The sequence below is a fragment of the Centropristis striata genome, chromosome 6 (assembly GCF_030273125.1).
Source record: "Centropristis striata isolate RG_2023a ecotype Rhode Island chromosome 6, C.striata_1.0, whole genome shotgun sequence".
Taxonomy (NCBI): domain Eukaryota; kingdom Metazoa; phylum Chordata; class Actinopteri; order Perciformes; family Serranidae; genus Centropristis; species Centropristis striata.
The window spans coordinates 24,577,748-24,806,970 of record NC_081522.1 but is presented as its reverse complement, the minus strand read 5'-3'; the positions used below and the strand labels follow the sequence as shown (position 1 = coordinate 24,806,970).

At 38.2% G+C, this 229,223-nt stretch overlaps 24 protein-coding genes, 1 long non-coding RNA gene, 1 other non-coding gene and 1 pseudogene across 30 annotated transcripts; 20 read left to right on the top strand and 7 right to left on the bottom strand.

The window, feature by feature from the left end:
- The first annotated feature begins 5,098 nt into the window (after positions 1-5,098).
- Positions 5,099-18,527, top strand: tnni2a.2 (troponin I type 2a (skeletal, fast), tandem duplicate 2). 2 transcript variants are annotated; one of them, XM_059335246.1, is made up of 8 exons: positions 5,099-5,316; positions 5,396-5,465; positions 14,529-14,564; positions 14,876-14,912; positions 15,005-15,133; positions 15,480-15,569; positions 15,892-16,068; positions 17,844-18,527. In XM_059335246.1, exons 3-8 carry the CDS (start codon positions 14,554-14,556, stop codon positions 17,922-17,924), a joined length of 525 nt encoding a protein of 174 aa, XP_059191229.1. In that variant the 5' UTR covers positions 5,099-5,316; positions 5,396-5,465; positions 14,529-14,553; the 3' UTR covers positions 17,925-18,527. The 2 variants fall into 2 exon arrangements, with proteins under 2 accessions (XP_059191229.1, XP_059191230.1); XM_059335247.1 differs by lacking the exons at positions 5,099-5,316; positions 5,396-5,465 and adding an exon at positions 8,824-9,264.
- Positions 18,528-20,657: 2,130 nt separating this feature from the next.
- LOC131973311 (uncharacterized) lies at positions 20,658-23,481 on the top strand. Its single transcript, XR_009394555.1, has 3 exons — positions 20,658-20,689; positions 21,581-21,641; positions 23,418-23,481. It is a non-coding gene; the product is annotated as an uncharacterized LOC131973311 (long non-coding RNA).
- Positions 23,482-31,072: 7,591 nt separating this feature from the next.
- On the top strand, positions 31,073-41,005 carry LOC131973309 (troponin I, fast skeletal muscle-like). Its single transcript, XM_059335277.1, has 7 exons — positions 31,073-31,119; positions 32,503-32,535; positions 33,524-33,560; positions 36,980-37,108; positions 38,539-38,628; positions 40,403-40,576; positions 40,660-41,005. The coding sequence occupies exons 2-7, from the start codon at positions 32,528-32,530 to the stop codon at positions 40,735-40,737; spliced, it is 516 nt and encodes a 171-aa protein (XP_059191260.1). The 5' UTR covers positions 31,073-31,119; positions 32,503-32,527; the 3' UTR covers positions 40,738-41,005.
- A 9,852-nt stretch (positions 41,006-50,857) lies between these two features.
- On the top strand, positions 50,858-56,128 carry LOC131973286 (troponin I, fast skeletal muscle-like). Of its 3 annotated transcripts, none has more exons than XM_059335249.1 (6): positions 50,858-50,938; positions 51,046-51,085; positions 53,075-53,203; positions 53,310-53,399; positions 55,791-55,964; positions 56,051-56,128. In XM_059335249.1, exons 1-6 carry the CDS (start codon positions 50,931-50,933, stop codon positions 56,126-56,128), a joined length of 519 nt encoding a protein of 172 aa, XP_059191232.1. In that variant the 5' UTR covers positions 50,858-50,930. The 3 variants fall into 3 exon arrangements, with proteins under 3 accessions (XP_059191232.1, XP_059191233.1, XP_059191234.1); XM_059335250.1 differs by having other exon boundaries at positions 55,791-55,974; positions 56,064-56,128; XM_059335251.1 differs by lacking the exon at positions 50,858-50,938 and having other exon boundaries at positions 50,942-51,085; positions 55,791-55,974; positions 56,064-56,128.
- A 4,119-nt stretch (positions 56,129-60,247) lies between these two features.
- LOC131973288 (troponin I, fast skeletal muscle-like) lies at positions 60,248-69,592 on the top strand. Its single transcript, XM_059335253.1, has 6 exons — positions 60,248-60,255; positions 62,978-63,017; positions 63,115-63,243; positions 64,637-64,726; positions 66,168-66,341; positions 68,867-69,592. The coding sequence occupies exons 1-6, from the start codon at positions 60,248-60,250 to the stop codon at positions 68,939-68,941; spliced, it is 516 nt and encodes a 171-aa protein (XP_059191236.1). The 3' UTR covers positions 68,942-69,592.
- Positions 69,593-72,503: 2,911 nt separating this feature from the next.
- Positions 72,504-78,011, top strand: LOC131973287 (troponin I, fast skeletal muscle-like). The gene is made up of 7 exons (XM_059335252.1): positions 72,504-72,676; positions 73,873-73,902; positions 74,216-74,252; positions 75,490-75,618; positions 76,382-76,471; positions 76,560-76,733; positions 77,678-78,011. The coding sequence occupies exons 2-7, from the start codon at positions 73,895-73,897 to the stop codon at positions 77,753-77,755; spliced, it is 516 nt and encodes a 171-aa protein (XP_059191235.1). The 5' UTR covers positions 72,504-72,676; positions 73,873-73,894; the 3' UTR covers positions 77,756-78,011.
- Positions 78,012-81,198: 3,187 nt separating this feature from the next.
- Positions 81,199-145,066, top strand: lsp1a (lymphocyte specific protein 1 a). The gene is made up of 14 exons (XM_059335230.1): positions 81,199-81,274; positions 108,237-108,366; positions 120,625-120,771; positions 125,279-125,606; positions 126,457-126,599; positions 126,691-126,931; positions 127,810-127,947; positions 129,618-129,661; positions 130,849-130,930; positions 132,459-132,596; positions 134,974-135,066; positions 136,706-136,792; positions 137,149-137,257; positions 144,333-145,066. Exons 2-14 carry the CDS (start codon positions 108,308-108,310, stop codon positions 144,353-144,355), a joined length of 1,632 nt encoding a protein of 543 aa, XP_059191213.1. The 5' UTR covers positions 81,199-81,274; positions 108,237-108,307; the 3' UTR covers positions 144,356-145,066.
- LOC131974049 (U2 spliceosomal RNA) lies at positions 83,070-83,194 on the top strand (annotated as a pseudogene).
- Positions 145,067-150,659: 5,593 nt separating the features above from the next.
- Positions 150,660-166,172, top strand: tnnt3a (troponin T type 3a (skeletal, fast)). Of its 2 annotated transcripts, XM_059335238.1 has the most exons (14): positions 150,660-150,992; positions 152,629-152,669; positions 152,937-152,950; positions 154,060-154,224; positions 156,036-156,053; positions 156,959-156,977; positions 157,123-157,168; positions 157,264-157,380; positions 159,187-159,264; positions 159,502-159,615; positions 160,791-160,903; positions 161,049-161,139; positions 161,991-162,031; positions 165,768-166,172. In XM_059335238.1, exons 2-14 carry the CDS (start codon positions 152,650-152,652, stop codon positions 165,802-165,804), a joined length of 873 nt encoding a protein of 290 aa, XP_059191221.1. In that variant the 5' UTR covers positions 150,660-150,992; positions 152,629-152,649; the 3' UTR covers positions 165,805-166,172. The 2 variants fall into 2 exon arrangements, with proteins under 2 accessions (XP_059191221.1, XP_059191220.1); XM_059335237.1 differs by lacking the exon at positions 165,768-166,172 and having other exon boundaries at positions 161,049-162,188.
- A 666-nt stretch (positions 166,173-166,838) lies between these two features.
- Positions 166,839-166,910, top strand: trnap-ugg (transfer RNA proline (anticodon UGG)). Its single transcript has one exon. It is a non-coding gene; the product is annotated as a tRNA-Pro (tRNA).
- Positions 166,911-173,567: 6,657 nt separating this feature from the next.
- Positions 173,568-174,181, bottom strand: LOC131973291 (histone H3). Its single transcript, XM_059335257.1, has one exon. It carries the CDS (start codon positions 174,021-174,023, stop codon positions 173,613-173,615), a length of 411 nt encoding a protein of 136 aa, XP_059191240.1. The 5' UTR covers positions 174,024-174,181; the 3' UTR covers positions 173,568-173,612.
- Positions 174,182-174,316: 135 nt separating this feature from the next.
- On the top strand, positions 174,317-174,767 carry LOC131973298 (histone H2A). Its single transcript, XM_059335265.1, has one exon. The coding sequence runs from the start codon at positions 174,357-174,359 to the stop codon at positions 174,738-174,740; it is 384 nt and encodes a 127-aa protein (XP_059191248.1). The 5' UTR covers positions 174,317-174,356; the 3' UTR covers positions 174,741-174,767.
- A 993-nt stretch (positions 174,768-175,760) lies between these two features.
- LOC131973301 (histone H2B 1/2-like) lies at positions 175,761-176,211 on the top strand. The gene has a single exon (XM_059335268.1). It carries the CDS (start codon positions 175,797-175,799, stop codon positions 176,169-176,171), a length of 375 nt encoding a protein of 124 aa, XP_059191251.1. The 5' UTR covers positions 175,761-175,796; the 3' UTR covers positions 176,172-176,211.
- A 1,261-nt stretch (positions 176,212-177,472) lies between these two features.
- On the top strand, positions 177,473-178,015 carry LOC131973308 (histone H4). The gene has a single exon (XM_059335276.1). The coding sequence runs from the start codon at positions 177,652-177,654 to the stop codon at positions 177,961-177,963; it is 312 nt and encodes a 103-aa protein (XP_059191259.1). The 5' UTR covers positions 177,473-177,651; the 3' UTR covers positions 177,964-178,015.
- Positions 178,016-180,958: 2,943 nt separating this feature from the next.
- On the bottom strand, positions 180,959-181,310 carry LOC131973307 (histone H4). The gene has a single exon (XM_059335275.1). It carries the CDS (start codon positions 181,308-181,310, stop codon positions 180,999-181,001), a length of 312 nt encoding a protein of 103 aa, XP_059191258.1. The 3' UTR covers positions 180,959-180,998.
- Positions 181,311-182,123: 813 nt separating this feature from the next.
- Positions 182,124-182,767, bottom strand: LOC131973294 (histone H2A). Its single transcript, XM_059335260.1, has one exon. It carries the CDS (start codon positions 182,765-182,767, stop codon positions 182,384-182,386), a length of 384 nt encoding a protein of 127 aa, XP_059191243.1. The 3' UTR covers positions 182,124-182,383.
- Positions 182,768-183,074: 307 nt separating this feature from the next.
- On the top strand, positions 183,075-183,558 carry LOC131973292 (histone H3). The gene has a single exon (XM_059335258.1). It carries the CDS (start codon positions 183,103-183,105, stop codon positions 183,511-183,513), a length of 411 nt encoding a protein of 136 aa, XP_059191241.1. The 5' UTR covers positions 183,075-183,102; the 3' UTR covers positions 183,514-183,558.
- A 1,286-nt stretch (positions 183,559-184,844) lies between these two features.
- On the top strand, positions 184,845-194,026 carry LOC131973272 (cytochrome P450 2F2-like). The gene is made up of 11 exons (XM_059335231.1): positions 184,845-185,006; positions 186,002-186,164; positions 187,861-188,013; positions 188,510-188,670; positions 189,234-189,302; positions 189,528-189,632; positions 189,786-189,924; positions 191,597-191,682; positions 191,999-192,100; positions 193,071-193,212; positions 193,313-194,026. The coding sequence occupies exons 1-11, from the start codon at positions 184,845-184,847 to the stop codon at positions 193,498-193,500; spliced, it is 1,470 nt and encodes a 489-aa protein (XP_059191214.1). The 3' UTR covers positions 193,501-194,026.
- Positions 194,027-198,299: 4,273 nt separating this feature from the next.
- Positions 198,300-198,785, top strand: LOC131973304 (histone H2B 1/2-like). Its single transcript, XM_059335271.1, has one exon. The coding sequence runs from the start codon at positions 198,341-198,343 to the stop codon at positions 198,707-198,709; it is 369 nt and encodes a 122-aa protein (XP_059191254.1). The 5' UTR covers positions 198,300-198,340; the 3' UTR covers positions 198,710-198,785.
- A 1,554-nt stretch (positions 198,786-200,339) lies between these two features.
- Positions 200,340-201,066, bottom strand: LOC131973280 (histone H1-like). Its single transcript, XM_059335241.1, has one exon. It carries the CDS (start codon positions 200,958-200,960, stop codon positions 200,340-200,342), a length of 621 nt encoding a protein of 206 aa, XP_059191224.1. The 5' UTR covers positions 200,961-201,066.
- Positions 201,067-203,548: 2,482 nt separating this feature from the next.
- Positions 203,549-204,188, bottom strand: LOC131973290 (histone H3). Its single transcript, XM_059335255.1, has one exon. The coding sequence runs from the start codon at positions 204,163-204,165 to the stop codon at positions 203,755-203,757; it is 411 nt and encodes a 136-aa protein (XP_059191238.1). The 5' UTR covers positions 204,166-204,188; the 3' UTR covers positions 203,549-203,754.
- A 263-nt stretch (positions 204,189-204,451) lies between these two features.
- LOC131973293 (histone H2A) lies at positions 204,452-205,008 on the top strand. Its single transcript, XM_059335259.1, has one exon. It carries the CDS (start codon positions 204,499-204,501, stop codon positions 204,880-204,882), a length of 384 nt encoding a protein of 127 aa, XP_059191242.1. The 5' UTR covers positions 204,452-204,498; the 3' UTR covers positions 204,883-205,008.
- A 4,665-nt stretch (positions 205,009-209,673) lies between these two features.
- LOC131973306 (histone H4) lies at positions 209,674-210,155 on the top strand. The gene has a single exon (XM_059335274.1). The coding sequence runs from the start codon at positions 209,798-209,800 to the stop codon at positions 210,107-210,109; it is 312 nt and encodes a 103-aa protein (XP_059191257.1). The 5' UTR covers positions 209,674-209,797; the 3' UTR covers positions 210,110-210,155.
- A 132-nt stretch (positions 210,156-210,287) lies between these two features.
- On the top strand, positions 210,288-211,398 carry LOC131973300 (histone H2B 1/2-like). Its single transcript, XM_059335267.1, has one exon. It carries the CDS (start codon positions 210,984-210,986, stop codon positions 211,356-211,358), a length of 375 nt encoding a protein of 124 aa, XP_059191250.1. The 5' UTR covers positions 210,288-210,983; the 3' UTR covers positions 211,359-211,398.
- A 2,291-nt stretch (positions 211,399-213,689) lies between these two features.
- LOC131973279 (histone H1-like) lies at positions 213,690-215,060 on the top strand. The gene has a single exon (XM_059335240.1). It carries the CDS (start codon positions 213,954-213,956, stop codon positions 214,572-214,574), a length of 621 nt encoding a protein of 206 aa, XP_059191223.1. The 5' UTR covers positions 213,690-213,953; the 3' UTR covers positions 214,575-215,060.
- A 550-nt stretch (positions 215,061-215,610) lies between these two features.
- On the bottom strand, positions 215,611-216,345 carry LOC131973295 (histone H2A-like). The gene has a single exon (XM_059335261.1). It carries the CDS (start codon positions 216,139-216,141, stop codon positions 215,758-215,760), a length of 384 nt encoding a protein of 127 aa, XP_059191244.1. The 5' UTR covers positions 216,142-216,345; the 3' UTR covers positions 215,611-215,757.
- A 2,109-nt stretch (positions 216,346-218,454) lies between these two features.
- LOC131973303 (histone H2B 1/2-like) lies at positions 218,455-218,914 on the bottom strand. The gene has a single exon (XM_059335270.1). The coding sequence runs from the start codon at positions 218,895-218,897 to the stop codon at positions 218,523-218,525; it is 375 nt and encodes a 124-aa protein (XP_059191253.1). The 5' UTR covers positions 218,898-218,914; the 3' UTR covers positions 218,455-218,522.
- Positions 218,915-229,223: the final 10,309 nt, after the last annotated feature.

The window sequence follows — 229,223 nt, the reverse complement described above, 5'->3', positions numbered from 1 at the left end:
TCCTGGCCTGGGAACACCTCTGGGTCCCCCAGGAGGAGCTGGACATTGTGGCTGGGGAGAGGGACGTCTGGAATGCCCTGCTTAGCCTGCTGCCCCCGCGACCTGGCCCTGGATAGGCGGCTGGATGGATATATATATATATATGTATATATTTAAATCCATATATCCACCATATACATATATATGTTAAGATTTAGGCATGTGTTATCTCAAGTATATTGAAAAATAGTACATATAGCTGTCATAAATGGACCCCCCCAGGTTTGGGCTAATGGTTGTTTTTTGCAGACAATAACTTTCTAAGGTTATGATCATTGTATTTGGGAATAATTATGAATAATGTTAAACCACAAATCAATGTAGGAGTCTGTAATGTTATTGTCAGGATTTGTAAATTCAAACTGATGAACAAAACATGCTCAGTTTTTTATTTTTTAAAATAAACTTATAGTTATTTAAAAAACAAAGTCCTAATAACTTGTGCGTAGTCACCGTGTGAGAGTTGAAGATGAGGATCAATCCGACAGAGATGAAAAGCATTGCAGCATCTCTTTAACTTGTCAGAGTGTTAAAAAGCAGCAAATAAAATCCAACACTCTGCTAATGTGTCTTGGTTTTTGCTGTTTTATGACGTGCAAAGCCTGTAATGGTGTCAGACGGAGTGGCTGAAGCCTAAAACTCCCAGCAGGAGGTGTCGTCTTCAACACATCGTTGGTGGACAGAAATATGAACACGTGTAATGTCGTATGAAAATATTTGTCTACTTAATTTAACTCTGTGAAGTATTTTTATTTTCCAAGCATCTGAAACACAAAAAAGAGAAACAGATCTTAGGTAAGTCAGTCTTTTATGTTGTTTTGGTACATTTTTCCCTTTTGTCTTACACTTGACAAACATTTATTAAATGTTATAATATGGTTATAAACAGATATAAACATTATTATTAATATATTTGTCAACGACTATAACTTCTTTCAGGAATAGATGCTGCTGTATAAACAGCTGATGAATAACAATGTAATGAAACAATGTAATAAAATGTCTTTACACTTAAAAAAGTAATTTTATCTGCTTACAACTATAATATAATGTATTAAAAATGATTTATTTAACGTTTATATCAAATCATACTTCTTATACGTGCTAAATAGGGGAGGGGGGGTGTGTGTGTGTGAAATAAACCCTTATTTGTTTTTGATCATCATACTCATTCATTTCATAAGTGTGCATATTTTTAATGAGAAGCTGTCTGTTTTGTTTCCAGTGTTCAGGTTTCCAGATGAGTCTCTTTCAGAGCGGCTGGGCTGCAACAACAGCAACACTGAGTGAGTTTAACTTTTTATTAAAGGGATCATCTGTGATCCAAATATATACAGAAAGTTGCTCTGTTACCAAAAATGTAAAAACTTTGAAGCTCCTCTGATTTTAAGACATTTACATTTATTTTCTGATACAGTTTTGTTTTAAATCTGTGTTGAATCAGGTTGCAGAGGAGCTGCTAATTTCAAGAAAAATGTTCAGGTTAAGCTCTCACTGTCATAGAAGGCATACTTATGCTTCTCTGTTTTTTCCCCCACGTAAAAATGCAAAACTACATGCTTTCACATAAGTTTGAGTAAATGTATTTTTTTAAAAAGAGAGCATTATGCTGTATTAAAGAAGACTTGAAAATAGCAATTGAGACCATTAAATCATGAACAAAATTTGAACTGCGAGAATAAATCAAGTGAGATGTTGCCGATTTTCTCAAAGACTTGTATTCAAACTGTTTTGCAACCAGTGGAGCTGTCCCCTGCTGGCCACTGGAAAGAATGCAGATTTATGAAACTTTGGATAATGTTTGCATATAATCTATCTGTAAAGCAAGAAGTGTCTGTGTGTGTGTGTGTGTGTGTGTGTGTGTGTATGTGTGTGTGTCTAGTTCATATCTCTCTGACCGTTAGTCAGACTGACCTCAGATTTCATATGTGTCTTGCTCATGGCACGGAGGTGTGCATCCTCAAATTTGAAGATTCTTGAATTCATTTTTCAAAACATCATTATTTACGTAGGACGTGTTGCAGCATTGCACTGTTTCTGATCGGATGCCTTTTAGGGGAGCTCTGCCCCATTGTGTGATAGGCCTACACCTGGTCAGTAACACAATTCACTCTGGATTTACACCCTGACTCACAGCCGGCCCAAGCCTCCATGGGGCCCTAAGCAGAATTCTATTGTGGGGCCCTCGATTTCTGTCAGTAATATTGATTATTGATCATTCACACACCTACTATAAACTCATTCCGGCTCTGGCAGTGTTATTTACATTATCCTATTGTCAGCCTGTCTTTACAGATGTATGGGGGTGGCCCAGTAAATAACATAAATAATACCAGTTGCAATAATAATACAAATAATGCCAATGATTGAATGATGTCCAGGGTGTCACATATGTATGGTTTTTAATCTCAAAATGTAGCACATTCAATTAGAAGAGTGAGCTAGGGTTGATTTACACATTGTTCCAAATGGTAAAACATTACATAAAAAAAACTATATTATCTATATTTTTTACTAAAAGTGGCATCTGGTTTATTATTTTTGGCTTCAAAAAACTGTGACAGCAATGTACAGAAATAAATTGTAGTGCAAGAACAACAATAAAGTGCAACAACAAATAAAATCACTCACACTCAGGTTGACTACCAATGAGGACCAAAACAAACAGGAGGAGTCCAGCCCTGTGCAAGACAAACCCCCCCCCCCCATGAACAAAGTTCAAATTCACCACTACTTTTGTAGTCATAGAGAGGGGATTACATACTTAGTGGAGTGAAAGAAAGGCGACCAGCGCTCTCCTCTAGTCGTCCATCCTTCTCATCTGCTCCGGGGTAAACGCATCGTCTCTGTCGTCAACAAGTCCTGGATGTTGAGTCTCATAGAATAAAAAGAGAAGACAAACAAGATATTTAGCAAACAGTCACTACACGTCCGTCAGTTACAGCTACCGACGCTGGAAGAAAGAGGGAGAAAGAGTGAGTTGAATCAGTGGTAAGTGTGATTTACCACTCACTCACCACTGATAATGGGAACATTAACTCCTGACACTTTCAGGAGTTAATGTTCTCATTAAGCATTGACTTACGTTTGTTAGGTGTGACCACCTATACCTAAAAAAAGAAAAAAATATAAAATAAAGTTAGTAAGATGAATAAACCCTCAAGTATTAAATAAGTGCAATTAAAATGTGTTGATGCTGTCGTTAGTTGTCAACTTACCTCTGGTATACGTGTCTGCAGCTGAGATAGTGAGTGTGTTGAGTGGTGAATGAGATGCAACTTGTGAGTGTAAATGCAATCAGTTTCAGTGTCCTATACATTAAGCGTTAAGAGACCTGTTAAAAAAAAAGTTGTTTTTTTTTTTTTTGATAGGGACAATGCAGTTAACATAGATAACAGGACATGGATCCCATGTGCTGCATAGAGAGATATAGCTTCAGCTAATTCTCAACTCCTGTCCCTAGTTGGGCTTTTACAACTACATGGGTCAATGACGTGATCTAACGCAGTGTCAGTTGGTGTAACCAGTAATTTTTTTTCCATGAAAATCTGATTATATACAGGGAAATAAATGTGAACTAAAAGATGGTATATAACAAATCTTTACATAATTTGCCAAAACTTTTGAAAAAAATGGTTGTATTTAGAATATGTTCTGCTCAATATTGACGAAATGTGTAAATGTAGAAATACTAAAAAAAAAAATTTCACTTGATGTTTTTAAAATTAAGTAATTATATGTATAAGTCCACTTAAATACAGCGTAGGTGGATGAAGAATTTAATATTTATGATTTTTTTGTGGTTACACCATTTGACATATTGCCAACCCTTATTTGTCACTGACCCACATACAATATCACAATACTATAAAAATCCAAAATACAATTAAACCATTGGGTAACAAGACGCTACCTAATTCACTGCAAGACGCTACCTAACTCATTACCAACCCTCCTAGATGTGTGGAGAGTTCACCTAGGTCTGTGTCAACCCTCAAGATTACAAAGGCACAATCCTGCCTCCACATATGTACAAGTGGGCCCTGGTGCAAGACGCTACCGAGGGCTGAGTGAGCCCCGCAAGACGCTAAGGCTTTCAAATCCTGCAGTATACATTACCATTCCCAGTTTTACAACAAATCAGATTCTCTTGAGCGCTTTAAAACGACAAAAGTTTGCCAGAGTTTGTTTTTGCAAAAGGTCAATGTGTGTCAAAGTCCGGATGCAAAGGGGAGATCAGACTGAGCTGCGGCCCTTTTATACCCGACCTGGATCGGCAAACGTTCTGTCTCCATGGCAGCAATTGATGGACAAGGACGAAAGAGAGAAATTAATTTTTATTTTTCATTAATTATTTTTTAATTTTTAATTTTATTTGCACTTGAATATTTTTTTCAGGGATTTGTTAGACCATTAGTTGTAATTTGACATTGAGCTATTACTTACATTGTTAACTTTATACAACCTGAATATGCTCATCAATATCAATCAGGTGACATAAAATAAAAATTAAAAAAACTAAATAAAAATGAGAACAAAACGCACAGTTGAGATTCACTGCAGTAAAATTGGGGAGATGTTGGGAAAAATGTTTCCGTTTCACCACATTATCCACTGAGGTTGTTATTACGGTTTTGTTTTTTTAAATAATTGGTTGATAAATTATTTTTATTTTTTGTATTGTATAAGTTGTAATTTGTATCGTGCATTTTTTATTGGATATTGTTTAATTTGGTGCTTTGGCAATATTAATACCAGAACGTAGTATCCTTATGACTTAAAGCTTGGGGAAAAAATATAAAAAAATAAGTGAAAAATAAACCTCAAGCACTGATTCAGCCAATAACAGGCCTTCAAAGAAGAAATACATACTCATCAATCCAAAAATGTTTTGAAAATAAAACAATCACAAAAAAAGACACTGATTATTTTAAGAAAAAATAGATGGTAACAAAAATTTTTTTCAGTTTTTCCACATTAACCACTGACATAATGTTTTTTTTAATCAATTAGTTTTATGTTTAGCATAAGGTGTCATGAAAATATATATATATATATATATTGAAATAATTCTTAATAATGTGTAAACATTAATATTGTTCGTGTAACCCACATGGTTCCTAAAGCCATTTCTGTAATGTGAAGTGTTTACTATTCCCCACCACAAGGAGGCGCTTTAGCCTCAACTCATGGTCAGGATCATGAGCGCGAGCGCACTTTGACCCGTAGACGTTGACTTGAGAACCTCCCAGTTAGTGAGTAAACTGACGAATATCGGTAAGAAAGACGACATAAAGGTCGAAAATTAATGATTTATCACATTGAAGCACTGTCTAATAAGTCTTTTGTTTTTTAGGAGCAAGAATTGTGCGTTTTGTGGATAAGAGGAGCCGCTTCACTGAGTAGGCCCTCTCAGGAAAACTCCAGTAAGCCTGGTTGCTCCATGCTAAGAGGCTAGGCCTCGTCCGTGATGAGCTGTTGATGTAGCTTGTTGTGTGAAGGTGCCTTTCGTTGAGATACTTCTGACTCATCTCATCTGTAAGTCTATTTAGCCTATCTTTAAGAGTTTTAAAGTGCGCTACAAGGTTTGATTTTCCAATAATATTCTAATAGTTTCCAGCGAATATCAATGTTCAATGTGTATGTGCTGGATAGTGTCGTACCGTATGAAAAGTAAGTGTTTTATGGAGTTGCAGAAGTTGTAGTGGTCTGCATGTAATGTTCAAATTCTGTTATTTAGCTTTTGTCACTTCTTATGTTGCATCTCCTACTATACGAATACATACTTCCTACGGGCACTGCATGAGTTTTATGAATTACTTGTTCCCTTTTAGCCATAGACTGTCTAAAAGCAGTGGACATAGCTAATTGGACCATCATTTACAAAAATGAACATCATGCTGTATTAAAGAATACTTAAAATAGCAATTACCATTAAATTATGAGCAGAATCTTAAGTGCAGGAATAAATTAAGTGAGAAGTTGGTGATTTTCTCAAAGACGTGTATACAAACTTTTTTGCAGGTAGTTGAGCTGCCCTCTGCTGGCCACTGAAAAGAATGCAGATTTAAGAAACTTTGTATGATGTTTGCATAATAAATAGTAAAATGACGGTTTCTATCCACATATGGAGCCATGGTGAATAAGGCCTGAGCAAATAACCCCTATTTTTCCATTATTTCCGGTCTTTTAATTCCCATTGAAAGTTCCCACCTTATAATATTTTTAAAAAAATAAAAATATTTTTGTTTGAGAATACTACTCCTTATCTCCTGATATGCCCAAGCAAAAACAAAATAATCTGCAAAACAGACAGAGCAGCTAACATTGTGTCAGATTGGACAAATTAAATAAATGTAAATATTCAGTCAGAATGAATACTTTTATACTTGAATTCTGGTTTTGAAGATGAGAAACAGTTTGATGTCAATAGGAAATTCTTCATAATGTCTATAATTTAGATTCCAAATAGTTGTGGCCCCAACAAAAGAAGAATTAAATGATTTAACCTACATTTGTTCAAATATTGATTTAATCAGTTTGTCTTTGGGCTTCTATATTAACTGCTGATGACAAAATGCCTCTCTGGTTAAATCACTTTTGTGTATTCTGTCCGTCACAAACTTGATGGCACAAGATAATGCAGATAACAATCTTAAAGGGCGGGTTATTTATAATGAGGCGAGTAGAGGAAGGGGGCAGATGACTGTACTGTATTTCATGACCTTGCCAGCTCATTGGTTTGACCAGTAATCCACTTCCATAAAGAGAGAGTGGAGGATTTAGAGGGGCTATCAGAGATTGCAATATATACCTTCTGTCTGGCCAGGACTCACTCTGTGTCTCAAAACAAGCTGACAACTCTGCCTGTTAAACGTAAGAACTCTCTGTGTGTGTGTTTAGTAGATGAAGAATATTTTTTAGTGGTTTTGCATGCGCATTCTTTGCATAGCAGCAGCTGTAAATGCTTCATCTTGTCGATACGGCTGTTAGGAATTTATGTTTTATTTGTTCAAATCAAATTTTTGCAAGTTGAGGTTGTAGACAAGAAGGTTGTAAGTGAAAATCTTTTGCCTCATTTATTCTCCAAGTGTCCGTTTGAGCTGTTTGTAGCAACATAGTCATGTTTGTGGTGTTTTTTGTATTCCTTGATGTATATTTGAGTATACTTGTATACTTTGACGTGTTTTAGCAATTGCACCATTTGTAGTTGAGGTTTAATTGCTATCAGAGTATTTTATTACACTTTTACTGTTACATAAGGCTAAAAATTTGGAAAATTTGTTGTTTTCATTGTTTGTTTTTTTTTTCGTATTCGTCGTATTCTTATATCCTGAGTATTTTTTTAAGAGTAGTTTTTATTTTATTTGGATCTGTTTCAAAACACGGTGTCAGACAAGTGATGTACGGCCTGGTGATAGTGGCACGCTGAAAGCCAACACCACTACAAGGCACGAACTTGAAAGCGGATCCGTCAGTGTTTATCCTCCTGTCAGCACCCAGGGGTTCGTAGGAAAACCTGGTCTAATCCGCAGCGGCTGCCAACCTCAGTCACTGTCTTCACTTTGCACTTCACTTTAATCCCCGCACACCAAATTTAGCCTGTTTTCTTCACAAACATTTAGATGTTTATTTATACAAAACAAGATTCCTACAGTAGACAAGCTTTTACCACAGCTTTAGGTCCAGTCTTCTCCTAAACAAAACATTTTCTTTTAGATTTATTTTAGATATAAGTGTAGCTTTAGTTTATATGGGAATATATTACACTTTTGCTGTATCTTTCAGAGACTTAGTGACAGTTAAAGTTTTCAGTCTCCTGGTTTGAAACCTCAGTTACTTGTATTTTACTTGAGTATTTCGATTTTCTGATACCTCTACTACACTACATTTTGAGGTAACTCTACACTATATTAAGCTGACCGCTTTAATTACAGATCAAGATTTAACTTCAATGTTAATATGTATCCTCTTTGTAACAATAAAATCCTGCTTATTTAAGTTATCAGAAGCATTGTAAATAATACCTAAATTACAGGATCAAACAATCTGAGTGGGCTAATTTTGCATATATAATAATTTTATTTTTGATACCTTCAGTAAATGATTCAACGTCCATTTGTTCAAATATTGATGTAATCTGTTTGTTTTTTGGCTTCTATTTTAACTTCTGATCACAAAATGCCTCTGTGGTTACATCACTTTTCTGCATTCTGTCCGTCAGAAACTTAATGGCACAAGATAATGCAGATAACAATCTTAAAGGGCGGGTTATTTGCTGATATGCTGATACTTCTGTACTTTGACTTTGACTTGAGTAAAACATCTTAATACTTTTTCTGTAACTGATCGTCACTTGTCTCACCAGTTTGAACTCCAGTGACCAAATGAGTTTGAATGTTTAAGCAACTTAAAAGTTGTATTTTAGGTCTTTTAAAACCATCTCTCCAACAATAATGGAGTTTTTTCTCCTCTGTAATATAACAGGCCAGCACAACAAGAGTCTCCTCTTCGCCCTATCTTTAAATGTTATTGTACCCTCTTGTCTTTTTTTGTCCGTGTGAAGAAGATGAACTGTACGTGCATCTGAGGTCAGCCCAACAGCGAGTTATATTTACGGTTCACTGTCACGTCTTGCCCATCCGAGGGATGTTCTGCGGTGTTGGCTTACTACTAACCCGTCCTCCTTCCCCTCCAGAGACAATCCCACACATAACACACACACTCACACTTACTTAAGACAAGAATCAGGCCCCAAATTTAACCCTGCCGATATTATTGCATCTCCAGAGCAACATGTTGTTATGTCCCGCGAGTGTCCAGTGTCCTAAAATACATTGTCAGCCCCTGAGGTACCCCCCTGCCAGGTGTTGGTTTAGAGACGGCGGCCATTTGTTCCCAGGGCAGCTATGTGTTTTGGGATGCCTGCGCTGGTTGTCAGACATCTTTTCTTTTTAAGACGAGCCTGCTGTCACTTATATTTTTCTCCATAATGAAGATGTTAGGAACAGCTGAGGCTCCAGGAATAGAGTCCTAATCCAGTGCTCTGTCACAGCTCCTAAACCTCACAGGCAGCCTGGCCTCTGAGTAGCTCTGGAAGTGGCCTCAAAGTCCTCCAGATTCATACGTAAAGGGTCGGTTTACCCAGTCTAAGGGTAGTTATTCATGCAGATAGCACTGGAGAAGAACAATCAATCAAGGACTGCACTGAAGTACAATTATATGGTACTTGTTTAATTTAATATTTCCATTTTCTGCTACGTTATACTTCCATTCCACTATTCTTCTACATTTTGACATTGATTTGTTGATTTTATGATTTAAAAAAAAAAGATTTTATGTCTTCACATGCCTATTTTATTTTGTGCGGGCAGTGCATTTTATTTTTTTATTTTTATTCTATTTTATCTTATTGTATTTTATGTTTTTTATTGTGCTTTTATTCTGTTATCTATTTATTGTGTTTTTGTGCAGCACTCTGTTTGCTATAAACGTGCTAAATATACTATATATATACTTACTGGTTACTTTTCAGATTAAGATTTATATATAATAGTGCAGTGCCTGTAGGAAGTATGTATTCGTATAGTGGGAGATAAAGTAGATGAAACACTGACTTTTCATAAGGTACCACACCATCCAGCACATATTGAACATTAATATTCACTGGAAACTATTGGAATATTATTGGAAAATCGAACCTTGTAGCGCACTTTAAAACTCTGAAAGATACGTAGGCTAAATAGACTTAGAGATCAGATGAGTCAGGGTGGAAATCCAGAGTGAAGTGGAGCCTGGGATTCTGTGGGTGGTGGTGCATGGCCATTCTTAATTGGTGGGGCGGAGCTCCCCTAAATGGCGTCCAATCAGAAACAGTGCAATGCTGCAACACGTCCTACGTTAATAGTGATATTTTGAAAAATGAATTAAAAAAATTTTCAAAATTGAAATCTGAGGTCAGTCTGACCAACGGTCAGAGAGATATGCCCTAGACTCACTCACACACATACACTTTTTGCTTTTATATATATATATATATATATATATATATATATATATATATATATATATATACAAACATATGATAGCTTTAGAGATACAATGCATTTTAAGATAAAAACCAATAGTTCACAACCTCTTTGCTGTGTGCTATCTTATAAAAAGCAGTGTCTGGTTTCATTTTAACAGCTGTTGGGGCTCTTAGAAGAAAAATGATGCTTTTTATTCTTTGACATCATAACATGTGTTTCTTAGTTAAAAAGACAATGTTGGGGATGGGGACTAACAATTAGCAAAGCTGAGTGTTGTTAAGCTGTATGTCTACGTAGCCGACATCGTAGTTCGTTTTCCTTAACTCAGCTTCACTCTTAAAACCCCCTCAAAATATTGTGTTGGCATCACTATGCATCAGTGTCAATTTAAAATGATGTTGGTCTTTAGTGATGTGTCAGGGAACATCCAATCCACGTCCAGCACAGAAATCAATTAGAGTGGAGGCGATGTCAGACTGAAGGCGAAACTGAAAAAAACAAGGTGACAATTCAATTGTCTGATATCAGTCAACAATATTTTCCAAAAGCATGGTTGAGATAAACTCTACAGAACAAAACATTAGAATTTTCGCCCATTAATCTCTTACAACCCCTCAGATTTGTCAGATCACCTTTTGCAGGCACCTGACCCCTGATTTGGAACTGCTGGACTAAACTAGCTTATTAAGTACGTAGAGCCAGCTCCATCTGCTGCTCTAGCATCAATACATTGGTATATTATTCATATAATAAGGTCCAAATGGACATTTTACTTCAGAACACCCTCAAATATATTTCACTTTGATACTATAAGTACATGGAGCTGATTATACTTCTGTATTTGAACTTTGAATGCAGGACTTTAACTTTTAATGGACTATATTCAGATTTTTTTATTATTATTTAAGTAATAGATCTGAGTTTAAGGTTTAGCTATTCTGAGATTTCTGCCTCTGATAAATGGAATTTCCTTTGTGGTGCTCAGAGCAAATTAACAGAATATTTAAAAAGTGAATCAGTGATGAGGGGTCGAAATGGGAGTGTGTCTATGTTCCCTGGGTCCTATGTTCCCCTCTTTGTATGAGACTGGGGAACATATGACCCTTTTTCCCCGATTTTCCCAAAAGGGTCCTATGTTCCCCGGTCTGTTACTTTTTCCACCATTACTGCCAAATTCCATGGCAAATAAGCCTATGTAGGCCTACGGGCTGTTTCACACGCGTATGCAAATAACCTAACCCTAACCCTTCCAGGGAAAAACGTGGAACATAGGACCTTTTTTCGGATGACCCCGTCAAAAATCATACTTTAATCTTAATGAATTTACATTTAAGATTTAGATTTTAGATTTTCGGTTGGGGAACAAATAATGGTTGAAAAGTTTTGTGAGAGATGTAATCATTTTCTTGTGCAGTGATTATTCTGTTGGGAATGTAAAGCACATTTATCTTCTATATTTTAAATATTACACCTGTTAATGTGTGTTTAAAAGTGATATGGAGAAAAAAACAATTTTCTTAAATGATTTAGCTGCTGTCAACTCAGCAGCTGCAGCTGCAACAATAACATGACTGATAACAGCAGCAGCAGGCATGATGATTACCTCCCAAGCTTCATGTAACTTGATGAAATGCTGAAGTAACTGAAGCTCATTCTAAAGCTTACTAAGTTATGTAACATTGTTATGTTTGATGTAAAGTGCAGATGAAGCAACAAGAGTTTAGTCAGTTTTTAGACATGGATGTATAAAGAGTACTGGATACAGCGTTAGACGTGGGGCCCTGATCATTCCTATGAAAGTCGGTTGTACCCTGGCTATGCCAGACTAATTTTCAGATGCATATTAGTCTGTAACCTTTCAGTTTATTTTCAATTTCCAAGGGGTCTTAAAAATGGCACAGACCCCTGTAAAAACCAACAACCAAACAAGGATGTGGCACCACACCAATGGTAATTGGTTTTCAAGCAGGAAAAACATGGCAGTCACAAATTTTTCGTCACTTTCTGCCTACAGCTGAACAGAAACAAAAAAAAGTGTTTCTGAAACATTTGCAGAGAAAAACAAGAGAAAACAAAACACGAGATGGTGGATTCGACTGGTTTTCAGGCTAGTTCAGTTGAACATTAAGCCAAAAATGTTTAACTCTCATGTAAAAAACTAACCAAATATTTAATGGAACTTCCCATTGAGCATGGGGGCAAATTTAATAAGGATAAATATATTTAAGCATGCAGCTCCAAATATTATCAGACTCGCTTAATCAAATTCAGATAGTAAAACAAGTCATTTCATGGGAGTTTTGACACTTAAAAAATGTATCCAGTGCTTTACAAACTTTTTGGACCCCGTCAGATCACGTTGTACCCAGAAGTTGTAATTACACAGGTTGGCCACTATAGGGCTGTTTCCACTACCGGGCAATACCCGGAATGAGGTGGGTCTCACTCGCCGAAACACCCCTAATTTGAATTAGAGCAGTCCGGAGTGGTCTTTTAACGGGACTTTTTTAGTCCCTGTGAAAGAGCAGGGACTTTTTTCTCCCCTGAAAACAGCCTGGTTACTGATTGGATAGCTCGCTAAGCGGGGTGTAGCGTAGTACTCGATGCCACAACAACACACGCCATTTGTAAAGCCAGCGAAGCAGTGTTGCGGACTTAGCGACTTTGTTGCTATACTTAGCAACTTTTCGGCCCTTCTTAAGGAGCTGCGGGGGCCGGTGGCTTGTTACGAGTCGAAGTGGCACATTCCTCCTGCAGCAGTCTTTCCCAGCTGCAGTCACAGAGCCGGCTAACAGTTAGCTCTGTAGCAGTGTACAGTGTATATGTGCTAGTGCTGCACGTTCACTTAGCAATCTCTGTTTGTTTACAACAAGCACCAGACACTCTGTGCACAATTAGCGATGCCGGTTAATTCCCGATCACTATGTTTATGATCAGCGGAGACGCTGTGCATAATTAGCCATGCTGCTTTCTTTATGATCAGCTGCTGACATTGTGCACAGTTAGCGACGGCAGCCACAGTTGCGTCTCCCATGTTTAATCAGTCTCAACTATCGAAAACCATACGTCACCTCCGGAGTCTCGTAAATCCCTCTGGGGGCCTTTTTGTAATGGATTTCCCGGTTGCCACTCTTCCCCCTAAAGGAAACACGGCTTATGTGAAATGGCCTTAAGCCTGTTGCTCTGCCTGGGGGCTTTGTTTTAGAGGCATGTCATGGACAAGTGAACAGTTTGGCCTGCTATAGCATTCTTCACTAACATGCTAAAATCTAGCACCTTTTTCTACTTTAGCATTAGCCAAGTTCAGCATTGGCTTCAAGAGTTCAGCCATCAGTTTTAGAGATATCCTGCCATGAAGTGAGAAGTCAGGTATAAATTTTAAACTGTTGGTGGCGCTAACAGAACAGTCAGTGGATCGCCTCATGACTCATCCTGTGTGGATTGTAAATGTCTGAAAGAAAATGTAATGCCAATCCGTCTAATAGTTGTGGAGATATTTGCACTGCAACACGTAGGCTACAGTGTCTGCTCCACTGTCCCCAAAGCCATGCTGCTAAAAATAGTAGTCTTTAGGCATTAACACGGCCTCGGTTACAAAGTTCAGTTCCACTAAATGTCCTGGAGTTCACATTGAAGTCTTAAGATAGAATTCAAATGATCCAAAAATGAAATGTGAGTCAGGTGAGTCACTACACCAGGGAGGGATTAGAAGGAGCAGACATGGTTACAAACATGAGGGAATTGGACTCAATTTAACAATGATGAATAGTTTGTCATATTTAGATAGATATCACACCATTGTGCATATGTTTTCATTAAATATCATATGAGTCATAGTAAGAGAATACATTGAGAATACATACGTAAATTGACTGTTAGTCAGTTTATATTGTATATAGACTGATTAATGACAATTATTTATGCATTATTATGTGCATTTGTGATGCTGAATATTGCTGCTATTCGTTTGTTTGTATGGCTTTCAAACATATTTGTAATATTTGTATTTTCTGTTCATGTGTGTGAATGAATTCTCTATGTGCATTGTGTTTGCTTGTCTGGAATTGTGCCTTGAGGGATGAATAAAGTATTTTGAACTGAATTAATACAAACAATAGAGGTGAAGAGGGTGTTGCCAGAGAAAGGATGACCTTGTTAATTGTTGAGGAATAAAATAAGTGTTATTTAAAAAAAATCTTCAGTCGTTAATGTTACTTTTTGTTCCCTTCTAAAGTATCATATACAGCTATGGGAACACTTGAAACCTCATAGTGAGAGAATGATTAATTTAAACTAGTATAAAGTAGGATCTGTTTGATATGAATTGAGAACACTGTATAGCAGCTGTGTTAATAACAGGACACAGCATAAAGACGTGTTGGGAATCACTTAGAATTGGTCTCTACATTTAGTTTACAATATAATTTTCATGCTGTGTTTCATGTTTTTTCCTTCCAGATAACATCAGGATCCTGCAGCAAAGATGCCAGAGGAGTGAGAGTTCATTCATTTGCTTTTGCTGTGTCTACTTGCATGTGTTTTTTTTAAATTGCAGTTTGTAAAGCTGTCAGAGCTACCATACCCTTTACATGCCAAAATTAATCAATTTAAAGTGTGAAAATAAGTTTTTTCTCAGTGTGTTGGCATTTGTTTCTATTTTATGGGACATTTACTTTTCTAAAGCAGTTTTGTCATCACAACATTATTTTAAACAACACACTCAAAAAACTTAATAGCAGGTTTATGGATTTATTTGTAAAGTAATGGCCCAGATGTCTGATCATCTTTTGTGTTTTTACTTGCAGGAAAAGACTCTCGGCAAGGCGCAAGCATACTCTGAAAGTAAGACATTAGTACAATTAGATTATTTTTTAAGATGCTGCTTTAAAATGTGAGCTGAAGATAATTAAGTTGCACATTGGTGTCATTCACAGGGATGTATGCTGCAAGTGGCAACTACTTTGTTGGAGGCTGAGGACTCAACAAAGGCGGATGAGAGGGAGAAGTTCCTGGCAGATAAATGTCCTCCTCTGGAGGTGCCGTACTCCAGGGACGAGCTCTTGGTGAGACAGAAAGGGACCTAGATGCTAATCCAGGACTAACCTTATGCTTCTATTGTGAAGTTGAAAGAATATTTGCTTAAACAAAGCTGCTTGTTGATTACAGCTTGTTATAGACATTATTGTGGACTTAACACTGACACAGAAAGCTGTTCCTGTTCATTTGTTAACACATTTTCATGGAGTATAGATTTCCTGGTGCAAATTTGTACAGATTTTGTCTCTGTTTTGTGGATTAAAACTGGAAGAAGATATTTTCATTAAATGTATGTAATATTAATTTGGTGTAAGCTTGCAACCAGCCAACAAGCTCAACAAAAACAACTATTGAATACTGTTTTCTCTTCAGGAACTTTGCAAGAAACTCCATGAGCAGATTGACATCAGTGAGGAGGAGAGATACTGCATCGAGTTCAAACTGAACATGGTTCTGAATGAGGTAAGACCATGTTGTTCAGGCTCCTTTACAATCATTTGAACATTATGCATTGCTGTAGATATGAGCCCAACCTTAAACATCTACAGCAGTCAAATGCAACATACACATTAATGCAGCAATGATATTAATGAAAAAAAAACAACCATCAAATATAATTTGAAAACACTGAGAGGAAACATTTAATGAACACTGAACACTTTTAATGCTTTCGCTTTTGATACTTTAAGTACATTTTGCTCATAATATGTACATACTTTTATGTATGTATAAATTAAGTACCAGTAATAAAAAGTATACGCATCTCTTCTGAATCCTCTTGAAGGTCAGAGACCTCAACATTAAGATTGTGGATCTGAGGGGAAAGTTCAAGAGACCCCGTCTGAAGAAAGTGCGTATGTCTGCTGACGCCATGCTGAAGGCTCTACTGGGCTCCAAGCACACAGTCAACATGGACCTGAGGGCCAACCTGAAGCAGGTCAAGAAGGAGGTCAAAGAGGAGGTGAGCTGCTACCTGCTGTTACCCTGTAGAGGCTTGCCGGAAAAACAATTGCGAAACCTGTTAGAGGGCTAAACACTTACTCATAGAATTGAAATTACATTTGGTAACTACTCGTTCCTATGACCTATCTACGAGACTTTTGGTACTATACTGTGCCAAAATGTGAGTGTCCTCCCCCAAAGTATCAGTGCCTTCTAGTGGCCGTAGTAATTGTGAATAATGCCAATATGTGCTGCTTTGACTCGTTCTCACTCTTCTTAATAAGCTGCGGGGGCCGGCGGCTCGTTAAGAAGAGCCACTAGCCCCCGCTGCTCGTTAAGAATAGTAATGAACAAGTCTCCAATAACACCAGAAATAGTCGCTGGATTTGTCACCAGTCGCTTTTTTGAAAAATGGTCAGAAATGGTCTGAAAAGTCGCTAAAATATAGCAACAAAGTCGCTAAGTTGGCAACACTGCTTGGCCGGATTTTACAAATGGTGTGTTTTGTTGTGGCGTCGAGTACTACGTCACATCCAGCTTAGTGTTCTATCCAATCAGCAACCAGGCTTTTTTCAGGGAAGAAAAATGGCCCTACTCTTCAACAGGGCCGAAAAAAGTCACATCAAAAGACCGCTACAGACGGCTCATATTCAAATTAGGGACGTTTCGGCGAGTGAGACCCACCTCATTCCAGGTATTGGGCTGTAGTGGAAACACCCTTAATGTAGGGTGTAAAAGCAAAGGGGGAAGCAAGGACACGGAGTTAAAGAATGACAAGGTCCACCTATGGTGGAGGTGGTGGATGGGTCAAACAGAGTGCTCAGACCAAGGATACCAGTGTTTGTTTTGTGTGTGAAACCAAAATTAGACAATGCTATTTGAAATAACTTTCAGTAACTACCTCACTTCTAGCTGTTACTACCAATATTAACTATCTTTTGTGACACATAAACATGTCATTTTGCCCGAACCTTAAGAAAGCCATTCCATTGTCTAAATCTAACAAAACTTCTACACTTCTGTTCACAGTTCTCCTGTGCAATCAGGGATTACTTAGCCTGGCTAACTCCAGACTATATCACACATGAGATATAGTCTGGAGACCACCTATTCATTTTTCCATAGAGGAGGCATGGTTTAAGATTGTCCAGAGCCGTTTATTGGGCGCTATGAATGTCTATCATAAGCGTCTGTACGTAGCTCTTAGCCAATCGTCAGGGTCTCGCTAAACCCCATTAGCTTAGCATCTACCGGGGCTAGTTGGTAGATTAGGCTTTTGCCAAATCCTGTTTCTCAGCAAGGCTAAAACATCCTTTTTGGTGGTGATAAAGGAGTGTAAAGTCAAACGTTGTTCTTCTTTTAAAATAAACTTTGGCTCTAAACTATTTTAAACACTGTCTACAGCTAGATCCAAAGAGAGCTTGGCGTCTGCTGCAGCCATGTTGGATCCCATGCCGCTTCGAAACGAAATCGAGCGTGCAAGGCAGCATTGGTATACCCAGGCTAGGAATTACTACAAATGTTGGCTTACCAGTTTTTCTCCAACCTGACTGTGTTTGAGAAAAGTTGCCCTGTTCCCAGATCTTCCTAACCCATAGAGTAAATGGCCAAACCAATAAAAATCAGATCTAATTAGTTATCAGCTCAAATTATCCTGGCTGATCCTGGCTCATCAAAAATAAAGCTCAATGCCATTTGGCTCTTGGATTTCTAAGATTTTCTAATATTGTTGTTCTTGTTCATCATTTTACTGGTCATCACTTTAACTAAATAACATATCATCTGTATCCACAGGACAAGCAGCTGCGTGATGTGGGAGACTGGCGTAAGAACATTGAAGACAAGTCTGATAGGAAGAAGATGTTTGATAGTTAAACGTGATCTATCATTCACTGTTGTGCTTGTCAGAATTAGGGTCTAATGTCGTTGTCACTGAAGAGTTTTATTCTGAAAATGCTGCATATCTAAACCTACCATTTACTTTTATTGTAACAGATAAGACGTGAGCACAGTGGAGGTTTTACTGATAAACAGTGTGATTATCTTGGATACTTTATCAACTAGAACTACACACCTTAAAAGAGATTATAGTGTTTGTGTGCTGCTAGTATGATACAGTAAGTGATGAACGTAATCTCCTTAGTTGGTTTACAGGATTTAAAAGTGATAATAACTGCACATGTAAACATAAAATTATACTCAACCTTTTACCCTTTTTATTTAGACCACTAAAATATATTTTTAAGAGTTACACTAAATGTAAAATCTGTAATACATTTGAGGTAGATGAAGCAGGGTTTGGTAGTTTTTTGGATATCTGACATCGGAACAAAACTCTTCAGTTGAGTCTAAGCTGCCTTCTGCTTTCGCCTGTATTGACACTGTACTGTGATGTATTTGTACTGTAAGTACTGATGTCAGTATTAGTACATGAATCCTGAATAAAACCTGCTTTCGTTCTGTGAAGGCTGATTGGCACTTCTGCATCCAAACATTGCTGTGCTTGCAACATACCTTTCTTAAACCAAAAGCTACTTATTTTTTCTTCTATTTAATTTAAAATACAAAATTTAAATTACTTTATTAACTTTAACGTGTTGACTTAAGATAATTTCAATGACTAAAGACTGGGACACCCTGATAATAGTGGTTTAGATTCTCATCTTTAAGATTATATGATACTATTTTTTATTTTATTTTTTTACTTTTATCACAAATAAGGCATAATTCACACTTGTTTTAGCAACTGTCTTATGATCTTAATTGTATTACAGGAATAAAATAAAACTAGTGTCACATAAATGTGAAGCTGAATATTTAACCTGTCTCCTTTGTATAAAAAAAAATATGAGAATTTTGTTTTCTTACAAGCAGACAACATTTTTAGGCCATTATCTGTAAAGTTTTAGTTTAAGATTAAGATTAATTACCTAATAATCCCACAATAGGGAAATTCAGCCTCTGCATTTAACCCATCCCTTTTTATATACAAGTGAACACACCATGCAAGGAGCAGTGGGTTGCACATTTCTAAATGAGCTTATGAATAAATTTGTCTCATTCTCACTCTGACGATGCAGATTGTCAGCGTCCATTTGTGTCAGTGTGTTGCATTAGCCTGGCAAGCTAACGGTCCGTAATCCTCTACTGCAGAAGTACAAATCAGCCTCCAGTCTGTACTAAGCAACATCATGTAATCTTTCCTACACTGTTAAAACAGAAGTGTGATGTACTTTTCTCGTCTTGTTGCTGTCACATTAAATACAAAAGCTTCATGTTCATCTTGTTCACGGTTTCAAATGCTGTTCATTTAGATTTTTAATTCATCTTATTTTGGCTGTGTTCAGTTGAAGGTGGAGTCTGCTTTGACTTTATGTCAAGTTTAGCGAATATTTACCCACGGTCTGCAAGCCATACCTTCTGTGTGCACCACAGTGTGCGGTGAAAAACAATCTGGAGGCTAAATGTGAAACAAACAAAGTGGCTCAGACTGTGCGGTAGCAACTGGGGTGGTTAATCAGTCTGATGGGTCCACAAATTGCTGACTCCATCTTTAAATAGCTAATATTAATATGGCATGCTACTTACGTTAGCTAACTGGTGCATTAGTACAACTAGCTCTCTTTTGCTAAAGACTTGAATCAGCTCTAAGACAATTTTACCTGCCAGCTGGCTTCTATAAGACGACTGGTAAACAAAAATATTGTACTCAAAATGTTGGCATTCATTTCATTCTGCGCTTAACTATTTTCTAATAGAGTTAACGGTACACTCTTCAGGCTAATGTTAACATTTTGCTAATGCTAAGCTAACGTGACATTTTATGATTAAGATTTAAGTATTTTAAAACTGTAAGTCACAGAATATTAAACACTGAAAATAAATTGGGATTTTTTGACAGGTTTACATGCAGCTAACACTTGGTGGTTACAGTTAAGCTGTAACCGATTCCCACTGTGGGGGTCATCCCTATGTTCTCCGTTTTTCCCAAAAAGGGTCCTATGTTCCCCTGTAGCAATACATATCGGGCAGCATAGGACCCTTATTCTGAAAAAGGGTCCTATGTTCCCCACTGTTGCAGGGTTAGGGTTAGCTCGAGACCTGCAGGTTTGCATACATAGGCCTATTTGCCATGGAATTTGGCAGTAATGGTGGAAAAAGTAACAGACCCTTTTTGGGAAAATCAGGGAAAAGGGTCCTATGTTCCCCAGTCTCATACAAAGAGGGGAACATAGGACCCGGGGAACATAAACACGCTCCCCTAACTGTTGCCTGTTATTGTTAGCATGAATTACAGAAAGTTATTCACTGTTAAAGGCAAAGATTATTTTGATGCCAATCTTTCAACAAACCCTGTTACTTTACTAAAATATCTGTAGGAATACAAATTAAGCCTTTTTTGTCTAACTTCTATTGGACCAAGCTGCTTTTTTTTTTTTTTATTAATATGCTGTTTTTTTTAAAAACTTTAAAATAAAAGGAAAAGCTGGCCTTTTTCCAGTTGGAGCAAATAAGGTGAGTTATTGAATCTAGTGTCACTATTTTTTGAGGTTAAAGTTGTGTTCTCAATAATTATTCGTTCTTTTCTTTTTCTTCCTGCAGTTTAACTTGTATTTTACCTGGGGTGGTTTGCTGCAGAGGTAAGTTAATTCCAGCTTGATGTCCAAAAATTACATTTTCATCTTTTTTTTAATCCCAAGGGAAACTGTTGTGCAGGAGTTGCAGTAAATATAACCAGGTTATTGGTTGGTTGCATGGAGATAGTTGGACACACCATAAATCTGAAACAAAACAAGCATAGCAATACTGAAATCTGTGATTTATGTGGATGTAGAGGGGTGTTGGTTGAATTTCCAGCTGCTCCTTTGTATCCGGGAAGTTGTTCCCAGATCCACAAAGACATTCGAAGCGGGGTTTTTTTTTTTATTATAGCTGTCACAGAATAATATTATTTGAAGGCTCCCTATCTTGCTCCAATTTGTCAAAATACATGACTGAAGATTATAAAGATTGTCAGACATTCAGTCAAGCCTTGAGTTTCCGGCTTGTCCTGATCTCAACCATACGATGTTACAGTGCATAAGTCCCATGATAATCCTGATCACGTCAGCCTCTGCTGTGCACTGACAGGTAAGTATGGTTGTCATATCCGAAATAGGCTCTGTTTCACAAGTGGTAAATAATCTGCACGGTTTATTTTACCGGTGTCATTCTGCACCACACCGTTCTGAACAGTAAAGACTTGACAACCTCAACAATGTCTTGTGTTTGGCATCTCATTCCTCAGAGTTAATGCAGGTTATATTTGACCTCCACTGACAGCTGTATCATATCCTCAGATAACAGCTGCCTTTTCAATTTCGAATTGCAGCCAGATTTAGATATGAGTGAACAGAGCAGCAGAGCCATCTGGAGAGCAGAGAGCTTCAACTGCTAGCATTTGACAATTGGACCTGTGGAAAAAATACTGTGTGCTGTCATACTGTGAAAGCATCTGTCTTCTGTTTAATTATAACATTTTCTCTTTTCAGGCAGGAAGTGAAATGTTATCGAGCCCTGAGCGTGAATGAAAACTGTCTTCAGGACTTACAGGTAAAAATATAAAGTATAAGTATAAATGTAAGTAAATGCCAGAAATGAAGTAGATACAAAGACGTTACTACAGCAAGTGACATAGTTACATAAAAATGTGACACAAAACAAGAGGCACGGAAGTTCAGTGACATTTAAATGACATCATTTACTTTTGCTTTCACATGGGTTACGAACCCCGTTCTCCTGGGTGAAAGTACAGACTTTGTTTGACCCATCGATCACTCTTCAGTGTTTTATCATCCACCACGCCATCATTCATAATTAATACAGCCGCTAGAGGGCAGGGGAGGACAGTCTAAAACATCAATATGGGTGTTTTTTGCTGCCTGTACAAACAACGTATGGGGTTGTTTTTGATGGGAGAACAACCTGGAACGGCATCCTTCAAACCCTGTATGTACCCATGATGCCATGGGCACTAACACACCCTCATATCATCACAGATGCTGCAGCTTTTGAACTTCGTGCTGGTAACAATCTGGATGGTCCTTTTCCTTTTCAGCCCAGAGGACATCATCTCCATTATTTTCAAAAATGAGCTTGGGCCCTGAGAAGTAGGCGGTGTTTCTGGATGTTTTTGATATATGGTTTTCTCTTTGCGTGGTCCACAGCTCTGTTTACGTTTTAGCCAGTCTCCCAACTGTTTTGGCATCAGGGTTGAACAATTGATGAGATTGTTTAGCATTTATTTAACATTATTTATCTGTGTTTAATTTGTAGTGGAATGCAGTCTCAGTCCAACCTGCAGCTTTCTGTTCCAATCAAACACTGCAGCAGCTGAATTCACTGATTAGTACTTCCTCTCTAAATGAAGGCTGTTAATCAGTGAAATCAGCTGCTCTCAATGTCACATCTTTTAGCACTTCTAAATTAAACAACATGTTCCAACAAGTACTGCTGTTAAAGTGTTACAGGATGACACTTTTAATTACAGTCAAATGTGAGAAATACCTGAGGTGTTTGTGTTTGCTTGGTGTCACAAAGACATTTTGGACACTTTGGTTCTCCTCCTTGGCTTTTCATAGAAACTAGTGCAGTTCCCGTAGGAAGTATGTATTTGTATAGTGGGAGATGCAACATAAGAAGTGAATGAAGCTAAATCTCCGCTTAGCATGCTAATTGTGAATAACAGAATTTGCACATGCAGACCACTACAACGTCTGCAACACCATAAAACACTTACTTTTCATCCAGCACATACACATTGAACATTGATATTCGCTGGAAACTATTAGAATATTATTGGAAAATCAAACCTTGTAGCGCACTTTAAAACTCCTAAAGATAGGTAGGCTAAATAGACTTCCAGATGAGATGAGTCAGGGTGTAAATCCAGAGTGAATTTTGTTACTGACCAGGTGTAGGCCTATCACACAATGGGGCGGAGCTCCCCTAAAAGGCGTCTGATCAGAAACAGTGCAATGCCGCAACACATCCTACGTAAATGATATTTTGAAAAATTAATTCAAAAATCTTCAAAATCAAGGATGCACACCTTCGTGCCATGAGCAAGACACATACGAAATCTGAGGTCAGTCTGACCAACGGTCAGAGAGATATGAACTAGGCACACACACACACACACACACACACAGATTTCTTGCTTTTATAGATGGATGTGTTCTTGCGTTTAAGGTAAAGGTGTTTAAAATTCAGTATTTTGTCTGTGAGCTGTTGGTGGTTGAGGCAACACAATCATTTAAGGTCAGGAGCTGAAGTTTATCTTCTCAAACAACAACTGTGTTCTGAACTCAATTGTTTTTTACATTGCAGAAAACACTATGCATCCTCCCGCTCCAGCAGCACTGAACAACCTGAAGTGATAGCGGGTTTAAAAAAAAGGGTGAGTCTCTTATTTTGAAGGTGGAAACTGACAGTAGACACATGCTGGGAGAAGTTATTGTGTTCAGCTGCAGTACCTCAAATGGCCACTCGATGCTGCTGCAAGCTCCCAAAAAATATGAATGCTTATGTAAACTTAACTACTTTATAGAAACAGAAATTTAAAAAAAAGTTTATTTTTCCCACAATGCATTTGCATTAGGTACTTTAAACCTTCTGCCTTACTTTTAATGTTTCTGAAATTATTGTTGCCTTTATATGATGTTAATGGTTGACAGAGCCATGTACACAGCTGTGATGGTTTCTGTTTGCTTATCACACTTCATCCTCAGTCCTGGTGACTGTTAAATGGACATGTTAACATGTTATCCAGATGATGGTGGCATTACATTGTGTCTTTTTAATATTAAGGCCACCCTAGTGGACACTTAATCATGTTTTCTACATTAATGTGCACCATAAAGGACACTTTATCACATTTTCTACAATAGAAGGACACCATAGAAGGCACTCACCCCTGAGTCCCTGAGACCACCAGTGACTGTATAGTACTGTCAGATGTAAGGCAGTTATATCTTTTGTAAAGTCACAAAAACATTATTTTCTTGTTCAATCCTGCCATGTTGGAGTTTTCTATGATTCTCTTTACATTTCAGCCAAAGACACCCTAATTTATATATCCAAAAGAGGATGTAGAGCACTGCCATGCTTTTAAGGTCCATGAGCTGGGTTGTTGAGTGTGTGTGCACTTAAAGCAGGTTAGTCGCAGTAACATGAGTATTCCTAATTTATACAATTTTTTACTTCTGCTCCCAACATCTAAGAGGTAAATATTACTTTTGCTCCACTATATTGGTCCGGATTCTTTAGATGCTTTTCAAATTATAGTTTTTAATCCTGTTGCAGTCCAGTGAAAACCATTTACCTCCACATGTTGATTTTGAATGTTTGTGAATTTTCTGCCCTCTGGCATCAACAAGGCATTTTGACCCAGAGAACTGCCGCTGACTGGATATTTTCTCTTTTTCGGACCATTCTCTGTAAACCCTAGAGATGGTTGTTAGATCAGCAGTTTGTGAAATACTCAGACCAACAACCATGCCACGTTCAAAGTTACTTTAATCTCCTTTCTTTCCTATTCTGATGCTCACTGTGAACTTCAGCAGCTCGTCTTTATCATGTCACAAAAAGACTGTGGTCTGTCCAAATGTGGCAAATAAAAACCTTGAACCTTGTACCATGTCTACATGCCTTAGTGCATTGAGTTGCTGCCATGTGATTGGCTGCTTAGATATTTGCTTTGCTGAACTAATAATGTCACCAGTGAGTGTATATATATTCACATCAGGAAGCCCTTAGTGACAGGCAGTAAATCCAACCGCAAACCATCCCTACGGGAGGCGACACGGACACTTTTTCAAGCACAACCAGATGGTGGATCCATCCAAACAAACTACTACTACTACTACTGCTAGCACAACATCAGTATTACGCATCAAACTCCATGTAAACATACACATATAGTTATTAATGCGCCCACATAGTGAGGAAAGGTCACACGCTTCTCGGACCTACCGTTAAGAACATTCCTGAGGCTCGAGTAGAAAACACCTGTCCATGAACCCGAACCCCCCCCCCCAGCATCACCTTCCACTGCGACATTCCTAGCATGAATCCAACTCCATCATCTCCGCTGTCTGCGCCTCACTCAGACCTGTCACCACATTTCCCCACTCAGCCTTCACTCTATAGTCTGAGCTGCTAAATGCTCATAAATTCTCTGCTGACACCTTTTACTGGTCGCCGGGTCCAAGCTGATCAGTGCTGATCAATTACTCACAATCATATAACTTTTCTACACAGATGTTTCCAACTAATATTTGTACTCCAACAATATAATGGTTAATGTCTGGATCTTATTCAGTAAAAAAGGGGAAAGTATCTGTTGTGTGAAAATGGCTTTCTTTCTTAAAAAAGTGGATATGTATCAAAAACAGCATTTCAATATTTGGTTTCCAGATTTTTTTACTTAGGGGTCTGACTATATGGTATTTTTTTCAGTGCACAGAAAAAAACCAACGTATCTAAATTTTTTGCGATCGACTTCAAATTACAATTGTGTGCTGTCTACTATATTGGGGATGTCCACATTTAAACATCACGATAGATCATGATATTGTTGTTGTTGGGGGTCCATCTTATTATAAAGATATTATTTTTCTAACTAATTAAACTGTGACAGATTCAAAATCTATAAAATTCAAAACATAGAATAGAGGATTCTGATTACATAAAAGTTTGTATAAGTTTGAACAATTCACTTTTCCTTAGAATTCGTTCAAACTTGATTTTGGAAAAAAGTGACAAGAACCTTGCCACCGTTGATAAATCAGTATTTTCACTTCTTAAGCACACAATATGTTGGTGTGTTTGGGAGGGAAGGGCTTTAGAATCATGATGTTGTACTCAGTGGTTGATGACTGTCACCTATCGTGATGGACGATGACGTCATCCATCAGCCCAACTCTACTGCATTGCTTAAGTCTTTTTTGGAGACTTGTAAAAATAAATTCATGATGATAAATCCAACATTGAATCTCTTATTTATCCATTTTTCAGTGTTGAAATAGTCTTTGTTTTATGCTTCCCATTAGCCATCCCCATGACATGACTTTACAGTAATTGTGTTCTTGTGACATTATGGTATTTCTCCTTTAATTTCACATGAAAAGAAATATGTGTGTATTCTACAGTTTAAAAGTTTTCTACTAAACCTTGATTTACAGTAATTAAAAGTATCTGTTATGGTGGTAACCAATTTTTTTAAAATATCGTCCTATTTCTTATGCAATTTGACAGTGTTTTACTGTAATTTCTACAAACCTTTTTTACAGCGTAGTACAGTTCTGGAGTCAAAGTTACTTCCAACACTGCTCAAACTCTTCCCCTTTTGCACCCCACAATTAACCTAAACTTTACACCAAGATTGCCTGTAAAGCTGATGACTGGTAACTTGAGGCCACAAACTATTGATAAGAAGTCCATATATAGGTATATATGGGTATGTCTAGTGATGAAGGCCCCAAGATGCAACTGAAACATACAGAAAACTTCCAGTCAGTGCCAGGAATCTTTTAGCCAGAAGCTGGAAAAATAAGGAAAAAGAAAAAGGATATTGAAAATTGTCAGTCCTCAGAAGACATCCAGTCTACAGCTGAACTAATGACGAATGTGATGGAAGCTAAATACTAAGATGCTCATGTTTAGCACAGAGCCTAAACACTAAACACAAAGTACAGCTGAAAGCCTTTACACAGTGAGGATGTGACAAATACATAGTTTAAATGCAAAAGAATAGTCACCTGTAAATATATTACTCTGTATCATTTTTACTGACAGTGTTGCGACATTTGCAACACTAAATAAAATGCTTAAATAGATTTGCACAGGCAGAACATCCAGGATTCTTTTGAACGAGAGAAGCGCCTTACAGTCTGTTTTAGGAAAAATGCTTCAAGTGAATTTACAAAACAAAACAGTTACACTGTGTATGTGTCTAGGGATTTTATTGTGAAAGGTAGGAATGTAAGGAATGTTTCTGGTTGCTGCTGTCTCTGTTAAAGTTTGTCAATTTGGTTCACATTACAGAGCCTCCATATTGTTGTTTTGTATAGGCCAAACTAATAACATCGGCTAGTTTTTATAATGTTCATTCCACACGGGATGCCTATATTCGCACTGCAAAACCTCAGAAATTTGACCTTGTGCCATGAAAGGACATTTGGTTGCTTTTTTGTCATGTAATAGTCACATTCTGATTGAAGATTTTCATGACAAAAACAGAGACTGTCTTCCCCCCCAAAATTGCCCCATTTGTCGTTTTTAAAGCAGCTTAAAATGCCACATATGCCAGTTCTAGTTAGTGCCTCCCTCTAATGGCCGTAGTAATTATTAAGGAGTATAAAGAATGGGAAGGTCCACTTATGGAGGTCTGAAGGGTAAAACAAACAGGACTTTGACCCATGAGGCCGGTGGTCTGTGTAAAACCAAAATTGTGGGTGGCCCCTGCATTTCTACGCCACGCTTAAAAGTACTACCTTACTTCTGGTATTCATGTACAATTACTTACATTTTTAACTATCTTTTGTTCCCTCCTAACCATGTGTCTTTTACCCCTTTGACCTTTAGCAAGTTTTAAGGGTGTTTCCTCTACAGTCCAATACCCGGAATGAGGCGGGTCTCACTTGCTGAAACACCCTAATTTGAATATGAGCCGTCCTTAGCGGTCTTTTGACAGGACTTTTTTTGTCCCTGTAGAAGAGCAGGGTCGTTTTTCTCCACTGAAAAAAGCCTGGTTACTGATTGGATAGAACAGCGACTTTTTCTGTGTTATTAGAGACTTTTGGAGACTCGTTTTTACTGTTCTTAATGAGCCGCGTGGGCCGGCGGTTCCTTAAGAAGTGTAAGAACGAGTCGAAGCAGCAGTCTCTCCCAGCTGCAGAGCCGGAGGGGATGTTAACCCCTTAGCGTCCAGTCTGCAAATTGCTAATAGGCTAACACTTAGCTCTGTAGCAGTACAGTGTGTATGTGCTGCTGCTGCAGGAGGTGTTCACTTAGCGATCTCTGTTTGTTTACAACAAGCACCGGACACTCTATGCACAGTTAGCGATGCCGGTTAATTCAGGAGACGATGTGCATAATTAGCCATGCTGCTTTGTTTATGATCAGCTGCTGACGTTGTGCACAGTTAGCGATGCCGGCCACAGTTGCGTCTCCAGTGTTTAATCTTTTGTGACGATCGAAAACCATACGTCATACCATAAGTCTCTTAATCCCTCTGGGGGCTAACTTGTAATGGAGACACGCAGAGTGAGCGGCTTTTGAGAGGGTGTGGTCTGAGACTTTCCCGGTTGCCACTCATCCCCCTAAAGGAAACAAGGTTTTTGTTGGCTAAACCTCACCAAAGCACAACCATTTGACATTGTAATTTGTTTTATAAACAGCAACCATTATTGTTACATTCCCAGTTGCTAGGACAAGGGAGTATCCACTGATGGAATAAGCCCAGGATAAAGAGGAAATAAAAAAGGTAAACTGAGTAAATTATCTTTTAATACAAGACAATAAGGTGCAAACTCTAAACTACTTTCCCAAAACAGAAAAGTGACAAAACCAAACAAAGTATAATAAATGGACCACCCCTTACAACCACGAGTCTGAGTCTCTACTAACTCACATAACCACTACTAGCACAATGGCGTTCAGGTATGAGGATGTGTTGATATCCTGCCAGAGATGGAGGAGCTAATTTTGGAAACACTATTGCAGGGTCACATTAGAGGGTAGGAGAAAACAACCTATGTAGTTGTATGATTTGGAGGACTTGATGCAAAAACAATATTCTGAAGAAACCTGTTAATTAGTTTCACGAAAAAATGCCTGTTGTGATTAAAAGACTGATGGGAATATTGGAGTTCTGCAGGTATTCGGTGTGAGTGTTGGACAAATAAAAATATTGATCTGATGATGGCACTAAATGACAAATCAGAGGATCACAGTTAATAGAATTCATCTGGAGGGGAACATGAATGTTGTCTGGACAAAGAAAAATATTTTTGATTACGTCCAGCCAGGTAAACTCTCCCTGAGAGAAATGTGAAGTTTTAACGAGTGAAGTTGTAACATTATCCACATGGAAAATCTGCCTTCCTGCCTACCTGAAATCGTGCCCACATATTTTTATAGCACAAGTGTTAATATGAGAGGGCCTCTTGCAGCCAAAGAAAGGTCTGGAAGCCTTTCTGAGGGGCAGATACAAGTCCGCAATCCAAGATGAAACGCTAACCAGGCCAGCGGGGGCGATTAAATTATATTTATAGATGGCAGAAATGAGTGCTTGCTAAGCACATTATTATGAGCAATAGTGGCAGCGATATCAAAGTTTCACTGGTTGATTCTCTCTTTTGATCCTGTTTCTGAACTGACAGATGTCTGCAGGTTCTTCACAGATTTGATTTCAATACTCAGGGAAAGTCCAAGATGAAGTTATCACGTAGGATACTTTTAATACAATGTATAAAACGCTGTAGACCGGAGAGGTAAAGTCATCAACTGCTGACTCCTGGAACTCTGCTTTCACGTTCAGATGATCGCAAAACTTCTTCAGAATTCAGGTAGACCTCCAAAATTAAACTTGTGTGTTTGATGTATAAAAGCTGGCAATCATGCGTATCTAAAATTGTCTTTGTTTCTTGTTTTTTTTGCCAATTGTCCCTTAAATACCCTTTAAAGAAGCGTAATAATCTTTTAATTACATAAAGTCAGGCTCCCCTAATTTTGCTTAACATAATTTTTGTCCGTATTCAAGCAATAGTCTGCCTAAATATACCTAAAAGTCGCAGTAATAGCAGATCTTACTGCATTTTGGACTTTATTTCTGTCAAATGATGTCGTTTTAATAACTATTCCATGCACGTTAAGACTTGATAAGAAAGCTTTTGTGTACATTTAAACTCTATAATGCTATTTATTAGCATGCCTGCCAACTTTGAGTCTTGCCCCGTGCGTTCAGAGGTGTAGGGCAGCTGTGGAGACGGGAAGATAAAACCCCCCGAGCTGTAATTGCGACGGCGAGGAGACTTGACTCCTCGCCAAACTTTGAAGCCTGAGTCCTTCATGAGAAACCTGATTAGCGACAATGAGACATTCATGTTTCTGATGAGATTAGTTGATACGCTGTGAGCCCTGAAGAAGTTAACTTTACAGATTCCTAAAAGGGCAAAAAAGCAAACACATCATGAGATATGCAAATTATTGGCAACAAAACCAAAGTTAGAGTTTGATTTGTGGCTTTTTGTGGCTGTAACAAAAGCAGATTTTGATCCGGATCCAGAGCAAAAAAACTCTTCTACTTTCAGACTTTAAATATGATTCTTAGTGTAATTCATGTTTGGCCATTTAATATAATGTAACAAAGAGAGAATTGATAGCAATTCCCTTAATTTCCCTTTAACCTCTGTATTATAAACCAATTGGAGCCACAAAAGTCTTTATTTGCAGTGTGGGTATCATCACTGAAGCAATGTCAGGTTTTTCTGTCAAGCCGAAAAACAAACACACAAGTGACTCCACTGTCCCACTTCTTTCATCAGTCCCCAGTTCATCTGGTTAAACGTTTTGGACTCTGATGGTTTTATAGTCTTTTTCCTCCCTTTTATAGCGTCTTGGTGGCACCGAGCTGAGTCCTAAACTGATCTCAGGCTCCTCCTCAGCGATGTCTCGTTGATTTACAAGGAGAAGTTGGCAGGGGATGATGATATTTCAGGCGCTTGCTGGCCGATTGGTCTGAGGATCCTGCATTTCCATAAACAGGAGCTCCATATTCATATCCGAGCCCTCACATATATATACACCCCGGAGGATGATTCTTCTCACTGCTGCCCTCCTCCTCGACTCTCCGTTCCCCGTCGTAGGTGAGACCAGTCCCTCTTTCTTCCTCCTCCTCTTCCTCGTCTAGCTCTGTGCATGCCGGATCAAAGCTTGTAAATGGATTCAAAGCAGCTGAGTGCAGTCAGAGTGGTTTTGGGTAGACCTGTTGGTTGAGTGCTAAGGTGATGAAGTCCTGACCTCTGAGGTTTGTAAATAAATGAAGGGAAATGTGATCCAGGGTGAAGGAGAGGGCTGAATGCTGCCGGAGGACTTTAAACAGAATAATGAGCCGAGGATGTGCTAACGCTGATTTGTTGGCTTCAGACTTTTTCTGAATGTTTTATATCTTTTGCCGTCTACTATCATTGTGCAGTTGGACTATTTTCTGATTTCTATTGCAAGATTGGAACAACTACCATTTGTTTTGGCTGGTTGAGATGTTTTTGGATTTGAGTGAAGACAATGAGATTTTATTTCTGCTGAAAAATATTTTAATATTAGCAGGTCATTTAGAGTCAAATTTAGCCATCAAGACTTTTTTTTCTTCAAAAATGTGCATTTGGATTGAGATATTTCTGCTTTATCATGGTTCATTTATTATGAATTTTCATGAAATAGGATACATTGCCTCAAACAAGAGATATTAGAATTGATTTATTAAGTAGTGTAATGAAAATAAGGCTGATATAAGATTGTTGTGGGCGATTTTGCTTTGATTTGGACTCAGAAAACAACTTTTTAACGTTAAAATTGTCCTTTTTTTCTGGTTTGGTCTGGGAAACAGACATTAAAAGACAAAACACTGGTTAAGACAATTTTATTTTTGCTATTTTACTTTTTTTAAGCATATTTTTGGCACTGGGCTGGACTTTTCTGAAGGTTTGGACTGTAAAAAAAGGCATTAAAAGATAAAATGTATGTGTCTGTATAAACAAACATGTGCAGATTTTTTCATACAGTGCTTTACGAAGATTTAAGATTTAAGTTATGATTTATTTTAATGCAAAACTAAGATATTGCTTTGATCTGAACATAAACAAAATGTGTTTTGATGTTTTCAGAGTTTGTACATTTTAAATAAATGCCAATTTAAGTGTTTATTAAGTCTTACAGTGTGGCTGTGCTGAGATATTTCCATCTTGTTTCTGTCATGCTTTATTATTCCAAACCTCAAATTATTAATAGTAATAAATAACTCTTGAAATCTGATTCTGGGATGGCGCGACATGTTTAGACTGATTTGTTTTCGCAGTGTGTGGAGGTATTGACAGATTGGTGTCGGCAGCTAACGCGCTGCCGCAGCAAATTTCTTCTCCCCGAAAGGAATTGAAGTGTTAACTCCTGGGGGATATTGGGTTTTGAACACCTGTAAAGGAGCTTATCGCAGGCGTCAGCGCCGACATTTGAACCAAACTCCAAACTCCAAACTTAGCTCTGTCACCACTCAGCTGCTCATCAACTGTTTTAATGGATCACATGTCATACGGAGGAGGCTCTCTGATATTTAAGAAGAGCGCAGATGATAACATCGTTTATTCTCAATGACTGCTTCTTCTTCTTCTTCTCTTCTGTTTTTCTCATCAAACAGGTCGTGAAGAAGAGAAACCGCCATCATGTCTGAGTAAGTGTCGCTTCTCTTTTATTCTTTTTTGTTAGATTCATCAAACTGAATTTAATTATTTTTTAAATAGAAAACAATATAATCTCTGCCGCAGTGTTAAAGGTCAAATTTCTGCATTGAACGTTGTATTTAAGTTCAGAAGTATCAGCAATAAAATACTCGAATATACAAAGTAAAAAAGAAAGAACTGAAGAGGAAGAATTCAGTTTCTGGTGAAAGCATGTCTCAAGGTTTGACTAAGTAAGGATGGAAGAAAATAAATAAAGAGACAGAAAGAAGAAAGAAAGAAAGAAAGACAGACAGAAACAAATAAACAAAGAAAGACAGAAAGAAAGAAAGAAAGAAAGAAAGAAAGAAAGAAAGAAGGAAAGACAGAAAGAAAGAAAGACGGAAAGAAATAAAGACAGAAAGAAAGAGACAGAAAGAAAGAAAGAAAGAAAGAAAGAAAGAAAGAAAAAGAGAAGGAATGAGCCCAGCAGAAAGGAAAGATAAAAAAGGGAAAAGAGAAAGATGGAAAGAAAGACAGAAAGAAAAGAGAAAGGGGAGGAAGGAGGGACTGAAAGGAGAAATAAAAGAAAGGATGCAAACACAGACAGAAGGAAAGAAAGACAATGAAAGAAGTAAAGAATTTTGAAAGGTGGGAGGGAGGAAGAAAGAAAGAAAATGAGGGAAAGAAGGGAATCTAAGAACAGAGGAGTGGATTAAGAAGGAAAGAAAGAAAGGAAGGATAGAAATGAAAAAGAAGGAATGGAAGAGTCAAAAGAAAGGAAGACAAACAAAGAAGGAAAAAGTCAAAGGAGGAAGAAATGCAGGAAGAAAAAATGAAGGACAGACGGAACATAAAATAAATGAATGAAAGAAGGGAGGATGAAAGTAAAATAAGGAGGAAAGAAAAGTGTTGATTTCAGTGTGAAGTGGAGAGGACTTTTTTATATAACTGAACTGATGAAAGTTTTAAGACACTTAAGTTTATTTGTGATCTTTGCAGAAAGAAGATGACTTCGAGCCGCCGGCATCACCTGAAGGTACGACAGCGTCACATAATGAAGCTGCTGATTGGCTGATACATGGTGGAACAGTTTCATTAGCTACTGAGCAGGAGGTGAAGTGTTTAGGACAGAGGAGCCCAGAGGTGTTGGGGAGAAGTCAACTTCATAGTTTAACTACAGTATGCAGCAGCATTTATATTTGTGTCCTGATTGAAGTAGTTTAATTCCTTTTTTTTGCTCTTTGTTGCATCATTGAGCTACTGAAACTACAAACTATAACATTAAAGGAAATGAATGTTTTATTATTATTTGACCATTGCTTTTCTGCTGTAATTGAACCTCCTTAACGAGGCATCCGTCACTCAGCTACAGCCACACACACACACACACACACACCCACACACACACACACACACACAGACACACACACACACACACACACACACACACACACACACACACACACACACACACACACACCCCCACACCCACACCCACACACACACACACACACACACACACCTGAAATGTGTGTCACGGTGTTTGTTCTTGTGCTCATTATTTACTTACTGTTAAAACAGTGCTGTAAGCAGCTCAAATGGTCAGGTAAATATTTATTTTCTTAACTCGTTTAGTTGTGGTCAAAGAAAGAAAGAAAGAAAGAAAGAAAGAAAGAAAGATGGAGATAAAGAATGAACGATAGAAAGAAGATTGGGGAGAAAAAAGATGTGAGAAAGAACGAAAGAAGGAAAGAAAGAAAGAAAGATGTAGATAAAGAAAGAAAGATTGAGTGAAGGGAAGGAAGACAGAAAGAAGAATGGAAAGAAAGAAAGAAAGTGAAGATTGAGTGAAGGGAAGGAAGACAGAAAGAAGAATGGAAAGAAAGAAAGAAAGAAAGGAAGAATGACAGAAAGAATGAATGATGGAGAGAAAGAAAGATGGAGACAGAAAAAGACAGAAAGTTAAAAGGGAAGAATGATTGAAGACACCTGACTTGAATATGAGATCTCCCACCACTGCTCTGCAGAATGTTGTTGTTGTTATTTCTGCTGCAGCTGATTTTTCTTTTCTTTTTTTTTTTAAATTATTTATTTTTGGCTTGAATTGTTTTTGTTTTAATTCATTTGGCTCTCATATGTGGTTTTTGATTGTCACTTAAAATTTAAAAACTTGTAGATTTCCCTTTGTGTTCATCAGTTGAAAGCTCTGTGTTGCCACCTACTGGTAGAAACTGTCAAACACACTCTGGCTGTATCCCAAAGTCAAGAGAGGATCCTCAGATGACTCAATCTGAAGGATACTACGTCATCAGCATTGATCGAAGGACTGTCCCAATGTCCAGGATCCTCCAGAGGACAGAGTCCTTCTTTTGTCAAAAAATGGGGAGCAAAGAGACAGCGACGCTGGCGGTGCAATATGATCTTAAATTATCAAGTATTTTCAGTTGAACACTGAACACAGTTTGACACTAAATATTTGTTTTCACAATTTACAAAGCTTGTGTTCAAAGTCAAACAAAAACCTATACATAAACAAATGCCAGAATATTTAGCTAGTTTAATATAATAAATTATCAAATAATAATATTATAATAAACATCATCTTGATACATTGTCAGTTAAGTTAATTGATGTCGGTTCAGTCGGTTAAAGTTATTACTTGTTATTTCATATAGCCTATATATATATCATATATATTTCATATATATATCATATATATTTCATATACATATATATGTGTGTGTGTCAGATGATGTACTATGTGCAAAGTATATATAGCTATGCCATTCAGAGAGTTATACATTTGTTGAATGTGTTAACAGACAGACAGCCCGGTATTATCCGTTAGTGTTATTTATAAATGTGTTATTGTACTCTACTGTAAAAATAAAAAAAGAGAAACAGAACACATCTTCATGGTGAGTTATGCGTCACTGCTTTATGAAACTGAGAAGTGGTCAAATTAAGCCAGTATCAGTGAAATATTCAGGTTTACTTTCTAAATCGTGGAAATTCTACCTTAAAGCATCTTCTTCCATTTTCACAACTTTGTGTCAGAGTGCTGATGCCAAAGACACATCCATGTCGTGAACAGGTTTTGAAACTGCATCGCTGAATTTAAGCAGGAGGTCAAATTACGTAATGAGGCACAGCTGCACACAGAAAGCTGCTCCATTAGTGCGTTACCAGCGATAGGAAGGACTCTGGCCTCTGGAGGACCCGACTGAAGGAAGGATTGATGACTTTGGGATACAGCCAAAGTGTTTCATTGTTTAAAAAGCAGACAAGAAGCTGCTGAAGCAGAAAAGACTGCATTAGATTGAATGTTTCATGTGTTTAATATGTTGTTAGAAACACAGATGTCAGCAAGGAATCTAATTTCTGCAATATGTCAGTCATTTGTATCTCATGTTTTATGTAGAATTTCTTCTGCTTTAATCTATTTCTTAAAATAGGGAATTCTGGCCAAAATGGCACAAACATGCAATCAAGCAGAGTCTGTATTCACAGGAAAACTTGGCCAGATGTTTAACAGAAAAGGAAGAAAAAGCAGTATTTCCTTTACTAACTTAAATTTGAACCTTAGTTTTTTCACAGCAAGAAATTATTTAAATTATGAAATGATTACTGCTGTGGGGGGAGTGGGTCTCTGACCTATATATATATATATATCATGGTAAATGTGGTCGTCTGCACAGGATGATAATAATTATAATATGATTCAGTGCTCGTCAGAATGCGGGCAGAATACCTTTTTGCATTATGTTTCTCAGTCTTCACCTGCAGAAAATGTTTTTTTTTTTAAATAGTTTAAAGTCAACCTCAGTATTTTGGTGTGTGTTCTAGCTGCATGATATGTTTGTAGGTGATTTAATATTTTTCCCATTTTTGTGAATTATTAACTGATAGTACCATATTTTATACTACTGTCTCCTTGCAATGTAAAATTCAATGCTAACTTGAGTGCAATTTAGTAGAATATTCTTCATAAACATGTATACATTCTGTTTTTATAAAATGTACACACTAAGAAATACTTTTAAACAAGATTAAGGATTTATTTCTGAATAATCTAACAGTTAAAATGACTTCACTAGCTAAAACTCTATGAAATGATCACTAACCTACTGAATAATTCAAATTTTATTTTATTTTGTTTTGATTTTGGGGTTTTGTCAGATTTCAAAATGAAGATTATTTTGAGGGCAGGGTGAGACACAAAATATTTAAACTTTGCAATTTTACATAGGTAACACCCTTTTGATATCTCTTTGCATGTGGAATTAAATTAACATGTTGTGCAGATATTCCAACAATGTTCACATGGAGAGAAAAAATCCTCACATACAAGGTTGAACCTTACAAATGACTGCATTAAACCATGAAGATACAACAACAAAACATTAACACAGTTTGTTTGTCTTCATCACTTGCCTTGCTCGATGTTTCCTGCAGAGTGTGATGCTCTCAATCGCGGCGACCATGATTGAGCAGGAGAAGAAGGACATCATAGCCGCCAAGGCGGCCTACATGGCTGAGCACTGTGCCAAACCCAGCGTGAGCGGAGACCAGAGCGCCCTCATGGTGAGTAGGGTTGTCACGATACTAAAATTTTCAACTCGATACCCATACTCAGGAAAATATTCGATACTCAATACCATTTTCGATACCACAAGGATAAAAACAAAGACTCCAAAATTATTAACAAGAAAAATGCAACATGCAAAAACTAACAGAACCACAGGTTAAATATTTATAATAAAAAACAGTTGTGCAAAAAGAAACTGCAACTATGATAACAAGCTTCAGGTCTGAGGTAGTGCAAAAAATAAATAAATACAATAAACAATATCAATTAGAACAATATTTTGAGGTTGTATGGTTTAGCTGTTTAATAAGTTGTTGGATTGATACTTTTGAAATTGAGTATACGTATCGATATTAAAACATATCCCGATACGTTTTAATATCGATACTTTTTTGAGTATCGATACTTTTGACAACCCTAATGGTGAGGGTTTAAAGTTTAAAGTTTAAAGTTTTAAAACTTTACCTTTAAAGTTTTGTTCTGGAGATAGAAGAAATGTTTTATGCTAAACTTAAGTTACAGTATTTAGACTAACAGCTCAGTTAAAGATTGTCCTGGTTTATGTCATTACTTTTATTTTTTCTCTCATGTTATGCAGACGATGTTAACCTTTATTTGACTGTTGAAAACGTCTAAGTTAATTGTGTGAACCCATTTTCAAGTCCTGCAGCTCTATAGAATCAGCACAATCATGGCTAGAAGTGAGTGGGAGCAACTCAAACATGTCTTTGTGCAGAAAACACAGTTAGAATGACATAATTTCTTTTTAAAAAAGAAGAAAAAAACGCATGTTGAATTTTTCAGATTATTTTTTTTAAATTGGAATAAAAGGGAATTTATATTTAGAACACTTTTCCAAGGGCCCACAAGTGTCATGATTATTGGGGGGAAAAAAAACAAATTCGGTGTCCACATGTTGAACTATTTGTATTTTTTTTTTTTTTAACCTCTCCTGTCCTCTCCTCTCAGCTCTGTGTAAACAGATTCTCAGTGAATATTTGTCATGTGACCGTTCATCTCAGCAGAATCAACCATGGCTTCCTCAGGGTCACTGAGGAGCAGAATGTAATGTTTTTAACAGGATCTAGTTTTTTCCAAATGCTTTATTTTTGGTGATGTTTATATGTAGAATAAAGTGACTTCTACAGAAATATCACAATTTTAAACTTCCATTTCATTTGGATAAACAATGTGTTTTTGGTGAACTTTGCTGTATGTATTGTATTTTGTTGTTTATTATGCACTGGATGGGTTAACTAAGCATTTCTCTGTGAATGCTGAAAAAAGTAACTCAAAACCTCCCACTAGAATGACTAAAATATGGTTTATTAGCATCATTAGTGCTTCTTATTTGGAACCTTCTCAGCAGTTTGCAGAATAACTTCCATTAGTGAAGAGTTAACATCACGTCTGTCTGTGTCTTTAGGATTTCTGCAAAAAGCTGCACGGCCTCATCGACAAAGTGGATGAAGAGAGGTACGACATGGAGGCGAAAGTGGTCAAAGCTGATAAAGAGGTACGCCTCCTCCTGCTGTGCAGCTAATTTTACTCTAATTTTCTTGTTATTTCTGTAAGTTCATGATTTCTAAAGCATCTGGACTCATTTTGTTTCAGTTAAGATACTTGAACAATTGAAATTTGCTTCAGTTTGTACACCACGAGCCTCTGAATCTTGAAATGAAAGAAAATGCCAAGACACTGATAAATTATAACAGTACTCATAGAAATCATAATCTGGATTAATTTATGTTTATTTTGGCAGTTTAAGAAAAAAGAGAGACATATAATAAATATAATAAATATATATATATTTGAAGAAATATCACAATTTTAATCCTTGTTTTGGTTATTAGTTTCTTAGCTACTTTTCCCCACTAAATTGTCAGACGTGATCCATTCAAGGACAGTTGAAAAGTTCAAACTCAATTCGATACTGGAAATGATAATGCCTGTTTCTTTTGATGATAAACGCTGTACTAAACTTTTTTTTTTATTATAATTTTTTTTTTACAATTGAGGAAGTTTTGCCATTTTTACACAGCTTTGGTCATGTGGTACTTCTTTCAAATATATTAATGGAAACATGGCTCATTTAGGTGTTTTTAATAGTTTTTTTAACAAAAAGAAAAATTAAGACGTGATCCATTCAAGGACCATCGGAAAGTTAAGACTCCAGTTATAATCCGTGTCTTTACAGTTTCGGTTGGTGATAAACAGTGAAAATTTTGGTAATTTTTTTTAAGGAAATCATACACATTATTTTTTTTTCCACAACTTAGAACGTTTGGATGATGAATGTGTACTTTTGGTGATTAAAAAGGAAAAAAAGAAATTGAGTTTTGAAGTTTTGAAGTTTTGCCAGCTTTGCTCATGTGATACTACTTCCCGTTCTGTCCCCCCCGCTTTCAGCGACAAACATCGCTGGTAAAACCGAGGATTAATAATCTGTCAGTTAGACTATTTACATTGCAGTGCACATAGCGAGTCCGGAGGCTTATGGTACGTTCAAGGTCTACACGAATGTCAGAATTTCCAACGTTGTTCCGAGCTCCAAGTTCAGAATTTTCAGTGTTAATGTAACACACAATAAAGCGTCACGGTAAGAACATGTTAGACTGCCCTCAAAATAAAAGCAAACACATGTAGCTTTCAAAATAAGAGCACATGGATGTGTCCACCACAGAATTTGCAAAAAATATAAAACATATAAGAACCCTTATTATCCTTTGCAACAATTCATTAAAAATATTCAATGATTAAGATGGAATAGTGGCATTAGATTGTGTGAGAGGCACCAAATTTAGGCTATTAGGACAAAAATGTTCTCTGGGGGAGCATGCCCCCAGACCCCCTACTTTGTTTGGGTTCCCCCATCATAGTTTCAGAAAATCCTGAAAGACAGAAATTGTAATTGTAACCCAAAGTATGTTCAGGGTAATGAAAGAAGGAGAGATGTTTTTGGGTCCTTCATTGAGTCAGTTTCAAGTCAGTAAATTTGTTTGGCTGCAGTGGGAATTTCATGTACAAACTTCTTTTTATTTATGTAAATATCTTGGTTGTTGTTTACGCTACAGTTCATTTAAAAATGCTTAAATAAAACATATTTTGGTTCAGGCATAGAGTGGAAAAATAACTCATTGAGTTGAAATCATTTGGTGAGCTTCGTCCCCCCCAGTTCAAAAATCCCTTCTGCGCTCCTGGTTCAAAACATGGCTACTGTGGCTCATTTATGTGTTTCAGATAGTTTTAAAATGCAGAATTTTGTCAGACATGTTCTTGCTTGCTCTTAGATTGAAGACCTAAGGATCAAAGTGGTTGACCTGGCCGGCGTGAAGAAACCCGCTCTGAAGAAAGTGCGTATGTCCGCCGACGCCATGCTGAAGGCTCTGCTGGGCTCCAAACATACAGTCAACATGGACCTGAGGGCCAACCTGAAGCAGGTCAAGAAGGAGGTCAAAGAGGAGGTGAGTCTCTGCAGGAGGGGGGCGACCGACGGCTTAACGGCTGAAGCAACTGTTGCTGAATGTGGACTGTTTGTGTCTTGCAGCCTGGGGAGGCGGTGGGCGACTGGCGTAAGAACATTGAGGACAAAGCTGACAGGAAGAAGATGTTCGAGACTTCCTAAAGATTTGACCTCCGCTCCTGTAGTTTCTCTTTGGCTTTTAGCACTTTTTATGGAATTTATGGAATTTTTAATTGAATTGGAATACCGTTTGTTTCATTAAATCTGTAAGTTTCAGTTTGGTCTGTCATTGTATATTTGTAAAGCGCGTTTTAGGTGTGAAATGACCCCTTGAATTTTACTGGGTTATCAGACTTTTATTCTGTAGTGTGACTTCCTGTTTCCCTTCTGTGCTGATCTTCACTTTTGACAACTTCCTGCTCTGTAGTCTTATTGTAATAAATGTGTTTTGTTTTACTACTTCTACTCGTCATGAGGTATTCTGTCTTTGGCTCGGTTGAAGCACAACACTGCAGACGAACCACTTTGTTTAAATCATCCCAAAGTCCACAAGATCAGCATTTATCTTGTTTTCCTGTGTTTGCTTTTGCCTAACGTTAAAGCAAAACTGGCCCTGAAACAGAATTCATGCTCTCCAGTGACATTTAAAGACATATATCATGCTCTAAAAAGACAGCTTGTTTGCTTACATTTTTACACTGGCTCTTCTAGAAGCATGAGTTCTGTTTGAGCTTTAACGAGGTGGCGTTGTGCTCTTTGTAGTGCTGTGCATGTCAGTGAGAGACCAGACACAATATCCATGTTTCCATCGATATTGATGTGTTCAGGGAGCTGTGAAAAGTGAATGTTGACACGTCCTTGTGTAACTCTCGCTTTGTAGATTCACGATTAATACCTTTTTTTGTTTTCTGCTGAGTTAAAATGTTAAAATCTCACTTTGAAAACACTTTCAAATGTTCTGAGCTCGAGGTTCACCTGTGTACGGAAGCTCTGAGATGCAAAATGATTCTGCTGATCTATTTTTAATGTGTGATTTAAATAGTGTTTTTCTATTGTGTTTAAGTGAAAGGTTTTGTGAGAAAATATCTTTTATTTTTACATCTTTTTGTCAAGTGAAACCTCACGTTTAGAATGCATGGAGCAATGAACACTCACCTGGAAGAAAACACGAATGCTTTTAGCCTAATTTAGAACAAGAGATAGTGGTGCACTTCAGCCCCGCTGTGGCCGAAATGAGTATTACAACAACAAACACTTTTTCACCTGGTATAACTTAGGGTGTTTTTTTTTTTTTTACCTGTTTTACAGACACTTGGAAAGATTATTTTGGGAAAAACTTTCTTTTTACTTGTTCTTAAGTCATGTGAGAAAACATTTTAGATTAGGGTAACTAGACATCCTGAATAATTCAAAAAAAGTCCTGAATTATGAGCAGGCCCGTCCCTTCTGTCCCCAACATTGCTGTGAGCCTCGTCTTGAAAATGAAAGGCCTGCTGCACTGAATCTATTGTTGTATTTTAAAGTGCATCCAAATGTGCATAAATAATGAATAAGCTGCTGCTTATCAGTCTTCATTATTTAGTTTTTAAACTCTATGAATCCTTGGAAATACTGATCGAATCACTTATGTAGGCTATAATTCTTGCTAATAGTTATTAACAAAAGTCCTATTTGTTTTGTAAAATAAGAGTATTGTTGATATGTTTTCATTTGGCCAGTGCATTGGTTAGGTTTTTGGTGAGGAATTTGTGATTAAAAAAAAAATCTAAAAATGTGTTTGTAGGCTCCAACCAAAATTTCACCCACTTTCATCTTTTCACCTGACAAGTTTAGTTTTCACTTGCGTCTGAGCGCTTCCTTCAGTCAGTGGACCTTAGAATATTGTATTGCAGATATAATAGGTTTTTTTTGTTCTTCAGTTGTATTTCTTTGTTTTATTATCTAAAAAGGGAATTTCAACACTTAGAAAATGTATTACCAGATTTTTTTTCAGTTGCTTCTCAGGGCTTCCGTACTTACTAGCCTTCTCCAGAACTTTCAACCACTTCCTTCCACCTTCTTCAGACCCCTTGCGCTTATTTTGACATGATCAACTTTTTTTTTTTTTTTTTTTCATATTTACGCTGTGTGATAACACCTGAGTAAGCTTCACTCACTGAAGAGGCTCATTGGAGACTGTTAAAAAGGAGAAAGAAAAACTTTTTTCAATATATCTTTATAGATAATGTTTATTATTGGGTTAATCTACACATGCCACAGGTCTATAAACTTCATGTTTATCTTTCATCTGAAATTAGACACTTTTTAAAATACATAAAACACATTTATTCATAATAATTATAATATAATTCCTGTTTTGCCCCAACTATAAAATGTGTTAAACATTTATAACACATGGCTTGAATTATAATTTATCACATAAATCTAGAATATTTTTTTTACTTCTTTACTCTCAATGATTATAAGTATAAATATTTTGAAAACTTATCATTTTGTATTTATTATTTTTATAATTATCTTATTAATTTATTTTTAGGAATTAGGAAAAAAATATAGGTATTTATATATTATTATTATCATTTTAATTATAACATTTGTATATTTTTTAGAACTCATATCTTTGGAAAACGTATCAATATTTATTATTATTATTATTATTATTATTACTTTTATCTTTTTCATTTATATATTCTCCATACTTTATAATTATATATATTAGAAACAATTATAGTTATTTATTATGAATTTGCACCCCTCCAGATATTTTCTGTCCTGTTAGTTTGTCTTTTCCTGCCTTCTGAAAAAAAACTACAACTCCATTGTTGGTCCGATCAAAAAAATGTAAAAATTTGAATTGTGTTTTTTTTTTTTTTGCAGAATGTTACCAATAGTTATTATTACGTGAGTGACTGAGATTGGCTAATATGTTTTTCTGACAGTTGTTGGGACAAGTTTTGCTAAATTTTTTGCTCACAATTGCTGCATAATAGGAGCAAAACTTAATCTGTATTTTTAATTTATTTTAAATGTAATTGTTTTTTTCTTTAGTCGGACTTTCAGACCTCCATACAGATATTTATTTTTATTTATTTATTCGTATACTTCAATCTGCAACAGTTTACTGTAAGTCCCTTCATTAAGCATCCAAAAGCATAATATGAATATTTGTTAATTAGTTTATAATACACTATGTTTGTCAGCAGATAGAAGTTTTTATTCATGTACAGTATTCATCAGCATTTGTTTTGTCTCTTATGACACATATTACATATTTTATAGATAGATAGATATACTTTATTTATCCCAAGCTGGGAAATTACAGATATATATATATATATATATATATATATATATCTGTATATGTCTATATATATATATTATTACAGCTGTTTTCACATATTATGAAGCAGCTTCCACTAATAGAGTAATTATAACTGTTTACATATAAATAAGAAACACTTATATCTGCTGACAGCTACATTAAAATGTGCTAAAAAGAATTGATCAAATGTTTAAATGGGGGATTTAAAGTGAAGTGTTGACTGCGACCACACGGTGTCAGCAGAGCACTTCCTGTTTCACATCTTCTGTCTCCTCAGTATTTTTAGTCTGCAAACGTCTCAGGACACTTTCTGTTTATGTCAGACAGAAATAGATACAAACAAATTCCTCAAGTTAAATTTTTTTTAATCGCAACATCACAAGAACAAGATTTAAAAAATATATAACTTCACTTTTGTTTGTTGAGCTTTATGTTTACTTTTATACTTTACGAATTTTGCTATCTATTTCTTATACTTCTGATTGGCTTTTATTAGACACTTGGCCCAGATAAGTCACTTTTTTTTTTTTTACTGGTTGATGTTTCAAACCTCTTTATGAATTCAACTTAGTTCATAATAATGTTTTATTTTAAATTATTTACTTTTATGTCATTAAAAAAAAAAAAAAAATGTAAAAAAAATTTGAAAATAACCATAATTTAAAAAATAGTGTTATACAGCTTATTTTATTTTAATTTATTATTTTTTTTATCTATATTTTCAGCAATCGATCCTGAACAAACAGTACTAATGTCTATTTTTATTTATTCTTTATTTGAAATGTTCACCAATCTTCTGATAGGGTTTCATTCGCTCGAATAATTCACATTTCATAAATCTCTTTTTGAATTCAGCTGACTTTATTATATATATATATATACATATATATATATATATATATATATATATATATATATATATATATATATATATATATATATATATATATATATATATATATATATATATATATATATATATATATATTAATCTGTTATTTATTTATTTATTATTATTTTTTATTATATTATTATTCCTATTATTATTTTTTTTGCTAGGGGCAATTTAGTTTTATTTCCTATTTTATTATCCTATCTGATCAGACAAACAGAAGGTGAGTAACATCTGTTTTTATTGTTTTTCTTTGAGGTTTTATGTTCATAAATGTCACATTTAATTTTCTTCTGTAAATGTCCCCTGCTGTCATATAAAGGTGAAGTTCTTGATTGTTTTGTTTCTGTTTGTCTTTTCAGTGTCTGAATCCAGCATCAAACTGCTGCAGCAACAAATAAGGTGCGTCTTTAAAACTTACTTATAACAACAATTCAAAACACTTGTTTTTGCAAAATTCTTGTTTTATTTTTGTTTTTTTTCACAGAGGGAATTTTGGATCTCTTTAATCACTCGATAAATCAAACCTTTAGGGGATTTAAACTGGAAAGCATGTTGTATTTAAATGTTTTATAAACATTAGCATTTATGCATTTTTTATGTTGTATATGTATCACCAACACACAGTATATTCTAAATACTTATAGATTGATGGATTGATTGATAACTTTATCATCCCACATGGGGAAAATTTTAGTTGAACTGCCTACTTTTCACTTTCAGAGACTCATTTTGACCTCTGACCTCTACCCTTTACAGACATGCCCACTTTATGCTGATAATATGTAGTTTTATGGGGAAAAAAAACATATTTTTTCTCCTGCAAAATAATAATGTATCATTTATAATTTTGCTTATTATATTTAAATATTTCTGCATACTGGGGTATGGGCTGAAATATGTGCCACCAGAAACTGAATTTGAATTATTTATATTTGAATTTGAATTGCTTAACTTGAATAATTACATTAAAAAAAACGAATTTGAATTACATAATTTCCACAATTGATCCTGAACAAACAGTACTAATGTCAGAGCATTTTGTTTGGAAAACCTGAAATCAAATCACATCGAACAGTTTCTTATATGCTATGTATCTCAATGTTACATATTTTTCAATGCAATAAATAAAATTGAACAATACAAATTCAAATGATGTGATTCAAATTCAGTTTTTTTAATGCAATTTTTGAAGTTAAGCAATTTAAATTCAAATATGAATAATAATTGAACAATACATATTCAAATTATGTGATTCAAATTCAGTTTTTTCTATGGAATTATTCAAGTTAAGCAATTTAAATTCAAATATAAATAATTAAAATTCAGTTTCTGGTGGCACATATTTCAGCCCATGCTGGGGTCCCTGAACAATCTTGGATTGACATAAACTGGGTATCAGACTCTTGTGGACTCAGTGAGCCTGATTTTCTTCTTGTGGCATGATGTTAGTAATCAGTAGCCAGCTTATTGCAGTGAGGGCATTTCTTGAGTCTGGACCTCAGTGTATTAAATGAGCTGCTGTGACCTCTAGGATAATCACAGCCTCATGAAACTACAACTTAAACTAGAGACCTAGAGCATTCAGAGGATGTATCACAGGTATTTTGACAATAAGGGGTTTTATCATCAGTTCAGATAACAGTACATACAATCACCTAAAAATGTTATTCCTGTAGAAATCTCCGAAAGGTCAAAAGTCTCTGGTACCAAATCAAATCACAGCATGGTTTTTCTGTTAATGTGGCATTTTGGAGGGATTTTTGTCCATTTTCATTAGTTCTCAAATGGTAAAAAAGGGTAAAATTTAACACCAAATCTGTGTACCAACTATGTGGCATTTACTACATTTTTGGTCGAAACTGAGTTATAACTAAAAATGAACTCCTTGATGTCTGTTTTATCTTGTGACAAAGTTTTAGATTTCAATTTTGCTTTATTGCAAATAAATAATTATATAAAAATTGCAGTAACTACAAAATTCAACTCAAAACCAAAGCAGACAGCAGTAAGTCATCTGCTTTGACTGTGATACAGTGTAGCCTTGTATTTCTTTATTGTGCTGAATAGTGAAGACAAGAATAATAGAAATGATAAGTTGATAGGGAAATTATTATCTAGATAGTGGTTAAGTAAAAAAAAAACAATGTTTAAATTATATTACGACTAAAATATAACATTACTTTATAACATTAGATCTAAAAAACACAAACAACAAAGAGTTGTTAAATCATTTTAAACACACATGGAACAAAATCAAGTTGAAAAGATAAAAGCTGAAAGAAGACAACAGCAGAGTGCAGTAACTACATTTTTGGGGTCAAAGGTCAAATAAATCGCCATGACTTTTTAGCATAAAAATGACGTAATCAATACATGTAGAAATAAGTGTCATATCACTTATCTACCTAAAACCCATTTGGCTGGCCAGTTGAACTGAAACTTTAAAGCAGTTTTTCTGAGTTTTACCTTTTGCATAGGGGCAGCTGTGGCTCAGTTGGTAGAGCGGACATCTACTGTTTGGAAGGTTGGTGGTTCAATCCCCGACCATGGCAGCCTACTTGTCGAAGTACCCTTGAGCAAGATACTGAACCCCAAATTGCTCCCGATGCTGCGTTCATCAGTGTGTGAATGAATTCCCAATGGTGGCAGGTGGCACCGTTTAGGGTAGCCTCTGCCACCAGTATGAATGTGTGTGTGAACGGAATGAGGGCAGTCTGTAGTGTAAAGTGCTTTGGATAAAAGCGCTATATAAGTGCACACCAGTTACCATTTTGTTACTGCAGTTAGACTTTGTAGGGCAGTGCTATCTAGCCATGGTGAAATGTTAAGGGGTTAACAATCCTGAAATAGCATAAACTGGATATCAGTGGAAAGCTGAGACTCTTGTGGACTCAGAGAGCCCATTGTATTCATGTGGGATGATAGTAGCCAGTTCATTGCAATGAGGGAATTTCTTGAGTCTCAACCTCACTGTATAAATGAGCTGCTGTGACCTCTAGGATAATCACAGCCTCATGAAACTACAACATAAACTAGAGACCTAGAGCATTCAGAGGACATGCAGCTTTCCTAGGTATATTGACAATAAGGGGGTTTATAAGTGCTCATCATGAAAATGCAATTCCTGCAGAACTCTCCAAAATGTCAAAAGATTTTGAAACTAAATCACGAAGTAAATCAAGTCTTGCTCTTATTTTAAATGATTTATTTTTTATATCATTTACATTATTTAATATTTTAAAAAGCATTTAAAAATAACCCTAATTTACAAAATAGTGTCCTATAGCTGTTATTTTATTTTAATTTATTCTTTTTTAAAATATATTTTCAGCAATTGATCCTGAACAAACAGTACTAATGTCTATTAAGCTTTTTCTTTTCTATTTTATTTATTATTTATTTCAAATGCTCACCAATCATCTGATTGGGTTTCATTAGCTAAAATAATTCACATTTTATTGTCATTTTTAACAATTTGTTTACTGGATGTTGATATTTCAAACCTTTTTTTGACGGGGTTTCTCAGCTCTTTAGAGAACAGAAGTGCTCATCATCCAATCACGAAAAATGCAATTCCTGCAGAACTCTCCAAAATGTCAAACGATTTTTATATTAAATGAGCATTGATTTGTCTATGTTGTTCCTCAAAGTCTTGCTCTTATATAAACTAAGCTGGCCACTTAACTTCCTCCACCCACCTAAACAAAAGGGCTGTAGTGTAACAGGAGTCAATATAAAATATATAAAAATAGAGATTTTCCATATCTCGTGGTTTTATTACAATGATGACAGCTTTGACCTTAATTGAGTTAAAGTCTTGTATGTTTCCCTCTTCCTGCTGCTGTCCCACTCAGGACTGCTGAGCACCAGGGACAGGCCGACATCACCGATGGAGGATTTATGAGGCGAGCTGTCAAAGAATGAAGGTATTTCAGGAGCTCATTGGCTCCTTTGGTCTCATGGCCATAACGAGAAATGCAAAAAATTCCTGTCCAAGCACATATATACCCCCACAGATTTCACTTTTTAGTCTGTGACTCCCTCACTGTCTCCCGTCAGTCCCTGCCGTTCTCCTCATCGTCACTTTGTAGGTGAGAAACTCTTTTATTCTGTGGGTTCAGTCAGAAGGATTCACCCTCTAGTCTTATATCTCTGGGTGGTTTGGAGGAAATTATCTTTTTTTCTGTTTTTGTTAACAGAAATAAGATAATATGATCACATGTTTATTCATTTTGATGATGTGAGCCTATTTCATAGGACATTTTTGTTTATGAAAATCTAAATTAAGAGATTCCACACATTCAAATCTGTGCAAATTTTTTTTTTTTTTTTTTTTTCTTATTAGCAATAATTTGTATTTTTATTCTCTCATTGACCTCCTTCAAGGCAAGAGTTTACTTTTTTTTTTTTTTTTTTTTTTTACAGATTTTTGTACATTTAATGTATTCAAAAGGTGGCTTAAATATTTTGTGTGTGTGTGTGTGTGTGTGTGTGTGTAGAGACTTCTTTTTTTATATTTGTATTATTATTTTTGTCTTCTTGCTCTGTAGCATTGTGTCATGAGTGCAGATCTTGTATTTGGTTCACAAAAAATGTCCAAAGAAAAAGATTTTTCCTGTTTTTTGCTAAACATGAAGCTTTGTCCCGTCCAAATTAAGTTTTTTTCCTAAACTTTTTACTACTAGTACTACTACTACTTCTAAATTTCATTTTTTTTTCTTAATTCTTAACAAAACATTTACAAATCCTTCCTTAAAATACTCAGAGTGACATCACTGCTGTGGCTCCTGAACAACTCGAGGGTGCTTTGTTTTTATCTGCCTGCAGAATCAAAAAACTTTTGCATTTGTACAAAACTCTTTGGCTCCTTCCAGGCGGTTTTTTTCTGGCTCATATATCCAGTTACCTTTGAGTGAAAAATGACCCTCAATATCAGGTTACACCAGTCACTTCTGATGCTGCAGATCAGCATATTTCAAGTGATTTACGTTTCAGTTTTACAGCCGGTGAACTTTATAGATTATGCAAGTCTGAAAGGCCAAAATCTTTGGTAAATAATATCTGAAGTTGTTCGAGAAAAAGAAAAAAAAAGTCAAAATCTGACTGTAGTTTGGTTTTAAATGCTGGGATTTATTTTATTTTGTTCCGTAACTGAAAGCTGCACTGACCTCTCCTGTCAGACAAGCTGCTGTCCATGTCATGTCATGGCTCATCGTTGACCTTTGACCCTTAGCCAGGTTTAGCAGTGACCTGAAGGGAATGACACATGAGTGCCAAGAGCCTGCAGAGGGGCCCCCGGAGGCCCCCAGACCACAGATTGACAAACACTAATACTAACGCTGACTGACACAGTTTTTATTTAAAGTGGCTTAAAGATCATTCACTTGTTACTTCTTGTTTTACTTTAACAGAGAAAAAATATTTCGTGTTATTATTATATTTATTGTTTACATTAAATATTAAATGTTTTACAGGGCAAATAGAAGGTAAAATAACAAGAGAAAACATTAAAATGAACATTAATGATGAGCAATTGAGTGTCTTTGGCAATGAGTGTACCTGTATGTTTTGTGCTGTTATGCACCAATATAAAAACTTTTTTACTAAATATATAATGCAGAAAACAAGCATTCTTTGTTTTCTGAGGGTTTATTTCTAGAATTTGTTTATAACATATACAGTAATGTATAAAATAATATTAGGCTTTTGATGAACTTTTTTATCGTCATATTGGTGCACAATCCATATAGAAAAGGTTTATTTTTATTGCAATTCAAAAAATATTAATAATTGAGCATGCAGTATAGTATATTCTAAATAAATTGGATTTTTATGAACATTTTGAAACATAATTACAATAAACAAATTACAATTACAAAAATATAAAATGCATATAAATATAAATAATATTAAATATTGAGAATTTGAATATAAAGTTTTCATTTTATGAAAGAGGAAGACTGATAATTCAGGTGATAATGGGATTAAAAAAGTGGAAAACAGTCTTGTTGGTCTTATTATAGTTCTCATTTTTGTTCTTTTTATATTGTATTTTATTTATGAAATTATGATAAAGTTTTTTAACTGTTTCATATTTTCCTGATTATTCACAGAGTCTGAAACCAAAAAGAAGCCAAGATGTCTGAGTAAGTATGAATTTATTCTGCTAGAAATGTTGTTAAACATTTTGTGTGTAACTCCTGTGAGAATCCCTGAATGTTATTAATATTTCCCCTTTTTTTGACAATTACAGGGGAAAGAAAATGACATCGAGCCGCAGGCATCATCTGAAGGTAACATAATTCCTTTATTATCCAATAAATCCAAATTTAATCGAAAATAAATCAGATTCTACTATTTTATTGTGAAGTTGCACTGTGTCTGCTGGATGTGCTAACATGTAAACAGCTTCATAATGTGATGTGTGATGAATATTTATTTTCAGACATAATAACACATACATATAACTACTGGGGCTCCAAACATATGCCCCAAACCATGTCAAACACAAATAGTAAATATAAATCACAAACCTAAGAAGGGAACTTAAATACTCAATAAAAAAAAAATAAAAAAAACCCCGATACAAATACTACATAAGTAAATAAAATAATAATAATAATAATAATAAATAATAGAAATAAGAGTACAGATGGGGGAGATGTCTGAGGTCTTATTTGAAAGTATCATCTCCTGGTTCTCTGAAAATGTTTTTCTTTAACATGCAGCTGTTTAAAAGCATGTGTTTCCATCCTCGTCTGTAATAAGTTATATCTGAATAACCATAACTAGGAGATGGTTTATGCCAGAACTATGCAAATCACCACATAACTTCTTCTTCATCCTGTTAACCAGACCGGTATAAAAGCTCAGACCTTCTTATGCCAGCTAGGATAAACAGGTTGATTTGAATAATAGCTTTATAATAATAACTTTATTTAACTTTATAGATTTTTTATTATTTTTTCTGCTTTTGTGTGTGTATAAATGGTTAAATAGACACCTGTGTCTTTTGTTTGTTGGTTCGGTTCCTGGCAGCTTTGTACTTTGTTAATTAAAATAAAATAAAAAATCTGACTGATAGTCAAGTTTGTGACTTCAGAGGTTTAATCACTAGGAGAATGATGCCATGAGGCTAAAAACAATTCTTACATTAAAAGAAAAACAATAAGAGACAGAGCAGGAACAATCACAAGACATTCTCAGATACACAGAAAATAAAAGATAAAAGAAGTAAAAAAGTAAAAAGTGAAGAAGTAAAAGGAGTGGTGAGATAGAAAGCAGGGCTGCAACTATCGATTATTTTCATTATCAATTAATCTGTCGATTATTTAAACGATTAATCGATGAGTTGTTTGGTCAATAAAATGTATATCAATCAGTGTTTCCCAAACCACAAGATGACGTCCTCAAATCTCTTGTTTTGTCCACAAACCAAAGAGATATTCAGTTTATTGTCATAAAGGAACAAAGGAATAAGAAATATTCACATTGAAGAAGCTGAAATCAGAGAATTTGGACTTATTGTCTTTAAAAAAAACTGCTCAAACCAATTATTGGATTATCAAAATAGTTGACGATTAATTTAATAATCGATTATTGTTTGATTAATCGTTGCAGCTCGAATAAAAAGCATTAGATAAAAGCAAGTCCATAAAAGTGGACTTTAAGAAGTGATTAAAAAGAAGTTACTGACTCTGCGCGCATTATCTCCTCAGGTGGCTCGTTCCAAAGTCGGGGTCTCTGGTAGAGAAAGTCCGGTCGCCTTAAGTCTTTAGTTTTGGCTGTGGAACGGTCTGACCCGAGGATCTAAGGAGGCGGGTCGGCTTGTATGGAATTAATAATTCTGTTAAATAGCTAGGAGCCAGACCTAAAAGAGCTTTAAAAATGATCAGTAAAATCTTAAAATCAATCCTAAAACGAACAGGGAGCCAGTGCAAGGAAGCTAAAATTGGGGTGATGTGATGTTGTCTGGTAAAACCAGTAAGAGGCCGAGCTGCTGCGTTCTGAACCAGTTGGAGGCGAGAAAGGGATTTCTGGGAGATGCCAGAGAGGAGAGGAGAGGAGAGGAGAGGAGAGGAGAGGAGAGGAGAGGAGAGGAGAGGAGAGGAGTTACAGTAATCTAAACGGGAGAATATGAGAGTATGAATGACTTTTTCCAAGTCAGAGGGTAACAACATGGGGCGTAAATGGAAAAAACAGAGTTTTAAGAGGTTAGGTAACTACAATAATAATAATATTAACTGTAATAACTTGAGAGTGTGTGTGTCCTTGTCCTGCAGAGTATCGTGCTTCAGGTTGCCGCTTCTTGGCTGGAGCAGGAAGCTACCGACCTCGCTGCCGCCAAAGTAACTTACATGGCAGAGAGATGCCCCGCCCCCGACATGAGCGGAGACCAGGCGTCTCTGATGGTAAAAGAAAAAACAACAACCTGAAAAACATGTTAAAAAAATCCTAAAGGGGAGGAACACAAGTGTTGAAGAGCTGATTTGTTTTTTCCTATTTTCCTTCCAACAGGAAATCTGCAAAAAGCTGCACCAGTCCCTCGACAAGATTGATGAAGAGAGATACGACGCCGAGGCCAAAGTGTTAAAATCAGACAAGGAGGTAGAGATTTCTCACTTACATATGCTTTAAAGGGATAGTTTGGATTTTTTAAATCAGATTGTCTGAGGTACTTCAGTGTATTACCTGCACCGAAGCTAAACAATGTGCTGCTGCAGCAAAACGTGTTTTAACCACCTGAAAAAAATCACTATCAGTTTAAGTATACGCTATTTTTAGAATATTTTCACTGCTTACTTTGCCTTCAGACACTGGTGGAATGCAGTAAAAGTATACTATGATGCCCCTGTGGTAGATAAAACAGGATGAAGTCCCTTCTAGGCCGTTTGTTAATGAGACAGTGAGGTAAAGTGCCATTTTGATTGCCCTAAAGACGATGTGAAAAAGTGCCTTTTAGGGTGAAAACTAAATACAATGCACTAATGGGTGTCCTTAAATGGAGATAAGGCAGAGAAGTACCCTCTAGAGTGTTTTTTTAATTGGAGAAAATACAGAGAAAGTGCATCTTAAATGGATTAAACATGATGTAGTATCCTTTGTAGGGAAGACAAGGCAATAATGTGAAATAAGGGGTCCAAATGAAGAAAACATGATGCAGTCTTAACCTTAAACCTTAATTTGTATTCAATGAACTTTTTTTCCAACAGATTTTTGCACATTTAAAATACTTTACATTCGCTAAACTATTACTTTTCTATTCTTGGTCTTTCTTGCCATCTTGCACCATATCAATGTATCAATGTAGTGCAGATCTTCTATTGAATTCACAAAAAACATAAAATTGCACTGTTCTCAGGTCCATAGAAAAATATTTTTCCAGTTTTTAAGCGGAAGGTGAACATTGAGAGAACACGGTGTCCATGCTGGAAAACATTCCGCACACTGCATGCAGCTGGAGCTCTTTTTTCTGCCTCTTCAAAGCTGGTTTATGGAGAATCCAAACTGACCCTTTAACCCTTTGATGCACAACATGGGTCTAAAGAGACCCGACTAAGTTTTTATATTCTATATCTTTGCAATAAATAATTTCATCATTCAGTATTGCAGGTTTTCCTCAAATACCTTGTTTTTGATCATCATACATCCTAATTTTTTGTTTTCATTTCTTACTTTTTGAATAACCCCCCTTTTTTATCACTATGTTCTAATGCACAAGGTGATTTTTGACCCATGTTGTGCTTTAGAAGGTGTTTATATGTTGTCACCAATTTAAAACCTGATAAAGGAGACGCAAAAATTAACTATCTTATTTTGTTAAATTGGTGTTTTTCCAATGGAAATTATTATTTGGTGGCTCTAATAAGTCTCTAATATGATTTTCCAATGGAAGCTGGTGGTTCTAACAACTCTTTTAAAGTTAAACCTTAAAAATAAGAAACATAGTTACCGGTACACATATACTCAAATTGTTAATTTAGTGTATCACTTTTTGTATCACTACGCTTCCAATGCACAAGGTCATTTTTGACCCATGTGTGTAAACTTGATGTAATAATACAAAAAATATTTTTCTTCATAAAGTATGAAAGGAAAAATGGATATAATGATCTGTTGTAATAAAAAAGGAAGATATTCAAACACAGCCAGCATGAAATAACATGGGAAATTAATGCGGGTCATTTTTGAACCATGTTGTGCATTAGAAGGGTTAAAACTAGGGCCGGGACTCGAAAAAAAAAATTAATCTAATTAATTAGAGACTTTGTAATTAATTAATCAAAATTAATCGCATTTAATCGCATATAAATATTTGACCTGAGAACAGTGAGAAATTATTTTTTTCACATGGATTTTTAGTATACCATTGAATAATGACTGAATATATAAGCTTAAGCAACAAAAATATTGTTTATTTTTGTTTAAGTCCAACAGACCAGTGCAATTTTTGCCATTAAGTGTAGCAATAGCATATTTAAAAATATAGTACATTTCATAAATTCAGGTAGCCTATAGGTAGGTAGACCTTCTGTAAACTAGAATAAGTACATTTTTAAGTAAAACACAATCCACGCTAGCTACCACACTAGCCGCTAGCTGCTATATGTTTTGCATTGAGGTGATACTTGAGGCTGGATGTGCTGCGGTGATATGTGAATTCCTTGTTGCATAGCAACACAACCATGCTCTTATCAACGCTTCCATCCGTTGGTTTTTTGTAACAAAATGTCCCATCATCCACGGAGCCAACCAAAGCGATCTCATCAGCTTCTTCCGTCATGTTCACTGTGGTTTGTTGTTGTCTGAACTCATGAACGCTAGTTGGTGCTCCAGTATAATCGGTCCGCCTGAAACTCATCCAGTGAGAAACGTTCCGCGGTGCAATAAAATGCATCAATTTTTTGAACACGTTCATTTTTGTGTAATTAATTAATCTTAATTAACGCGTTAAAGTCCCGGCCCTAGTTAAAACTAATGTGTTTGGTGTTTCTTTAGATTGAGGAGTTGAAGCTGAAGGTGGTGGAGCTGGCCGGCGTGAAGAAACCCGCCCTGAAGAAAGTGCGTATGTCCGCTGACACCATGCTGCAGGCTCTGCTGGGAGGAAAACACAAGGTGACCATGGACCTGAGGGCCAACCTGAAGCAGGTCAAGAAGGAGGTCAAAGAGGAGGTGAGGCATGGTTACATTATGATCTTTATTTCACATGAACTCCACTAGGACCACCCATTCACTGTGATGAATGTGTCGTCCTGCAGGCCAGCGATGGAGTCGGCGACTGGCGTAAGAACATTGAGGACAAAGCTGACAGGAAGAAGATGTTCGAGACTTCCTAAAGACTTTTACTTTCTGTGGGCTTCAACAACTCTTTGTTACAAATTTAAAAAAACTCGTGCCATTAAATTATTTTTTGGAATAAGTCAATGATGTCACACTGCAGTTTTTTTCTCAACGTTTAAGAGGTAAAGGGGTTGTTTTTAATGCTGTGTTTCCTTTGAATTTATTTAGTTATTTGACTTAATTACATTTTTAAATTAATATTCTTTTACTTCTACTAAATCTGAAAGGTGTAAGTGTTCATCTGAACCTACAAAGAAATAGATTCAAAATCATGAGAAGCTATTTTTAGGCTCAAGGAGTTACTTTAACTTTTTTAAAAATGATAAATATTTCTTCAGGCACAACAGCAAATTGGAAAATGAGGTGTCGTTCTCATAATGTGGCACCATATGTCAGCAGAGAGCTTTCTCTCCCTCTTTTCTCTGCTGTTTTTTTCCCTTCTTTGCACTCCTCTTTTCTTCTGTCATGAAAAGTGGATTATTTCCAAAATATTTTTCATTAAAATCTAACTTCAACTTCGTCACCACAAGCAAATCTGCAGCAGCATGGAACTCTACATATGGTGAGTAACTTTATTTCATTTTACTGGAATCGTATGTGAAGTTTGGTCTGATTATTTAACATCCAAGTTGCTACTTTTATGTTTCTGCAAACCACAGATACGTTGATCTGAAACTTACTTTGTGCTTTGTGTGGTGATGAAGTGATGTTTGGTGAGCAGGTGGGGAGGTCGATGGGAAGAACTGAGCCTTTATTTTCACTTATGTCCAAACCTTAACCAACCAAACTGTTGTACGATCAATGTTTTCACCATGTGACTGGTGCTGTTTTAAACACGTTGTGTTTTTTGTTAAAGGGAACGACTTGGTTGAATTCAGGAACAAATAACAGGCAACTAACTTAACAGACAACTGGCTGCAGTTATGTAGGTAACACATGGTGGAGTAGAAGGCGACTTGGACGTGTAGAGTCTTTGTACAGAATGTACAACCGTGATTCAAAAACATTGGGATGATGTCTCAAACTTAAATGAAACAGAATGTGATCATTTGTGATTCCTTTGTGACAAACACTCAATTGAAAACTGTACAAATACAATATTTTAACCCACCTGCATGCCAACAGATAAGGATAATAGTGAGGTTAGACCAAAAAACTTTATGGCTTTTTTGACTGATGTAGTTTCAGTTTTGTTTTAGCCACATTCCAAACAAACACAACGGCAGGAAGTAGAAGATTTGACCTGTGATACAATGTCTATGGAGTTTGGCCTTACAGTTATTGTGTTATAAGCTTTTATTTCCGTCTAATGACCCTTCCTCTGCTTCTAAACCTACCTGGGCAGGTGGGTTTTAACCCATTAAAGCCGGGAAAGCAGATACGTCATTTTGTAGTATTTGTTGTTTTTTCCACCTATTTTTGGTCTCTTGGCCAATGAAATGCATCAGAATACATGTGGGAGTGTCCGATGCAACATGGGACTTTTCCAGAACTTTGAAATCATCACCAAAAAAATACACAAAATGACTAAAAAAAGACACAAAGAGACACAAAATGACCAAAAAAAGACACAAAATGACTAAAAACAGATACAAAATGACCAAAAAAAGACACAAAATGACCAAAAACAGACACAAAAAGACACAACATGTCTAAAAAAAGACACAAAATGACCAAAAAAAGACACAAAATGACTAAAAAGCAGACACAAAATGACCAAGAAAAGACACAAAATGACCAAAAACAGACACAACATGACTAAAAACAGACACAAAATGACTAAAAAAAGGCACAAAATGAGAATACATGTGGGAGTGTCGCAATGCAACATGGGACTTTTCCAAAACTGAAATCATGGCGGAAGACGACTATAGCGGAGGGAGCTCAGATATAACAGCTATAAGCTCTCAAATACTTTTTGAATTTCATTTCTATCTGCTACAGAGGCTGAAAAATCTTTTATTTAGTAGGAAGCGTTGACACTTGTGTTGAATTTCCAGAAAAACTTCAGGTTTTAGGGGGTTATTTTAAAATCGCCCAGAGGTTTTACAGGCATTTTTGTCCGAAATGGGTTAAGAAGTTAAACTGATAAACGTTTGTCTTGTAAACACATAAACTCTGAATTTGATGCATTTTGTTTCCATCCCAACTTTTTTAGAAACAGTGCTGTAACTGGAGACAAACAAACCTGAACACAGGTCTCCAGGTTGAGAGCTCCGCTGTGTGCTTGACTGGAGCTTCACATTAAGGTGGTGAGAACGGTGCAACAGTGCATCTGATCTCACCAGCGGCCTGCTAAGCTGCCGGTATAAAGCAACGTGTGTTCTGTTGTGTAACAATTGCTTCCTGCCTGCTGCGCTGTGTGTGGGAGGGAACCTGATAGTGTCTGTTCAGCGTCCACTCCAGGGAGGCGACTTCCTGCAGCCGAAATTTATGAGGTTCCTCGGAGAGTTGCGGTGGTATTTCTGGAGCCTGGCGGCCCATTGGTCTGAAGTGGCTCTGCTACCATAAAGAGGGCTGACTATTCTGCTGAGCGAGCACTTCACACCCTATATACCCTGTTTAATCTTTACTGTTTAGGACTTGGCAGCGTCTCCCCCCCTTCTTCTTGTCCTTCTTCTTCTCCGTTCTCCTCCTCGTCACGTTAGGTAGGTGAGGGTCTCTGCAGCTGGGCTTCTTTCTGTCCTGTAAGGAACATTACACAGAGCGCCGGGCTACAGGTGGGACTTTAAGGTGCTTTTTTAGCGAGTTTTTAAAGGTGCTGCTGCAGGTGTGACCTCTGACCTCTGAGGCTGCATTCAGACTGGAGGTAGAATCAGAGAGACTTGTTGGACTTATTGGAGGACACTGAGTTCAATAACAGCGACACGGTGAAGCAGGTTAAATCGGACTTTTATTTTATCATTGTTTATTCTGGCTGTGCAGAATAAAACTTGGCTGTGACTTTTAATTAAACCAGCTCATTGCGACCATATTTAGAAGTTTCGTTAAGCTTGCATGTTGTTGTTGCAACTTTTTATATTAAATTAATATAAAGTTAATATTTAAGTCTGTTTTATATATATATTTGCAGGCTGATCATTTCCAGATACTTCCAAAAGTTATTGGCAGATTTAAAGAAATTTGTAATAATTACAGACAAAAAATTTGTAATATGGTGCTTAAACATGAAAAACTTAATTTATGAGAAGGAAAATGGCGTAATTATTTATATATTTGTTATTTATTGTGATTGTTTGCTTGCCTATGCACGCGTTTAATGTATTTTCAAGTGCAGCTTGGGAATTATTGAGTCATAACTAATTGAATGTTGCATATTTTCACTATAATTAGTACCAAATTACATATTTATTTGCAGGGAAATTCTCTAATTTGTCAGAAAATGACTAATGAATAATCACCAACCATCAATCTTATACATTTAATTAATTTGATTGTTTGTGATAAGGATTTATGAATTTAATTAATATTTTTTCTGGCTGTAGTTGGATGTTTTGTTGTGAATCTGATGAATTATGAAGTGTGAAGAAAAGTAGATATTTCCACTGATGATTTAAAACTGTGATCTGAATCTTGAATAGTTTGGAACTCATGAAATCCTTTAGAAATTTAGCAAAATGAGGCTTTTTAGAGCTTCCAAATTTTTGTTTCTGACACTTTAAATGTGGCTGTGCAGCAGCTTCTGGACACTCCTTGGTGTCAGCCGGTGTTTCAGATTCCTGCAGGATGTTGGAATTAACGGCGCTAGTGTTAACGGCTCTAACCGCGTGCTTGGCGCCACATTTGGTTTCCGTGCTACTGGCATTTCGTGCTCGGAGCAGAAGTTAAATTCCAGGCAGAAATGTCTTCAGAAGAGGGGGCAACTGAAGAGAGCGAGGGCCCTGGCATCTGACCCCAGCTGTCCCGAATTAGCCGGTTTGTGATCGCTGGCAGCCAGGTTTCCATGATAGTGAAGCGTATCGAGTTTCCTGCTCGGGGTCAAAGGGTCGCCGACGGGTCGCTGATCGATACGGCAGCAAGTCGTGTCGGTTCAGCTTTTTGTCGCCTGTCTGCTCGTGTTGAACTGATGAGTGTTTCTGTCTCTGAACAGGGTGTGAAGACCACAAACCACCAACATGTCTGAGTGAGTACAAGTCTTCTCCTCCTTCTTGATCTTGTTCTTTCTCTTCAAATAGAGTAAGAATAAGAATGAATACAACACAAATGTTTAATTTTATCTGCCTTTGATTGGATTTAATCTCAAAACCTCACTCACTTCACAAAATAATTTGTAAAGTGTCTTAATTTGTATTTTTTTTGTTTATTTTTTTCCATTCTGGTGCATTTTAAACATCTTACAGGCAGCTTGTCACCCTGTAAATCCTTGATAATCTCTGAGTCCCTCTTGGATTTAAACACGGGTGTAAATAACCGATAGTGTGTCACAACATGGTGTCAGTAATTCAAGGGTTAATACACACGCTGTGGACACTAACAAACACACAGCAGACTCAAATCAATTAAAAACTACTAACTTCTACTATTATTACTTGTGATTAGTTACTATTTAACGGGAAAATAGAAAAAAAGTTCAGAAAAAGTGATTATAATTCACATTGAATTTAAATTTGTTGATTTTATAAGCAGTTGTTGGTTTCCTGAGAAGCCTTCTTAAAGAAATATAATATATATTAATATGTTAATATAAACCTTAATTAATATTCATTAATTCATTCATTGTTTTATTAATTAATTAAAAAAATTGGGCAGAAACAGTCCAATTTAGTTTGTTTTGTTGAGTTCATTAGCTTTTTTTTTTTTTTTAATTAACCCTCAGTATGAACCCAAATATTATTATTTTAATAAAATGTCTATTGGCTTTGTGACTCTCAATTATGAATAAAATTCTTTTTTAAACAGGATTTTTTTTTTTTTGTGACTTAGTACTGACTCAAAAAAATCAACAATAATTTGGTGGTAAATGTTGGTAATGTAGAGACAAAGTTCAGAAACAGTGTTAAAAAGTCATAAGTATAACAAGTTTATGAATAGTTTTTTGTTCCTGAGAAGAATAGCTTAATATGAATCAAAAATAAATGTACATTTATAGGTAAGTTCGTTGATTAATATATTTTTTTTAAGTACAAAGCACAGTACTTTCTCTTTCAGGTTTGTGATTCTCATTAATTAGTCCAAAAACCATATAATTTGTTAATAAATTGCTTTACTTTAATTTGCTTTACTGAGAAACAAAAAGTTTAATTTACACCCAAATAATAATAATAATAATAATAATAATAATATAATTTATTTATTCATTTATTTTTATTTATTTTTTAATATATATTTTCAGTTGTTTATGTATTTGCACAATTTAACATTGTCTCCATTGAGACAATAATTAGGAGCAAAGTAAAAGGAAATTAAATGTATTATGTGCTCAGCTTTAGCACGACAACATTCTCATCTGTAATAGAATACAAAATATCCAATAAAATCTTTTGTCCCTGATTATATCTGTGCCCCAGTATCTCACATTAAGAAATAGAAGAATAAAAATAGAAACTTCAACAATCACAATCATTTCAAAGCATCACAGATTGAAAGTGTGAACGAGGAGCGTCTTGAAATGTGTCTGAACGGATCTGAACACATGTTGAAGGCAGCAGTTCAGTGTGAAGGTCAAACCTGCAGCTTCAGATGACAGCAGCTGTACGAGCTGCTGGAATGTGTGAGGACCACAAACATGTTACAGCCGCCATATAGAATTATTTATATTCAGGGATATTTAAAGACGCACTTTAATGTGATAATAAATCTGTTTCAACCTTTTAAATGTTGCACTTTTTTCCTCTACAGCACCGTCTCATTACTGGAACTGCACTGTAAAAAATTGCTGTGGATTTACGGTGGATTTACAACAGTATCCTACTGTATTTTATAATAATTGTAAAATACTGTTAAATATTCATCCCTCACATGTAAATTACCAGTTAAATCGGTCAATTAACAATAGGTAAAAGTAATTTAACAGCATTAAACGGTATTATACTGTTTGATAAATTATAATAAATGCCCTGTAAAATAACCACAACACCCACCATTATCCTATGGTCATATACTCTAATCCAAAATATGATAATATACTGTTAAAATAAATTATAGTACATGGACTGTAAAATAACAGTTAAATACTGGCGTCCCTGCTGTCAGTATTTAACTGTTATTTTACAGTGAAATTAATTACAGTTTGTTGTCACATTTAGAGTGTGGTGAATTATGATTTTATTTATTCAGGTTTATTTATTGTGTAAAGAAAAATATTAAGAAATAGCACCAATATAATAAGTGCACTGCATTATTTCCCATTTAAAGGTTGTTTTTTTTTTAAAAAAAAAATGCTGCTTTCTTGAAGCAGCTGAGAACATTTTTTTGATAAATTATAATTTTAATTATAATAATATAGATGTTATATAAACAGTCAAATAAATCTAATCATGTATTTGGTAACATGTTACAATAAGGCTAATTAAAAATGAATTAAAATTGAGGAAATAAATTCTATAAATATTGCAATAAATGCAATAATAATAATAATAATAAATAAATATATATATTTGAATATTTTTGTAAAATTCTGTATACATTTAATATTGTTTTTATTATTGTTATTGTCAACCATTTTTATTTTTATTGTGAATCACTTTGTAACTTTGTTTCAAGAAGTATGCATTTCTAAATTATTTTACTTTTTAAAATTTATTTTGCTTATGTTTTTGTTTCGTCTGACTTCTTGCAAGATGCTGATTAATGTATTTCCTTAAATTCATTTTTAAGAATAAAAAATAATGATTTTTTTCTCGCAGTGGAAAGAAAATGACGTCCAGTCGCAGGCATCATCTGAAGGTTAGAAAAACACCTTTTATGATGATATTATATGAGTATTAGTGTCATTGTTTGAACTTTTGATTCAAATGTGACACTTTCATCTTTTCGCCTGCAGAGTTTGATGCTGCAGATCGCTGCCAACTGGATAGAGCAGGAGAAGAAAGACATCACGGCAGCAAAGGAGACCTACATGGCCGAAAACTGCCCCGCCCCCGAAGTCAGCGGGGACCAGGCTGCCCTCATGGTGAGACCACGCTGATGTTAGCCAGCTGGAGTAAAAGTACAAATACTACACTGTAAAAGGTAGTCCTGCAGTGAAACTGTTACATCAGGAAAAGTTTCCAAGTATAATCGGGAAAATGTGCTTAAATTATTAAAAGTATAAAAATGAAGGAGTGACTGGGACTGCTATTATCGTCCAGAGCCGTTTATTGGGTGCTACGAATGTCGATCATAAGCGTCTGTACACTGTAAAAAATGTCTGTAGATTTTACGGTGAAAAACTGCTAAACCATGACAGTAAAAGATCGTAAAATATGATAAATGGGTTTATTCAGTTTCAGTTACAATGAAACACTGTAAATGTATATATCAGCCAAAACAGTATTTTTTACATTAAAAAAAAAAATCCACTGTAAAATCCACTGGCACCGTGTTTGTAGCAAAAAATATACTGTAATATATATACGAGCCATCATTTTTGCATTTATTTTTTGTAAAAAATACTTTTTCTCACTGTTAAATGTACTAAACACCATATTTTCTAACAAAAATATATTGTAATTCATGCAGCATTTATAAAGTGTTTCTTTTCATGGAAAAAATGTCTATATGTATATAATTTTTTATGGTAAAACATGGAATGAAATGGCAATCTTAAACGTGAAATCAACAGTGCTAATATAATTTTACCGTAATCTTAAAAAAAGTTCTGGCAACCACAGCTGCCGTTTTTTTTACTGTAAAAACAACAGGTTTTTTTTTTTTGAAGTGTCCGTAGCTCTTAGCCAATCGTAATCAATGGTGAGATGAAAAAGGAAAAAAGAAGAAAAAGAGGCGGCTCTGCCCCTTTTTGTAGAGAGTGTCTGTGTTTAGGGACCAGTCCAACTTATTATCCAGGTATACACCTAGATACTTAGAACTTGGCACCACCTCCATGTTCACCCCACAGGTTGAAGGGGGGCTTGAACCTGCAGAAATCTATGATCATTTCTTTATTCTTTGAGGTGTTCAGTAGGAGATAGTTCTTGTGACTCCAGTCACTGAAGGCTTTTATCAGATCCCTATATTCAGATTCCTGTCCATTCCTGATACACGCCACAATAGCAGTGTCATCGGAGTACTTCTGGATGTGGCAGGACTCAGAGTTGTGTTTGAAGTCCGCTGTGTACAGTGTGAACAGGAATGGAGCCAGAACAGTGCCTTGTGGAGCCCCTGTGCTGCTCATTAATGTCCCAGAAACACAGTTCCCCAACCTGACATACTGTGGTCTTCCTGTCAGGTAATCTGTGATCCAGGAGATGAAGGAGCTTGTTTTTGAGTATGTTGGGTTGGATGGTGTTGAATACGCTTGAAAAATAATCAGTAGGAGCTTTGGACAATGTGTTTATTTCTTTGTTTGTTTTGTGTGTCAACAGGAAATCTGCAAGAAGCTCCACCAGGCTATCGACAAGATCGATGATGAGAGGTACGACGCCGAGTCCAAAGTGCAGAAGGCCGACAAAGAGGTAATTGCAGTCAGACACGATGCAGACATGAATGAACCCAGGGCTTTTAACCAGGCACCGATGTTAAAAGTCATGTGTGAAAACTGTTTTTTTGTCCTTACCTGACACGTACACTGGTTTCTAAGAAATATATACGTGTTTTGGCTTTATGTACAGGCTGAGAAATAGTCTTTTGAAAGCTTCAGCTAGAAGGACGATTTCCTAAAACTCCAGCTTCCAGTGTTGTTGTGTAAACAGGGAACATGGAGTATTTGGATAAAATTGTCAGTTTGTCCTCTATTATCTCCTCTGTTGTGGAGGTGGATGACCCAAATTTACCTGGCTTCTGCTGTTTGTGTTGTATCGAGAAAAGTGAAAATAGTGTTTTTCAAGCAAAGAACTGATCTTTTTGTCCTTACTTTTGGCCTTGTCCAGACATACATGGAGGGTATTTTTAAAAATCTATGCATGTATACACACACACAAATGACATTTTAGGTCACAGAAAAAAACTGATCCAGTGAAAAACTTTGGCCAAGGAAAATGTCTTCAGCAAATAATGTCAGTTTTCTCTCAGTTATTTACTTTATGAGGTGTCACAAATTAGGCAAAATTAGGCGACATGCTGGTTCTAACCTGCTAACGGGACACGTTGACACATAGATGTCTTCTTTCACGATATTGGAGGACACAGAGGTTTTTAGAATAGTCCCGGACTTTTCAGAGTCTTTTAGCAATTTGTTGCTCAGATCTATGCTCTCTGCTTGATCTAACAGCGCAGCAGCTCTCCTTCTCTCTTGCCGTGCACAAGTCGCCCCCTAATGGGTCTGAAAAGTCTGCAGCTATTCACAAAGTATTCAGTGCTGTTCCCTCAGATGCACAGGCCTAATGATGAAGTGCTGAACAGAGAAATGGATGCACCATTGCAGCCCATGGATACATGCATGTATTGTTATATCATTTAAAAGAATGTATTTAAAAACAGGGTTTTGTATCTGCAACTGTAGTTTTGTAAACTTTGTAAACTGTATCTTTGTGAGCTTCCAAGTCTGTGTTCGCACAGACTTGTAAAACTGAGTTTGCAGGCAGAAAAGCAAATAATAAAACTTACAAAACTAGAGTTGCAGATACAAAACTCTGTTTTCAAGAATCATAATACATCCGTATTGTAGTCAAGTAAAAGTACAATCCTTGTAGGTTTTCCAAAGTCTGTTTCAGATTTCTGACTCATATGCTGATGTCTTCACCTCATTTTATTGGTCGAAGAGTCTCATAACACTGCAATCCATGAACACCTCTCTGTTAGTCTGTGGTTATGAAGACACAGCGACACAATAACAAAATAATGTTCGTTTTAATGTTTCCAGCAAACGTAGCTTTAGCATTAGTGTGAAAGAGTGAGAAAGTACCACATGTTCTTCCACAACATCTGGACCAACATGGTGTCTTTTTCTGCCTCCAGATTGAAGATCTGAAGCTGAAGGTGGTGGAGCTGGCCGGCGTGAAGAAACCTGCCCTGAAGAAAGTGCGTATGTCTGCTGACGCCATGCTGCAGGCTCTGCTGGGAGGAAAACACAAGGTGACCATGGACTTGAGGGCCAACCTGAAGCAGGTCAAGAAGGAGGTCAAAGAGGAGGTGAGGCAGGAGTCCATGTTGGTCACAGAGGCAATTAATGTATGTATATTCTGAGGAAACAGATGCAGGAGGAAGAAGTACTGAGACCCATTGTAAAAGTACTACAATGTAGAAATACAATTACAAAATACAAAATACAAAATAATGTAATTAACGTGTCAGTAGTAAACATCCTGAACAAAGCTGAATAAGAAGAAGGGAAAAGAAGAAACAGACACCACTTTATACTTTATACTTTATACTACAAGTGATGATCGATGTTTTAGGAAAATCTTGCATATTATACCTTTAATACTTAACGCACAGTTAATACTTAATGCTCTCTTAATACTTAACGTACAGCATTTACATTAATACCTTTGTGCTTCAATATTATGAGGTTGCTCTGGCCATATAAAAAAACTGCCATATATGCCATATAAATATATTATTTTTCATATTTTTCGAGTTAAATTGTTCAGTTATGAGTGCTGGTCATCACTCCCGAATATTTGTTTATTTACAGAATTTTGACCCTTTTAATGGCACTTTGTTTACATAATGTTAATGTTGTTTTATGGGGAAAAACACAAAATTAGAATTTTTATTGCCAAGTAGGTTTTAACATACAAGGAATTTTGCTGTGGTGTTTTGGTGCATGAGAGAAAACAAAAAAAACAAAGTAGATATAGATATAGATTAAGTTATATAAAGATTAAAGTTTATAAAGATTAAGTTCTTTAGTCAAAAAACAGCAGCCTAAAAAGTAGAATGGAAAAAGTAAATATACAAAATAAATATTAAAAATATACAAAAATGTAAACAGTAGAAATAATATGTACAAATATGGAGTTAAAAAATGTCTAAGATGTGTCAGTGATTAGCAACAACATTGATTTTTGATGGGTTGAACCAAACACTGCAAAAACTGTTCTGAAGCATGCTTAAAACAACTCTCTTCACATGTTACACAGAGCAAGCAAGTAGAGCTTTGTAGGAAATCAAACTTCATGAGAATATGTTGAACACTGCAGCACTCCATAATCGAGCAGCAATAACTCTAATGGAAAACAAAAAAAAATGTGTTTATTTGCACCATACTGCCCTACAAAGCCTAACTGCAATCACTATATTTTTGGTCAAAATTGAGTTATAACTAAAAATGAACTCCTTGATGTCTGTTTTGTCTTGTGACAGAGTTTTAGATTTTAATTTTGCTTTATTTCAGAGAAATCATTATGTAAAAACCACAAAATCCAACTCAAAACCAAGCAGTAATTGCACTTACAACCGTCTGCTTTGGAGATATATATATACTAATTTAAACATAAAAATAATATAAGTTATTAAGTTTATTTGAAAGGGAAATTATTATCTAGATAGTGATGAAGTAAAAAAGTGAGATACAATTATGTAAAGACTAAAATATAACATCACTTTATAGTATTAAGTCTAAAATAAGCAAATCTTTGAATAGAGTTGTTAAACACGTTCAAATACACTTCACTACAAACTCAATTTGAAAATATTTATTCATTGAAAACAAAATATAAAAGCTGAAAAAAGACAACAACATTGTTGTTACTCCACTCTGTTTTTGTATTACTATTAGAAGCTTTTAGAGCAAAACCAGAGTGCAGTAACTACATTTTTGGGGTCAAAGGTCAAATAAATCGTCATGATTTTAAAGCTTAGAGCATAAAAATCACATCATCAATACATGTAGAAATAAGTGTCATATCACTTATCTACATATAACCCATTTAGCTGGCCAGTTAAAAAACTTTAAAAAAAAAATAAAACTTTAAAGCAATTTTTCTCAGTTTTACCTTTTGCATAGTGACTTTGTAGGCAACATAGGGCAAACATGAAAAAGGCTCAATATGTTGGAAAATAGTAATAAGTACAATTTCGTAGTAAGGTCCCTGGCCATATGAAAGAAAGCATGATTTTATGCTGTAATGGCTGCAGGCTTAATTTATGGCTTTTAAGTTATTATAGGAGCTGAGGATGAACTTTAAAAATAAAACAATAAAATGTAAAAAAAAAAAAAAAAAAAGAAAAAGAAATCTCCCCACAGCTACATTTGTACCATCCACATTAACTGACCCAAAATGAATTTAAAAAAAAGCCCTGTGAGGCTCATGATGTAAAAGATCAAAACAGTTTCTTTGCATGTTTCTTCCTCTTTTCCAAAAACCCTTCAGAAATAAACCTGAAATAAACGTTCATAAACCTGAAATTTGCTGCTGATAGAAAATGAAATATCTGCCCAAATAGTTTCACTGCATTGGTGGATTTTTGATTTTCAAACATGCCTTAGGAAAACAGTTAAGTGGCTGAATTACAGTAAGAAAATAAGTTTATATGTAGATTTTTTGCAGTGCGATGGATCAGTAACTTCATCTAAAGCAGGTTTAAAGTGTCTAAATGTGCCATTTAGTAGAAATGGGTGAAATATAAGAAGGCTTGTCCCTGTAGTTTGCAGAGATAGGGATAACGCTGATGCCTTTGTCTGACTGTGTCCATGTGTCTGTCCTCGGCAGAACACAGAGGCGGGCGACTGGCGTAAGAACATTGAGGATAAGGTCGACAGGAAGAAGATGTTCGAGACTTCCTAAAAACCTCCCTGAATGGCGAGGACAACAGCAGAGGGGGAGACGTCTCGGTCCGAGGTTCTGAGGGACTGAAAGTGTCTCTGCGTTCCAGCAGGACTCACAGGAACCACAGTTTGGACACTTTTTTGTTGTTTTTCATTTGGTTGTTTTTGTGATAACGCCGCCGCCCCGAGAGACTGAACCGACACAAAGTCACGCAAACAAACATGTACGCAGTCAAAACTTCTGACAGATACATTTCAAAATGTACAGCTTTTCATTAGAAATAAATGTTTTAAAATAAGCATTAATTTGTTTGTTCTATTTATCCAGATATTAATCATTCTTCCCTTTTGGGTTTTACACCAAACTTAGATACTATGATTTATTTATTTTTTTCAAACTTTTTGGGGATATTTAGACTTTGGAAAACTTGGAAAGCAGTCTTAGCTCAGAAAAATGTAGCTTTTTTTATTTTTATTTTTTTGAAGCCTGTTACATGAGCAAAATTACAACATGTGGTCTTTAAATGTGGTTAAAAGCTTTTAAAAATATATTTATTCATTAAACAACTGGAGAAAATACTTTTTTTATTTGCAGTGGTACAAATAATACTGGGCAAACAATTCATAACCTCATCAAAAAGTCTGTTGAAATAATTTTCTATTAAGCAATTTAATATCTGCATACAACAACTGGCTTTATTGAAATATTAAAAAAATAAATTCTGCATATTTGAGCAAAGCAATAATCTCCATATAATCAAGAAAGTTATATTATTTATTAAACCCTAAAAGTTTTGTTTTCTAGAAAAAACAGAAAAAAAGCGGAAACACTGGAAGGAAGTTCAATATTTTTCACAAACAGAAATGTTGAAACAGTTTGTGGTTTTGGGGTTTTAAGTTCTGAAAAAAATATTTGTCAAAATAGTTTGAACAGAAGAATTTGTCTTTGGATGGAGCTGTCTTTATGCTAAGCTAGGCTAACCACATCCAACTTCAACTCTAAACTTGAAGCGAAACTTGAGTATTTTTAGGGACTGAGCTCGAACAGTGCTATATTTATGACAGCAAATGAATTGCGTTGTTTAGGCCATATTCATATTCTAAAACTCACTAAACTTGGACCATTCGTCAATCTCCGGTGAAATGTACGTATTCTAGTGTCTCCGGGAATGAGCGTGGCAAAATGACCTATTAGCGCCCCAAGTCAAGAAAATTGGGCCACCCGCACAGGAATGCCGTAAAGACACAAAATTTGGTACATAAGTGTATCGTGGGAAGACGCACCAAAAAGTCACTAGAACCCATACCCGAAAAGCGAACAGGAAGTCAGCCATCTTGAATCCAATATGGCGTTTTCTGCTGTTTTTTGCCATTTCCATGTCCGTACCTTAACAAACTCCTTCTACAGATTTTTTACCACCAACTTCAAACTTGGTCAATACCATTATCAAGGCCTTTGACATCAAAAGTTATTAAAAGCTTTCCAGACCGTCACACTATGTGGGCTTGGCATGGTGTCAAAATATGGCGTTTTGCCATAAAACACAAGATTATTATAACTTTGCCATACTTCTGTGCGATCTGGTCCAAACTTCTCATGCTTTATAGGGGTCCAGCCCTGAACAAGTCTAAATAACAAAATTTCATAAAGCCCCGCCCCCTTATGCTTTAACCACGTCCCCATTGATAAAATGATCACCTTACCTACTTTAACCAACTCTTCCTACAGATTAAACTCGGTGGACTTCAAAGTTGGTCTCGTCTCGCCATAAAACACAAGACTGTATAACTTGCCAATACATTGTCCAATCTGTCCCAAATTTCTCACATGTGATGAAGGTCACACCCACATGTTAATATTGATACACAGTCATAGCGCCCCCCGCTGCCAACAGGAAGCAACATGTTTAACAGCTAGCCCAAGCGGCAGGTTTCACGTAGAGACACGGAATTTGGTACACATATGTATCATGTAGAGACGCACCAAAAAGCCTCTTGGAGCCTACCCGAAACCCAACAGGAAGTCGGCCATCTTGGTGTTTTAGACTTTCTTCGCCATTTCCACGGTGCATACTTTAATGAACTCCTTCTACAGATTTAATCGGATCGACTTCAGACTTGGTCAGTACCATCAAAAGGCCTATGACATCAAAAGCTATTAAAAGCTTTTCAGATCGTCACACTATTTGGGTGTGGCATGGCGGTAGTATATGGCGTTTTCCCATAAAACATGAGACTGCATAACTTGACCATCCATTGTCCAATCTGCCTCAAAGATGATGATGGTCCATCACTGAACAGTTCTACATAACAATATTTCATAAAGTCCCACCCCTAATGCTTTGACCACAACCCCTTTTCATAACTAAAGAACCGTTTGTCGTAGGTTCTATTGGGAGGCGGCTGGCGATCGCTGGACCTGCCATGGCCGGCTCGCCCGACAGCTCCACTCTACTCGGGCCCAATTGTCGCTGCTTGCAGCTTTAATTAAAATTAAAAGTTATTTAACCTGGAACCTATTTTGACCATTTTTTAAAATGTTTTTGTGGAGTGCAGGTTGCAATCCTTTGGGGAATTACGTACCATCCAAGCATACATGTACTTGCGCTTGTTTTTGCTCCTAACTGGCTCAGCTTTTTATTTACGTGTCTGACAACATTATGGAAGAACCAAAAACAGAAAAATAAAAACATTTCTCTTTAATTGTCTTATATTTTATTTATATTTAATATTTTCGGTCTCTCTGTCCTTGTGCAGCATCAATCATATTTTCAAAGTAATCTAAATACTCAGCCATGATGTTGACAGTAAGTTATGCAGTCTGAACTTGACCACAACAGAATCCTCCTCGCTCCAACTCTCTCACTCATGTTTACGCCAAACAAATCTACTCTTAATGAGATTACAGAACAAAACTTCTCCATCTTTCTTCAATGTTGCCAGATACTTTTAAAAACCACCTGAGCACTTTTGGTGGACTGATGGACAACTGCTGCAAATAACCATATTATTTTAGCATATTTGGGGGCTTAATGTCAAAAAGTAATTTCCACAAATAGTCCCTTAGACACAAAAACATGAAAAAACTAGGGTCCGGGTTGGAAAAAATAGAACTTTCTCTTTTACACACAGGCATTTGACTCTCTGTTTCCCCCAAAATGTTGATTAATCCCTTTTAAAGAAGATGTCATTCGGGAAACTTTTGCACCAAAATTAAAAAAAACAAAACAAGACTTGATAAGAGAAAATTCTTGAAACAGTTGATTTTTATCTCTAATAACAAGATGAAATGAAGGAATATCTCTATTTGGTGTGACAACCGATGGGTAAAAACATCATCTTTGGGTTAAAATTGAAAAAAATGCAACAGCAAAGCAACTTAAAGAAGAATTTAGAGGTGGAGGTCAAAAATAGGAGCTGATTTTAAAGCTCTTTAATGACTTCAGGCCTCAGTTTGTCCACTTTATGGACTTTATGGTCCACTTTTATATTACCCCCCCTCATTCTGAAGCCTGAAAGCCACTCACAGGGAGGGAGGTTTGCAGAGCAGGGCTGGCTGGGGTGTATTTCAGGAGCTCGTCGGCCCATTGGTCTGCCCAGGAATCCATTTCCATAAAGAGGATCTGAGCATTTTGCTGAGACATCGCAATCCACCATATATACCCTATTTCATTTTTCACTGTGTGACTTTGGCAGTGTCTCCTTTTCTTCCACAAGTGTGTCGTGGTCTTCTTCTTCTTCCTCCTCTCAATCGGTGAGAAATCTTTATTTTCTCTCTTCTTTATGTGTGTGTTTTAAGCAGCCTCTGTGACCCTCTCTGAGAGCAGCATCCTTTATTTAATCGGTGCATCCAAACATCAAGCAGACTCTGTTTCTAAAAAGCCTCTTTTTAAACTCGGAGCCATTGGTTTCTCCACCTCTGACCCTTCCTGTCATCCTGAACTCGCTTTCTGCATGTTTGCTGCCGACATTTGACCTTTTCCCGACAGACCTGAATTTATGGGACTTTGTGACCCGGCAAAGTCTTAAAACTGTCAGACGGCTAAAATACCATGTTGTCATTATGATATCTGAATTATTATATCATGCTGTGACAGAGTTTGGAGACAGAAAAAGGTCATAAAATCTTGTTTATTTGAATCCCTGAAGTCCTTAAAAACGTGTGTCATGTTTTGTTATAGAGGACTTAAAATTTTTTTGTATTTTAATAATAATTGGTAGTTAATTGGTAATTAATATGGATATTACGCTGATTAGACTGATGATAATAATCACTGTGATTCCTGGCTGTTTTTTATTTGTATTTATTTATTTATTTTAGCATGATAGTTTCCAAATGTGTCACATTAAAGTCAAATAAACTCAGAACATTTAAATACAAGTTTTAAAATTGATAAATTAAAGTGTAAAAATAGAATAGAATAAAATAGAATGCCTTTATTGTTAACTATTATTGTCACTATATGCATGCACAATGAGATTTTGAAAGCTGACTCCAAAAAGCAGTGCGGCATATAAATATATATAAAGTATAAAAGTATACAATATAAACATACATAGGCAAGTAAATGGAAAGAAAATTTAAAAAAGCTAAACTTAGAAAGGGAACTTACTGAATGCAATTTGGAGCTCATATTTTAATATTTAAATTAATTTAAAGGAATCAATGATGAACTTAATGATATTTGACTTGAGAATATTTTAAATTAACTCCTCATTTGATCCGGTTGTAAACCATCAACATGGGACACCGGATCCGGGTCGTCCCAGTTTAGTTTGGTTGACATCGCTGCTCTTCAGCTGTCTTCAGCCTCAGATCACGTTACAAGTATTCCCGGCAGAACATGCTGATCTCAGAGATCCTCACACTGACATCCTGATCTGAACCACTGGGGCGTTCAGCGTCTCCTCCGTTCACTCACTGTGTCCTTCTGTGTTTCCCTCCTGCAGGTGGTGAATCACAAAAAAGAAGATGTCTGAGTAAGTCTGAACTACGTCCTTTTCTGATCAGATCCAACAGGTTCTGATCATTTCTGTGCAAAAACATCCTGTTTAAAAGCACAAAAACACATAATTATGGAAAAATTACTAAAAATATGTGTAAAAATACCATATTTTTGTCAACATTATCCTAAAATATAAATATAAATCTCCCTTCTTTACTTTAAACATGCAAAACTGAAAAACTGAAAAATAAAATATATAATCATGTCATCATCCGAATGGATATTTTCACCTTCTTGTAAGAAAAGCATGATTTTCAGAGTGATGTCACTGATTTCCTCCCAAACAGGAAAAAGCTGACCTCCAGCCGCAGGCATCACCTGAAGGTAACTTATTGAATCTGTCTAATATATGTGGTTTTAATTATAGGTGCATTTCTTTTTCAAGGAAGGTTTTCAAGGCCTTTCCTGGAAATATTTTCTTATAATATATTATGTTAGAAAATATAGTATAACTTATAGTTCTGAGCTTTTGAACCAGCTCGCAATGTCAACAAGTCTAATCAAAAAGATTAAAACCAACAGGATGTTGTTCTGTATGACTTCCTGTCTATGGCTCTCAACTGCAAGCTCATTAGTTACTACTGATGATGTAAATCTTTAAAAATACCTCTCAAAAATATTAAGTTTATTCTTCTTTAAAGTCTGTAGTTTTTATTCTAATCTAAAGAAAATGGTGCATTTTATAAGACTATTTTCAGTAGCAAATTAATACACTTTTGGTGTCAATAAGTTGAAATACCAACCAAAAATACCACTATGATAATGTGCAATATGTTAAAATGTGTCTTAAAAAGGATTGGAATAGGAAAATATGAATGTATTTGTTTAAATTACTAAAGTCCTTAAAATGTGGGCCATTTTTGTGATGTGAAAAAGTTGTTGTTGTATGGTACGACAACATCTAGTCATTAATTGTAAATGAATTGTCATTAATATAAGGCTGTTGTTGTTTGAAATTTTTTATCAAACATGAATTAAACAGGAGGAAATGTAATGCATTGTTTGGGGTCTTAAACAACATTTCAGGTCATGTTTAAAGTGTTGAGTTTCAATCAGTTATTAGTGTGAGATGCTGCTGATGACTTCTAGCATTCACAAAAGGATTGTGAAGCTTTTGCAGCCGCTTAAACCAGAACTAACAAGACAAAAGTAACTATAACTCTCGAAGCACCTGCAAAGGGTGAAATGCATACAAAATACTGCTGCAAAAGAAACAGTGTCTTGGTGCTCCTGTGCTTTTTGCATGTATTTAAATTAGGTAAAATGTAATTATTTGTTGCAAAGTTGGGCCCTTTCTGTACAAATGAGCCTCACTGCAAAAACAGAGCAATTCATGATTATCTTTGTCATTGTTCTGCCTTCTGTGTTCTTGGTACTTTTATACTTTACTACATAAATAATTGCAATCAGATACAAAAACTGAAATTTCAACACTACATTTATGTTTGAGCTTTAATGTAACAACACAATATCGTTTGGGAATCAGATGTTACAAGAAGCTACAACGCATTCTTTTGAATTCCTCCTGTGTGTGTATAAAATATGAAACGTCTCTCTACAGAGTGTGATCCTGTCCATCGCTCTGAACTGGCTTGAAGAGGAGAAAAAAGCCGACAAGGCGGCTAAGGAGGCCTACATGGCAGAAAACTGTCCCGCCCCAGACCTGAGCGGAGACCAAAACGCCCTGATGGTGAGCAGAGCTTCAGCCACAACCACCTCCTGTTTAAGAGTCAGGGCTGAGATCTTTTGCTTCAGTAGAAGTAGCAGTCAAAGTACAAAAGTATCAGCATCAAAATATACCTAAAGTACCAAGACTAAGCATTTTTGTAAGCAGCATTTAATGTTGTCAAGTTAGAGTGATTAATAGTTGTTATTATATCACTCAGTAGTCACATTTTTGCTTTACGAGTCGCAAAATATTTTTTAAATATTTATATATTTTTTCATTTAGACATATTTTTATTATATTTTGTATTATTAATTATTTATCCTATTAGGAATCTGCAAATAACAAATTATTTATATATATGTATATATATATATATATATATATATATATATATATATATATATATATATATATACATATATCTATATATAGATATACATACATACATGAATAATTTATAATAATATACATATATATTTATATATATGTGTATATGATATTTTAATATATTATTGAATATTTTTGTATTAATAATGGAATTTTTATCATGTTAGAAATCTGCAAATTAACAACATTTATAATATATATATATATATATATTACTGATTATATTTTATCTTAAAATAAAGTAATAAAATATAAATGGACTGCACGTTTCACACTACAGACATCGCTCATTCACTAAAAGTACACATCTCACAACATTTTTGATATTTGATACTTATGAGTTTCACATGTAGTTGTACATAGAGGAAATGAAACATGAGAACCATGTGTCTGACAGGAAACCTGCAAGAAGCTCCAGGCTATCATCGACAGGATCGACGAGGAGAGGTACGATGTCGAGGCCAAGGTTGCCAAGGCCGACAAAGAGGTGAGCGCCCAGTGAAACGGTTACCGACAGCGATAAGACTTCTCCAGGACAGTAAACTGAAGTAAAAACTTGTTTTTCCCTCTCATAGCTTGAAGATCTGAGGATCAAAGTCGTGGATCTGAGAGGAGTGAAGAAACCCGCTCTGAAGAAGGTGCGTATGTCTGCAGACACCATGCTGAAGGCTCTGCTGGGCTCCAAACATACAGTCAACATGGACCTGAGGGCCAACCTGAAGCAGGTCAAGAAGGAGGTCAAAGAGGAGGTGAGTTCACTGTTTAAATGTATTTATAGATATTTTAAACCTCCTGATCCCTTGTTTGAGCAAAAGTGCTTGTTTTGTTTGTTTGTTTTCTCTGTATAGTTTTCTTATTGCATTCGTTGTCTCATAATTAAATGTTTTATTTTCATTTGATGTTCTTCTTGTCTTTTTTAATTTCTATTGATTGCTTTTCTCCTTAATATTAGGGAAGGTCTGTTGAATAACACTGTGGCTCTTTTTAATTTTTTAACTTCTCCCAACACATTTCCTTTTTATTATTATTCTCTGGATTTATGTAGTCATAGTGATAATTACATTTATGAATAAATAAATAATATTTTTTAATAAAAAATGTTACTTTATCAAAGAGCATGTAAGTATATTAAGGAACATTTTAAGGAAAATAATAAAAACAATTAAAAAAAATTAGTAATAATAGAATTAAAAATAAAATGAATTCCTATTGCTGGAATGATGACTTCAGTGTTTATGCAAACAGAGATCAATCATATCAAATTTTATTCAAAAAAATAAAAAGCTCGGCCCATATACTTAAAGATATTCCCTGAATCAAATGTTTTTTTTCTTCTCTTCTTCTTTTATTTTTATTATTTTATACCGATACTAAATTGTTTGATACATTTTCCTAAAATGTAACTCCTGTAAGGAATCACAGTCAAAACAAATAAAGAGTATTAAATATAATAATACTAATAATACTAATAATAAAAATACTACTACTACTACTACTAATAATAATAATAATAATAAAAATAATAATTTTATTCTCCATACAATAAAACAAAATCAAAAGTCTGACTCCATAACTTCCCTGAATTGCATATTTTACTTTTCTCTCTTGACTTTTTGCAGCATTTTTTTTCTTGTACTACCTTTAACTGTTTATCATTGTTATTAAAAACGTCTTTGTTTGTTGTTTTGTGCAGCCGGCTGAAGCTGCAGGTGACTGGCGTAAGAACATTGAGGACAAGGCCGACAGGAAGAAGATGTTTGAGGCCTCCTAAACTTTTAGCTGCTGTTCTTCTTTCTGTTTATATGAACTCCACATGTCTTAAATGTGTTGGTTGAACCGGACGGTTGTTTAATGTCTCGGTTGACTCACACTTAGCGTGTCTGAGAGAAGTCTCTCTGCAGAAAGTCTGAAGGATTTTATTTGTATTTGTTTTGTTTGGAGGGAGGGGGAGGAGGTTCACACACTAACATGACACCAAGTCTCAAACTCCACACATTCACGGAAACATTCACACCACCTCAACCATGTTGCATAGAAACAATAAAGTCATATGTGGAAGAAAATAAGTGTGCATTTGTCTTTTTGCATCTTTGTTTCTGTGTACAGAAAAGTGCAAACCACCACCCACAAAAAATGTTTCACCTGTTGCCAAAAACAATATCTGTAATGTAAAATAATATCGTAGTCATTTTTTTGAAGGGCTAAATCATTTTTTCAAAGCCTTCAAAATTAATTTTAAGCCTACAATTAATGTATTTTGTCTAGAAAATATGTATAATTTAAAAGATTATTTTACATTTTTCAGAGAAACAAAGTACAATTATGATTATTATTATTAAATATTGTTATTATTATATATATGTATATGTATATATATATATATATATATATATATATATATAATATTTATATTATTATTTTTATTATTATTTAAAGACAAATGACAATTCAAAGATAAAATATTTTAAAAAAATGTATTACTACAGGTATGACGATTATGATCTTCCAAAACAGTGGTGAACACCAGGTGTGTTTTTGTCCCATTTGAATGATTTAATTATAAATAGTGTTTGGGGATTAATATCACTGCTGCATTTGATGTAAACTAGAACTAAAGCTGACGATGGTGGAGGAGTAAAAAGTCTTTGAGATGTAGTGGAATAAACATATGGATTTGCATAAAATACTGAAATGATGATAGATAGATAGATAGATAGATAGATAAATAGATAGATAGATAGATAGATAGATACTCAAGATAGATAGAAATTCAAGCATCCAGCAGCTTTCAAACAACCATTGAACATACGTTATACATACGTTAAAAATAAACTCAACCTATAAATAATTAAGATAAATAATAATGCATAATAAATCTAAATTTACATTAAAACCTTTACTGAAAACAACACGACCGGACCAAGCTACTGCAGGCATCCTGCTTGCGGTGGTGCTGGAAGTTTTTTTCAAATAAGGAATCTCAAAATCTTTTTCATTTTAGTGTATTTAACTAAATGAACTCAATTACTTTCCACCACTGACGGTACAGAGTCATCACTCATTATCAGCTGATATCTGGATGGTGTATATGCTCTTGCTGTTCGATATTAAACTTTTTCACACAGTAATACAGAATAAAAATAATGCTCATTTGCAGAGTGGTGAAAAATATGTGCACAATCCACATAAAAAAGGTCTATATTTATTCCAGCTGAAAAAATGACTCTGAATTTCCTCTAAAATCAGTATCGGTCTCAAATATCCCATATCGGTCGTTCTCTAATGTCTTCCCCTTTCTGCTCCATCACTGCAAATAAAGCATGAAAATACATATTAAAAAAAAAAAACATGGAAAACTCACTCCAACTCAACATCATTCTGTCAAAATCTTAATCTGGCTTGCCATATTTATTCTGATCTTTGATTTGTATATTTAGACTTTTTGTCCTGATGCTGGTGCTGAAGAAAAGGTCAGGAGGTCACCAGTGTTTCATTAAACTAAACGATATCGAGCAAAAAATGAGTCTGAACTGAAGAGAAATACATTTTATTGTTATCTGGTGACCAAAAAGTTCCTGTAGTTCTTCACCGATTCACCTCAGTGCTGGTTTCAGATATCCCCCCCCCCCCACACACACACACATGCTCTCACACTCCTTGTATGGTGCTCTGAGCTCCCCTCCGGTCTGTCGGGGGCCCGAGGCTCCGGGGCCTCTAAAGTTTCCTCAGCTACTAACTTTATCCTGTGGGTCCGCCGGGGGAATGTGGAGAGACGTCTCAGAGTTATTTTTGGATTATGTGACTTCACCAAGACTCCCTTTAAAAAACTCTGAGTTTTCCCTCTCCGTCACCAGTCTGATCTCAGCCAGGAGGTTAAAGCCTTGAGTTTATCTAGATCTCTTATTGAATATAACTGCACTTATAATACTCATGTAGGATAATATTTTTAGGATAAAAGGCATGATAAGACACAATGAAAAAACATTTTGTCTATAAAATAATAACTCATCTGCTCCTTCAGCCTCTGTGTGTGTGTGCATGTATGTGTACGTGCAGATGTGTATGTGGGATGGGAGGGGTGGGTTTTGTCATTTTTATTGTCTATTTTTACATTTCTATGTATGAAAAATGCTATATAAATAAAGTTTGATTGATTGATTGATTGATTTTATTTCTTTTGTCCCTTGTGTCTCATGTTAAGTGTCCTTCTGTTTCTTGAAAGGCGCTATATATATATTTAGGTACTTTTTTACTGTTTAATTTTGAGATACTTCCTCACTTTAGTTACTTTTCAGGATGAGATTTAACATAAAAAACATGATCAAGACATATTAAATACAAAAATCAAACCTCATAAAGGTACATTAAGTCGTTAAAATCTTTACAAAATTGAAACGCTGCTTACATAAATGCATCAATACAAATAATATAGTAATATATTAAGAATATATGTAACATTTAAGTTATTATTATTATTATTATTATTATTATTATTATTACAAAACACGTCTCATTAAATTCCTGAAAACATTTTTTATCAGTTAAAAAGGAGGAAAAAAATGTGCATTTGTTGGGGACTATTTTCAGAGGCGATGAATCCAGATTTGAGTAGGAGTGTGTGTGATTAAAATAAAATACAGTGTGTGTGTTCGTGGAATAAAGAAACATGTCAGGGTTAGGTCTATATTCTTAATAATATCCAAATCAAACATCTAAATATATTTTTGAATAATATAAAAGATAAATGGTTGATAAATGAAAGTGTATTTCGCAGGTCATTTTTGTTATAGATTCTATATTTAAATATTATATATTTGTATGTTTATATACATATATATATATATATATATATATATATATATATATATATACTGCATATTTATTAATGTATTATTATTATTATTATGTTTGAAATAAAGATTTAAATCAATCAATCAAATTTGTATCTATAATCTTCATTAGTCATGACTCGTGTCTTGCTAAAGAAGCTCCAGAACACAATGTGATTGTGAATTAAACACAGTTTGGTGTATAAAACAAAACTTAATTACTACAAGTCAGTGATTATATTATTATTTACAATCAGAGGAAAAACCTTAACCACAAATATGTGAGTTTCAGCCTTCATCCTGCTCCTTCACCCTCCTGCTGCTCAATTAGGCTCTAATTATCAGCTGTGACGTCAGGTGCAAGTAATTATCTTTAATTAGCTGTGAAAGAGCTCAGCAGGACTGAAAACCACAGAGTCACACAGGAAAGTTAAACACTTCTACTCCATTACATCTCTGAGGTAAAACTTTTTACTGCACTACGTTTGTCTGACAACTTCTCTTTTTATTTGAATGTTTGTGATAAACTGAAAGGTGAAGTTGTCCTTTTATGTGTTGAGAAAATTCTCCTACTCTTGGATCAGCTGGAAAATGCATCGTCACAAAGCTGTTTGTCTGACTCTTAAGAGCTAGTGGGTTCTCACAGGACAGTGAAGCTACAAACATTAATGATCTTATAGAATATGATGCATTGCTGTAGATTAAAGTATCCAACAGTGTATAAAGGAGTTAAAATGAGCAAAACCTCCAACATCTACATTCTATTGACAGTCAGTGTTGAAATTAAAGTATGTGATAGGAGAAATTATTTGGAAAGTTTGCAGACCCAAGAGGGGTTTTTAGGGTAAGAATAAACTTTTATTTATTTCAGTTTTCCTGATCCAAAAGCTCATCTGTGCCCTCTATCCTACACCTACCACTTTATATTTTACTCTTTCTGCAGTGGTGGAATGTAACTTAGTCCATTTACTAAAGTACAATTTTGAGGTACATGTACTTTACTTGAGTATTTACATTTAATTTAACCCTTGTGTAGTCCTCCTGTCGACTATACACTGGTGGTCCTCAGGGTCAAAAAGGACCCCATGACATGAGACTAGAGGTAGATTAGAGGTTTTAGGACTTTAAAAAAAAAAAAAAGATCAACTTTTTTTCACCTTAAGGCTTAATGATCAAGACATTGATATCTAATTTTCAGATTTTTTTCATTATTATTGGTCAGTTTTAATCAAATATACAACATTAGGGCCTAATTTTCAAGTTTCAAGAGTGTGTGTTTGTGCATCCTGAGGAGGACAGCAAGCAAGAGGTCAAAATGTATATTTGCACATATTGTCCATTATGTGTATAAACCAGGTGGCAACCTCCAGGTCTGAGCATGGAGGCAAACCAGGAAGTGCCTTAAGCTGCATTCTACCAAAAATTCCAGCAGGGGGCGCTAAGTTTGGCTGCAAAAAAAAATCTGTCCGTTCATTTCAATGCAAAATGAGAACTTCTCACTTGATTTATTACCTCACATTTTTTTACACTATGGTGTCAATCACTAGTAGAAAAAATCTTCAAGATGATGTTAATAGTGTAAATAATGGCCCCATTTAGAACAAAATAGAAGATAAAGAATCGTATGATTTAGGGCGTGGCTATCTTTGATTTACAGGTCACTAACAAGGCGAGCCGTCATCAGGAGAGAAGCAGAGCAATACGTATCCACGGCAACATGTCAATAAAGTTAAATATGACGTTATAGATATAAAAAAAAGGACGTTTAGCGGTTTGGTCTCATATCTTTGACCCTTTCACTGTATTTTCACTTAATGACAGTTTATTTGAACGTTTTGTTCAGTAAAAATGTCTTGTTCAGCATTTGGTTGGACTAACAGACACTCCAAGGAGTCACTGCTCAGTTTTCTGAGGTAAGTAACATACATTTTGTTTTTTTGCTAGCCAAAGCTAACATCCCAGTTAATGCTCCAGTTAATGCTAACATGAATTAGCAGTGGCTTCTCTGTCAGGTTGAGGTGTAGAGAGGCTGTAGTCAGTGATCAGATCCCTCTCGCTCCTCCACAGTCCAGATATGAGCTGTGTCCCAATGTCAAGGATCCTTCCTTGGTAGGATCCTTCCTTCAGAGTCGGGTCCTCCGAAGGCAAGGCAAGAGTCCTTCCTTTGACTGGTGTAATGCACAAATGGGACAGCCTTCGGAGTGTGCAGCTGTGCGTCATTGCGTAATTGGACGTCCTGCTTAACTTCAGCGCCGCTCTCGGACCTTTGGCTAAGATCAAGTGTAGTATCTGTTCTTATCAGTTTAATAAAAAATAAATAAATAAATTCAGCGCCGCAATTTCAAAATCAATATTTAACTGATCCTGGCTGAATTCGGCCGCTACTTAGTGTCATGAATGCAGGGGCGCATAATTCATCATGGAAATATATTCTGTGATTTTTTATTTTTTTATTATTTATTATATTATAAATAACAATAACGGATAATAGCGGACTTTCGGTCCCTGTAAACACAATAAAGAAATGTATAACTTTCTGAATGGCACAGTTGCACATAGTACATCATCATGGACACATATAAATTAATAAACAATAACTTTAGCGACTGAGACGGCATTAATTAACTTAACCGGCAATGTATCAAGATGACGTTTATTATCTTTAGACAAATATTCTGGCATTTGTTTATGTTTATGTTTTTGCTTGACTTTGAACACACGTTTTGTAAGTTATGTGACAACATTCAGTGTAAACTGTAAATACTTATTTAAATGCATATTGCGCCGCTAGCGTCGCTGTTTTTACGCTCGCCATTTTTAAATCTCCCGGTAGACCGGTGTGCGCAATGCTTTATGGGTAGTCAGAGCGCACGGAGGATACATACATGCATCCTCGGAATTTGGGCAAAAGAAGGACTCTGTCCTCCGGAGCATCCTCGACATTGGGACAGTCCTTCGACGGATGTCGATGACGTAGTGTCCTTCAAATCCAGCCGTTTGAGCATCCTTCCTTGACATTGGGACACAGCCACAGTCTGCTCCCCGTATCGGAAACAAGATGGCGACGAGTAATGCTGAACTCGATGCTTCCACAGGCCACAAACCAAAGGGTGACGTCACGGTGACTACGTCCACTATTTATATACAGTCTGTGGTATAAAGACATGCACACACAGTGATAGACACACACTCAGATAAACATACACTCACAGGTATATATCTTCTCACAAGGACACACCAGCACACATCGGGAGCCATTTAAGCCTGATTTCCACCGGGCTCGTTACTGCAGCGTCACGTCAGCGTCGCGTATGACGTTGCAAATAGGTAACACTCTAATCAATGAGAGCATTTCCACCGGGCGCGTAGCGTAACATTACTGCAGCATCGCGTCAGCGTCTCTACGCGAGCATAACTGCGGATTTCCACCGGACGCGTTACAGCAGCAGCACGTCTCCACATCGTTTTTGCTGCGTCTGTCAATTCACACCGGGCGCGTTACAGCAGCAACATGTCAGTTTTTTTTTCGCGTCGCGTTACTCGCGCGAGTTGATCGCATTTACTCGCGTCACTCACGCGAGTAAATAACTCGCGAATTTTTGCCCAAGAGACTATTTAGCGCCAAATAATTCCCTCCATTTCATTCTGTCATCAACCATGACAAGCATAGCGTCCCTGTACCTGCTCTGGAAGTCCGAGATACGTCGGAAAACACGCCGTCGTGTCTGGGTGAGTGACATCATCCGGAGGCGCACTCAGCACGGAGAGAGGACCGCAGAGTACTTCCACCTTTTTCCTGTCCCTCCTGCCGACCCACTCCTCCTTCCTGCCTCTTTTCTCCTCTCTCTCATGTATGTATCTCGGACACTGTCGTCCAGAATCTCAACGCTGATAGGCTGTCCCGACACAGCGTCACGCGAATATTTCGGCAAAGTTGAATTTATTGAACTCACGCGAATTTGCGTTATTTCATTCGCGCCGCGACATTCGCGTCAATCGCGGCATTCGCGTCGCCGGCAAAAATTTGCGTCTATTCGCGTGTTTGCATTGACTTTCTATGTAATCTTGTCGCGCGAAATATTCGCTACGGACGACGGAGCACTACGCATAAATTCAGCACAGAGCAGATTGTTCGGGACAGGAAGTCTTGCACAGACACAAAATAAAACACTGGTATATTTTCAAAATAAAATACCTCGGGTTCGCTAACAAGCCGGCCGACCTCGTTAGCGCTCGTTAAGACGGAGTCGCTGGATTTGTCTCCAGTCATTAACGAGGAGATGTTGATTATCTTCCAGTTATATCAATTGATTAGGCGTGAATTCGCGAGATCTCGTGCGTCCTCGGGACTCTGCTGTCCGCAACAGCTCCGACACAGACGGATCCGGTGGGTGTTGACGGACTGCGTAGATACGCAGCCGTTGCGGACAGACCCTTGTCGGAGTCGTTATGCATCCAGTGGAATCCAGGCATAATAGAATAATCGCGTGAATCTCAACAGAGCAGATCGCACCAGACAGGAAGTCCGACTCAGAATCAGCGTAAAACACTTCTGCCCCTTTCAAAATAAAACACAATACGCAGTTCATGCAGCCTAAAACTACTTCACATCAAGGTTATAATAGTTTTGGATTTTCTGTTAGTTTTTTTTTTTTTTTTTTTCAGATTTAGTTAGTTTTTAGAGTGAGTGTGTTAGTTTTTATTTTTTGAAAATCCTTAGTTTTAGTTTAGTTTTAGTTTTTTTGTAATGGGGTATTTGTTGGGTGGGAGATTCAAAAAGGTCACCTTAAATATTGTGTAATAAAAACACATACACAAAGACACAATTTTTTTTAAATGTATTTAGTTAGGAAAGATGAACAGCCATCCACAAATCACAGTTCACAAGATAGACTTAAGTACAAAACATCTATAATACTGCTTCTGAGGTTAGATGCAGGTAGTGTGCCAGGTAAATATCTATAGCCAACAGACTAAAGAGACACACATGACCATAACAAGATAAACCCATTTATGAGACATGTCGCATTGCTTAGGAGCCACAAGTCTCAGTGAGCTCTATCTGAGAAAAACAGGAACAAACTCAAAAACCCCATCAGATGAACTAACTCAAAATTAACTGCATATGAATTGCACTGCCCAGCACTAGAGGTGCAGCAGCTATATGGCAAATTATTGCAGTTGATTAACAATACCTCTCGTGTTATATTATACATCATAAAGTAAATAAAGTGAATGTTTTGAACAAATAAAGAGCCCTGATTTAAACGTACATATATAGCCTTCTGTTCAACATGGTAAACAAAAAGTCCTTGCATTTTGAATGCATGAGCTGTCTCAAATACAGCTTTTCAAGGTGAGTGTGTGTTGTGTCTGTCTGTCTGTCTGTGTGACTGGTGCGAAAGAGAGAGATGGGTGTACTTCAGTCAAGCAACAATTTCTTGTTGATCTTGAGGAAAACGCGCTGCTCCAGAGATGTGGTTGTTCTGTTCCTCAGGCCAGATGACAAAAGCCCACACACAGAGAAGATGCGCTCCACAAAGGCTTGTGAGGCAGGGGCACTAACGAGATCTAATGCCACAGGGGCCAGTTTTGGATAGACCCCCTCTCTTGCTCTCCTGAACTGCAATGGTGTTTCATTAGAGACACCCACTTTGACATCATCGGTATACTTCTTCATTTCGGTCGACAAACTATTGCTCACATCAGGCTGATGTGTTGATGACACGTTGACCTCCATACGGGATGCAAGGAAGTGGTATTTCTGAAGAACAGTAGGAGGGGAGCTTGGTGGAGCTTGAGTGGACCTTGCAGTAGCAACATCATCATGAGAAGCAGTGGCTGGGTTATACTGAGCTGCCAGGTTATGCACAAAGGACTGCGCTGCCCTCCTTAGTGGCACTGTGTCTGGTGTTTGAAGAACCAGCGAAACATTTGGATCCATAAAACAGGCTGCTGCTGGTGTAGCATCGAACTGTGGGGAATCAGGGTTAAGAATGGCAGCAAAACGTTCTCGCAAGGACTTCAGCAGGATTTGAGCCAGTTGCTTCCCAGCAGTAGTCGTCAGCAGGTGTGCCTCAAGGTTGAGCAGGCATGGCACTACTTGTGAGAGTGACTGGCTGTCACTCTGAAGCTGATCTGTGTGAATGGCAAAGGGCTCCAGCAGCTTGACCAGGTTCTCCAGTTTGGCCCAGTCGCTTGTGAGAAGTGTGTCCAGGCCCAACTCCTCAAGTACTTGGTTTAGTTCAGCTCTGACCTCCAGCAGTCTTCTCACCATATCAAAAGTGCTGTTCCAGCGTGTGCTACAGTCCCGGACCAGAGTTTTGCCACACTTTTTGATCATTGCTTCATTTGCCACTGACGATTTCCTCACAGCATGTACCAGCTTTCTTGCTCTTGTTATGAGTGAATCAGCACTTGGGTGCTTCATGGCATCTTTCAGTGTGAGCTGAAGGGTGTGGGCAAGGCATGGCATTCTCTGGAACTTGTTGTTCTCCCAATCATCTGGCAGCTCAAGTTCTTTGCAAAAAGAGAAAACAGACAAATAATTAGTTTTAAGCATCAAATGTACAACACACTAAAATAGCTGTACTTGCATAACCTTGCTTGTTTTAATATATTTAATTTCTTACACTATGAGCTCCATGAACTCATGACATTGCAATTAATTGTGGAGACACAATATAAAACAATCATGGACATAAAATAATAGGAAATGATAACTATAATATCAAAGTGAAGACTGTAAATGTCAAATTCAAACTTTTTAACCTGTGCTAAAATAGTCTACTTATTTTTACTTTTTAAAAGGTGTGTACTACTTGGGTTGGAAACTTTTAGATTTTGAGTTGGATTATATCAGTAGCCAACAGACTGCTGGTGTAGGCTAATTGAGTACAAAAGCATTGTTTTTGTGTCAATAATGACTTATATAAAATATCTAAATATCATAACTCATATTAGGTTTCAAAAGAAAAAAATAAAAGGGACCACATTCATCTAAGGTTGGGCAAGGTTGCTGCATACACATGACCAAAGGCTATCTGTAGTATCTAAGGAGTACATAGTTGCAGGAAATGAGAGCTAGTAAACAAGGATTTTCCTCTCCAACTTTCAATGGGGAAATATCAAGTAAAGCTTACAATGCTGTTTAAATCATAATAGTTTATATAAAAAAACAGACGATCAAATATTTAAGTAGTTATTATTTGTCACCAAAACCACACTTACCGAGGTCTCCACTCTCCTCATCCTCCACTGACTCCTCTGACTGTGACTCGATGGTCAGAGCATCCTGGTCGTCTCCAGGGCCTCTTGCCTGAGCCTGTGAACCTGCTGCTGACTCCCCACTTTGCTCCCGGCGTCTGTCCCCAAGCAGCCGCACAGCCTTGACGATGTTGGAGCCGTTATCAGTCACAATGAGCAGCACCTTGTCCTCTCCTATATCCCATGCATCTAATGTCTGATCGATGCAGCGGGCAATGGACTCCCCGGTGTGTGGGTGCTCCATTCGGTGTAGGTTAATCAAAGCATGGTGAGCCTGGCCTCCAGGTGGATGGTAAAAACAGGCTGACACACCCATGAAAGACGCTGTTAATCCTCGCTTGCTCCAACCATCTACACACAGGGTCAGCTTCCTCGCCTCCTTTATGAGCTCTTTCAGTTTCTGTTTTGCTTTATCTATCTTAGCCCCAATAAGGTTATGACTCTCGCAGCTCCGGGTGTTCTGAATTTTGGTTCGAGCGAAGTGCTGAACTTTTTGAAGGCAGTTGACTCACACAATCTAGTAGACATCCCAGTCTCAATAAACATATTCACTAAAGCTTCCTCCCGCTTGCGGTGTTCCTGCGTATTTACTAGCCAGCAGCTATTTGGTCGCCGGTAGAGGGAGTCCATTATGTTTACGGTTGTTTTGTATTCCTTCCCCGTGCTGCCTGACCTGGTTGTAGCTTCTCCTCCGGGGGAGGGGGGCAGAGAGGCTACCTTGTCCAGGTACTCTAAATTAGCATTCTTGTGAGAGCTTTTCAAATGGACTTTCAGGTTGGTGGGGTTTTTCCCCTTCAGAAGTTGTCCACATACGTTATTACCTGCTTCCACTATAAGGCACTTGCTGCTATCTGTAACACTGTCGTATTCGAAGAAATCCCAAATAGGACTTTGTCGCTTTCTCCCAACTTTCACGGTCGCCATAGTGCCAAGCGGCGTGTGTAGATCATAGGTGTAGATTGTCAACACAGGTGACGTCGGAGACCATGAGGTCCCGTAATGTGTCGGCAGCTGGCGTAAAACTGCCAGAGCTAAATAAATACATTTCATATTAACCAAAAAGGATTATGTATGAAAAAAGTTGACAAAGACGAAAACGAAGGACATTTTAACTATAATTACAGTTGGTTTTAGTTAGTTTTGTAACTACACAATACAGTTTCAGTTAGTTTTTGTTTTTTTCAAAACTCTCGTTTTTATTTTTATTTCAGTTAACGAAAATGTTTTTTCAATTCTAGTTTTCGTTATTTCGTTCGTTTTCGTTAACTATAATAACCTTGCTTCACATCAACATTATGTTATGATCGGGGCACCAGATCAGCAATCAATCAAAGGGTCTCTGAGGATCGGCGACACGGACGACAAGAGACTGACTGTTGAAGTGGAACATCATACAATCATTTATGACATAAGATATTGTTTTTATAAGGATAGATGGTCAGATCAACATATCTTTCACCTCAGAGAAGCAAAGTAAGTTGGTTTTTGTTGTTGTTTGTTTTTATACACACAGTTTATCCATAGACTGTATAATTAGAGTTTAAAGTTTATCACAGGATCTTGCGGTCTCCCGTATGGTCAGGATTATCGCGTGATCTCGTTATCTCGCGTGTATACGGCCGGCTCGCTAAGCTGACGTGCTGCTGCTGTAACGCGCCCGGTGTGAATTGACAGACGCAGCAAAAACTCTGGAGACGTGCTGCTGCTGTAACGCGTCCGGTGGAAATCCCCAGTTAGGCTTCAGTATCTTGCTCATGGATACTTGGACAGTAGGCTGCAGTGATCAGGGATCCGCCAACCTTCTGATCAATGTGCGAGTGCCAATTGAGCCACAGCCGGCCGTATAATTTTGTTCTTTTATTTCAGTAAGTCTTAAATGCAGGACTTACTTGTAGTGGAGTAATTTCAGTGTGGTATTAGTACTTATACTAATAATTAAGGGGGGGGGGGGGGGGGGCTACACGGGAGTGTAGTGGTTAGCACTCTGCCTCACAGCAAGAGGGTCGCACGTTCTCCCCCATGTCAGCGTGGGTTCTCACCGGGTTCTCCGGTTTCCTTCCACAGACAGATTTAATTGTTGACTCTAAATTGCACGTAGGTGTGAATGAGTGTGTGATTATCTGTCTATGTGTCAGCCCTGTGATAGTCTGGAGACCTGTCAGGTGTACCCCGCCTCTCGCCCAATGTCAGCTGGGATCAGCTTCAGTCCCCTGCGACCCGAGTGTGGATAAGCGGTTAAGGATAATCACTGTTAATGCAGCAGTAGTTTTGTAGTAAAGATGCTTCAAGGGGATATTTTGCGTTGCTGTTGAGAATAAATCATGCAGGTGAAGAGGGTGTCACTCTGCGTTGTGTTGAATGTTTGGGTAATTGAGGACACCACAAAGACAAGATAGTTGAAGCTTGTTTATTGGCTCCTTCTCTTTGCTCTCAAGGTCTTCACACTGTAATACAGTACAGTAGTGAGCAATACAGATCACCTCCTGTTGTCACCAACTTCACTCTCAAAGTCCCAAAACACAGAGTAGAGATATATAATATTTACAGTAATACTTTTCATTCAAAACTTTATTTACATCTTTATAATTTTCAGACCAAAATGAAATGACTATAATGTGAATGCACATACCTGTAATACAGTACAGTAGTGAGCAATACAGAAAACCTATTGTTACCACCTATCAACCAACAACACTCTTTCACTACATGAGGAATGGCGTCTTTTTAACAATGCACCTTCACTCTACTTCAGTGTGTCCGACTGATGGTTATTTACAGAGTATGGCATGAAAATAAATGGCCAAATATGTGAAAATTGCAACACAAGACATCATTAAACATCACTTCTCTCAATACCAACAATGGAAAGGAACAAATACTATATACACAGTATTAAAGTAAAGTATAATAAATAAAATAGCGGAGCAGAGAAATGCATACCTTCGCTCTCAAAGTCCCAAAACACAGAGAGCGAACACAACGCGGGAAAATAACTTCTGTCCACAACGGGAGAATCCATTTCTTTAACTTTATACCAGGGCAAACGACTAAACTACTAAAACTTATATGTAATTACCTCTGTTTACATCCAAATGATACAGAAAATAATTTCACCACAAATTAGCCTCAATCCTTTGTAAAAACTAAATAAAAAAACAGGAAGTTACCCCTTACAAATGCAAAATCCCACATTCTCAGTTTACGCGTTCAAAATAAGTTTTCCGCATTTTCCTAATAAACATTAAGAAAGTTTATAATCTAGTGTAACAACATCTCTGTTACACTAGGAAAAAACTAAAACAAAGGCAAGAACTGAATATTTCATACTTGTTGTCCAGCATGAACACACAAGGCAGGTCAAAGGTCAAACAAATGCTTAAAATAAAGGAAATAAAAGTCTAAAGGCTCGCTGCAGGAGGAGTTTACATGATGTTTGGTTCTCAGATCAGCTGTTTGAGGTCACCCTGCTGGTTCAGTCAGTAGGGGGCATGTTTGTTCTGCTGTTCTGCTCTGAACAGCAGCTCAGCAGTCTGAACTATGTTGATTTTGGATAATATAGTTTATGCTTCAACATTTCATGGGATGGACCTGTCTAAATCTGACATATTTCAGCTTTTTGTGTCTCAGATCTTACGTTTTTGTTATTTTGATTGTTTATTGAGGATGAGACGGTAACAGTATGGTGCAGATGAAGCAGTATGTTTTGATTTGTCTGCTATAGCACTTAAATGTTCTTAGTTACATTCCACCACTTGTTGGGGGTAGAAAAACATTAATTTGCATTTTCTTGAAATTTGGTTAAAATTTGTGATGCATTTAGATGGAAGCCTTCACTTTGGACACTACGTTTTGAGGCCAATATTGTACTTTTTTACTCCACTACATTTATCTGCCAGCTTTAGTTACTTTTCGGGTCAGATTTAACATAAAAAACATGACCAATTTAAAGTGAATTAAACATCATAACAGTGTATTAAGTAGTTAAAATGAGCAGTATCTAGAGGAAAATTAAATCTCTGCTTAAATAAATGCATCCATACAAATAATCCATTATTTGGAATATAAATAACAATTTTAATGAGTACTTTTGATACTTTAAGTACATTTTGATGCTGATACTTTTACTAAGTAAAAGTACTAATACCACATTGTGAAATGACTCCTGTACAAGTTAAAGTCCTGCATTCAAAACTCACTGGAGTAAGGGATCTGAATATTTTTTCCACAACTGCCTTTTTGTCTCTTTATATCCTGCGTAGTGAAAATCACTCGGGTCATTTTCCATCTCCTCACTCTGCTGACTCAGACATAAATGTCTCTGCAGTAGCTCCTCCGTCATGCCGTCTCCCTGCAGACCTCCTGACTGTAACCCAAGCACATCCTAATAACCGACCCAGGCTGTAAAGTCATTTAGGGTTATTATGTCCAGGCTGCCGGAGGTCGTCGTAAAAGTTCAAGGAGTGCCATTACATTTAGTGCCTGCTCAAAATCTCATTAACTTTCGCCTGTTTGTCCTGAGTGCCATATGGTTTCACTTTGAGCACACCGGCGCTCACAGATGGAGAAGCAGTGGAGGATTTCTGAGCTTCACAGCCTCTCGGCATGCTTGTTGTCAGATCTGGATGGATGGTGATTTCTTTATGAATCTGGCCTTCCACTAAAGCCCTCTGCAGCCCAAGCTTGCATTCCATCTGGTTTCTGCAGGTTTCTGCATCAGAACCAGATTTATCTGCTTCCAGAGAGCTGCAGCAGCAGATACAAGACAACTCAAACTTTTTTCCAACTATCACTGTGGACAGTTTAATGAGATCAAAACAAAATCTGCTAAATTTAAAGCTTTAAAGGGCTAAAACATTTTCTCAATCAGCTTCTCCCTATATTAACACATTTTCTGACGTTTTTGTTTTTATTTCACAAGAGAGACTTCTACATTTGTTTCATTCACTCCTACATGCAATTTTGAGTCCCCAATTAAACCAGTGCTAATCACGACACCACCGTGTAGCTCTAATTTAGTTATGTTACGTGTCAAAGAGTGCACTGAGGGTTAAGCTTTCAGCCCAGTATTTCAGACAAAGTATAACACTTTTGGCCAGAAGTTAAACGAAGATGCAGCAGGATGTAAATCTTATATGTATTAGTGAGCTTTACATTGTATAAAACCATGCTTCACACAAATACAGGAGCTCCGTCCCCAAAACTCTCCAATATTTCCTTCCGAGAAAACAGATTGGGAAAACTAAATACAGTATTTCTACGTCCCTTCAGCAGCTGCATAAAGGATGCATGAACGTAATTTCACTAACAAAGATCAAAGCGATAAAAATTTGAGTTCAGAAAGGTTGAATGCATATAAAGAGGGGCAGATCCAGGTACTGGATGAAAGGATTGCAGTGGAAGGGGGATGTGGGGAGACGTTCAGCTCGTGGACGGATGGATGGTGGAGAGAAAAGATGATTTGCTCAGACTGACATCAGATTTCGTATGTGTCTTGCTCGTGGCACGAAGGTGTGCATCCTCGATTTTGAAGATTTTTGACTTCATTTTTCAAAATATCATTATTTACGTAGGACGTGTTGCAGCATTGCACTATTTCTGATCGGACGCCTTTTAGGGGAGCTCCGCCCCATTGTGTGATAGACCTACACCTGGTCACTAACACAATTCACTGGATTTACACCCTGACTCATCTCATCTGGAAGTCTATTTAGCCTACCTATCTTTAGGAGTTTTAAAGTGCGCTACAAGGTTCGATTTTCCAATAATATTCTAATAGTTTCCAGTGAATATCAATGTTCAATGTGTATGTGCTGGATGGAGTGCCAATACATACTTTCTACGGGCACTGCAGTAGTATTAGATTAAGCCACCGGCAGTATATAATTAATATGAGCTTGTCTTTTATCAGCTGCAACTTTAAAGAGTTGAATACATTAATGCATCAGCAATTATGATCCAATAATTAAATTCCATTCTCCACAATAATACTTTTACTTTTTAAATATTTTTTCTCTTCTACTTGAGTAAGGTTTTGAAAGCCAACCTTAAAGTATTTAAACACTTATATTACTTTTACTTCAGTTAAAGATCAGACTTTTTCTTCCACCGCTGATTCTTATCAATATTTAAGCATTTATGCAAAGTTAAGTAAATGCTTTAGTTTTGCATCAGTTTGCAGTATTTTACATTTTTTTTAACTTCAGTTTCTGCATTGTTTCTAGAGAAAGACTTTATTATAAGTCGGGTGTCAGCAGATCTGCACTGGCATGGAAACAACCTTTATTTACCGCCACGGGCAGAAAAACAAAGTGATCATGTTCTAGAAGAAAAGCCTCCAGGGGCGTCTGCAGCATAAAATAATCATTTAGCAGACATTCACTCTGTCATCTGCTGCCTCAAATTGTTCTATTCAGATCATCTTTCTCCTCGTCAGCTTCTTTTTGCAGCGTTTTAATCATGTGAAGGATCTGAAACTGAATCCTCAGATACTCTGCTACAGAATAAGGCCATGTGGCTGTTTTAATGTGTGTGTTCCTCTGCCAGGGTCAGGGGCTCAATTACCACTCGATGTTTATACACTCAGATGTACTGTGAGACAGATTGTTTTGGTGTCAGCGTTTCAAATGTTGTTAGACGTTTGAATGGACGTGTGGATGACGGGCCTGCTCCACCTGCTGGCAGGTTGAGATGGGTATCAGCTAGGGCTGTAACCATTCGTTTTAACCTCGATTCCTATCACTATTCGTGGTTGCCAAAACGATTCAATGGTGATATTGCTTAATTTACAATAATACGATCTGAAACGATTCAATGACTTGAAATCGATTTCGTAATTTTTGGCCAAAAATTCAGTCAGTGTGACTGAAGTAAATACCTGGATCCTGGACAGTGCAGGTGAAGTTTCCTAGATTCATGTTGTTTCTTTTAAGGGAATCAGAGGGCGTTCCATCAGTGTGGTTTAAGGAAAAGCCTGGCTTATTTTAAGCCTCACTAATTTAAGTGAGAGATGCATTCCATCAAAGTGTCTTACTTACATTAGATCTACATTTAGCTGACTTACAGGAAAAAAAGGGAACAATCAAGGTATAGTGCAATAAGAGCCATTAGTGCATCAATAAGTGCTGGTGACAATTGTTTAAGGAGTAGAATTATCATGTGGTGCTAGGAGAGAAGGTCCTCTCTGAAGAGCTGGGTCTTCAGGAGGTTTTTTAAGGTAGAGAGGGACGCCCCTGCTCTGGTAGGAACTGAAGAAGAAATGTGACTCCCCGCTCAGTAACCATGGTAACTGACTGCCGAACTAGCCTGCTCCGGGGCAGGCTAACTGATGAGCTTACTTCAGCTGTGTGTCAATTTATTTCTAAAAATCAAAATTCCAAAATACAGTTCCGTCCCGTTTCTTACGTCTGTGCGTAAAGTTTAGACTTAGTTTTTTTTAATTTTTTTTATTTATGTTACAGTCTGGTTTATACCTTTTTTCTCATGATGTGACGAGGCATGAATTTACACACCTATTTCAGTCAATCTGTTTAATTCATGCAACTTTTGTTTTGGAGTGAACCCTTTATTTGAAAGCTAAACATGTATAATTTAAGAAAAGTGTGCAAAAGTTTTAGTCGTCCTTTATTCAATAATTTTTGTTCTAGCTGTTAAGACAAAAAACCCCAACACATTAAATCCAGTCTAAACCAGGACCTTCTGCTGTGGTAAAATGTATACTTACATCATTCTCTAGTTACTTTATCTCCAATTTGATTTATTACATTTTTAGCTTTTTGGCTGTTCAGATTCCTACTGCTGAGATGTAACAGAATAATTAATATAGGACAGGGTTACTTTGCCAAGTTAGGCCAATTTACAGTAAATTCATTTTAGTTGTGAGTTTTCTGAACTTACCCTACAGCTAACTGTGAACATACAGCTGTAATTATCAGCCTACTGATAATATAACCACTCTTATTCATCTAGTGATCTAATTGATGATTTATTAACAACTACAAATAACACAATTAGTAGGATTGAATTACTCGTGCATTTTATCAGTGCGTAATTTTTTTTCACCTCGCCATCTCCCTGGCACTGTTAATGGAGCAGTGTTGTCTGTCATTGTGACTGTCACTTTATATTCAAATCAAATCAAATCAAATCAAACTTTATTTATATAGCGCTTTTCATACATAAAAATGCAACACAAAGTGCTTTACAAAAAATAAGAAAAAACAAACAATAAATAATAAAAATGACAAAACCCACCCCTCCCTCCCCCACATACACATCTGTAAGTATACATACACAAACATGCACACACGTATTTAGTCATGCACGCACACAAACACACTCAGACTCACACACAGCACATATTGATTGACAGTGTAGAGACATGGCAAGGCACCGAGGATCCAGATGAGGAGAAAGCAACCTGTGGGAGCATCCACACTGAGAGGTGGCAGAGCCCACAGCCATAGAGGACGCCGTCACAGAGACCACCAGGACCCGGGGAGACCGAGGCGGACTCCACACATGATGCAGAGCCGCCCAGCCCCCCGGGCCCAGGGAGTCCCCAAGACCACATCCCCACGGGCAGACCCAACACACCCCCCAGTGAGGAGGCCCCCATGAGGAAACACTGGAGCTAAAGACTAAAAGACTAAAAGACAACAGGATAAAAACTAAAAGACTAAAAGACAATTATTCTTCATAAAGCTCCAACAGCATCGTTTCGTTTGCTCGGCCACAGAGGGGAAAAAATCAGCTGTTTTTCACCTCCTTCAGTGCTGATTTTCACCACAGTTTGCGTCATCTTATCGGCTGTTCCACGATCGGTTAATACTGGCTCCTTATATACTCCGCACTCGTGCACAGTGCTGGCTTGTATAGCCTGGGTTGAGTCAGCGCTGACTAGACTCGGCTGAGCTGCGTTAGTGGAACAGCCTCAAGTGAAAGTTAGTGTTAATTCTAATCTTTGTCAGTGCAGCCGCGGTTTGTGTAGCCACGTTGATGTAATCAACAATAAATGGCAAATGCATTCACATTTTATTTGAATCAAGTTCAACCAACACTTGAGGTTGACAGCAAGTTAACCTTTTCTCTCATTTTCAATATTCTATTAAAAAAAATGCAACCAACATTTCAGCAGTTGGTTTACCTGCCACTTCTGCTTTTGTTTTCCAACATAAAAATATTACAATATTAATATAAAAAAAAAAGTGCAACTAACATCTCTCCAGGTTGAATTAACAGGTTTACCTGCTACTTTTGCTGTTGTTTTTTTAACCTGTGAATCCCATGGCGCCTTAGTCGGTGGTTGGAGAGATTTGTTGTTTTGCCGTGGTACTTATTTAGAACATCTCCGTCTTTACAAAAGCCCACACACTGGACTGCAATGGTGGCTTGATAATGTCTCGCTGGCTGGCTTCTCCTCCGCCACCAGCCATCATGCTATGTTTTGATATTTGCGCTGCTGGCGCGTGGCGATGACGTTACAGACAGACTGAATCGAGTAATGTTAAACACCTTGTTTATTGTTAAAAGTGCTAGAGAAAAACACCTCCATATAAAGTCTGACGTGCTTAGATTGATTACCTTTTAAAACAATTTTAGATTGATATGTTATCTGAAGGGCCAACTTACCGAGCACAGATAGATGTAGTTGGATCATATAAGTCGAAACATCGATGTCGTAGATGAATCGTCACGCCTCCATTATCAGCCAATAGGATATTCAACCTCAACTACAGAATATGTATGGGATAAGAACACTGACATATCAAGTAATGAGCCCCACACACATTCAAATCAAACATCCACGCGCGCATATTGTTTTTTCGGGCGAGCTATTTTGTATCCTGCATCTCTGCTCCCTAGAGCAATATTGTAGCTGCAAGGAGAAAAACATGCTTTGCATGCGCAGAGTCCACTCGCAACACTTTCCTCTGCTCGCTCGTGATACTCTCACCTGCTCGCGCGTGCAGCGTCTGCTCACAAAATTTTCTTCTGCTCACACAAGTGTTTTTTTTTTTTTTTTTTTTTTGTGGGTGGGTGGTTTTTGTCAGTAAGGGGGCGGGCCAGGGGTGGACATGCCAATCATCGTACCGAATATAATTGGTTGAGCAACTTCGCTGATTAGACAGCAAGGTAAGGTAAGGTAAAGGTACACCACTAGGACAAACAGGACAAACCACACAGCCCTGAATGCCTGAACAACATGTATTGTGATTTGATGCTATATTGTCTTGACTTGGATGTTTGTAAAATGTCACACAGAGCGATGTACTTCAATATGCTCATGCATGAGAATAAAAAGACCAGATTTATCAGAGATTACTGAATGAGTGCAGTTTTGCATCTCTACAAGGAATATGAACATTAACCAGGTATTTATATTACTCACAAGCCGAAAAAAAAAATCCTACAATTTGAATGCTGAAAAAAGATGAAAAGCCTATGCTTGTTGAAATAATATTCCTGTCAATATCTCAATGTATTCAATACGGACATTTACCAAATTAAACACTATGAATACAGGACCCAAGTTACAGTTAATGTAGGCAATAGGTTATATTTTTCTTGCATGAATGCATGTATTAAAGGATTTTTTTTCATAATTTAATAAAATTACGTTTATAATTTCCAAGGACAAATAATTACGTCTACAATATGAACAGCTTTACCAAAATAAAAAAATGTACTGTCTGTGTGCAACAGGATTCAAGTTACAAAAAATAATCAGAGCCTTTTATCAGATTAATGTAAATGATGGAGGAAACAAAATACAGCGCTCAGTCAAACCTATTGAAGTACATTGCTCTGTGTGACATTTTGCAAACATTCAAGTAAAAATGTAATTCATATAGCACCAAATCACAATCCATGTTATTCAGGCATTCAGGGCTGTGTGATTTGTCCTAGTGGTGCTGCCTTACCTTGCTGCCTAATCAGTGAATTTAAAAAAAAAAAAAAAACACACTCGCGGGCAAAGCACCTTTTCTCCTTGCAGGCTACAAAATTGCTCTGGGGCAATTAAAAACAAAAACAAAACTAGCTTGCAAGTGATTTCAAAGCGCTTGAAAAAACAATATGCGCGCGTGGGTCTCATTACGAGTGTGCGATTTATGTCAGTGTTGTAATCCCATAAATAAGTCAGGTGAAGTGACATTTCATGGTTAGGCCTTTAAAAGACAGTTTGAAAACTAAAAAGTGAACCTAAATGCTGGAAGTGATGCAGTTATGAGGACGATGTGACTACTACATAAACACAAAGATTTGATTTAAACCTAGGTTTAGGGTAAAAAATATTCCTGGTAAGACTTTCTAAAAGATGGCTTAAACAGTAAATTTCAGTATTTCTACACTGTGGTATTAATACTTTTAGTCAAACCTTTACACAGTGGCCTTTTGGCCTCTGACCTTTACAGGTAAAAACCTAACTCTTCGTTTGTTGCTTGCTTTTCTCCGTTACTTCTTCCCTCAGCTCAAACACGACAATGTTCCTTTTAGCATTGTTTTTTATTCCCGATACAGAGAACCAAATTGTGCATGGACCACTACTAGTATGAGAACTAATGAAACAGATTTCCGAATGGACCAAGCACAATTTTTTATCAGCTTTACACTCCACCTTGACAGATATGATACCTCTCTGATATCACTCCCAGAGCTCCTGCTGACCAGTTAATTCCAATCTTGAATAACTTGTGACTGGATTCCACCGTGTAAACTCATCCGTCAGGGGGGCAGAACTCAGAGCTGTCCAGCTCTCGGTGTCAGGCGAGCAGATCTCTGGCTGCGCGGAGCCCTGAGAGGAGCCTCTCTGAGTGGGAGGTGATGAGAGCAGTGCTGGCATCAAATGGGGGAGAGGCAGGAACACATTCTAGGTTGCAGGTCAGCACTCCCTAAGCTCTCTAATGGATCAGCAGCACAGCTCTCTCTGAGGGAGGGAGGGTTCTAGGGGATCTGCAGGAATGAGCAGTTCTTTTGTTCCTGAGGGCCTGAAGCTTTAATCCTGCTTGAGCCAAATAAGCAAAACAGACTCTTTTGGGGTTTTTTTTGTTTTGTTTTGTTGAAATTCAGGAAAAGCTCAGCCTCCAGGATTAGACTTCAAGCTATTTTTTTGACAGCCTGGACTATTATGATTTTGTCCCTCATTCCTGTTTGTAATAACATATTTCAGGAGAACGTATCATAAACGTACTTATAGTGAGTGTTGGGCAGTAACAAATTAATAACAACACATTGCATTACTTTTACCAGTTATGACAAACTTGTTACAACCGTTGACTGCTGCTTTGATTTCTGCATCTTTTCCGTTGCCATATTATTTTGCAACAATGCTCAACATCAGCTAATGCTTGCTAGCTTGGTTAGCAAAGGACAATTATTCTTCTAAATGAACAGCCAACTCCTTAAAAACTCTTTTAGTCCAACTGAACACTGAACAAGATTTTTATAAGCCACCAGAATGTTCCAGTTAACTTTGATGAAGAGAAAACGCACTGTAGCCCCGCCCTAATGCCAACCGCATACACAGATGATTGTTTACTGTTGCATCACTGTTTTGAGGTGGATGTAATGAATGAATGCAAACAAGGTGTACAGAGATGAAAGGCAAACTTAAAACTGTAGATTGCTGTCTGTAACATTTACTTTTTATTTCCATCCATTTCCATTTTCCTCCGCTTATCCTGGGCCGGGTCGTGGGGGCAGCAGGCTAAGCAGGGCATTCCAGACGTCCCTCTCCCCAGCCACAATGTCCAGCTCCTCCTGGGGGACCCCGAGGTGTTCCCAGGCCAGGAGGAGAGTTCTGGGTCTTCCCCGGGGCCTCCTACCAGTTGGACATACCCGGAACACCTCTAACGAGAGACGCCGGGGAGGCATCCTTACCAGATGCCCAAACCACCTCAGCTGGCTCCTTTCAACGAAAAGGAGCATCGGCTCTACTCCGAGCTCCCTCTGGATGTCTGAGCTCCTCACCCTATCTCTAAGGCTGAGCCCAGCCACTCTACGGAGGAAACTCATTTCAGCCGCTTGTATCCGCTATCTTGTTCTTTCAGTCACTACCCAAAGCTCATGACCATAGGTGAGGGTCGGAGCATGGATAAATCAAGAGCTTTGCCTTCCGGCTCCGCTCCTTCTTCACCACGAAGGTCCGGTACAATGTCCGAATCACTGCTCGGGCCGCACCAAACCGCCTGTCCATCTCAAGCTCCGTTCTACCCTCACTTGTGAACAAGACCCCGAGATACTTGAACTCTTTCATTTGGGGCAGTACCTCTCTCCCCAGCCAGAGGGGGCAGTCCACCATTTTCTGGAAGAGAGCCATGGCCTAGGACTTGGAGGTGATGACTCTCATCCCAACTGCTTCGCACTCTGCTGAAAACCGCGACAATGAGTGCTGGAGGTCCCGGTGTGATGAAGCTAAAAGTCTCACATCATCTGCAAAAAGCAGAGATGCAATTCTTAGGTCACTAAACCGGATCCCTTCCTCCCCACGGCTGCGCCTTGAGATCCTGTCCATGAATAACACGAACAAAATCTGAGACAAGGGGCAACCCTGGCGGAGACCAACACCCACTAGGAACATGTTTGACGTTGTGCCGAGTATGCGGACACAGCTCTCACTTTGGTAATATGGGAACCAGATGGCTCGTAGCAATGAGCCGGTACCCCATATTCCCGCAGTACCCCCTACAAGACTCCCCGAGGGACACTGTCGTAAGCCTTCTCCAAATCCACAAAACACATGTAGACTGGATAAGCAAACTCCCATGACCCCTCCAGAAGTCTCGAAAGGGTAAAGAGCTGGTCCGTCGTTCCACGGCCAGGACAGAAGCCGCATTGTTCCTCCTGAATCTGAGGTTCGACAATCGTCCGGAGCCTCCTTTCCAGCACCCTGGAGTTGACTTTCCCGGGGGGCTAAGCAGTGTGATTCCAAGGTAATTGGAACACACCCTCCGGTCCCCCTTTTTAAAAATGGGAACAACCACCCCGGTCTGCCACTCCACTGGCACTGTCCCAGACCTCCATGCGACACTGAAGAGGCGTGTCAACCATGACAGCCCAACAGTGTCCAGAGCCTTCAGCATCTCAGGGCGAATCTCATCCAACCCTGGCGCCTTGCCTTTTTTTTCATGAAAAAAAAAAATCTCAGGAAAGGTCCACTTCTTGTCTGAATATTGGTATGAGTGGCAACCCTTAACTCCTTTTTATATTCTGAATGAAACCAGGCACAAGCACCACGCCGTCTGACCAATCAGTGACAGAACAAACTATGTGTGATCTCAAGAATAAAAAATCTAATCTAAAAGGCTTTCTGCACAACCAAGCTGTGAATTTAACCCTGTAAACACAGCTGTGAGAACAGCTTCTGATCCTGAAAGACATTACAAAGAGACGCTTTCACCTCATAAATCTTAAAACAGCGGCAGAATAATGGAGGCTGGAGTGTTTTCCGTCAGTATCTGGCGTCAGCAGATAACCAGAACACCAAACAGGCTGTTTGCTTTGAGCTGAGAGTGAAGCATCAGATGCGATGAGTGTTTCTCTGCTGATGGATGAAAGTGTTTGTTTTCCAGCCGGTACAGTGGTGGAGATAAAACAGGGACATCTGTTTGTTGAATTCATGGCCATTATTAACAAATCTACAGAAATTATTGAAGAACTGACTGAAAATTTAGATTATAATGATGTAAAATGTTCTTTGTGTTTTTAAATCATTTCATGAGCAAAAAATTTAAATGACAAGGGAAAATATGAAATTTTCATTGAGTTTGTACTTTTTTCTTGTACTATGATTTTTTTTCTCTCAGAAGTTATAATTCACTCACGTTAAAACATTTCATTAAATTAGAAGTTGTTTGATGTTTCAAAACATGACTTTTCTCTTAACTCTCCGTCCCTTTTCTTCTAATGTTGTTCTACAACTTAATTTTCATAAGATCCTACTTTATATTCACCATGTGACTCTACAACTTTATTCTCATAAAGTAACATTATTCAAATATTAAGACTTTATTCTCATAACTTTGACTTTATTATCAAAGTTTGCCTTCTTGAAAGCTAGACTGAGAAGTTGACTCAGAATAAGAGTCTGTTTTGTAATAACTCTTTTCAAAGGTTGCACAACAGTATAAAATGTCCACAGAAATGTGTTAAACCACTATTTCAGCAGTAAATCGGGACAATATACTAAAAATATGTATTTTGCAGCTAAACTGATCTGATTATATTCTGCAAACTGCTGCTGCTTTCAACCACTGAATATCACATCAATGTTTAATTTTTATTTAGTTAAAACTAAGTTCAGACTTACTCTGAGTCACGGGCGGCTGGACATCGACAGTGGTATGAATCATTCACACAAGCATCTTTTTCAGCTACAGAAACCTAAAGAGTTCAGCCAATTCCTCAACTCCTCAGCTCCTCATGTTTTTGCACCACAGAGAGTTAATGTGCTGTCCTCACCACAAACCCTATCACTCTGCAGTCAGATATGAAAGTGCATGCAGAGAGAAAAAAGTGGAAATGCACTGCGTCATGTTGGGGAACCACTAAAATACGGTACAGTCAAAATCCCGACACACTTTTTAAGGCTGAAAGACATGTTTATGAGGTCAGCCTACAGCAGCAGCGAGTGCGTTCAAAACAATGCTAGCAGAAGAATCTCCTGTCATGCTGTTTCTCGCTGTAAGGATTCTACAGACTCAAGCAAAGTTTTTCTGCATTTTGCTGAACACAATTCAATTACTGTCGGACTCACGTGAAAGGCTTGTTTCTGATGATACCACTTCCTTTCATATAACCTGACTGTTTGTCGCATAAATCAGGAATTTTCCGTATTGCCTGTTTAGTGATTCTACCTCGAACAGTCTTCCTCCCAAAGCGGTAACTACTGAGCTAGGATGACTTAGATCCCCCATAATGCCTCTGGGATGTTCAGATTCGTAAATGTTGCGGCTTGAAACTGCAGTCTAAAAGGGGCTATAGGGTGCCACAGGAATGAGTACTTAAACCCAGAAGTAAGTTAGCATTTTAGTGGCCTGGGGTCTGTCTGTCCTCTCGAACTCAGAGGATTTTGTTTGTGTTTGATGTCTGAAATAAGCTCTGTGGTTGACAAGAGATGATCGTGTTTTGTTGTACAACATAAAATACTTTAGTAAATACCCCCACTTGTGATTTTTTTTTTTTTTTTTTTACCTCTCCTGAAAAAAGGCTGTTGCTAACAAGTGGCCAAATGAGACTTCGGTGGTTGTCGGGGACATTTAACGTCATCACGCCAGACACAGACAGGAACTCTCTACTCGTCCGCCTCATAGCCTCTAATCGTGTTTTTCAGTGCTCTTACAAACTCTTGTAGATTGTAAATTATGTTAATAATCATTTTATTAGGCTAGTTTTGCTAGCTTGTCAACACCGCTGGTTAGCTTGTCAATGAGCGTCTGAAGCTAACAGTAGTGACGTTGAAGAAATGCCAACAAAATCAAAAATCCAAGGCAAAAATCCCACAGGAGAATTCTCAACAGACCCCATGGTGATGTTGACTTTGGGGTTTCCCTACAAAAATACGTCATTTTATTTCCTCTCTATAGTTGATGCTGATTCTTGTCTCATTTGTGGGCTGATAAACTGGAACAGCGATTAAAAAACACTAAATTTAATGAATTTACAAACTACTGTAAATTAGCTGGTAGTTTGGAAAAAAACATGTAATCTGGTTATCGGAGAAATGGATGTCATACGACTTATATATATTGATTATAAACTCCATTCTCTGTTTGAGGGAGAATGTTAAACAGGAAGAAAACTGACTGGAGGGCTTTAAGGTGATTAGTGTATTATGTGGGTGTGTAACTGGAAAAGTTTTTAAACCTTTTTTTAACATTTGTTTTAGAGCGTTTCAGTGTCGAGGTTGTGTTCAGGTCACCCACTGTTTGTTGGAAACCGCAGCTCTGTTTTATGAGCACGAGCATTAAGGGGATGGTGTCCAAAGCCATGAATTCACTTCCCAGAATGCCCTTTTGTTTGACGTGCCACTGAGCAAGACTTTACCGACACTCCAGGGGTGAATGGTGATGAGTGGGGTAACTGTAGCAACGGCGGTGTGTTGAGTGTGAAGGAGGGGTGGGCAGGACAAAGACGCAGAGCTTGTTTGTGTGTGGAGGGCAGAGAGACAGTTTCATGACCTGCGAGGGCTCGGCAAGTTCAGCCGGCTGGAAATCACATGTGTTTAGATTGGAGGATTATTATTATTCCACAGTCAAAAAAAAAAATTTTAAATTGAGGAATTTGTCACATTCCATCCTTTTCCATCTTTAAGAGACACATTTGCATTGCAGAGAAAGAAATGGACAGAAAATATAACCCACAATCTTGACTGGAAGCACCACAGCAGCTCCACCCTCAAGGCATATTTCCAGTATTGTTGTGTAAGTGAACTTTAGAGGTGTTTGTAGATTTACTTCATGCTAAGCTCCTGACTCCAGCCCATACTTAAAGCAGCCAGAGTCAATATTTTTGTCAAACGGTATGCAAACAACAAGTTTTAAAGGGAGTTTCGGCTCATTGTTTATCCGTTCTATTTTTCTAATCGGGTTCACTCACATCACATTAGAATCTTTAAGGGTCTAACGTGTTTTTTCACCACAGAGAATTGATGTGCAGCCCTCACCACAAACCCTATCACTCTGCAGTCCAATATGAAAGTGCATGCAGAGAGAAAAAAGTGGAAATGCACTGCGTCATGTTGGGGAAACCCTAAAATACGGTTCAGTCAAAATCCCGACACACTTTTTAAGGCTGAAAGACATGTTTATGAGGGCAGCCGACCTCTGATGACTTAGATCCCCATCACGCTTCTGGGATGTTCAGATTTGTAAATATTGCGGCTTGAAACTGCAGTCTAAAAGGGGCTATAGGGTGCCACAGGAATGAGTCCTTAAACCCAGAAGTAAGTTAGCATTTTAGTGCAAAGAAACGTAGTGAAATACCTGCTCAGCAGCTACAGCTTATGACGATATAGATTGTCAAACGTCGGGCTACAAAAATGTCTATCTAGCAGCAATAGTTCTTACTGGGGATTTCCACCGGGCGCGTTACAGCAGCAGCACGTCTCCACAGCGTTTTTGCTGCATCTTCTGCCCAGCGTCAATTCACACCGGGCGCGTTACAGCAGCAGCACGTCAGCTTAGCAAGCCGGTCGTATACACGCGAGATAACGAGAACACGCGATAATCCTGACCATACGGGAGACCGCAAGATCCTGTGATAAACTCTAAACTCTATTTATAGTCTATGGATAAACTGTGTGTATAAAGTAAACAACAACAACCAACTTACTTTGCTTCTCTGACGTGAAAGATATGTTGATCTGACCATCTATCCTTATAAAAACAATATGTTATGTCATAAATGATTGTATGATGTTCCACTTCAACAATCAGTCTCTTGTCGTCCGTGTCGCCGATCCTCTGAGACCCTTTGATTGATTGCTGATCTGGTGCCTCGGTCATAACATAATGTTGATGTGAAGTAGTTTTAGGCTGCATGAACTGCGTATTGTGTTTTATTTTGAAAGGGGCGGAAGTGTTTCACGCTGATTCTGAGTCGGACTTCCTGTCTGGTGCGATCTACTCTGTTGTGATTCACGTGATTTGGCAGCGTCTCGCGGAGAAATAGAAGTCCTACCTAATGCTCGCGTAGAGACGCTGACGTGACGCTGCTGTAACGTTACGCAGCGCGCCCGGTGGAAATGCTCTCATTGATTAGAGTGTTACCTATTTGCAACGGCATACGCGACGCTGACGTGATGCTGCAGTATCGCGCCCGGTGGAAATCAGGCTTTACCCGTTGAAATTTGGCATGGAGGCCAAGTGTTTGTGCGGTTGTGTGGGTGTAAATGAACACATGGTTGGAGAATGGTTCCTCAAAAATGAAAACTTGTGGCAACTTTCGACCCATATTTACATTTTAGACTGTCCTACACCACCCTGAAGTGGCCGTAATAGTTAGGAATGACGTTGATGTGGAGTATAAAACATAGAGGTTGCTGAACGTACATTTTAGTTTTTAAACTGTCTTTTATGACGTCTTATCAGGAAGTTTTTTTCCCCTTGAATGGTAAATGGACTGCACTTGTATAGGTTTTTTGTTTTTGCGAGCACTCTCTCTACACTACAGACAACGCTCATTCACCCACACACACTGGTGGTCGAGGCTACCCTAAACAGTGCCGCCGGCCACCATCACCACTGATCTAGTGCCCAAAACGTGATGCACCTAAAGTTCAGTGATGTTTAAATCACATTGTTTACTTTGTTTTCACATGGGACACTGACCCTATACTCCTGGGTGAAAGGTCGACCTGTGTGAGTTCTCTCCTTTATACTTCTCCTCGCCGTCATTCATAAATTCAGCTGCTAGAGGGTTGGGGAAGACGGTCTCAAATGTAAATATGGGTTGTTTTTTGCTGCCTTTACAAATTACCTATGGGGTCGTTTTTGAGGAGAGACCAGTCCGAACATCATGATGTTAATGTCACCATGACGTCTGCAATAAAGAGATATAACAAACACCTGTTGCTAATCTGCTGCTTTGGCAGTCGAAGGGAGATTGAAATGTTGAGTCGGGGACGGTTCAGCAGGATTTTTTTTTTTTTTTTTCGGGGGTCGTGTATCGTCTTTCATTCCCCCTCAGGGAAGACCACATGACCCGGCATAACAGAGAAAGGCAGCAAAGAAAAAAGAGAGAGAGATGTTGGGCCCCGCTGCTCTGAGCTCTTCAATGAAAACCACATGTAGGACAGAGGGAGAGGGGGTGAGGTGTGTGTATGTGACTGAGACTGTGTGTGTGTTTGGGGGGAATAGGAGGGGGGGCTGACTAAAACCCAGCCTCCAAGGGAGGGAGGAGGGAGTCACTCTGAGCACCGCTGACGTTCCCAACAAGCATTGCAGGGGAGAAAACTGTGTGTCACATACAGAAAGAAAGAGAGTGTGTGTGAAACCACCAGAAGAGTCTTTAGCAGCACACACACACACATCATTTCGAGCTCTGGGTTTCGGTGCGGCTGCACGACAGAAAGCTGCCTTCAGTGCCACGGGACAAAACTGAACAGAAGAAGAGAAAGTTGTTTTTAGTGGCCGGTGTGTGATCTCTTTTGTTTTTTACCAGAGGGAGACCAGAAGAAGAAGAAAGGGATTAGAATAAGACAAAGTAATTGAAGAAGAATAAAAGAAGCCAACATGTCCAAAGCTCTGCTGAGGAGAAACTCCAGCAAACAGGGTTTACAAAACCTGATGAGGTATGTGATCGATTTTCTTTTGTTTGTTTCTGTTATTCGCACACAAACAGGCAGCTCAGGTTAATATTTGAACAACACACACACACACACACACACACACACACACACACACACACACACAGACATCTGTCTTAATGGGAACAGTGGGATTAATGGGAGTGTTTTGGGTCACGCAGGATTTGGGGGGATTTGGGGTTTTCGAATCGATTTACCTCCACTCCACTTTAGTTATCAGAACAAAGGAACACTATTAAAAATCAATTTTCAGCTCAGTAATCTTGATTATTTTCAATATGCATTAGAGGCAAAATAATCAGAATCAAGTCGGTGATTGCTATAACGGAGTCGAGCTGGACGCCCCGAGGCTGTTTCACAGAGAGGGGAAGTGGTGTTGGGAGCTGTATCAGAGGTGAAAGGTCACCTGAGTCAGTCTTTTGTTTTCTGGGTGGCAACACGTCCTGTCTTTTTTTTTCATCCTGTGTCAGGTTCCAGTGGTTCGTAACGAAGGAGATAAGAGCTCATCCTGCTGTCATACTCAAACTGTCTAAATGGTCATCGTTTCATAGTCAGAAATTTTTTGAGTTCAGAGCTCATCAGTCCCTTTTATCCTCTCCATGTTTACATTTGAAGAGCTCTCTGTGCTTCCAGCCACACTGTAAAGTTTGTCAAATTTGCTGGAGGTGAAATACCCTAAAATCTTTTTGCAGAGACTTCAGTCTTTTTGTGAGGTGTCAGTTTTCCAGCTCATTTTGGCTCCAAGTCTGACAGGCCGGGCTCATATCACATAACACATAATCACATATAATATAATACAATCCCAGCCTGTTGTTAATACTAACTAGAGGGATGGACTTTAAAGTGCTACTACAAAACGAACTCCTGTCTAGTAGACAGGTTAGTTCGGTTAATTTTTGCCTTGTGTAGACCAAACAACAAAACAGAAACCTGTCAAAATTGTGTTTCGGTCGATTTCAAGCAGACTCTGGCGCAGTTTGCTGTGTGAAAGAACGAACCACAGGAACTCCTGATAAATTTAGCCATTGATTTCAAAAGTTTGCAGTCTCCGTATGATGAAAGAAAAGTCTTCAGTGCCAATCTTTGCTCCTTTTTTAATAAAGAAATATTCTATAGGTCAGATGTAACATGATGCTTTTGTAGGTTTAGGTATAGCTAAACGGCTAGCTAACTCTTTTTAGAACTGCATTGCTCTTGTTGCACCACCTGCCTTTAAGTCCGCCAAGGAGATTAAGTTTTGAGTTTGGTTTGTTCGTCTGATTGATAGCAGGATAACAGGAAAACTACTGGCTTGATTTTAATAAATCTTGGTGGAAGGTTGTAGCATGGTCCGAAGAAGAACACCTTCATATTTGGATCTGAACCAAAGGGGGGAAACTATTAAATTGGGGAATTATTTGTTGAAATGTTGAGTGTGTTTCAGCCCATTTCAAGCAGACATCGATGCGGTTTGTTTGCGGTGTAAAAGCAAAAGAATGAACCACAGGAACTCAGGATTAATTTTAGCATGATTTCAGAAGCTAAAGCAGTTTAAAAAAATGATCTAGGTCTGCAGACATTAGTTCAGATTAATGATTAAAATTTCCCAATCCAGACATTTTAACAGCTTTTGAGGATTTCTTCTTGGTTGTAGTTGGTAGAAAGTCTCACTGAGAAGACTTTCTGTGAAGACTTCCTGTTTGGGTCCACCTCTTTGTTTTTTTTAATATATATCAACGACTTTTAGGTGGATTGTCCTGTAATCATGCATGTTATTCATGTTTCCGAGAGGATGAAACTTTAATAATCCTCTAGTGCAAAGATCTGGAAGGAATTTGTTCTTAAACTTAGGAGCTTCTGTCAAGCTTAAGAAACACTTTGACATAAATGGGAGGATTCAGATGATACAATATCAACCAGAATATGACCCAATCAGCAGTTGTTTGTTTGGTTACAGACGTGTTTTGGATGGTGTCCCAGGTCTCTTACTTGGAAATTGATTCATGAGCGTATGGTTTTGGGTCGGTTTTTCTTCCAGTCAACACTTACTCATGAGAAGTTTTAGTTGAGGCGATTCATCAGATGATTGACAAGTGCGTGACTGCAAAACCAGAAATCTGTCCCTGTCACTGTATCTAGTGACTTTCTGCTTCTCTATAGAAAGCTGATGCATGGATTTGTCATGAAGCCTTGGAGCTATCGAGCCTCGTCAGAGTGTCTCTGTAGATGTTGTAATCAGCGAGCTCGGTGTAAACCTCTGAGTCACGGTGAGAACAGACGTCGGACTGCGTGTTTATTAAGAAAACAGCTGGAGGGGGCGGCGTCCTGCTGTGATTCAGTCTACTCAGCAGATGGCATCAGACTGGAGGGGCCGCAGTGACATCACTCCAAAAACACGTGGCATGTTAGCTCAACTGTTTCACGTCCATCATCCACATCAGAAAAAAAGTTTCAGAATCCAAAATACTTTTTGATCCCTTAGAGGAAATTGTTTGTTACAGTTGCTGCTGTATACGACTAGAAATAGAATAATAAAATAAAGGTAACTATTTAATGTCTTCTCAACTTTTTCAGGCCTATATAGTGTTTTTTCCCTTGGGCAAAAGGGAGAGACACTAATTTTCTGCGTCCAAAACAATGCCTGAAAGTAATGCTGTACTTATGCATGATTTCAGGTATTTGCACTCTGAGTATTACCATTTTCTGTTGCTTTAAACGTTTACTCCAATACATTAACATGCATACAACAGGAGCAAGATTAAAAAGCTGCTGATGAAGTGATGAACCTGTTAGGATCAGGTTAATGCTAAAAGTTTATCTTGCCAAGACACTACCTCATTGAAGGGCTGGGCAACATGGAAAAACTAAAATATCTGACATGTTTTTATTTAATAGCTTTTATCAGTATTGTAACAAAATTGCATGGTTGACTATTGGTCACAAAATATGTACACAATGAGATTATAAAAAAATAGTAATCTGTAAAGTTGATGGAGTGGGTAAAGGGAAATAATAAAGGCTGCTAATTACATCATTTTACTGTAATTCAGCCTTTAAAACTAGAAAAAGTTCACGCTTGCACCATAGTGAGATATGAGGACATCCAAAATCTAAGACGATATCTAGCCTCATATCACTGTAATGATGTAATATTGAAATATTGCCCAGCACTACCTCACTGTCACGGTATATCACACTGATAGTGGTGTTTTCAGTGAGGAGGTATCAGCATCTTTACTCTATCACAGGATCCAAAACCTGTTATCAGACTGTGTGCCGCTCATGGCAGCGGGGCCAGGCAGGCTGTTTTTAATCAGCTCCCTCTGGGTGATGTCATGCAGGAGGCAAACCTGCTTCAAAACAGACTGAAAACTGACTGCTGCGACCTCTGACCCCTGAACCCCCCACACACGGGTGGGTGTCGTCAGTGTTTATGATACGGGGGAGATAAGAGGCAGAGGAATGTTTTTGGGGTGGGCAGAGGTGGAGTTAGCTGCTGAGTGATGGGGGCGCTGAACTCTCCCTCCCTCCGCAGGTTGTCTGCATTAAAAAAGGATGGAGGGAAAGTAAACACAGCAGGGTTTCCTGTTTCCAGGAGTCATATCTGTGTGAGCAGATCAACCTCAGTATGATGTCAATACAGACAGCAGGAACTCCTCTCTGGTAGATACTGTACATCTTGATGAATTGATGCATGCACCCATAATACAGATATCCAGACTCTTAATAGATATTAGGAACTTGCACCCTTTTACTTATAGAGTATTTTCAGTGTGATATTGGTAGTTTTACTTCAGTAAATGATCTGAATACTTCTACTCGGCCTCAGAGCTTTAAATTTAACAATCAGTTGACAGACTTTTCTTCAAGCCAGATTGTGTTTTCTTTGTTTTGTTTCAGCACCAAGTATGTATTCGTATTGTGGCAGATGCAACATAAGAAGTGAATAAAGCTAAATCTCCGCTTAGCATGCTAATCGCGAATAACAGGATCGCACATTACAGTCAGACAACTACAACATCTGCAACTCCATAAAACACTTACTTTTCATAAGGTACCACACCATCCAGCACATACACATTGAACATTGATATTCTCTGGGAACTATTACAATATTATTGGAAAATCAAACCTTTAAAACTCCTAAAGATAGGTCAGCTAAATAGACTTCCAGATGAGATGAGTCAGGGTGTAAATCCAGAGTGAATTACTGACCAGGTGTAGGCCTGTAGCTCCCCTAAAAGGTGTCTGATCAGAAACAGTGCAATGCCACAACACGTCCTACGTAAATAATATTTTGAAAAATTAATTCAAAAAATCTTAAATCGAGGATGCACACCTTCGTGCCATGAGCAAGACAAACGAAATCTGAGGTCAGTCTGACTAACAGTCAGAGATACAGACACACACACACACACACACACACACACACACAGACACCTCTTGCTTTTATAGATAGATACATAGATACTGCTCAGTCAATCAGCCATTCAGTTAATTATCTCAGGCTGAAGATCTTTCCTCATTTCTTGTCTTCTGGCTTATTTTCTGGGAAAGTGTCGTCTTGTGTTGTTGTTGACGTGTGAGAGTGACTCAGTGCACCCCACCGCCATGACTTGTCTCAACACGACAGTGACCTCATCTCACAAATGTCTTCCCACCATCCTCATCCGTTCTGGGAAGCCTGGCGGGGCTTTTCAGGCTGTTATTATTGTGTCATTCATCCCAATGATGACAGCATGCGTGCTTACAAAAGGCAGCTAATACTTTTAACCTTCTCCTCCTGACAGTGAATCCCTCTTCCCCCCCTCGTTCCGCTGAAACGTCACCGGACAATAAAGCTGAAGTCCGAGCAAGTGCAGACAGAGAGAGAGCAACAATGTGTGGTTTAGGTGGCATGTTGGCAGGTGCTGCAGCTTTTATCTGGATTGTGTGTCATGTTTCAGGTGGTTGCTTCTAATGTTGGTGGTCACAGAACTGAATTATTGAAGTCTTTGTGGCCACAAATCTCCTAGCAACCAGCTGTGTCTCCAGAACACCAAAATACTCTTATTTAATACTAAATTAAACCATTGAGCATTTTCTCAGTTAGACAAGAAAATGGATATCATTTTGTGTGTGTTTCGCATCATTGTTCAGCCTTCTTTTTCCTCTTTGTGCTCTTGGTTAGATGTCTACTTTCATTTCTTCTGCATCTTTTTCTTCGTTCCCTTGTTTAGTTGTCTTCTTGCATTTGTTCAGGTCCTCTTCTTCCTTTTTGAGCCCTTAGTCTTCTCCTTCATGCCCTTGTTCAAGCTTCTTCTTCTTCCTCTTATACTTCATGTCCTTGTTCGGCCATTTTCTTTGTCTTCTTATGCATATTCTTTTTCTTTGTTCCCTTATTCAGTTGTTGTCTTCTTGCATTTGTTCAGGCTTTTTTGTCTTCTTCGGACCCTTTTTGAGCCTTTTGTTTCCGCTTTTTTTTTCATAATCTTTGGTCTTTTTCTTTTTCTGCTTTAGTCATCTTCATCTTTGGGCCTTTGTTCAGCTCTCTTCTTTGTCTTCTCTGTGTTCTTTGTTGTCTTCTTCCTTCTTGTGCTTCTTCATCTTTGTGCATTTGTTTCTTCTTCTTAAAGGTCAAAATATGATGTCCAATCACACAAGATTTATTTAGCTACAGTAAAACCTACAAAAAAGGACAGTCTGTGGCCTAGAGGTTAGGAATTGGGCTTGTAACCGGAGGTTCACCGGTTTGAATCCCAAGGACTGAAGTGATATTGAGCAAGGCACCGAAGCATGGTGCACAGGTTGAATTTCCCTATTGTGGAACTAATAAGGAATCTTACATTTACATTTAGTAATTTTCGCAGACACTTTTAGCCAAAGCGACTTACAGGAAAAAAGGAGAATCTTAAAATAAGTTGAATGCCATTAAACACACTTTTCAGGAAAAGACAAAATTGTCTAAAGATTTTTTTAAGTTTCTTCAGGAACCACATCTTTGTCTTTAGATTAAATCTTTTTATTTAACTTAATTCCCTTCTCTGGTCTCACTCTTCCCTCATGTTGACTTGCTCAGCTCAGGTGACAAATTGAACCTTCCTCCCAATCACACTGATCTCCAAGGCTCAAGGGCACTTAGTCAGTCTTCTAGTCTGAGGAAGCGTCGATGGAGGCAGCGTGCTCAGTCTTGCCTCTGGAGTCAGTTTACACAGAGACAACAGCAGAAACCTGTTCGACTCCCGCTGAGGAAGTGAAAGTGTTCTCTGTGTGTTTGCTGTCTGGAGAAGCCACGTTTACCCCGATAGAGTCCAGACCAGCTCAAAGGGTTTGTGATGATTAGACACTGAATGAGAATAAATCTTTGATAAAACAAGGATCATTAAAGGAAGAGGTGGAGGAGGTAAAGCTGCCGGTATTCTCGGTACTTCAAAATTACTCTGAATGGGGGGAGTAATCGTTATTTAGTCTGAATTATACTAAATAATGATTAAATAATAATTAGATGTTTGAGCCAGGGCAGAGTGTGACAGAATACCACAGCGCTGATTACAGGAAAGAGACGTAACGAGAGTTTCGCTCAAACAGTCTGCTGGGGCGAAGTCCAGCAGCTTTCAACACCAAAACTGCAGAAAAAACAGCAAACAGAGCCGGTTTCTGTCTCACACAGGAACAGAAAATATGATATAATACAATAGAAATATGTATTAACTATAATTTGTTTACATTTTTATGCGACATTCTTTTGGAAGGTTTACTAGTTTCCCTCAAAACAGAAGTTCTAAATGTAAATGTAACTAGTACATCTAATTGTTTTTTACTTAGTACAATTTTATTATAGTTACTTTAAACATACAAATTCCATTACAATATATGTAACATACTTAAAGGTCCAAATTATTAGCAGCAAAATCTAAGTTTCAGTGTAATAAAGTATATTTATTGACATACTCTACTTGAGTAAAATTTGGACAAAAAATGTCACTTTCTGATACTTTATATAGTTCTCTTCCACTACATCTCAGAGGGAAATATGGTACTTCTTTAATGCACTACATTTATTTGACACATGATGATATAAGATTTTGTACTATCCTACAGGCTTGAAAACTTTAATTTAAAACTGTTTTAACCTGGTGGCAAGTTGCATAGAATGAGTCAAATTCTACTTTCAGCAATGTCAACTCTATAGTGTCATTCAACACAGGGGACAAAAGCTTAAAGTCTGTAAGAAAATACAATTAGCTTCAAGAAAATTAACATTTGCATTTTGGAATATAAAACTGTAAATGTAACAAACGGATTAGCCTATTCTGCCCATATATGATGACACAAAGACAAGTGTAATATAAATATACTATATCAGCCAAAATGTCAATATCAGTATATATGTGTATATATCTGTAATTGCTTCAACCTCAAAGGTCCAGTATCACTTGGGCTCTGACTTCTTCCACCACTGCACAAATTTAAGATCTGTGCGGTCAGGATTTATAACTTTTAAAAAAGCACCAGTTTCTGCCACCCTACGCGAACTGACGCGTGTTCGCTGCCTATCTGCTGCTTCCAGCCTTTATCAGAGAGTTTCTGACCCACATCCAGCTGTTTGCTGGCCTGTCCACCCTCATCTCTTTGCTCATTTCCTTTCTGCTCGTCCCTCCGTCTGCCCACAGGAAGGACAGGGAGACAAATGGAGGTGGAGGAGGAAGTGATGCTGTCAGTCTTATCAGTAACAGACCTCTGGATCACCACCATCCTATCAATTAATTTAATTATTTTTGGATCATGCCAGTAGTTTGAATATTTTTCCAGAGGTTAGAAAGTTAAGAAAGAAGCTGTCACTGAAAGAGGTGATAATTCATTAGGAGTCCTTGGCCCTCATTTATCAAAGGAGCGTAGATCTGATTGTATTTTTCGTCTTATTTCAGGGTTCACGTGTGATTTATTCTCACAGCGTAAGAATGATTGGCTGTTGATAAATGTGGGGGATCGAAACAAGCGTAATTTGAATACCACGCCCTAATATATATATAATATATACCTGATTCAGAAGGCTCGCCTCCGGAGTTCACGACACCAAAGGGTGCAATACGGCCAAAAAGAGGATCCCCCCCCCCGAAAGTCAGTTTTATAAGCAAAGTGCACCGTTACAAATAACAACAGTAGCGATATAGACATATTACAGAAATACACAGCAACGGAGGTTTATGAAATAAAAGTACTTATAGTTATAAACTCAAACAAGTTTGGTGAATCTTTGACATTTGGAGCACAGACTTAAAGTTTTCACAGCTTTTTGGTTTAAGGAAGTAAACAATGTTTTAAAGTAAGTTTTAATTCCAAAAGAAGAGGAATTTCTCAGAGTCAGAAAGTGAAACGCTGACGTCCAACAGCTGCAACACAACAAACTGGCTTTATTTGGCAACATAAAAAGTGAAAAGGAAGGAAATCAGTGGTGCTGTCAGCAGAGTAGCAGTGGAGCATTAAACTACCGGTGAGGTTGGAATATTTCATTTATACATCCTGATATATAAAGCCTAACAGCCTATATACTATCTAAATATTGTTATTATTATGATGGAGGGATATTATTCTCTTATTTACATTTAGTAATAATTCTGTCCCATTCAGAGGAGTGTGTGGCAGCGCTGATTGGAAATGTTTCTACTGGGGCAGAACCGCTGGTGAAGGAGACACTGACGCTCCGGTGTCCACCAGGATAACTGTAAACATTGTATATCCTCGGCCAGTATTCTGGTTAAAGAATTTCACGGTCTCACTGTGAATTTATTTTAAATTTTTCACGCTGACTCATATTTGCGTACACAAGCTGAGAGCAGATGTGAGATCTGATCTTACCCTCCGCTCACGTCCAAATTGATAAATGCCGAGCCTTGCGCCGAAATGATCGTACGGCCACTTTACACTCACTTTCTGTCGTACGCTTGTTTGATAAATGAGGGCCATTGTGAATTAGTGTCACCTGATGAACGTACGTCCAATATTCATTCAATTTTACTCTTTTTACTTGTTTTTAGTCTCCAACAAACTCCTGAGGCAGAAATCTGTCTCTTTAGCTGCTTAATGCTCCACTATTTTCACCAGCTATAGTCTCTACCTGTTCAGCAGCAAACAGAGACAGCTGGTGTACGGTAGCTTTTTACACCTTTTTCTCTGAAAATGGCGCCATGAGAGCAGACACATTGAACCGGAACTGTACAGTTTTGGTCAAACGGATACACAGCAAGGTGACTCACTATAAAGCTCCTTAAAGTCGAGAAGATGTGCAGATTCATCTTATCATTCTGGAGAGGTTCATCACCACCAGAGACAACTTTCACATTATTCTAAAAATATTGTGTTTAAGTATTTAGTTGACTAGACATTGATTGAAGCAGTGCCATAACCTTGGTTTTGTTTTGGAGGCTCCCCATGGATAGTTCCAGGAGTCATATCCAGTTATTTCTGAATTCTACAGTCACACTTTCTACTTGTTTCTGCCACTTGTAACATTTAGACTGTTTATTTCAGAATATTAACTTTGGAAAATAACAGCTCAAGGAAAGAAACAGTAAAAATGGAATATGTTAAAAGCTGAAAGACTATAAACAGTGATAGAGGTGCAGGTGATGATGCATTTTGTCATGCAATTAGTTTTTATCCCTGAATCTGGGGATGTAAAGATACAATTTAGATGCTAAGAATCACAATGTGTCCCACCTACATCGATTCTTCTGTAAAAGAAGTTGGAAGGTGGAGGAACAGATGGAGCTATTAGGATCTGTTAGTGATCCAGAAGCCAAATGAGTTCAGTAACTCGACACCTCAGCACATGGAGTTATTGAGCTGTTAGTCCTGAAAGCGTCTCCATCAAGGCTGAAACAGGAGAAACATCAACACAAGCCACGGGCCAGCACACACTCCTAAATCTAAACCTTTCTCAGTGTAAAACATGAATAAATCTACACAGCTTTGTACCTCAAACCGCTTTAAGTTAAACTGTCACTACCACAGTGGAACCATGAAAAGAAGAAGTCCTAAATTCAAAGTCTTGGAATGTTACTATGTAGATTTACTCAAGTACTGTTCCTGAAGCACTTGAGTAAAGAACTTAACTGTATTTCCATCTAATTTCAAATTGCAATAAAAAAGGAAACTATCCATAATCAGAGACTCATTTTACTTCAGGTAGACAGTGGACACCTTCAGGATGTTCTGCAGCTGATTACAGGACATTCTGATGTATCATTTCAAAATTAGCCATTTGAAGTCTCATAATCTGCTATTTTTCCTGTAAAAATGGCAGAATATATGAACGGCTCAATAATAATGTAGTAATGTAAATGAAACGATTATTGATAAAAAATAAAAGGCTAAAGTGGCAACATTATGTAGTTAAAAGTTTTTGTTAATGTAGAAACAATGTGGTTGTATGTTCTTTAAGGCTAATCATTTACCGAGATTTCTAAAAAGATATTTAAAGCAAACTAAGGATGATTATCTGAACCCTTAAAGTCACACCAGATCCGACAAACAATAACATGATTCATCTCGTGTCAGCTGAGGGGAAGCACTTGAATCAAAGCTCAGCATGTTTGAGGGCAGCTTTCATAAACGTGTCAGCGTCGTGTTTTGCATGGAATCTCTGGATAAATAAAGATTAACAGTGCTTGTAATAAATACTGTGATGTCACGCTGTGCACGAAGTAAAGAGCAGGCGTGTTTGTCCTGCAGATAAACATTTCTGGTGAGACAGCCGGCAGATGTTGCTCTGGTCGGATCTTGGTCTCCACACAGACTCTGAGAGGCGCCGATGAGTCAGTGTGTGACACGTGCCTGTTTCTCATTTAAGCTTTTTAATGTTTCTAAACCACCAGTGATGAAAGACATCATCTATGAGGAACATAACAGAATGGAAAAGCACTCATATACAGTAGTGTTCAATATAATAGCAGTCAAATGTGACTAACCAGATGAATCCAGGTTTTTAGTCATTTTTTTATTGCTACATGACAAACAAGGTACCAGTAGATGCAGTAGATTCTCAGAAAACCAACAAGGCCCAGCATTGGTGATATGCACGCTCTTAAGGCTGTGACATTGGGCAATTAGTTGAAAGGGGTGTGTTCAAAAATATAGCAGTGTGGCATTCAATCAGTGAGGTCATCAATTTTGTGAAAAAACAAGTGTGAATCAGGTGGCCCCTATTTTAGGATGAAGCCAGCACTTGTTGAACATGCATTTCTCTTTGAAAGCCTGAGAAAAATGGGTCGTTCAAGACATTGTTCAGAAGAACAGCGTACTTTGATTAAAAAGTTGATTGGAGAGGGGAAAACTTATAAAGAGGTGAAAACAATTATACGCTGTTCAGCTAAAATGATCTCCAAAATAGTGTTCAAAACGTGTCTCTGGTTTTATTGAACACTACTGTACTGTACTGTCCTGTTGTGTGTGTGTGTGTGTGTGTGTGTGTGTGTGTGTGTGTGTGTGACTAACAACTAACCTGATTTAGTTGGTAATATCTGAGTCCTCAGTATATTTGACAGTACAGCAGAAAGTCCCAACAAATGTTCAGATTTCTCTTGTGTTAACCCATAAGAACCCACGGTGACACCCGTGTGTCAAGCACTTTAAATCTTCTAGAATCTCCCATATTCAGCTTTATGCTTCACCTTAACTCATTAAATCCCTAAGTGACGTATACTGTGTGACTGGAAACAGAAATGTTTAAAAGTAGCTAATTTTAAAAAGCTTATTTTTTGTTATGAGGCTAAATTTAAACCCATTTAACAATTCTAATCCATTAATAGTTGTGTCCTGTGTTGCATTTAACTTGTTCTGACCATATTTCCTGAACAAATTAAAGTCACAATTTTGATAAATGTTATGGAGATGCAAAATAAAAAGGCAAATTTGTGTCTCTGTAAGCAGAAAATGTGTTAAGTTTTTTTCTATTTTAAAATAAGAAATATCATAAACATAAATACCATAAATGCCCATTGTAACGTTTATGTCACATCACAGATCTTTGACAATTAGGGGTTGTATTTTTTTTTTTTTTAAAACATCAGAAATGTGTTCTATGTGGTCCACTTATAGAACACATCCTTTAAGGATAACTGGGTCTGGGTTCTTATGGGTTAAATGTAAAATCGAACATCACAAAAATGTAAAGCATTCAATAATTTGCTCTATATCTAAAAAGTATAAACACTTTTTGACTTTAAGACCTGCACTGAAGGTGCTCTCCTTGGCTAACTGCTCTGTGTGCTCCTCCGCCTGCAGGCTGACGGCTCAGAGGAGCGTGGAGGATGCTGAGGAGGTGGAGAGGGAGCGCCGCCGCAAAGCTCGAGAGGCAACAAGCTGGACCAACGGTGGCTCGATGCCCGGAGAGATCTCAAAGGAGAACGAGACGCAGGAAGAGGAGAGCATGTAAGTAGACAGCTTCACAATTTTACAGTCTAAATAATAATAATCTTATTTATACAGCAGGGGTCAAAAGAAAACTACAGTTGAAAAGTATTTCAGTGATTAAAACATTTCAGGATCCAACGAGACAAACAAAGACATGAAGTTAAAATTAAATGATAAAATGTATGACATTACTCATTTTTTCAATGAAAGGCTTCCTCTCTGCACTAACTTAACACTAACACCTTATACTTATCTAACCTTATTCCTTATACTGTTTAAACAACACATTTCACATTTTCATTTTTTATTTTTACAACAATAAATCAACAATCAAAACAAAATTATTAAAATATATAAAATAACATAAAAATGATTTTTTCTTATTAGCCTAGGTGCCTCACCTGACTGCACACCACTGGGTGTACTGGTGTACTTTCTTTACAAACACTAGTGCAGTGTCCGTAGGAAGTATGTATATGTATGTGTATACATTACATGCAGACCACTACAATGTCTGCAACTCCATAAAACACTTACTTTTCATAAGGAACCACACCATCCAGCACATACACATTGAACATTGATATTCACTGGAAAGTATTTGAATATTATTGGAAAATCGAACCTTGTAGCGCACTTTAAAACTCCTAAAGATAGGTAGGCTAAATAGACTTACAGATGAGATGAGTCAGGGTGTAAATCCAGAGTGAATTGTGTTACTGACCAGGTATAGGCCTATCACACAATGGGGCGGAGCTCCCCTTAAAGGTGTCCGATCAGCAACACATCCTACATAAATAATGATATTTTGAAAAATGAATTCAAAAATCTTCAAAATCGAGGATGCACACCTTCGTGCCATGAGCAAGACACATACGAAATCTGAGGTCAGTCTGACTAACAGTCTCGCTTCATAGATCGAAGTACTTAAAAAAACAGCCCTGGGGAGCTCCAAACGGTTTGGTGAAAGGCTCCGTAAATGGAAGTGAAAAAACATTAAGAACATCATTTGGAATTACCTTCATCTGTGAGTGTAAGTTGCATTAAGATGCAGTTTCAGTTTAGGGAAATTTTGCTGTTTTTTTTTTTTTTTTTTTTTTTTTTTTTTTTTTTTACCACTTGCCCAGAGTCTGAAACTAATAAATGCTTTAGGAAAGACCTGTTTTTATGCATTTGGTGACGTCTGAAGTTCTGTCAGCAGTATTGGTCTATCTTGGCTCAACTGTTGTAAACATAATAATGATTCCATAGACATCAAAGAATTGAACAAAAATAATCAAGTAAATGAAGGGTCGGGTGAGGCGGGCCCCTTCTCCAAGCCAGTCTCAGACATTATGAAATCACTTGTTTAAATATTCTAATAAATGGATTTAGAGCAGCTATTATCTTTTAAATGTAAAAGTTACCAAAGATGGATGATTTCAGTAGACGTTCATGTTAAATCATTCTTCCATCTCACCGGGGGGAAAAAAATGCAAATCATCAAAGAAGTCGTTGAATTCCTTGTTGGTGTAATCATGCGAGTCTGGGAAGTTATTAAGTGCAGAACATTTTTCACTCGCTCGCCTCATGTCCGACGACTTCCTGAACAAACTGCTAATTGTGTGACTGTTGTTTTTCTTTCTGGCGATAACTGCAAGTTTAAAGGGTCTGTCGTCATGTTCCCAGCTGTAAACTCAGAAGGTCCTGGTTGTACACTCAGTGAGTTTACAGGGCTTCACGGATGTCTGCTTACATAAAACAAATGTTTCCATTGGGAGAAGTTGCAAACAACCTCTTCCCTCCCGTCGTGCCGATCTGAAGACGAACACACAGCTGCTTTCTCATTACACAGCCCTTAAAGAATGTTTACTACAAAGAGCCCCGTGGGGAAAACTACCACCATGTCAAAGCTTGTGGCGTTTCAGAGGACTTTTAATTTCAGACTCTTGATTACAGCTTGCGCCTCCAACACCTTCTCCTCCGTCACATCACAGCTTCAGGTGGTTTCAGGCCGCAGTGAGTCGACACGCGGCAGCCTGTAATTGAAATGTTTTCTGTATAAGACGCAGCGATGATGTAATGCTGTTTTAAAATGCTGCATGGTTTCCTGCCTCCCATGAGGTCAGAGGTTAAGTGCTGGCAGAGCTTGAAACTCACATTTTGGTTGAAGTAACCATCAATCTTTGACCCAATTTAAACTGTCCAGTTACATGAGCTCTACATCTGGCCATTTAATCAACCAACATATGTTTCTTAGTATGCCGTCTTATTCTTTTCCACCAGCATGGAAATGGTTCTGTTCCGCACCAAAAATAGCAGGTTGTCATGACGTGAAACAAACCAAAGTGGTCATGTCATCTTCTATGGGATGGATGGATGGATGGATGGATGGATGGATAGATAACCAACATCTAACTTTCCCCGAAGGGAAATTCAAATAGTTAATTGTAGTTAAGTACAATAAAATAGAATAAAATACTGAGGTAGAATAAATAAAAACAACAATAGAAAAAAAGACAGAATATATATATATATATAAATATGATATAGATGAGTACAAAGTCTTGTACGTAATGATGTCCTACATCTTCTTCTTATTAATATCAGCTATGTGGCTCTGTTTAAAGGTAAAACATGCTCAATGAATGCTTGAATGGGAGAGTGCAAACATGAAACATAAAACTTTTTGTTTTATTTGAAAATGTCAAATGAAATACTACTACCTCAACTGTTCATACTTCCTGCTGGCACTACTACTACTCAGTCAGGAGACATCTCCACCGTTCTGTCACCCTACTTTCCTGTCAGGACACACACAGAAATAAAGACATTGTTGCTCATTAAGGCTGATCAGCCGCTGAAAGACTCCCATCATGCAGTGGGGGCTTCTCCGGCTGCCCCAGCGCCGTAATCATCTGGGGAATGCTGAGTGAATTCCTTTCTGGCAGCTCCTGGGAACACAAAACACACTTTCATTACTTTTACTCTGTGGGGAGAGTAGCCCAGATGCTGTGCTAATTGCTGAGAATGTGTCCAATCATAAATTCACTTAATCAACATTTAAATAGAAGGTTAAACATTATATAGCAGAGATTTAGATTAAACTGGATGTTGCAGAGGGGGGCAGGTGCAGCGCTGCAGAGGCTTCAGTGTTTAGATGTTTAGTCTGAACACAGGATGTGTGGAGTAAGCAAGCGTCAACACAGAGAACATTTAACAAGTAACATGTCGAAATATTCCTGAATGAAAATGAGCTGATGGTCCAAAAGTGGCCTCAATCTGTCTCGACAGATATTGTTGTTTCATTGTCGAGGCTAAGCTACTGTTTACTGAAGCACTGGAAGGCTTGTTACAAAAATCACTTAATGCCTTTTGATGGACAGAAACTGAGACCTGGGCAGGTCAAACCTGCTGTCGGAAGCCCACCTGTCACTTCTAAAGTACAGGGCCCAAAAGCTTTTCAGAGTATGTTGTAGTCTTCTTTCCATCAACAAATTTCTCTGCAAATTTTGAAGATTTGCACGAGAAAAGACGAGACTTGTGATAAAGTGTGCATAAAAGTTTTTACGCTTTCTTAAGGTGGTTTTAGTCTTTTTGGAAAAATAGCTAATGCGCTAAACAGGAGATGGAAACTTTTGCTGAATAAGTTCTGACGTAGCGAACATTTAACTCATGACTGATCAGCTGTTTCCTCTGACATGAGAGAACAATTATGAGTTGTTCAGTTGGATCCCCGATTCCTTTCTCTAGTGGGTGGCCAAAGTTGTCTGGTTAACAACCTCTTTTTGAGTTTTTTTGTCAATCTCTTCTTCTTCTTCTTCTGTTTACTGACATATTAGCCTACAGCAACACAGTACACTGCCATCATCTGACCAAAGTACATTATCTGCTCAAAACCAGTAATATTTCTCCAGAAAAATACATTACCACAAAATACAAATGGATGATTATAGATGTTTTTATGATAAGGTTATTTGTTATGTTCTTTATCCTTTTTTTTCATGAGCACAATGTCTTTCTATGTTGATGACAACATATTGTAATCGACTAGACTCCAATTTTTATTTTTCTGGTGTTTGATCTACAGAGGAAGATTTAGGACCAGGCTGGAGAAAAAAATGAGAGGAGCAAAAATAATTTCATTATTTTAAATTCTGAGGAAAAAGTCTAAATGTAGAAACAAGTTGAAATTACAAGCAAAGTTGAAATGAAATGTTGAGAAGAATTCGAAATGTAGTTGACTTTATTCTTGTCATTTCTACTTTCTTCTCAAAGTGCATCATTATTTATTTTTCTCCTGGCTCTAATCCTGTTCCGTATTGATCTAATTAGGGTTTTTTTCTATTTTTGTATTGTATTAGTGTATATGTGTTTCATAATGCACATTGTACTGAATTCTGCATGTGTTAGTTAGAAATTTGATATAGATTTTCTCATTAAGTCGGGCTCTCAGTTTGAAACCTTGAACTTCTGCTGCAGTTTCACATCAGTTAACTTCTGTGACTAAGCCGTCCTAACTCTCCATCTCTCGTCTTTTCCTCAGGTACGACGGCGACCGGAAGCCGAGCAGCTCTCCTTCTCTGGAGGAGGATGAAGGCTTCAGCGACTGGACGCAGCGCAGGGAGAGACGGAGGCAGCAGCTCCTGCAGGAGGTCAACCAGGGAGCCGAGGAGGAGGAGGACGAAGAGGAGATAAACAGAGCTGTACACGTAAAGACCGCCCAGGCCTCTGACACGTCCTCCAGCCGACTCCAGAGACAGGAGCATGAGGAGGAAGAGAGGCTGGAGATGGAGAGGAGGAAGAGGAGTCAGGAGGAAGCGCTTAGAGCTGAGAGGTTGAGGAGGGAGGAGGTTAAGAAGCCAAATACAGAGGTAAGACCTCCTCACCATACGGCTGTGATGAAATGTTTTAATTAAATGTAGACATGTTTGAGTCCAGTCCTCATCCAAACACAAGACCTTAAATCAAGTCTCAATTTATTCATAGCAAGTTCTTAGAGACAAATTAAAAAAAAGTTAAAAGTTCAGCTCAAGTCTCAAAGCACAAGACAAGAATATTTTAAGCTATTAAGACAGGTATAAAGATTAGACTGGTCCAAGTCACGGCTTAATTTTTTTGATAAAAGTTTTCAATCAAGACTTTTAAGATTAGTCCAAGTTCAAGGTATTTCACACAAAAACATTGTAGTAATTCTCAACATTTCCAAGTGTTCAATTCAGACAGATCTAAAGGTCTAAAATAATTTGACACATTATTTAAGACAAGTCATAGTCAAGTCTCAAGTTGTCCGAGATGAGTTTGAGTCAAATCTTTAAATTAACTTGCAACTCATTCTTGTCTCAAACAAAATTCGGAACAATCTCAAATACTTAAAGTGGTTTAAGGCAAGTCTCAGTCATTTAATAGAGGTGTCAAATCAGATCTCAGAAGCTTCAATTTACAATAATAATTTGACAAAACTTGGTCATATTTCTTTATTTGAGACAAGCCTGACATAATTCAAAACAAGTCCAGCTCTCAAGTCATTTAGGACACATTCGACTGAAGTTATTTGAAACAAGTCAGAGTTAAGTTTCAAGTCATTTCAAACAATTCCTGATTAAACAAGTCAAGTCTTATGACTTTTTTTGGTCTCTGCTTAAACGACTTAAGTCTTCAAAAGCAAACAACAATTGAACATTCAGGTCTTTGGCAGCTGATTGTTGAACTTTTCATGTTCAGGTGGAGAAAAGAAAAGAAGTTAAAATCTCCTACACGTCCAAAGTGGTCCTTCACCAAGAGCCCAAACATGGCAACGCCAATGGAGACGCAACCAAAGAAGAAGTGACGTCGTACAAGAACAACAAGACAAAAAGATCCAACAGGTGTGTAGTGTTTTTATGTAGTGAACATTGACTTTTGGTAGAAAGACAAATGGAAGTTTTTATCATTTCAAAACCTTTCTGGTGTTTGCAGCAGAGCCGTGGAGCCGGTGGAGGCCGAAGCCATCCTGGAGACGGAGCAGCGTCTACAGAAGATCCAGCAGAGCCTCCAGCAGAAGGAGAGCCAGGAGCTGGAACAGCTAAGACATCGGCAGGTGGAGGCCGAGCAGGAGCTGGAGGAGCTGAAAAGGAGGCGTGAGGAGAGGCGTCGAATTCGGGTGGAAGAGGAGCGCCGGAGGGAGGAGGAGGAGCAGCAGCAGCTGGCCAAAGAAGAGGTGACCAAAAAGTACCTGCTGGATTAAGAAAACCGCCATGTTATATTGTTTTGTCCAATATTGTGTTTTTCAGGAGCCTTTAACAAACCCCATTTCCCAAAAGTTGTAGCTATGCCTCCAAACATCATGGCTCCAGCTATTATGAGTGAAATTTAACAGAATAAAAGCATCCACCGGCATCTTATTGTGTGTAAAAAACAAAAAAAGACTGTTAAAGAGGTGAAAGCAGAGTTTATGAGCCACATTGGCCTGTTAAACATGAACTCTCAGCTGCTTATCCAATGCATTCACTCTCAAAACATCAACATTGAGCTAAGAGGCATTTTTTGAGCTTGTAGGAGCTATAACAAAATCAGAATAGTGTCTTTAAAGAGAAGTAAGGGTGCATTCAAATTAAAACACGGTATATTTAAAGGATTTAAATGACGACCTCACAGAATTATCTTCAACTCTGCGGGTGTACAGAGCTTTTAAGCCTCTTTTAGCTCATAGTTTTGGTTTTACAACAAACACATTTAGCTTAACTTAATGGAACATTTAGCTGCTGAGGAGATTTACCTCAGGAGACTAAAAACGTAGCTGAAAGATGGTAAACATTTAACTTTTATTCGACTGCACAGAAGAACCACTCTGCCAGGATGATAATCCGTCTGAATAGGCAATTGTTTGCTAACATTTATCAAATAACGTGTCAAAAAAATTACATTTTAGCTAGATGTGGAGTTATTTTGCCCTCCAGTGGTCAAAATCGATTTAATCGTTAAAAAAAATAAATCACGTGTAGCATGAAGTTTTTTATCTGCAGCATTGTCATCATCAGACGCATAAAGTTTGTGCATAAATGTGGAGTTGAAAAGTGTTTTTGTCCTGACTTCCAGGAGGAGAGGAAGCAGATGAAGGAAGACATCGAGAGGAGGAGGATGGAGGCAGCCGAGAGGATGAAGAGCCTGAGTATGTCCACCGTGGACGGAGACGAGATGCTCAGTCCCTTCAGTGCCAGAGCTCCCACTCACAAGGTAAATATCACATGCAGAACTAGGGAAAGATCTCTGTGTTTTGCAATATACCAGTATCTGTGGCCACTTTCTCGTGCTGGTGCATCGAATGGTTTTTGGAGTGGATGTTCCGGTTAAAAAATAAGTGAAAAGACATTTATCGAAGGCAAAGAAAGCTTTGCTCCTGTGTGCAGGGCAGTTATGAAAACTTACTGCAGGCTTAAGAAAAAAAGACTGCGTTGGTGAGTTTTATGGATGAAGAAAAAAACAACAACTTTGATGCAGAAAATCAACTTTGATTTTCATGTAAGCTGTAGTTTTTTCTGTGTTCCCAAAGTAAATGTATTTTCAGACCAATTAAATAAAATGTGGTTGTATTGAGTTACAAGAGCTCGTGGAGCAGAAGTTGTCATGACTTTGGCTCTCTATCATGATGTCCTTTGACTCTGTGATCCATTAAGTTCCAATAAGTAATACAGATTCCTGACAGTAGACCGATGTGACTTTTGGAAACAAACTCAATGACCAATTAACTGTGTGTTATCTTCACAGCTGATGGGTTCAGGCTCAGCTTGTAAGTTGCATGTGTGTGTTCTTTTGTGTGTCTTGGTTTGAAAAGCATGTTGTGAAATCTTCTGATATCATAGAAATGTTTTGGTGTGAGTTTGATTTTTGAACAGTGACCTCCCCACGTCTGGCTGTGCTGCATCCTGACTGCTGCAGGTCCACTCTGACTTCTTACTTCACCATTGAATGCAGAGTCTGCAGAGTCACCAAAGTCCTGAACGTTTTTTCTAATATTGTGCACAAGATGATCTTTTTTCTGTGCAGAGAATAATTACTTATGTGATAAGAAGCACATATGAAAAGTATCTTGGGGTGCAAAGATAACAACAACAACAACAACAACAAACAAAAACGGGTCTTGGGACTTTGTCTCTGTATTTGGACATTAATTGGTGATGTTGATGAGAACTTCATGTGCATGACACTGCATGTGTGTTCTGCACTTTTGTTTTTTTACTTTTAGATATGTAAAAAATAGTCCCTACAACTATATGCTATAATAATATTATTATTGCATAATATTACTGGTGCATTAATTAGGAAGCACCATTTCCATGATATAGTTGGTCAAGTATTGGTATTGGTTTCCGCTTTAACAGTAGATTATATTTTATAAAATGATCAGATGTTTTGTTTCTAAAATCTGAATGAAGTAAGTCTTAGTTAGGGTTTAGGGCCCAAAAGTATAAAAAGTGTGTTCCCAATGTTAAACACATTGTCTATACCATTACTGGTCTTAAAAATCTGGATATTTTAGGTTTTTTGAAGGAACTTTGGAACAGGTTATTTACTGCTTGAAAGGAGTGATTTTGGTGGGAAATAGAAAAGGAAACACTGGGATTAAAGTCCTACAGTATGGTTTATTTCAAACACGCTAAGAAAACAGTTAAAACACACTTAAAATCTGTCTCCTGTTCTGTTTCCCATCATCCTCTGCTGCTGCGATGACTCGTGCAGTTTGAGTGAGGCCAGCAGACTCGGCTGTGCAGTTGTTGGCGGTTTGTGGCCTGAACACAGAGCCGAACTGTAATCAACACACTTCTGAAATGAGGCGCCGACATGGAAAAACATCCAGTGTTCCTCCGAAAAATGACCTCAGACTTCTTCTTCTTCCTCTTTTTCAGATCACAGAGAGAACTGAGTCGCTGAACCGCTCGCTGAAGAAAAGGTGAATGTCCTCATCAATTTCCCTTTTTTTAAATGGCTGCATCAGTCCATTAAATGTAAAAATTCTGGGTGTTTTGTGCATCGTTTTAGAAACCTTTCTACCAAAGCTCAGCCCGACATATTTGGTCATCTCTTGAAGAACTTTCCTTGAGCAGCATTTAAAATTCCCTTTAGATAATAATTATTGAACAGTTGTGTCAATCATAACTGCTTCAGAGGTTTTGAGAACTTTCTTGCAGCTGGGTGTCATATTTTTTCTGAAGGTGAACACTGACAAAGAGGGTCGTAGGTGACCTCTCTACCTCCTCAGCCGTGATTAATGGCTCCACTTAACTCTGTCCAGATGCAGTTTCCTCTGTTTTCTCTGGTGGTTGGTGAGGTATGGTGGCTCCAGGCACTCTGCAGCAGGAAGTTATCAGCTCAGAGGAGCTCTCAGCAGGAGTGAAGCCTCTGTGTGGATGCTTTTATTTTAAAAAAATAAGTGTACCAGGAACAGTGACAGTGCTGAACCTTTTACTCCGTACACTGAGCTGCACAGAACACGTTATCATTTAATCAGGGAATTGTTTCAGTCAAAACATGTGAGATCTGATATTATCTCAGGTGCTGTTTCCCTGAATCAGTCATGATGTCATCAGGTGTAAATCTAGTTTTTTAAAGGGCTTGCTCAAGAAGCCTTAGACGTGTTGAAACAGAAAATTTAGATGATGAATACAATTCTCCCACGATGCAGAGGAATGACATCATCCTGCAGCAGAGCTCATATCAGGAGGAAAAAAAAAAGATGGTTAAGTTTAGACAGCTGGATGAAAGAATGAAATCCTCCTGGAAATGCGTTCATACAAACCTTCACTCATTGATCCACAAACTCCCCTTAAGGGGATCACTCAGGTCAGTTCCTGGAGTCCACATGTGCAGGTCTGACAGTCCACTTCTCCTGGTTTTCATTTAGTTTTAAAATAACCAGAGGAAATAAAGAGGAAGAAACACATTAAAACACAGATTTGTTTATTATACATCATTAAATTAGGAACATTTTGTATTAAAACAAGTTTCTTTTCTTTTTAAAACTCCAGGAGCTTCTTCAGTATACCCCAGGAAGAATTAATTCACTGTGACTGACTAGATCCTGAATCTTGAATTTGTGTTTGATTTTTAATATTTTGCAATTTATTTTGTTTGAATCAGTAACAGCTTTAAGAAGACTCAGCCTCTCGTCCTGCTGCCCAAGATCGATGACAAAATGGAGCAGTACGCTCACGCTGTTGAGGTCAGCACACACACACACACACACACACTTCACAAACAGTACAAAAGCCTTTTGTACTTGTAAAAATTTGTAAAAAATTTGTAAATTTTCGTATTTGTAAAAATTTACACAAATAACACAAGCCTTTTAGAAACACACTCTAGAAAAACACACACACAATTATAACCTTCACTGTCTTAACTGTTGAACAGCAACAGAAGAAGTGAAAGCTGCACAAAATATGAAAAAACCAACCCAAATTTCCAAAACTGTTGTGGTCAAGTGTGAATTTTCGGCAGAAACTTAAAATGCACTTTAAAAAAACGAGTTTGAAAAATTATACAGTACCACTAACCATATAGTTTATTTCCCTAAACATAACCACATAGTTTTAAAGCCTAAACCAAAAAAACTTCGAGCTCTCTATGCTAAGTATACTAAATATGAAGCTACAGCAAGTTAGCTTAGCATAAAGACTGGAAATAGCTAGCCTGACTCTGTCAAAAGATGATTAAAGCTGCTTGCAAGCACCTTTTAAAGTCCTTTAATTTAAAAAATCCTGTGCTTAGCTAACTGGCTGCTGGTTGTAGCAAATCAGAGTATTTTCTAAAAAGTTGAATTGCTCCTTTAAAGTGTCTGAACCCAGTGGTGTTTTCTGCACACTCAGTAGCTGCAGATGAAATGTGGCATTCTCATTGTGTGAAACCAGCTGAAGGGTACAGCAGCTCTGACCCTTTTTGTGCTAAGGTCACAGACCTCTGCAGCACCTGGGCACTGACATCACAGCGCTCTGTTGTTATTTCTGAAAGATATATGACGGGAACACCCGATGCTCAGACCTCTTTATTTTTACCTTTCCGTTCCCTGTTTCCACTCCTCACCTCAGGCTGAGTTACAGTGCAGTCAGCGACCTGCAGGTTAAACACACTTGTATTTATTATGGAGAGCTTTAAAAAAAACTACAGGTTTCACACATGTGCAATAAAAAAACACACATGACAGGTGTGAAGAAGGAAGAAAATTTCTCACCATAAAGCACTTTTAAAATTATGGAAGTCCAAAGCTGCTGATATTAAAATAAATGATTAAATTTAAGTTTCTGTTTATTTATGGCACAATTTAAATGTAAAAATTCTAAAAAATATTTAAAAATGCATAATTGGAACCGATATTCAAATTAAATTGATCTCTAAACTGACAAATATTTTAGAGTTTACTCCAGCTCATCACACTAATATATCAGAAATGGAAATTTAAATTAATTAAAAATAGTCATGTTCATTAATAGCAAGATTTAGGATGAAACACAGTAAATAACAAAAATGTATTACATTTTTAGGTCTGAATTATAAAAAGAAATAACTTCTTAATCTTAATTTATCATTAATGTGTGATCAAGTTATTTCATCAAGTGTGGAGTTGCCCGCTGTCCAATCAGAAAAACAGCATTTTCTGTTGCTGTAGAATTACTAAAGACTAAAGTGAAAATAGCACGGTCGTCACATGAAAACATTAGTGTACATAAGTCAGGTTTGTTGTTGTTGTGCAGAACTCCCAGGAGGCGAGGGCAGTGAAGGCATCGCTGGCAGACCTGCCCAGCTCACCGGAGGTTGTCTCCTCCAAGAAAAACCTGTTTGAGGTCGGAGAGGCCTGGAGCTGGAGCTCAGTCAAGGGACCCACCTGTAAGGTAAGAAGAAGTGGAGGGGGGCATGGTGGTGCAGTTGGTAGCGCTCTCGCTACCGCTACTCACAGCTAGAAGGTCCTGGGTTTGTCATGGCAGTTGGAGGCGTGTCCCCACCTCCATGTCTCCAACGCCCGTGGGGCTGGTTGGGGTCGGCAAAAGGGCCTTTCTGTTTGCATGTTCTCCCCTTGTCCCCCAGGATCCCCTTACAGGGACCTCTCACAAAAAAACATGCATTGATCCTGGTCACTCTAGTGCCTCCCTCTGGCTGTTCGGGGCACCTGATGGGTGGGAGAGGAACCAGTGGGAATAACCTGATCCTCCCACGCGTTACGTCCTACTGGGGAAACTTGTCAGGTGACAAGAAGCGGCCTGCTAACTGTCATGTATCAGAGGAAGCATGAGTCCAGTTCAGGGTTCTCCCCAGCCTGAGAGAAGATAACGCCCAGGATCATGATATAGGCAATTGGGTGAAAAATAAATGGGTTACAAAAATCATGGGATAAAAATCAAAGAAATATTTCCTTATTTCTTTAAAGAAGAAGAAGTTAAAGTTTTTATAATCACACAAAATCTCTAGTGATTAAGAGAAGGAAGTTTGTGCTGAGAGAAACAAAAGAAGTGTCTGTGAGTGTGCATAATGAAAGAAACATGAAAGAAACTATCAAGACTGTACATAAATTGAAGCTTCAGTTGGATCATTTCCATGATTAATGCGGCTTGAGGACACAGACACTTTACAAGCTGCTCATGATATCCGTTTAGAACAAGTTATAAAAACAATCTGAAAGGTGATTTAATGGAGTAAACACTTTTTACAGGCTTTAAACAAATAAAACAAATCCATAACTATGTAAATTGACAATAATATGGCTTTGATCTAATGTAAAACCAATTGAAAAATAAATAAAGTGAACTGAAACCAGCCGGCAGATCAGATCTCTGAAGATCATGTTTGTCAGTTTGGCTTCAACTTCACACTTCTATTTTAATTCCTGGCAGCAGCTCCGACTCTCTTGCGTGTTTAATGTCAATCTGTTTTATTGGGGCTCTCTGAGGTAAACAAACACACTCAATTTGATGAGCTCAGAGCTGAGACATTTTAACTAATGTCTGTCTCTTTACCAGAGCATGAAAGACTCTGGGATTCAGACTGAGGTGGAGTTACTTATGAGGAACAACTGATGAAACATTAGAGAGAGAAGAAGCAGATTTTGCCTTAATGCAGCTGACTGGAGCCTAGTTTGTATGATCTCTTTAACCTAATCTTATTGGGCCTGTCATGATTTTTGTTAGACGATATATTGCCCCAGAAATTGTTGCGATATTAATGTCATAAGACCAATTTATGCCCCTGAGTGCCATAAATAAGTAAACAAACCTGCATGGAACCAACTGGAGATATTGAGGTCAGACCACAGACTGTATATAAATATTGGACGTAGTCACCGTGACGTCACCCGTTGGTTTGTGGCCCGTTGGAAGCATCAAGTTCATCGTTACACTCGTCGCCATCTTGTTTCCGATACGTGGAGCAGACCATATCTGGACTGTGGAGGAGCGAGAGGGATCTGATCACTGACTACAGCCTCTCTACACCTCAACCTGACTGAGAGAAGCTGCTGCTAATTCATGTTAACATTAACTGGAGCATTAACTGAAATGTTAGTTTTGGCTAGCAAAAAACAAAAACAAAATGTTTGTTACTTACCTCAGAAAACTGAGCAGCGACTCCTTGGAGTGTCTTAGTCCAACCAAACGCTGAACAAGACATTTTTACTGAAGAAAATGTTCAAATAAACTGTCATTAAGTGAAAATACAGTGAAAGGGTCAAAGATATGAGACCAAACCGCTAAACGTCCTTTTTTATGTCTAATGTTATATATAACTTTGTTGACACGTTGCTGTGGATACGCATTGTTCTGCTTCTCCCCTAATGGCGGCTCGCCTTGTTAGCCACCTGTCAATCAAAGGTAGCCACGCCCCAAATCATACGATTCTTTATCTTCTATTTTCTTCTAAATGGGGCCATTATTAGAACTATTGACATCAAACTGTCTTGAAGAAGATTTTTTACTAGCGATTGAGACCATAGTGTTAACCCTAACCCTAAAAAAAAATTCTGAGGTAATAATCAAGTGAGAAGTTTTCTCATTTTGCATTGAAATTAATGGACAGAATTTTTTTTGCAGCCAAACTTAGCGCCCCTTGCTGGAATTTTCAAATGCAGCTTAAGGCACTTCCTGGTTTGCCTCCCTGCTCAGACCCGGAGGTTGCCGCTTGGGTCAGGCGACACAATTATCTAGATCATATATATGTATCATAAGTTGATATTGTTATGATTGTGACCTGCTGACTCTAAACTAAACTTTTCTGAATCAGGACACTGAGGGGTTGAAGGTGGGCGTGGCCAACAGGATCACTCAGTGGGTGAAGGGTCCGTCTGACAGCCGACAGTCACTCTGCAAGCCGGCAGTAAGTCACAAACGCAACACGAACACAAGTGTGTGTAAAGTAGTTAAAACTAACTCCAGCTTGGGTGTCTCCGGTGGCACACCTGGTCTCAGTCCTCGCAACCGGGCGGCCCAGGTTAGAATCCGGTTTGGAGCCCCTTCCCGCGTGTCTTCCCCTTTGTCTTCACTCTGAATATCTGAACTATCAATAAAGCTATAAAATGCCCCAAAAATATATTTAAAACAAACAACTAACTCCAGCTTAAGCAGCCACAATAATAACACACTGCTCTAATATCTTGCAGTAAAATGACACCTGTCTTCTGATCAGGTGACGTTATTAGATCATTAATCCTGATGCAGTAATGAGTTCTTTTACTGGTGATACTTTAAGTTTATTTTAACATTGTCTTTCACTTCAGTAAAGTATCTGATCTTCCACCACTGACTAACAGTGATGTGTTCAGGTGCAGCTTAAAGGTTTGTAGCCCCCTGCTGGTCAATAAAGAAAGACAGGCACTTCTGCATTGTTTACGTCGACTTCTTCTTTAAAGTGGAAGTTTTTCTCAGTCGCTTTGGTACATTTCTCACATCACTATTTACATTTGCGCAACAGTTTCTCAAAACAATTAGTACAAACTGCAAAACCTAGTTGATAACCTGTAAAAGTGTGTAATTTGCTCTAAATGGATAGCTCATTCCTCAAAAGCAAGTATTCATGTCAATGAAAGTGTCAGTGACACCAAGATGAAAAGTCCTGACACCATGTTTATGAACAAGATAGTCAAATGTCTCTGTCATGTTTTCATTATGACAGTTTACTCTGGAAATGTTTTCAATGCAAAAGTCAGATCTTGGTGACGCTACCTGAAAATGCTCCAGACAGCACTATATACTATTTACACAGCCATTTGAAAACTACAGTAAAGTTACACATTACTGTATTTAGTGAGGTAACTGAGTACAACACACTGAATATGTAGGTTTCATATTTTACTGCATATGCTGTTTTCAATTCTAATTTGTTTACAGCATTGTTCAAAAGAAAAAAAATAAACCCTAATGTACAACAAACAGTCCAGTGTCACAGTGTTGTAGAAATGGTCCACACTATGTTCTGCTTGGTTCATATATGTTGTAAAGTGTTTATAGTTTTATGGGATTCAGCTCTGAGTGATTGCAACCAATGATAAGCCACGTCTCTACCCCATTCACCCTAGAGAAATGTATTCAATTCCGGAGACATTTTCAGTAAAAAATAAAATAAAAAAAGATTTAAAAAAGGTATAAATGCTTGACAGATTTTGACAACTATTTCAACAGTTTTTGTATGTAATGACTCAAGCAATGAAATGAGGACTATTAGTTTTATATGGAATATATATTCTATTCAGCATTCACAAGCATAGTTAATTTTGACTGACATGACAACAGATATGATAATGTTATAAAACAGCAGACTTGTATGAAAGCACTTGATGCATGTCCAAAAGCATTTGTAACTTGTTGTAAGGAATGACAAACTGCTACTATGATGAGCACAAATGACTAAATGTTGACACTTATGTCTGACTGAGCCTATTTCTGCAAAATGTTTGATGCGTCTTCTAAACACATAATGTTTTGTAATAGTTTATATTGATTATTGATTGATCTGTCAGGATGTGAGGCCTGGAGATGTGATGCAGAAAAAGAACATGTGGGAGGGGATTGGAGACTCGACAAGGCAACCCGGGCAAAGAGCCAAGGTGAGCGCACGCACGCACGCACGCACACACACACACACACACACACCTAATTACAAATAAGAATATAACAAAACTTTGTTTTTTTTACCTTCAGTATAAACTATTATTTTTTCATTTATTTCAGTTAATTCAACATTGTTTCTTAAGTAAATCTTACCTTTATTATGATTTATTTTATAAATGAATACATAAAATTCAATATTTAATCAGAAAACTTAAAAAAAATATATTTTTTATTTCCAGCTTTCCATTGAGATGAATTTTATTATTTAATGTTTTTTCTTCACTTTTTTGCCTCTGTGAAGCTCTTTTATTGTTGAAATAATTGCTACACAGTTAATCTTATCTCTCATCAGGGATCAGCAGCTGGTAAAAAGTACAAATTTGTCGTCACTGGCCACGGAAAATACGAGAAGATCCCTATGGATAACGACAATGGAGGAGAGTTCACTAACGGAGAGTCCGGTAAGACCACACACAGGAAGTGTTTCAGGGCTGTGCAGTCATGGGAGTAACATCAAAAAGAACAAGTCTTACAAATAAATGAATAGCTAAAAAAAATTACAAAATATAAAAGAATAACTGAAGCATTTATCTCTATCTAGCATCTCTCATTTATTTCTCTCTATATATATTAAACTCTTCATGTTGTTTGCATATACATTTTTTTTTACATTTTTTATTTATTAAATCAATAAATTACATTATGTAAAAATAAATAAATAGAACAAAGACACACAACAGAATATAAAATGTAACCATTCTTTTATTTCCACCTGTATTCATTTTTTTCCACATTTATATCAACTATTATATTTTGCATATATAAATATATTTTAGGTATATTTTTTTAACATTGTTTTATTCATTTTTATATAATAGATAGTTTTATCCCTTTTTTTCTTTCACCTGCTCTGTGAATACCCGTCTTTATTTCCTTATTCTTCTACAGATGTATTGTTTTTTTATGGCATTCCTGTGATTCCATATAGACGAAATGCCAAGAATCATAATTTAGTTTATTCTTCTGGTCCTGCTGATTAGGATATTTGAGGAGAGAACTGATTTTTATATACAATAAATATGGATGGATACACCAAGAATATGGAGAACATGCGAGATATATTAAAATAAAAATTAATAATGAAAGGGATAGTTCTCTGCCCTAAAAGTAACTTTTACTTTTTATACACAAATGTTTGTGTTCATGTGGGCATCTGACTATTGTTTTAAAACAGACAAGGTATGAGTTAGATTCTATTTAGGTTAAATTGCACATCAATTCATACAATCAATCATGTTAATTACAGACCACATAGAGTTTCCTCATCAGCTTCTCAGCCTGAAAATAAACAACTGACTTCTTAACTGAAGGAAAAACTTAACATAACATGGTCAAAATGTTGAATGAAGTCAAACTTTATTTTGTTGCACTTTTTTGTTCAGGATGGCATTACAGAAAACGATACAGTTGAAGGTGCTTCACTTTAAATAAAGATCAGTGATGATAAAATACAGTAAAGTAGATGACAGCCCTAAATAAAATACACCATCAGAATACTTCACCATGCACACTGGTCCCTGTAATGCTCATCAGTTTTATTTTACATTTTAAGAAACAATAGAAAAGTTATTTTTTTGATTTTTTGTTTTTGTTTTTATTTTTTGCAAGATGAAGGTCAACTTAAGTTTTTAGACCTCCAAATGTACTATTATTGTACCATCCAATAATACATTTTTTTATTCTAGTTTTTCAGTCAACTTTTACTTGGAAAATGAAACTCATAAGCCTCACATGGACCATGAATAATTAATAAATCTTTCAGAATGCTCCATTCAGGTGCACCTATATTAATAGGAAAAATAATAAATACATTTTTAAACCTGTAATTAAATTAACTGTATCACACACATTAGTAACCATGAGTAAGGGCATTACTCAATACACATTTTAACAATAAAAATTAGGATAATGATGTTTAGACTGCTTCTCAATCTCAACCTTAACCTTTAATCTAATCTTGACCTCACAATTCACTATCTGATCAGTTCACACTGATCTCCATCTTGGTGGAGGCTGCTCTTCATTATTCTTCTTTAACAACTTACTGAAGCTAAACTCAGTCGGTTCGTCACGTCACAGTGGAATCAAACATTTCGTTAGCAACTATTTGCTCATTTCTGCTGTCTAACCTACACGTTTATTATGTTATGCACTATATTAATCTTTTTTATTTTAGTTTATTTGAGGTATGTGAACAAAAGTAAATTTGACTGTGTCTCATAAAATCCCCCGCTGTGCTGCATATTGTGGATTATCAGAAATAGATACAAGTAAAATGAGGTTTTAAGTTGTATGCTTGTTAACAGGATTATGGAAAAATTACTGGCTCGATTTTAATTCAATTTGGTAGAAGGTCCAATCAATATTGGGGCGTATGCGCATCACGGGACAAATACGTAGATTCATTTTCCTTTCAGTTGATATTGCAAAATACGGCATTGCCTCGGCAGAGGTCTGTGCTCTGAGTGCCCTTCTAGTTTCAATTTAGTACTTCAATGTTCAACTGTACATGCAAAGTGACAATTATGACAAGTGTCTTACTATCAAGTTAACTACTGAGTGTCTATTGTAACACAGGTAGTAGTAGATTTTGGATTTAGCTCTTGCATTGGACTGTAGTTAGGGTGTTAGACAGTTTATAAAGCATGATAATGTGATAAATTCAACATTTTCTCTTCATCCCGTACCTTTTTGCCTGTTGTTTCTTCAGAACCAAACCAAGCAGCGGAGATGGAGATGAAAAGAGGTTCATTTTAGGGCTTTAAAAGGGATGCAAACTTAACTTATGAGTTAAAATATTATTTTGACAATATATTAAACAATGACCTAAAATTACATTTTATCCGCTGCCTCCTCTCTGCCCCTTCCATCCAGTAAAACTGTATTTTTGTGGCCAACACATTTGGCTTGAACAGGAAGGTTGATTTCAGCAGCTCTCAAAATGTTGTTTCATTGTGACTTCAAGAAAGCACAAAACAATTACCATCTATTGCCTAAAAAAATACTTCAAAAATATTTCCCTACTCTATGTATGAGGTCTTAGGTCTTGAGGCAAGTAGCACCATTTTGTTTTGATAATTTAAATTAAAATGTTAATTTTATTCAAACTGTCCCCAATGATTTGTCTTAAAATCATTAACTTTAAAAAACCTTTTTTAAAGAAATAGCAATTATTCACGCAAAGTTTGATTTCTTAAGTTAATTTCCACTACAAACATTATTTCCAAATCTATAACTCAATCTATATTTTATTGTGAGTGTGTGATGAAAGGAACAAATGAGAAGCTCTGATTTTACTGAAAACATAAACACTTTAATCTGATGTGACGACTCAATGACTTTAAGACAAATGTTGCTCTCTCTCCGTTTTTCTGGCTAATCCACAAACGCAATCATTTAACATCCAGACAACCAGTCACACAGATGCAACACAAAGCATTTGTCAAGTATAAAGTTCAAAACCGACCCGTCTACAACACATTTGTTTTGCACAGAGACTAAGATTTCTGCACCTGTACATTAAACATACAGTATATCATAACTTTTTTATCTCTACAGTTTTATCTTGGCTCTTTATATTAGCTTAAGTAGCGGCGAACCCCCTCGCTGTTCTATTAAAGTCTTTTGGTTCCTCGTCTTTACCTTTGCGCCCAATCAGACCCATTTCAAAAACAGTTGAAATTTTCGTCACCGGCCTCGATGCTGCCTCTCTGAGCTTCTTAGCGTCAAACTTTGGACTAAAAAGCAGCACAGGAAGCCGGAACGCAAATGAAGGTATCTCTTTCAGCTCGTCCTTTTCCTCTTCCTGCTTCTCCTCCTCGCTTTTGTTCAGCTCAATCTGGTGCATTATGTTCTCTTTAGTGGAAAACATCTGGAACAGGACAGCGTCCCACATTTGCTGGCCCATTGCTTTTGGAGCTTCTTTCATTTGGTTCTCGTCCTGAGTGTCAGGCTTGTCTACGCCCGTCTTCTCCTCTGCCTTTTTCACCTCACTCTGGTCCGGAGCAGTGGCGTCCTTCTGAGGACCAATTTCTGGAAATTTGGGCTCCTCCTGCTCCACCACCATGTGCTTCTTGAGTCGGGACCAACCACTCAATTTAGATTTCACTCCCTTTGGCTTTTGGATGACTTTAAGAAGGGGCTCCGCAGGGAGGGATTCATCAGCTTCCTTCTTCTCAGTTGCAGATTTAACTGCTAAGTCTGATTCTGCTTTCTTGTCTTTTCCTTTGTCTTCACTTCCTGTTGACCCTACAGGTAAAGTGGGCACTGCAGTGCTTGGCTTTGGGCCTTCAGCTTCAGTCTTAGTGGCAGCTGCAGGTTTTACTGGCGCTTTTGTAACTGAAACTTTAGCTTCTGTCTCAGTTTCACACTTCTGGACTTTGTCTTTGCCTAAAAGTTTTCTTACTGCCTTCAGAGGATCCTCGGTGTCACCTTTTGGCAGAGGATGTTTGCTTTCAGGAGGTGTAGTTTTTGGTTTGGTGACTTCTTGTTTGGGTGTTTCCACCTTCGGTTTCTCTGGACTTTTCCCCTCTGTTGGTGGGGGTTTAGTCTTTGGTGTTTCTTGAAACACTGATTTTTCCTGTTTTGCCACAACCTGACTGGATACTGTAGTTACTTCTTGCATTGTTCCTGAAGTGTCAGATGCTTGCGTAACCATAATAATGGGGATTGAAGGGGTGACGGCGACCTTCTCATCTCTCACAAGGGTTTTTTCTAGATCTTTGGTGGTTTCTTTGGCTTTAGAAACCTCAGACATAGATTGCCCCTTCACAGGTGGTTCTTGCCTGGGTGTTTTAAGTTCTACAGATTCCTCTTTTGTAGCTTTAACCTCCTCTACAGCCTGTGTGTTAAAATCAGCGATACCAAATGCTGGAGAGTACGTTTTGATTCCGCCATAAGCAGCATATTCAGCTGGGGTCAATCCACGATAGGTAGACTTTAATTTTTGAGCCCCTTGAGTTGGGGTTTTAGGCCTCTGAAAGGCTACAGGTGATACACCAGAAGGTGATGTCCCATAAGTAGGTGTCTTTGGTCTTTTATATCCAAGTGATGTGGTCAAAAGTCGGGATGCTTCATATGTGGGAGTCTTAGGCCTCTGATTGCCATAAGAAGTATCTGTTGTATCTATCTGTGTTTTCGTTGGAGTTCTAGGTCTTTGAGGGCCAGTTGCAGCAGCTGTCAGATCAGACTCAGATTTTGACTTTGACTTTGCAATACTTTGTTGGGCTGGTTTTACTACAGGAGTGCTGTCTAAATGAATGTCCCCATTCACTATTGTTTCAGCAGGCTTAGGCTCAACTGTCTTGACACTTTGGGGCTCAGATGAACTGCTTACAGCAGTATCTGTTTGGGGTGTTCTTGACCTCTCTGGGTCTACTGTGATTGGTGACACGGCAAACAAGAGAGGATTGGTTCTTGAGACTTCAAAGACTGGCGTTGTTGCCCGTGCCATATGGTATGCTGGGGTTCTAGGCCGTCCTGCTGAAGTTCTTGATGTCTGAAACTCAAAAGTCGGAGTGGCTCTTTTGACATCAGCTGTTGGCGTGGCTCTTTTAATCTCAGCCGTTGGAGTAGCTCTTTTAATCTCAGCCGTTGGAGTAGCTCTTTTGATTTCAGCCGTTGGAGTACTTCTTTTGATCTCAGCTGTTGGAGTGTCTCTTTTGATTTCAGCTGTAGGAGTTATGTTTGTATTAATCTCTGATGTTGGTGTAATGCCTCTTTTAGTTTCTGAAGTTGGTGTTTTTCTCTGAGGATCCGTTCCCAATAAAGGAGGCTGAGCTGTAGGTGTCATACCTCTTCTGACCTCAGATGCTGCAGACAAAACTTGTATTGTTTCTGTTGTTGTTTTACTTTGAGAAACTGTGCTGCCAATAGCGGTTAATCCAGCTGTGTCAAACACTGGTGGTGTCCTTGATGACTCATAATAAGATGTGCTTGCAGTGTACATCCTAATTTGAGGGACATCAAACATCGGTTTGGGCGATCTTGAAGGCTCGGTTGCTTTGAACGTTGGACGTGGGCTTTTGCATTTGACAAGCGGAGTCAATACAGTGAGAGGACGAGTCACAGCTTGACCCCCTGTTGCTGTAAAAGGAGTCGGACCTGGACTTTTTGACTGTGTGGTTCCTACAGCTGGTCTAAGACCACCATGAGTTTCAGCAAATGTGCTAAAAGCTGGCTTTCTCTCTTCAGCAGCTGGTATCGTTGCCTCAGGTACAGAAGAGGCTGGCAGAGATATTTTTGGCACCGATGGCTCAGTGGCTGGCCCTGGATGTGGTGAAACTTCAGGAAGTGTCGAACTAGAATATGAAGAAGTTGTGGTAACATGCTGTGAGTAAGAGTACGACGGGATCGACACCGTCTGAGGTGAGAACCTCGCTGCTCTGCCGTAAGCTGCACGCTGCGGGTAAGGAGATGCCACATGTTGATACAGTGGCCGGACAGTGAACCGTGGAGCCCGCTGAACATTGTAGAGGCTGAATGGCGTCTCTGGAGTCCTGGGAGGGGTGGAGTGGTCGCTGTGCTCGAGGTCAGGGCTTGCTTCGTTTACAGGGGAAAGGCTGGAGCGGAAAGGTGCAGCAGACTGCGATGCCTGAGGGGAGGCTTTTTTCTTGGCGCTTCTCTTGAGGAGCTTCTGAAGCCGAACATTGTCTTTTCCAGGCTTGGGCAGCAGGGGTGGGGGGTACTGCTGGGAAAGCAGGCCCGGCTGGGTAAACGCACCATAAGTGACAGCCATGAGCGCTTCAGCACCCTGTGGGGACAAACAACATAATGTTAGAAAAGGAGGCGTCGTAGCGAGGCATGATCAAAGCATTTGTCAAGTTCAGAACATTGAAATGCCAGGCCTATACTAAGTCGCTATAAATTCTGCACCTGTACCATAAATATAATATGAAAAATGTATTTTGAATTCAGTTTTACATTTTTTTTAAAATGTCTCTGTGAGCTTTTCTTTGGCATTAAAACTAAGACTAACTGAATATCCCCTCTGGGATAAATGAAGTAATTTTGATTCTGATTTTTTTTTTTTTTTTAGCTGCTTTTCTTTTTTCAAGGGGGATTTTTATTTTGACATGACACCGGTTTATTGACAATTCTGATTCTTCTTGGATATTCCATGAACTGGACACTCTGACATTCTTATAACATTACATTACATTACACGTCATTTAGCTGATGCTTTTGTACAAAGCGACTTACAGTAAGTGATAATAGTTATAATCTTGCCATCTCTTCTTTCAGATGTATCCTTTAGAATATAGTTTAATGAAAGCCCTCTGGAGGTCTATTAAGCAGTAGTGCACTTGTATACAAAACCGGTCATTTGATTAATGCACCACTGTTATATCAATGTATCAGTACATTTCATTGGACCTTTCAAAGGGCCACAAATATAAGTTCATGAAAGCTAAATTTACATTAGGACTTGTTTATAATTTCTGTGTATTTATTTTCTTTTTGTTTTTCTTTTGGCAGATTTTTATCATGATGATTACTAAGGAGGTGCCATTCCTTAAGGTCTAACAGAAGAAGCCGTCCCAGACTTTCATTTATATCCAATAAATCACTTTTTCTGTCTCTCTCAGCTGGACAACCACAAACCAACAGCCCCAATCTTAAAGATTATGTCATCAAATGTCTACATGTTCAATGTCCTCTATTTGCTTTTGTATTTTCTGACATTCTGTTTATGTATATATTTGACCGTCAGCTTTAATGTTGTTTTTTTTAAATATTCTCCATTACAGTGTTTGAGGTGAACCGTGTTTGGTTGGTTTTGTATTATGGTGTGTTGGGAAACCTAAAAATATTTTAAATTGACCACATTCACATTTTTCTTTAAGGTAGAATTGATGAAACACACTTTGGTTTATTATCTGTTCGGCACTTATGACTATAGAGAACAATCTGAAAACATTGAGCTTGGGACAGACATTGTCAAAAACTGTAAAAAATGAGTTAATACAGACAATAATAACAACTCGCAGTATAAATCTATACGTACCCAAAATAGAGGACATTGATTTAGTCTCTGTTACACCTCAACAACTTTTATTACCTGATTTATTCAATCAAACTTTATTTCCTGTGTATGTTTTTATCAGCTCTCTGTCTGTACTACTGCAAACGTTTTTAATATTCATTTACTGAGATTTCTGATTGTACGTGTTTATAACCCCTTTTCTTAAATAAATTTGAATAATTTTATACTTTTGCTTTGCCCCCCTTTTTATTATTATTATTATTTTTTTTTTTTGGGGGGGGGGTTCATTTATTGTTAAACTATCCAACACCTGCAGTCTAAACATAATAGTATATCCTTTTACACCTCAAATATTGACTGTTAGTTTGTCCACTTTGGTACACCAGCACAAAATATCTCAACAACGGGCTTAATTGCCATCAAATCATTGAGATTCATGGTCCCCAGATGATGATTATGAATTATTTTAGTGATCCAATTTCCTGACATTCCTGCTCCAAAGAAGACTCTTTAAAAGTTTAATGACCCCATAATCTTTACCCCAGCACCACCTGCAGGACAAACTTTAGCTCTGCACCTAGTGACACTTATTAGTATTGAAATTTATCAATTTAAAATTAAAATTTACCAGGCACAATTTGAATGGATTGAATGGCTCAACTAGTTTAGAAGTTAAAACTTTGATCACCTAAAGGGGATTTTCACAGAACAAAATACTGCATGTTTCTTCTTAACCTGGTAATCAATTAAAGTAACGACCCAGTCGTTAAAATATTAAATAAATATTTAATTATAATTATTATTATTATTATTATTATTATTAATAATAATAATAATAGTAAATAAAATAAATGTATTATAATTATTAAAACATGCAAATTTTGAAAAATATTTTCGATTTTAAGGTTTTCCGTCAGCTGGAAAGAAGAAATATTCTCGGCCTATAAGGTAATAGTCCTTCAACTGAAGTTTGAATATAAAAGTTTGTTATTTGGTATTAAGGTTTTTGTGCAGTTATGAAATCCGTGTCCTAAACTCCTCACACAGACAAACTGAGGATGATTCATGTTTGTGCGAGTGTTTCTAAAAGCCAGTGATCAGTGTTTCAGGCTGTTAACCAGCACGAGAGTCAAGCTAAACTCCTGGATGATGTTACCGCCTCACAGCTTTTTACAGCCTAATTTTAGTTTGAAGGCAGAAGGGTGGCCGGCCAATCACCTGCTTCGCTTTTTAAAGACTCCTGGCTTTTTACAGGCCCGAAAACAATAAATCTGTGCTGTGATGCAGATCAGATAGAGCCTCTGCAGCCTCAGCTGCTTCCAGGGCATCAAAAACAAACAGGAAAACTGTGTAGGACGAGTGCATAATAACGGATATTATATTTCAGCATCAGTTGCAGTGACTGTGTATTCTATGCTAATGTTTTCATGATGGCAGCTTTAGGTTTTCAGTCAGTCCGAGTTGGTGCAGCAACATCTGGTTCAGAGGTTCTGTTAGTATCTACGCTCAGAATTGATACAATAAAGAAGGTTTAGGGTTTCATTTTGGGTGACAATGTCAAAGTTAAGAAATCGCCGATTTGTGACCTTAAAATTATGAGACTTCTTAAAAATCAGCTTAAAGTCAGAAGTTCCCAATGTACCTAAATCACAAATATTTAGCAGAAAATGTTTTTAGCTGGATCAGAATAGCTTAATCATCAAAGTCTGCATGAAAAGGTGGAGCTAAATAAAAGATTTGAGCTTATTAAAATCCAAATGGTTCACCCCCTGGGGAGCTGGAATATGACTACAAAGTTTCAAAGCAATCTGCTTCTTTTTTTATTTTGATGTTTCTTGTATGAAAGTGGAAAAGGTATCCTGATGAAGTAGGAGAGAAAAATCATTAGGATTCATCCAAAATGTGTATTGATGGTGGAGAGAAAGGTAAAACATCTGAAAAAATTACTCCTTTTTTCCACATTTAATTTAATTTAATGAAAATCTTGCTGCTACTTGGTGGGCTTGGTGGTCCTTCTTAACATTAAATATTACTTTAGATGTTTTTAAACGAGGTGATATTTGATCTGCATCTGTTCAAAGATCTGCGCTGGAAACAAAGGAACTTTATAGGCTTCTCCGTGAGGTTACAGTTTACAGTTTTGTATTCACGGCTGGATTTCAGCTTTCTCAGGACCCTCTCGTGTCTATTTCCACATAAACACACTCTTAAAGATGTGTATAAATATCTGCTGAAGTGTGAAAGTGAACGCAGAGCATCTGACCTCATGACATCACGCCCCGATGACATTGGATAGGGCGTCAGAAATATGTTGTCACTGAGAATACCCAATCACACGAGAGGATAAGAATTTAACAAAAAGGATGAAGATGTTTTTTCTTAGCCCCTTAAAAAGATAATTTCTTTAAAAATAAGTGAACAAGCATCACATACCATAAGTGCAATCAGGATTTATGATACGTGACCATTTTGTACAAAAACAACTGTTTAATATCCTCAGTTTATTATGTGTGTCACCTCAGTAAAATGTAGGCCAGAGCTGGTTGTGTTTTTAAAACCCCTCTCCTCCCACCTCCCTCCCTGAACCTGCTGCCTGCCTGACACATGAGAGCCCACTCCTCCTTTTAAGGCGCTGGTAGGTTCGGTATTTGGAGCGCCTTCAGGATGCAAGTTCAAAAGAGGAAAGGGTAATAATAGCCGTGTAATCATAAACCAAGTTGGTCCAAAATGGCCTCCTTAAGTAAAAGAATCCACCCCAAAAAAGTCATTCAGTGAAGTTATGAGGCTTCACACACAAACAAGGCAAACAGATTTTAGATGGAAAAAGAGGAAACATACCAGGTAAAAACTTGTTGCTGATGTTCAAAGCGCTCCAGGCAGGTTCCCCTTGACAGAACAGAAGAGAACATTGGTTCAGTGTAGAATATTAAACTTTATTCCCCATAATTACACAGCAGGGGGATTACAAGTCAAAGTTAAATGTGCAGTCTTGCCTCACTGCAGATAAATGGGAGAGTGTGTTGTGAAGCAACAGGGAGTAGAAACAGTGCAAGGCTAACACTTAGCTGGTGCAAAAACAACCCCGAGTTTTCCAAACATGTCAGATCTCTGGCTGCAGAGGTCGGGGGGGGTTCTGCATACAACAGCAGCTGCTTCCCCGACACAGCTAACATCTTCCCTGCGCTCTATCTGGAGAATAAAAGGTGTAATTATGGCGTGTTTACCTGTGCGACTGCTGCTCAGGGGGCGGCCGGACGGCTGCTGCCTGCTTGTCCCAGCCCGGAGTGTCAGAGCGGCAGGTTCATGTTGAGCCCAACTCGACCCCCCTTCCTACAAATGGAAGGAACAGACGCCATGGCAGTCCAAAAATAAATCCTGAGCCCTGTGAGCTGTTCAGAGTGACAGCAGAGCGAGGAGAGACGCTGCACCGACAGGCCACAGGACCTTAGGTTTCACCACCTCAGAGCTCTAAAAGTGGGGTCCGAGGGCCACCCAGGGGTCGGGCCCCCAGGAAGGGCGTAGTGGGGGTCAGAAAAATGAGAATTAAATTGAACATGACTAGAATTTTGTAGAAAATAAATTCTCGGCGCCCATACAGGTGGGTTGTTAAAATGGAAAAGTTGGAGGGTTTAAGGTTCATGGTGGTGGATAGGAGTCCTTCCAGGGGTTAAAAGGTTGTTTGTTGTTTGGGGATTTAGGGCTTTTTGAGTCCTATTGAAAGATGGGCATCATTCACGTGATTCTTAAAGAATGCCAAAGGTGCATTCACGGGGTTAGAATGGGCGTAAAATACAGTGCACTGACAATGCAACAGCTTATCTCCTACATTCTGGTTACATTGGGTTTGTTGGGTTGGACAACTGTCTTTGGCTGATTTGAGGTGTCCATATTTGTCAGCTCAATATCTGAGCTTTTGGAAAAATCCCCCCCAAAAAATCCCATTCCCAAATATGACGTGGAAGTAGATATCGGACAATATTTACAAGTTGGAGGCACATAATACGATAATTGTGGTAATACATGACCGTGATCTTAAAGTATCGGGGGAGGGGGGAGCTTGGGGGGGTGAGTGCTTTAGTGTTATGTTTTTGGAGGGTAGATGAAAGGGATTTAAAAGTTTATGCTCATCTGAAAAAAAAGCTGTCATGCTACTTTCATGCATTATCAGAGTCATCATGATTTGTAAGGGTTTGGGGGATTACACAGGGTCCCTGAGTAGTTTCCAGGTGTGGGTACCGCATAAGAGATATCTTTGAAGGACTTTTGGGACTATTATGTTATGGTTTTGGGAGTCCTTGAAAGTGTTCAAGGCCTCATTAGGAGCAGGTTATCTGCTCTTTAAAAGAGGAAACTTGAGGTGTTGGTAGCTCCAGAAGCACTGCTTTGATTGAACTGAACAACACAACAATTCTACTCCTTAAAGAAATGTCTCTAGCACTTATTGCTGCACTAACGGCTCTTATCGCAGTATACCTTGATTGTTCCCTTTTTTTCTGCAAGGCACTTTGGATAAAAGCGTCTGCTAAATGTAAATGTAAGTCACGTTCATGGATTCAGGTCCAAATAGTCCATGTGTTCTGTAGGTCTTCGAAGAGGGTTATGTAGTCCTTGGAATGGCTCAGCCCTCTTCCGAAGGGTTTTGGGGATTCTTCTTAGGGTTAAAAGAATCTTTGAGGGTTGCCTAGAGTCCTTATGAGAACACTGAAACTATCTCTGCTGGAGTTCTTTGTGGATTTTATTTCTGAAGGTCCCACAAATCATTCAGATGTATGGGGTCATATGGGGTTTTTGTGAGAGTTTTCAGGATGACTTGTGTGAGTTTCAGGTGTCCACGTGAGGATTTTAGGGGTTTTTCATGGTATTAAATTGTGTAACGGCAGGTCTTGGAAACAAATGGTTCCAATAGAACTTGAGGAGGTGAAAGGATCCTTGGGTCTTTGAGAAAACTGTATTTTCCTTCATTGGGAATTCTACTTGACTGTACCGTGTATGTACACGTAAAACTGATAGTGGTTTGTTTCAACCCAGAAGCTGCAGCGTAGACAGGTCGGCTCAACTGTAAATCAATAACAACTAAATCAAAGACGGGGTCTCGAGGTTTGTCTTTTTGAGTTTCTCATGACATGAAAACATTTGACACTCCCACATGTTGGTGAAGAGACTCCCTGTTCTGTCTTATGTTACTGTAGCACCCTCTGCAGGAAATTAGAGGATCATTCAGCATCCCGGAGACAGCTGAGACTGACACCCGTTTCACCGGTCCTGCTTATAAATCAAGCTGGAGTTTTGCTGAATGATTCATGCTGCAGCTTGTTTGGACTTGCAGCTAAACTGAAAGACATTAGCAACAGATCGAACTAATGCTCATTGACAGATATTTTTTTTTTCCCACTAAAAAATACAACACTACACACAGATGAGTTCAATTTAATGCAAAAATACAAATATTACATCTCCAATGGGGCTTTTTAAAGGACAAAAATAAACTACAAACTTTCGTAGACTTCACATATTATAAACCTAATAGACACAGATACGTCTTTACTATTTCAGGGGACAATTTGAGGAAAACCACACAGTGTAAAATGTTTCACCCTCCTTGGTGGGTATGTTGTAACCACCAAGGAGGGTGAATTTGTTTGTGGATCATCTCAGTTTTAATGTTATTTTTTTTGCATGTTTTTAGGACACACGTCCAACCTAGTGGTTAATTGCAAACTAGGGAGTCAAAGTAAACAAGCATGAGATGGATCAGCACGACAGATTTACAGTTTGGATAAACAAATCTATCAATCATCAAGTTCTTGTCCTCCTTTGACTGTACATTTTGTTTATATCTTCTTTAAGGGGTTGAGGATCACCACCTGCCCTGCTTCCTTGATGTCCAAACTCTCGGTCTCAGATGAAATTTGCTTGCCTAATGCAGCTGCCCCAGAATAGCAACCGTCTTAGCTGCCCCCTTCTCCAAACTTGAGCCTCCAAGTCAACCCTTGCATCTCCTTATTGAGTGCCAGCGGTGGGATGGGGGGGCCGAAGTCAGGGACCCTGCCCCCCTCCACCGCCGACTGGGCCTCGCCTCCAGGCCGACCCCTGGCCAATGGGCAGGCCAAGCGGATCATATGTCACTATAACAGAAGGACATAATCAGCGCGGTAAGTTTGCAGAACCTTACAGCCTGTCTTGGCCAGCGGGGAGCTCGCTTCTTTCAGCTTTTCTGAGGTAAGAAAGAGGGGAGAGAGTGAGTGTGTTTGTGATAGTCAAGAAGCTCAAGTGCAATTGTGCCCCCCAAACATCCACCCAAACTAAGGACAGTTGAGTCCACACGTGTTTAAATCACTGCCACGACTAGTAGAGGCTGCTGCCGGGGTCAGGGCCTTTCTTTTAAGCCCAGAAAATCTGGTGCTTTTGTGCTTGAGCTCAGTGGAGTTGAAATTTAATTTGTGTTGGGATTGATTGCACCTAAGAAGCTGATAAGAAGTGTTTTTTTTTGTATTTTCTCTGCTTTTGTTACCATGTCAAAACTTCAGCTGATGTTAAAATAAGAAGCTTAATTGGTGTTAAAATGTTCTGACATTCTTGCAGGACATCTGCTGTCATCTTAAAGGACTTTGTTGTTGTTTTTGTGCTGGTTTGATCTGAGTCCAGTGCCCCAGTGGAGGTTCATACCTGAAGGATTTACAGATGGCTTAAAGCCTTTGAAGCAGCTTTCCGCTTCAGGAGACAGAAGATGATATGAATTAAGAGCTATGTAACTGCGGTGTTATGAATGGTGTTGTCATTTACAGTATTTTAAGTTGGGGACATTGCTGTCACTTGGTTGTCTTGGCTTATACTTATTATTGTTAGTGATGTTCATTAGCGAAGCTGTCAATAGGGCGTGGCATGTGTTTACATTAAAGCAGACATAGCTTCAGGATAAACACTTTAACATCTTGAACAGGAGCCAAGAACAACCAATATTACATCACAGCAAATTTGAGTTTGGAATTCACAAGATTCAAAGAGCAAATACAAGGAAGCCTTTAGCATCAGCCCTTTAACCTTCACGGCTGCCCCTCAGGGTTTATTTTAATTCCTGAGCAAAGTGGCCCCAGTCAGCAGGGAGCCTCAGGGAACATGATTGAAGGAACCATGTGAGGGCGAGACAGCCAGATAAGGAAATGAAGGTGGGATTATGGGTAATGGTTGAGGGGAAGGAACCCAATCTTCAGCATCGGGTCCCCTGAAACCGGATCTGGGACCTGCGCAGCTGTCAGTTGGAAATAGTTGTGATGTTGCGACGCATTCATGGTGGCCTCATGCTAATGAGACTAATGTGCAACTAATCCTACATCGAATAACTTATAGATTCAATTATGAACATATTCAGGTCATGTGTGTTTATCATTGCAGGGTTTTATCAGATCCAGTCTGTGTTTTTACAACCGTGGGCTGGGAATGATTACAAAGAGTTTGTCTGAAGTTTTAAAAGTGTTTGTAAAGATAAAAAGTCTTTAACGCCTTTGATGCTTAAATGGATGCAAAGTGATGGGAGAATCCAGGAGGCAAACCTTAACCGTAACATGCTTGTAAAACAATTCAAAATAAAGAAGAGCAACATGAGTCTACATAGATATATTTTTGGATTTTTTTTTTTGACACGGGTGAAATATGTGCAAGCCAGCAGGGTGGGGTCAGCAGCAGATATTTAAGACATCTGCAACTTAATCCCAAGCTATAAATACAGCAGGCTGCTCAGTCGCTCCTCGCAGACCCACTTTAAGTTTGTCTTTTCTCTTCTGCCTCCAGGTTGCAAAGTCCACTGTCACCATGTCTGACACTGAGGAAGTGTAAGTCCATTCACATTTTTACTCGCAATTTTGAACCGTATGGTGAATAGCTGGACATAATAATCTCAGCTCAAGGTCGATTTAGCTATTTGTTTCTTTCAACATCACCTCTTTGGAGTTAAAATCTCTAGAAAATACTACTAAGTGGACCTTGAGTTAAGATTATCTTGTCAAACTGTAATAATCAAGGTCAAGCATGAATTTATGAGCTAATATTTTGGGTAAATTTACCTGTAAATCCTAATTTCTTTGCCTTCTGTCTTGCAGTGATCAGGTCGAGGGTAAGTAACATCATTTTCCCCCGTTTTAAAATAATTATATCCCCCCCAAATCAGGTTGAGGTAGAGTACGGTGTCCCATGCCCAATCCCAATATTATTCCTGAATCTTGCCTAACTGATTTTCCATCCTCTGTAGCGAGTTATTTGCACTGGACAAATCCATATGTTTCCAGGTTTGGCTTGACTCCCTCCAGATTCAAGTTTTGCAATATAACTTTAAAGCAAACCTGCATATTTATTATCCTCCCGCTGTTATGTGGTTGCAGGACCCAATGCTGCCATCAGGACAGTGTCAATTATGGTGTATGATTTCAAATATCTGAGCTTTTAAAATATTATTAAAATCCTGCACTGACCTGTTTGCAGCAACTCCTGCAGCACTGCATGACCATCTGCAACTGTACAGTCCTCCTAAACTGACCAGAGCTCTCAGATTAATCGACATTCATGAGGTTTAAAGCCACTTTGAGGTCCCGTCTGCGAGCTGTGATCAGCCCAGGACGACTGTGCTGTGTTTGCTTAGCATGGATCCCCAATGTACCCACATTTTGATGATGTGTTCTGTCAAAAATGGGTACAAATGGGATCTTTTCATACTGTTCTTCTGCTCCTTTCTTTCTCGGACGGACGTGAAGAATACGATGGTAAGACACAGCCTGCAGATGATAAGTCTCATGCCATTGATACTAATTTGTCATTTTAAAAAGAAATGTTTGCTCCACCGTGGACTCTTTGTGGCATGCTGGTTTACACTAATGAAGAAAAGAAAACACAGGTTAGAAAAGTCAACTGCGTCAGGTTAGGATTTGTCTCTCTTTGTCTTGGATCACGAGAAGTTGCAGAGCAGTAATCTCATGTCATCCTTCATGACTGACCATCAATGACTGACCTTTTCCCTCTTGTAACTGCTTGCTGTCTCACATGCTTTAGCGCCATCCAGTGGCAGTTCCCCCAAACTGCCCTGCAATGAACCTCCTCATATCTCACACATCTTCCCCTTTCCATCAACTCATCCCCGAACACCTCCACCCTATTTCCCCCTTTCTCCTGCTTTCATTAACCCTCTCACCGCCCTTCCTCTCCCCTGGTGACTCGCTGCATGTTGTGTAGCTGTAGAAGAGGAGGTAGTAGAGGAAGTAGAGGTGGCCCCTGAGGCGGCCCCTGAGCCAGAGGCAGAGCCAGAGCCAGAACCAGAGCCAGAGCCAGAACCAGAACCAGTGGTAGAACCAGAGCCAGAACCAGAACCAGAGCCAGAGGCTGAGGCTGAGCCTGAAGGTATGTGGCATGGAGGGGGGAAAGGGGTATTCTATCATCCTTTCCCAGGCAACAGGTGCGCTCCAATAGGCTGCAGCCAGCCAGACAGACCCCACTAATCCTGATCCGCACACATGTTCACCATGTCTGCTAAAGCTAACGCTACCTTCCTTTCACCTCTGAACAAAGACAAAGACAGCCCTTTATGCAGCACTCAAAAGGGGCGCAACTTGGGATGTGACCTCTCCATACATATAAACATATGTTGAGATGATCATTCCCAAAGCATTTTTACAGACTAATATTTGAAAGCCAATATTTTTATGTTATAACTCAACTCACAGCCAAAACTCTGCTCCATATCAACGTTAACCTCTGTTCCGTACTGCCTTTCATTCTCAAAATGCTAAAAAATAAATAAATAATAATAATAATAATAATAATAATAATAATAAATTCCTTCATTAATTCTTTTATTAAAAAATGTAATTGATTTATTTGGAGGAAAATTGGCCATCTACTACCTAAGAGGACGATAAAAATTTATTAAATGTAAGGTAGATGCATCTAACCGTTAGCAAACCATACAGTACTGTAAGTAAATCAGAGGCTATACATGAATATTTATTGCCTTAATTTTAATTCTAGAAATTGTAGATTTATAATTGTAGCCTAGAAAGTCTAAATTAAAACTTTAGCTTATATCTAACAATAATTTTTTTTCAACAGAAACCTTGAAATAAATGAAAACGTAAAAAGAGTGCTTGCTAATTAGGAACCTAGCCTAGCACACTGCTTATTTACTGCATGCTGCATATATGCTAAAAATGTTAGCATTCATAGTGGATAAAGATATCTCCTGTAAACACAGGGAATATTTGAGGGCTTAAATAAAAAAGACAAATATTGGCTTCTTTTATCAGTCTAACCTTACTTATACTACTGTACTTCATGTACTCTGAGTACTTGTATTTGGCGTACATGATTGCTTTTTCATTATTTTGATATCTGATGAATGTAAACATCAGATCTAATACATCCTCAGCAGCTTCTTCTACAGGAATCATTTTTACTGCTATACGCATGAAAATGTCGATTCAACAAAAAAAAGAGAGATGGTGCCTCAGATTTAATCTTTTTCTAAATTTACAACTGTCACACCATCTTATATTATGTGCTTGTGGGAAAGTCTGTGTTGCATTCACATGCTATTTTGTTGAAAATTCAAATGTCTGTAAAGCAATGTTGTTTAAATTTGATAGCCCTGCATGAACCTACCTAAATCTATCCAGATTTTCCAGCTGTACTTTGACGTTTCTTAAATGGCATGTGAATACAGGAATGAATCTTAAAGTAATACTTCTTTTTTAAGTTGTTTGATGATAAAATTGTGGCTTTAACGAAACAAAACGTTATGTAAATTCTCAGATATTAGCTTTTATTTACTTCAACATTATTTTATTTTTGTATTAAGTCCTTTTATTGTAAACTGTACTGTTAACCTTTTTTTTTTTTTTTTTTTTTTTTTTTTTACAATTTATTTATTTCACTTGTAAACAATTTTTCTGTAACCATTTGACTACAGGCAGTTCAATATGCCCCCAGTATTTTTTTTTCAAACCTTTGAAAGCAACTTTATGTGTTCCTGCCAGCAGTTAAAATTGACCCTTTGGCTATTATTTGAGAATTTACATTGATTAAACATCTTTGAAGCCCATTGGCCGTCTACCATAGTTGTATAGTTTCACTGTATTAAGCTGATTGGATGTACAGTTTGCTTGCTAATGCTGTTGTTTATTCTGCTTTTTGTTTTCGATGCTTGCTGCATGCAGAGGCCGTTGAAGAGGAAGGTATGTTCATTTAAAAAAAAACTTCTGATGAATCTGAAATCTGTCATTCTGGTTTTGGAAGGACCACAGTGTCCAGGTCTGACGTCTGTACTCGGGGGGGGGAACGCCTGCTATTCACAAAAAATGCCTGTCCAAATTTTTTATCCGTCTGTCAGAAATCCAGGAGCGCTGCCCAATTTGCACTGAGAGTTAAAAAAATAAATAAATAAATAAATTCTGAACAAAAACAAAAACTGAATTATACGAAAAGCTTCATAAAAAGAGTTTAGAGAATATATCAAAATGCTAGTGGAGAAAAAGGGTGAAAGAATATGAAATGCTAACACGTGCTTTACTGCGCAGCGACCCCCGTTAAACTCTTGCTATGCCACTCGTCATCTGCATGGCATGGAGCCGCCAGAATCTGAAAAAATCTAAAAACAAATGGGGGTGGGGACTACTTTGTCTTGCTTATGTCATATAATTTTGGGGTCAAGCCCAAAAAATTAAATAAAACATGACACATATTGTTGGTACGTGATGTAAAAGTCAGCAATGTTTTTTTTTTTTTTTTGGACAAATGAGACCTTAGAGGAAAGCTGATGTTGACTTTTGTAATAATACAACACTGTTTTATAACTGCACTCACAGAAAGATGGTTCATTTTAATGATGTTGTTTGATTCTGTTTTTTGTTGTGTAGTTTTCATTTGTCTCCTGTTCTCCTGTTCTCCTTTTGCTCTAACCCTAACCTAAACACTGAGGCTACAATTGCCTTTTTTATATGTATATATCTTAGTCTAATATGTCATTAAGAGACAAACTCATGCAGCTTAATCCATGTAATGCCTGAGAGAAGTGAAAAAATCTGCTTTGTATCTAACCCCATGACGTGTACTTGTCCCCTCTTCATTTCCTAACCCGCAGAGGAAAAGCCAAAGTTCAAGTAAGTTTCCAACTCGGTAATCTTGACCTAAAATTATTTCTGTACACATTGCCATCCGAGATATTTCGCTGCAATGAAGAGAAATAAAAACAATAAAACAACGTTAAAATCAGTGCACTTATGGTCAAAACGCTGTCTCCTGCAGGCCCAGCGCTCCAAAGATTCCCGATGGTGAGAAAGTGGACTTTGATGTAAGTGGAGCTGAATTGACAACACTAAGGGTTTCTGTTCGTGTTAAGTGTTTCTGCATGGCTGAGAGTTCGTTTTCTGTACTTACAACCTGCAGGACATCCAGAAGAAACGTCAGAACAAGGATCTGGTCGAGCTGCAAGGCCTGATCGATGCTCACTTTGAGTGCAGGAAGAAGGAGGAGGAGGAGCTGATTGCTCTCAAGGACAGAATTGTGAGTCTTTCCATAACATCAAACATTTAAACCTGTCAGGTTTTTAAAACATGCAACTGAATTTGATCCACAGTAGAGCAAACAAAGCACTAAATTGCACAATCTGCCTGAAGGAAAATAATGTAAAAGTCATCTTCGGTTGATCTACCCACAAGCTTTTTTTATTTTATTATTGTATCCCTAAAAGTGGCCATAACTGATATTTAGCCAAAAAAAATGTACTGTTGTGATAAACCTAGAGGATTATTGGGTGAATCTGAAACTATTGTATTTACAAAGCTTTCTTGTGAACATAGTTGATCATATAGCACATAAAGAGACAGATATTTCCATTAGTAGTTGGTGGAGACCAAAAACAGAGCTAAAAACACAGTGACTATTGAATAATATTCATCAGATGAAAGATCATGTTTCTCTGTAACTGCATGACGTGTTTTCATCTTGTTTACACTGAAAACAAGTTTACACTAAAAAAGTGGACAAAAATTGCACATTATGCATATTTTAGCTTGCAAAACAATGCAGGTTGTGTAATCAAGTGATATAAAATGCAAAGGTTATATTAAGAGATCTGCGAATTCATTTAGAAATAATGAAGGCTGTTACTTTCTTGCCGAGAGTTGGTACCTCTCCAGTGTACTCTACAGGTGCATCTAAATAAATTAGAAGATAATGTAAAAGTCCATTTCCAGTAGTTCAAGTCAAACAGCTCCAACCAAGTATTGAGTGCATATAGAGGCTAACATTTACATATTAAACATACTTTTGAAAATTGGTCTTTTGTAATATTCAAATTTTTTTGAGACACTGAATTTTAGGTCTTCATTAAATGTAAGCCATAATCATTATAATTAGAAGAAATTAAATAAATTAAGACATTAATTGTTTCATTCTGTGTGTAATGGATCAATATTATGTGTTATTCCCACTTTTTTAATTGAATTACTGACATAAATAAACTTTTCTATGATATTCTAATTAATGAGATGTGCTGTAAATATGAAGGTAAAGCCAGCAACCGATTGAATAAACTGGAAATGTGGGGGGACAGCTAGCCTGGCTCAGTCTAAAGGCAACAAAACCCACCTACCCACCCCTTAAGCTCACAGATGTGTCTTATTTGTTTGATCCATCGAAAAACTGCATCATAAAACCATAACCATGCTGCACATTTCCCCCAGTTTCTGGCCTTATGCGAAGCTAAGCTATCTGGCTACTGGTTGCACACTGCAAAAAATCCAACTTGTATTTTTTGGCCTAAAGCAGTGATTTAATTTGGTAAAACTTGGAAATATAAATTAGTGACATTTAGGGCAATAATGTAAGTTAGCACAACAAAGGAAGCCAGTTGTCTGCTCAAATACAAGTTGGTGAGTTGTTGTTACTTATATCTTTAAGTTGGGGTTCAAAACAAGGGACAATAGTTCTGCTAACTCTTATTTCTTTGTTGTGAAATTTGGTCATTAGCGAAAGCTAGTGGCTAACTGATGCTAGCGGCTAACTGATGCTAGCGGCTAACTGATGCTAGCGGCGCTGCTTGTGACAGCTACAAGAGTAGCCATTAGCGTATCAATGCTACAACATTAGCTGACATTCATAGCGGCTTTACAATCATGCCAGAGAAATTCAGAGTTGAGCAAAGTCAAAAAAAAACTTAAATATTTAGTTTAATTGTCCAACATATAATTTTATTGAAGTTTGTTGCCTTGAAATTTTGAGTACACCCAACTTTTCTTTTTTTGCAGTGCAGCTTCATATTGGTGTGAGTTGGTGTGTGTGACGAAGTATTGTGATGCTGTCTTGCAGGAGAAGCGTCGCGCCGAGAGGGCTGAGCAGCAGAGGGTCCGCGCTGAAAAGGAGAAGGAGCGTCAGGCCAAACGTGAGGTTAGTGGTTTCATCTTTATTCTCCTTTAACCATTCAAATATAACCCTTGTTTCATTTGTTTAATTTATTTTTCCAAGAAAAGAATTTAGGAAAAATTGAAAACCACCATAAACACTACATTTGAATGCTAAATTCAAACTTACAAACCATTTGTTAATCTAAAGTGTTTGTTGTGTTACTTTGTGTGTTGGAGAGTGTTGAGTCACTCTGTTTTTTGTTTTTTTCGTGTGAAACAGGAGGAGAGGCGGATGAGGGAGGACAGGGATGCCTCCAAGAAGGCAGATGAAGAAGCGAAGAAGAAGTCAGCTCTGTCCAGCATGGGCTCCAACTACAGCAGCCACCTGCAGAGAGTCAGTACACACAGTAACACTGTCTACACTCATAGTACCTTTACTTTATATGTCATTCTACCACATTTAGGAGGTATATACTGTCATTTTTACTTTTGTTTAGCTGGGATATTAACAGTGGTGGAAAAACTATTCAGTTTCCTTACTTAAGTAAAAGTACTAATACCACACTGCAGAATGACTCCACTACAGTTAAAATCCTGCATTCAAAATTTTACTTAAGTACAGTAATTAAGTAAATGTGTAACTTAGTTACATTCCACAACTGGATATTAAAACCCTATTTCGATCCCATAAAAAAACAATAGCCCTGCATGAATCTACCTAAATCTATCAAGATTTTCCAGCTTTACTTTGACATTTCTTAAATGGCATGTGAATTCAGGAATTAATCTTAAAGTAATACTTCTTTTTTAAGTTGTTTGATGATAAAATTGTGGCTTTAACGAAACAAAACGTTATGTAAATTCTCAGATATTAGCTTTTATTTACTTCAACATTATTTTATTTTTGTATTAAGTCCTTTTATTGTAAACTGTACTGTTAACCTTTTTTTATTTTTTAACAATTTCATTTAATGTATTGTTATAAAGTTATTATACCACCTGTCAGTTTATAAAATACCAACCATAGAGAATATAAAAGCAATTTAAAAAATAGAGACTAATGGACAAAATCAAAAGAAAGAAAGAAAGAAAGAATTTAAAGCAATTAGAAGAATGTATAGTAAAAAAAGTGAAAGAAGAACTAGATTACAAATAAGATTAAAAAAAAACAAGGATAAATAATAATAATAATAAAATGTAATAAAAGAGTACTCTAAAAACTAGATTAACTGATAAAAAGGCAGGGGTGAATAAAATCAAAAAGAGAGGTAAAATGATAGATAAAATTAAATTATGTAATATTTTAGCTACTTTGTACTGTAGATAGGTTATATGGAGGTGCATCATATTTAAAAATATATGGTTTTCTATGTAAAAAGTTGCAATCAAGTGTCAAATAAGTGTTGCAGTACAATATTTACAGTATAATCTTTCTGAAATATGGTGAAGTAGAAGTAGGAAGTATTAGTATAGCATTAAAATATTCAAATAGAGCTATGTCAAGATTACTTTTACTCAGGATAAGATGTGAATATTTACTTACTGTGTCTGTACATCGACACTGAACAGGCTGACCAGAAGAGAGGAGGCAAGAAGGAGACTGAGAGAGAGAAGAAGAAGAAGATCCTGGCCGCCAGACGCAAGCAGCTGAACATCGACCACCTGAACGAAGACAAGCTGAAGTGACTACAACATTTCGTAGATTTCACATTTTATTCATATCAGGGTGGAAGAAAATGAATCTAGAGTGACTGAAACTGAAGTTCTCTGCTCTTAAAGTGGTTGTTTTTGAAGGGATTTTATTCATTTTACTAATGTTTCCTGCAGAGATAAGATCAATGAGCTGCACGAATGGATGACCCAGCTGGAGTCTGAGAAGTTCGACCACATGGAGAGACTGAAGAGGCAGAAGTATGAGGTGAGAACCGCCGTCCCTCTCCTCTTAATCTTCATTATGTTTAGTGGTTTGTTATTCTCGCCAGAGCTGCTCAACCTGACCTTAAGAGCCTACAGTAAAAATGTCTTGTTTCTACAATACTGTATATTTTCATACTTTTTAACTTACAGATATTTAGTGGAAGAAAAACACTTTAGGAAAATCGGCATACTGTGTTCTAGTTTGAAAATACAGCTTTAATTATTAATTAATTCATTAATTTTGGTCTGACTTACTGCACAGAAAAACATTTACATTTGTTATATATATTAAATCAGGTCAAGTTTTCCTTATGAAAATTATTATAATTATATTAATGATATTATAATTAATTATTAAATACTCTAATTACAATTATTAACAACCATTGTGATAATGTATGAATACAGCTGAGTGTCAGAACTCAGCTGTGTCAGAACTGTCCTGTTCTTGTTTAAATCATAAATTTAGTAGTATTTTATCTTAAAATAGTTCCTGTTCTGGGAGAATTTAGCATTGGATAATCTTGGGATCTCTTGCTTATTTGAAAAATGTATTTATATTTCTTTTTTTAATGAAGAAAAATTGTTTTGTCAGAATGCAATGTGTCCAGTTATACATGCACATTATTAACATATTTATCCACAGCTTTGTCCTCGGTATGTACTCTGAATTCTGCACTCTGATCTACACATTTAAAACTAGCAGATAAAAAGCAAGAAGTTCTTTCCAACTGTACCAGCTATTCGTTGTTGTTGTTATTTTTGTTGTTGCCGTTGGCGACCCTGAGGCCAGTGCCCAGTTAAGCGAACTTTCGGGTGTGAACCCTCGATGTGCTCTTTGATTCCCTCCAGGTTACAACCCTGCGTAAGAGAGTGGAGGAGCTCAGTAAATTGTAAGTAGAGCTGAGCAGTAGGGCCGTTTTGCCTGCCAGCTTCAGGCTCGCTGCATGTTAGCATGAAGGACGGTCAGTAAGAACCACAGCGCCTCCCGCTGGCCCAGAGTGGACTCAAGACACTACCAATAAGGGACAAAAAAAAAAGAAAAGAGTTTGTTTCCAAAGTGAAATCTGGAGTGGTGGAAAAGTATTCAGATCTATTTCTGTAAAAGTACCACACTGTAAGTAGGGCTAATTTTAATTTATATTTAATTTATATTAGTCATACCAGTTATCTTAAATCCATTTTTGTATTAAACTCTGCTGGCTTCTTAATGCTTAAGGAAAACTAACTGCACCTCAGTTCAAAGACAAATAATTTTTATTGCCATTGTGAAAAAAAATCTCATTTTTAATTAATAAACTGGAGGGTAGTTTGATCTCCTGATGATAAAATATTTTTAAAAAGACACTTGTGAGCTCCCATACAAAAGTTAAATAAAAACAAAGCTTAACAAAACTAAAGACTTAAACTAAAATTGAATGGATGTAAAGACTATTATACTAAATATTACTTAAAATATTATCTATTGGTTTTTTCTGAGCTGTTCTTTAAATTTGTGACATCATTTTGGATACAAACTCTTCAGTTGTAAGATGATAAATGATCGAAGATGGATGTAAAGGTGATGTTGGATGACTGAGCTCCTCCACATGCTGTCCTGGTCTGGAGGTTCAGTTTTAGCATCACAGAGCTCGGGTCAGGTGTGTGAGTGGTTGAACAGGTAAGTTGGAGGAGTCAGAGCCCAGCTGAAGCTCCTCTAAACTCATAATTCTTTTTTTTGGGGAAACCACGACGAGGCATTTTAGTGCAATAATGATCAGAATATTTATATATTACACAGTTTTTCTTTCTCTTCCGGGAGCTTGTACCATTACAGAAATAATTAAATAAAGATGAATACAGAGGAAACACTGATCACATGCATGACCCCGTCTTGGTTTCCCGTGACGCCTCAGTCTCCAGCTCTCAGCCCACGGAGCCCCTTAAAGGAGAGCAGAGGGAAGTCCTTCTCCTCAGAGGTAAAAGGTGTTAAAGCTGCTGCTGTATCGTTTTTCAGGTGCTCACGTACAGGAACCGCATTGATCAGTTACAGAAGCAGTAAGTACACCCAGCAATCTCAAAAACGTAACTCCAGCTGTTGTCTGCGTGAACCCCTCCCTTAGCCGGCATAACTGTCCCGACCATTCAGGACAGTTTATGCCAGTTTATGGCAGAAAACAGTTGCTTAGGAGGATGTATTTAATTGAATTATCTTTAAAATAAGTTGGATATTGGAAAGGCATCTCTTTCCATTCCAGAGACAATTTACGGCTTTAGTTTTTAAGAATGTTCAAGAATAGCACCCAAAATATGAAGTTTTGGCATTCACATTTTCATCCATAAACTTTACAATCTGGGCTTTTAAAAAAATATATTTCCCCTATTTTTTGTGAGCTAGAGAAAGCCATAAACACACCAAACACACTAACACCACCAGTAATTTTTCATGCCTATTACAGGTTGAACTTTTAAGTTAACAGGTTAATAGGCTCGGTGTAAAAATACATTTTTAAATTTAACATAGCCGGCTAGAGTGATCACAGAAAGTCAGCTGGCTAACTAATATAAAAAGAAAGATAATTAAACATAAATGTTTACAGCTAATTAAAGCTTTTCTAAAAGCTTAAAATTAAGACAAATATTTTACTTATGCCATTTTGAAAGTTTAGCATGCTAGCTGACCAGCTAATATAGCTATTGATCATAGAAAGTCAGTTAGGCTAACAAGCGAACATAGAAAACGTAACATGGCTTCTAAAAGTTAAAACAAACATTGAACTCATGCCAGTTCAAAAGTTTAACAGGCTAGCTGGCCACCTAATGTGTTTGAAGGCTAATATGGCCTGAATAATATTGTAAGGTTCGCTAAGCTAACTAGCTAACAGATGAGTGCCAGTTTTCATAATGGTAGCTTTCTGACTTGTTTCCCTCTAGACTTATGACTTAACTCACTTTAAAACTGGTTATTTGTGTCTAAAAAACATTTGTGGACGAAAATGCTAAACTGTTACACGCCAATGTTAGTTATTCCAATAATCAAGCAAGGCATTCCCATTTCCATATAGTAGGAAAGAAATATATAAGAAATAATAGAAAAATATGTAATTCCATGCAAATTGATTGCTTAATTGAGCATTAATTTGAACATTTTGTTAGTTCGTTAACTTTGTTTAGCGATCTGATCAGAAAATATTTTTACATGACACATGGTGGGCTCCTAATTTTATTCATGTCTGTGTTGTTTCAGTAATGTCCCAAACATTTTGTCTGTTATTTAACTTTCCATTCATAACACTAGATATTACATTTCATTATAAATGTAAACATACTGGTATCCAGTGACAATATGTAAGGAGTGTTCCCTGGTTTCCTCTGAAAAAGGATGAATAGTCATAGGCTACAATATACTTTTTTGTGTTATCCAGCAAGGTTGTAGCCGCATAACAGAGCTGTCTTCAGCAAATAGAAAAACCAAAAGAGAGATACTGAGACATAAACAGCAATTAGCCTTTAGCATTTTGCATTAGCATCCTTTCTCGGTGAAATTGTGAGGGTCCATCTCTTCATATTGACATTTTCACTTCTTTGTGTGTGAGAGCCATTACAACAGTAACTGAAGGTTTGTGGCTGTTGGACTCAGTAATGATTCAGTATATGCAGGTAAGTGCTGCATGAGTTTGTGACTGATTTCTGTCTGCAGTTCTACATATCAACAATTGAAGTTTTGCATTTTTGTCATTTTGCATGTAGCTCCAAATTCTTTTGAAAATGTTATCAATGTAAAACAGAATTTGTTTACTTCCCACTATTACAAAAAGGAATTTTGAGAAATAAAATAGTATTTCGTGAACAGGACCTCTCTCTCTCTCTCTCTCTCTCTCTCTCTCTCTCTCTCTCTCTCTCTCACACACGCGACAAAATATAATATGTGTTCCCTAGTCTTTCACACCTTGCAAGCTACATTCTGTTCCCTTGAATTAAGTACATTTTGGTCATTCTGCTACTTTACCTTAACTTTACATTGACTGTTGCAGTAAAAAATAAAATGAATGAGAAAGCTTTGTTAGCTATGCAGAGGTCATGAATGATTAGATAAATGTTCAAACAAAGCAGAAAACTAAAGTTGTCACTGTATAGAGCTTCGGCAAAGAAATATTTGTGAATGAGAGAGAGAACTAAAGCTAACTTTAGTTTATTAGTTATGTTACATGAAAAAAAAAATCTAACAAATGTATTTATTTCACCCAAACCATTATCTTTACTAAACCTAACTAGCCTAACCTAATTAGTTTTGGTGCCCAAACCCAAGTTAACTGAGATGGTTTTTCAATATTTGATAGTAGTTTCAACGCAAAACACAGTGTCAAATACGTGTTTAATCCAGAAGAAAATACTAATGTTTTTAAGAATGCAGTTTATATGGAAACGTAATTATTTTTAGGAGACAGAGTTGAAGAAGTATATTATATTTGGGATTAAATTCTGCTAAGAAGCATTATTAGCAAGGCACCAAACACTTTAGTGTGAATTTGTGTAATACTGAAACTCAACCTGTGCAGCCATCAACTGTCCCTAGTTAAACAAAACCTCTTAAAACATGGTCAAAAACAACCCAGTGCTCTGACATGTTTCTTTTTTTTCGTATTACAGCAGCAAGAAGGGAGCCGCCGCTCGCCGCAGAAAGTAAACCTCAGAAACCAAACTGCAATCGTCTCCGACACATGGCTGATGAAACAACGCACACTGAGGCGAAGTTCGTAGCTCAAAAGAAGCCAGTAACGCTGAGGTGTACTTTGCGGTTATCAACCCCCGTCCTGATAAATGCAACCAGGAGCCTTTAGCTGCTGTTCAGTAGGAATAACAAAACTTGTTTGTCGATCACGCTTCCTCGCCCTCAGCTGTTTGGTTCTCAGTATTTTTGTAAATAAAGTGTGACACTTCAAGCCATGTCTGTAGAGCTGTTGTTATTCATAAATCAATAAAGTTCAGTATTTTTCAGACAGTCGTTTGTTCAACACTGTTTTGTAACTGCAGAGTTGAATTGAACTGGATGTTTAATGGTATAGGGAGCAGGATATGGAGGCTCTGCATTCATACCTTAAAATGTCCTTATTCTATTAAAATGCTTGAAAGAATATGGTTTATTTCTTATATTACTGAATCAATAAACAATTACATGTAGTGGTTGAGTTAGAATAAGAAAGATACACATTTTTAGGGCTTTAATAGTATCATTTTCAGTTTAAAAATGTACAAATACTGCCGTAAGGTCCTCAAAAGTGTCGTTACCAAACAATTCCTTTTTTTCCCCCCCAAAAAAAACTTTGATTGATTTCACCTCTTGGTCTTTCTTTTTTAAAGGCTTTAATCAAATATTTCTCACTCTGATGATTCACCACCTGATTGAAGAAACAGGAAACAGGTGTGATCGCTGTTAGTGAACACCTGTGTGCAGGTGAAAGGCTATAAAGCCCAGCAGAGTAGAGTGTGAAAGAAACCTGTCAACATTGAGCTGGTTTCACCTCAGTTTAGTGCTTCAGTTTTACATTCATGTCATGTCATATATTATCCAGTGTATGCACGTAGGTGTATATAAAATTGTGACCACCAGAGGGAGCTGTTGCACAAGGTAAGCCGAGGAGTCCCAAGTTGCCACATCAACAATCTAAAGAGTCTCAGTTGCAGCTCTGAAGTTCTAACAACTACTTCCACCTGCACATTGGCTCGTTGGTCTAGGGGTATGATTCTCGCTTTGGGTGCGAGAGGTCCCGGGTTCAAATCCCGGACGAGCCCTTGGCTTTTAATCAAAAGAAAGAAGTTGCAATACCATTACAATAATATGCCATACAGTCAGTTTAGCACATAATAATATAAATACAGTAATATTGTATCATTTTCTGTCACAGTTCCGTAAGACCACTTTAATGGACGATTGTCCCTGTAGTTGGTCATTACCTGCATCCTTCCATCATCTGGAAGTGTCTAGTAGCATCTGTCTTGTCAGGACCGGCAGGGGACAAACCTCTATATTAACATTATTGAGTACCTAATTAATGATTACCACATAATTTAAAAACCTTTAAAATATAATTTGTATTAACGGCTCTTATCATAAAATTTCGCAGATATTATGCTTCAGCACAATTGCACATTGCACATCCTCTGAATGCTCTAGGTCTCTAGGTTGTGGCTGTAAAGTTGCATGAGGCTGTGATTATAGCCAGTATGTAGCCATGTGTGTAAAGAGGAGGCCGGAGAACCTATTTTCATTTAGATAGCGTGACGTCATAGGTCACATGACCGCTTTGAAACTCACCATGAAACATCAAAAAATAGCCTAAATTTGCAGCGTTATTTTGACAACTTGCCGACACAATATCCTGACATATGTATCGCAGATATCTCTATCCATTTTGGCTTCTATGACTCCATCTCTCTATCTCTAGCCACATTATGTTGACCTGTGGTCTGATTTTTAGGTGGAGGCACACCCAAACACAAACATGAGTGCACACAGCTGCTTCTCTTTAGTTTTTTATTTCTTCAATTTCTAACATAATTCTGTACATTTTGTTTGTACATAAGATACATATCACTAACACAGACCAATCTACTTAACAATGCATATTAATTAATCTAAAATAATGAGTCAATATGAGAACAGAGACAAAGAAAAGGGCTTTGATCCTGGACTTAAGCCATAACAATTCCTCATGAAAAGTTAAATGTACTAAATTATAGTAAATCATTTCAAAAGTAAATAAAAAAATCAACATTTGTAATCTAATTTACAGCATAACAACGAAGATAATAAATAATAAAAATACAATTGTAATTTTAAGATTAATCCAAATATTTAATGAACAAAGCTGGACTCTACGGTGGAGTAGTGGTGAGCACTTTCACCTCACAGCAAGAGGGTCACAGGTTTGGTTCCGGCTCTGCAGCTTTTCTGTGTGGAGTTTCATGTTCTCCCCGTGTCAGCGTGGGTTCTCTCCAGGTCCTCCGGGTTCCTCCAACAGTCCAAATGCAGCTTAGATTGGGTCCCTGAACTGAGAGCGTGGTTGTCTGTCTCTATGTTTCTGGCGATCTGTCCATGGTGTACCCGCCTCTCGCCCAATGTCAGCTGGGATTGGCTGCAGTCCTCCGTAAAACCGGATCCGCAGAAGGCAGAAAGGAGAATGATTGAATATAAACACATTTTCCTAACTTAATAAATAAATAATAACATACCAGTATTATATTGATAAAGAAGTGAGATATTCAATCCTAAGAACAATCAAGCAAAAACTGACACAACCTGGCAGTAAAGGTCCCATTAGAGTCCAAAGTCACAGGTCAGATTGGTGGAGTTTGGTGTGTGTATCTGACCTCACTGCCTCCTACGTCAGATACGCTGGAAGTCTGAGTGAGCTCTGAAACGGACTGGCACGCAGGTTTCCTGCCTCCTGGAGTATTGAAGACTGACCGACCATCATAGAGTTCTGCTGACAGCGCCTACACAGTGACACCTGTCACTGTGCAGAACTTCAATGCGGGACTGAGTCTTCCCCTCAGTCCAAAACGCCCGCCAGCAGAGGCTCCGATAGGCCAGGGTTACTACCGGGGAGAATTTTCTAGCTCTCCCAGAAGTGCAGATCTCACTGCTGCAGGCCGCCCCCTAGAAGCTCACTGACCACAGAGCAACTGACATGGAAGGTCAACACCGGCTGGAAAAGGCTGAAGAATCTCACTGTTTCAGACGTCTCCCAGTCAACTTGGTGACTTGCAGGTGTCTAGGCAGGTTAAAGCTAACTTAGTAGCCAGAAGTTAAAGCTAGCAGGAAGCTTTAAAGACAGATTTAGCCTGGCTCTAACCTACCAGTGGTGGAGGAAGCCTTCAGATCTTCCACCACTGAACCTAGACATCTGGACTTAAATCACCAGTACTTACTGGGTGTGTTACATATTTATAAGTTAAATATGTAACACATGACGATGTCAGAAGAGCTTGAAGTTCATCAGCCAGTCAGCCAGATGATGCACCTCCACATCACGGGGGCCCCCAAAGAAACCTGACCACAGTCAAGTGGTTTGCCGCGGCCCGTCTCCAGCTTCAGAGCTGTCCAGGTGTCCTCTGTGGGAGTGTGGGCCATACTGAGGTGAATCTGTACAGGGAGCTCTATTTATGGATGAACTGACACCTCAACATTCTAATGTATTCCATTCCATTCACTATGGTCACATTCCATTCTATTGTGTGTGTGTGTGTGTGTGTGTGTGTGTGTGTGTGTGTGAGATTATTATTGCAGCTTTGGTATTATTCTTTTTTTTTTTTTTTACTTTTTTCTTTCACATGTACATTTCTACATATAAAGACAGGGAAATAGACTGAAGAAAACTGCTGCATTTCTGACTCATCCTTGTTTAATATCCTTTGGTACATTCAACAAAGTGAAATGGTGCAATTCTCATAATGACACATATTTGTGTGAGAAGGTTATCATGTCTGCAATGCTTTCTGTTCTAAGTGTTAGAACAGTGTGTTCTGAGTGACAATATGTGAGAACTGCTGCCAGTGTTAAAGTGGAACGAGCTTATTATGAGACTTATATTAAGTGTTTGGGGGTTTGAGTGAGTTTGGGAGGAGAGATTAAACTGTTCTGCCAAGATGCCTGTTGGTCATGAGAAGTAAAGAGAAATGGCCGATGCTTGTTAGCAGTGAAAAAGAAAGCTGTAATCATCCTGAGGCTGATATCAATCTGTGTCCATGAAAAGAGGTAAAAGAAAGATGATTACAGGATGCTAACGTTAGCAAGCATACCAAAGTATTTCCATCTGAACAGCTGCCCTCAGGCCACGGCATCCATAAATATGCAGCAACAGTATGAGACGGTGCTATCCATGCTGTAACAACAATACGTGGACACAGAGAGCTGCCACTGGTGAAACTCCCTTTAGAGTACCACTGTAGATGTTAGTGGAAAGGCTCAGTTGCTTCATTATTTTTCTTTTGGTGAAATAAGACTGTTGCAGCTGATCTTTTAAATGCAATCTGAAATGTTGTCGATACTTCACCTGAGGCTAACAATGTGAGCTTTCCACCTGTTGTCTATGGAACTAAAAATGGTCACAGAGCTCATGTAAAGCTGCAGCTCACCAAAAAGTTTAATTGTAAATATATTCTGAGTGCATTTACTGGAAACACTTTGAAAACCACAAGTTTCTGTGTATGTCTGTGTTCGAGCTGTGGCATAAACCAAGGTTATTCTGTCTTCAGAGCACATCAGAGCAAGGTTATCATAGTTTTGTTTTCTCATTAGTTTAGTTTTCAAATTCAGTTAGTTTTAATTAGTTATTATTTTTTGGAAAATGCTTAGATTTATTTTAGTTTTTATTAGTTTAAGTGTTAGGTTTTTTTTTTTTGTAATGGGGTATTTGTTGGGTGCCAGATTTGAAAAAGTTACAATAAATGTTGCCTCCATTTCCTATTTTATCAATCTCAGCCCCAACAAGTTTATTAAGTCATAAAACCAGATAGATGAAAAGGTTGCACTCATATTTGTGTTTGGGTGTGCCTCCACCTAAAAATCAGACCACAGGTCGACATAATGTGTCTAGAGATAGAGAGGAAATAGAGAGATGGAGTCATAGAAAATGGATAACGATATCTGCGATACATATGTCAGGATATCGTGTCGGGAAGTTGTCCAAGTTAGGCTATTTTTTTGATGTTTCATTGTGATTTTCAAAGCGGTCATGTGACCTATTACGTCACAGTATCTCAATGAAAATAGGTTCTCAGGGCTGCCACATGTCTCCTATTTACATACATTGGCCTTCTTATGCTGATAACATGCAATTTAAGGGAAAAAAACACATCTTGTGGGATAATGTCAGTCATCAGTAGCCAGTTCATTGCAGTGAGGGCATTGCTGTGACCTCTAGGATAATCACAGCCTCATGAAACTTTACAACCACAAACTACAGACCTAGAGCATTTAGAAGATGTACAATGTGAAATATAATATCTGAGGAATTTTATGATAAGAGCTGTTTATACAAATAATGTCTTAAAGGTTTTTAAATGATTTGGTAATCATTAATAGGTAGTTAATATTGTTAATATAGAGGTTTGTCCCCTGCAGGTCCTGACAGGACAGATGTCACTAGATGATGGAAGGAAGTACTACAACGACAGGGCTAACCTCAGAGGACATGAAGGACAACCGTCCATTAAAGTGGTTACAGAACTGTTGGTTACATGATAACAGATAATATTTTACTGTAATTATATTATTATGTGATAAACTGACTGCATTCCATATAAATGTGCTGGTTTTGTGACTTCCTTCTCTTGATTAAAAGCAAATTTTATCATACCCTAGACCTAGCCTGGGTATACCCAGACTGCCTTGCGCGCTCGAATTTGATTTCGAACCTCCAGGCGGTCTGGAAACGAGGCGATTATCTTAGCCCTGTTTTAGGGATCCAATCACAGAGCGGGGAGGGACGGTGAGACGATGACGCGTACTACTCGGCACTTGGAAGCTTTCCGGATCCAACATGGCTGCTGCGGACGCGAAACTCTCTATAGCTGTAGATGGTGTTTTAAATAGTTTAGAGCGAAAGTTGAATGGCGAAAGGTCTCTCTGGGGGCTCCGCTGTCCCCCGGCTCGGAGCGAGATCACCGGTAGCGGGACTATTAGCGCCGCACGGGCGGTTTCTGCGGCTCGTTGCGCCGAGCCGGTGAGACCGCCGGTCACCGCCGGTGATCTCGCTCCGAATCGGGGGACAGCGGAGCCCCCAGAGACCCGCAGCAGCTTGTTTATTGCCCATAAAATCAGTGGATGTGTGTGGCTGAATGACATGAGGGGGAATAAAGCGTGAAAATAAATAATCTTGCAGAAAGCGAGAACTGGAGAAGCAAAGCAGCAGCAACACTCTCTCACAGACACACACACAACAAACATCCATCTCTGTTGCTCTACTACGTCATCTGGTATAACTGATCTGATTGGCTTAGAGCTACCTACAGACGCTTTGATAGACATTCTAAGCGCCCAATAAACGACTCTGGAGGATCGTAAACCACACCTCCTCTACGGAGAAATACATTGTAGGTGTCCAGACCTAATCTCCAATGAGATTTGGTCTGGTGTTAGCCAGGCTACCCTAGACCAACAAGCCGATATATAGTCAGTTTATCTTCTGCAACAGCTCCCTCTGGTGGTCACAATGATACATACACCTACGGTGCATGACCATAGACTAAAATATGGCATGACATGGTAAACGTGATAAACTGAATTATTTTTTTTCAATAAAGAACTATTGAATAATATCAAACAAATGACAATGATAATATATTATTATATATTATATATTGCTAGAATTGTTAAATAATCTGTTATTCTGCCTCCGTTTTCTGTGCATGGGGATCACTATCTGTGATGACAATATTGGTTTAGAAACTGTGATTACTTTAAATACATATATTCCATTTGCTAAAACTGATAAAGATTCTATAATCATAAAAATATATATTTTATGTTATTATAGAATCTTACATACATTAAAGGTCGCAGTCTCTCTTGGAGGCTTGGATTCGAATCCCACAACTGACAGACTTGTTTTCTTGCGACAGATAACACTGATATACACCTGAAATTCTTTTCTTATTTGTAGATGGAGATTTCTGACACATAAATTCCCATCAAGGCTCCGGCCCTGTGTGGTGTGTTCAGGGCCTTTAAAATATGATTTCATGTCATTATGGTGTCATGTTGTTTGCTCTCAGAGAAGCAAATGTTCAGCCCTTTCAGTACCATGGACAGCTCCACACAATTTGTTTTTCTCTCAACAACATAAGCCTGGCAGATACGTCTTGTACGTCTGTGACGTGGTTCTCCAGTGGGAAACCTCACTGACGCCTCGATGCAAGACAGCTGAGCTTCAGTCTGACCAGAGACAGCTTTACTCATTGAGATTTGTTGAAATATTTCACTGAAAAAACTTTCACGCTACCACAAGGCTTGTAGTTCAAGATACTAACACGGACCATGAAACTGCATTGTACTGTATACATTGTTGCCAGTTTTATATTACTGTGCTAATACTAACTTGTCTAAATTGACATTACTTTTATCTTTCTTGTTAATGGTGCTCGTTTGTATTTATTTATATCTAGTTATTGCATTTCCCCGCTGTGGGCCTAATAAAGGAATATTTAAGCACAGGGGGAAAAAAAAAAAAAAAAAAAAAAAAAAAAAAGGACAGGGGATGCAATTGTACATTGTTGATGCGCTATGCTGAACAAGAATGAAGAAAATGTGGTTTTGGGGTTTATCATTATTTGTATTGTGAATGTGAAAAGGGAAAAAAAAAAAAAAAAAAAAAACTATTATTGACTTGTTAAGGTTGGTGAAACTGGCTGCAGAGGAATGAGCCCTTGAGTTGAGAGTGAGGTGGCTCTTAAAAGAGCCGTTTTGTTGTTATGGTGTGGTAGCGGGTGACTTTAAGCTCTCTCTCCACGGATCCTGCGGGCCAGCTGGATGTCTTTGGGCATGATGGTGACCCTCTTGGCGTGGATGGCGCACAGGTTGGTGTCCTCGAAGAGGCCGACCAGGTAAGCCTCGCTGGACTCCTGCAGAGCCATGACAGCGGAGCTCTGGAAGCGCAGGTCGGTCTTGAAGTCCTGAGCGATTTCTCGGACCAGGCGCTGGAAGGGCAGCTTGCGGATCAGCAGCTCGGTGGATTTCTGGTAGCGACGGATCTCTCTCAGAGCCACGGTACCGGGCCTGTAACGGTGAGGCTTCTTCACGCCGCCGGTGGCCGGGGCGCTCTTACGGGCAGCCTTGGTGGCCAGCTGCTTCCTGGGGGCTTTGCCTCCGGTGGATTTACGGGCGGTCTGCTTGGTTCGTGCCATGACTTCTTCTCTCTCTGATCAGGAGAAATGTGGAGCTGACTGCAGAGACTCGCTGCTCTTAAACTGTGGGACCGGCTGTGAAATGTGACGCTGCTTCAGACCTCCGGCTCCTGATTGGTGAGGGGCTCCTCCTGGAGCTCAGCGCCGCCCAGAGCAGCGACCCCCACCCGGAGCTCCGCTGCCTATTGGGGGGGGAAATAATTTCAAAAAGTCCGCCAAAAAGCAGAGCGGGCCGCTTCAGGACCGCCCCACGCGCTCTGTGGATATATAAAGGAGGGGTCTGTCCACAGGGGCTACAGTTCCTTTGAGTCAAAACTCTAGAAAGCATCAAAAATGAGCGGAAGAGGCAAAACCGGAGGCAAAGCCAGAGCTAAGGCCAAGACCCGCTCCTCTCGGGCCGGGCTCCAGTTCCCAGTCGGTCGTGTCCACAGGCTGCTGCGTAAAGGAAACTATGCGCAGCGTGTGGGAGCCGGCGCCCCCGTCTACCTGGCGGCTGTGCTGGAGTACCTGACCGCTGAGATCCTGGAGCTGGCTGGAAACGCTGCCCGCGACAACAAGAAGACCCGGATCATCCCCCGTCACCTGCAGCTGGCTGTCCGCAACGACGAGGAGCTCAACAAGCTGCTGGGTGGAGTCACCATCGCTCAGGGCGGCGTGCTGCCCAACATCCAGGCTGTTCTGCTGCCCAAGAAGACCGAGAAGGCCGCCAAGAAGTAAAGCTGGAGACCGGCTCACTGCTGGGAACCAGCCCCCAAAAGGCTCTTTTAAGAGCCAAACACAAGCCGATAAAGAGACGTTTCATATCACATTTCACTGATGCACCGAAGCAACAAGTCTTAATATTCATAGTAGTTTTATACAACTGCAGGAAAAGGCTCAACACTTGAAAAACAACTATCCACAGACTCGACGTGTTGAAGGTAAAACTTGAAGGATTACAAGGCAGGAATGCTCATTATGGTAAATAAAAATAAGGAGCCCATCGAGAGAGAAAGTTCTCCCTGTAACTGTGCTGAACATCCAATTAATCTTTCTGTAACTTTACCTATTTGGTTTAAACACGTAAAGTAGACTTATTGATTGTATCCATTTTTAAGTTTGCCTCCTTTATATTTTAACTTAACATTCAATGACTCATTAAGGGCCAATACTTATATTTAACATTATACACTATCTTTAGTAACATCACGCCACAAGGATAAAACTGAATCCACAGAGTCAGCTTTCCAGTGATACCCAGTTTATGAATCTCAAATCATGTTTAGGGATCTCAGTATGCACAGATGTTCATGCACAGTAAATTAAATAGCAAAATTCTACTGCATGATAAAAATTTGGTTTTTACCCTCAATGTATCAGCATAAAGTATCCATGTCTGTAAAGAGACTTGTGGAAACCCAGAGAGCCTATTTTCGTTAAGATAACATGAGGTCAGAGGTCACATGGCCACGTTGAGAATCTCTATTCCTAGATCATCAGTATTTCACATACTGAACCTTGAAGTGAGGATCATTTAATACTTCCACGTTGTGCTTTTGCTACTTTTCCTTTCCACTTCTGTTCTCTTCTCGATTCTTTACTCTGCATGTTTTCTAACATTGTTTCAACTAGTCATTAGCTGCTCAGACTCTATCTTAGCGCATGCTCAGTGCTGCTCAGAAAGCAGCCAATCCTCTGTCAGCAACAGCACATTGATATTTGCATGGAGTGGGTATAAAGTGACCGGACTGCGGTCAGTGAACTCATCTGATTTGGGACTGATCCGATTGAATCATGCCTGATACCACCGTGAAAGCGCCCAAGAAGGGCTCCAAGAAAGCCGTTTCTAAGGCCGTCACCAAGGGCGGCAAGAAGAGGAGGACCAAGAGGAAGGAGAGCTACGCCATCTACGTGTACAAGGTGCTGAAGCAGGTCCACCCCGACACCGGCATCTCCTCCAAGGCCATGGGCATCATGAACTCGTTTGTCAGCGACATCTTTGAGCGCATCGCCGGTGAGGCCTCCCGTCTGGCTCACTACAACAAACGCTCCACCATCACGTCCAGGGAGATCCAGACCGCCGTCCGCCTGCTGCTGCCCGGGGAGCTGGCCAAGCACGCCGTGTCTGAGGGCACCAAGGCCGTCACCAAGTACACCAGCTCCAAGTAGACTGCTGCTCCACCAGCTACAACACAAAGGCTCTTTTAAGAGCCACACACTTTACCTGAAGAGATTTCTCTTGCCCACGAAAAATATTAGTAATTAATCAAACCTCATGAAGTATTAAATTAACAAATACTCCTGTAGGCTTCAGTTGACTTAAAAACTTCTATGAAAAGTATAGCAAAATGAAGTATTAACGCCTTTTAATGTATTATAATGAATCCTGGTCAGTTCCAATAATCAGCATTTTCTCTGTGCTTGTGCTTGACAAATATGAGTCAAATCAAATAACTCTTGAAGACTTAAATAACCTTAAGGTAAATAAAAGTTCTGGGATGAATAGCTTTTAGATGTCTATCTCCCTACAGCAAACATATTGCTACAACAAAGCTATTAATAATTAATGTGGTAAATATATTTTGTATTCATATGTGTAAATGTCTGGACCACTTGACACTTATTTTTCCCACAATATGTCTTCTTTTGCTTTGATAATCGGGCTTATAACTAATAAAATGTTATGAGGGTTTAGTTGGGAAAAAAAACAAAAAAAACAAAACCTAATACCTTTAAATTGATAACATTTGTTTATTTTCAGCCTACAAAGTAATGAAAGCAATCATCTAAATGTAGTGTAGTAAAATGTACAGTATTACATAAAATGGAAATGTTCAAGAAAGTACACAAAATTGTACTTAAGTACATTACTTGAGTAAATGTATTTCATCATAATTCATAAGCTTTGACAATATCTAGGTTTTCCCTCTTTACAGTGCACAAAGTCTGCATTTCAGAGGAAAACTGTTTTTATTTCAGCACACCTGTCAAAATTGTTTTCTTTTCTAATTATTTTATTATTATTATTATTATTATTGCTCGTGCTTGTGTAGCCTAAGAAAGTAAAAAAAAATGTAAAAAGTAGAAAGCATTTTATTAAAGCGAAACAATACTATAGTAGTAGTAGTAGTAGTAGTAATAGTAGTAGTAGTAGTAATAATAATAATAATAATAATAATAATAATAGTAGTAGTAGTAGTATATTAAACTGTACAATGAGGACTTTAACTTCTTCAGCCCTTATTTTAATCAGACCCACCATTCATCATGCTCTGGGTGATATTCTTTGACTTTTTCTAATGTTTGGGTCATTCTTTAGTAAAAAGAAATTGAATAACAAGTTGAAAACAGATCCTTATGAGGGGCAAACTGGTAAACATAGTGACGGGTAATTATTTGGCCCTAAGACAACACAAGGGTTAAAATTACACAATAAAAGCAACAGTTAATACTACATTGTTAAATATCTACAATCTGTAATATTTATCATCTTTGTTTGTTTTCTGCTATAAAACCTTAATTTGTCTCCGCCCACCGGAACACATGAGTCATCTGTTCTCTTTCACGTCCGCACTTCAGATGTAAATACCGGCGATCAGCCAGATTTAACTTATTCGTTTCTGACGATCTAAACTCAATAGAATAGACAATGTCTGGCCGCGGTAAGGGAGGAAAAGGACTCGGTAAAGGAGGCGCAAAGCGTCACCGGAAGGTTCTCCGTGATAACATCCAGGGGATCACCAAGCCCGCTATCCGCCGTCTGGCTCGCCGTGGTGGAGTGAAGCGGATCTCCGGTCTGATCTACGAGGAGACCCGTGGTGTGTTGAAGGTCTTCCTGGAGAACGTGATCCGTGATGCCGTCACCTACACCGAGCACGCCAAGAGAAAGACGGTGACCGCCATGGATGTGGTTTATGCTCTGAAGAGGCAGGGACGCACTCTGTACGGCTTCGGAGGTTAGACACATCCCGTCTGTTACTGAACAACAAAGGCCCTTTTCAGGGCCGCACAAATGCTCTAGAAAGAAGTGATTTTCCTTCAATGTCATTTTTTTGCTGGGTTTCAGAATGGTGTCTTAAAAAAAAAAAAAAAAAAAAATTAGGCCTACTGTGCTTATTTGTTTGCAATCTTTTAATACTATTTATATGAAATGAATCGTTCTATATATTTTCCTAATAGATTCTTAAAGTTCCAAATCCATAATTGTATCTGATGTGTGACTGACATTAAATAACCAGCTCTTTAATGAGGATGTGGTGGCTCTGAAGAGCCTTTGGGTGATGAGAGTGATGAGCTCACTTCTTCTTGGGTGCTGCCTTCTTACCTTTGGGTCTGGCAGCTTTTTTCTTTGCGGGGCATTTCTTGGCTGCCACCTTCTTCGGGTTTGTAGTTGATACAATGTTAGAAAACATTCAGAGTAAAGAATCAAGAAGAGAACAGAAGTGGGAAGGAAATGTAGCAAAACCACAGCGTGGTAAGTATCAACCTTTCTTCACTTAAAGTTTCAGTATTGATAGAAAAATTGCATGAGGAAACCTTGAAAATTGATAATCTGTCACCAACAGAAAAAACCTCACCATTTTTCTGCGCATTCGTTGATGGGAAATGAAGAGCTGGAGACGTCCAAGTTTCTCAGTTTAACAAAAGTTTTATTACAATACGTCAAAAAATGTGCACTTTACAGAGATCTCCGGGTTCAAAATTAACTCATGTCCCTGAATACAAACAGACGTGTTTCAGTTCGTGAAGTCTGAACCACGACTCCCTCCCTGGAACCCATTAAAATAACCTTACAATTGTTTACAAAACATGCTGGTCGATTTCCTCCAGGAAGTCCAGCCTTCCCCCTCCGCTGATTCGCCAGTCTTCTTTCATACCGTCACACATCAGGCCACCTGGGCAAAACAATCACTGCTACCCAGGACAAGGCCTTGTGGCCTGCTAACAAACTTGTTATGACGAACATACTGCCTTATTATGACCTGCAGAAATATAACAAGAGACAACTATTATTCAATATCTACATGTTCTTTTAAAGGTTAAAAAATATAAGACAGACAATACTATTTTTTGTGATTATAGAATCCTAATTAGTTTAAGCAAATGGAATATATGTCAACAAAGTAATCATAGTTTTCTACATCAATATTAACACACAAACACAATCAATGTATCAAATCATATTGTCTGACTTGCATAGAGATATTTATTACAGTCAAGGTTTGACCTTTGATAGTGACCTGCGTCACTCACAGAGAACAGAGACAGAAGCAGAAATAAAGCATAAAATAATTTACCAATATAGAAAATAATCAATTATTTTAACAGTATGTGAAATACTGATGATTTAGGTTCACCATGCATCACTATTTGATGAACTGAATGAGGCTCAGCTGTCAACTCTTTCTCTAGAACCACACACTGCACCTTGAAGTAAAAATCTGACTATCAGTGATCATATTATGTAGCAAAAGTAAAATCAAGCAATCACTCAATTTGATTTGTCACATTACATCAAACAACTCCAGTCTTTACACTAACAACTTACTAATAGTTGTTATATTAATTAAATTTTAAATTCCGCAAATGATTATCTTTAGTGGGGTTTTCTTCAGTTTTTTCACTTTTAAACTTAGAATACACCAGAAGAACCAAAGATCTGAGATTTAAAAAAAAAAAAAAAAACATAGACAGGACCATTGTCTATAATAATATGTCACTTAATGAGTCTTTTTGTTGGTTGTATTTACAAATTTAAATCGATTACAGGAGGCAAACAAAGATGGATGCAGTCAATAGATGGACTTCGGCTTCGGAGGTTTAACACATCCCATCTGTTAATGAACACTAAAGGCCCTTTTCAGGGCAGCACAAATACTCTAGAAAGAGATGATTTCCACATTTTGACTTGAAAGTGTCGTTCTCTGGTGTTTCCTTAATAGATGAACAAGAAGCTAATAATCTAGTGAGAGTTAACCAGGAGTGTTGTACAGCTGGACATATCCATGAAAACTAAAAAAAAGTTTTAGTGTTCACCCTATTATTTTACTCCCCATGTTCTATGTAATAGTAGTTTGTGGCATTTTTTCCCCTATTTATTAATGTGATCGATCTGTTTTAAAGACATAAGTCATAGGCCGACACGACTAAGTCTGTTTATAAACTCCAGTTTCAAGCAGCAACATTTGCGCCTCTAACGTTTCAGTTCAATAAATCCTTCAGAGGTAGAAACAGTCGTATAAAAAGTGAGGCTGTCCGGACTATAAATAAGCCTACAATGTAAATAATTTACTGTAATTTTTACAGTAACTTATTGGCAGCAATTAACAAGTAGCTTACTGTAATTATTATTTACAGTACTGTTTTTATACTGAAAAATAAACACCGATTTTAGTTTGATTTACAATACTGGTTTCTTTACTGTAAAACAGTAAAACAATTAAAGACTATTATTACACTATTTTATTTCTTAGTTCAAAGTACTGATTTGTTTTACTGTAATTGTAACTAACATTTCGCCACATGAAGAAAAAAAATATATTTTTACCACGTTAATTATTAATATCTTTATTGTAGCAATGTGTTTGCTGTAGGGGAAATACTACACTTTAAATTCAAGGAGTAAAATAGACATTAAAAGCAATTCATCCTACAACCAACTGAATCAGCCTTTTATTTACCATTAGGTTAACAGTCTTCATGGAGTTATTTAATTTTGAGTCATGTCAAGCACAAAGAAAATGCTGAATATTGGATAAACTGCCCAGGATTCATTAGAATACAATAAAAACCATAGTACTATATTTTGCTATGCTCGTAATTTAAATTTTGAATTGAGTAAACAGGAAATAAAATGTTTTTGGTAATTCTTACACGAGGTGTAGCCTAAGTAATTAATCCCTTTTTCCTCAAGTTTCAAGGACAATTGGAAAAGCTGTTCAGATGAATTGTGTGGCTCTTAAAAGAGCCTTTGTGTTTGTAGCAGCAGTGTGTTGTTTAACCTCCGAAGCCGTACAGAGTGCGTCCCTGCCTCTTCAGAGCATAAACCACATCCATGGCGGTCACCGTCTTTCTCTTGGCGTGCTCGGTGTAGGTGACGGCATCACGGATCACGTTCTCCAGGAAGACCTTCAACACACCACGGGTCTCCTCGTAGATCAGGCCGGAGATCCGCTTCACTCCACCACGGCGAGCCAGACGGCGGATAGCGGGCTTGGTGATCCCCTGGATGTTATCACGGAGAACCTTCCGGTGACGCTTTGCGCCACCTTTACCGAGTCCTTTTCCTCCCTTACCACGGCCAGACATTTTCTCTTCTACTGAGTTTAGATCGTCAGAAACCAATGAGTTGAATCAGTCTGATCGCCGATATTTACATCTGAAATGCGGACGTGAAAGAGAACAGCTGAGACGTCTCTCGGTGGGCGGAGACAAACTCAGCAGACCTTCATTCTACTCAAGGACAATTTGATTATTGACGACTTTTCTACATGCATTTAGAGAAAAAGAATATATAAATATACAGAAGGTACAGAAAAAAAAAAACAAGGTAACAGCAGGTTAAAATGTATTATAGTTATGTACAAACATTTGCAGGTTACTTACAGGTAGATAATTAGTGAAACTAATAGAGGCCTTGTTCATTCCAACATGTTTTTAACATCTGCCTACATCATGCATGTCATTTAAAAAAAATAATGTTGATATTATTCTGTGCTTTTAACATTCTCTGTAACTGTCTTCTACCGGTGTAGTTATATAATATTTTTTATAAGGAAGAGGATGAGGGCAGTATAGGAGAAAAAAATAATTGTATAGTCTGGTAATTAATCTACTGGTGAAGCCATTGCCTAGACTGAGGAAGTTACATTCATAATTTCTTTTTTAAATCAAAAGAGAAAATGAGAGATTGAAGCTGGACGCAGACAGCTGTTGCTGAGACCTGAGAGTGTAATGAAAGTTTATAATTTTTTTTATTAAGGAGCTGGAGGGGAAATAAATACAATAGTATTAATCTGTATAGGTCTTCTAAAGTCATTTGTTGCTTTATGTGTGGAGGTGGTCTATTGGGTGAAGCACTGTTATAGTTTACAAAAGTCTTAATGATTTATCTGTAAATAAATCTGGATCATCAGAAGACAGGGATCAAATAGAGCAACCCAACAGTAGAGACAGCCAGTTTAGTTAATTGTGAACATCTTTTTCCATCTGCATCGTTACGATGATTAATAAACACCTTCAAGTGTTTGTTATTTAAATCAGTCTGTAATATTTGTATATGGCAGAATACTTCAATTAATGTTTAGAAACAGCTTTTTAAATCAGAAGTGGTTGGCTCTTAAAAGAGCCTTTGTGGTGTTTTAGTCAGAGAGAGTCCAGCTTTACTTCTTGGCGGCCTTCTCGGTCTTCTTGGGCAGCAGAACAGCCTGGATGTTGGGCAGCACGCCGCCCTGAGCGATGGTGACTCCACCCAGCAGCTTGTTGAGCTCCTCGTCGTTGCGGACAGCCAGCTGCAGGTGACGGGGGATGATCCGGGTCTTCTTGTTGTCGCGGGCAGCGTTTCCAGCCAGCTCCAGGATCTCAGCGGTCAGGTACTCCAGCACAGCCGCCAGGTAGACCGGAGCTCCAGCACCGACACGCTGAGCGTAGTTTCCCTTTCTCAGCAGCCTGTGGACACGACCGACTGGGAACTGGAGCCCGGCCCGAGAGGAGCGGGTCTTGGCCTTAGCTCTGGCTTTGCCTCCGGTTTTGCCTCTTCCGCTCATTTTTGATGCTTTCTAGAGTTTTGACTCAAAGAAACTGTAGCCCCTGTGGACAGACCCCTCCTTTATATATCCACAGAGCGCGTGGGGCGGTCCTGAAGCGGCCAGCTCTGCTTTTTTGGCGGACTTTTTGAAATTATTTCCCCCCCCAATAGGGCAGCGGAGCTCCGGGTGGGGGTCGCTGCTCTGGGCGGCGCTGAGCTCCAGGAGGAGCCCCTCACCAATCAGGAGCCGGAGGTCTGAAGCAGCGTCACATTTCACAGCCGGTCCCACAGTTTAAGAGCAGCGAGTCTCTGCAGTCAGCTCCACATTTCTCCTGATCAGAGAGAGAAGAAGTCATGGCGAGAACCAAGCAGACCGCCCGTAAATCCACCGGAGGCAAAGCCCCCAGGAAGCAGCTGGCCACCAAGGCTGCCCGTAAGAGCGCCCCGGCCACCGGCGGCGTGAAGAAGCCTCACCGTTACAGGCCCGGTACCGTGGCTCTGAGAGAGATCCGTCGCTACCAGAAATCCACCGAGCTGCTGATCCGCAAGCTGCCCTTCCAGCGCCTGGTCCGAGAAATCGCTCAGGACTTCAAGACCGACCTGCGCTTCCAGAGCTCCGCTGTCATGGCTCTGCAGGAGTCCAGCGAGGCTTACCTGGTCGGCCTGTTTGAGGACACCAACCTGTGCGCCATCCACGCCAAGAGGGTCACCATCATGCCCAAAGACATCCAGCTGGCCCGCAGGATCCGTGGAGAGAGAGCTTAAAGTCACCCGCTACCACACCATAACAACAAAACGGCTCTTTTAAGAGCCACCTCACTCTCAACTCAAGGGCTCATTCCTCTGCAGCCAGCTTCACCAACCTTAACAAGTCAATATTTTTTTTCCTTTTCACATTTACAATACAAATAATGACAAACCACCACCACTTCCCAATGAAAAGGCAAATAAAACGGCCACAGCAAGTAAGTAGTCAAGCACACTCAAAAACTACAACTAGCCTTGGCCTAGACCCCCTGGTGGCATGGATGACAAAGTACATAAACTCAAATTAAATAAATGGCATTACTTACACAGGCTACTTTTACTTGAGTAACATTTGCAACAAAAGCTTTACTTTTAACAGTGTATTGTGTGTGGTTAGTATTTTAAAGTAACATATCTGAATACTTCATCCACGACTGGCTACAACGTCATACTCGTCATAAGGGTGATATTTTCAGTATATATTAGTGGATGTAGTCACCCATTGGTTTGTGAGCTCTGGTTTTTAAGCCGTTGCTATATCTTTATAGCTTTCTTAATGTTGTTTTTTGCAGCACATACATTTGCAGAGTGGATCAGAAGCCACAATGATGCTACAATAGCCGCTAATGCTAATGCTGTCCAGATAGTTTGGTAAATAAACAGTCGATACACACTGAACAAGATATTTTTTAAGTGTCCAAAATGTTGCAGTTCCTAGTACAGCACAATGTGAAAAGGGTCAAGGTAATAAGACAAAAACACACAATGCATCATGGTACTGAATGGACTTCTTTTTGTAGCCAGTGGATTCAACTTCTGGACTCTTCTGCATTGGCTTTCATACCACTGGGAGATGCAGAGTGGTCTTATTCTTATAACACAGTGTAATAAAAAGTAAAATAAAATCATGTAAGAGAGGGTTTCTCTGTTGAAATAGATAAGAAATATCCTAATTTTAACCATCTCCCTGGTAACCAAAACAGCAACTGATGATTTATTACATTACATGTATGATTAAAGTATATTTTGTGATTACCTATTCAGTTGCCTTGCATAAAATGTAGTTATAAGATGTATTTCAGCTTTGGCAATAATGTAGCTTGAACATTCACGCCAATAATGTTAGGTTGAATTGAACAGAAGAGAGAGAGAGAGAGAGAGAGAGAGAGAGAGAGAGAGAGAGAGAGAGAGAGAGAGAGAGAGAGAGAGAGAGAGAGAGAGAGAGAGAGAGAGAGAGAGAGAGAGAGAGAGAGAGAGAGAGAGAGAGAGAGAGAGGCAGGGCAAAGAGCAGAGCTGTACTTTGAAAAACAAGTCACTCAGCTTGCCTTTTCAGTTCAGCCCATTACACCATGTTTGCTTCAATAATCCTGCTATGGCTCCTTCTTGTCTTCATCTTCCTTCAACTCAAATCCCGGAGACCCAAGAACTTTCCCCCAGGACCCCTTGCCCTGCCGATAGTGGGGAGCATTCTGCACCTGAGCCTAGATAACCCCCTGAAGGGCTTTGAGAGGGTAAGAAAAATGACAAATTAATGATGTTGCTCTTCCTACACCTTGATGTAATGAATGAACGAACAATGTTTCTTATGTCTTATTATGCCTTAAATTGTAATGACATTGATGTAATTACTAATAGTAGATAAAATGTGTCTAAAAATGTCAAACCATGTTGAAAAGCCATTTGAATAAATTTGCACTTTATATTGAGCTTCTAAGGGTAAAGGTTACAATAGGCTACTACTGCTTTAATGTGATTACACAATGTACACATTGTTGTTTGTACAAAGTTGACTTATTGTGCACTTTATATTGAGCTTCTAAGGGTAAAGGTTACAATAGGCTACTACTGCTTTAATGTGATTACACAATGTACACATTGTTGTTTGCACAGAGTTGACTGATTGTGCACAGTGGGAGTTGTCTAACATACACACAATACTTGTTCATCAGATAAAGTTTGTGAGGAGATTTTGAGATATCAGACATGAGAAAAAATGTAGGTGAAAAGGGCTAGTTGGTGCTGTTTCCTTACTATTTAAACATCCAGTTTAAGTATTTGGAATGAAATCATTTAATTTCAAACTAATATGCATCCTCTGCACCAATAGTATTTATATTTTTTATTTTATTTAAAACTTTCTTCATTGAGTTTGTTCGTTTCTCATTAAACAATTCTATTAACAATATTTTGTTTTCAGACACACTCCTCTGTTAATTGCATAGGTTAATTGTGGTTTCATTTTCATTGTGATATGTTTGTAAGACATTGATTACCAAAGTTTTGAGAAGATATACACTTTATCTGTCAAGAATAAACAACATCTTCACAATCATTTCATGGAAATATTTTATTCCAACTTTATGCGCGACTGTGTATAAAACCATTTAAAACCAGAATAAAACCATTTCATATATATATATATATATATATATATATATATATATATATATATATTAGTATGTGTTTTTGTGTGTTCATCTTTGTAAATTTTCCTGTTTTCTACCAGCTGAGGAAGACTTATGGAGATGTCTACAGTCTGTTCTTCGGTCTCAAACCAGCTGTGGTCATCAATGGGATGAAGGCCATGAGGGAGGCTATGTTGACCAAGGGTGTGGATTTTGCTGGAAGACCCCAGGACATGTATGTCAATCATGCCTCCCGACAGAAAGGTAAAACAAAACTCAATATGTCATAGGGCAGAGAATGTATAATTAAACTTTGTTATTTTTCTGATTAGTAATCACACATACAGACTACATGAAATAATCTCCTCTAAAACTGTGCAATGGGAGAACACTTTGAGTAGTTATAGACTGTATGAAACCGAGGAACAGACTGTGACCAACCTTACATGAGATTGGTCACAGTCTGTTGCTTGGTCTCAAACCAGCTGTAGTCATCAATGGGATGAAGGCCATGAAGGAGGCTACGTTGACCAAGGGTGTGGATTTTGCTGGAAGACCCCAGGACATGTATGTCAATCATGCCACCAAGAGGAAAGGTAGAACAGACATGATAAATGATTGGGCACTGAATGATTTATGATGAATGATGAATGATTTGATATTGTGTGAAGATTATCAAGAGAATGATGTATTATAAAGTACATCTGGCTCAAAGAAAGTGTATCATAATACATTTTTCTTAACTTTATTTTAGTTTATCACAGAAAAATTACAGATTAGCAACAACACATCATTTTAAAGGAGGGACACAAGCTTATGTTATGTAACATGAATGTTTTTATTTACCTTCCCACGGAAGTAGGGTAATCCCCTTTATTGAGCCATTATATCCATCCAGGCAGTTATTCAATCTTAAATCTTGCCTGCACTTGTCCTCAGGAATTCTTTTGAAAAAACAGCTGCCCATTCACCCATTCACAGGGCATAGTTGTTATTTGAACCACAAGTCTTTTCAAAAACAGGCTGCTCCTATTTTCTGGTTACTGTGTCCTCATTTAACACATTGGGCACTGTCCTTACATAACATTGAAAATATGAAAAACTTTTTCATGGTTTCTGTTGCCTAGTCCCAGGCTGCCTTCTTATTGATATTTTACACCCAATTCCATTCCAGTCAGCAATCATACCAGTAAATAAGATACATTGTCAATGGGTTGATCATTTATGGAAGAGGATTAGGGCCAGGTAGGATAAAAAAAAATAATGAGAGGAGGAGGTAAAAAAAATCCCTTAGGCACTATGAGAAAAAAGAGTATAGAGTTGAAATGTTGAGAATAAAATCAGCTTTTTGAGTTTGGTAAAGTAGACTGCAAGCTACAACCTGATTTTCCTCAATACGTCTAATATGTGTGTAAAACATTCACATAAAAGCAGATTTTTCCAAAACAAAACACATCTGTGAATATCTCTCAAACATAACCAGACTCAGACTTTCTACTCTTTTCTACTTTTTTCTCGAAATCGTATATTTAAACTTTATTCTCATCACTTCGGCTTTAACCTCGAACTGCTCATTTTTTTCCTCTTACCTGGCCCCAATCCTCTTCCATAATAATGACATGGAACAGTCATTATTTATTTGCAGTAATTTGTGGAAACATGGTGTTAACGAGATAAAGTGAAAGACAGATTGTCTCCAAAACCATGCAATGCAAAGACAATTCTGCCACAAATGTAAGTAGGTCGTCTTCTATGCTAGGAGATTTGTCCAAGTAGTCCAAGTGGTTCAAGTATAACTTAATGACTTTATTGATATTATTAAAAGTATTTTAAATCACTGACTGTAATGAAGGGTAAGTATCAAGGGTCGAGAACAGCTATAAACATTTGACACTGATATACTGAGAACATTTGACAGGAGATGACATGAAAGCTGTTTGTCTCACTACACCTGTTGCAGGTTTAATTCTGGCAGATTACGGCTCTGGTTGGAGGGAACAGCGTCGCTTTGCTCTGATGACCTTGAGGAACTTTGGTCTGGGGAAAAACTCAATGGAGGAGAGGATTCATGCAGAGTTAGAGTACATCATTGACAAACTGGATGAGAGCGTTGGTATGTCCTCTGTAGGTCTGGTCAACTTTAATCTGTGACTCTGACATTTGAGCAGCACAATGATATTATTTAGATTGTTACAGTTGGATTTTGTCCATACATTAGTGTCAGGTTGACTTTTGCATTGTGCTATTGTTAGTTTCATTCAGTCATTCATTCATTCATTCATTCATTCATTCATTCATTCATTATCCTTAACCGATTATCAGCACTCTGTCGCGGGGGGCTGGAGCCGATCCCAGATGACATTGGGTGAGAGGCGGGTACACCCTGGACAGGTTGCCAGACTATCGCAGGGCTGACACCTACAGACAGACAATCACACTCTCATTCACTCCTACGGGCAATTACAGTCACCAATTAAACCTAAGTGCATGTTTTCGGACTGTGGGAGGAAGCCGGAGTACCCAGAGAGAACCCACGCTGTTAGTTTCATGTTCTTTTAAATTGTTGTAAAACGCTGTGTTACACTTTGTCAACATTTTGTCTTTCACAGGTAAATCCTTCAGTCCTCAGGTTATGTTTCACAATGCATCCTCCAACATCATCTGCCAGGTTCTGTTTGGAAAACGCTATGAGTATGATGATGAGTTCATCAAAGTGATCGTTCAATGTTTTACTGAGAACGCCAAGCTGGTCAATGGACCATGGGCTATGGTGAGTCAAAGCGTGTTTCCGCCTTCAAAGCTGCTTCACTAATATCAACTGGACTAGGAATCCACAGCTAAGAGTGTAACTGAACTAGCAGGTATAGTGTTGACCATGTTCACAGTCTTAGTTTACTAATGTATAATGTGTACTATTTAAGCTTGTGTAAAAATACATGTAATTTGTCATGCTAATGTCAAGGTATAGTGAAGATCAGGGTTTGGATGAGAGACTGTGGCCACACCATTCTTCAGAGCCTCTTAAAGTACAAGTTTTCACACCATCCATAGTCATTCAACACTTCTGAGGCAGTTGTTGGTGTATTGTTATTTCTCAGTTGAATCACATCTGCCAAACACTCTAAAGACCTCTTTCTTTTGTTGAAGAAGTATTTCCAGCAGTTCATTTTTGTGACATGGCTCCTACTTTTCATTCAAGTAAAAATCCCAAATGATCCCAAATAAAATTCCTCGATGTCATCGTCGGACTCATGTTTGCTGGGATATGTTAAGATAAAATCATTTTGTCAGGAAGCAGATTCAAACTCCAATTGACTTTTCTTTTTCCTACAGCTGTACGACTCTTTTCCCCTGATTCGTGGCCTGCCACTGCCCTTCAAAAAGGGATTTAAGAATCTTGACGTAGGTTGATTTTATATTTTTATCTACATGCTCAAACATTCACACACACACACACACACACACACACACACACACACACACACACACACACACACACACACACACACACATATATATATATATATATATATATATATATATATATAGTGACAACCACAACATATTCATTTTAGCAGTGAGAAAATGAATGATTGTGAATGTTTACTTGTGTTGTATGTTATTCAGACTTGCCTGAATCTCGCAGCTGGTTTGGTGAAAGAACACAAGAAGACCAGAGTTCCTGGAGAGCCTCGAGACCTTGTTGACTGCTATCTGGATGAACTGGATAAGGTGTGTGTGTTTGTTAAGAGTTAAGATTACTGATTGTTTGTGCGTATGTGGACCCTTTCATGCCCCATGGTTTAAATTTTTGGGTTTCGGTAAGGAGTTATTGTATGTTATTAATATTGGTTTATCTTAAAACAACCCCTCTCATCTTTTTAGACACGCAAGGATGGTTCTTTCCTTTCGGAAGAACGACTGTCGATGTATACTCTGGATCTGCACTTTGCTGGGACTGACACTACCTCCAACACCCTACTGACTGGTTTCCTCTATCTAACCACCTTCTCACACATACAGGGTATGTCTGCACAAGTAAATTACTTTTCTGCCATTGGCTCCAGAGCCTGTTCTTGCACAGAATAAAACCTGCCCTCCACCTGCTTGGGTAGGTAGTGAAGGTAAAACACTGACTATGGATAGATACATCACATTGTTTAAGAACATCCATTTCATTAATTAATTAAATTACTACTTTTGTGTGTATGTTTACATACTTAACCATTAACCATAATGGCACTATGCATCACTCTGCTGTTTTTGTAGTGTAAACAGCTGGGCCTGGTCAGCAGCCCTCACACCCCCAGACACTTGGCCAACAAATGTTGACATCAAGGAGATGTGTAATTTCAGCTGTTCTCGCGCAGTCTTTCAGGACTTTTACATGGGACTTTTGTTTTTACTCTGCATCCAATGTAAAAAACCTGAGGTAAAAAAAAATTAAGCAAAGGTAAAATTGGTGATTAGAAAAACGCACCATAGGAATACTGTTGTAAGCAGTAAATGTAACTAAAATAAATGTAAATTGTTACTTGTACCCCTGAATAAAGGTTTGCCCGTTCACCCACTCCCAGTCATGTCACTCAGTACGTTTACATGACACTTGAAAAAAAACTAATTATTGCCTTAATCTGACTATAACTGGACAACTGAAGAGCATGTAAACGTGTTAGTCCGACTGATGTCGGAGTTCTCCAACTCAGACCCAGATAATGCGGTTGGAATAGGATTTTTGCCGGCAGTGGCGGTTCTAGACCAGTTTTACTGTGGGGGCCAAGCAAGGGCCAGTTTTTAATCAGAGGGCACATTAAAAAAAACACCAAAGATGATATTTAAGCATTCAAATCCTTTATTTTAGGTTATTTAAAAATCTAATTTAAGTATATTTGGAAGATACAAATACATTGATTGAAACAATGACACTCATCAACAATAATTTTGTACAACAATGACATTTCTCATTTTTGTGCACAATTACTTTTTTTATTTTGAAAGTGCAGTAGAGTGAGAATGATCTTTTTTTATATATACACAAGCTTTTATTGCACAATTCAGTTATTATACAATGTTCACATTCTGGGTTCATTTTGTGTACAATGAGATATTGTTTGAACAAAAAATGTGCAAGAATTGTTCCGTCGTTCATCGTTGTAAATTGATCATTTTATTATTAATTTGACACAGGGGCCACAGCAGGGGCCAAGGGCTTCTTCACAGGGGCAGTGGCCCCTGGAGGCCCCTGTGTAGAACCGCCACTGTTTGCCGGCATGTATGACAAGACAATGCTCCACATACTCCACCACCCGCTGGCGTATGACCCCGGAACAAAACATCCAAGAAAGCCGGTCGCACATTAGCCGGTTGCATATTAGCGGGTTGCATTAACTGGTTGCATTAACCGGTCGCATTAGCTAGTCACATTAGCCGGTTAAATTAGCCGGTCAACCAGAAAGGGGGCCATATTAACCTGCTGAAATGATGCATATCGCCCCCAGTGTTGAGGAGGAGGACACGTTCCTGTCAGTTATTTGATTTTCTCAGTTGCATGTAAACTGGGACAAGGACAGAAGTCCGATTAGACGCCAATATCGATTTTTAAGCATAGCTCGATTAAACTGTGCATGTAAACAAACTGACTGTCTTTACATTTCAATTGCATTGACAATGATTATTTTCTCTGCTGTATCTCACAGAGCGCTGTCAGCAGGAGATAGACAGTGTGTTGGGAGGGAAGGATAAGGCCAGCTTTGACGACAGACACAACATGCCTTATGTGCAGGTATAGAGAGATTCCTCATAATATTTTCACTTTAAACTCACATTTATGTGTACACAAAAGTCTGAGAATATTTGTTAAAACAGGACAATAAGTTTACTAAAGGTAGGGGCCATTTACAAAAGTGTCTTCATGGTAGATTAATTGTAACCACTGCTTATGAACAGCAGTTTTCACAATCTTTTTTGCCTGCTTGTGAGCTTATTGCTGACGTGGTCCCATATTCCAAGTTTATTTGTCTGTGTTTCTGTGTGAGCCTGCATCGGCTTCAAGTCAAATAAAGCCAAAGGACATGTTGTCTAAATCTCTCCTCATCCAGGCTGTGATCCATGAAGTGCAGAGAGTAGCCAACACTGTTCCCCTCAGTGTCCCCCACTGTACCACCAAAGACACGGAGCTCATGGGATATTCCGTTCCCAAGGTAGGAAGCACCTGTATCAGCACACCACCTTGTGTAGTAAGGGGATGTTCACTATGGAACAAAGATGAATTTTCTGCTAATTCTAATTCACATTTGACTGATAAGCAGTTCAGTGTCTTTCAATGTAGTTTTTTCAAACAGATTGCTGGACTGTTTGTACAATACTTAAATAATAGTAGGAATTTTTAACCTTTTACAAATATCTTCCCTCTATCCTCTGTATCAGAATCAGAATCAGAAATACTTTATTGATCCCCGGGGGGAAGTTGCTTTGTTACAGTTGCTGCTGTAGAAGATGAGAATATAAAGTAATTTTGTAAATAAAATAAAAGTAACAAAAGCATTCTACACTAAAAGACAATGTAATTGAATTATTGCACATGATTTCTATAGAAAGTCCTTATTGTACAGATAATTATTATAAATAAAGTTGTGTAGCGAACTTTATTGGTCAGCACCCCCTTTAAAACTACAGGATCTGTATTTGGATTTCCTCATCTGAATCCTTTAGTGTTCAACTGATTGAAAGTCAAAAATCAGCATGTGTTTCCAGTGGATTTGGATTTTACTGTAATACGGTATTGCCCGATAAAAATGTACCATTTGCAATCTGTTTTAAATGACAAATTCTACCTGAAACCTGGAGTTTACATTTCCAAACATGAAATACGTGTCAAATTGTACTGTTTTTAATAGGATAAAATGGCACCAACAGTATTATACAATTTGTGTACTTTTACACTTTACATTTCCAAAGAAAAAAAACACTTTTTATTTAATTTTATTTTTTACATGATTTGCTAGTTAGGGGTTTTTACACTATGAGAGAGGACGTTGTATTCCCTTATGAGAGCTGTATTACATTTTGATCAGGTTAAATGCAAATTCTTAACACATTTTCAGGCATTACATTTTAAGAAAATTGTTACATTATCAGGTACTTCATGCCCTTTCCTCTTTTTCTCCTCAGGGTACTCTGATCATCCCTAACATGATCTCAGTGCTGAACGAGGAGGGACAGTGGAAATATCCCAAAGAATTCAACCCTGAGAACTTCCTCAATGACCAGGGAGAGTTTGTGAAGCCAGAGGCCTTCATGCCTTTCTCTGCAGGTATGAAAGCATTAAAAAACATGTGTCTCATTCTATCACACCTGCAGGGTGGGTTTAATCAAAGTTTTACAGATAACTTTGAGGTCTTTTTATGTCTCAGGTCCTCGAGTGTGTCTTGGAGAGGGTCTGGCTCGCATGGAGCTCTTCCTCATCATTGTGACTATGCTGAGGAAGTTTAAGTTCACCTGGCCTGAGGATGCAGGAGAACCAGACTACACTCCGGTCTATGGAGTCACTCTGACTCCTAAACCTTATCACATGAAAATCCAACTCAGGGAGACGCAGTAAGGCCACTTCTAATGGTAAATAATGTAGTGAACTTTAGGGCATCAGACAACAACCAACCAATATATTGATCTATACACCTATCATAGAATAGAATAGAATAGAATAGAATGCCTTTATTTGTCACTATACGTATGTACAATGGGGTTAAAAGATGACTCCAAAAGCAGTGCGACAATAAATAAAATATATATAAAATCTAAAAATATAGAATATAAACATATGCAAGTAAATGTAAAGGAAAAGGAAAAACACCTAATTTTACTTCTGGTAAACTGGTAGATTTTCTCACACATTAAGAGAACACAGTAACTTGTGTCTGTAACAATATACCAGTAGTTAATGTTTTTTTAATGATATAATGATTTCTAGTTTTTTTGATACTGAGCCCTGATGCTTGTATTTTCATACATAATACAGCTGTACAGAGCACACTTCAAGTACATTCCTGTAATTCAAACCAATCAAATGTATATACTAGACAACTAATAGCTCTGCTTTGAATTAGGAAAAAGATCCAAGTGGTTTTTTTTTTTTTTTTACAAAATAAAGTACAAAATAACAAATCCTGTCTTTGACCTTTTCACTGTGTCATGGAAATGTCTCTTCCCTCCTCTCTCCAGTCCTCCAGGGCTGCTTCAGCACACATACCTGAAAAAGTGCATCCCATTCAGGTTTTTTGTTATCTGTACAAGTTACTCCTATTTGCTTTTTATCAGCTCCAGATATTTATTAACTGCATTACAATTATTTGGATTCAAATAGGTTTGTTACTCCTTAGTCTATGTGAAAAGAGCGGACATCTTAGTAGGCCTGGTGCGAGTAACCAACTTTAGTCTGCACGATGGCTGACAGTGGTATGAGAGCTGCTTTTAGAGATGGAAATACTGACATTATATGATTATATGTAGAGGTGTAAAAACTTTATATCAATTCTAATATTCAGAAGCACCTACACTGTAAAAAAAACAACAACTGTACTCTGCACTCTGGCGATGATGTCACACACTGTGACACGAACATTCCATGATATACACACCCATTATTATCTGAGAATTTCTCCAAAAATGATCAAGGTCATTGAACAGGGATTGATAAAAAAATTGTATGACCTATAGAAATGTGGATTAATACACTGATACACAAGACTTGTGTCTACTGTTTAAAGTTTAAATGGAGTCTCTAGGTGAAATTATGCCGGAGAAGTAGACGTTTAAAAATCTCCAATTATTTTTCTTTTTTGCTCATTTTATTTCGGACGTCCCATTCACTTCAATGCTAAATTTTGCACAGTTTTTTGCGACTTACATCGCAATAAATTCATATTCCGTAGAGAAAAGTAATAGCACACCGATCCCGATCAAACCGCACGTTTTGATATGTAATTTGTATAATTTGTAGTAGTGCTTGGTGCGATTTCCCCGTGGCCCTAAATATACCAACAATCACCAGCTATGTTAATTTCACTTGCCAGTTGGCCTTATGGTTGCGTCTGGCTCCTTCTGATAAGCTTCAGCTTCATCTTCATCTGGCTGTTTTGTTTTTTTCTCCGACCTCTTCTGCTGAAGCTGCAGTGTCAGTGGTGGGTTCAGTGGCATGCTTCAGAAAACACTGAAAAAGTGTTGTCTGACGTTGTTTTTGTTTCATCTGGTTGTAATTCACTCCCTGATTTTCTCCTTTGTGCCGAGAATGTCCGCGAAATGAATGTTTTGCTGTTTCAATCACGGGCAACGGAAGTCTCAGAGGTCTAAAAATGTGAACACAGACTGGGTTGATTTAATGAATTAATCAATATAATTATATATATAATTATATATATATATATATATATATATATATATATATATATATATATATATATATATATATATATATATATATATCCAGCTGTATCTATCTTTACATAGGTATATATTTTTCAGTACCATTAAAATCATTAATTTAGATTTATTTCAACTGGCTGAATATACTATGCCTGTCTATATAGCCAATACTAAATAAATACAGTGCCAATAGTGTCAGTACTGATACTTTTCATCTTATAAAAGGAAGATGGGAATACTTATCTGACACAAATGGAATATTATATATGTTATATTTCATGAGATACATCTTTACATAGGTATATATTAATTATATCAGTTCCAGTAAAATCATTACTGTAGGTGTATTTCAACTGGCTGAATATATTCTGAGCATCTGAATAGTCTATATTTAATCAGTCTGCTAGCATGGGAATAATCATAGTGGAGCGGCTAAGTGCTAATTTTTGCCAGAATCTTTCTGTTTATGATACAAGCGTGAACATTGGCATGAACACTCTCCATGGGTCACTCAACAAGAAAATTGTCCGAGACATTTGAAATTTTAAGATGGCGGCTATTTTTCAAGATGGCCGACACCTAAGTGGAGCAGTTAAGTGATATAATGGTTTCTTTTGTGATACAAGCATATAAATTGGCATGAGCAGTCTCTGTTGGTCACTTGACAATGACCCACCGACAGTTATTTGAATTTCCAAGATGGCGGCCATTTTTCAAGATGGCCAACACCTTAGTGGAGCAGTTAAGTGATATAATGGTTTATTTGGTGATACAAGCATACAAATTGGCATGAGCAGTCTCTGTTGGTCACTTGACAATAACCCACCCACAGTTACTCTTCTTATGAGGCTGGATATGTGTGGGGACAGGCATTGAAGAGACATCCACAAATGCCGAGCCCGTACGACGGGATGGGTTAAACAGGACAAGGAGTAGAAAGTCTTCTGGACTCCACTTCCACCTATTGCAGAGAGTTGTTGGGAGTTGACAAAATGTGGGTGCACCAAGGCTTGTACTGGAAAGTGTAAGTGCTACAGATATGGACTCAGTTGCCCCTGCTAGAACTTGAACTTGCTTGTTTCTTTTGCCAGTGTTATTCCTTGTTGTCCTTTGTGTTTTCAAGTGTGGCTTCCCCTCGCCACATCGGCGCATTATGTTCTATTTTGTCACCAGCTTATTACTTTGACATGTTCAGTTTTTACTTTGTAACATTGCTTTCACATTTTCAGTTTAGTTCCCTAGTATAGTTTCAGATACTGTTTGTCATGGTTCCGTGTCAGAGCTGCTGTTGCCTCTGGATCTGTCATTATTGCCATTCAGTATTAACCATTGCTCAATTATTATTTTGGAGCACTGTCTGTTCAGCACCACAACTGTGTTTCCCCACCCCTTAGTATTTATTTGGCATGTTTAATGGCAGTAGTAATGGTTAGTTATAAAAAAAGTAATTTAAAAAAGTATTTAAAAAAGCCCTCATGGTAAGGGAGCCTGTGTACCTCGGTGAACCCGGAGAGCTACGCCAGTGGGAGGGAACTCCTGTCAGGTTTTACCAAACTGGACAGGTCATGGGCAAGGAGTCAGACAAAGCACAGTCAAACAACCTCTCTTGAGGAACCCAATACATTTCTATGAGAAAATTCATAATTTAAAGGTCCACATGGCAGGGGGCAGTCATCCTGAAAAAAAAATTGCCGCCTTGAAATTTCAAGTAGCTGTGGCTGGCTTATTGTCAGGTGACCTACAGATACTGCTCATGCCAATTTTTATGCTTGTATCACCAAATAAACCATTATATCATTCAATTGCTCCACTAAGGTGTCGGCCATCTTGAAAAATGGCCGCCATCTTGGAATTTCAAGTAACTGTGGGTGGGTTATTGTCAATTGACCAACAGAGACTGCTCATGCCAATTTGTATGCTTGTATCACCAAATAAACCATTATATCACTTAACTGCTCCACTTAGGTGTCGGCCATCTTGAAAAATGGCCTTCATCTTAAAATTTTAAATGTCTCGGACAATTTTCTTGTCAAGTGACCCATGGAGAGTGTTCATGCCAATATGAATACTGTGGTGGTGATGATGATGATGATGATGATGATGATGATGATGATGAATTTATTCATTATTTATTTAGAAAGAATATTTTTGCCACTGTGATTGGACTCAATTTTGCGGGTATCCATTGCCTTTAATATGTCATTTTTAAATTATTTTTTCTATACGTTCATATATCACGCCAACACTCAGACCATTCCCTGAACCAGCGAGGCTTCAGACGGCATCAATGACGTCACTCGCCCTTAAAGAAACAAGCCTTGATACGCGCTTCAAGACTACTCTACTACTTCATAAAACTACTACCCATAATAGCATAGGAAACCCCTGTAATCTACCTTTTCTAAATTTAGATCAACTCAACTAGACTCACTCCAACCTGAGGAAACGTGAAACATTTATTGCCTTGTTAATAAATCCATCAAAGCTGTTGACCAATGTGGTTTATATCTTGGGAGTCATTTTTGAATATAAAATCATTTGAGTTATGAAGTGCTGTATATCTCTTGTTAAAATTAATAAGTAATACAAACATAATAATAATTATGTTATGGCCTGTATCATTTTGTTGGGTTTAGAAAGTTTGAAAAAGTAAACTGCATGAGTGAAAAGAAAGCTAGTGATGAGCAAGAGGGGAAGAAACCTCATTAACAGTGCAAGCTAAATATACTATAAAATACTAGTAAGAAAACTGTTATAATAAACACCAAGGTCTCTGTCTATTTTACTTTTGTACAATAAATTCCTTTAAGTAACTTCCTATTCTGTTCCCCACATAAAATTGATTGTATGAGATTATAGTGGGCAGTATTCTTGTTCAGCGCATGCTCAGTCCAGCTCAGAAAACAGCCAATCCTGTAAGAGCAACAGCACACTTCTCATTTGCATGAGGTGGTTATAAAAAGACTGCACCGCGCTGCTGAAGTCATTGTTCTCTCTCTAGAACAACCTCTGCTTGAATCATGCCTGATCCAGTGAAAGCGCCCAAGAAGGGCTCCAAGAAAGCCGTGACCAAAGCCACTAAGAGCGGTAAGAAGAGGAGGAGGACTAGGAAGGAGAGCTACGCTATCTACGTGTACAAGGTGCTGAAGCAGGTCCACCCCGACACCGGCATCTCCTCCAAGGCCATGGGCATCATGAACTCGTTTGTCAGCGACATCTTTGAGCGCATCGCCGGTGAGGCCTCCCGTCTGGCTCACTACAACAAACGCTCCACCATCACGTCCAGGGAGATCCAGACCGCCGTCCGCCTGCTGCTGCCCGGGGAGCTGGCCAAGCACGCCGTGTCTGAGGGCACCAAGGCCGTCACCAAGTACACCAGCTCCAAGTAGACTGCTGCTGCTCCATCAGTTGCAACACAAAGGCTCTTCTAAGAGCCACCCACTTTACCTGAAGAGATTTCCTTTGACCATGAAAAATGTTAGTTAGTAATTAACCAAACCTCATGAAGTATAAAATTAACAAAGATGCCTGTAGGCTTCTCAAAACTTCTATTAAAGTATAGCAAAATCTGGGCCGTAAAGTATACCCCCGCAAGGCGGGGGAGCCCCCCATACCATACACTGTAACATTTAGGATTCAGGTCATATTGTCTGTATTTTGAGCGTAAAATAAAACGAATATTTAAAATAAAAACCGTGATACAGGGTAAAATTCTGGAAACTATTGTTTCACAAAGTCTCCAAAAACAAAACATTGATATTTTCAAAGCCTTAAAGAAACTGCGCAAAATCTAGTCCAGTCAGAGTTACGCGAGGATGAAAGGCTATCGAATGCAGAGGAGCACTTCAAAGTGTCAGTATTTTACGCAGCTCTAGACATTGCCATTGCGCAGGTGACACACAGGTTTCAGGGCATGCAAGAGGTGGCACGGAGGTTTGTGGATTTTCCAGAAGTGCTTTCATTTAGAAGCGCATTCATGTCCACCATAAAAGAAATCGAGCGTGGCTCAGTTCAAGATTTGGCACACACTCCATTCATAAAGCACCACTCCATATTACCAAGTGTGCCTGATGTTGCCACGGCTATCAAACTGTTTCTCACTCTACCTGTAACTGTCGCAAGCGCCGAAAGATCATTCTCAAAACTTAAATTAATTAAGACTTATCTGAGAAGCACCATGGCACAAGAGAGACTGTCGGGGCTGGCTATGTATCGAATGAGTATGAGTATGAGTATCGAAAATAAACATGCGCGCAGTCTGGGCTTGAAGAGGGTGGTATGGGAATTTGGTCATCAATACGTACTTGTACAACTATGTACTGTACTTCTCAAGATTCAGATGTTTTACTTTTTACTGCAGAAGTCAATATACACAGTGAAACAGTCAATATAAGTTTAACATTGTAACAACCCTTTAGAAAAATTAAACAACTTGTTTTGATTTGAAAGACTGGGGCCAATTGTACATTTTTGATACACTCTAGGAAATGAATGCTTTCTGTTAATATTCAAACCAAAAGTTTTATTGATGATTGAAATGTCTCTTCACCTCCCCCACACTATTCACTACCTCGCGACTCAGTTCTGCCTGAGGACGTGATAAAAAACAAATCTCAATTTGATTATCATGAAGGTTTTTCATTACTCCTTTCTTAATTCGCGCCATCCAACAGGTCTTATGACGTGCTGCTTTTAGACAAGCGACCTATTAACAAATGTTCACAGCTGTATTATTAGAGAACATCTATCATTTTTGTCAAGCACAACTCTTAAAATTCTATGAATAAGGGCCATCTATGTTTAATCATTATAAATCTTGAGTACGTGATTAAAATGTCCCAGAATATAAATGTTTAAATAAGTCATCTTAGGGAGCAATGCATAGTAAGTCTTGTGCCTAATATCAATGTTTACTACTAACAATCACAGAGCAAGATAAGAGGAATTTTTTTTGTTTGTTTCTTTAGATGGAGTGGTTGGCTCTTAAAAGAGCCTTTGGTGATGAGAGTGATGTGGAGCTCACTTCTTCTTGGGTGCTGCCTTCTTGGCTTTGGGCTTGGCAGCGGTTTTCTTTGCGGGGGATTTCTTGGCTGCAGGCTTTTTGGCTGCCACCTTCTTGGGGCTCTTGGCGGGCTTGGTGGCCTTCTTGGGGCTCTTGGTGGCTTTCTTGGCCGCTGCGGGTTTCTTGGCCTTCTTGGGAGATTTCTTAGCGGCTGCGGGTTTCTTAGCTGCCGCTTTCTTGGGCTTCTTGGCCGCTGCAGGTTTCTTGGCTGCGGGCTTCTTGGCTTTAGCTGCAGCTTTCTTAGCTGCGGGCTTCTTGGCCTTAGGCTCGGCGGCCTTCTTGGCGAGCTTGAAGGATCCGGAGGCCCCGGTGCCTTTAGTCTGGCTCAGAGTCCCGTTAGCGACCAGGCCCTTGACGGCGGTCTTGACGCGGACCTTGTTCTTGTCCACATCGTATCCGCCGGCAGCCAGAGCCTTCTTGATGGCGGCCAGAGACGTGCCGCCCCGCTCCTTGGATGCGGACACAGCAGCAATGATGAGCTCTTTGACGCTGGGACCAGCCGGTTTGGCTTTGGAAACCTTCTTCTTCGCTGCTTTGGCCGGGGCCGGGGCGGCGGGGGCGACTTCTTTATCTGCCATCACTTGTTCCAAGCTTTGTTCCTCACCAGAGAGTCTGAGGGACTGTTGCACAGCTCGGAGCAGCGGGCTGTACTTGAACACACCATGAGAACCGTGGAGAGTCAAGCCAGGCCGCGGCTCCTCTGTGCACTGTGAAAGCCGGGACACTTGTGTTTTCTCTGCTCTGATAAAAGGCTAAAAACTAAATGTAGGACAAGTGCTGAAGGCTGAGAGTGACGGAGCTGCTAGCGGACTTGTTTCTCTTCATATTCAAGTCATGGAGAGTTTTGATGCTCTCTGTTTTTTCTTTGTGGAGCCTCCAAACCTCACCTCTTCACCGCCAAGAACACCACTTCTTGGCCACTTTTCACACTTATTTCTCTCCTAAAATGATTTAAAATGCATCAGAGCTTCGATAATAAACATTTCCCAGCTGCTCCACAAGTTTGTCCTGAGACTGAGTGTAAAAACAAACTTCTGCTGCTGATGAATTTATAATAAAATGAAGTTATTCTGGTCGCAGCAAACACACTGATGATGGCTGACGCTTATAGTGCAGTTGAGCTGCTCTGTTTCTCAACTTGTCCTCTGCTGAAGGCTAGTTTTAAATTGTTCCACTATAAACAATGAAAACAACTTTAAAATCACATGTCACCTGTCTTGGGCAGCACAGTTAGTTGTTTTAGTAGCTATTGATACTTTTTCCATTGACAGGTATCAGCTAGAGCTCCACTGGTGAGACTGAAAATAGGACTGACTGAAGTTTCAGAGAAACACAGTTTCTGCATGGATAATAAACTATTAAGCATTGTTCAAACTGTTTCATGAAAGCAGTCTGATCTAAAATGGTAAACATCATATATACAAACACTAACTTTAGACTTTGAACATACTTTTTGTAGCATCAACAAACATCTCCTTATGAATTTATCATAAAGTGAAGTTATTCTGGTCGCAGCAAACACACTGATGAGGCTGATGGAGTTCATCCAGACTTCCTATCAGAGCTGCTGGCTGTGAACAGGTCTTCTGCTAAAGACCACTTTTAATATAAATACTTAATAATTCTACTATTAATGGTCAAATACACAACATATGTTTGGTGAAGCGCGGTAAGTGGCTTCAACTGTTACATTACTCTGTTTCACTGATGCCCTAATATAAGTTAACTTCATCAAGTGTCAAACAAATGTTATTTTCTGTTTTCTGCTGAGGATAAATCTAGATTTGGACTTTAATGGCAGTTCTGGCTCTACAGATCTAGTATAAAATATTGATACTGTTCTTACAGCACAATAAAACCAATCTGCTAACTCTCACACTTTGACAGGGAGACTCACACATGCCACTCATCGATTTTCTCATGTACACAAAACAAATATTGAAACTGGTAACTCTGGTTGCCCTGGTCAACGACAGTGTAAAAGAAAAGACATTTTCCTTTAGTTTCTTGTTTTTTCTATACGTGCAAATGCCTTAGTAAAAAAAGGTAAATGACTCTATTTTATAAACATTAATCATTAATTAAAGTGGGAATCTGTTAATTAATATAATGACATTATAGATTAGTTGATAGTAATATTCAAGTGCTTAATGGTAAAACTTAAACATTACATCTCAGTGCTTCTTGATGTCTTTGTAAAGAGCCACGATAGATGCTGCTGTCAAGGTGAACAAATAACCTGCACACAATCCAGGTGACCAAACCGGAAGAGCTGCGGACATTTCTGCTATGAAATTATAATTATATGTAACATTTTACCCACTGTGTATTTTGCAATTATGTCTGACCACAGAGCTAAAAATGATATGAGGTGTCCAAAGGAAACAAATGTTATTTTACATTTACAAAAAGGAAACACTTTAAAGCTTATGTATGCAGGTAAGACCAACCCAGAAGGATTTTCTGCACTCCATCTTTCTCCCTCTGCAGGTCTAATTGCTGCTCTGAGGTGCGTTCAGGTGTACGCTGCCAAGTATCCAGAAAGCCAAAACACCGGAGGGCCCAAACTGCAAAGATTTCTATCAGTCGGTGATCACAAGCACCTTGGACAGCTCCCTCATGTCTTACTGTTCTCCATCAAAGCACAAACACACCACTCTGCTCTCATTACTCTAGTCCTGTTCCTCAGACAGACTGTCTCTGCTCTCAACTTGTTAAATAAAGTGTTGGTGCAATAGCGCCACCTACTGAGCAACAGCAGTGATTGTATAAGACATGCACCTTATAAGGCTTGTTGCTTGTAGACAGTGATGAAGAATTATTCAGACCCTTTACTTCAGTTCGAACGCAACACCGTGAAATTACTCCACTACAGGTACTCATCATGCAAAATGGCCCCACTAACATTCTTAAATATATTCAAAATATTTTAATTGTGCATTTAAGTCAGCAGCATCTTAGGAATTACTGTCGTGAGGTTTTACAAAAAATAAATAAATAAACAAACTGTGCGGGATCACCGACGAGGAAGTGCGGCAGCAGCGGCGAACTTAAATTGTAACTTTTCCTCCTTACAATTTACATGGGATAAATTTCCAGGTTCCAGATGATTAAATTAATTATACTTTCCCCCGAACAGTTAACTGAAGACCTGTGTTTCAATTTAAGGTTAAAATGTGATTGAATGTGCAATTCATGTGGTGATAATAAATGTGATAGGAAATGTGTCTATGGGTTTTTCAGAAGGTTTGGATTTTTAGAAAATGAAAATATGATTGTACATGTGTGATAACAACAGAGGTAGAGCTCTAGAGTAGAGAGTGAGGTGGCTCTTAAAAGAGCCTTTGTGGTTGTTAAAGGGCAGCAGACAGTCTAAGCTCTCTCTCCACGGATCCTGCGGGCCAGCTGGATGTCTTTGGGCATGATGGTGACCCTCTTGGCGTGGATGGCGCACAGGTTGGTGTCCTCGAAGAGGCCGACCAGGTAAGCCTCGCTGGACTCCTGCAGAGCCATGACAGCGGAGCTCTGGAAGCGCAGGTCGGTCTTGAAGTCCTGAGCGATTTCTCGGACCAGGCGCTGGAAGGGCAGCTTGCGGATCAGCAGCTCGGTGGATTTCTGGTAGCGACGGATCTCTCTCAGAGCCACGGTACCGGGCCTGTAACGGTGAGGCTTCTTCACGCCGCCGGTGGCCGGGGCGCTCTTACGGGCAGCCTTGGTGGCCAGCTGCTTCCTGGGGGCTTTGCCTCCGGTGGATTTACGGGCGGTCTGCTTGGTTCGTGCCATGACTTCTTCTCTCTCTGATCAGGAGAAATGTGGAGCTGACTGCAGAGACTCGCTGCTCTTAAACTGTGGGACCGGCTGTGAAATGTGACGCTGCTTCAGACCTCCGGCTCCTGATTGGTGATGGGCTCCTCCTGGAGCTCAGCGCCGCCCAGATCAGCGACCCCCACCCGGAGCTCCGCTGCCTATTGGGGGGGAAATAATTTCAAAAAGTCCGCCAAAAAGCAGAGCGGGCCGCTTCAGGACCGCCCCACGCGCTCTGTGGATATATAAAGGAGGGGTCTGTCCACAGGGGCCACAGTTTCTTTGAGTCAAAACTCTAGAAAGCATCAAAAAATGAGCGGAAGAGGCAAAACCGGAGGCAAAGCCAGAGCTAAGGCCAAGACCCGCTCCTCTCGGGCCGGGCTCCAGTTCCCAGTCGGTCGTGTCCACAGGCTGCTGCGTAAAGGAAACTATGCGCAGCGTGTGGGAGCTGGCGCCCCCGTCTACCTGGCGGCTGTGCTGGAGTACCTGACCGCTGAGATCCTGGAGCTGGCTGGAAACGCTGCCCGCGACAACAAGAAGACCCGGATCATCCCCCGTCACCTGCAGCTGGCTGTCCGCAACGACGAGGAGCTCAACAAGCTGCTGGGTGGAGTCACCATCGCTCAGGGCGGCGTGCTGCCCAACATCCAGGCTGTTCTGCTGCCCAAGAAGACCGAGAAGGCCGCCAAGAAGTAAAGCTGGACTCTCTCTGACTAAAACACCACAAAGGCTCTTTTAAGAGCCAACCACTTCTGATTTAAATAGCTGTTTCTAAATATTAATTGAAATATTCTGCCATATACAAATATTAAAGACTGATTTAAATAAACACTTGAAGGTGTTTATTAATCATCGTAACGATGCAGATGGAAAAAGATGTTCACAATTAACTTGGCTGTCTCTACTGTTTGGTTGCTCAATATTTGATCCCTATCTTCTGATGATCCAGACTTTTGTAAACTATAACAGTGCTTCACCCAATAGACCACCTCCACACATAAAGCAACAAATGACTTAGAAGACCTATTAGATTTATACTATTGTATTTATTTCCCCTCCAGCTCCTTAATAATAATAAAAAAAATTCTAGACTTCCATTACACTCTCGGGTCTCAGCAACAGCTGTCTGCGTCCAGCTTCAATCTCTCATTTTCTCTTTTGATTTAAAAAAGAAATTATGAATGTAACTTCCTCAGTCTAGGCAAAGGCTTCACCAGTAGATTCATTGCCAGACTATAAAATTATTTTTTCTCCTATTCGGCCCTTATCCTCTTCCTTATAAAGAAATAGAAGGCCTATATAACTACACCGTTAGAACAAAATGAATGGCCACGATTCATACAGAACGCTTGAAGGTTTATTTTTGTCTCTCTGCGTACTTCTGCAGACACCGTGAAAACTACAATAAATAAATAAATAAATAAATACATACAAGTTTGAAAAACACATGCGACTCCCACTCACTGTTAAGGCTCATTGTCATATCTGAAACATATAAACAGAAATGGCTGGAATAAATGGACTTCCAAAACATCACAAAAGTTCATAATAGGGCACATTAACTAGAAAACCCAGCTTTTTCTTCGCCTATTAGAAAGCCCAGACTAGTGCCAAATGGCACCACTGTGGTCATTTGCATCTCCTCAGGCTACAACGACCCACCGTTCTTATGTAAACGCAGCCATTAGATTGGAATGTGCTGCTCTGCAGGTAAGTAAATAGCCTGCTCACAGCACAGAAAACTTCACTTAGACTCTGTCTGTGAAGAAGGAAAGATGGCAAAGGTTTTCAGCACTCAGCAGGCTTTGGACATGATCCTGAACCAAGTCAACCCGTGTGACTCTGATGGACAAGGAATAACCCTTCAGCTGAGTTCCGACTCTGAAATTTCTTCTGGTAAGATTTTCTAAACATCCTATTTTTCGTTTGCTGATTATGGCAGTTGTGTTTTAGGAAAAGAGGAAAACAATCCTAAATCAATACAAAGGAGGCATATTTAGAGATGTTTGTAATTATAATGATAATGTGTAATGTAATTTTATTTGGTATTTTATTCTTTTTACTTCTCATGACAGAGTTCATTTTAACTGATTTTGTTTTTGTTATTATATTTATTTGTTTAGCCTTAGCTGTCTTAGCCTAGGTAGTTTTACGTTTTATTCCATACAGTGGCGGTTCTAGACTAATTTTACTGTGGGGGCCAAGGAGGGGCCAGTGTTTAATCAGAGGGGAACATTAAAAACGACAAAGATGATATCTAAGCAATCAAAACCCCTATTTTAGCTATTTAAACATCTTATTTAAGCATATTTGGAAGATATAAATACATTGATTGAAACAATGAAACTTACCAACAATTACAATTATTTTTGCAAGAAAATGACATTTCTCATTTTTGTGCACAGTTACTTATTTATTTTGAAAGTGCAGTACAATGAGAATAATCTTATATATATATATATATATATATATATATATATATATATACATACATACATACATACATACATACATACATACATACATACATACATACAAGCTTTTATTGCACAATTAAACTATTATACAATGTACACATTCTGGGTTCCTTTTGTGTACAATGAGATATTGTTTGACCAAAAATTAGGTAAGAATTGTTCCATCGTTCATCGTTATAAATTGATAATTTCATTATTAATTTGACACAGGGGCCACAGCAGGGGCCAAAGGCTTCTTTACAGGGGCAGTGGCCCCTGTAGGCCCCTAGAACCGCCACTGATTCCATATCTACAGTGTTTCCTTGGTGGGGTCCGTCTGTGTGTTTGATTTATAATTCAATGATATCTTTGCGTAGATTTCACATCATTTTAGATAATTCATTGCTCATATCTCAAATATATAAATATGATCACCCTACAGATGAGGAGACTTCGCCGCCACCGGAGAAGAGAGGTCATCTGGAGACAGACGTTTGGACAACAGAGACAGCAAAAGACAGCACAGTGTGGCGTGAAGAACAGGTCGGAAGGCCTCTCCATCACAGCCCTACAGAATGCTACGCCACAGAGGGAGAGCCAACTGCTTTGATGAAAAGAAAGGTGTCGAGTCGCTTGCAGAGTTTCCTCTGTTTCATCACACTGCAGATGCTTCAAACCATTCAGGAGTGGACTGTTCAGCACGGACGCCAGACACAAGATGAAAATTGGTTTATGGCCCTGAACTAATCCCTGAACTAATGGCATTCATTGCCATCCTCCTCCTGCGTGGCATCATCAAACTCCCATCGCTGCATGATGCATGGTCAGCAAAACTGGGACTGCCCCTGATCAATGGCATTATGGCTTGAAACCGATTCCAAGAGATCATGCGACACCTGCGCTTCGACAACAAGGACACACACAGTGAACGAGTTGCGACAGACAGGTTTGCTGCAATCACTGACATTTGGGGGTCTTTTGTTGCCAACTGCATCGCATCGTACAACCCAGGCAGGCACATCACCATAGATGAGCAACTTTTTCCTTCAAAGACTCGCTGCTGTTTCCTGCAGTACAGTACAAAACCGGACAAGTTTGGAATCAAGTTCTGGGTGGCATGTGACTTGAAATCCAAGTATGTGTGTAACATAATCCCATATCTTGGCAAAGACCCCAGTCGTCCCACGGGGGAGAGACTGTCGGAAAATGTGGTAATGAAGCTAATCGAGCCGTTTATGGATGAAGGAAGAACCGTCACCACAGACAACTTCTTTACATCATTGTCCCTTGCACGACGACTGCTCAGCCGGAAGACAACGCTCCTTGACACAGTCAATATAATTCGCCGGGAGCTTCCAGAATCAGCTAAAAAGACTTTGGACTGCAGTGAATTCAGCACTCAGGTATGTTGCAGATATCTTGTCATCTGTAGTACGAGGATTTTTTGGGGGTTTGTGTCAAGGTCTCTAAGTGTCATCATGGTGTGTGTAAAGTGCTATTATAATAACGTTTTATATCATTTTATTCATCAGGTGTTTTCAACCTCTGGTGCCACACTGACGGTGTATGCCCCCAAACGGAAGAAGACCGTCTGCATCCTCAGTAGCATGCACAGCCTGCTGGAGACTGGGGATACCCGGAAAAAAAAAGCCAAGCACCTTCACCGACTACAACAGCATGAAATGCGGTGTGGACATAATGGACCAGATGGTGAGAAAGTACACTGTGCGTTGGCCAGTCGCTGTGTTTTACAACATGGTGGACATGGCAGCGCTGAATGCACATTTTCTTTTTCAGGCATGTACTGGGGTAAAGGAGAGACGGGTGGACTTTTTGGTGGAGTTGGCAAGCGAGCTTGCACAGTCTTTTATGGGACAAAGACAACAAACAAAGAAAACATTCCTGTGCAACTTCCACCAACACCTGACACAGGGAAAAGGGCATTGTGTCAGGTGAAGTGCAAATGCAAAAAAAAAATCATGCTACTGTACGCTGTGTTTCTTGTGAAAAATACACATGTGGGAAATGCAGAAAGGAGATGTTGTGGCAGCGCCAAATATGTTCAAACCAATAAATCTCTGCAAAATGCAAAACATAAACTGTGTCGAACTCTTTCTAAGGGAGGGGAAAATATATTTCTGTTGTGATCACAAAAGTGGAAATATAATTTCAAATTGTAGCCTGTTGAACACAAAATGAAGTATTTTACACAGTTCTAAACCTCAACGTAAGATAAGTTAATATATACTTTTATTGTCTCCATTTTTTGTGAACTCCATCCAGCTGACATGTGTGTATGTATATATATACACACATATACATACGCATACACACACACACACACACACACACACACACACACACACACACACACACATAAAATATATATCTCCATATCCGTATATCTATATCTATCTATATATCTATATCTATGAACCATATTTATCTGTATAATCATATCTATATGTCGATATGTCATATCTGTCCATATGCATAGATATATGCATGCACATATACATGCATACGCATATACATATATACATACACGCATGCATACATACATACACATAAGATAATAATAATAATAATAATAATAATAATAATAATAATAATAATAAAGTGCACAGAAGAAATAATACATTCAAAAAGCCACCTGCTTTGTGTCTTCCCATACTGTGTGTACTTCCTCAGGTGACTGACACCCCCCCCCCCCCCCCCCCCCCCCCCCCCCAGAAAATGTTAATAATACAGAATAATATCAACATTATTTTTTTTAAAATTACATATGCATGATGTAGGCAGATGTTAAAAACATGTTGGAATGAACAAGGCCTCTATTAGTTTCACTAATTATCTACCTGTAAGTAACCTGCAAATGTTTGTACATAACTATAATACATTTTAACCTGCTGTTACCTTGTTTTTTTTCCTGTACATTCTGTATATTTATATGTTCTTTTTCTCTAAATGCATGTAGAAAAGTCGTCAATAATCAAATTGTCCTTGAGTAGAATGAAGGTCTGCTGAGTTTGTCTCCGCCCACCGAGAGACGTCTCAGCTGTTCTCTATCACGTCCGCATTTCAGATGTAAATATCGGCGATCAGACAGATTCAACTCATTGGTTTCTGACGACCTAAACTCAGTAGAAGAGAAAATGTCTGGCCGCGGTAAGGGAGGGAAAGGACTCGGTAAAGGAGGCGCAAAGCGTCACCGTAAAGTTCTCCGTGATAACATCCAGGGGATCACCAAGCCCGCTATCCGCCGTCTGGCTCGCCGTGGTGGAGTGAAGCGGATCTCCGGCCTGATCTACGAGGAGACCCGTGGTGTGTTGAAGGTCTTCCTGGAGAACGTGATCCGTGATGCCGTCACCTACACCGAGCACGCCAAGAGAAAGACGGTGACCGCCATGGATGTGGTGTATGCTCTCAAGAGGCAGGGACGCACTCTGTACGGCTTCGGAGGTTAAACAACACACTGCTGCTACAAACACAAAGGCTCTTTTAAGAGCCCCACACTTCATCTACAGAGAAACTTCCCCCCATTGTGTATTTATTATTGAACATCGGATAGTGGTCGGCAATACTGCAAAACAAAATGTTAGTCCCATGCTAAATAACCAGTTTTAACAAACTAACACTATTTGTACAAGGAAGATTGGAATATATTCTATATAATACTATATAGATGGGAATAATATCGATATGGGTGTATATCAGTTTCAGTAAAATATTACTCTAGGTTTATTTCAACTGGCTGAATATATTGGGACTATCTGAAGAGTAGCCTATATTTAATCAGTCTGCTAAAATTACAAATACGTTGACCAATTTCACTTTTGAAATATAGCATTAACTAATGATCAACCAGGGCCAGTATTGTCAAAACTGATACTTTATTTTATTTTAGAAAAGGTATATAAGATACTGGAATACTAATGTTCATTTGGCAGTTAATATGAACAGGTTACTATATTCAGCCGTATTTATATTTCAGCTTTGAGTCCAGTAAAACCTTCATTTTGATTTATTTCAACTCGCTGAATAAATTATATGACTGTCTGAATAGAATATCAGTCTGCTAAAATTAGAATTTAATGACCAATTTCACTTGAAAAATACGCCTTAGACCGCTCGGCCATCCTGACTTGGTGGTAACACATGAGACTGACTTAGCATTACATGTGATAGCGTGGAGTCTCTCTAACGCGCATGCTCAGTCCCGCTCAGAAGACAACCAATCCCGTGAGCGCAACAGCACAGTTTTATTTACATAAAGTGGACATAAACACCGCTCTGTGGACTGAGAGGACATTCGACTCCTGAGAGACTCGATAATCAATCATGCCTGAGACCACCGTGAAAGCGCCCAAGAAGGGCTCCAAGAAAGCCGTTTCTAAGGCCGTCACCAAGGGCGGCAAGAAGAGGAGGACCAAGAGGAAGGAGAGCTACGCCATCTACGTGTACAAGGTGCTGAAGCAGGTCCACCCCGACACCGGCATCTCCTCCAAGGCCATGGGCATCATGAACTCGTTTGTCAGCGACATCTTTGAGCGCATCGCCGGTGAGGCCTCCCGTCTGGCTCACTACAACAAACGCTCCACCATCACGTCCAGGGAGATCCAGACCGCCGTCCGCCTGCTGCTGCCCGGGGAGCTGGCCAAGCACGCCGTGTCTGAGGGCACCAAGGCCGTCACCAAGTACACCAGCTCCAAGTAGACTGCTGCTCCACCAGCTACAACACAAAGGCTCTTTTAAGAGCCACACACTTTACCTGAAGAGATTTCTCTTGCCCACGAAAAATATTAGTAATTAATTAAACATTTAAGTGTATAGTTAAGTTTAAGTGTATAAAAATTACTAAAAACCCTAGAGGTTTTCTCTTGACTTCAAAACACCAATTTACAGATATAGCAAAATGTAGTACTAACTTTTTTTTTTTTTATGTATTATAATAAATCCTGTTAATTTCCAAGAATAAGCATTTTCTCTGTACCTGTGCTTGACAAATACAAATCAAATTCAGTAATGACTGTTGAATAACTTAATGGTAAATAAAAGGCAGATTCAGTTGGTTCCAGGATGAATAGCTTTTAGATGTCTATTTTTTTCCTACCTTGAATAATGTATAATGCTACTTACTTAAATGCACAAATATATATATTTGGAATATATATAACTATCTGGGGCCGTTCTGCATATTAGTACTTTTTCTTTTGGTACTTTTAGTTAGTTTTAGTGGAGTAATTTCACGGTGTGATATTCGTACTTTAACTGAAGTAAAGGGTCTGAAAACACTGTCAATGAGCAAATACTAGATACATGCTGCCTATCATCACTGCTGTTGCTCAGTAGGTGGCGCTATTGGCGCCAACACTTTATTTAACAAGTTGAGAGAAGAGACAGTCTGTCTGAGGAACAGGACTAGAGAAATGAGAGCAGAGTGGTGTGTTTGTGCTTTGATGGAGAACAGTAAGACATGAGGGAGCTGTCCAAGGTGCTTGTGATCACCGACTGATAGAAATCTTTGCAGGCTGGGCCCTCCGGTGTTTTGGCTCTCTGCACACTTGGCAGTGTGCACCTGAACGCACCTCAGAGCAGCAATTAAACCTGCAGAGGGAGAAAGATGGAGTGCACAAACAGAACATTACATGTCTGCTCTGTATACTGAGCTGCAAAGAAAGGAAAAATAAAATTAAACATTAGTTTCATAAAAATGGTGCAACCTTTTGTAATATTAAGGTAAAATTATACTAGGACTGTTGATTTCCTGTTTAAGATTGCCATTTTATTCCATATTTTACCGTTAAAAATAAAACGTTTTTCCATCAAAAGAACTGTTGTTCTGCCATGTAATTGACAAGACAATATTTTATAAATGCCGCATGAATTAAATATTTCATCATTAAATATTACAGTATATTTCTGTTAGAGATATGGTGTTTAGTACATTTAAGTGATTTGGGTTTGAAAACTTTGGTCATTTTGGATTTTCACATATTTTCAGCGATTGGATAACAAGCACTTCTGTTCTTCAAACTGCAGAGAAACCCCCTTAATGTCTAGGACCACTTCACATCCTCTAAATGATTTAGGTCTCTTGTTTGTGGTTGTGAAGCTTCATGTGGCTGTGGTTATCCTAGAGGACTATCCTATATTAAATATATGGTTTTAAATCCCTTATACTATACATTTTGTATCCCCTGCATATATATATATATATATATATATATATATATATATATATATATATATATATATATATATATATATATATATATATATATATATATATATATATATATATATATATATATATATATATTTAACCATATATGTTCATATTACTACATATGACAACCTATGTAACACATTAAAATATATTTTCTCTAACATGCAATCTTCTGTGAAATACAAAATACTCTCAGGCAAAAACAATCAAAAAAAAAGTATTTTATGTATACAAGGTGTATATTATGTTTGTATTAGTTTCACTTTTTATTCTTTTTTTCTGTTTTCATGTCTATATGACTATATCTTGAGCTGTTGTGACAACTACATTTCCCCACTGCAGGATTAACAAAGTCTTATCTTTTGTGTGACACTTGATGAAGAGGACTAATATTCAGGCGTCAGTGGAACAGAGTAACTGTAACATTTGGACATGTCTGCACTTATGTCATGCATTTGATCATTAATAGTAGAATTATGAAGTATTTATATTAAAATGATCTTTAACAGAAGACATGTCCACAGACAGCAGGTCTGATAGGAAGTCTGGATGAACTCCATCAGCCTCATCAGTGTGTTTGCTGCGACCAGAATAACTTCATTTTATTATAAATTCATGAGCAGCAGAAGTGTTTTTATTTACTCAGTCTCTGGACAAACTTGTGGAGCAGCTGGGAAATGTTTATTATCGAAGCTCTGATGCATTTTAAATCATTTTAGGAGAGAAATAAGTGTGAAAAGTGGCCAAGACGTGGTGTTCTTGGCGGTGAAGAGGTGAGGTTTGGAGGCTCCACAAAGAAAAAACAGAGAGCATCAAAACTCTCCATGACTTGAATATGAAGAGAAACAAGTCCGCTAGCAGCTCCGTCACTCTCAGCCTTCAGCACTTGTCCTACATTTAGTTTTTAGCCTTTTATCAGAGCAGAGAAAACACAAGTGTCCCGGCTTTCACAGTGCACAGAGGAGCCGCGGCCTGGCTTGACTCTCCACGGTTCTCATGGTGTGTTCAAGTACAGCCCGCTGCTCCGAGCTCTGCAACAGTCCCTCAGACTCTCTGGTGAGGAACAAAGCTTGGAAGAAGTGATGGCAGATAAAGAAGTCGCTCCCGCCGCCCCGGCCCCGGCCAAAGCAGCGAAGAAGAAGGTTTCCAAAGCCAAACCGGCTGGTCCCAGCGTCAAAGAGCTCATCATTGCTGCTGTGTCCGCATCCAAGGAGCGGGGCGGCACGTCTCTGGCCGCCATCAAGAAGGCTCTGGCTGCCGGCGGGTACGATGTGGACAAGAACAAGGTCCGCGTCAAGACCGCCGTCAAGGGCCTGGTCGCTAACGGGACTCTGAGCCAGACTAAAGGCACCGGGGCCTCCGGATCCTTCAAGCTCGCCAAGAAGGCCGCCGAGCCCAAGGCCAAGAAGCCCGCAGCTAAGAAAGCTGCAGCTAAAGCCAAGAAGCCCGCAGCCAAGAAACCTGCAGCGGCCAAGAAGCCCAAGAAAGCGGCAGCTAAGAAACCCGCAGCCGCTAAGAAATCTCCCAAGAAGGCCAAGAAACCCGCAGCGGCCAAGAAAGCCACCAAGAGCCCCAAGAAGGCCACCAAGCCCGCCAAGAGCCCCAAGAAGGTGGCAGCCAAAAAGCCTGCAGCCAAGAAATCCCCCGCAAAGAAAACCGCTGCCAAGCCCAAAGCCAAGAAGGCAGCACCCAAGAAGAAGTGAGCTCCACATCACTCTCATCACCAAAGGCTCTTTTAAGAGCCAACCACTCCATCTAAAGAAACAAAAAAAAAAATTCCTCTTATCTTGCTCTGTGATTGTTAGTAGTAAACATTGTTATTAGGCACAAGACTTACTATGCATTGCTCCCTAAGATGACTTATTTAAACATTTTAATTCTCGGACACTAATTCCATCCATCCATCCATCCATCCATCAATCCTATAGTATATAAACACATGTCATAGTAAGGCTAACCTCAATGGCAATAAATCAATTACATCCCTACAATGTGTCAAGGGAAAAACATGGGGAAAAAATACTGCGTCAGATTAACAAAAATTAAATTACGAAGTGATCCACTTAGTGAACACAAGGGGGTTGTGATCTTCAGGAGATGCCAATATCAAAGTTATCCATTTATATAAAAAAATGCGGGTGATAAGAGCCATTCAATATGTAACAATATGACAGTTACTATGAATCTATATACACGTCAGGAACAAAGTTATATTTTCGGATTTTTCATTAGTTTTAGTATTAATTTCTAATTTATTTTTTGTGTTCAAATTCAGTTATTGTTAATGAGTTAGAGTGAGTTTGCTAGATTTGATTTGTTTCTAGTTTTTGGAAAAAGGCTAACTTTTTAGTTTCATTTCCTTTGTCTTATCCATCCAGCCCTAAAAGGTTTAAGTCATTAAACCAGATAAATAGGTTTCATATCAACCAAAAGGGTTTATATATGAAAATTGGCGAATTGAAAACGACAGTTTTAGTTATCGTTTAAAAAAAAACAAAAAAACAACTCAATTTCAATTAATAAAAATGTTATTCAAGTCTCGTTTATTTCATTGTCTATTATAACCTTGGTCAGGAAAAAATAACTCTGGTCTTCTTTGTAAATTTACAGTGATTTGAATAAAATCAATAATTAGTTGTAGCTAGTATTTGTTTGAAATGATTCAATATGCAAAATATTAACTACATTAAAAAAAAAAAAAAAAAAAAAAAAGTACAGATGCAGGGTCTAGTAAAATTGATTGTTACCGAGGCAAAACAGCCTGTATGTCGTAATAATGTATTTTTTTTTTTTTTTTTTTCCACTCTAAAGAAATCGGCTCTCTCGGAAATAGTGGTTGGCTCTTAAAAGAGCCTTTGTGGTGTTTTAGTCAGAGAGAGTCCAGCTTTACTTCTTGGCGGCCTTCTCGGTCTTCTTGGGCAGCAGAACAGCCTGGATGTTGGGCAGCACGCCGCCCTGAGCGATGGTGACTCCACCAAGCAGCTTGTTGAGCTCCTCGTCGTTGCGGACAGCAAGCTGCAGGTGACGGGGGATGATCCGGGTCTTCTTGTTGTCGCGGGCAGCGTTTCCAGCCAGCTCCAGGATCTCAGCGGTCAGGTACTCCAGCACAGCCGCCAGGTAGACCGGAGCTCCGGCACCGACACGCTGAGCGTAGTTTCCCTTTCTCAGCAGCCTGTGGACACGACCGACCGGGAACTGGAGCCCGGCCCGAGAGGAGCGGGTCTTGGCCTTAGCTCTGGCTTTGCCGGCGCCCTTACCACGTCCAGACATGTTCAAATAGTTGTATTCTTCGAGATTAAACCAAAGAAAGTGCCACTTAGTATCCACTCAGACAATATGTAGCAACGCTGCTGCGCTCTGATTGGTCGAATTGAGCGTAACTGTGGTTGTCCAATCAGGAACGAGCTCAGTTCAAGCTTCCTTTTCTTTCAAGCAAACTTTAAAGCTCTATATAAATAAAATATATTATATCAGTTTTATTTCTGCACTGTGATGATAGTAACACTTTATTTTTTAAAGATACATTTTTTAAAAAATCATGCTTTATGTTTTAGCCATTACGTCTACTACAAACTATTACTTTGAGAGACATTGTCAGTAGTCAAAAAAAAAAAAAATTGTGGGTTATTTGTGGAAATTCGTATCAATTAAAACTTAAATTTCCTTCAGTGGTCGGAAACTATAAACGGCAAACAAAACTGCCAGTTGTGTTTAGTTTTAATTAAGTTTATATGCGATATAAAAAAAAATTGCAAATAGTGCATAAAAAGACTTGTAATACGTGCATTAGCAATCTTTGTATTTGAAAAAGAATATAAAAACAATTTCAACTGGAGCATAAAATAATAAAAAAGTTTGTGTCAGGGAAGACTTTACATACATGCATAAGCAATCTTTTTAATATAAAAAAATGTAACACTCTACTTCCATTTACATACAGAAATCAGGCTTGACAGTGTAATTTTTACAAGTTGCTTTTAGCTGTAGAATCCTGTATTCCTGGCCCTATAGTACAGTATTCAGACTCCTTATTTAAGTAAAAGTACTAATATCACACTGTGAAGTTACTCGTCTAAACTGCATTCAAAACTTACTTGTGTAAATTACAAAAGTATCAACCGTAAAAGTACTTGTTAGGCAAAATGTCCCCACTCAGATTTTTTTTTTATAGTACAAATATATTATTGGATTATTCTTATCAATGGTAGTGGTAATTTCAACTAGTTAAAAGACTATTATGTATATCTGAAAAGTAACTTAGCTGGCAATATTTACTTGTAAAATGTATTGGAGTAAAATTATAAAGTTATATGAATAGAACAATAAATAACATAACAATTGTACTTAAGTATATGTAGTTTCCACCACGTTTGAAGTTTATAGGCCAAAGTATAAGTATGAGTAAGTGAATATGTTTATACACTGTGGGTAAAACATAACACATAACATATATACAATAACTTGCTTTAGCATGTTAATGATCTGATGTCAACATACAGTAGATATTTTTTTTTTATATTGTCAAAATTTTATTTTATTTTGAAAGAAATTTATCCTAGCCGGAAATGCAGCGGCTGAGCGGAGCTGCATGTTTTCAATTACGTCCGCAAGAGAGACACTCAACCATAGAGTCTATGAACTCAACACGTCCTTTGTTTCTAAAAGCCATCACGTATAATCAAGGGAAAGTGGAACCAAGCACCATGTGATAAGTGCATTTTTAATAATTTACTTCCAGGCGACTTATGATTACCACCATTCTCCAAATTCATTACGCTTTGTGCATTTTTAAGTATCAGTTCAAAGCCATGCACATTATTTTCTATTATTTCGATTGATTTTCTTATCAATATTTAATGAATATGACCTGTATCCTATTTGTTCAATTTGTACTTAATTATGTAACTTATGTCTTAAATATTATATGAGGAATATGCTAATGTAGCGGCTTTGTACTCTCTTGCGTTTTGTAATTTTATGGCGAGACGAAGAGATCCAATTGGCATCCAGCAGTTTATTCTTGTACAGGAATCACAGTCAATCAGTTGCTCTCTCACACACATACATCTGAAAAATATAAAATTAAAAGACAGTGCAGGTTAGCAAACCTGTAGCAATAGCAATTTTGTAAACAAAAACAAAAGATAAGTCAACTTTCCACGACAAAAAAAGAAAAAAGAGGGGCTCAACCGTAAGGGAGCTACATTACAAATAAACACAACTTAAACCACCCATATGCAGTGAAATTAAAGTAATTATAAAAAATAAAAATAAAAAGCCGGAGCTCATAGCCCGTGAACCTACCATGGAGCCACAAGGTCCGACCGTCGCTGCCCCCGGGGAGCACGACTCTAAACCACAGGGGTGCTGCGTTCATCCACCATGGTTATTGAGAGAGATATATATATATATATATATATATATATATATATATATATATATATATATATAGCGCAAGTGGAATCAAATTTCTCATTAACTCCGTTACACTAAGTGTATAAGCTTTAAGAACTGCTTTATCTTTAAACATATATAAAAATAAATTAGTGAGAATATGAACAAACTAGTGACGGCAGAGGAAGAGCTCTAGAGTAGAAAGTGTGTGGCTCTTAAAAGAGCCTTTGTGTTGTAGCTGGTGGAGCAGCAGCAGTCTACTTGGAGCTGGTGTACTTGGTGACGGCCTTGGTGCCCTCAGACACGGCGTGCTTGGCCAGCTCCCCGGGCAGCAGCAGGCGGACGGCGGTCTGGATCTCCCTGGACGTGATGGTGGAGCGTTTGTTGTAGTGAGCCAGACGGGAGGCCTCACCGGCGATGCGCTCAAAGATGTCGCTGACAAACGAGTTCATGATGCCCATGGCCTTGGAGGAGATGCCGGTGTCGGGGTGGACCTGCTTCAGCACCTTGTACACGTAGATGGCGTAGCTCTCCTTCCTCTTGGTCCTCCTCTTCTTGCCGCCCTTGGTGACGGCCTTAGAAACGGCTTTCTTGGAGCCCTTCTTGGGCGCTTTCACGGTGGTATCAGGCATGATTCAGTCGGATCAGTCCCTAATCAGATGAGTTCACTGACCACAGTCCGGTCACTTTATACCCACTCCATGCAAATATCAATGTGTTGTTGCTGACAGAGGATTGGCTGCTTTCTGAGCAGCACTGAGCATGCGCTAAGATAGAGTCTGAGCAGCTAATGACTAGTTGAAACAATGTTAGAAAACATGCAGAGTAAAGAATCAAGAAGAGAACAGAAGTGGAAAGGAAAAGTAGCAAAAGCACAACGTGGAAGTATTAAATGATCCTCACTTCAAGGTTCAGTATGTGAAATACTGATGATTTAGGTTCACCATGCATCACTATTTGATTAACTGAACGAGGCTCAGCAGTCAACTCTCCTTCTCTGCAACCACACACTGCACCTTTAGGAATTAAAAAAAGTTTTTAAAAAATCTTTCTATCAATGGTCAAAATGTACCAAAAGTAAAATCACTCAATACATTTGATTGGTCACATTACATCAAATAACCCCAGTATCTACACTAACAACGTACTTACCAAATGCCGTAGCAGGCTCTCTCTAGGAATAGAGATTCTCAAAGCGGCCATGTGACCTCTGACCTCATGTTATCTTAACGAAAACAGGCTCTCTGGATAGATACATACAGACATGGATACTTTATGCTGATACATTGAGGGTAAAAACCACATAGTTTTTTATCATGCAGTCGAGTCCCTAAACATGCTTTGAGATTCATAAACTGGGTATCACTGGAAAGCTGACTCTGGATTCAGTGAGCCCAGTTTTATTCTTGTGGCGTGATGTTACTAAAGATAGTGTATAATGTTAAATATAAGTATTGACCCTTTATGAATCATTGAATGTTAAGTTAAAATATAAAGGAGGCAAACTTAAAAATGGATAAAATCAATAAGACTACTTTACTTGTTTAAACCAAATAGGTAAAGTTACAGAAAGATTAATGATTGTAATGATAATGATCATTCCTGCCTTGTAATCCTTAAAGTTTTACCTTCAACACGTCAAATCTGTGGATAGTTCTTTTTCAAGTGTTGAGCCTTTTCCTGCAGTTGTATAATAATGTATGGAAGTAAATCTGTGTCATCGGAGTTTGAAATAAAAAAGACGTTGAATTTCTAGCACTGAATATTTATGCATTGAAAATATGTATCATAATGTTTTTCAACGTTAAAAATTCAACCTCAAAAAATTCAATCTAAAAAAAATTCAACCTAAAAAAATCAACTGCAAAAAATTCAACCTCAAAAAATTAAACCGCAAAAATTTCAACTGCAACATCCGGGGACCCAAGGAGGAGCAATCGATTCCAGATTCAAGATCGGGAGTGTGCGTCAAGCAACAAGAGCGAGCGGGAGTCACCCGCCACCAATGCAGCTTCGGCTTATCAGCTAGCACAGTGACAGAGTTTAGCCATGTCCAACACTGGGGCTTCGGTGAGTGTTTGAACTCTTCTATATGCCATCAGTGTGGTTTGTTTCTGTAAGATTCAGTCATAGACAGCTGACATGTGTACATTAACAGACTTTATTGGACATAAACTAAGTGGAACTTAAACAAGATGACGTTTAGGTTTTTGTTTTTTTCAAAGTCTCAGTATGATGTCATATTATATAGTTTTGTTAAAATAAAAAAATAAAAATAAATAAACACTTATATGTCTGATATGTTATTGTTTTGGTGGGTGTTTTATGATGTGCTCTGAAGACAGAATAACCTTGGTTTATGCCACAGCTGGAACACAAACATGTACAGAAACTTTCATTTGGTTTTCAAAGTGTTTCCAGTGAATGCACTCAGAATATATTTACAATTAAACTGTTTGGTGAGCTGCAGCTTTACATGAGCTCTGTGACCATTTTTAGTTCCATAGACAACAGGTGGAAAGCTCACATTGTTAGCCTCAGGTGAAGTATCAACAACATTTCAGATTGCATTTAAAAGATCAGCTGCAACAGTCTTATTTCACCAAAAGAAAAATAATGAAGCAACTGAGCCTTTCCACTAACATCTACAGTGGTACTCTAAAGGGAGTTTCACCAGTGGCAGCTCTCTGTGTCCATGTATTGTTGTTACAGCATGGATAGCACCGTCTCATACTGTTGCTGCATATTTCTGCATGCCGTGGCCTGAGGGCAGCTGTTCAGATGGAAATACTTTGGTAAGCTTGCTAACGTTAGCATCCTGCAATCATCTTTCCTTTACCTCTGTTCATGGACACAGATTGATATCAGCCTCAAGATGATTAAAGCTTTCTTTTTCACTGCTAATGTAACGTAGTTAATCAGTTCATGAGAAATTTGATTCCACTTGCCATGTATAAAAAAAAATGCATCTCTCAATAACCATGGTGATTGAACGCAGCACCCCTGTGGTTTAGAGTCGTGCACCCCGGGGGGCAGCGACAGTCGGACCTTGTGGCTCCATGGTAGGTTCAGGGGTTATGAGCTCCGTCTTTTTTTATATTAAGTAATTTAATTTCACTGCAGATGGGTGGTTTAAGTTGTGTTTGTTTGTTATATAGCTCCCTTACGGTTGAGCCCTTCTTCTTTTTTCGTGGAAAGTTGACAGTGTTTTTCTTTTATTTTTATTTACAAGTTAGCTAACCTGCACTGTCTTTTAATTTGATATTTTCAGATGTTATGTTTGTGTGAAAGAGCAACTGATTTGACTGTGATTCCTGTACCAGAATAAATGGCTGGATGCCGATTGGATCTCTTTGTCTCGCCATAAAATTACACAACGCACGAGAGAGAGTGAGTACAAAGCCGCTACACTAACAAGCATCGGCCATTTCTCTTTACTTCTCATGACCAACAGGCATCTTGGCAGAACAGTTTAATCTCTCCTCCCAAACTCACTCAAACCCCCAAACACTTAATATAAATCTCATAATAAGCTCGTTCCACTTTAACACTCGCAGCAGTTCTCACATATTGTCACTCAGAACACACTGTTCGAACACTTAGAACAGGAAACATTGCAGACATGATAACTTTCTCACACAAATATGTGTCATTATAGGATGAGAATTGCACCATTTCACTTTGTTGAATGTAACAAAGGATATTAAACAAGGATGAGTCAGAAATGCAGCAGTTTTCTTCAATCTATTTCCCTGTCTTTATATGTAGAAATGTACATGTGAAAGAAAAAAGTAAAATAATAATACCAAAGCTGCAATAATAATCACACACTCTTTGGACTTTGGACTCTAATGGGACTTTTACTGCCAGGTTGTGTCAGTTTTTGCTTGATTGTTCTTAGGATTGAATATCTTGCTTTTTTAGCAATATAATACTGGCATGTTATTATTTATGTACTTATTCAGTCAGGAAAATGTGTTTATATTCATTCATTCTCCTTTCCGACTTCTGCGGATCCGGTTTTACGGAGGGCTGCAGCCAATCCCAGCTGACATTGGGCGAGAGGCGGCTACACCATGGAAAGCTCACCAGAAACATAGAGACAGTCAACCACGCTCTCAGTTCAGGGACCCTGGTCTGTGCTAGTGAAATGTATCTTATGTACAAACAAAATGTACAGAATTATGTTAGAAATTGAAGAGAAAAAAAACTAAAGAGAGGCAGCTGTGTGCACTCATATTTGTGTTTGGGTGTGCCTCAGCCTAAAAATTAGACCACAGGTCAACATAATGTGGCTAGAAATAGAGAGATGGAGTCATAGAAGCCAAAATGGATATCTTGTCAGGATATTGTGTCGGGAAGTTGTCAAAATAACGCTGCAAAGTTAGGCTATTTTTTGATGTTTGATGGTGATTTTCAAAGCGGTCATGTGATCTATGACGTCACGCTACCTCAATGAAAATAGGTTCTCAGGGCTCCCACGCGTCTCCTCTTTACATACATGGCTAATTATGCTGATAACATGCAATTTAAGGAAAAAAAACACATTGTTTTTCTCATGTAGTGCAAATTTGCCATTTCAACCTAATGTATTTGAATATTTGTGCATACTGAGGTCCATAAACAGGCTTTGAATTTGAACTGTAAAGCTGAGACTTGTCAATTCAATGAGCCCAGTTTTCTTCTTGAGGGCATTTCTTGAGTCTGGACCTCAGTTTATAAAATGAGCTGCTGTGAGCTTGAGGACAGCCTCATGAAACTTTACAACCACAAACTAGAGACCTAGAGCATTCAGAGGATGTGCAATGTGAAACTGTGCTGAAATATAATATCTGCAGAATTTTATGATAAGAGCTGTTTTTACAAATAATATTAATATATTATTAATATAAAGTTTTTAAATGATTTGGTAATCACTAATAGGTACTTAATATTGTTGATATAGAGGTTTGTCACCTGCAGGTCCTGACAGGACAGATGTCACTAGATGATGGAAGGAAGTACTACAACTACAGGGCTAACCTCAGAGGACATGAAGGACAACCATCCATTAAAGTGGTCTTACAGAACTGTTGGTTACATGATAACAGATTACAATATTACTGTATTAAAAATGTACATTATCAGACCCCCATTACATTAAAAATGTAATGGGGGTCTGATAATTACACAATTAAAAATGTTTTCCCTCACACAATAAAGACGTGTAAATAAACATTTCCTTTGTAAAATGTAAAATCAAACTGTAATATTATTTAATAAATAAATGCAGGCTGTTTAAAATGCACTTCATCTTAAAATGAAGCGTAGAAGAAGTCCTCTTCTTCTACACACTGTATATGCGCACCTCTCTTGTGGCCTCAACGTCATTCATTCTCGCAAATATGCTAAAATGGCTGAAATCAGGGAAACTGTCAGGTGAGACATCTGAAGTGAAAGTTAGTGATGAAGGAGGAGAGGAACCAAGAGAGAGTGAGGAATTGGAGGTAACAGAGGAGAGAATTGCAACGGCTCTGGCAGAAGACAAGCGGCGCGAGTCAGAAAATGATGCGCGGGAGGAAACCGCAAAGCAGGGATCAAGATGGCAACAAGGCAAAAGAGATGAAAAGGATGAACACCAGATGGGGAAAAAAAGAAGGAAATATGATGAAAATTATCTGGGTCTGGGCTTCACTTGGATTGGTGATACAGACTGCCCGAAGCCGCAGTGTGTGGTGTGTAGTGAGGTTCTAGCAAACAGCTGCCTGAAGCCTTCCTATCTACGTCGCCACCTTCACACGAAGCACGCCAATGTAATTTAAAAAAAAAATTTTAGATCAAAATTGGAGGAGTTACAAAGCAGCTAAAAACAACTGCAGTTTCATTCACATGTTGGGTCTACAAAAGACGCATTACGGGCATCATATCTTGTCAGCTACAGAATAGCGAGAAAGGGGCTGCCTCACACAATCGCCGAAGACGTGTGCTTGCCAGATGCCAAAGAGATGGTGGGATGCATGATCGGAGAGAAAGAAGCCACATCGATAGAAGATTTTTTGTTCTGTCGGCCCCTTGCTACCCGAACAACAGGAGAGGAAATCTTCAATTTAATTGATGTGTTTATGAGGACCAACAGGATCGACTGGGCACACTGCGTGGGTATTTGCACCGATGGGGCAAAATCGATGATGGGGAAGCACACAGGGCTTATGGCTCATATCAGGAAAGTGTGTCCATCCATTCACTGGTTACACTGTAGTGTTCACAGGGAAGCCTTGGCAGCCAAAAACATGCCAGCTGATCTAATTTCAGTCCTGAATGATGCCGTGAAACTGGTAAACAGTGGGAGTGGGAACAGTTCTTGGGAGAAAATGACGTGCACCTGGGTGAGCATGTAAAAACTCTCATAGTTGAACACCTCAACCAACTTGCCGAGCAGCTACGGAAATATTTCCCACCTATAGACACATCTCTACCTATCACATTCCCTACCTGAAGAGGGAAATGTAAATGAAGAGACAGGACACAGTTGAACCCTTTGCCAGCTTCATTACAAGTGAAGCATCTAGCGGCAAGGGCTCCCTCTTCAGGCCTGTAGGCAAAATGAATCAATCACTGAGAACACAGGCAAAATGAATCAATCACTGAGAACACATCCTCTTAACAACACTGTGCACTGTTATGAAGTTTTTACCATTTAACATGTATTTTAACGCATTTTACTCAATTTTTAACCCATAAACACATATTTTTAATACCTTTAATGAATTATGAGTTTTTAACCCTTTTTAATATAATTTTACCAAACATAAAACATATTTATTCTATTTATTCTGTGTCTTTAACCACACATGAAATCATACTATCACATATGACGGTAACCTGAGAGAGAGAGAGAGAGAGAGAGAGCTGTTGGATTTGTCGCGACAGATGACATGACATCATCTTTAGAAGTACTGGAACCACTGCAGCTGGATCCTGAATTGTGTGTGGGTTTCAGTTTTGACGGAGCAGCAGTTATGTCCGGTGAAAAATCCGGGAGCGGGGTGAAATTGGTTTTATATTCGATATTCGCCTACTTTCCGGCGTTCTAACTGGAATAGCGTCACGAAAACCGCACCAATTTCCCCTAGGATGAAATTATTTTGTACACAAAACTAAGAGTGACATTTCACAGGCTTGACCAACTCACCAAAATCAGCGAGTCTGGCGAAAGATTGAAGTAACCGCGCCGAATGTACGTCCTAGTGCCCGACGGCAGCCAGAGTGCTTAGGGACCGTCGCAAAAGTGCAACGTCTTTCTTTTCAATTTTTAATAACTCACTGGAAATTCATCCAATAAACACCAAACGACTTCTGATGTGTTCATGAACTCACTGTGGATTTCCCACAACCCTTTATATTCAATAAACCCCCCTTTTTTTTAAAAAGGCATAAGTATTAATTGTGTATAATTCACTCATTCATATGTAAGGCTTTTGTTTTGTAATAGCTCACTTGTTTTTATAGATATCAATACCAAATCACTTCTGATGTGTTCATGAACTTATTGTGGATGCCCCACATCCTTTATTGTTGTTAAAACTCTTTCAATTTTTTTAAAAGGCATAAGTAATCAGTATATATAAGTAATTCATATGTTAGGCTTTTATTTTGTAATAGCTCTCTTGTTTTTATATATATCAACACCAAACCACTTCTGATGTGTTCATGAACTTATTGTGGATGCCCCACATCCTTTATTGTCCTTAAAAACTCTTTCAATTTTTTTAAAAGGCATAAGTAATCAGTATATATAATTCATTCATATCTTAGGCTTTTATTTTGTAATAGCTCACTTGATATTATAGATATCAACACCAAACGACTTCTGATGTGTTCATGAACTCATTGTGGATTTCCCACAACCCTTTATATTCAATAAACCCCCTTTTTTTAAAAAGGCATAAGTATCCATTGTGTATAATTCACTCATTCATATGTAAGGCTTTTATTTTGTAATAGCTCTCTTGTTTTTATAGATATCAACACCAAACCACTTCTGATGTGTTCATGAACTTATTATGGATGCCCCACATCCTTTATTGTCGTTAAAAACTCTTTCAATTTTTTTAAAAGGCATAAGTAATCAGTATAATTCATTCATATCTTAGGCTTTTATTTTGTAATAGCTCTCTTGTTTTTATAGATATCAACACCAAATCACTTCTGATGTGTTCATGAACTTATTGTGGATGCCCCACATCCTTTATTGTTGTTAAAACTCTTTCAATTTTTTTAAAAGGCATAAGTAATCAGTATATCTAAGTAATTCATATGTTAGGCTTTTATTTTGTAATAGCTCACTTGTTTTTATAGATATCAACACCAAATCACTTCTGATGTGTTCATGAACTCATTGTGGATTTCCCACATCCTTTATATTCAATAAACCCCCTTTTTTTAAAAAGGCATAAGTATTCATTGTGTATAATTCACTCATTCATATGTAAGGCTTTTATTTTGTAATAGCTCTCTTGTTTTTATAGATATCAACACCAAACCACTTCTGATGTGTTCATGAACTTATTGTGGATGCCCCACATCCTTTATTGTCGTTAAAAACTCTTTCAATTTTTTTAAAAGGCATAAGTAATCAGTATAATTCATTCATATTTTAGGCTTTTATTTTGTAATAGCTCACTTGTTTTTATATATATCAACACCAAACCACTTCTGATGTGTTCATGAACTCATTGTAGAGTTCTCACACCCTATTGGGTTTTCAGAAAGTGTTTAAACGGAATAAGTAATCAGTGTTTATATTTCATTCTTAATTAAGGCCTTTATTTTGAAAAAACTCACTTGAATTTCAGCACCAAACCACTTATGGTTTGTTAATTGATTTTATTTTATTTTATTGATTTGCACACATTCATTCAAATATAAAACAATGTATGAATGTATGCTTGAGAGGTCAGAAAATTTTAGTCTAGTGTTTCAGTTTCTTTCTGTATACAGGTAAGTGCTTAAGTATTACTTTGTATGATACTGCTGTATTCCATGTGTTGCCATCTGGTAAGGCCATTTGCTGATCATGCCTTCAGCATCAGGATGACTCAACGGTGATTGATCAAAGCAACTTAACAGGCGCTTTGACGTTGAAAGAGATTGCTTAATTGGTTGCACTGAAATATCTATATATTGGGAGAGATGGTCTTCTAAAAAAAGAATAAAATACTCTACATTCGTGTTGAGGTCCCCTTCACAACAATTCAACTGAACCGTGGCTGCTTCAAGAAAAACAGGTTTGTATTATAATTATAATTTTAATTATATTTTGCATGATTAGTCTTCATATAAATCAGGGGTGTCCAAACTTCTTTAAAGGAGGGCCAGATTTGACAATGTGAAGATGCCCGGGGGCCAAACTAACATTTTAAAAATGTTACACACAAATGCACTGTGTTCTGTAACAATTATATTTTCATTGTAACAATCATCTTTTCTTAACCCTTGTGCCCTGTTAGGGACAAAAGTGTCCTTTTTAAATTTTATTTTCTTGATAACTTTGCAGTGATTATGTTTTTAGACATGATATTTGGTCAAGGTGTGTATTTTGTGACTTATTTAGGAATTTTAAAGAAAAAGTGTTTGCATGTGTATGTGTATGTGTATGTATGTGTGTGTGTGTGTGTGTGTGTGTGTGTGTGTGTGTGTGTGTGTGTGTGTGTGTGTGTGTGTGTGTGTGTGTGTGTGTGTGTGTGTTTGTTTGTGCTCAGTTGGCCACCTGGTTGTTTTCTTGAATGTCACCGTGCTCAAATAATCTGCTGTGGTGTACTGTCGGTTCAGATCCAAGTAGCACTGCATTTTGCTCTGTGTTTTGGTTTGTGTTTGCCAGTTGGTGATGTAGTCTTGTTTTAGCTGTTTTGTAATGTGGTTGGGTCTGATTGGTGCAGTGCTCTGTCCCTGGGCTGAGTCTGTAGTGCAGGTTTGTGACCTCAGCCTCAGGACCAGCTGGCTCAGGGGGCTCCTGTTGCTCATCTCCTGGTATTGCAGGGCTTGGAAATTATATGAGAGGGGGTCACTTAGTTTTAGATGTGTCCAAAAGTTAATTGCTCTTTTTTGTATTTTGATTATTAGTGGGTATTTGCCTAATTCTGCCCTGCATGCATTGTTTGTGGCCTTCCTCTGGACATGTAGAAGGATTTTACAGAACTCTGCATGCAGGGTCTCAATGGGGTGTTTGTCCCACTGAGTAAATTCTTGTTTTGTAAGTGGACCCTACACCTCACTGCCATAAAGTGCAATTGGTTTAATAACACATTCAATTAATTTTAGCCAAATTCGAATTGGTATTTCAGTTTGTATATTTTTCTTTATAGCCTAGAAAGCCCGGCGTGCTTTCTCTCTCAGCTCATGAACTGCATCCTTAAAGTGTCCAGTTGAACTTAATTTTATTCCTAAATAAGTATAATGTGTGCAGTACTCGACCTGCTGTGGACCAATGGAGAACTTGGGGAGAATGCCTTGAGATCTGCATCTTTTTTGGAAGATCATTATTTTGGTCTTTTTGGGGTTTACTGTCAGGGCCCAGGTCTGACAGTACTGCTCCAGCAGATCCAGGCTCTGCTGTAGACCTTGTGCTGTGGGGGACAGCAGAACCAGGTCATCTGCAAAGAGGAGGCACTTCACCTCCTGACTATGGAGACTGACACCCGGTACTGAGGACTTTTCTAGGGTAGTTGCTAACTCGTTTATATAGATGTTGAAGAGTGCAGGGCTGAGGTTGCAGCCCTGACGGACGCCTCGTCCTTGGCTAAAGGATTCTGTCTTCATTTTACCCATTTTTACACTGCACATGTTGCCAGAATACATTGATTTAATAATGTCATATCTTTTACCCCCTATACCACTCTCCAGAATTTTGTAGAATAATCCAACATGCCAAATAGAATCAAAAGCTTTTTGGAAGTCAATAAAACAGGCGTACAATTTGG

Bases quoted from the DNA above. Each gene is read 5' to 3' on its own strand.
- tnni2a.2 (XM_059335246.1), top strand. The intron at 15,134-15,479 runs GTGAGACAGAAA...TTTTCTCTTCAG, and splicing joins ACTCCAGGGACGAGCTCTTG to GAACTTTGCAAGAAACTCCA. The intron at 15,570-15,891 runs GTAAGACCATGT...ATCCTCTTGAAG, and splicing joins TGAACATGGTTCTGAATGAG to GTCAGAGACCTCAACATTAA.
- LOC131973309 (XM_059335277.1), top strand. The intron at 38,629-40,402 runs GTACGCCTCCTC...GCTTGCTCTTAG, and splicing joins TGGTCAAAGCTGATAAAGAG to ATTGAAGACCTAAGGATCAA. The intron at 40,577-40,659 runs GTGAGTCTCTGC...TGTGTCTTGCAG, and splicing joins AGAAGGAGGTCAAAGAGGAG to CCTGGGGAGGCGGTGGGCGA.
- LOC131973286 (XM_059335249.1), top strand. The intron at 53,204-53,309 runs GTAAAAGAAAAA...TCCTTCCAACAG, and splicing joins GAGACCAGGCGTCTCTGATG to GAAATCTGCAAAAAGCTGCA. The intron at 55,965-56,050 runs GTGAGGCATGGT...GTCGTCCTGCAG, and splicing joins AGAAGGAGGTCAAAGAGGAG to GCCAGCGATGGAGTCGGCGA.
- LOC131973288 (XM_059335253.1), top strand. The intron at 64,727-66,167 runs GTAATTGCAGTC...TTCTGCCTCCAG, and splicing joins TGCAGAAGGCCGACAAAGAG to ATTGAAGATCTGAAGCTGAA. The intron at 66,342-68,866 runs GTGAGGCAGGAG...TGTCCTCGGCAG, and splicing joins AGAAGGAGGTCAAAGAGGAG to AACACAGAGGCGGGCGACTG.
- LOC131973287 (XM_059335252.1), top strand. The intron at 76,472-76,559 runs GTGAGCGCCCAG...TCCCTCTCATAG, and splicing joins TTGCCAAGGCCGACAAAGAG to CTTGAAGATCTGAGGATCAA. The intron at 76,734-77,677 runs GTGAGTTCACTG...TGTTTTGTGCAG, and splicing joins AGAAGGAGGTCAAAGAGGAG to CCGGCTGAAGCTGCAGGTGA.
- lsp1a (XM_059335230.1), top strand. From the start codon at position 108,308: ATGTCCAAAGCTCTGCTGAGGAGAAACTCCAGCAAACAGGGTTTACAA. The intron at 120,772-125,278 runs GTAAGTAGACAG...TCTTTTCCTCAG, and splicing joins ACGCAGGAAGAGGAGAGCAT to GTACGACGGCGACCGGAAGC. The intron at 135,067-136,705 runs GTAAGTCACAAA...TTGATCTGTCAG, and splicing joins AGTCACTCTGCAAGCCGGCA to GATGTGAGGCCTGGAGATGT.
- tnnt3a (XM_059335237.1), top strand. From the start codon at position 152,650: ATGTCTGACACTGAGGAAGT. The intron at 159,265-159,501 runs GTTAGTGGTTTC...CGTGTGAAACAG, and splicing joins AGCGTCAGGCCAAACGTGAG to GAGGAGAGGCGGATGAGGGA. The intron at 160,904-161,048 runs GTGACTACAACA...TGTTTCCTGCAG, and splicing joins CTGAACGAAGACAAGCTGAA to AGATAAGATCAATGAGCTGC.
- LOC131973291 (XM_059335257.1), bottom strand. From the start codon at position 174,023: ATGGCACGAACCAAGCAGACCGCCCGTAAATCCACCGGAGGCAAAGCC.
- LOC131973298 (XM_059335265.1), top strand. From the start codon at position 174,357: ATGAGCGGAAGAGGCAAAACCGGAGGCAAAGCCAGAGCTAAGGCCAAG.
- LOC131973301 (XM_059335268.1), top strand. From the start codon at position 175,797: ATGCCTGATACCACCGTGAAAGCGCCCAAGAAGGGCTCCAAGAAAGCC.
- LOC131973308 (XM_059335276.1), top strand. From the start codon at position 177,652: ATGTCTGGCCGCGGTAAGGGAGGAAAAGGACTCGGTAAAGGAGGCGCA.
- LOC131973307 (XM_059335275.1), bottom strand. From the start codon at position 181,310: ATGTCTGGCCGTGGTAAGGGAGGAAAAGGACTCGGTAAAGGTGGCGCA.
- LOC131973294 (XM_059335260.1), bottom strand. From the start codon at position 182,767: ATGAGCGGAAGAGGCAAAACCGGAGGCAAAGCCAGAGCTAAGGCCAAG.
- LOC131973292 (XM_059335258.1), top strand. From the start codon at position 183,103: ATGGCGAGAACCAAGCAGACCGCCCGTAAATCCACCGGAGGCAAAGCC.
- LOC131973272 (XM_059335231.1), top strand. From the start codon at position 184,845: ATGTTTGCTTCAATAATCCTGCTATGGCTCCTTCTTGTCTTCATCTTC. The intron at 186,165-187,860 runs GTAAAACAAAAC...CACCTGTTGCAG, and splicing joins TCATGCCTCCCGACAGAAAG to GTTTAATTCTGGCAGATTAC. The intron at 189,303-189,527 runs GTAGGTTGATTT...TATGTTATTCAG, and splicing joins AGGGATTTAAGAATCTTGAC to ACTTGCCTGAATCTCGCAGC.
- LOC131973304 (XM_059335271.1), top strand. From the start codon at position 198,341: ATGCCTGATCCAGTGAAAGCGCCCAAGAAGGGCTCCAAGAAAGCCGTG.
- LOC131973280 (XM_059335241.1), bottom strand. From the start codon at position 200,960: ATGGCAGATAAAGAAGTCGCCCCCGCCGCCCCGGCCCCGGCCAAAGCA.
- LOC131973290 (XM_059335255.1), bottom strand. From the start codon at position 204,165: ATGGCACGAACCAAGCAGACCGCCCGTAAATCCACCGGAGGCAAAGCC.
- LOC131973293 (XM_059335259.1), top strand. From the start codon at position 204,499: ATGAGCGGAAGAGGCAAAACCGGAGGCAAAGCCAGAGCTAAGGCCAAG.
- LOC131973306 (XM_059335274.1), top strand. From the start codon at position 209,798: ATGTCTGGCCGCGGTAAGGGAGGGAAAGGACTCGGTAAAGGAGGCGCA.
- LOC131973300 (XM_059335267.1), top strand. From the start codon at position 210,984: ATGCCTGAGACCACCGTGAAAGCGCCCAAGAAGGGCTCCAAGAAAGCC.
- LOC131973279 (XM_059335240.1), top strand. From the start codon at position 213,954: ATGGCAGATAAAGAAGTCGCTCCCGCCGCCCCGGCCCCGGCCAAAGCA.
- LOC131973295 (XM_059335261.1), bottom strand. From the start codon at position 216,141: ATGTCTGGACGTGGTAAGGGCGCCGGCAAAGCCAGAGCTAAGGCCAAG.
- LOC131973303 (XM_059335270.1), bottom strand. From the start codon at position 218,897: ATGCCTGATACCACCGTGAAAGCGCCCAAGAAGGGCTCCAAGAAAGCC.